The sequence below is a fragment of the Populus nigra genome, chromosome 4, assembly GCF_951802175.1.
Source record: "Populus nigra chromosome 4, ddPopNigr1.1, whole genome shotgun sequence".
NCBI classification, from domain to species: Eukaryota; Viridiplantae; Streptophyta; class Magnoliopsida; order Malpighiales; family Salicaceae; genus Populus; species Populus nigra.
Window position 1 is genome coordinate 8,002,085 of NC_084855.1, and position 238,784 is coordinate 8,240,868.

Genomic DNA, 238,784 nt, shown 5'->3' on the forward strand with positions numbered 1-238,784 from the left:
TGGCACGAAAAGTTATTTGAAAAGCATCCGCAACCACACTGCCAAACACGCTCTTAAACCACTAGGGAGAGTGCAATGTGCGGCTTCCAATGCCACAATAAAATCACTGTTTGTTCGATGAAGTATACCTTATACGCCACCCGAACACTTCGAGTGTCTTGCACCAACTTGTTTTCCCTACATGTTTATCGTAATTTCTAAATTTATTTTGATTTTAATTTTGGTTTCTTAACACTTAATTATTTAAAATCAGCTGATTTTTATTTTATTTTCTTAAACTAAGCATTGAAAAATTTTCTTGATTATGCAAGATACTCATATAAAAAAAACCAAAACAAACTATTAAGGTAAATATCAAATAAAGCTGTAAAGGGATCAAATAAAAAAAATTAAAAGACTAAAATAAATAATAAAAAACATAAATTTCTTCCCTGGAAATCAGTTCTTGATATTGGCAAACAAAGGCACCAAATATTTCTTAAAAATTCGATCTTGAAGCGCTAATTATTTTAAAATAATTAAAAAAAAAAGAAATCATTGGTTGAACGCCAAATGAATCTCTTCATAAGCTACAGTGTTTTTATCAGTTTTTTTTTCCTCTAATGCAAGAAAAGATAGAAATGGATCGTGAAAAAAAGAAAAGGAAAAGGAAAAGGAAGTTCATAGGACGGGCTACATGAAATTTCGGATTTGCCCTAACATCAATGGGTTGATTTCGGGAAGAAAGTTTGATAAAGACCATCAAATCGTGTGGACCCACGGAGAAAACTGAACGTCTCTCTCCTTTTAACGTGGGCCAGGATCCGGCCCATAGTCATTCCTGATAGTTGTTTTAAGTTTAGTGAATGAGGCCCTGTTACTGAGAGGATAGAATAAATAATTAGTCAAGGCCTGATAATGAATTGGTCTGACTCGGGCCCAATAATACTGGTCTTTAAAGTTTCTTTAGACGATCCACCATGCACAACTGGTTACACCAAATTGGGCACGTTCCAATACAGTCACGAGCTACAAACTGGCAAGGCCCAAGCATGAGCTAAACTTCAAGGTTACTCCAAAAGAGAGTTCAATCATGGTACGACGCGATTTGACACAGGGACAATAATTTGAAGCTATTATAAGAGACAATTTGTTTTTTATTTTAAAAATGTTTTTGAATTTATTTTTTAAATTAAATTAAATTTTTTTATATTTTCATATTTTTTGACAAAAAATAAATTTTAAAAAATTATTTTTATATATTTTTAAATAAAATAATATTTTAAAAAGTAATCGGTATTACAATATTAATCGGAATTTAAATAACACAAATTTCCAATTAAATAGTGCTAAGAACAATTGGCACGAGTCCAGCGATTTAAACATCTGTACTGCATGGAGGTTGAGATCCAACGAGCGTCGAACAATGTGTTAATAACTGTCATTTTAATGTTAAGTTAAATTTTGGTCATCTTTTGACGGGTTTAATTAGTATTTTAGCGGTGGTTGCTTTTTAAGTTTAAAAATATATTAAAGTAATATTTTTTTATTTTTTTAAATTTATTTTTAACATAAAAAAGATCTAAAAACAAAACAAAATAATTTTATATAAAATCTAAATTTTTTGAAAACGTGGTTCATGCGGCCAGAACAAACGCACTTACGTAGTTTGTACTTTGTAGTTAGTTGAAAGTAACCTTCCCCGAAGTGGGAAAAAAGACGTCCAGAATTAATTGATTAATTAAAAAATACATAAATAAATAGGACGGCCCATGGTGCTGGCAACAATTATCTTGGAATGCACCCTAATCAAATACTAAAAATGAAAAGAACATGAATTCAAGCTAAAAATTGCCCTAAAAAGGGTATGATCTGTTGTTGTTGGCTGGTGTTTTTTAATCTGTAAATAGCAATGTAGGTGGAATTCCTCTAAAATTGAAACCGAAGAAACATAATAATGGAGCTCAAGATTTTAAATTAATCATCACATGATCAAATCTCAGCTTTACTCCAAGACTATGCTGCACTGTATTGCTCCTCAAGTTCCGAAACAGCTAGCTTGAAATTGGTTTTTAATTGTCTGTTTGTTTTTATTTTATTTTAAATTATTTTGATGTGTTGATATTAAAAATAATTTTAAAAAATAAAAATATATATTGTTTTAATATATTTTTAAATATAAAAAAATTTAAAAAATAAACCCATACCAGCCCTCTAAATTGAGCAACATGCTATGTTATTTTTTGGTGAATAAAATTACTCGTTAGCTAGAGCCCCGTTCATATCCTGAAACGTGAGTGTAGCGACTCTCCACGATTTTCACATCAAAAGTTGTGGCAAACAGAGACCCAGAAATCTGAGAAAGCAATATCATTCACAGCTTGAAGGCCCACCTCTTCTCACCTTATCTGTTTGCTAGGTGTGCTGCCCTATACTATATCCCTCTCTTCTGAAGAACAAATGGCGGCCAGGAAGGCCTCGCTTGACCATTGGATCCGCAAGTGCATTTAGTAATCGAATGGACTGCAGACTGCTACGATGCAAGTCATGTGTCCGGCTAACTTGAGAGCAAAGGACAAGAACAAGCATGGCTTCGATTGTCTTCGTGGTATATACCGGTTCTTGTTAAAGAACAGCAAGAGATGCCAATTTCACGTCCATATAGATCATAATGAGTGTGTAAATATCTGAATAAATTCCTGATTTTCCAGAAAGAATGGTAGTTTGATGCTCTCTTTTGTTTTTGTGCGGTGGCACTTCACATATTATTGTCTGGTCCGGTTTTGAAATAGACGTGCCAGTAAGAAAATAATTAATGGTGTGCCGTTCATGTTTAATTTATCAAATCTCACATATCTAGAAATTTCGTTCTTGTTGACTGAGTTTTTTTAATATAAAAAATATTTAGATAATGTTAGTATTTTTTAAAAGGTAAAAATATAATAATATAATATACGGATTATTGATTTGATCATGTTTAATAAACTTAATTAATTTAATAACACGAATAAAAACATATATCATCAATAAATAGAGCAAACAAAAAAATAACAAGTATTATTTATCAAAATTAATTGTCAATATTATACTCGGAAGGAGTAGAAAGAAAAGCCTGATGAAAACTCATCATCGCTCCACTATGGACACCACCCAACTATTAGAAAGAGCTCACCAAGATAACTATGATGCCATTGAGAAAGGCTTCACGACGACATCAAATGAGGTTGTATGGGCTGTTAGAACAATAACTTGGAAAGCAAACTAAATTTAAAATGAAAAATTTAATAAAGACATCAAGTTTATATTTAATCAAACAATTCAATTTAATCTTAAAAAAAAGAACAAAAACTTTTTTATAAAACAACTAAATTTAACAAATAAAAACAAATAAAAAGACCAGAGATAACTCATGTCGATTTTAAAATTAGTGAGAAATCTTATATAAAGCAAGATAGAAAGAAAAAAAACCAAACTCATGCGAATCTCCAAATCTGAGTTAATTTTTTAAACTTATATTTTTTAAAATTCTAAACCAGGGCTTAATCAAGAAGTTTAATTTTCAATAAATTTAATATTAGACGATAAAAAAAATTAATTTCTTTTTAAAAATCCCAAAATAAATAATTCATTTTATAAAAATTTATTTTCTATAAAAAATTATTTTTAAAAAAATTATTTTATAGCGGACAATCTCTTAAGATTAAATGTTAAGGATTAGCCATGTAGAAGATTGGTGGCCAAAACTGAACCCGGGGAATAGCATTGGATCATGTCTTATGGGAAGGTGGGGGATACCTGGACTCTTTTCCAAACCCATATAGATACAAGCAGAGCTGGCAAGGCTTATTTTGCCCGAACCCATCATCATACACATGTCTGGTTGAATTGCCATGGAACTAAAAAAAAAAAAGAAGCAAATTACAAGGCGATAAAATGTCCCGTATCATTTATAAATGGGAGAATATGACTCTCTTTTTTGTTTTTTTCTTAAGTATTGAAATTAAAATGAATCCAAATATAATAAATTATGTTACTTAAGTTAATTTAATAATTTTTTTATTAATATAAATATTCGAGCCCAATTTATACCTCTTCAACTAATCTTACAAATTCTAATTCTAAAATTAACGGGAGAGAGAGAGCCGGAGTGTGGATAGAATAGAAGAAATACACAGCACAGCATCCGCCAATCAGAATTCAGAAAATCACACAGACCAAATCAACAAATCCTCCACTTCACATCTCCAAAAACCCCCCCTAGCCTCTCTCATCAAGGAGCAAAAGTCAATAATTTTGCTCCGAAGCCTGCCACACTCCACTAACCTTTTACATCCAAATAAAAAAAGAGGAAGCCAGGCCAGGCCAGACCAGCCAGACCAAACCAACAACCACACGCCCCCTCCTCCATCTCCACAAACTCGAAACAAGTAAAACCCCCGTCTGAAATCGTCTCCTAACGTTGAATGGCTGTTGCGAGTGGATTTGCGACAACTATTTCGGGTGCCAAAATGGAGACATTGCTATCGTTGAATTCTTCTTCTTATTCTACATCGTCTGTATCCTTTGTTTTGCCACAGGATATGCGGGTTTCTTGCAAACCCCCTAGAAATAATTATAGGAGAAGAGTCTTGCTGAATAATAAAGGAGGGGGGGTGAGATGCGAGGTTTCTACTGCTTCGAATGATGTTGCTCTTGCTGCTGAAATTGACCCGGCTAGAGTCTCTAGCATGTCTGCTCTTGAACAGCTCAAGACCTCTGCTGTTGACAGTGAGTTGTTTTTCTTATCCTCTTGAATTTTTTTTCTTCAGATTCCGTTGTTTTTACTGATTTTTGGGTTTCTATCCCGATTCTCAATTCTGGCCTTCTCAACCGTGAATGAGTTGCTTAATAGTAATTTAGATCGCTATCTAAATCAAAATTGCGTGGTCTTTGTGTGTGGTTTTACATTTATAACATGCGAGTGTGTAGCAGGGTTCTGAGATTATTTTTAATAAATTCTAGTGGCAAACTAAAATATATACCTTAATCATGTATTTGGATTCTGAGATTCACAGTCAGCGTTTAACCTTTTTGCATCTTAGTATGCAACAAAGGAAATATTGGTTTGGGTTTCAGCATTTTCCATAGAGGGTATAATCATCAAGTTTTTGTGGTGTTATTGCATTGCTAATGGTCTCTTTGTTGATTTCCAACAGGATATACAAAAGAGAGGGCTAGCATCGTGGTAATTGGGCTTAGTATTCACACCGCACCAGTTGAAATGCGCGAAAAGCTTGCCATTCCTGAAGCTGAATGGCCCCGAGCTACTGGGGAGCTTTGTGGTTTGAATCACATAGAAGAAGCCGCTGTGCTTAGCACTTGCAATAGAATGGAAATATATGTTGTTGCCCTATCTCAGCATCGCGGGGTCAAAGAAGTGACTGAATGGATGTCAAAGGTGCTTTCTTGTTCCTGTACTTGGTTTATCATGGAATTTAAGAGAACCTTCAATTTTACAGTCCTATTTACTCCATCAGTGCGTAGGAAGAGAGTTTTTCTTCCTATAAAGAAAATGCAGGATTAGACTTGCCATTATAAGTTAATAAGAGGTGGTCTAGCTAGACGACCTTGAGCGATTAAAACTTTCTATGCTATCACCAAGTTTACTGCCATTGAATGATTCGGATTTTTGTGTCCTGATTTTGCTTTAATATACGTGGCACGTGAGCTTCTCATGCTTTCTCAGGTCTTGTTTTTTCTAAAATGGCATTTAGTTGTTAAAATATTATTTCTCTTCTTTTCAGACAAGTGGTGTCCCTGTTTCTGAAATTTGTGAACACCGGTTTTTGCTGTACAATAATGATGCTACACAGCATCTGTTTGAAGTATCTGCTGGTCTTGACTCGCTTGTTCTTGGAGAAGGTCAGATTCTTGCTCAAGTTAAACAAGTTGTCAAAGTTGGCCAAGGGGTTGTTGGTTTCGGGAGGAACATTAGTGGGCTGTTTAAGCATGCAATCACTGTTGGAAAGCGGGTTAGAACCGAGACAAATATCGCTGCTGGGGCTGTTTCCGTGAGCTCAGCTGCTGTTGAACTAGCTTTGATGAAGCTCCCTGAATCTTCTCATGCCAGTGCCAGAATGTTGGTAATTGGGGCAGGGAAGATGGGGAAGCTTGTCATTAAACACTTAGTAGCAAAAGGTTGCACAAAGATGGTAGTTGTAAACAGAACAGGGGATAGAGTTGCAGCCATCCGCGAGGAGTTGAAGGATGTTGAGATCATATACAAGCCCTTTCCAGATATGCTAACTTGTGCTGCTGAAGCTGATGTTGTTTTCACAAGCACATCATCAGAAACTCCGTTGTTTGTGAGAGACGATGTTAAAGATCTTCCTCCTGTTGGTTCAGAAGTTGGGGGTTCGAGGCTATTTGTTGATATCTCTGTTCCCAGAAATGTGGGTTCATGTGTCAGCGACCTTGAAAATGTGCGAGTTTACAATGTTGATGACCTGAAGGAGGTTGTGGCTGCTAACAAAGAAGACCGCCTGAGAAAAGCAATGGAAGCTCAGGCAATCATTAATGAAGAATCAAAACAATTTGAAGCCTGGAGGGATTCACTGGAGACTGTTCCTACCATCAAGAAATTGAGGGCTTATGCTGAGAGAATCAGACTTGCAGAGCTGGAGAAATGCCTTTCAAAAATGGGTGATGATATCTCAAAGAAAACAAGGAGAGCAGTGGATGATCTTAGCCGTGGTATAGTGAACAAGCTCCTTCATGGTCCGATGCAGCACCTGAGATGTGATGGTAGTGACAGCCGGACTCTCAGCGAGACCCTTGAGAATATGCATGCTCTTAACAGAATGTTCAGCCTCGAGACAGAAGTGGCTGTTTTGGAACAAAAGATTCGAGCCAAACAAAGCCAGAAGTAAGTTCCAACATAAAATAGCTTCATGACACTTCATTAACCTCCGAATTGAATAAGAGGAAATCTTCCTCAACTTTCTGTGAATGCTGCCCCCAAGTGTAAACTTCACTTTTTTATGATTGAACTGTGATTCCCTTGAAGGAACACGTCCATTGATTTATTTGGTGCAATACACTGTTTTCAATTTGGAAATTGCTTCTTTTTTTTGTATGCATCCAGTGTTACCAGTAGTATCATCTTTCTAGGATACAGTAGGGTGATATAGAGGTGAGCTTGATCCGTGTATCGATTTGTTGTAAGAGTTCATGGCATGTATCCGGTATACTCTTATCGTTGTAATTAAGTATATACTTATTTTAATATAAAGCTGCCTTTTACTAGTATCTCTTTCGCGTGCACGCCTGCATGATGCACGCACCCTTTTTGTTTGTTTAGAAGGATGGAAAGGGTGAATGTGGAAGGAAGTGAAGGGAGAGGGTAATTATTATTCCATCAGCCAGTTTGGTTACCAAGGGAGAGGAAAAATGGGAGACGCCTGAATTGGGCAGACTGCAAATTACAGAATATGGAAGGATGGGAGGGATCCTTCCCTCGGGCCTCGCATGCACTTTGGAAAAGCTCCTGTGGGCTTTGGCAACCATGAAGTCCCAATAACTTGACTGCTCTTGGTTTCTGTCAAAGAGGGACGCTGCTTCCTGTTTTTATCATCTCAGTGATCAAATGCTGCAAGGGATGGTGGTCAATAAGCATAGCAGGAAAAAAAAATATGAAGAATACATGCCAATGCTATTTGTGTTGCGGCTCCAAGTTTCAGACAGAAAATTCTCCATCATGGGACAATAATTGGTCACCAACCCAAGTGGTTGGATAAAAAGTAGGAGCTGTGTTTTGTTGTCCAACCAATGAGCTTGAGCTTAAGGGTTTCATAAGTTTGGATTTACAATGAAAGGATAAGTTCATTGCAATCCCCAAAATGCAGAAGGAGCTGATGTGTCTGGAGCTTGTTTGGCCTCTGCTGTATTGAGCCGTGCTATTTTGTGAAATTCAACATATCAAATTGTTTGACAATGAACTGTTGTGGTGTTCTGTTAGTAAAACTACTTAAATTAAAATTATCATTAAAGATATAATTTAAATTAAATGTTTTCTTTGATAATTTAAACATTATTTTTCAAAAAGCTAAATGAGTTGTTTAAGAGAATTCTTTATTTGAAAAATACACAAATATCATAAAGAGAAAAAAACAGTAAAAAAGAAACAATAATCAAAACATCACATGGTTATTTTTCAATTAATAATATAACTAATATCAATACAAACTGAGAACTAATATACTTGTAATAATATTAGTTAATATTAAACATTTTTAACTATGTAATTAAATATTAATTAATTATTACACTTAAAACAAAAATGATTGAGGTTAGTTAATTTTCAAATATTTAGGTTGTCTTTGTCTTTTAAATAAAATAAGTACTCTTCCATTTGCAAAACCATAACTTCCCGTGATTTTTGAAATAGAAGCTAATATATACACTCAATCTGCTTTAAAAAGGAACTATCTTTCACTTTTAAAAAGTTATACACCTGATTTTTTAAATCTTAGCCAAGCACTTTTTTTTTGCTGTGCTTTGCTGTAAATCAAACAAGTAAATTTACAAAAAAAGAGGGCCAAACAAGCTACTAGTCTAGTTTGCAGCACCAGGTATGTAGGTCTAAACCATCAATTAGAAACATCAATTCTAGTTTTGAGCCCAAACCTGGCTTGATTTACATGTCTAGACTAGTGAATTAGTTTTCGAGCCCATTTCCACTTTAGATGCCTATGTAGAATTCACCTTCTGATCGATTTTATAATTCTCCCTCTCTTTTTTCTTTTCTGTTGAAGTATTTGGTTATTGTTTTAAAATTAAAGAGACAGAGACAGTAGAGACAATAGAGATAAAGAAAACAAGTTTGTTAGTTTTTTATATTTTAAAAATATAAAAATTCATTTCAAAACTATTTTAAAATCGATTTATTTTATGTCTCAGCCTTCTTCATTTCAATCAAACATGCTAAACAACACAAGTTTTTATCTTTTCTATACCTGTCCTAGGATACAAAAAATGCAACCTATTAGACTGTGTTTGTTACAAGAGTGACCTGTTTGTTTTTGCGTTTATTCTTGAAAAAAATTATTTATTATTTATTATTTTATTTTAAATTAATATATTTTTTTAGTGTTTTTAGATCATTTTCATGTACTGATATCAAAAATAATTTTTTAAAAAATAAAAAAAATATCATTTTAATATATTTTCAAATAAAAAAAAACTGTCATGAAAAACAATCACAACTAACTATATGTGTTTGATATAAACTAATTTTAGCCTTTGAAAGTTATGAAAGGCAAAAGTTCCCTCAAAATTGGGGTTAAGCCTTACTCCTTGCCTGTGGAGTTAAATCCCCCTTAACGTATTTCAACATTTCTTTTGCTTTCATAGTATAAGAATCCCAATATAAGATACGGGCCGAAACAAATACAAAAATGCTTGAAGAACATGGACTAAAAAAGAACACAAGTTTTTGATTGATCGATTGCTTGAAATGTATCAAGAAAGGAAACACAAAGCTGAAGTTGGTTTTAAATCATGATATCTAGTCTATTTAGAGCAAATAATGACTACAATGCTATATGAATTACTGCAAATAATGCAAAAGAAAGATAATCATGACAGTTTTTTTGTGTGTGGCTATGTGATGCAATTGTCTTCCATGATAGCTGATCCTTGAATATTTATATTCAAATCATATGAAATACTTATGCTGGCGAGTAGGGTTGCAAATCAACTTATAAGAGTAATCACAATAAATTATTGCATATTTATTCATTTACTACAATTTTATTTGTGTAAAATGAGAATTTTTTTTTTAAATATATTTGTAGTCTTTCTTATGTAGAGTCACTCTCATTCATCACATATAATAGAAACTAAACATACCAAAGATATTAAACCGGCAGGGGATTTCTTTTTAAGAAAGTGAAGAATTTATTCCATTCTAACGAAATTTTTACAGAATTTTCCCTACAGGACCTTGCCTAAAATTTCATTTTAACTCAATACCCACAACACAACAACAATCAAATCACATATGAGTTAACCTTAAAAAGTATAATTTAACTGTTCGGATTCTAGATTTACTTTTTAGCTAGAAGTTATCAGTTCAAGTTTCATAAACTTCATTACCACTGAAGACTTACATGGTTGTTAATTTGAGAACCCATAAAATTAATCGAGATGCCTGCAAGCTGATTCAGACACCCACATTCCAAAAAAAAAAAAAATACCCACATTTAGCTCATACAACCAACATTCACATAGAAATATCCTCTGGGTCACCATTTCATTCTTGTTTACAAAATCTGATAGTGTTCTATTTCCAATACCAGTAAATACATTACATTGGATTGTTTTACAGCTTTGAGAGGGTAAAAGTAAAAATTATGGTATGACACGTGTACGTTGCTTAAAGATCATTTTCTATTTGTACTGTCTATTACCCCCCTCCAGTTTCCTAATCTGGTTTCCCCCAATAATGCTATCGGTGCGCATCCACCTAGAGTTGACTTGACAAATTGCCTTCGTTGTCGTTGTCGTTGTCATTGTCAGTGATGGTTTTTTAAAGTAACTTCGCATGAGTTTATCCATCGCTACATTTTTCACTGCGAGTACAAGCTATGTTTGTTTTTATACTGTAAAAATATATTTGAAAAAATTTTAAAATTTATTTTTTTAAAATTAATATTATTTTAGTATTTTTAGATTAATGTATTGATATTAAAAATAATTTTTTAAAATTAAAAAATATTATCTTAATATATTTATAAATAAAAAATATTTTAAAAAATAATAACATTGTAAACTATGTCTTGCCTGAAGAATCCAAAGTGAGTGGTGTGCGGTAGAAACCAACGATAAGATTTGCAAAAATTGTATCATTACCAGTCGTTTTATTATATTGCTGGTTTATAATAATTGTGCATTGTTACAGGACACACTTTTCAAGATCTAGTTTTATTTAATTGTTTAGTAATTAAAATATATATTCATAAAAAAATATGAATGAGATTATGGAGGAAAAGTGTGTTTTTGTACTCAAAATTGTTTTTTGTTTTGACAACATCTCAGTAACATGGTTTATTACATAAAAAGTAATGAAAATTAAAAAAAAAAATTCATTTGAATTAAAGAGTAAATGATGTATCTTTTCTATACTAAAAAATTATTTCTTATTCATATATTTCTTTTTTGCATTGACAAAAGAAATTATCAGAAAAAATAATTTTTAAGTAAAAAATTATTATGTTATTGAAAGTAAGTTTTGATTTAAAAATAAAAAAAAATCATGATATATCATTTTATGCACTTATATGAAAAACAAATATAAGATTAATAAACATGAAAAGATTATATAAAGAAATTTAAATTATAAAAATAAAAAAATAGATATTTTATTCTAATTAATTATTGATGAGCAATTTTTTTTTAAATCTAAATATTAGATTAATATGTAATTATTTATAAAGTAATTGTTAATATTACCATAAAAAAACTCAAATCTTCTTAAAAACCATGTCATGATAGGGTAATTATTTAAATAAATTTATTTAAAGATAAATTTATAATAATTTTTTTAAAAAAAATATTAAGGGTTATTTAACAAAAAAATCAAGTGCGTCTTGTTTGATTATTTAATTAAAAAATCAAGTGCTCTTGGCTTTCTTTGTTTTTTTAAATTTGCAAACGACATGGTGTTTACTTAAAAAAAAAAAATGAAGGACGCAATGTCCACTTGGGTTGGCAACGTGTTATTTTCTGGTTCAGATTTTAGCTTAGCTGGAAAGTAAGAATTAAAGTTTTTTGATATAAAAATCCTAAAGTTCAACTCGTTTTAACATGGAAAAACACCTAAAAATACCCTGGAAACCTCTATAAAGTCATTACAACTTTAAAACACAATTTCATGAGATTAAAAATTGTAAACCAAACCAAATTAAAATAAAATTAATGGATCTTGATCTATTATTTTTAGTAAGTTGAAAGACAAAATCACTTTTATTTAAACTACTCTTTTTAAAACAAACTAATTCACAGCAAGATCAAATATTTTGATTGAGGAAATATGATCAACCGAGCACTTTCTTTCTCTCCTAACATCAAATAATCAAAACATGATAAAAATAAAGTTTAAGGTCGAAAAGAAAAAAAATAGAGACCGTACTGAAGTTTCTCGCATCCTTTGAATAAAGAAAACAAAAGAACATTCGTGTTTTTTTTTGTTAATTTTGATTATTATTGTTTTAATTTTTTCATTATAACCTAAAAGATTATAGTTGTAAATTGCATTATAGGAATCTACATTTTATATGTATCTTATATATGTATCTTGTGTTATCGTAAAAAATCAATGTCTTTTAGGTTTTTTTTTAAAAAAATATTATGTATATATTTTGAACAATCCTACTACATGGGGAAACAAAACAAGAGATTATTGTTTGTTAATGTGGTGAGGTGTGGTTGAAATTGTGTTTTCCCTTAACTACAATTTTAAAAATCAATATGTTTTAGTATTGTGATAACTTTTGTGGTTGTGATTTGAAAAAAAATTATTTGATGTGGGATGAGTCTTGGGACTAATTTGAGAGTCATTTATTAACAAGGGGCTAAAAAATTTTCATTAAAGAATTAGAATCCAAATAAAAAAATTGGTTGATCAAGTACCAGATGAAAAAAATCTGGCACGTGTGATCAGTTTGCCTTGCCAATTTTAAGCAACACGTGTTGCTTCATTGGGCTCTATTCATGGCCTTCTTGAACTACTACGATTGATTTGCTAAATGTACAGCTGATTATTTTATTTTTTGAGATTAAAAGGTTCTCTCAACTCCAATAGCTAATGTTCAAATCCCAGGGGTGGAATACTACGTTGGTTAGGGGGGTCAACTATTTAGGAGTCAACTAGCATGTTATCATGCATCTTATCGAAAACAAATTGAGAAACTATTTACCACACCACTGTTTCCAATGAAAAATCTCTCTGGAAATCTTTATTATAAAAAAGCTATAATTTATATTTTTTTAAGCCTATTTTTTGAACCACAAATGCAAATATAGAAGCTATTTCGTTTTCCTATAGCTAATCTTTACCCTCGCAATGGTCCAAGATCGTGTACCTAGGATTGCGGATTGCAATAAGAGAAGGAAAAGAAAAGAACATTGAAATCTTTCCCGGCGATCCTTCTCCTTCTTTTCCCAGAAAGTTTAAAAGTGCAATTGATCATGCGTACGTCAAAAGGTTAAAAGGGGCTCTAAAATCAGAAAGAATGTGGTGCATCTTTTGTAAACACTAGCACGTACGCCCATTTCATGAGGAATTCCTGCCCCTATCAGCATATAAAAATTCACACACACGTCCCTCTCTAGCTATGGAATCAAACAAACCCACGATCCCATTGTGCTTTTTAGTCACAAACTAGGAGAAACCATTGCTTTGCATTGATAGCTGTGTTATTTGCTATGGAGAAGTCACATTTTAAGTGAGGCTCGTCCAGCAAAGCAGGCTTTAGAATGGTCCAGTCCCTAACAAGTGACATGAACACGCCTCCAACTCAATAGATTACGAGAAATTGTATTTGAAATAGAGTAATCAATTTACAAGCACTGGAAAACAGATAATAAAACGTTTTAAGATCAGAGGATTGGTATTTACTTCGATTTACATTAGTCAACAAATTTATAAATTGAATTTCTTTTATAGATTTATTCATATATATATATATATATATATAGAGAGAGAGAGAGAGAGAGAGGGAGAACAGATTAATATGCTAGAGAAGAACACGACTTTGCCCCCTCCTGTTGATCTAGTTTTGCTAGCTTGCTCGCCTTCACCGTTTGAGAAGTTAAATTCTGATTGATGATGGTGGGCCGTTTCCTGAGACTTGGACCAGACCACGAGTCCTTATTTTGATGCAGCCATAGACTAGGAGAGAGTGATGCAACACTGCAAAGAAATGACTAAAAGTTGTCCTAAAGAACTGATCTAAAGACGACCAAATGTAGAATAAGGGATGCAACATTACAGAGACAGCTACAAATTGATTGATGGGCAAGAGCGAGGCTATGACAGAAACGCGGTAAGATGAGGATACTGATTGTCCGATTAAATGATCATAAATCTGAGGAAATTCGTGTGAACATCTCTAATGATTGTCTTAGCTGCTAATTAGATCATACACATATTTCAAAACGTAGTGGGATACAAGATCAACTGCATTTGAAATCAAGAAATTGTTCAAATTACACAGAAGAGGTCGGGCCAAAATGATGCATGGAACAGAAAAATATATAAAAGCAAAACATTACATGGGGGACCTAAGCCCATCAATATCACCCCACTCTCAAAGGGGTCCAAGGCACTTTCCTCGTCTTCTTTTTTTCCCTTAAAAAAAAAAAGAAAGAAAAACAGCAAGGAATCATAACAACAAAATGATTCAATCATCATTTCAAGCCCCAGCGACCTCAATGATTCTGTCCTATTACCATTGATTCCAAATACACATGACACGGTCCTAAAACTAGCCCACTTATTCGTTAAAGTCCTAAAACGATATGATTGTTAACTAGGAACAACAACCATAAACAAAAAACAAAAAATAAAAAGCTCCATTATCCTAACATTTACACCTTTTTGTTGAAGAGATGATGATGATGATCTCCTACAAATACAATACAAATTCTCTCTCAACAAGAGCTGTGGATTGAGTTTTTGAAAAGGAAAAAAAAGCACAAAACAAAAGACAAGCTTTGAGCACCCACCCAATCAATTCCTGTGGGGTATCGATCTCTCTAATGTTATCACTCCCCCCCTGCAGAAAAGACCGCGCCGTCTGCTACCAGCTTGTGTCCCCCTTTTAAATAGAACTATGCTTCCAAATCCAAAGTTTTCTAATATTTTTCTCCCATGAATTTTTAACAAAATCAATTATTTCACCCTATTTTTTCCACCCGTTAAAATCTAGCATTTTCAAAGCCGTGCAAGTCACTGACTCTATTCAACGACTTTTTCATTGTGGCTACTTTAGCCAGCTTCTCAGCCGCCCTCCAAGCTGAAGTGGGGGTAAGTGGCTCGCCATTCTCATCCATCGTAACCATTTCTCTCCGCCGTTGCATCATCATTTGCTGCTGCTGCTGCTGCTGCTGCTGCAATTGATGATGCTGCTTCCGCCATTGCACCTCTGCCAATTCAGCCTCCAACCTCCTAACATACTCGTCAGCTGATATTAAACTAGACTGCAATATCAAAGCTCGAGATGATACGAGCAGGTGATGTGCACTTGTAAACTCATTATGCTCCACGAGCCGCCTAGCCTCGGCCAAGGCTCGAGTTGTGATAAACAAATTACTCAGATGTTGGATCTTAGGGCCTGTTGACGGGAGAGCGTGGGGCCGTGGGACTAGTAGAGACTGATCACGGTCATACACGACCTCTTGCGTGGCGGGATCTTTGTAAAGGCATCGAGCAGACATCACATGGTGGGACCCAACAGCCGATTGTGGAACTCTCAGCTCCACTAACAGCTCCCTCTCTTCTTCGGCGTACAAATCGCCAAGCCGAACGGAACCCGAACCGAGCACATTTGGTCTAGAATTGCAAGGATAAACCGCTACAATTTCAGCAGGAGCGGAGCTGGAGGCGAATCCAAGCTGAATTCTTAAATCCTGCACCACAACACTCAATAAACCACCAACACATTTAGCGAAGGCATCCTCAGCCGGCTCCTGGCTGTTGCCACCGCTTTGACCAAACCCAAATGAATGAACCGGGATCTCGATATGTGCAAAGCGGGTAGACGACTTGTGGATAGACGTGTGCCTATGATTTGAGTTATTATCCGATACCCTCTCGTCCTGACCGTCTGATAATAACATGATGCTGGCCACAGGATTTCTCTCCCTCCTGTCTTCAAGAACCTTAGTCGCTTTCCTCAAAGCTTCACCAACACTACTGCCTTGACCACAAACAAGTCGGTCAATAATGCGCCGAGCTGACCGCTGTCCATTAGGCGTCATTCTCTTCAAAGGCAATAGCCTTTTAGGACTACTCGAAAAGGCCACAATAGAAAGTCGATCAGCCGAGCCAAGAGAAGAAATAACCAGACGCATGGCGCGTTTCAGCATTTGCAACTTAGCCCCGGTCATGCTGGCACTAACATCAAGAACCGTTATCAAATCAATGGGTGCTCGACGGGAAGGGTCTAAAAGAGATGCTGTTGAATTTGAACTGTTGCGTGTGGTTAGTGATGGCAATGGTGGTGGAGCTTTCACTCTCAGAGCCACTGCATAAGTTTCATACCCGCGGCCTACAGATATGACAGCTACTTCTGGCAATAATCTGACCTGAACATTCCTCGAAAAATCTCGGTCATTGATTGAAACTTCATCCGATTTGACGACTGAAGTAGAATGGGTGGGGAAGAATCCTTGAAATTCTTCAACACCGTCATCATCGTCATCCACACTTTCGTCAGCTTCAGGAATTGGGTTGAATCTGGCACCGGCAGTTGGAGATAATAATGGTTCATCGTCATCATAGGATCTTGAATCGGAATATTTTGGTGTTCTTGGTTGTGGTTGTTGTGGGGTGGGTGTGGGTGTGGTTGTTGTTTTTATGGCTCTTGGTGATGATTCTACAATGACAACCTTTTTCTCTTCAACTTTGGTGATGGTGTTGGTGCTGGGGTCTTCTTCTAAATTATTGTCATTTTGGTGGAGGTTTTTGTGGATGGCAAGTAAAGGAACATCTTTCCAGGTAGAGTTGCAGACAGGGCACACAAGACTGCCATGCTTACGAACATAGGAAGCTATGCAAGGGAAGTGGAAGGCATGTGCGCACTCTGCTGTGTAAATTGCTGTGCCTTGACCTCTTTTTACGCTATTCAAGCAGATTCCGCAGCTACTCTGCAACAACAATAAAACAAAACCCATCAATTGTCAATAAAGTCAAATCTCTTTATGATAAGTAGCAATGAGATCTCAATCACACCGAAAATCAGCCTCCTCCTTGAAATTAAAGATAAAACTAAGAGAGAGAAATAAGAATCTTTTTTCATAGTTGGAAATGGAGAAATCTTACTCTGAATTTGAAGCTATTCTTGAAGAGAGACAATTTAAGAGGAGATCTAGGAGAAGATGGATTTGAGCTCAGTAGTGATTTGGGGTTTTTAGTAGTGGTGGTTATTTTCGGTGCTGTTTTGCAATGGAAGGCGGGGCTCTCGTTTGTTGAAGGAGAGTCTACAGTATTTGTGCGGCAACGCAGGTTGGGATTTTGAGACGGCAAACGAGGCGTACTGGGGTTGCTTGCACTGGAGAAAAATCCTAGCTTTGCACACCTTCTGGGGCTAGGACTTGGACTTGGACTTGTGGTTTGTTGCTTATCAGAGATTGTGGTTTCTCGGTCTCTAGGAATTGTTGTGCAAAAAGCTCTTCTCCAACCGGTACCCATTTTTCAGTTAGGGGCCAGAGCAAGAATCAAAGAAATCCCCACCTTTCTTTTACCTTTATAGAGAGATGAGGAAGAAGATAACAGAAGGGAGTTTTGTTTTGAAGGATCAAAGGCTGACACTGAAGACAAAAAGAGTGCAGGATTGAATTCAGAAATACAACAGCAGCATGGGATCAAATGAAAAAACAAAATAAAGGCGATGAGACAAAGTAGTGAGATTTATAGATTGATAGTATAATATCAATAGAACCCCAAGTCTGTATTTCTCTCTCTCTCTCTTGCTCTTCCCCTCTTTTTTATTGCTCTATACCATCGATAGCCCCGAAAAGATATCTGGCAGAAGGCAAAAAAAGGCTTTGATGAGATCTACAGCTCTCTCTATCTCTCTCTATCTCTATATGTTCGATGCACAGAGAGAAGTTTAGCTGTCTATATATCCATCTTGGAAATGGTTAAATAATGAATTTACCACGGTGACTGACATCTGCTGGTTATATTTACTTCTCCGGTCAACGAAAGCTAGCCACATGGTTTAGCTAGGTGTATCTCTTTATTTTTTTTTAAATAATTTTTTTATATTTAAAATTGTTTTGACAACCTCTTAAAAAATAATTTTTTAAAAATAAAAATATATTATTTTAATATATAGCTTTAATAAAATTATATTTTGAAAAAAAAAATATTGATAAAAAACCGTATAGCTAATTGAAATTCACATGACTAATCCGAGGGGAACACAAACCCAAAGAAACAAGGTTTTTTGGCATTGAACTAGGAGATTGCATGCCCGACTTAGGAATTGGCAGAAGACAATCAATCATATATGATTTAACTCAATATCCTTTGTTTTTTTATTTAGTTCAACCAAACCAAAAACCAGAGAGACCAGCTTTACTGTCAAGGGTTTGTTCTTCTAACCATTGAAGTTCAAATCTTGAATTACTATTCAGATTAAAAAATATATATATCAATTAGAGCTCGATGACAAGTCAAAAGACAAATCTTAACAAATGGTTTTTCTTTAACAAGGCGCGCGATCCTATTGCAAGATCCTTGTAAGAATGTGTAGCCTTCAACATCGTAAGAATGCTAGCAGAACCATAACTGGAACTACTTAGAGCTCGCCTGTCTCCCCTGCATGATTCACAAATGGTAGTTGTTCTTGTTCTCTCCTGCGCGACTGTGGAAGAAGCAACATCAGCCGTTGATCTCTTTTTGTCATTTTAGCATGATTGCATTGATCAATTAAAAAAAGAATCTCTTAAACGTGGGACCGTATAGGAGGGGTAGTTGTACGAGATATAGGTACCTAGGATTGGGGGCAGGCTACCGAAGTAAAAATGTTTTTAGTAGGAGCTAGGAAGGCTTTTGATATACACATGTCAGGAACTAACATTGCATATTTTGAAATTTAATTGCTGTAGCGCAGTAGAAAGTAAGGACATTAAATGCGTCTATAGAAGTCAGATTTTCTCCAGTGGCTCCTACGCCCATTGGACTGGTCCTTTCTAGGGGTGTCGGTAGTTTGCAGGGCTCTTTCAAATCCTTTATGTCCTACTTAACATGTCACAATACTTGCCCCGAGAGGGTCCGTGTTTACCACTTATCGGGGTCCAATTTTTACCTCGCTAGGGTGGTAAATTTCTGTTAAAAAAAAAAATTGCAAGGACAATCCACTGTGCATTTAAATGCATGTTTACTAGTATAATTACTATTATGCTCCTTCAAGCAAAATCATTACAAGATTAACTGTGCAACCATTTATTCTTTTTACCTTTTAAAAACACAGTATAATAGTTATACCACCCTGAAAAACAAAATGTTTTAAAAAATTGCACATGAATTAATATTTGATTTAATAAAATTTTATCTTTGTACTTATCTTTTCAATATCTTTTAATGAAGTTATTTCAATTCTATGTGATTATATAATTAATGAATTAACTCAGGTTAATTAAGATATTTTTTTGTTGATTTTTCATAATTAATTCTTTTTTAAATTATGCCCTTCAATATTAGATTATTTAATAATTAAGTTTTATGACTATATTTTATTTGCTTTTGATAGTATTACGATTAAATCATATACATTATTTACTGGATGAATTTGAATCAGATTACTTTGACCTTTTTTATTTTATCGGTTTTAGTTTCATTTTATTTTTCGTTGTTGCATTTGTTTCTATTCATTTGAATTAGTTAATTTTATTAAACACAATCTACTCAGTAATTTTTTCAAAAAGATACTTAGCATTTATTTTCATATTGGAAAAATCTGGGTAGGCCCGCGTTATATCACGTCCCTGTCTAGTAATTAGCGATAGTGAGATTGTGGTGTGAATGCATATGGAAGATGTTGTCATGCGGAGAAAGAATCTGTGCTTGCTTGCATACATAATGAAGACAATACAGCAGAGAAGGTCGAAAAAACGAGCAGCCAACTAGAAGGGGTAAATATTATCCTTCATGACGACAGGAGATAATGTTAGCTTACAGGAGATAGGAGCAATTCACTTTCCTTATCTGAGATATGGCGATTGAATCTACACATTCTAACTGTCTCGGCCTCATCTCCTGTTCTTCTTCATGATCCAAGTATCAGTATTGGTTTTGATAGAGATCCTAAAATGGGATGTATGATGGTAGATGCTTAACCAAATACTAAAATCTTCGTCAAACATGCACTGCCCCTGGTTTCTATATTTGTTCTCGACAAGTGATCCGGTGGTCAGTAGTGATCATGGCTTCAAAAGATCAGGGAGAGAGAGAGAGAGAGAGAGAGAGAGAGAGAGAGAGATTGCCCTCCAACATTAAACAACATGGTAAATATTGTAGTTAGTCAATTTTCTTAAGAAGTTTTCAATTCGATCCCCTCGAATAAAAACTTCATTTCTCTTTCTTGGCCACTTAAACATTTATCTTATTAACTCTCATAAGCAAGGAAACCCCCCCCCCTCCTCTTCTTCCCCTTCAATAATATGCATGTTATTTTAATGTTCAAAGATATTTAATTGACATAAGAATAATTATTTACTTTCTTGTCTAGTAAATAAAAAAATAAAAAAATAAGATATTGAGAGCAGGTAAAGCAAAAAAAAATCAACAACAATTCAATACAAGCGATGAATAATTGTAATATTATAGAAATATATCACTACGATATTCCTTAAACGTCTCAATGATCATATTTGTTAACAAAAAAAAACGAGAAAGAAATCATTTTGAAATATTAAAAGAAAAATTTACCATGTTGAAATCATTTTAATATATATATATATATATATATATATATATATTAAAATACCTAATTACCTATGACATTACATGAGAATAATAAAAAAAACATAACAAAATTATGAAAACATCCTTGCATCCAAAGCAAAAAAAAATAATTTTGCAGGAAATTTAAGTCATTACACCATATACAAAAAATTGAAAAGCCCAAAATACACCGTGAATGAGGCAGATTGTTCTTTCTTTTAAAGGTAATTTAGTAATTACATTGTGGAGCAAAGTAAAAGTTATTGTTTATTAAAATGTTATGTTATTACAGTAATATTATTGTTTATGATGTGAATGATAATATCACATACAATAATAAGAGTAATTTGTTATTAAATGGTAATTTAAGCATGTCATTTGAGGAAATAAAATTAACTATTCGTCATGAACACTCCGGCTGAATTTTGTTCAAATTTAAAATGTTTTTACTATTTAAAATCAATTATTAAATTAAATTTAGATCAACAAAGTAAATAATAAATCTCATAAGAATTATTTTTTGTTATATATAGATATTGAAAAATTTGTTAATAAAATTTTCTTAAAATAACCGGGAAGGCTTTTAAATTTTAATTGATATCATAGTATCAAATTTCTCTGCTGCTGTGTTAATTCCCCGTTTCTTTTTAATTTGTATTCTAATTGCCTAATTCACACCTTAGTTTTTTAATTTTTTTTAATAGCTGATCTCTCCGAAAGTAAAACCTTGACCATATATATGAATTCTAGTTGTCTCTGTTACTCAAATGTTTTTTTGGGTAAAGGGTCCCCTCTAAATCTCGAAACTTGAAAAGCATAGAACTATTAAACAAACCAGGCAAGGCAGCTCCTCCCCTAACTCTAATTCATAGAGGCATCCAAAATTAACTACTCGCAGTTAATTGCTCGTTAAAGTTAGCGAAAACCAAAAAGGTCAAGAAAATGGAGTCACGGTTCTGGTACCTTCCCAAAAAGAGTGATTTGACAGTGGCAAGTTAGAGTGCATGTCATCAAATAGTCAATTATTCAGACACTCACGTGGGTCCCCTTTTCTTAAGATCCGTAAACTTAAGACTAAAGCCACGAGATAACCCATGCTGTATACCTTGGCTAATGTCTTTCCTCCTCATTGCTGACGTTTTTTTTATTATCTCGGGGAATACCAAAGCTGGATTGGTGAAATGTCAACTCCTTCCGGGAATAAAGTATTAAAATTAGTGTATAATTTTTGTCTTAACCAATCATGTTGGAGTTACAAGGTTTATTAGTTATTTTTTAGGAGGAGTTAGGCAAAGTAAAGATACCTTTTAACTTCCTTTGACACTTCCGTGTCCTTGATGATGCTCTGGAAGTAGCTAGGTTAGCCTGCCTTGTTTGTTTTGGATGAAGCTACAAGGTAGGTTTCAGTGGCGTTTGGCCAGTTTTTTGATGCTTATGTTTTTGGAGACAACACTCAAGCCCTGGTAAGATGTATCCTTTCACTGCAATGGAGGAATTAGGAAACAGTGCGTGCATGATCACTACGTCTGAACTTGCAATTGTCGGGTTTAGTACTACTGGTACTTTTAATCTACTGCTGTATGATTGGCTAATCAACTTCATTTTTATTTTTATTTCTTGATATTTGGAGGAAAATGGGCAACAACACGAGCCGGCCCGTATGTGGGAGAGCATTGAATTTATGATGGGACAAATCGATCGCTTTGAAATGTAAAAGTTTTTGAGACCAAAGTAGATATTGACACATCTCGTTGAAGATATGTCGTGCTACAAAAGAAGGTTGATTTTCAAGATATACGGTGTCTGTGTATATATATATATATATATATGTGTGTGTGTGTGTGTGTGTGTGTGTGTGTGTGTGTGTGTGTGCCATTTTCATTTTATTTCTCGCATTTACTAGCTCTATTCGGGCCTCCGCTTGTGATCTTAAATCCACCGCCCCCGCAGCTAGCTAGGTGGAATCCAATGTTAATTTCTAGGTCTAGTGTCACTTATTTTAAGCTTGATGTTAACATCCATTATAATATATAAAAATGGTTATATATATATATAACACACACAAATACATGTGAAGAAGCAAAGTAACAAGATATGGCCGGAATCAAAATCAGTGAAAGTCATAAATCTCAGCTCAATCTTTTGAAATACAGTACCACTTTTTTAAAACCATGAATTATATATATTTGGAGACTCATTATCGATACATATGTTGACGAAACATGAAACCGTCAAAAGTTCATGGACCCAACCCCACTTTAGAATGATAAGACATGTCTTTAATTGTATTTAATATTATCATAGCAATTACTTCAAAAAAAAAATTATTTAAAAATATATTAAAATAATAATTTTTTTATTTTTTAAAATTTATTGTTTATACAAGTGTATCAAAATAATTTGAAAAAACAAAAATAATAATTTAAAGAGAGGAAGAAAGCAAATTTTTTTAATTTTCTTTAAAAATATTTTTAAAATACAAAAACTAACAACCACTTGAACAAAAAAAAATCACTTATTTTATTTTTTTGTACAGAGAGAAGGATCATCGAGTTTCAAACACAAGAAAGGGGAGTCTCCATTGATTTTCTTATTTTGTGGTATATATCCAAAGAAATATGAGTTTCAATCTAAAATTTAATTTTTTATATTTTTTTGGGTAATGAAATTAAGTTGAGGATTTCAAGTTCATAGTTCACACAACGAGAAGGTATCTCATCAGAAACAAACGCGAACATAATTAAGCAAATGACGGGTTTGTTGTTGATTGTTAAGTCCAAAAGGGGGCGGCACTAAAACGTGTTTCTGGTCAACGTCCAAGTATTTTTAGAGGCAAAGTCAGTGTGTAATTGCAATTTGCGAGTCGTTAGTTAATTAAAATATTATTTTATTCGCGGGGAACCTAGTTTGTGATCCCTAGTGGCCTCCTAGCATACCATGTGGGATGTCCAGGTGATCATCACGCTCCTTGTCCTGCATCTACGTGGCATCCATTATTTTTAAATAAATGTCATGTATTTTTCAGCTAATCATTGTTGAAATTAATTTCACAAAACGATAATCGATGCTGCTGGCTACAAATTTACAAAAGAAATAAAATGCTGTTGGCTACAAAACCTCCTCCCCTCTTCGTCTTCTTCTTATTATTTCGTTTCTGAAGGAAAATCTTAGAGCTATAATATTCCGAGCACAAACTGCTTTATAAAATAGTTTTTGTTGTTATATTTACTTATTTTTTTAACACTCTTTATAATAAATATTTAGAAAATTATTCGTAATTGAAAGGATGCTCGTCATTCAAAATACGTAAAAACTAAAAATTAAAATTTTATAAAAAAAATATTTTTGGAAGATTAAAAAATAAATTAAAAGTAAAAATTTAATATATATATATATATATATATATATATATTAGCAAAAACTGGGAGGCAAACATTGTTCCTACCTAGTTTTTTTAAAATTTCAAGTTTTTTTTCTTTTCCAATTGCATTATTTTAGTAATTTATTTATTATTTTTTTAAGGCACTGACACGTTGGATCATCAAAGCTTGATATGACATTTTTTATTTATATAATTAAAAGAAATGTTACTAAACTTGTTAAGATTCACAACTTAGATTATGAATTTAAAAAGTTAACCAAAATTAAATTAAATTAATATAATATATCACTCTTTCAATGTTTTTTTTTTAAGATATAAAATTTAATTTTTTTAAAAAAAAATTCAAACTACTTATTGTCCAGATTACCTTTGAACTTATGTATCTAGTCTTTGATTATTTTTTTATCATGTTTTTTGTCCTTTTTTTATACCCGTCAAGTTAAATGGGTTTCATCTAAATAACTTATACCCGATTTAATTTAAAACTTGAATTTAATAAAAAATCAAGTTAAAAAATTTTAAATTTAACTCACTAGATCATATTTAATAATTATACCAAAGAATTTTTCACGACTTATATTTTTTTATGTTAGAAGAAAAGTCCAACTCGCAATGAAAAGGAGATATGTATGTGTGTAAAGACTTGCAGAGAAAGAAGTGTTTCGGCTCGCAACATGTGATCAGCATTGGCCCGAAACCCCCCTGAGAAAAAAATTGTTTCACCAATACTCTAGATGAGGTTCAAATATAACATATAAAATTGGGAGTGGTTGATTTTGTCCGCTAAATCCTAATTTCTCCATCATTTTCACTAAAAAAAATGAATCAAAATCATCTCAAGAGCTCATAGAATATATTTTGAATCTCAAAGAGAGAGTCGATGACAGCAGTCTTGATGGTTTTAATGGTCGGCTGAAGTTTTCTCTATTTTTCTGTATCTAGAAAGGGAATGTGAAAGAAATGAAGGTGGGGATTGAAATGAAAATATTGAAAATACCGGGATCTAATGACACACATGAATAGTAAATAAATGGCGATTTACGAACGCGTGAGCTGCGAGGATGAGTGAATAATAGTCATTGTAGTTATAGTGATTTCATATAATATTTCAATATTATTATAAACAAATAAGAAATTTCCATTCGCCCTCTAACTCTTAAAATTGAAATAGAATGAAGAAAACAATCGAAACCAACTCAAAAAAAAGATGCAAAACATTCCATGAAGATTGAAACAACGTGTGGGAATGCGGTGCAAACCGCGTTCCCCAATTTTTTTGACAAAAAGTTAATTTTTATTTTTATGTTTTGAATCGTTTTGATATGCTGATCTTAAAAATAATTTTTAAAAAATAAAAAAAATATCATTTTGATGCATTTTAATTTTCAATATAAAAAATACTTTGAAAAATAACCGCAATCACATTCTTATACGGGCTTTGAAAAGAGCATCGATGATCCATGTTAGAGATGGGAAACAAATTAAAAATAATAATAAAAAGATTGTGAGAATTCAGTGAATTTTTTTTATAATAAAAACCTAGGGAACAAAATTAATATTGTAAAACCAAGTTTTCTAAAAGGTATCCCAATACCAACACCGCATCAAAGGAAAAAAAAAAGATTTTAATCACAATTTAGAGATTTTTTTCTTAAATTCATGGAACTCCCTTCCATCCATACAAGAGCAAGAAGGGCATGCATTTGAGGGCCTAGCTGCTGTGGTCAATCGTGTGACTTGTTCCGTCCCCGTCCCGGGTTCGACCCTCTATGTGCACGCCTGTCACCCCCGCGATGCCTAACCTGCCCCTGGGCTTGCAGGATGTTCAGTGGGCCGTGGGGAATAGTCGTGGTGCGCGCAAGCTGGCCCGGACACCCCACGTAAATAAATAAATAAAAAAAAAAGAGCAAGAAGGGCATTAATTGAGACACGTCTAAATCTAAGAAACAGTCCTTGTTTAGAAACAGCATCAACTAAGGCCATCTACAACTATATTTCTAGGCTGAAAGACACAGTAGAAGACTGAAAAAGCAACAAAAAGAAAAAAGAAACAAAATGATGTAGTGAACCGGAGGCAAATAAACGACAAATAATGAAAGAGGCACAAAAAAAAGGGACATAATAGCTTAAAATTGAGAAAACATGCACATAAAAAAGGGAAAAACGAAGCTAATGATGCATATGAACAGAGAAAGCAACACACAACTGAGTATAAAAAAACACAAATGGAATAAATTATCAAAGAAATCCTTGGCATGACAGTAAAACAATACACAACCGAGGTTTTTAAGAGGAAGAGAGGCACAAAACATGTACAAATCAAGCACAACAACACAGATTAAGACAACAACAAGCAATCAAAGGATATTAGTAAGAAAACGACATAATCAAGATCATCGTCATAGACATAGAGCCAGGGACAGGGAAAAGCAGTGAAAAAAATTCTTTTATAAAAGGGAGCTCGTCAACCAATTAACATCGAAACCAAACCTAATTGAAATCAATAACAACAAAATAATAAGGCACGGATGGCAGAGTCGGCGAGCAAAAGAAAGAAATAAAAAAGGAAGGCATAGCATGAAAAAATAAAACAATTAAGAACCCAACAAAAAGGTGAAATAATATATTTTTTTTATTTTTTAAAATTTATTTTTAATTTTAATACATCAAAACCATTCCTGAACATAAAAAAATATTTTTTTAAAAAAAGAATTTTGACCAATATTTGTTTATACCACACTCGCAACCAAGAACAAAATCTAACGTTCATATATATTATATCAAGTCCTATTATGAAACACAAAATAGAAAGGTCCTCCTTGTGAAGTTTACTTCCGAAATTGATTTCAACCCTCGATCCAACGGCCAAATGCCAATCATAAAATGATTAGTCGAGCGAGCTTCTCAAGTCTTGAAAACTCCGTGGCAACACACTGCATTTCTCTCTTGTAATTTGGTGCTTGGGTTTCGGAAGAGACAGGTGCATCTACTTGTGGATGTTCCATACAATCAAAGGGCTGTACATCTCGATTATTAAGAATTTAATTATTAATTGATCAAAAAGAAATGAGACTAGGTGAGCTAACATGATGAACCCTAATCAAACACCCTTCCAACGGATACCAATACAAAATTTGGTTCCGCGTATCTTGAGAAGTTGGTAGTTATTACGGGCACCATTTTTAAAAGAAATAAAGCAATCACTGCTAAGTGTATATTTAAAGCCATGCTCTCGAACCCACTCACCGGCACGTGAATGGTAGGTCAAGTTTAGGCTTAGCCCATTTATCAGGTGGCTAATTAAGATTTAAGAAGATCAAGTTTTATGTTAAATTGTAATTAATAGGTGAATTATTTAATCAAGTTGCACCATCAATCCAGAATGTAGAAGACGCTGTTCTCGAGACGAAAGAACCCATGTAGAAAACCCCCACATTCCACGTGATCGAGTTGGACAACCATATGAAAGAAGATCCCATCATTTAGCCGACTCTAATTTCCACATGCCTTTTTTATTACTTGATCAAGACCACGCTACTAAAAAATTACTTCTTCTTTATAATAATCTGAAAAGTGTTATAAATTTAAGATATATTTCAGACCAAGCAATATACCCATTAAATAGAATAAATAAGAAGAATCGAGATTACGAAAACAAAATGGGAGCTTTTTATTTCATATTATCTTGTAAATATAGTTGTAAATTAACATCATCTCAACAATACTTCTATTTATAATCTAATATACATTAATACATGTAAACCTAGATGTCATAAGAAGATATAAAGTTCAAATAAACTTGAAGATGATAAATAAAGATGAAGATGAAAATGTGAAAGAAGGCAAATAGATATCCAGATATAATGTATGGTTTCATGACACTCTTGCTTGGATTTTTTTGTACAACCTTATGCATTGGAAACCATCTCATTAAAAACCTTACCAAGAGAAAATCGAATGAAAAAAAAACATGATCAAGGAAAAAAGAGTTTAGTGCATATTAACTCCTTCTCGTGAATATATCACCTTAAATTGTTAAGTTGTCGCATTTCAGTACCGCGTTGCAATCTTTAAAACATTGTAATTGGTAATGTTTTACTGAAAAAGTTTACTAGATTATCTTTCAAGCAAATATGCTTAACCTCAATATCACTATAATTATCAAGGTCATGTGTGGATTTTTTTTTTTTTGATGAAATGTGTTTTATTCTATCTCATTTGATGTATCCTCCTTTTAATTAAGTTATTCATGCAATATTGTCTTCATACAATATGGTTGGAGTTCCTCTGCTGAAGTATAAACCATATGTTTCGCGAATATGTTAAGTCATTGATCTCAGTCACACACACTCTCAACTTGCTTCATGGATTGCAGGTATTTCAGCATGATTAGATGGAGTGATAATTAATGTTTACCTTGTAAATCTTCATGATATAGTAGTATTACAACACGTAAAGAGATAAAATGTTTGAGACCAATTTTTCTATGGATCAAATAAATATCCAACACCATTATACCCAACCAATCCATGATTAATATTTTTTAAATAAAATAAGCTTATATCTATAGTTGAGGTAGGTAATGAAAAATATGTTAAACTTCATTCATATGTCTTCGGGCAGGAGAAAAACTATATCTTACTAGTAAATTTACATAGAATGCTATACTATTTCGTATATTATTAGCAAGATACATTAATGCATCAATTGCACTAATGTATGATACTTAGAGACCAAGTAATTCTTCATTATCCTCATCTGTGCAAGTTGATTAATTACTAAGAATTCAATTTACTAAATGCTCGATCTCTAAGCCAAGAAAAAAATTTGTTTTTCCTAAATCTTTCGTCTCAATCTCTTTCTTTAAATAATTTATTGTCTTTGATATATGTCCAAGAGTTCCAATAATATTTAAATGTCAATACACACAACAATAATAGTAAAGTCAAATTTTGACTTCTTTATAAGAATACGTGTGCATATAGGATCATGATTATACCCTTGTTTTAATAAAATATTCACTAAGATAATTATACAACATGCATCTTGATTGCTTTAATGCATGCAACGATCTTTACAACTTGATTGAATTGATTTTTTAATGATTTGAATTATATGCTTCACACATTTTAAATCCTTTAGGGATTTGCATATAAACATCATTATTAATTGACTTATATTAATAGGTCTAATTACATCCATCATACACATCTAGTCTTTCATGAGTTGCCATGCTAATAAGATACATAAATGCAATTGCATGTACAACAGAAGAATATGTTTTAATAGGTTTTAACTACATTCATCAAACACATATTTAATCTTTCATGAGTTGTCTGGCTAATAAGATACCGAAATGTAATTGCATCTATTACAGGAAAATATATTTTATCGTAATCAATGCCAGATCTTTGTGAAAAATCTTGTGCCACTAGCCTTATATGTTATGATTTCATTTTTTTCATTTTGTTTTCATATAAATACTCATTTGTATCCAGTTGGCTTTACACCTTCAGGTGTTTTGCAAATGAATTTGATTTTGTCTAGATTGTTTCTTTTCATTTTTGTCGATCATTTCCACGTCGATATTCTTTGAAAGATTTAGGCTCAAGTTCCTTGTTTTTGCTAATGGTATCAAGCGATATATTATATGAAAAATGATGTCGACAACTATCTCATTTCAATTTCATCTTTATTTCATAGAGATATAACTTATCGAGATCTCCTCATTTTCATTGTGTTCAGGTACTTAAGCCTCTTATGGGTTTTATGATTAGTTATATTTATATCATTATGAATGTTTGCCTCTTCGATAATGCCAACTTGATTATATGTTACTTTTTTGGAGGATTTTTATCTTTTGAATTGGTTAGCCTATAATTTTAGTGGATTATTCTATTGGGACTTCAATTTGGACTGGAGTATTTGCAGCTAGTATATGAGATTCAGTTACTTTTTTTTAGTCAATGGATGCATCTAGTAGATGATTTGCTATGTGTTGCAAGCGAAATATCTTTTGGACTTCTTGTTCACATTATTTTGTATAATGATCAAAATTCAATAATAATTATGCATTCCATGTAATATCTTTATCCAATTGTTTAATTTATCCTTTTAATATTGAAAATATAGTCTTATGAAAATGATAATCAACACATCATGATGTAAATGCATTAAATCAATATGAAAAGGCAATCCTATTTTCAAGGAAGAACATTGATCCTTTAAAAATTATAAATTTGTCAAAATAGGAAAGTTTTAAACACATGATGTGCAATCATTAGATTTTTCACTTCCATGGATAGAGCTAAAAATCAATATTGTTTTGAATCTCAATTCTTTGATTGTGTTTGATATGAGGTGAAAATTTAGAGAGAAATTATTAGGAAATGACCTCTTAAGATCTTCTGATGGCATCAAATTATGGTGTAATAAGAAATCTTAGGTAGTCTTCTTGTTGTTTGTTGTAGTAAATCAGTTTTTTTCTTTTTTTTTTCTTTTTTATATCGCTTGTATTTCTCTTTGGCTATTCGCTTTATGGCCTTCTCAATATACTCTCGATGATTATAAAAAAAAATATTTTTTTAAAAAAGTTTTAAGGATGTTTGGTAAGAGTTGAAGAAATTATTGATAATGATAGAATCTAGCTAATGTAAATAAGATTAATCTAAATTAAATAATATTATAAACGTTTAAAATCATATATATTTGTGGTTTAAAGTAGAAATGAAATAATAAATGAGAGTGGAATAAAATTGAATTAAAACAAAAAAGATGAGAAAAGGCACAAGAACTAATAGTTTTCACACTTGAAAATTACTTTATCCTTCCCTCCCCAAAGTAACACTTAACCATATTTTTGGGGTTAAATGTTAGCTTTTCTTAAATTCTTGTCTTCTTTGAAAATCATCCCAGTGAAAAATTACAAGGATAATTTCTCATCTCTTTAATCTCGTACCATACATAACCTTTCACTAAAGAAATCCTATACTTTTATATCGAATGGATATCCATAGATCTTTTTAACAGCAAAAATCTTCGACGATTTTTCAGATTTTTTTCGAGAGTAGATTCCTCGTTTTCAATCAAACAGACCCACGGTATCATTCCCCATGCGTCTTTATATTTTCCTTTTTTTTTCCATCAAAAGCCCATTTTCCAAGGGAAAAAAAGAGTACCCCCGCTTGTTCAAAATTGAGACTTTATTTAACGTAATTGCGAAAGAATTTTGGTGTGCGTATTTAAGCTTCGGATTTACAGATGCAAAATGGGCGATGCAGGGTCTCATCGGAATCAAATTCTTTCAATGTAGAAGCTAAACCTTCAAATAGCTAACGGCAGTCGTTCCAATTAGAGATTGAGAGTGCTATTATGGCCTTATAAGAGGGACTGCCAGCCCCAGTTGCTTAAATCTTAATCCAACTAGAAAAAAAGCTAGCTAATTGCGAAGAACTGCATGCGGGCACCATGTGTCACATACCACGGCTGCATATGGGAATGTGAATGCAAGCATGATGGAACCCTGATTTACAAGGCAGCTGACCTTTTTATTATCTTTCCATTGCATAAAGTGTTGTATTTTTTTATTTAGGGTTTCCTGGTCATGAGATCTCAAATCACTTGAAGCCATTAGATAATTAACATTACTCGGATTCGATCATGTCATTAGGATTTGAATAAGGTGACAATATCCCCCTAATCCCCCACTGACCATTCTGAAACTAGTAGACTACTTCGGTGCGCTGGCGGCGGCGTGGGCTAGCTAGCCATGAATGCTTTCGGCATCTATAATTATGTTGTAAATTGATAATACATTTTGGGCTCCTTAGTCTTAACTAACCTACAAAACTATCGACGATTAGATTAAGCATACAATAACTAGCATGACACCCAAGAAAACAGTCTCATTGGAGGCTTTTGTGAGAGAACCGAGAGTTATTTAACATTAAAGAAAAATGAAAAACGAACAAGAAAAGGGAATCAAAGAAAAAGGGGAGAAATGTAGTTGAAGTCACATGGATGATAAGTTTAATAAGGAAATATATGGCGTTGGTCACTCGAAGAGAAAACCCTTGAATTCATTTAAGACTTGGGGAGAAGACATAGATGAGATTGACAATGAAAGCTTTCCTCCCTGCTGGTTGTTGAGATTTTTCAACAAATGGGGCACATGTCATGAACTATATACAACCGTTTGAAACCCTAACAACCATATCACATTCCAATTATAAATCATGAGCATACCCATCGTGGCTATTATCTTTAACCGATTCCCAATCTATTTTTCTGCTATCTTCCCAACAAGATATGTTTATTATAAAGAGCCCTCCACATGACAACACCAATTAGCAGTCTTTTTATTTTATTTTCTGTCTCCGATATCCGGTATTCCTGTTTCGGTTGAAAATGGAAGACTTATATAAGCAATAACCTCTCTATTTTTCTTTTTATTACTCCATAACCAAAGAACTGTTAAGAAGCAAATTTGATTTCCCATGATACTTGTAGCTAGCAACGAAATGGCGGTAAACTTATAATAAGAGCCTCGGGGACATCGATCATCATGAGTCGACTCGAATCATAACATACACGATCTCCTCATTCAATATGGTAATGATATGTTACTTTAATAATAACACAGAAGAGCCGGTAATAACTACAAATTAAGCTAATGAAGGATGGATTGCATAAGAGATGACAAAACTCAATTTTATGACCGAATGCAAAGCCCCATTCCCTTTGAGATGCGCATTTTTATCCAGCTAATATGGAAGTGGATGTAAGCATGGCTTGTTTCTAGCATTATTAAAGGGTTCTGAAAGTGATTAAAAAAAAAAAAAAAACACAAGGAGCCGTGTCGTGGAAAGGGTCACTGAATTTTGATAAAGCATCAATCATTGACATGAATGTGGCCAATTTAATTCATGGTACAATGTCAAATTGGCATTGATCATCAAAGACAACATGTATCTGTCCAAGCTTAGCACCTAACCTAAGTGTTGAAGTGGTCATGATGTCAAACGAAGATATTGCCATCATCTTATATGTCATTTAGGATTAAATTCCTTTCTCCATAAATCTTAAAAATTCATGTATATAAGCTTAGTGCATCATAGAAATAGTTTTCTTAAGTCGTAGTCCTATAACCTTATAAGAAAAAAACAGAAAACAATTGAAGGATAAAATTAAGATAAATTAATTTTAAAAAAGGATAAAAAAAATCAACCCATATTTACCTTTGAAACCAATAATTTTGGTCATGAACTCGATCGGGGCTAACTTTATAAAAGGCAAACCATAAGAAATAATAGAAAAATATAAAATATAAAAAACATCGGCTTAAAAAAGAGAAACAAATCAAGCAAACCCGGACAAACCTAATGAACCTGGTCTAATATTTAAAACTCACAACCCATAAAATTCTGGATTCGGGTTCAACCAGGAATTTTAATTCCCAACTAATTTATTTTAAAGGATGAAATTGTAAAAAAGATATTAATCAAAAAAATTGCAAAAGCAAAAAAGATAGTAACAAAAAGAGCAGGGATAAAATTTGATCGAAAAAAAAAATCCAAGGAGGATGAAATTGTAAAAAAAATAAAAATTAAAACTAATCCCAAACAAAATAAATAGCAATCAAAAGAATAGTGATCAAATTTGAAAGATTAAAAAATAATAGGAGATGCATTTGTAATTTGATACATTATTTATAGATTAAAAAATAGCAACGGGTTAAATCAAAAAATATTTTTAATTTTATAGATTATTTAAAATTAAAAAATAATAATCAAAAGAACATAGATCGAATATGAAGGAGAAATAAATTGCAGAGGCCGGTCTAAATTCTTGAAGGGGCTAGCACTAAATTTGAGATGAAAAAAAAAAAAGAAATGACATTGACACCAAACCCGAGACGCTTTAGGAGCATGCGTCACCCAATTTCATCGGGGGCACCAAGACCTTCCAAATATCGTCTCAGAAGACGGCGTTTGATAATCGGATGGCATCGTACGCACTACTCGAATGGCACGAGAGTTGTCCTCATGTTGGTGCGCAGGTTGCTTTTTTAATAATATTTATTATATATCAATTACAGTAATACCGCTAAGTAATCTTCAGATTTACAAGCAAAACCAGTGTGACATGATAATATATATATATATATATATGTGTGTGTGTGTGTGTGTGTGTGTGTGTGTGTGTGTGTGTGTGTGTGTGTGTTATAGAGAGTTTTGTTGGTTGTCTTTAAGTGCATTAAAGTAATCATAATATTTTGAAAAAAAATAAAATGATTAAAATACCCTTGAATAATAGGCATTATATTATTTTATGAGAGGGTTATATTAGTAATTCTATTGTACAATAAAAAATGAAATGACTAATATAATTATATATAATTTATAAAAAATAATGGTATCATGAAAAATATCTTATCTATAATTTCTAATTCAAAGCTTTTATGGCTTATGTACTGTAATTTTATCATTACATATTACAATGATTAATATTGAGAGTTTTGTGTACAATAATGATTTTCTTAGGAAAGTTAGTTTTTTTTAATATAAAAAATAAAAATTTATTTGACCATCAATCAACCCCTTGTTTTTCGTTTTCCCTAAATTTTGTCAACAATTGGCATGCCATGTTCATTGGGAAATGTTCTTGAAATCATGGTAAGGTAGATTTTGGTTGTATGTTTTTGCGTTTTTAAATGGAAAAGATTTTTTAAACTCACAAGCATTTAAACCCTATAAAGACACATAAATTTGAGAATTTCTGGTTTTTAGATTCAAATTTCTGAATAATATCTCAAGAACCAAACATTGAGAAGCCCCTCCCGGTGTTAAAATTGAGAATTTTCAATATGAAAGTTTCAGATTCAAGATTTTTGGGTATAGTCACAGGAGAGAGCTCAAGCTATGTAGGAGGATAGAGGCATCATCCTATGGGAGGGAGGGCATTAACACCCTGAGGCCTTTTCCCCGTTTTATTACAACTGTCAAGATGGCAGCTGGGATCCTAATCATTTGGATCTGAGATGGCCCAGCCAGATTCTAGTAATTACGACCCTACCAGCATGTCCTGCTATGATTGGAGCTGGGATCTAGGATGGTGATTCATCCCTTGAGCTCTGATGCGTTCACTCTATGGCCCTGTATCATACTGGCTAAGAAAAATTGTGAGCCTTTAACTCTGGCTGATGGGGTTGGTTTTTTTTTTTTTTTTTGTGATTTTGTGAGGTTTAATTTAATTTATTAAAATGTGATATTGAAAGGTTTGCGAAAGAACACGTTCATTTCTCATTAAATAGGAATGGAGCAAGTTGCAGTAGTGATTGTGTGGTGGTTTCGATATTAATGTAATTATCCAAAGCCCCCACCACAGCTGAACACGAGTAAAATCACCCACCACAAATCCCTTTGACAAGACATAGCTATGTTACTTGTTTGGAAGCAAAGTTTAAACAGTATTTTTTAAAATTTAAAATTTTATTTTATTTAAAATTATATATATATATATATATGTTTACATCGTTTTATTATATTAATATAAAAAAATATATTATTTTAATATATTTTAAAATAAAAAAAATATTTTAAAAAACAATTGTTATAACCTAAAAAAACAACCGTTATCCATTTAATTCATATCCATCCATATTTTGTCGGGGTCATTGAATTTAAACAATGGATCAGAACTAATTAAATGGTACCACACTAGGACATCCTAGAATGGAGAAGCTACTTAGCCCTACATTTTGCCCCTTTTCAGACCAGGGAAATCAATAAAACTCCCTCCTCCCTGTAATGTGTTGTCATAATCTTCTCGGAGTTAAGGAAAAAAACCGGGGCCAAAGTCCATAGCCTATCATCATCAATTGGGTTCGGTTTCATGGGGTCATTGAGAAGCAATTCTCTCCTTCGCTAACTAGGTGGCTATAGGCAATTATGAATAGCACATAAAGCATGCAAATAGGTATAATACTATAAACTATCTTACCTCCATTGATACTTTGACAGTGATTTGATTCACTAATAGCTTCACTTTGTTGTTATCCAATGTTCTCTCTCTCTCTCTCTCTCTCTCTTTATTGACATATCTCCTAAGGGTACTTTTTTTGGGTTGCGTCTCCATTCTACAAATGGCTCAACAAAATCAGAAATTAGTGGTCAATTATTTTTGCTACATGGAGCACAGCGTTCTATTTTTTTTCTTCTGGGGGTGGAACTCTCTACCTTGTTGAAGATGCCCTAAATACAATGAACAAGCCATGTGGATATGTTTGGTTGACTAAAGTTTAATTTTAATACTAAACCTGCTCTCGTGTATCTCAGCTAAACGACTCGTTGATCCTTCAAGCCAAGGGGAGACGGGATGATTTGCATGTGTTGTGTCCATGTATACCTTTGCATTAAGAATTTATGCATCGAATCCATAGCTAAGATCGAGGGCTTGAAGCTCAGCCAAGTTCAATGTCATTTAAACAGAAGCAGAACATGCCCTTAACAGCAACTGCTTGCATGATTGATTGCGTATCGATTATCTTAGTCATTTGTTGAAAATGATCACTCATTAGGGTCAAGGCACCCATTATGGAAGTAGATGGTGGGAATTAAAAAATCATGATTAGACCAAGAATTTCTCTAACCAATCTCTTTATCTGAACTTTAATTGCAACCAACATTGCTAACCACTCCACTCCCTAGCTACCCGCTGAATACTTTATTATACATCTGCCTAACTACTAATACATGCCACTCATTGAAGAGAAGTTGTCTTCGTTTCTTGCTAACTTTGCCATCCTTCTGCTTCTAAATTTGCAAACATGATTGCAGAAGGATGGTGTGTTTTAACTCTTTCAGATAAGTAATTCAAGGAATGGGCTCTGCATTTGGAGCCAGGCGATGGGTTTTGAACAGATAAATGTCGTCATTGATACGGGCACATCTGCACCTCATGAATGATAGGATTTTTATTTCAGTGTCTCGGTGTCACTTCGCTAATGGAACTGTTCTTCAAAGTAAATGTTTTCTAAGAGAAAATTTTGATCCGATGAATACATATCCGTGTTTGAGATATTTGCAGGTCATGGGTTTCGATCAGAAAATGCCCATACTGATCAGATGTCATGAAGTCTAAAAGAATCCAGCTAGTTTAGAAATATTGCTAGGATAATTAGTTAATTAATTAATTTTAATAATCTCATCAATTCTTTCCAATAATTAATAATTTATATTTGATGTTTGGTAGGTGAAGACAATTTATGGTTAGCACTTACAAAAAATCTTATCTGGTAAAGATAGAAAATACTTAATACATCTTCATTGGAGTGTGTTTATATTCTAAAAAGTTTATACATGTAATTTTTTTGTATCCAATAATTTTTTTGGTAAAGATAATTCATTAATATAAAAGGATACACACCAGTTAAATATATAATATTTCCTTCCAAGTAAGAGTTTGGTGATATGCCATAAGATGCATGCACAATGTTAAATGAAGAGAAGTTAAGAGATCACTAGACACTGCTAAAATCACCAGCATGTTGCCCTAAGATTCGTCTGTCGATTTTAAGAAAATTCAAAACGTTTCTGATATTATCATCAATGTCACCAAGTGGTTCGCACGTGACATAACCAGTTGAAAAGAGAGCACTTGTCACCATATTATGACCCAAAGATCAAATTATAGATGATTAGAGATTTGATCCAACTAGTTTAATCAGTATCGAGTCTAATGGTGACTTATGACTTGTAGTAACTGCGGAGTGATTGAGAAGGCTACTACTTTTTCAGAAGACAAAAGCGAAGTCTGTGCAAGGTGAATAAATGTCAAAAGACTCGAATTATAATAGAATATCATCCACATTATCTTCTAAATGCAAACAATAAGGGTAGGGTCCCACATTAAAGGATGTTGAAATTAGCATTATTATTATGATAGACTAGTATTCAGTGACCAGATACACTTTCAGGTTTCATGTTATGATCTTGGATGACCAGGTACTTCTTGAGATTGAAAAGGAAAGGTGGTGCTGTTGCTCTTCTGGTGCTAATAATGCATCCCACTCTAGATAAAAATAAAATGTTGACAATGTTACTCAAGCAATGAAAAGAAGTGGAGCACAAGCTATAATTAGTCATGTTACTTGATTATAGTAGATTTTTAACCTGATTAGTTCCCCTGTAGAGAGGATAAAGTAGCAGATTCTTCGAAGAGTTGAGTTGCTTTCTAAGCTCTTGATGTTTTCGTCTCTGCACTTTAGGAAAATGGATTTTATGTCTCATCTCAACTTTCTTCCAAGGAAGAGGGCAGCACTGGGAACAAAAGTTGCAGCAGAGGTCTGACTGCCATTTAAATTTCCAGGCATTGCAGTCAGACTGTAGAAAGCTTCGTACACGAGTAGACCTAGCACTTGCCTAGAGGAGAATTGAACTATGAGCGATCTCAGTTTTGCATGTCAAGTAGAAATAGGCAGACTAGCACCTACTACCAGGGTTTGAAGCCCGAATTGGAATTCATGTTTCTACGACTGGTTAAGGCTTTTCCACAAGACAAGGTTGTCGGGCTAATTACCCAGTTTGTTCAAAGCTGTTAAGGAAGACTTTTTAGAGTCGAAGATGGTGAGATATATATATATGTAAAACAGCTCCCTGATAATTTGGCACTGATATTGGAATATCTTAGACTCCCTTACGATCATCCTTTACAATTTCTATGGAGTGAATTATTGTCTCAATTAGCAACTGACACGCGTTACTTGCCCAATTCCCCATCAAACAGCCTAAATGTAATTCTGTTTCAAGTAGCCATTTCACTTGATTTGAGAGGCGAGCGTGCCCCTGGGAAAAGGCCACCTTTTCCATGAATTTAGACGGAATCTGCTTCCCTCCTAGCTTTTCATCACTGACAAATTTCCCCTACTCATATTGGGCCCTTGTATGAAAAACATTGTGCATGCTATGGTGTCATTAATCGTATTACATGGACAACTATTATTGGATCTTGTCCAGTTTTGTTTCATCCCATCACTTCCAATCCTCGGGACAACTTCTCTGCATGAACATGAACATGAAGATTATGAAATTATTTTGGGAATCTTTTTGTACTGCCGTTGTAGCTGAATTCATTACACAGATATTAGATTTGGCTTTATCTGGATCTTCATTTTCAGCGTCACCTTCATAGGCTTGTTCATCTATCATGAGGGTAGACAAGGAAACCATGCAAGCAACTAGTTCTCTCAGTAGGTTAAGGTCAGTAACTTCCATGCACCAACACTCTCTTATTCTACGAGCTAGTTTTGTACATGCCCAGTAAAATGTGGCACCAGCCCCTTTCCTCAGGTCAATGACTTGCATCTCGTGCTCCCTACCATCCAATGCCTCTTCACTATTCTTGCTGTCACACATGCATTATTCTGATAAAATACATCAATAATGCAGCCCTGTCAACTGACAATCACATGCCTATAACGAGTACTCTCCGACAAACGTATCTACAGGACAGACAATATCTCATTTGTTTATACACACTACTAATGAAACCCACCACTTCAATTATATTTAACATCATCATAAGGGTGTGATTTCCTCCCCCATCATCTCCAACTATTAGAGAACCTTGTGAAAAGACAATCATTCCTCTAGGACACTAAATTCTTGCTTTCCAGTGCGTTGATAAGAATGACTGAGAATATCACTCAGGCAGCCATTAACGAATATAAAAGCAAAATCAGTGGACAGATTACTTGGATAAGGTCTTTTACCATACTCCAATCAACACAAACAGACAGTAGAGATTGACAAATCCAGTTCAAATAAAATTAAAAAAAAAAAAAAGATCAACAAACAATGCACTTTACAAACTAAAGTCCTGTACGAAACAGGAAACGATCCAGACTCTCGACGCATAGAATTGCAGTTGCACTCGCATAGAATTGCAGTTGCACTCCCAAATGCAGGTCTTTGGAGATTTATAATTTTAACAGACTAAACAGATATTATAATTTTCTTGAAACAGAAACATAAACGTACTAAGATAAAAACCACAGGTACTCGTGATCTTTCTACCCTCTCCAGCACCTTATCATCCCTTGCACCCCCACCTGAAACCTGACTCGTGCTCCCCTTACTAATTTCCCAAATTCAACACTCAAAGGCTGCTGGATGGATAGCAACAATCATGCGAACAGCTGGCTAATTCCTGTTTTTGCATTTCTCCATGGCCCTTGGGGCTGCAATAAAAATAAACACTCGTATGCAATTAGCTTGAGAAAAGAAATTTTATACGACATAATTGGTAGGGATTAACACTGAAGTCCTTCACAAGAATCACAGCAAATTACAAGCAAGCATAAAATTCAGCTCAGCCGGCACAAGCTAGGATCCACTTCAAAAACTTTGGTTCACAAAAACATTTTAGGGCATCAAGAATTCTTATTGTTAGATAAATAACTTATAAAAAATGAATCGGGTGGGTTTGTATAGCACAATTTCAGAATATTTAATAAGTAAAATTCGGACCTGTAAAGCACAAAATCTGTTTCTGACATTTTACATATAAACCAGCATAGTATAAAGCAAAAAATGATCTTCAAAGGTTGATAAAAGGTGCATAAGCAATCACAATTTTAAAAGTTCTTAATAATATTGATTTCAGAAATATGGATAACATTGTGAACCGAGACCAACAGCTAGTATTTGTGCTACCAATGTAATAAAATTCCTTGTGGTCAACAGTTCCACTTTTTAACGGGGCTCCAAGTCTTAATTTTCTAGCATTAATTTCAACGTACTTTCAACATAACATTTAATGCAGAAATTACGAGGTCAAAATCAATGTTAATAATGAGTCATGTCTGACCCCTCGCACTCACCCACCAAAACAACAAGTACATACAGATACATGTTCATCCAAAATAACGAAGGAAGATCAGACAACCTAAACCTTTTCATCTCATGTCCTAGATATACCAAGATTCTAGATACAAAACAGAGACCAGACTGTATTGTTGAATTACATCCACAACAAAACATAAGGATCTATAGGATCATAAGATGAGCCTGGTATTACAACTTTTACACCAATATCTGTGTTTTGTCCTCTTTTGTTTCATGTTGGGGCGACTTTCTACTAGGTGAGAATTGAAAAAACAAATTTCATCAGAGAAGTGTTTTTTGAAGTACACTTGATTTTTCTAGGACAAGTTCTACTGTCACAAGTCATGAATGGCTAATATAATTCTCAAGACAAACATTTCAATGGTTCTTGTACACTCTATTAGTCAGAACAGTAGTAAAATTGGCTTGAGATACATAACAAACGCACCTAGGCCAATAGCATCTGAGCTCTTCATGATCCTCAGCCGCTTGCATGTTTCAATAAACATCCTGATCATGCAACTTACATTAAGAACATTTCTTGCTATTACATGATCATGAATTGTGCTTGTTAATATTGCTTGGCAGATGAACATTCAAAGAAGTTATATTCTAATTTCATCTTTTAATATATGATCCAGTCAAATTTTTGCAAATATAAAGAGAAGTTCAAATGAAACCACAGTTTATGACCATGAATGTAGATCAAGGAAGATCGGTTCTTGTCAATTCGCAATCTTTACTCACTCAAGTTCCCAGTTGTTCCCTGATTTAATTTCAAAATTGAAGTACAACAGGGACATGGCTAAGGTATGAACAGTTTTGACCAAGGTCAATATCACAACTAGCCAAAAAAATTGCATTAACCCTCATGCAAGTGTCATCATGGTGGGGGGCAGGGGCGGGGTAGTTTGGGTGGCTATACAGAATAGAGTTTCTGTTTCCTTGGCACTAAATCCCAGCTACTTCCTAGAGCTATTAAATATGAAAGATCAGTTCATTCTTGGTCAAATAAAAATAATATGGTTAGCAATGGCTAAAGATTTCAGATATTATTGAAGTGAACAACAAGAACCAATTTGGATTGAGGCAAACAAGCAAAACCGGTCAGCACTTACTCCCAGGGAACATCGCCAACAAGCATCCAGTCTCCGTCTTTATCCTCATAAGTGAGAACATATTCTGAGCCATGCAGCAGATCCTTCAGCTTGCTCTCACTCAGCATCTCCCTTCCTGGAGCTCCATGAGATCCATATTGGCCTGACATCATAACAAAGTAGCAGTAACTCGATCCATAAACAAACATAACACGTGTCCACTGTAAAATACTAGTTCAACACTTAATATAATAACAATGTCCACCAACCACATTCTACATATCAAATCAAAAATTTTATTTTGCTCACCTATGGTAAAACAGCTGAACATCTTCTCGAGGGCAGAAGACAATTCCTGATATGCAGAGTAGTTTCTCAAATCCACTTTTCTAAGATAAGGAGCACCATCCATGCTGACTTTGATAAATAAAGCACCTGGCCCTGCTTTACCATCAACTTCTTCTGTGTTCTTTGAGGTGGTGGCAAGGGAATTCTTCCTAAATGATTTGATGGGTGGCCAACCCACAACTTGTGCCCTGCCAAAAGAAGGGATACCAGAGATCATTCTCAATGTCCTGCAGTTAATCTTAAGACCTGACACAAAAACACTTCATACTTTGGAGCAGGTGCACTGCTGTTGTTTGCGGAGCTGTTACGAAGTGGTCTGGTCTCGTTTCCCGCATGAGGTCTCTCTTGTCCTGCCTTTGGGGCTACTATCTCTTTCACTTTAGCTTGTTGAACTCCAAGGTTCTCCAACATGCCAGGTTTCAATCCCAAGTTCGGTGAGGGCCTGGGTGAGAGCATTGCATTTACCTCCGAATTTGACAGAAACTTGCTCTGCACCACAGATGAATACTTTTCAAGTTAGAATCATGAGTAAATATCATTCTATTCCCTTCAGTAAATAAAAAGGCAGTTTTTTTCACCTCTGAAAACTCATCCATGGCATCAGAGAACACTCTCTTGTTACCCGAAACAACATTTTTCTGTGTTGAGGAGTAGTGACCATCATTTGAGGGATGCAAAGGGAAGAAGGGCTTCTCATCAAGTAATGCCGAGCTCAGCAGGGAAAGCTCGTGATTCCTTTCTGGAGACTGAGACCCAGGAAGCCCAAGCCGCAATTCAGTAGCCTTCAGATTTAAACTAGTCTTTCTTTCATCAGAAGCTGCAGAGACTGCCGAGCTGTCCACGGAAGAACAATCGGACAAACCCATATAGTTACGCTCTTTCAATTCCAAACCATTCAGGCATGCACTTTCTGCAGAGGCCGGAGAAGCCAGTAGAGTGACATTACTTTGACCCTCCTCCTCCACAACACCAAGTAGTGGTGGAGACATCAGAATTAAGAATAAAAACACTCGGAATTCTTTTTGTTACCTGCTCAGTTTCACAGCACAGAAACTTCATTAACAAGCACCAATGTTTGGATATTCATCAAACAAAATCATATCGGCGAAAACAAAACCTCAAATCTCTTTAAATAGAGAACAAGTAAATAGCAAAAAATTCATCAACCGCTGGCTGCCTGCCCTCAGGAAGCAAACAATATAAGTGGTTGATTAATACTGAAATTTCCCTAATTCAATCAAGCATCCGTTGGATGATAATTTATTCTTGGTTAAAGGGCCATACTAAAAGCAATAAGCACAAATAAAATCACACAATTTGCAAAGATAAAATAAAACCAAGCGTGATGCTTATGGTCAAAGCAATTTTAGCTACTTTCTAAAACACATCAAGATCTAAACACAAATTTTTAAAAAAATAAAAATAAAAATAAAAATTGCGATAGCAAGTATCCAATAACACTAAAAATCTTAATAAATGTAAAAATATATATTAAAAACTAAACTTGAATTAATTAATTAGCAGCAGAAGTAAAAACACTTTCCTGAGTGAAAACGAGCTAAAATAAAATAAAAGTAAAAACACCTTCCTGAGTCAAAACGAGCTAAAATAAAATAAAAATAAACTTACAGCATGTTATAAACGGCCAAAAAAAAAGAGAGGCTGCATAACCATTTACAACTGCAGAGATCTAATCTGAACGTTAATGAATAATCCATTTTCCGACTGAATAATTTACTGAAGGAAAAAGATGAGGAATAAAACACATTTTGAACTTGAAATAACTGCAGTCAAGTAAAAGTAGATGCATGATTAATAAACCACGCCTCAAATAACTCGTTGTTTTTTTTTTTTGAAGAAAGAACAAAAAGGAAAGATAAATCTTGTTTGGATGCCGAGAAAGTATGAAAAAAAATAGAAACAAAAATTTTAAGCTGCCGAGCGAGACAGTCTCCATGCAACTATTGAGCTGAAAAACGTACTCTTGACATGGGTTTTCCCAGTACGGAAACTAAAAACAGCAAAAAGATTGCAGCATTTGTTTCAGTAACAAACAAACAGTGTCCAGCAAAAGCCAGAAGGCAGAAAGATGAAAGCGCAAAAATAAGAGATAAAAAGAAATAAGGTGTGCAAATTAAAAAAATAATCAGAAACAGATCAAGAAAGGGCACTGCGTAACTTGTTTACCTGTGACTTAGATTTGTGGATTTGTAGCTGGGGAAGAGAAGTGAAGATTTCAATTGTGAGGGTTTTGTTTCTGTTTTAGAAGCAGAGAGAGAGAGAGAGAGTTTAGAAAGAGAAGTAGAGGGGGGAGAGAGAGAGAGAGAGTTAAGGATCCTCCATTTTGGCACAAAGTAACAAAAGCTTATTTGCTGTCTGGTGTGAAACTCTATGCATTAAAATAAGAACCTTTTTGTTTCTTTATTTTTATTTTTATTAAAAGCAAAAACCTTTTTTTAGAAAACAAAAAAAACACCCTTCCTTTTGTTACTCTTTTTATATTTTTTTCGCCTTTCTTTCTTTCTTTTATTTTAATTGGATGATAACAATGTTTGTTTGTTTATCTGTTCATAAATGAGAGAGAATCGTGTATTTTAATTTTAGTGGCTGGTGATTGGAGATGGTTGAATGGCAGCCGTTGATCCGCTCGAGGGTGGATTTGGTATTTTACTGTGAGTGGATGGAAGCCCTTTTTTGCGCCAACTTTGAAGTCAGATTAAACTTGTTTTTTAGTAAAAACTTTTAAAAAAATTGTTTTAAAATAATTTTTTAAATATTTTTTATAGTTTTGATGTGTTTAAATTAAAAATAAATTTTAAAAATAAAAAATATATATTATTTTAATATATTAAAAAAAAACAATTTCAAAAACAAACTGTCATGCTTGCAGATAGCCCTGGAAGGATGGATTGAGCGAGTGTTTCTCCTTTGGCTGATGGGAGAAAGGTGAAAATTGCAATGCATCAATTCAATTCAGTTGTCATCTTTTTTCCTTCCGGTGCCAAATGACTCGCACTATTGTATTTTGACGCAGCAATTGAAATTTAAGAAGGATATATTTAACAAATAAGGTGAATGGGCGTGATGAAATAGTTTTTTTTTTTTTTTGACAATTGATACACAGCGGGCAGTTTTATTTTTACATTAAAAAAAATAAAAAAAAATGTTAGAAAGTAAAAAAGTTGATGCACGATGGCCAGATGTTTTTAAAATATTTAATTGATAACATCCTTAATAAAATATTTAGAAAAAATATTAACATATAGAGATATTGAATTAATAAAGGTCAATCACGGGTACCATATTAAACCTGTAATATAAAATATAAAATGGTGATAAAACCATAGAACTCGTAAAAAAAAATATAAAATCAAGTTACGATGAACTAAATATTGAAGTTCGAAATCAAATAAGAGCATAGAATTTTAAAAAAAAATTGATTAAAAATAAGTGACTCTTGTAAACTTACATTGATGGCAAGCATACATGCTGGAGCAAATAATAAAAACATGTTGAATCAAAAAAGTTATTTTTCAATTAATTTAATGTTAAAAAATAGAATTATAAAAGAAATAATATTACAATTTATGAAATATCATACACGGGTTTAACATGTTTGTCTATTTGAATTATCGTTTGATCGAACAAAAAATATTTGTAATGAACAAAATTTAGTGAACATAACTGGTTAAATGATCCATGTTATGAGATTAAAAACATTAATCTACATTTGTTTTCCGATTTTTCTAGTTTTATTTTTAGTTGTCATTAATAATTTTATTTATTTATCTATTAGTATACATAATTCTTGATTTATTTAATTATATGAATATATAAAATTTTCAATTTCATAAACTTACAAAAAAAAAACTAAAAAAACGTATAGAAATAATTTACATGTATTTGTTTTAATAAAAAATAAAAATATCTCAGTAGAGCACGTATAATGTAAACTACACCATAATCTTCTTTTTTTCAAAATAAAATTTGTTTTGTTTATAGGTTTTACGCGCCGCCCTCTCTGTTTGTTTTTTTTTTTTTTTGGATGAGGGAGAGAGTTTTTATGTCCTCTATATGCCCAGGTCTTACCATATGTTGACTTTTCTGATATGAAACTATTCACCGCATCACCTTAAATAATATTTTTTTCTTTCAATATTTATCATGTCATTTCTATCAAAATCAGGCTCCTTTGAGATTTACTATTTTTGCTGGAATTCTCGCTGTTTTTTTTTTTTTATATATATATATATATATAATTTTATTGCTTGTTGGTTGTTACAGTATCATATCGTATACAAATAATAAAGCACGCGCATACAATGCCACTAAAATCTTCCATATTTACAGGAAAACCTAGAATCACAGGATCGATTATATGCTGTTGGTGAGAAGGGACAAGTGGATTTGATTCTGATATGCTTTTTAAATTTGAAAATACTAATTAATTTGTTTTTCATTAATGGAATTTACTTGAATGGGCTACTTTCCCGTCTGCTGTTGTGGTAGTGTAATTAAATCTGGCTTGCCTCGGACTGTTACACCTGGAAACTCATGATTTAGGTTGAGTTTTAAATTAAATTACAAGGAACTTGATTCATCACGACCTGGGTGAGTCTCCCAGTAATCTCGTTAAATTTGGTTTATTTTTCTTTTTATTCAAAACAGCATTATTAACATTTATTTTAAATACTAAAATAATATTTATTTTTTTATTTAATTATTTGATAAAAAAACATTCACAACAAAAATAACAAATAAAAAGAAAAAAAAACAGTCTAATAATTTTTCTTAAAATGATAATTTTACTAATTTAATCCACAAGATTTTATCATCTTATTGTGTGTTTAATAGTGTGGTTGAGAGTGCTGTTTAAAAGTGATTTTACCTTACAAATATATTAAAATAATTTGTTTTTTAATTTGTTTTCTATATAAACATATCAAAATCATTAAAAAAACATTAAAAAATATTGATTCAATATATTTTCATGACAACTGCACTTTTAAAATAGACCTGAAACCTGTATGGTAATTTATTTTTAATTGCTCTTGAGTATATTTTAAAAATGCGTTTGCTTGAAAAATCATGAAATTAATGGTTTTTAGTGCTTTTAATAATTTTGATGTACTAATATAAAAAATAATAATAAAACACTTTAATTTACTTAAAAGTAAATTATAATTTTAAAAATTATTATACATCACAATATTAAATAGTAAATACATAATAAAACGCAGTTCCATTCATAAAAATAAACGTTATCTCAGAATTCCGTGAAAAACTGGCATCTTTTATGTTTCTGGCACTATCACCACCCTCTCATAATTGCTCACTCTTTTATTTATTTATTTATTTATGGGTACAATTGCAAACTCCCGGTAATTATTTGCAAGACATTGAAAGGTTGTTCACAAATTTGATTTACGGTGAAAAATCATAAAGACCATGGGGCATTGCCAATCATGTCACCTGCAGCAGGTACCGAATTTGATGTCTCTCAAGATCGTCCTTCCCGATGGCAAATTTGTCTTTTGACAGTAATCTTATCGATCACAACTAACCAGGACGTGTCCAAATCACAGCCCCTCGGTGTCGTTTTCCCAACTTTTTAGCTTAAAGATAATCCGATAAGACTCACAAATGTCTTAAACTTTTTGGGCAATTGATTCCTCTATTCTCATGTGAAATGTGGATACCCGCATAAAGACCACCTTACCCCCAATCATATCCTGGTTTGACTTTATCCAGGTGCAAATGGGCAAATACTCTACATAATCATATGATGCTTTCCGATTTCCAAACACTAACAGCCAGCTAGCCTTGTTCACTTTCTACGCTGCACAAAATACACAGTATCATGATTATTTTTATGTTCTATTTAAAAAAAATAAAAAAATTTATTTTTAATTAATATTTTTTTCATATTATTTTGATTTACTAATATCAAAAATATTTTTTTAAAATAATAAAAAATATTTTTTAAAATAAAAAATAATTACTGATGCACCTTTAAAAATTCTCCAAATAATTATAAAAGACAGGAAAAACACCTCTCTTTCGACTACATTTGTTAATATATATATACACACATATTTATTTATTACGTGGGCTGGTTTATATTTTGCCTCCACCTTGTATTTATAAATATTTGAGTAATTTACATATATTTTTAAAAAAATTTAGTAAAAAAAATAATTTTTTTCTTTTAAATTATTATAATATCAAATTCGCATGAACTCATCTTAACAACACCGAAATGTTAAATACAAATTGATAAATAAATTTACAAATAACCTCTAAGTTATAACAATTGGATCCTACCAGCATGATATATAACATTGTTATATATCATAAAAAAAGACAACTTGATTGTATTATATTGTTAATTATTATTTAATTAAAATAATTAATATATAATTAGTTAAAATATTTTATTTATAATTTTACTATTTAAATTTATATTGAATATTGCATGTTTTGTCAAACCGTTTTTGACACCCTTTGGAGGGGTAAAGATGGGAATAAAAAGGGAGGGAATAGAGTGTATGCTACGTAGAAAGAGGACGCATTTAGTGGAGGAGTGAGGCTGAGAGGGGACAGGGAAAAACAGGGTGAAGCGAAATGATGTGTTGGGGGACAAGAAAGCGGCTTTTAATTTTGGCTTGCCGGCTACTGAAGGCGACATATAACCTCCTCCACCATTTTCTCTTCACCAGTCGGACCTAGCTTCGCGTGGTTTTCACGTTCCAATTGCTGATTCAATTTCTGCCCCTCGTGTTCTGTGTTCACCATTGTTTATTAAGTACCGCTGTTCAATCCCTAAAATTAAAATATTTTAATGACAATTTCTTGGAAAGACAAAACAAAAAAAAAAAACACACCCCCGTTTATCTTCTTCCTTTTTTTCCAAGACGTCCCTGGACCTTTTTTTTAATATTGAGATTAAGTTTGCTTAATTGCTTCCATTTAAAATCATCATAATAATTATATAAAAATTAAAACAATTGTACGAACGGTTGCTTTAAAGTCATCACTGGTTTAAATTATTATTGTTTAGGAAAAATCATTTTATTAAGACAGATAAGATACGGTAGTGTTCAGTATTATAATAATATTTATTTTTTTAGAATGTTTTTTTAATATATTAAAATAATAATTTTTTATTTTATAAATTTATTTTTGATATTAATCATCAATATTACAAACACCATTTAAGTTGTTTTTTTAATTAATATGTTTAAAACAGTTAAAATTGATTGATTATGTCAGCACTGTCACGAAGTCTTTTCTAGGTGGACCTATTAATAAGATAAACGATAAGGAGAGGATTAAATCCACTGATAATCCTAATTGGTGAAACTTCATGGGTCATGCCATGTATACAGTAGCAGATAGTATCCTTGGCTGGTACGGGAACATATGAAAGATATATATTTAGTATTTTAAAAGTATTTTTTTTGAATAAATTTAAATTTTTAGTTTTTTTATTTTAAATTAATATATTTTTAGTATTTTTATATTATTTTGATGTATTGATATAAAAAAATTAAATAAAAAATATTATTTTCATATATTTTCAAATAAAAAAACATTACATCGAGTATTGTTGCATATATGCACTCCAGGGTGTTTGAGAGTGTAGTTATAGTTGTTTTTTAAAATGTTTTTTATTCAAAAATACATCAAAATAATATATTTTTTATTTTTTAAAAATTATTTTTTATTTTTACCCATTAAAATAATTTAAAAACATTAAAATTATATTAATTTTATATAAAAAAAATTAAGATAACACGGTGTGCACCGGTTCCCGGACGGTGCCGTCATGGTGATCCTGGATAAGAGCGGTGCAGAATAGACAAACCACTATACCAATAGCCATCCAGGTCAATCAACAGGTGACAAAACAAACATGATTCGTAATGTGCGATATTATCAGTTGACATTATACAGAACCTCTTCTTATCTACAACTACTACAATACCACGATTTTATATACTGGGCCCATCACTATCTTTTTATGGGTGTACTCGTTTTTATTGAAAACAAAGTGATTGATTTGAAACTAGAAAGGTTACTAGAACAGAGTTTCTTCAAGGTCTTAACGAGAATAAAAAAATAAAACAAAATACGACCCGCTGTTACTGTTGGTTCTGTCTGTAAACATTGTGCATGGCATTATTCATCCTCCAATGCTTTTTTTTTTTTTTAACTGGAACTTTATTTCTTTGCTGTTTCATACCCTCACTTGATGTTTGCATCAATTTTATGTGTAATAATTATCTTTAATTTGTGTTTTATCATATTTTTGAGGTCTTTCAGAGTGTTTCCTCTGTTAATTAACCATCCATTTCATGAGAAAGAGTTTTATCATATTTTTAGATAAGATTATAATTTTTATAGTTTTATTAACAATTAATTTTTGAATTATAAAAAATGCTAATTAAAAATAAATTATCTATTTTATTATTTTTTATTGTAATCTTTTACATATTTTTTCATATTAATTATTTTTTAATTTTTAATTTTTAATTTTTTTCTTTTATCATGTACAAATGATAGGATCGTGATTTTTTTTCCTATTGAATCTTGTTTTTTGTTTTAATCTTGATGAGTTTTTGTATTAAAAAACAATAATTATCATTAAATAATTTTTTTTCAAATAAAAGGAAATAGATAAACAAGAAAATTTTGATCAAAGAGATTCATTTTCCCCTCATTAATCCAAATGATTGAGATTTTTATGAATATTTATTTTAAATAGTATTTGATTTTTTATTTTTTAAAAAATGCTATCAGTAAAAATATATTTTAAAATAAAAAAAATATTAATAAAAAAATAAAAATTTATATAATAAAATATATTTTTTATTAGCCTACAACACTAAAGGAATTAGGGTTTTTTATGGTATTTTTACTATTTACATTAACAATAAAAAATCTTAATATACTTTTTTAAATCATTTTATGACAAAACCAAGTCGCAACTTAGTTTGTCAATACGTGAGAGAAACATGATGTCACAAGTTTGAGAGTTAGGGAGCACTCTTATTTTCTAGAACGTGACCTGTCATTTTTTTTAAGAAAATAAGTGGTGAGTGAAAAATAAAACAGGGCCAAGCGCGCGGGGCTTGCCCTTTGCCGACCTTTTCTTTTATGTTTTTCTTTTTTTAACACTCCAAAAGATTTTTCTGTATTCATTTACTATTTAGTTTTAATATATTTTTTTTTGAATACTATTATAAATTTTTATTTGAATTTTAATATATATTTTAATTATTATGTATTTATTATGAAAATAATAATACTAATAATAAATTTGAAATATGATTTCATCACATGTATTTATGATGTTTTTAGTTTTCAATCACAAAAAATATAAATATTTTATTTTATTTTTTAAAAACTTGCTTTAATGATTATATTTTTCTAATAAAATATAACAAAGATAAATAAAAGATATACCAGTATTTGATAAGAATATTATTTTTATAAAAAAAATTCATAAAAACTTAAAACTCAAGTTAAAAAACAATGCTAAAAAAAATTTCAAGAAGTCGAAATTTTTTCAGCGGAAGTGGTAACATAGACACAAACAATTAGTTTAGAACTAAAATTATTATATTTCTTATAAATATTTATTTTTATTATAACAGAACTAAATAAAAATCGATTTAAAAAACTGATCAAGATCTGGAAGAGGTAATAATTATGTCTGAATGCGAATGGAAAATAGTAGAACACGCGCGTTGATTTTCATTATGAAAGGAGAAGTTCACCCACAGTGCTATATATATATATATATATATATATATATATATATATATATATATATATATATATATATATATATATATATATATCTTTTGAAGGAGGGAGATTTTAAGGAAACCATCATTAAATGCAGCCACCTTTGCACGCTTTGCCCTTAAACCATGTATACATGCATTATTCAAAGAGCAGCACTCTGTTCATGTTTGATTTGGCATCATCATCATCATCATCATCATCTTCTTCCTCCTCCGTATTTCACTCTCCTCTGCCCACGTCACTCAAACGCCATTATCATATGCAAGCATGTATATGGGCCACCCATTGAAACCTTCTGGGCCTCCATTTCCATTTCCATTACAATGAACCATTCACTCATTCGTCCAGATTTGATCTGAGATCATAATTAGAAAGGGCTCAAGAATGTGCTATAAACTATAAAGAGCTTGAGCTGAACAAACAATGGCGTTAAAAAAAGAAGAGAAGAAGCAGTGTTTCATGAGTAGTGAATAGTGATGCCAGCCTTCGCCTTTATATTTTATTGCTCAACTTTACCTGATCAAAAGGCCTTCAATAATGTTGCTTTAGTGCTAAATATTCAAGCATACACATGATAAATATTAATATATATTATTTTAATACATTTTCAAACGAACATACTTCAAAACACAATACAGCACACGAATATAGATTGATCAATGACCCGAAAATTACTAGAAATTACCACCGTTGCCATTGTTAGCGTTACTCTATAAATCATGGTAAAATGTCCTCGATGAAAAGAGATAGTGCGGGATGCTGTCACCGCTTCGGGCTCCATTACGTAAGTCCTCTTGGCTTTTAAGGTAAAAACTCTATCTGTAGCATCAAGTACTGGTCAAGTGAACTTGCATTTCAGCAGGTTACAATTTTCAAGTCAAAAGTGGGCCATGGTGACCTTTAAAACTTGAGAGAGACCACCACGATGCTGGGCCTCTTTTCAAGTCCTGCGGGCCTCAATTTTCAAGACCATATACATAGTCAATGGTCAAATACTGGAACTTCACGTGCGGTCTCGCCATGATTGCCAAGGAGGGGAAGATTGCTATCACATTAAATGCTTCTTTCTTGATAAATTCTTCTTTAATTTAGCTTGGTTTTTTCAATGAAAACCTGACACTCTAACAACAAAGCATGTGATGGACAGACCTAAATAATGTAGAGTCGAATGTGACATGCCTGGCTAGAAACGATAAAGCGAGTGATGAGTTATGTAGAGGTCTCTATCATCCGAGCATGCACACGAGTGAATTATGAGATACTGAAAACTACGTTGTAAATTATTAGTATTGTTGTGTAGTTCTACCACAACTTTGACGGACTTTATAGCAGGAGACGTTTTCTTTTTGCGAGTTTCAACGCATGGTGGTTGCAATTTGAACGTTGAAGTTGAATATTTTGAAAGGCAGTTCATCATCTCTCTTTTGCTCGAACTTCCCGTATATATACAGCAGGAATTCGTGGTCGAACCAGCTTTGGATGCTTGTTTCTGTACGGCTGAGATAGATGCCAAAATTCCCAGTCAATCCCTTTGATGCCACTGTCAAACCCTAATATGACACTGTCGCATTTTGCACGACACGCTTGGTAAGAAAGGTCTGTCCACCGAACGATGAAGGGTTCGGTCTTGGTGAAACAAAGCCGCTCCAAGATAAAAATATGAAAAGAAAACATGATGTGAATATGTCTTGAACTGAAACATATTTTCAAGACTTATTTATAGTCCATTTCCTGCCCGAAACCCAAAGTTACACAATTACAAGGCAAGCCAAGTGCAAATGCTTTGTTTCACCAAGAGACAGACTAGAATAGTTTTGATGAATATGTCTTGGATCTGTTCACCACATGCCAAGTGAATATGTCTTGGACTGACACATATTTTCAAGACTTATTTATAGTCTTTTCAAGTCCATTTATAATAACTAATGGACCTTGTAAACAGACTGAAATACCTTCTATTAACAGTGTTAAGTTTTCCTAGTGAATCGATAAAACTATTAAATCACGGTTCCAGTGAATATTGATTTTACTCATAAGTTAAAGTAAAAATGCCTTCCTAATAAGCTTTTGTTAATTTGCAAAAATTTAACTAGAACTTTAAATTGGTTAAATATCGATGTAAATTATTAAAATTTTATTTCCTTTTGTTTTAGCCTTTTTGAGTCATGTTGTCATGATTTTATTGTGTTATGTTTTATTTTTGCATTGCATGATCTTGCATATGTATTGTGACAAAAATAACTCTCACATTACATTAAATATTCACATTACCATATGCAATTTTAGGGTGAAATAAAAAAAAATTGTAAGAGCATGGACTAATATTGACAAAAAGCCCTTTTCTTTCATTCATATTTCAATCATAAAATCTGATGTATTTTGCATTTCAATTCCTATATTTGTCGAGGAAAAAGAGAAAAAAGTCATTAAAAAAAATAATAGAAAAAACTTTCAAGTAATCAAATTTTAACAGCATTAACTATGATTTTAGTGCTTATAAATTCATTTGCAATACAATTACTCAATAAAGGCAATTTTTATCTTTACCGATGCAAAAAATAAAAATAAATCAGTGTTCTAGATATTTGTTTGATTTAATTTTAAGTGTTTATGAAAAATTAATTGTGTTTCGTTATTTGAAATGAGGTTTTGAAGGTTCATAGAATATTTTTTTCATGTTTTGATTGGAAAAAGGTTAAAATTATAATATTTGGGATACAAAAAACTGAGATTTTAATTTTTCATCCATCTCCAATGATCAAAAAGTGTTGCATTAGTAGACAGGTCATTGGCCTAAACAGACCATGCATCGTTGACTATCTTTAAAATAAGATTTTTTAGGCTTGGGCTCTAAAATTGACTTGCACCTGGGCCATCTTAACAGCACACATGGGCAATAATTACAACAATCTGTAAAAATTATTTTACCATGCCATGTTTTTAAAGAAAAGTTCAGTTCTTCACAGTAATATTTTCCTTTTATTATTATTATATATATGAAGCTAATAATTCACAAGTTTTTTTTTTAAAAAAATACATGAATATTCAATGAGAACACACACACTATTAATAACTTTTTGTGTTCGTTTTTTATTTTTTTATGCAATCATATAAAAATAATAAAAATATTTTTTTATCAGTTTAAAATCTTTTTACAACTCATGATAATTTTTATTTGTTTATAAAACCACACTTCTGATAAAAAAAAAACATATTTCCACTAAAACTTAATTAAAACAAAAGAGAGGTTTTGGTTAAAAAATATTTTTTTTTCAAAAATTTAAAAACATACCTGCGGCATCACTCACTTTAACTCTAAAAATATTATAATAAATAGAAAGATATTCCAATAAATGACATGCTGTCTACTCAAGTGGAGTGGACAACATGTCATCCTTTCTATTTATGAAAGAAGGACATATCTTTCACTCTTTCCTTTTGAAAAAAAATATATGAAAATCAGGCGTCCAATCCTAACTTTCTAGGCCCAATCACCTGGATTTCCTCTTATATCAGGCTGGGTGGCCGAGCCAACTCGACATGACAACACCGAGCCTTTTTTTTTAAGAATTTTATTTTTCATTAATATCCTCTCTATTTATCTTTTTTTTTTTTTTTTTTTTTTTTGTGGTGGAGACAGTTACTTTGTGCACTCGCTGAGCGAGCGTTCATGAATGCTGCAGAGCAGATCCCAAAAGACTGGCTAAAGAACTGCCTCCGGGTACTGGATTCAATGTGATTATTTAGCCCGCAGCCATGCACTCTGAGAAGGGAACTGCGGCTCATGTGTTCATAGTTCTGGAGATGCTTTGCCTATTTTCCCACGTAACCTGGAATGTACTCCGAGTTGAAATTCTCTTGTGGATGAAGTATTCCTCGTTTACCCAATTAAAGCTTGCAGAGTTTGAGGAAACAACTTAAGAGGAGCTAGACTTGTTAGAAAGGTAGCGATCTATAGATTTTTTTTTTCACGATTTTATCTCAACCATAAAACAAGCCTGCAGAGAATTTGAAGTTCTAGTAGGTGATTGTTTTGTTGATCATGCTAATTTTTTAATTTGATGTTTTTATTTTATTTTCTACTTTAATATTGAATTAAGTTTTTTTTATTAAATCCAAGACTATAATTTGATGAGTTGTGAATTTTAAAAATTACTTTAGGTTTGGAAGATTCACTTGATTTTAAAAATTTGATGAGTTGGCATGAAAATTTAAAAATTAAGTTTTATAATTTTTTATAAGATATTTCACTAATTATGAACATAACCCGAGTTATTTTGAATCATTTTTTATTATTATTCTTTGTTAAATTTAGTTTTCTTGAAAATAAATTTTTGTTTTGAATTAAATTAAATCAAATCAATTGCTTAAATATTAACATGCAACTCTACTTCATAATATTTTTGTTTGCTTAAATATAACTTTTTTGGGTCGTTATTTTAATTGAATATTTCTTTTTTTATTTTCAGTTTTAAATATTTGATTGATTATAATTGGGCTTCCTATTTTATTTTGATTTGGGTTCCATAAAGTTATCACGGTCTCATAATATAGATCATGAATTAACCATGACTGACTCGAGTCGAGCTAATATTTCATCATTTTAATTTTTTAAAATATCATTTAGTATATCATCATACCGATATTTTAAAAGTGTTTCAATCCAATATGCATCAATTTTTTTACTTCTTAACATATTTAGAATTTGTTTTAAGGTTAAAAATCATGATCTTACTTGTAGCATAACACATGCCAAAAATCTAGCAAAGATACTAAAAAAAAACATTATTTCCTTGTAGAAATGACAATTTCATAAATTTTTCATATTTTACTATAGCAGGTGTGACAAATATGTAATTTTTTTTATTTTCCCTCCTTTTTTCTTTACACTTGACATGCTTATCACTTTATACTTGACTTATTTATCATAGGTTTTTTTTTTCTCATCTTTATTATTTTATAATTGTGTTTTTTTTCTTTTCCTATTTTTTGCTTTACTTTTTTTTTTGGAATTTTTTTTTTATTTTTTATTCTTTACGGTGGACTTATTTGCACCATTATTTTTGTTCATTTCATAATATTTCCTTTTTTATTCTTTACGTTTTTTTTTGTGTAAAATTATCATCCAAAAACTAAAAAAAACAAAAATGGTGTTCACTATAGTAATTTTAACATTGTTTTATTTTTTTATTACATTAATAATTAACTTAAGATATATATTTTTATCAATGCATATAATTTTTATTTTATTATATTATATGTTAATGTCAACTTTTTAATTTATAGTTATATTTTTGTATTCGGTGTTACTATACCTATATATTTATTTTTTTGAATTAAAAAAATTATCCAACTCATAACATGACAAGTCGAATCAAGGTATTAACACCTTTTATTTTTATATTTATTGGTTGACAAATGGTTGTCGATTAATTAATTAAATACATGCTGTCCTTTAGACATTCCATTACCTAGAGCGCACGATGGAAGGGATTAGATATGCGTGGGCCTTCTATCTCCTCTGGATTCCCATTGCTCGTTAAAGCCAGGCCCGTACACAAGTTTAAGAGAAACCAGTGTGCATTCATTGCAAACTGGAGAATCTACAGCACAAAGAACGTGGAGGAAAGCATGGATTTTGCTCAAAATATGAATGGTGCTGCTTCTAGTTGGTAAAATAAAGGTGCCAAGATGCTATTCTCGCTCTTGCTTGGTGCGACTTTACTCTTCCTTAAAAAACTGAGAGCTTTATCATCTCCCAAAAGCATCACTGAAAAGAGAACTTGGGGCTTAAAAAAAGCCCAGAAATTCTGTTCATTCTCTATCGTTGATTCAACTAACAATTTGCTAATCATAATTGAAAATGATCTTAATATAATTACAAACCAACACCTAATTTATGCTAATTCATCACTGGGCAACCTGCACGTCTCATATTTTTTGAGTTCTTTTGTTCTAGTTCAAAATCTTTGTAACCTTTGTAGCATTGATTTGCCAATTTACTCTTTTCAATCCAGAAGTAAAAACCATCTCGAAAACATGTCAGCACTTGTTAGTGCATGATTTCAAGTAAGAGGAATAGCCAAAAAATAAGAAATTTGAACTAATTAATTGATACATCCTAGTCTGTCTATTATATATACACACACACACACAAAATGATCGCGCAGTACTGCGAAGTCACTAATCAGTATAAAGGTACTGGAAAAGAAGGTGGCTTCTGAATTTGCACTGTTATCTTCTCAGTTCGCGGAGGCTCACATGGACATGCCATTGCTATAAACTTTGGAACTTGATCCCCTGGCATCAAAACTGGAAGGCTCTGGCCTTGATTTCTCTTCAACATCTGTTTGAATGTTCAAATACATAGATGAGCACTTCAGTACTTCAAAATTAAGCAACGATATGATCATGTTATCATCAAAAGAAACCTGAGATTTCCTTTTCTCCTTGTCAAGAAATAATATTCTCATCAATTAATCAACACCCAAATAAAAAGATGATGTTATTAGATCCCCTGAGATGCTTTACATGTATGGGAAGATAAGATCTTGTACAAGAATTCCCCCTGTTTAGTTTTTAATCTTGTCTCTTCTTTTTCTTTTCTATCTCTTTCCTTCCACATAAATTAAATATCAAAAATTAATTCAAGAAAAAAACATCGAGATGCGAGAGAGAAAGAGAGATATACCACATGAGGGGGTGAAGATTTCTGGGGCAAATGTTCTACATCTTCTTCGATGTGGGAATGATTGTCCTCGCTTGAAACTCCAAGTAGGGAAAGTACCTTTTCCCAGTGGAGGCAGCAACTGAACAAGCCACTCATGATAAACAACATAAACAATAGAAGAACTAAACCTACCGGGAACCCTAGTGATGGTCGATTTGTATCTCCCTCCTCCATCGATGATTTTTGCTAAATCTCTCTTTTTTATCTTCTCATGCAAGAGAACTAGAAGGGCATAACAATAGGGGCACTGAGGTTGGTGGTGCCAATTTATTGAGATCTGAGTTGTTCATCTAGTGGGTTTGGGTACATTTTTGGTACACCCTTCAGTACGGAAGTGGAGGGTCCTACATTGCTTGGCTATTCCAAGTTGCTGTCTATATTTATTGCTTCTTTACACAGAAATTTCGAGAAAGAAAGAGAGGCGCGGGGCCGCTTGCTAAGTGCAGAGTGTTAATCTATATAATTAGCTGAAGCGGAGCAGCAGCAGCAGCGGAAGAGAGGGATGAGGATTGAAATGATGTCACTATCTATCTGTAGATATCTCGTTTACGAAGAAAAATAGCTTTATATGAGAGATCAAGAGAACTATGTATATATCTCATTTATAAAATATTTAGCTTAATATTTTTAAATTGTTTTGATAAGTTATAATTAAAAATAAAATTTAAAAAATAAAATATATTATTTAATTATATTTTTTAAAAAACGTTTTTAAAAACAACCTTTATTATATTTAAGCGCTGTTAAAACGAAAAAGACAACCTTGAAAAAAACCTTCAATCGACGATTTTCAGGCAATGGATCAATAATCTTGCAGAGCTGGGTTGTTTAATTGATTGAAAAGGGCCTGGCAAAGTTACGTATCATAAGGAATTCAGACCCTGATGCCATGTGCTTGGTGGTGTCCTTCGCTTTCAGATTTGAAATTTGCGTTAAGTTTTAGTAGGCTGCGTGAATGGAAAACATTAGAAAAATAAGAAACAGTGCCGCTCGTTTCACATCACCAGAAGGGGCGGTAGAAGTGTACGGGTTCATGACCACAAATGGATCTGGGTGGAACACACCCAATCAATCAATTTTCCTCTGCCATCCTTCTGCTTACGTGTAAAACAGTTTGTGACCTAACCGCACTGTACTTTGACATGCCCTACCACCATCTACCAGCTACAAGGTTAGGTGTTACAAAATTCTTCAAGTACTCCTGATATGCTGTGACTTCTGTGAACCTGGGGTTGGGTTACTGTCTCTTTTCTGCCCTTATCTTGTCCTGAAATTATAATATTAAAAATTAATATATATTATATCTTAAAATTTTATCCCATAATTTAAAATTTTAAGTAGAATATTTTTTTAATATATAAATATGACTATAAAGCTCTTCCACGGGACTGAATCTTACAGCCATCTCTTGAGTCATGTATTATTATTACAAGAGTGGTAAGATTACCTCGTACAGAAGCATGATCTTCCCCTAGGAATTGCAAGGCACAGGCAGCGATGTTGAGTTCTCGTGGTTAAATTTTGACCTTCTGGCTTGATATAGCTACGAGTCCACAGAATCATATACGTGGAATTAATCTCGCCAACATGATTTTTTAGTCTTGGATCATCTTTACGAGCATTAATTAATGGTCTGCCACTGGTTGATTTCGGATAGGAGATGGTGCAGTCTGCTTTGTGCTTTTTATCTCAAAAGATTCACGATGATCATAATTCCTAATCTTATTTAATAACTGATCCTTTGAATAGCAATAGTCTTTTGCAAATATTAGGTCTTAGTCAATTCCAGCATCGTATATCCATCAACTAGCGGCTGCTGATTCCACTTTCAACTCAAAGTGGGAAGTGCTATGATGAATAACCTAACATGGATTTAAAATATTGCCGGTAGAAAGATCCAACGGATGTCAGTTGGTTTGGGATCTTCTACAGGTACTATAACGCCATGTACTCCGAATACTTTTTGACCCAGATATTGCTCTGTGACAAAATAAAGACAAACCCACAGTTTAGAGCACGATTGTTCTCATTTGCATTTTTTAAATGTACATATATAAACTCTCCAATGGTTTCCCAATTTAACAATGAGTGCATTAAAAAAAACACAATTTATATTGATATATATATATATATAATATAAGATTAATAGTTGCGATGAAAAAAATTTCATTTCATTTTAAATTTCTTATTATTTATTTAATATTGTATGCCCATCAATATACCTAATGTTCCTGCTACAATATAATGAGAGACTATTCTTTCCGGAACAAAAAAATCAAAACTTTCCACACCCCATGCTGGATTTACAAATTATAAAAGTTTTAAAATTTTTTAAACCAAGAGCGAGAAACTTTAAGGGTAATAATTAATGATATCTTATTAATTACTTATTAGTTTAATTTTTTTTTAAAATACATACAAATAGGATAAAAAATTTATGGGCCATGGATTTTATTTTCTTTTTCTATGTATATCTTTTTAAAATTAATTTAAAAAATATCTAATATAATGTTACTAATTATTTTTTTGAATACTATAAACATTTTTATCACTCCCAAATGATTGGGTTTGACTAGAAACCCAACTGTTTGGCTATATGATTAAAAAAACAACTGTTACATCGTATAGACATCCGATTTTTCCCTTGCTTTTACTGTTTCGGCACACAAAACAGTACACAATTTTAAACCATTCATCAAATATTCCTATGCTATTACAGGCAATAAGAGCAGAACTAGGATCTGCAAGCATGAATGTTTTGTGCCCATCACAGGCATGTCGTGAGAGACTTTCCACTAGGTGATGGTCTAAATGCTGCAATTAATTTAGAGAGTGACGAGGAGGAAAAGGAGGATCCAGTCGAGCCATCCACTTAGAGTGACCTAACCGGTTTCTAGGGTGTGTTTCTTCTTCTGGTGCAAGCATTTCATACATCTATTTCATGCGCTTTATTGACATTTGAACTTATGGATTTAATGCTTGATTATTTAACATGGTGGATCCATAGCCTCCCTTTTTAATATGCTAAAGTAAGAGAAAAATATGATTGTGATGTGTCCTAACCTAATTTTTAAATCTAAAAATATAATAACAAAAAATAAATAAATAAAAAAATAATTAGAGAATTAAATTAAGAGAATACAAATTAAAAGTTTAAGGATTGAATTATAAACGTGAGAGTCAATTGATAAAAACTTAAAAGCATTGATAAGTTTGAGGACTTAATTAAACATTGGATTAGTTCAATTAATGAAATTAGAAGCTTAATTGAAACATTAATAAATTTGGAGACTTAATTGATCGTAATTAGTTTAATTAATGAAATCATGAGCTTAAGTAAAGAAATACCAAAGTTTGGAGCTAATGTGGGTCAAATTTGCAAGAAATTAAAGTCCAAGGACCAAAGTGAATAGCCGGTGATACTGTAGGTAGTTTAATTGACTTTTCCAGTGGTAATTTTGAAAAAATTAAAAGCTGAAGAGTCAACTAAAGACTGAATTGAATAAATCAGAAACTAATGACTTTTTTTGTAAATGACGCTAAAATACAGGGGTCTAATTGCAATTGATCCAAGGGCAAACTTAGGCTGTGTTTGTTTCCTGGAAAGTAGTTACTGGAAAACCACTTTCCAGACTTTCATGTGTTTGTTTGCCATTAGAAAAGTTGGTCAATGAAAAACACTTTTTGGTCAACAGAAAACACTTTCCAATTAAAGAAAAAATTGGTTTGGTTTCTAGGAAAGTGTTTTCCTTTTATTTTGGACAGAAAACACTTTTTAAAAGTTGTGAAAAATTCAGAAATGTCATATTATTTGCTGCTTATATCAAATTTGGTCCTCGAACTTTTGATTATTATATATATTTTGTTTTGAATATTTTTTTTTAATTTCATCCCTTAAAATTTAATTTTTATATTAATTTTGGTCCTCATTTTTATAATTGTTATTTGCTTTTTCCTTATCATTTTTTTATTGAAATTTTTTATCTATCAAATTTGGTCATCTCTTTTGATTGTTACTTATTTTATTTGAAATAATTTATGAAATGTTAATTATTATTATTTTAATTTCTTCATCTTTTGATTTTTTGATTTTTTAGATTTGACTTTTATTATTTTGATTATTATTTATTTTATTTGAGATAATTTATGAAATTATATATATTTTTTTCAATTTCATTCTCATTTAACTTTTTAATTTGTAAGATTTGTTTTTAATTATTTTAATAAACTTGAAAAAAATAAAATATTAATAAGTTATTTTCCATGATATAACCAAACACTAGAAAGTGTTTTTCAATTTATTTTCTATTACACTGTCAAATATCAGAAAATAATTTACTTTTTTAGAATTCACTTTCCCGAAATTCGCTTTTCAAAAAAAAATTACTTTCCAGCAAACAAACAGGCCTTAAAAAAAATAGGTTTTCCATGAATAAGGGTCTAATTGCAAAACATCAGAAATTTAGGGGCCAATTGAAATTGAAATTCGCCATATCAGTTAAGGAACGAAACGGCGCCGTTTCAAAGAACACTATTCATCTCCTTCGTCTCATCAGGCCAGGAAGAAAAGCGGACGCCTCGCCTGCCAGCTCACCCCCACGATGCGTCGCCGGCCGTTACTCCTGCAATTAAAGTCCTACAAGGTCGCCTCATTATCTGGAGGCGACCGCATGGCATCCTCTGGCTTTATAAAAGCCAGGAATGGCCAGGAACATCGAGGAAAAAAAAAGAACCAGAAGAGAGAGACGAAAGAGAAGGAACAAACTCGAGAACAGGAGACCAGAAACCAGAGGACAGAGAGAACGGAAAAGCAAAAAAAACTGAGGGACGAACGAGAGGAGAAAACACAGAGAAGATACAGAGAGGGGAGAGAACACGAAAAAAACCAGTAGAGAGAGAAGGGGACGAAGAGGAAAACACAAAAAATAAAAAGAACAGAAAAGAAAGACGACAGGGCAGAAGAAGAGAGGTGGGAATTTCAGAATCCCAGCAAAAGCCCGCAGCGTCTTCGTCCAGAACGTCCCACAGGTAAGTCTTCTTTCTTCCCCCGCTCTCAATTCAATTCACGTGGCACTGTTACCTTGAATTTTAATTAATCATCTCTTGAAGCAAGCGTGCGTGAACATTTCACGCACGCCTGCTGCCCAAGGCCAGCAGGGTCATTGGCTTGGGCCAGTGACTGGGCTGAGCTGATGGGTCTAAATTAGCCCGCAAGGGCTGAGCTGACCCAGCCCAAAAAAAGAGAACAGGAAATATTGAGGCCGGGCAATTCCCACGACTTCCATCAACAGTTTCTCAGTTCGTTGCAAGCTATTGAGGCGTGGAGGAAACCACCAACAACAGTCCAGCAATGGCAGGACCGTTGGTGTCCCAATCTAACCAAAACACGGAGTCTCAAGTTCTATGTCCACATGAAGATCAGTGTCCAGGGGAAGATAAGGATCAGTTTTGCGCAAGAAAAGCCTATAAAAGGCAGAGGACGCAACGAATCCAGAAGAGGAAGAGAGAACCAAAAAAAAACAGAGGAAGAAGAAAGCGAAATAGAAAAGAGACTGAGAGAGAAGTGACTAGAGGAGCAGGAACAGACAGAGGCTTCACCCGCGACAAGCGTCTGCCGATTCTTCGTCCAAGACGTCCGCAAAAAAAACCAGGTAAGCACTCTTTCCCTCGCAAATTTAATTCCCTCTTTGGTGGAGCAAGCGTGCGTGAACAGTTCACGCACTCTTGTAGAGACAGAATCGACAGGTTACTGGTCTGAACCAGTAACCGGTACGGACTGACTGAATCTGGCCCAGCCTGTATGGCTGGGCCAGACCAAGCTAAGCAAAAACAGGTGGGCCGGATGTGGATCTCAGGCCCAGTAAGCCCAAATTGCAGTTTGTTAAGAGCATGTTCGGCAAAACACACATTTATATCTTTTCTATATAGTTTATTTATATTCTATTTCGATAGGTAGCTAAATGAGTCTTTTTTTTATAGAAGAAAATTCTAGAAATACTTAAAGATCTTTGTTGATTTATTTGTGGATCTCTCGCTCTTCGTTTTATTTTTTTCTTTGCATTTTATACTTTTCTACTAAGTGCTCAACTTATGGATCATTACTGTTCAACGCAAATCCGTTGTGCAATTTTTTTTTCATCTAAAAAGAACAAATAATAGAAAAAAGGATAGACAAAAAAAATTAGCATAGAAAAATTATTTCTTCTTCATTAAAAATTCTAATTTTTACGAATTTATTCACTGGTGTCAGAGTTAGGAATATCACATATTTTTTGAGTTTGTGCAATATTTATCAACATCAAAGTTAGAAATATTCGCAGGAAATATTCACTGACGCTAAAGTTAGGAACATGATAAGAAGAATTAAAAAAAAAGAGAACAAATTCTTAATTATTTTAGATAAAACGAACAATACAGTCTGCCTCAGGTAGAACGCTTGAGGGGTGATAGCATCTTCGCTTTCACGTAACTAACCTCGTACTGTAGAATTTTTGTTGACCAGTTAAGGTTCCTAGTGACCTAATACTATATTACGACTCATTGAACTAGACACCCCCCCTCCCGAAAAAATAAGATTTTTGATACTGTTCTTTTTCCAATCAATGAATTTTAATTGATCACCGCGATATTTGAATATGACAATTCTTATTAACAAAACCTGATTGTGCATTGAAAAATCTTGTAGGCATAGACTCATTTGTATTGTTCACTAGAATAGTACAATAATGTCTTTTCCCTTCATTAACATATCAAATGCCCTAATGTTTGAGGTATTTATGTTTTTTCACAAGACCATGAGTCAATAAAAAATTATTGAGTGTGTGTGTGTGTATTATTTAGGTATAGTAAAACAACCACATTGTCATTGGAAGTATATATATTTTTTTTACCTTTGGTGGACTTTATTGATTTGTATTGAGATCAACATCTGCTTAAATCGTGCTTCATTTCACTTGACCTGGTTTTCTTATTTTATTTCCTCATGGTGGTGGTTTCAGAAAAATAAAGGTAAGACATGGTCATCAGCAAAAGCTAAATTAGCATTTGGAGAATTGACATGCAAGATAACATCCTTTCATACAAATCCTTAGATTTCATCAAATCTCAATTTCTCTTTCAAGAAAAAATGGAACACTTAATTTCACTCACGGGATAGGCAATAATATTTTGCAATTTTATTCTTAAAAAAATAATTAGCTTCGTTTCATTTTGCTTATTGCCAAGATTGATGATTTTTGAAATCACGCCTTTATTTTTTTAGTCACACTATCTTCATTATTTTTAGCACAATTACTTTTATTATTTTATTTTCTTAACTGTTAAGATTTTTTAGAGGTTGATTATTTTCAAAAGAGTTCAACATACACCCCAATGAAAACAGACATAATATTTTATCTAACAGTTGTATTAAACTAAAGTTTGGCCAGATTGAGGAAGATTAGAGTTGTGAAGGGCTTTAGAGACAACGAAAATAACTTAATAATAGAAGCTAGATCATTAAGAGTAAGAAATGATAGCAATGTCAAATAGCTTAAAACATCTAATTTGGCTAGTGGGAGGTGAAAAAAAAAGGATCACGAAGAGTAGAAGAACATGCTTAAAGAGTTACCTTAGAGCACGCCTAACCCCAAACCTATTTATGAAGATCCACCTAGACAACCACTTTCTATGTGGAGGGTGTTGGTAAAGACGAGGTTGATAGGGATCATGGGGTTTGGCAGATCATGACAAACCACTACATCATAAGAGATAACAAATGAATAAATTCCAGATAAAAGTAAAAACCCATATCATCAATTGATATATGAACATAAAAAAGTTCCTTGATTGGATCATTGAATGTGATAGGGTTAGAAATTATGTGAGTATTATAGAAAAGAAGATGACAAAACTTGTCATGTTTAAGCTAAAGAGAGGGAAGACAACCTCTTATGTCATATATATATATATATATATATGAGGTGAATGATTCACAAAAAAGTTCATTTCTTCTGATTACAAACAATATTTATTTAAACAGTATCAAGGTTGATCGTAAAGAAATAAATCCATCAACAAATATAACACCAAGTTTCAAAGGCTAGCATATCATAATCGACTTCAGGAGATAAAGAATTAGTAGGTGGTGAGATTTTTTAAGGGGATAAAGCTAGCAATCCGAGGAAGGATGTGAGTATATATGCTATTTACACTCACCGAGGCAAGCAATATAACATTAAAGGTTGAGATACTAATGAAAAAAAAGGTTGTCAATAGTGAAAGATTCAATTCTTTTAGGATGTTGTAGAGCAAAGTGAGTAAATTTAGTGTTATTGATAAGGAAAAAGACAATTTAAACTTCGTAGCAACCTCTTACTAGATAAGATGTTGGTAAAGGTAACAAAACTCTAAAGGAACAACTTGAAGTCACTAAACATGTTGAAAAACCAAAACACATAAAGGGTGAGATTTGAGGAACAAATTAAAGTTAGTGAATATATTGAGATTTTAAACTAGATAAAAAGTCTTAACAATTTGTTGAAGTTGCTTAAGAGATTGAAATTAATGTCAAAGAGGATTTAAGTGCGGATGTGTCATCCAAATCGAACATATTCTTAAGAGGTTGGATCAATCTCCTAAAATTACCAATACAAATACTAGTTAAAACATTGTTGTTAGGGATGCCCTTACACATCAATTAAAGTTGCCATCATCTTAAAAGATGTTTAAATATGACCTTGACATTTTGGTTTTTAAGAAGTTTTGCATAGATTAAAAAAAATTATATAAAAATATATTTGCTAAAATAGTATTTAAGATATTGGGAGTGAGCTATCTTGTGCATAAATTGATAACAACACTATATTAGAAGTATTTATTTTTTGGGATGAAAGAGTTAATTTTTTTACAGTTAAATCGAGGGTGAATTTTTCACAAGGGGATGGGACATTGTCTTCATTATTCTTGGCAAAACTATTTTTATTGTTACTTTTTTAATTGTCAAGATTTTCTAGGTTTTGAGGAGCATCGAACAAGTTCAATGCATAATCTAATACAAATAAGTATAATTTTTTATTTGATTATTGAATCGAATTTAAATTTAGATAGATTATTCTAAAGACCTAACTATATAGGGGCAATTAGTTTACAACTATTTTTGTTTTCAGGTCTAAATTAGTCTCGTAAGCTATTGTTTCATAATTTTATTTATTTTTCTTCTTGTGCTTTTAATTCTTTTTTTATGTAGCTTTTTAATTTAAATTTAATCAAGATTTTTTTTTTGTATTTAAATAAACTAGAAGATAATTGATGGTACGAAGGCCTTTAAGAATACATCGAAGTTTTGTTTGTAATTTTCTGTACAATAAAGGGAATTAATCTTAATGCTTGAAAACTCTAGTTTTTTTCTCTAATGTAAAAAACTTTAGGAATCGATAAACTCTATCACCGCTGAACGTGGTGTCTGAGAGTCATGTAAAAACTGTACGTCACACTAGAAAACAATGTTTTTATTTTTATTTTTTTGCCCCCTAAAGATTCTTAAAGGTCCGAAATCACGTCGTTATCTCTTGCAACATGTAAAGTTTCAGCCTGGCTTTGGAAAAGGCACCACTGCAGCATCCAATAGGGGAGCAAAGTATGGTTGGAGATCTTGACCATTGGTTTCTTAGGACTAAAGAGACCCCTTTCTTATGTGTCCTCTAGCAAGGAAAGATCTCCATTGACAAAAGATAGGCTTTACATTGTTACTTCAATATAGCGACTAGTCACCAATGAAACTCACCTGGTTCTTTATGGAATGCACATGGTTCGACATGGTGTCCAGGACAAGCCTACAGTGTTTAGTTCATGAGATTTATGATATGCATGTCAGGTTGAATCATCTTTTTCAATCCTGAACATGATCTAATAAACCAAGAATACAGATATGTAAGAGGTACATGTATTTATTGCTCTTTGCATGGAAATATCCCAGCATCTTCCTTCTTCTGTTGGGAATTGTCTCAGTTTCTTCTTGCTGCGAGGGACTTTATGCAGCACAGAGATTCATCATTGGGGCTTCACTGAAAAAGTCGGGCCATTTCCCGGGTCATTTCAAAGAATCTTCAACAGTTAAAGTCGGCACAGCGAGTCCATGGCCATGTTTGGGGTCAATCAGATATATATCCCTCATGAGAGCATAAACCAGCTAAAAGTATGGGAGGACAAGACAAACTGATTTTACGAAATAGGAGAAAAGGCAAGTTTATTATATTGTCAGAATCTATTTTATATGGCAATGGCACATCAATAAGCTTTATGATGGCCTACTAATTGCATAATTTAGTTCCATTTGTAGATGGTCCTCTTTTTTGGTGCTCTTTGGAGATAAAGTTTAAGCTTCCACAACACACATTTGAATTTAATCAAATTGTCTTTATAAATGAGTTTGATTGCAATGTGTCTTATCAGCTATTGGTGGTGAAAATGTAGAATCTTAAGAGTCGGTTGTCTTGGCCTATACTTCCTCCCCGAATTGATTACAGGTACCCGAGAAATCTGCTCAGCAATACTAATCAAGATCCCTTTGGATTTTATTCTATTCTTGTTCTATCTCTGTAATCTACAAACTACCAAGTATAACATGCTGATAAAGTAGGGTTACTTCAGTGCACATGCTGTTCCCTAATTGTAACATCTGAATTCTGTTTTGAATGATAAATTCTGAAAATCCTGGAAATTATCCTAGCTTGCATACGAGTCTTCTGTTTTATCTAAGATGGAAAGTTGTTAGTTAATATTCTAGCACTAGATAAGTAATCAAGTAGGGTTACTGGCATGTTTGGAAAAAACAAGGCAAAAAGATTGCAATCATCGTATACTTTGTGTTGGAAAATCCCATTTCCAAGTGATTGCTTCATCCTAAATTCGTTCACAGAAGATTCGGGGGGCGGCAACTGCATATTCCATACATTATTAGCAAACACTCACAGTGATATGTTATTCCACTATAACTGCCGGGAAATTCCACATCCACAAAATAGAAATCGGCAAGAAGAAATCCTTGCGTAAGCTTCCATTTACTGATAAGCTCTGAATCCCACACACACACACACACAAAAGAGAGAGAAAAGAAATAACAATCTCATGATATTAAAGCAATTGGATTAATAAAGATCTCACATTGAAGTAGATAATGCATAGCTCTGATGAGCAGACGCAACTTATTTTAAAAAGTGAAGTTAACAACTCCCTCACTTGAAAACCTCTTTGAAATAAAAGAGATTTGAAAATGTCTCTTAAAAGACTTCACTGCAATTTCCTCCTTTTTCTACTCCTTTACTGTCTACAGGCATCTCCCTCCATATCCTGCATTTCTAAACAATGCCTGTTTTATGTCTTCAGAACTTATTAGTGTTCTCTGCTCCAATTCCTGTTATCATCACAAGAAAGAATACAAATTAGCTACTTCTTAATCTTACAAAAGAAGAATTAACCCATATAGCAACGAATTGAATTTGTACCTCTGAGCAAGAAGCTTGCATTGTAAAGTCATTGAAACAACTAATCACACACTGCTGAATCTCAAGGCCTAATGTTTCTAATGTTGTTACTGATGATAGCAATAACCCTGGCTTTGTTGCACAGCAAATATCAATCCTTGTATCCTCATTTCTTCTTTCCACTTCAAACTGCAAGGCAAATATTGAAAGAAATGTCTGTTCAGCGATGCTCAGCCTTTTATTGGGAGTCTTATACATGGATTAGTGCAGGCCGCAGAGTGCATACCTTTGGTGAATTTCTCACAACAATTTCATTGGGTTTTGTGTCCTTGAAAATGCTAATCATCTTCAACTCCTCTGAACCCACTTCAATCTCTTGCTGCAAGTTGTTGATTCTCTCCAATAGTTCCTTCATATAATCTATTGTGTCTCCAAGTATTGATGTTCTGTCCATCTATTGGCAAATTGCATTGAAACAACCTAATTAGCCTTTAAATGAACATGAATTTTTCACACAGTCACTAATGGAATCAATCTTTACCTTGCTGATTTTAGGAACAATTGATCTTAGCATTGAAAGCCGGTCATTTAACCTCTTTCTTCGCCTTCTCTCGGCCATTAGGTTCTTTGACGGTTGCCCCTCCATCTTCTTGCCTCTAATCTTTCTTTCTGGACAGATACCAGCATTGAAAGCCGACACCTCCGGCGACTGAATGGGCTCAACTTTGCAAGTACCCTGCATCTGCAAATTCTGTTGATCATTAGCAAGCAGACCCAGCTCCTCATCTTCCATCATGGACATTGGAGTATCGTCTTGAACAGGAAACGGTGGTGTGTCAAGCGTGTTATAGGAAGAATCGGTGAATTGTGGGGCTGAAGAGAACTCATCTGTGAACTGTGGTGCTGAGAACTCATCACCAAATGGGCAGAAGACTTCATTAAAGTAGTAGTTGTTGAAGTCTTGTTTAAGAGGAGATGAAATTAATCCTTCAGGACAGAAAGAAGTTTGTGGGAGTGTAGCTGGGATTTCTTCAAAGCAACCATGGTTAAAGCTACCAGAGAAAAGCTCATTCATTTCTGATGGATAATTTGGAGTGGGTTGCCAAGATTCCCTACTTAGAGCTATTAACTCCTCTAAGAAATCATGTCCATTAATTTCCATTGCTCTAACAACAATAATTCTCTCTCTCTCTCTCTCTCTCTCTCTCCCTCTCTATCTTGGGAAATGATAAATACCTTGATAATGTGAAGCTGGATCAAGTTGGAGTGTGTGTGTATATATACAAGTAAATGTTTTATACAAGATTAAAATATGGATTATGGCATGTACTATGTTGTATTTATTAGCACTAAGAGTCTAAGATTAAAATGGAATCTACTTTTTCCTTCTCTCTCACTCTATAGGGGTGATTTTATGTCTTTTTCACCGAAATCTCAAATCAAACAAACTAAATATTAAATTTTTGTTGTCCTGAAAGCTTTGACCCGCCATGTCCGTCTGAACCGAAAAGGATGGAGTTAACGTCACAAACCAGCTGACAGGTTCTTTGTATGTTTGAGCTTATGTAATACTATTATTTGGCCATGAATACAACAGAAACCCCTCTCCCTCTCCCTCTCCCTCTCCCTCCCACTGAAAAAATTGCTAAGCTGGGTCCCATCCCCTGTGCCTCAGGCTCTAGAATTTGGGTTAGCTCACAATTTCAATGGGGGTAGGCTGGCAGGCCCCCTTTTCTTTAATTTTGCTTCTTCCCTTTTCCACTGTTCCTAGACTTGGAAGTTTTGCGTCTAATAAATTATTCAATTTATGAAATCTGAAGTAGTTTTATATTAGAAAGACGATGGCTTGTATACCGAAATCATTCTTATAACACCTATGAGCTAAATTTACTATGAGGCAGGCCATGAGGAGTATGGAAAACATATTCGTGTTACTTGATCAGAATTCATACCCTGAATAAAATAATGCAACTTAACATTACTTAAAAGGCCCCTTTTTGGCTGATGTATATGACCTTAGCGAATACAAGAATATGCAGACATTATTATTAGTAATAACATTTTCAAAGGTTGTTTTGGCATTATCGATCTGATCAACGAGCACTGGCATTCCCCGTTAGGGGCATTTGTGCATGCAGCTGGGTTCTTCACTCTTGTCCATAATCAATAGAGGTCTCGTGCCCCTATCCTAGCTACTTGATTTTCCAAGATGACAAAAATACTTCTCATCATTGTTATTTACTATTATTCCTGTTGTTTGTATTCTCGTTTTTTCCGATGGTTAGTAATATAGAAAATGATCAATTAACTCGCTCTATGATTCGCTTCTGAAGGCAAATGGCCACTCATGTATGAGGCTAGAGCTAGAATTATCCAAAGTGAAGGTACAGGTTGACTTCTCGGTAATTATAATGATAAGGGATACTTCCATTTTCTGTGTTCGAAATGAAACAGATTATAGGTTTATTTGGAAGAAAATGAGTCTTTTTATGACTCTTTCTCATACAAGCACGAATTGATCATTACCTACAATGGACAGTGATGAAGCCTCTGTTTCGGGCTTCAAAAGATTAATAGGTCCTTTTCTGGCAGGTTGATAGGTTTGAAATCTACGTAACAAAGTCTGACACTAGCCCGCTCGGGTCTTGAGCGAGTACGCCTTAAAAAATACAAGTCTTTTACTGGTGCTGATGGATAAGCATAGCCAGCAATGATAAATAGCTAGCAATGATAATTGGAAATATTTGGGAATCAAATACTTGCAAAATAAGTTTTTTTTAAGTCTCATAATTCATATGTTTAAGAATAAATTAATGTGTTTGATAATTGATTAATCTTTTAGTATAAGTAATTTGATTTATTCTTTCTAGTAAAGGTATTTGATGACTTGATATGAAAAACTTATATGGTTGGAAGTTGATAGCAAATTATGCAGGGTAGATCAATATGATTGATACCTACAAAAAACTTATTTTGATGGATATAAGAACTCTTCGATGCATAAACTAATAACTTTGTAAAGAGAGAATGTAATGATATTTTAGAGAGATAGACTTTTAAAAATATATATGCTGAAAGTGTTAAGAATAAAGAGATTATGAACCTTAAGTTTGAAGGATTCATGGTATATCTATAACCATGAGTTTTTTTTTTTATTTTGTGGAGAGGAGAGGCTGAAATATAATTTTATCTTTGTTATATTTTGAGCTGTATTCTACTCAAAATAATATGCATTGAATCAATATAAAATATTAAAGGACCCGCCTGGGGTTGTGAAAAAAATTCTCAAGGTAGTATTAGGCTCAAGCAAGGTGCTTAAGGTGAAAAACAAGTTTAAATATGCTATTTGAATCAAATCATATTGTGTTCAGAGTGGTAACCCAAGTTCACAGGGGAGTTGGGGTACACGCCCAACACCAGCTAGGTAACATGCCTAACAAGGCTAGGCGTGTCAGGTTCAGCATGTTAGGTGTATGCTCGGCATGGGCTCAAACTATTATGCCTGAGCTTGGGCTTTTTTGGGGTTTTTGGGTTCGTTAAATTTAGATGCATCATTTGTGGAGTAGAACTCTCCAATACTTAAACTAATAATCATTTATAAGAGAAATACACGAGGGAACAATATGTAATCAATGTACCCAATAGAAAAATCACATTTCTTTAATACTCTTCTTCTGAGGTTTATGTACACGTCTTCCCCTACCTTCCTACATGGGGACAAGGGTAAATAATGAAAAGATTTTATGCTTTATGAATAATCATGTAAGATAATTTTCTTAATCTTGAAAGTTTATGATATTACGTATAAAAATGAGTGATTGGTGGATGAGGCTTGGGCAAAATGTGCTTTAAAGTCGTCAAATAAGCCCCACTTTGGTGAGGTCCGTAAGCATCTAACAAAAAATGGTAGCCATGCAAAGATTTTGAATTATGCAAGGGCTTAGAGTTCTTAGGTAGGATGATCTATAATTCTTGGGCATAAAGATACTAAACTTAACTTTAAGAGACCTGTCTAAAATGGATCATTTAGAAGATTATATCGATAGGCTAAACAAACTTCTTAGAAAGGGATCTTGTGCAGGATCTAACTTGAGGTCGAGCGAGGAGTGTTCTTGGACTCATTCAGTAAAATCCTCAGCCCTAAATTTGTGTGTAAGGATATGGGGCTTATTTAAGCCTAACATTACATTCATGGGTTTAAAGTTGTTAAGCTTAGGCATGCTAGTTGCCTCTCCAAATATTTATGATTCAAAGGACTTGAAGACTTAAGTACTGATGTTTGGTTCCTAGTTCCTAGGTCTTGTTTCTTCATATTCCTATATGTGGATATGACATAATGCATGAAAAAAATCAAAGAGACATAACAAGAGCATGTGAATAAAAGGCTAAAGCCTAAGTCATTTTAAAATTTAAAATTAACTAAGAAGAAAATGCCATGTGTTTGGTTCATGATATGTGGGTGAAAAGACACATAGCCCTTTGTTAATGAGGGTTAAGCCAATATAAGTCCTAAAACAATTTTCTTTCATCACTTTTATAAGTATAATTTATTTTTTCTTCTTGTCTAAATTTCAAGATATTGATTATGCAATTACACCACTAAAAAAACATCATAAAAAATTATCTAGTTCTAATTGAAATTGAAACTTGGAACGTGTTTGATTAGCAAAGACTATATGTAAGGCATTATTATTCATTTATCATGCTAGTAATATGTCCGAGCATTTGTGATAGGGTCAAAAAATTCTTGTCATTTCTTTGAGATCTTATGGTGTATAAGAAATTATTGATCTTAGTAAACCAACATATGAGTTCGAGGCTTTCATAAGCAGAGGAACCTAGGAACTTCTAGATCTAAGTTGAGGAGTTTAGGAACGTCTAGATCTGGGCCTAAACCGGTTGAAACAAAGGTTAATAGGCTCTTTAAATGAGAGCTTAAAGAGATTGTGAAATAAACAAAGAAACCTTAAAGGCTAGGAACTAAAACTTTGTTATGGGTAGGTAGTCAGAGAATCAACTAGAGGAGACTACAAGCCAATACTCGGTTAGAGAAGGGATATGTAGCTTAAATCCTCTTATTACAGTGAGGATTTGTAGACAAACTAAGAGTGCCTTCAAATGAGGGTAAGAGATAACAAGTTTTTTTGCGCGTGTTTAAGTTTTGGTATAAGTTTTTCCTTTATAGCCTTACAAGTAGATTATTCCTTAAGTATTACATCTGCATAAGCTAACTACACCCAAATATATGAGTCACACTAGCTGTATTTGAGAAACTTATAAGGCATAAAAGAGATAAGCTATCTTGAAATGTGTTAAGGCATTACTATTTTTTGTTGAGGTGTGTTGATGAGGCTCGAGGTCTTACTGCATTGTAGACAACACACACACACACACACATATAAAATAAAATAGATGAGTGTTTTATCATACTTCCACCTCTTATTCATCATCTCATATTTACCTGTTAATGTCACTATTTATAGCTATTTTTTTTCTTTTTAAGTCCATGGAATTTTTATTATTTTGCCCTTCGGTCATTCAAATTAATTTCTTTTTCATTTCATCCTTTTAAGTTATGTTGGCATGGTTTAATGTATTGGGGATCTATTTTGATTTGTTTTCTCGTGCTTATTCGATATATCATATAATATTTCAAAGTCAGCTAAAGATATATTTTACAAAATAAAATTCAATTTTGTAGGTAAAAAAATTGAAAGAACGAAAGACCAAAAATAACACAATAAAAAAAACTTAACTATTTTTTTGGTTTAACAATTCATATGTCTAAATATCATAGTAGTTTTAAATTATGCATATTAGATTAAGTTTTTTCATTTTGATCTAAAATTTTATTTTTATCACTTTTCAATTCCTATATGTGTAGGGATGAAAATGAGAGATGAAATATTTGAACGACCACTCATATTCCAATCACAAAAAAAGCTCATGTTGGTGTCAATGAGTTTGTCTTGGAGAGTGAGTTCAACTGAGGTGGTTCTCCAAAAAAAATAGACCGAGACTCATAAATTTATTTTGATTTGGTTTAATTTTGAGTTTTTAAACTGATTAGAAAGTGTTTAATGTTGAAAATGTCATTATTAGAGTTTCTAGGAAGTTTTAGATGTATTTTTTTGTGAAAGCATAAAAAAATAGGCTTTTAAGGTCCAAAAACACACATTCTAGTTATTTGGTCATTGAAAGTGATCAGAAACTATACTAGAAGATAACATGTTGTTTTTCCAGATGGATGATGTGTCGTACATTATATTAAAACATTGAGTGAATGATATTCTCCTTTTTTTCTTGAAAATAAATGCAAATGAAATGTCATTTGTCGTATAAAAAATAATATTGTTGTCAACGTAGCTTGAACCTGTGACCTTTGGCTAATTAAAGACAAGTGTTTGACAATTAAGTTACAGGACAAAAATGTTATAAAATAATTAACAAAATATATTAACCTAGTTTATTATTTATATGAATAGTTAAATTAACTCCACGACATATATATAGTATGATATTTCATAATAGATAATAGAACCAAAACATCAATTAAATTTTTTGGTTGTAAACATGTTTGAAAAGTGTATTTGAGCTTGCTTTTCTATTGCTAGACAAGGCTTCATATTCGTCAACTCGATGTCAGGTAAATCAAACATGTGAGGTTCACTTTATTTATTAAAGATATTTGAGATTGTGATGTAAGATATTTTTTAATATAATTTTTTGTTTAAAAATTCATTAAAATAAAATTTTTTTTCAGATTTGTTTTATTTTTAATGTTAGTATATCAAAACCATCTAAATATACTAAAAAATTATTTAAATATCTTTTCATATGAAAAATATTTTTTAAAATTACCTTAAAAAAAGTAAAGAAAATAGAAGTTGTGCTAGGGGTGGGGGGAGCTGGGGTAGAGGTAAAGACTAAAGCACCTTCGCATGATGAAAACAAGAAATTATGGGATAATTAGGAGTGAATTGGGAGAATCTGAATATATTTCTTTATTAGCAGCCTAGTGGTCATTCGATGTACCAAATGATTAAACGTGGAAGAAGACTATTGATAACTTCATTTGTAAAGAAAAGCTACATTGAAAACTTAGCCACTCATGAAAAGGCAATTTCCTCTCTTCCGAATAGATTCTGCTTTAGGAGCAGTTTTCAGACTGAGTCACTTGTTCGTGTGGAACTTCGACATGGTCAATGGCTCAAATCAGGAAGAAGAGAATCGATCAGCAAAGTTCAAACTTCGAGGACAACATTGCATTATTGGGCCTCGAGAATGTGAACGAGAGTTGTGCCTTTCACAAGTGGCTTATGCAAACACTCCACGCGTCCTCTGTACGGAAATACCAGCATTAGATGTCGGGTCGGTTTGTCAATCAAACCAAAACAAACGGCGTGCAAGCGCAAAACCGGAAAATGAGAGTTAATAACCTCAGGCTCGGGATTGGATGGCTGATTGAGAGTTTCGACAGAGATTTTTCTCGGAGTATTTTTATTTTTTTTTAATATTATTACTTTTAAATATCAAAAAACACTAAAAAAATAATTTAAAACTAAAAAATATAACTTACGGGAGTGTTACACACCATCTAAATCTCAGATTCCTTTGAATCGTCCCAAGGAAAAAAAAATATTTCACAGGTCATCGGTCTGTATATTATAGCAAAATGAAAATTGCACAGCAATTGACACAGAATTCGTGTCCAATATATACTGCCTTCAATTAATTCGTCGGGCCTCGGAACTCTCAACATTCTGCAAATTTCGACAGTTTTATCGAGGAGCAAATGTTCCCTTGTCTTTGTTTCAATGCAAGGAAAGAAAACGAGAAATAACAGGGGTTGTTCTGTCTTTTACTCTTGCATGGCTTGCAGGAATCAATACGGCACCGCAGATCTCACGTACCTCATTGGAACTGTACACGGGAACATGGCGAAACAAACATGACCGTTGCCTTATTTTTTTTATTTTTATTTTTTTTAATATATACTTTTACGTAAATGACGATTAAAGCTCTTCAGATTGCTTTTCAGAAATACCATTTAATGCTTGTCAAGTTTTGAAGCTTTTTTTTTTTCCCTTTTTTTCCTCAACAAGAAACTCAATGGGTCAGAGGCTGCATAATAGAGGGTGGTGGTGGGTGCCCTCCCAATCCCAAATCCTCACCCATTACCCCTTTCGGAATTTGAACCTAAGTTCCATTTGAATAAAATACCAAATTTTAGCATGATATTAATTAAAATAGTGAATTTCAGCGGTAATCAAGTGTAAGTTTCCTAACTCGCGGTATGCATTCGTTAGGTTTAAAAAACGAAAATGAAAATTAACAAAATCATGAAAGGATCTGACTAAATTATTATAATCATAATAATCACAAACACTATTTATTGAAATAGAGTTTTATATTTTTTTCTTTCAATTTCATACTTTAACAATAAAAAAAATTAATTTTTTTAACAATTTTATCATTCAATATTTAATTGTTTTGAAAATTATACTTTATAATTTCTTTAAATTTTTTTTCTATTGGGTTATATATTATCTTATAAAAAAAAATATTAATTCCAACCTTCAACATTAGATTTTCTTAGAAGTAGGGTTTTATAATTTTTTTAAATTTGCTTTTGATCTTATAATCCAAGTTTTAGGTTTAATAGACTAACTCAAGTAAATTTTTTACCACTTTTTCTAATTGATTTTTTTATCTTTTAATATTGGGTTGGTTAAAAATTAGATATCAAGACTTTTTTTTATTTGCTTTCTATAAATTTGTTCTGATCTGATGGTCTAAGTAGCGAGTTTAATAGGTTGATTTTGTTTATATATTTTTTGTTTTTTTATTGAATGTTTGTTTAATTCGGCTTCACATTTTTTTCGATTTGCTTTTTATAGGTTATCCTAATCCTATGACTTGGATGCAGGTTTGACGAGTGTACCCAAGTTAACTCATTTTATTTTTTTGGATCTTTTTAAAATTGAATATTTCTTTTTTAATCTTACCCTCCAACAACTTAATCTTCTTTTTTAAAATTTTTTTTTTATCATTCAATATTAGGTTGTTTAGAAATTGAGCTTCATATTTTTTCTTAATTTATTTTCTTTTAAATTATTCTAATTTCATGACCTAAAAGGTAAGTTTAACAAGTTAGCCTGAGTTGACTTAGATTTTTTTTGTTTTTTTAATTAATTATTGTTTACTTAATCTTTCAACATTATCTTAGTTAAAAACTAGACTTTGTAATTTTTTTCATTTTCTTTTTATGAGGTTATTTTAATTTCATGACCCATGTCGCGGGTTTGACTGGTTAACTCAGGTTGCCTAGGATAGTTTTTTTTTATTTTTTTATTTAATATTTTTTTTCAATTTTATCCTTTAATATTGGTTTGATTTTGAATTAAACTTTATATTTTATTTTGATTTACTTTCTATAGGATTATCAATGTCTTATGATTTTGGTCGCAGATTTGACAGGTTAACCCGGATCGATCCAATATGTCACCGTCTTAATATTTTAAAAAGATATTATCCAATATGTCATTATCAATATTTAAAAAAGATATCGTCCAATATGCATTATACTATGGGTTCATGATTAATTTTTTTATTAAAAAACAAGTTAATAACACTTAAATATTTTTTTACATTAAAAAAATTGATCTGACCCACAACATATTATGGGCTAATAATCTAATAAATTCTAAATTTCACAGATAAGGGAATCCAAGGTTATAATAAATTCATGCCCAAACTGTATTTGAAGGACTGTTTGTTTTTGTGGCAGTTTCTGCGTTACGAATAGACCACACAAATCTAGTATTTGGTTACCATTTCAACCATAATTTTAGAGTGTGGAACCTTGTAAAATTAGAGGTCCAACCACGAGTTCACGTGAAGCAGAAGATTTTTGCTTTTATTGATTTCCAACCACAATTATTCATTTCTCTCCACCGATAACTTTTGTAAAAAAAAAGAACAATTGCTACAATGAATGACCAAAATACCCTTATCATCCTCCCAAACAACCTCATCTTTTATAACCTTGAGGGATATATGGTGATATTTGCTTTATTGCTTTGCTTCTCCAGTGTTATAAGATTGAAATCCTGAGGTCACACCATTATTTGTTCTTTCCAAAAGGAAATCAATACCAAAAAATAAGTGAGCAAACTTTTGAAGGGTAAAAATTACCTTCATCTTCTTTCAATAACCATAATATCCTTCCATCATATATGCTTGGTTTTTCCCTTTTCTTAATATGTTTTCACAAACCACTGTCATTTACATTAATAGATCTTGGTAAGCTAACATTGATAATTTATTACGCTCATTTGCACTTTCTACATTTCAGATGTTATATCATTGTTTCTCGTGCTGAAATCATCACCTTCATCTTTGTTATGTTTAAACTTTTGATTCTGTGTCATTGCATGAATGAAATTTATTCCTTGTTAATTATTGTGGTACAATAAAAAGAAGAACAACCTAGATAGTAAATATAAACAATAGACGATAGATTGTTAGTTGGGTAATCCATTTTTTTTCTTATAAAACCCTCAATTAAAAACTGTATTTTGAATGGAATCAATTATATGATGTTGCTAATTGCATAGATCACATATGTTTTCAGCCCTTTTTTTTTTTTTTATCTTGGACTTCATTCTCTTACAATTATATTTTTAGGTTTTTAAGTAATCTATATTGTCTTTAAACAATCTTGAATTCAAAATTATATGTTTGATGAAATGTGTTGGAACTTGCTAATTATTTTATGATTTAAGTGTTAATTGATACAATTAGTTATTTTTATTGAGATTTTAGTTGATAAGTTTATTTACTTTGAAGCGATATCGAGTAGTGATATGAGATTTATTTTTTTAAAAAAAAAACGTCGAAGATATATGAGATATGCTACTGACTCTATTTCATCTATGTGTCCCTGCTATGAAAAGGTTCTAGTCCTTTGAAACTCCTTCGTAAGGAAAAAAAATGTAGTAATTTAATTATCAAGGATTTCAACTAGACAGGACCAGAAATTTAAAGAAACCTTCATTATGTAACTCAAAATTAATATAATAATAATAATAATTACGCAACAAATCAAATCAACAAAACATTTAAAGAATCAAGATAATTTTTTTTTCTATTTTCTTTCTGCCAAGAATCAAATACCGACGGTGATGGGGGTATCCCCTCACCGATATTATTAACGTTGGACCAGTTTTACACGTATTAGACGACAAATCTACATATCATAATAGACGATCAATGTGCACCAGAAGCTAAATAGAAGAACGGCAATTTTTTTTTTTTGGGATTTGGCAAATAATTTTTAGATGACATGACTCACAACCACGAGAACCTCAAGCACAGTTTTGCAAATGGTGGTAAGAGAAAACTGCGGGCTGTTTCTCCCCACCTCCCCGACACAAAGCGGTTTAGAAACGGTGGTTTTCCTTCTCTTTCTCTCTCCCTCTCTTAATACAACTTGACAGCCCACAATATCATCATTAGGGTTATAGTTTTCTACCTAGAACCCACTCCTCCGCTCACCATAAATTTGTCTGCTTGTGTTTTGTTTGCTAGTACAATCAATGGTAGCTAGCTAGCGGGGTCCATTGTAGTATTGTATCAGAGGGTACGTTGCTACAGCACTGCTGTATGCTGCGGCTGGAAGAGTAGAGGTCGTCTTTTTTGGAATTTTAAGGGCAGGGGGACTTTTAGAGGTGGCCGTCTGTAAGAGAAATAATAAAATTGAGGCCACTGCTTCAAGAAGTACTTCTCCTTCCATGGTAAAGATGATCTTTGGTATTTCGCTTCTTGCATGCTATGCATACCTCTTTAATTTGGTGGACGAAATCTAAAATCAGAAAATAAAGAGACAGAAAAAGACATGCCTCACGGGTCTTCTTTGTGAGAGATCGAGGGAAGGGAACCCAAAAATAACATACACTCGTTATGAGGAGTTCTAGCTTCCATCTCGGCAAATGCCATTACATAAAATACCCTCGTTTAAAGGAGTGTTCTGATTTACATGTATTTAATTTCTTTTTTTTTTCTTAAAAAAAAGAGCATGAAAAAAACAAAATGCGGTCTGTTCCATCTCTGACAACAGAATGTTAAAGTAGATACATACAAGGTAATTGTAGATTCATCACCGAATTGTATATATTTTAGAGCATTTCTTATAGGAGAAAACAACCTTGATAATTATAATTGTGTACTGATTTATTTTGCTTTTATTTATGACAATGGATCTTTCACGTTTTCTTCACAAATTCGTAGGAATAATGAGAACGGTGGTAATATTTGATCCATTACTACTTATTGGCCATGGTTCTTTCTTTCTTACTTTTCTGGTATTAATTATTATTTGAGAATGAGTTTAATCGGGCGTGATTTTGATGCTTCACAGCTAGTTCTTACTCGCTACGTTATGTTCATATTGTAAGTAGTTGACAATGCGGGATTGTTAGAGTTTGTTCATTGCACCACTGGTTTCGAACTGTACACTTGCTTGACTGGTGGGATACTTACCTGGCTTTGCTATAAGGTCAGAATTTTTTTTTTGCCGGAATTCGCTTTCGCAGGGAGCAGGCAATTGTTGACTGATCGATAGATAAACTGATTTTAAGTCATGAATAGGAGGAGCGCACGGAGACATGGGCGGTAGGGCAAAATAAAAAATTACATGGTCTTTCAAAGATCAGCTTTCCTGGTGCGGCGGTTTATGATATGACAAGGGATTCTTGGCATTGCAAGAACCATAAATATAATTAATCCCACTTGTTAAAGAAAGTAAATTAAGGCTATTTAAATCTAGAATACACAGCTTGAAATTCTAGCCAAGCATGCACTGGGTGATGGATTATGAAAATCACTGCCAAGTGATCTAGTGGTTGGATTGCAAAGTGCAGAAGGTTTTGTTGTGGATCAAGCCCCATTTATTACGAAAAGATTGCCTCTTGAAACACCATGGCTATTATTAAGACGTGCATCTTTTCTTTTTATTTTTCTCACCAATAAGATACTCTTAATATTGGTTGTTCCTGTGGTTCATATTTATTTTTTAAAAATAATATCTTGAATTCAAATATTGTATATAGAATATATTATTGCTGAGAAATTTATTTTTTTTAATGAACCGACCCGACTCGACCGGACTAGTCGGAATCTAGTATACTTTTGAATATCAGGATTTAGACAAAAAATAAAATAAAATTTATTTACAGCGGGTAAAAAATATAAATCATTTCTATTTGAGCTAAAATATATTCATAGATTTGATCATAAATTAATTAATTATAATGTAGGAGGCTAATGAACACCAACCAAATTAGCTAGACCTGCAAAAATAACACAAGTGATCATTTGCGAAATATAAGATCCATATTTGGTCTCTAGGAATGTCTTCGCTAATTAATGTTGAATTAGTAAATTGGCTCGAAGAACTAACTAGCTAGTTGTCATTTGAAAGACTGATTAGTTGGAATCCTCCTGGATTTAATTTAATTAACCCCACTAGTGGACATGCAAGCCATTGTTTAGTGCATTAAAATTCTTAAAAAGGACATGCATTATCGCGAACGGTGATATTATTGTGCACTCCCTCGCAAACAAATATATGTAGGATCGATGAAGGGTTAATTTAAGTAGGCTGGTTGGTTGGTTGATATCGTTCCATTATCACACTGACTATTGACCTCAAAATCTGCTTAAACTCAACGAAATAATGATGGGTCCCCAAGCACTTCCATGCCTATCGCGTGAGTAGAGAATAGGCAGCAACGTCGCCACGGTATATGCTTTCGAGGCCACGACTAGCTAGGAATTGCGTACGCCACCCACAAATCCAACTTAGAGATATTAATTATAGTTCTCAAAACTAAAAACTTACACAACTCAACTTATTTATAATTTTATATATCTTGGACCCCTCCATTATGATCATGCATCTGCCTTTCTACGCTACAAAAATGTATCAAAGCTCTGTGATTTCATCCCCGAACAAAAATGGTAATTAAATGGATACGTAACGTACGAGAATCAAGGTATATATGTTGTCCTTGAAGTTGACAATATTATTTTCTTTGATTAGATCTGGCACCGAATCTAATATTTTCACTTCATTCTTTAGTTTCTCGTAAAGCTCGGCCACGGTCTCCTCGAATTAAGATATATCAGTGTAGCTATAACCACAACCATTTTGATCGATAATATAAAAACAGTATATTCATAATCTTTTGAAAATTCGTGTCTGCACTATGAAATTTATATGAAATACAGCGGTTGCTTGCTTGGTAGTCAAACTACAACATCATCTAGCATTTGTCTCTTACAGAGATTTGAGAACTGAGAAAACATGACGTTCAAACAGCTTTCAAACTAACTTAAGCTTAAACAGCTCGAAGATTCTCTAGCTTCTTCTCGTTAATTTTTATTTTATATACAGAAGAAGATACTAGCAATCCAAATAAAATTAAGATGGTTTAATTTGACCGAGAGATTATCCCAAGAAAAAAAAAAAAACAGAGAGAGATGGTCTTCGAGAGAATGCCGTATCCAAAAGAAACCAACTCATAGCAAAGAAGCCTTAGCATTGTCATGTCTCAAAGATGCTTCCAAGCATAGGTATAATTAATATGCTTATATATATAAAGGCATGGGAATAATATATGAAGAAATAACGGGTTGAAAACATTATTAATGCGAGTTAGTTTAGATTTTAGATTAAGCGATGATTCGATATAATTTCCTCCCTCTCAAGTCTTATGTAAGATTTTCAATATGCATCATTGCCTAAGGGTTAACCTAGCTATAGTGGTTGAAAAGTATATATGGCTACAGATTTGGTTGCCGTCCATTATATTCAAGAAACTAGCTACTGACAAATTATGAAGAGATTAGTGGAGAGCAGGTTTTTGAGTTAGTGGCTAGTTGGCATTCTTTAATCTTAAGTAATCGCTAGGTGAAGTCCAATGTTATTGGACGTGGAATGCTCTTATAATTCCTACCATGAAAAATATTTGGTGGCCATTTGCAGTGGAGGGCAAGGTGGTGAACTGCACTTAATTCCTACCAATCCTCTTGTATCAGACAAAGTCTTTTTTGTATGTGTTTGCTAATTGACCAGAGTTGTCTAAAACTTTTGCAAACACTAATCATTGTCTCTTACCAGTGTATGCTGTGTCCTGGTCGTAAAAGAAACAAAGGTTATCGGGGCCTTGGATCACAACTCTCTCGCACGTACTAACCTTGTAAGCCACCACTGCTCACTGCCCTCCTTTGCAAGGAACTTGGAGACGTTTTACCTACCACATGCCCTCTCATGTGAAAACCGAAATAGGACGCCCCTGGGTGGCAGCGCCTGGGCTGGGCTACAAGTCTTTATCGTCAGAAAGATAAAGGGGTAGATTTATTTGGATTTGGGCCTCTTTAACAAGTTATTCGGTTGAGTCCAAACTGAAACTTGATTCCAGCCCTGTAGTTCAAGGCCGCCGGAAAATTATATCAAGGACAATGCTAAAAAGCCCGACAAAAATCACTGAAACATGATTTCAATAGATTTTGGTGTTCAAGTGTAGGTGTTTTATGGACTTAAAGAAACTTTGTTTTTTGGGTATTTTTTATGGTATCAAATCATCCAAAATCTCCTAATAACAATTAGTATAATGTTCTTTCAGAGCATCATGTTGGTGATCCATTGCGCAAGATGTTCGGCTCTCTCATGGGGTCTTGGCAACATTATCCAAAAATTAACGCCATATTAAGCCATAGCTAGTACATGTGAAAAAAGCCCAAGTAGTTCACTCAAATGGGAGCGTGTGTCATATGACGATGGTCCAATACTGGGTGCCAAGCTCTGAACAATCGACCCTCGTTCATCTTGCATAAGTCCAATTGTTAGGATAAAGTGTATGGGCCTTTAATTAAACGCAAGGTGGGCTTCGACCCATCATCCATGTGATTTGAGTTCCAAGATTTTTGCCACCCAGTGCCAACCGACTGAATGGCCATAACGAGCAATTGGCGCAGGGCAAAACACAAATATCCCCTTCACCACCATATCGAACCTTTTGGGGGTTTATGGATCTTCAATTCTAAGGCATCGTTTGGAAACGCGGCTGCGGCCGTGTTTCTAAAAAATTTAAAAATTTTTTGTTTTTTTTTTTGCTAAAATTTAATATGTTTTGTATGTTTTGGATCGTTTTGATGTGCTGATGTCAAAAATAATTTTTAAAAAATGAAAAAACATCATTGGCATGCATTTTGGCACGAAAAGTTATTTGAAAAGCACCCGTAACCACACTGCCAAACACGCTCCCCTTTTTTCCTTTTTAAAAAAATTATCTCTTTCTTGTAAACGCAAAAATCCCAGAAAAGGTCCGTTTATAGCTGATATTTTAATAGTGGTTGGTTTTTAAAATATTTTGTTTTTATAAATATATTAAAATAATATTTTTAAAATTTTTAAAAATTATTTTTAACGTGAAAATATTAAAAATAATTTTATAACATAAAAAATAAAAATTAATTTTTTTAAAAAAAATTTAATACACGAAGAAAGCTTAGTAGAAGATCACGGACCTCCCACGATAAAAATGATAAAAAAGAAGAAGAAAGCATATGCCTTTCCATAGACGTTCAATTCGTTGGGTGATTATTGGTTTTTCTTTCACATTCTTGAATTACTTTTAAGGAGGAGATTGTTGGTTCGGTTATGAGAAAGTTGTGTGGAGAGAAGTGAGAAAGCTCATTTACCTTTTTCTAGATTTCTTTGTTTTTTTCTTGCTCGGTGCCAGCGAAGATGTTAATATGCTAAATCAATTCGTCCAAACGAATTTTCATCCGCGCCGCAGCAGAAGAAAATGCAGGCGCATTTTTTTTAATTATTTAATTATTATTTTTTTGGAGGGAGGGTAGTTGGCAAGAGGGGAAAATGTCTGGTTCAAGACGATGATGACCTTCCAAGAATCCAATATGCGTTCAAGGCATATAAAACACGGCATGTGCTCAGGATATTACTAAAAGAAGCCCCAGAAACGTACTAATTTCACGCTCTTCCACACACCGAATCAATTGAAGCCCTATGTCCATTCTATATAATACCCCTCTAATGCCTTTGCCATCACCGACGCTGCCTCTTTCTTTGAACAACAATCTCTCATTTACTGCTATTTCCTTCTCCATTTCAAAGCCTACACGTAACCTAAGACCACCACTACAACGCCACCCCTCTTCTCATCCTTCTTCTTTACCACGTTGTTTCTCTTCTCTGTCAGGTACCAATCAATCCCCATGAACCTAGCTCCTATTAAGCCCAGTTTTGCTCTTGGATTCCCCGATATTTCTTTTTTATATACAAAATTAATTGAACAACTGTTTTTTGGCATGGATGTTCTGTTTATATATAGATTTTCTATGGACACGATTCGATCCGATTCGCATGTTTTGCTTATTTATTTTACCTGTATGCTTGCAGAAATGGATGGCACAGTTGGTCAATGTCTTTACCCACTACACCGCACTAAAACAATTCACCTGGTTTGTTTTTCGTGGATTTTGATGGCTCGCTTATACATACCTTTTTGTGTTTAAGAATCTGCACCATTCTGGTTATTATTGGGTTACATGAATGCATACAGGTTAGGCACGCACAAGGGATTCACAACGTAGAAGGAGAAAAGGACTATAATGCTTATATGTCTGAAGAACTCTTTGATGCGCACCTTACCCCTCTAGGCTGGCGGCAGGTAATCTCTAATTCAATGAGCCTTGACTTGTCCCTTTACGTTGCTTTTCATATATGCTCTTGTTTTAAGCATCGTTTTTAAACAGAGCAAGGCTTGATTTTGTGCATCTAAATAGGTTGATAATCTGCGCAAGCACGTTTTTGAATTTGGGATCAATAAGAAGATTGAATTGGTCATTGTTTCCCCTTTGTTAAGGTATTAAATTCCTGCCAAATCCTTTATTGCGGTTAATTGAGCTTTTTTCTTTGTGTCTCGTAGCATGTGGCACTTTGTTATTAGAATTAAATGCTGCAACACAAGCTGGAAGATGAATAAATGAAAACATTTTATAGCGCGTGGCAGTATTCAATATGATTGATTATGTAAAGGTATTTGAGTTAGCTTTGAGCGTAGCGTTTTTTATATCAAGGAATAAGTAATAGATGGATTGGATTTAGCATTCCCTTACACTGACTGGAATGAATGAAAACATAATTTAAGATAATGTAGAGTTTTCTGTATTGCTGAATTTGGAATATCATGTTTTCTGAAGAAATTATGTCACATTCGATGATGAAAATTAGGAGGTTTTGCATGTTTCAGTTCTCCAAAATCTTTGTTATAGATTATGACACTGGATACTTTTACTAGGACCATGCAAACAGCAGTCGGAGTATTTGGTGGGGAAGGGTACACGGATGGTATAAATGCCCCTCCATTGATGGTGGAAAATGCAGGGAAAAGTAACCATCCTGCAATTTCAAGTTTACACTCTCCTCCATTTATTGCAGTTGAGCTTTGTCGAGAACATTTGGTAAGCCTTACAACACCTGGCATATCATAACTGTGTGGAATGTGGATATAAGACTTGCTTTTCAAAGCTTGTACTGTTAAATAGATGAATTAAAGAATGAGAATCAAAAGATAAAACATGGTATTGATGGGATTTTCATCGCAAAGAGTAATGCCATTCGTTTAGTTTTATAGTTTTTTTTATGTTTCTTTTAACTTGAATGGTAAGCTGTTTACCTTGAAAATTCTACTGTGTTTCAACAACAGGGAGTTCATCCATGTGATAGGAGAAGAAGCATCAGTGAGTACCGGTCCATATTTCCAGCAATTGATTTTTCATTGGCAAGTATTTACTCTTATTATCTTCTATGCAGACATGCAGTTATGAGTTATGCTTATATTTTGACTATTTTCCTTGGTTTCCAGTCTCATACTTAGGCTAATAGGAAGCACTTTATTTTGTATAGATTGAAAGTGATGAAGACATTTTGTGGAGGGCTGATATCAGAGAGAAGGATGAAGAAGTTGCAGCCAGGGGACAGAAGTTCTTGAAATGGTAACCTCGTTTATGCTGTTTTAGTGCATTGTGTTCTTTTACCAACCTAAGAACTGAAAGTTTATAAGGTCAAAATGGATTGCATTTCAGAATTTGGATTCACTACTTCACCCATCTTTTGCTAAAACTCCTTTTTTCCCTATCAATGGGATTTGAAATGATCATTCAAGTAAAATCTTTGGCAGTTGCTTTTTCTTTTCTTTTTTTAACACAGGAATAATTGTTTAATTTTGTTCTCTAACAAGTGCTTATAATTACAACTGCTGATAAGAAGAACTGGTAAGAGTTTAATTCCCCAAATTCATTAACATAATAACATAAGTTTTTCATGTGGTTATTCCTTTTTTCCACATTTTTGCTCACTGAAAATTCCTAAATCAGATATTAGGCACAGCATAGGGAATAGCTGTTGGCCAATGTAGGTCGACATTGCTGACAACATTCTTTCTCTATCCAGGTTGTGGACTCGAAAAGAGAAGGAGATTGCAGTTGTTTCCCACAGTGGATTCTTATATCATACATTAAGTGCTTTTGGAAATGATTGTTATCCATCTGTGAAGAGTGAAATATGCACGCAGTAAGTGTTGGTTCATTTTGGGAAAACAATCTTACGTGCATGCTAGAGGAATCTGACCACTCACTAGTAATGTTTGTTTGATCCCTTTTTCCATAAATGAGTCAAATTGGTTTCAATTGTAAAGGTGGAAAAATCAGGTTTCTGCACTGTTTAGCTTCTCATGTCACCTTTCCATCCCTAGTTGTATGTCTCAGAATAATCTTCAGCGGGGTAAGGGACGGGGGTTGAGGTTTAATTAGCAACAGCTATGAAATTTGGGCTGCCAATGTTAAAGTTTTGGTAGATTCATTGAATAGTGATCTCCACATTGAGCGTTTCGTGCTTTGGCTCTTCGGATTAAACTGATATTTGTATTTGCAGCTTTGCGAATTGTGAGCTTCGTTCAGTGGTCCTTGTTGATAGAGGGTGAGTATCTTGTGTAAAGCTAGACTACTTTTCAGCTGATGCAATGATGCAAAAAACACTGATTATTTTCTTTCCCGTTGCAGTATGATAGGATCAGATACAGCAATAACTAATTATCCTGGAAAAAAACCTCAAGGGCTTGACCTTCCAAGTGATTTGGCGGAAGAGATTAATCCGTCTTAAGTAATAGTCTGTTCTGGTGAGATGAATCAGTATTGAGTTGCTGAGTCCATCAAAAGAAATTGGAGGTACTTCATCCCTACAAAACGAACTAGAGAGTTCAATTTTTGTGAGCTTGCTAGTTCTGATTGAAAAATTCCAGATACTTTTTTTGTGTTGAAGTAGGTGTCATCCCCGTGCATTTTCGCTTAGTGTACGCATATGAACGGGACTATTTTTAATGAATGATTGTTAGTCTTCATGTAATAACTATCATTGTATTTTCTGAACATGCTAAATGATTAATAAAGGATACTAAACTCGTCAAATTATTAATTGTCTTTTTTAGATCCTTCCTTCCAGCTCTCTCTCTTTTTTTTCAATTTTTCTTTCGGGTTTTGATGTCAATTGCTCTAGAGTTGATTTTAGCGTGCTAAGACTATATTAAACTAAAAAGAAAAAAATGACTCCTAAGGAAATTACTTAGCCCTATTAAGTAACATTAACATTGTGGATTACAACAATAATCCACAATTATTTCTATCTTGTATATTAGTTTTTTTATCATTTAATTTTGTGTTGATTTGTGATTACTTAGTGCTTTGTATTTTTATACTTGCACATAAAGATCTTGTAATATTGATAAAATATTTTTTTACTTGGTTAATGCTAGGATTGAGAAAATAAAATTTAATTTTGTAGATTATAAACAATTAGAGGTTTGGGATTGAATCCGAATCTTAACTTATTCAATCCTTTTATTTTTTCCAATCACACAACTTTTTTTTATTGATCCTTTAACATTGTTTTTATTTGGGATTGAATTTAATGGTTTATTTTGGTTGTCTAGATATAATGATCTTAGGATATTGTAGAAAATTTAGTTGATCTAAAAATTACGAGTTAAATGACCAAATTTGAAACTAAAATACATGTGAGGACTAAAGTGAATAGGCAGGCGCACACACCAGCATGTGAGTGAAGCTATCGCGCTACGTGCAACTTCTTTTGACCACCAAATCTAGCCTTCCATGATGGATTTGAAATTACATGGTTCAATATTTAGTCAAATTACAACGAAAGAAGGAAAAAGTTAGCAAACGTCCACTTGTCAACAACAAAACTTGTCATTTGTAGTGTAATTTTCTAGGAGGTTCCATTTATGTTTATTTTTTATTTATATTGTCCAAAATAATAGATCAAGTTTTAAAATTTTATTGGGGTGTTGATTTTTTAACCAATAAAATGATAATTCATTACCAAAAATAGTTTTATTTTAGGTTTTTATGGTGATATTAAGAGTTTTTGCTTGAAAAAAATAAGTCAAAATAGATTTTTTATCGTTAGGTGCGGCTACATGACTTTCCAACCATTTCTAGTGGTTTAAATTCAAGTCATTAGACAAATTCAAGTCATTAGACAATACATCGCATGCTATTTTTTTAAAAAAATAAGGTGGGGTATATGACATTTTTTTTTATAAGATCTAAGCATGTGAACTACCCTAAGCTTGCCCAAGTTTTTTTTAGGTGACACACTAGGTTGATTGGGCTCACACGTATAAGTTTTTATTTTATTTTATTTTATTTATTTATTATATATTTTTTTTGTTGATTTTATTTAATTTTATCCTTTAATATTTTATTTGTTTTGAATTGGAATAAATAATGTTTTTTGATTTGATATTTATGCGTATATTACGATTTCAAATAAACACTTTGATATTTAATATATGTTCAATTTAGTGAACAATTTTTTTTTTTGTGATTAAACCAAGTTAAGTCTATCACCCAAATCCTGTATTATATAATTAAATAAAAAATAGTCTAAAAAATTAAACATGTTAAGAGTTTATGATTCAAGTTACAAGTTTGGTGAGTTAGGTCACAAAACCCGAATCAATCTAAAATGCTAGTCTTAATATTTTTTTAAAAAATTATATCATGATAGGATTTTGGTTTACTTTTTTTAGTTCAAATTTTTTTTAATATGGATAGATATATTTTTTTGTTTAATTTTTTTTTTACAGGTTCAGCCATGAAAATTAGCATAATTTTTTTTGAAGTTAAAAAAATGTTGTGGTTCGTAGCGTAGTTCAGAATCTATGACCCATCATTTATCAAAAATGGGATTTCCTTGATTTTTTAAGTTCATCTTTATTTTTGGATTTTTTTTATTCTGTTGCCGCTATTTGTTTTTAAAGAAAAATAAATAAAATTAGGCCTTGGGCTTGATTCTATTTTTAAATGTATGGCGTGGAGATGGATGTGGGCTCGTGGTCTATGTATTTATTATTTAGGATTTGATTTCGATGGACTTTTAAAACTTACATTTTATTTTTGTGGCTTGTTATATGGATACGAGGCCTAACAATAAATAAAAACTAATTATCACGAAGAAATTACTATGCAACACAGATTAAGAATGCTATTCATTGTAATAATATAATTATAATTTTTTTTACAAAAATTATTGAACTAGTAATTGAGAATAAGATTGTTTTTTCACCATGACAAAATTATCTTTAGTATATTATATGGGGTTAGATTTATTATTTTTTTATTTTGAACAATAAAATTACTACTTTAACCTTAAAATAAAAAAATCTAATATCTCTCATTCAGGAGTACTTTGATACCTCCAGAGATAAAAAAAATACAACTCTTTTACAAGGATTTCTTTATCATTTTACATTAGTTTTATTGTAAACTTGAAGGTTGGTCGGGAGTCTTATTATGATTTGACATATATTAAATATTATTTATAAAAAAATTTGTTGACGCATATAACGCAGACGTCAACATGTGGATGCCCCCCACGTTGTTTAGGCAGCACATGTGGGGCTGTTCAGCCACAAAATACCATATTCTAGGATGATGTTTGGAAGATCTTGTGTCCTCTAAATAATGGTGTAACACTCCCTTTATTTCCCTTGAATTATGTGCTAGCCCCTCCAAAACTTTAGATCAACCTTTTCAAAAAAATTCCTTTATATTCAGCCCCTATCATTTTGATTACTATTTTTTTTTAGAACAAGCTATCACATTATAAATGTTTTTCAGCTTTACCATTATCATTTTTTAATATGTAAACAGTCTATCAAATTATAAATATTTTTTTTAATTTCACCCCCTTACTATTTTTTAACATTTAAATAATCTATTAAATTATAAATGGTTTTTTTTTAATTTCACCCCTTACTATTTTTTAACATGTAAATAATCTATAGAATTATAAATGTTTTTCAATTTCACCCTATAATTTTTTTTAATCTTTTAGATATGGTCTTCATTCTTTTAATTGCTATTTATTTTATTTATGATTATTTTTTAATTTTTTTTCTTTAAATGCCATCCTTGATTTTTTTTTTCTATCAAATTTTATCCTTATTTTTTTGTTGTTGTTTGTATTTTGCTTTTGCTAGTTTTTTTTATTAAGATTTTTCTTTGATTTTATTTTTCAAAATTAAATTGGTTGATAATTAAACTTGTTGATTGAACTCGGGTCCAAAATTTTACAGGTCGTGAGTTTTAGAGATTAGATCAAATTTAAAATGTTCATCCGAGTTTGCTTGGTTTTCTTTCCTTTAAGTTGATGTTTTTTTATTTTTTATTTCTTTTTTTTTGGAGTTTTTCTTTGTTAATTTTTGTGATTCGTCTTCTATTTGATAACTCTAGGTTCATGACTTAAATCATCAATTTCAAAAAGGTCAATGCATGTTCATTTTTTTAATTGATTTATTTCAATCTCAATGTTCAAGTTTTTTTCATGCTTTTCTTTTTATAAGATCATCTCAATCTTATACCCATAACTTGCAGAGTTTTCAAGTTCACACGATTTAACAGATTTCTTTTTTTAAATAGGTTTTTTTATTTTTTTGCAATTTGACCCTATAATATTTAGTTATTTAATAATATAGATAGACTTATGTCTGATTCTTTTTACTTTTTTGTTGTCAGTTTATTTATTATTATTGTATTTTTCTTTTATATTATTTAAATTACTAATTACATCAAAGACTTGAATTGTTTTTATCCTAATATTTTTTTACATTAAAAAGAAATTTATCTTCCCACTAAGTGCGGATAATTTTACCCTATTCACTTTTTGGGTATGGACCATTAATTTAAAAATAGGATTCAAGCCCAAAGTTATTTTTTTAAAATTGGACTCCAATAGGCAATACGCATGTAAGTGAGAGATTGGATTATATTTTAATTTTTCAAATCATCTCATCTAGGATTGTATTAAAAATACCTAATAATCAACTCGCAGATTAGAATAGAAAAACAAATTGTAAATTAGATTGTATAATAATTGTTTTAGGTTACGTATAAATGGTAATCTCATAAAGGACACAATTAGGATGATCAAGAGCTGTTGGGTTTGACAATGTGATGTGATTTAGCAGTGTTAGGTGGCGTGAATCGGGTCTTTGAATGAGGTTGGTTTGGCTGCTGGTGTTAGACTGATTTTGTGGTAGTGTGGGGGCTGTTATGGTGGCTGATTTGGTATGATCTTGTTGTTAGCTGTGCGGGGAAGATGAATAGCGGCTACAATTTTGGGGCAAAATTGATTTAAAGGTGTTTTGTTTTGTTTTGTTTTTTTTAGATTTTGATAGCAAACGGGAAAAAGTGTAAGCTCTTGATAGATTTTGATAGATTTTGGGTTTTTTAAGTTGTGTGTAAGCTCGTAGAGCTAGTGATATTTTTTTAAAAAAAAAAACATTTTCAAAATTATATATATTCGTAATAATAATTATTTTTTAAAGTATTTTTTTATTCACAAATATATTTTTAAAATTTTAAAATTTTATTTTTAATATTAACTTATCAAAATAATTTTAAAATAAAAAATAATTAACACGCTTCAACTGGTGACGACAAGCCTAAAATCTACAATTATCTTTATAGTCTTGTCTTCATCCGGCTCGAGCAACAGAGGAATACTGAAAAAAAAAGCTCATAAGAATTTTGAGCTTCTGTGGAAGGAACAGGCTTAAATTAACACGCTTCGGCCCCACAATTATGCTAGTAGTCATCATGCAAATACCAAGTTCAATGCATATGTTAAGCGAGTAATCATGGAAAAAAGCTCATTAAGAGTTTTGAGCTTTCGTGGAAGGAACATGCTTGAATTAACACGTTTCAGTTCCATCCCCTTAGTTGTTACCGTTTTTAGATGCATGCTTTATTTTTAGATCCCATGATGTTCCAGGGACTGTGCCCTTGTGAAGAAGATTGGTGCTGCAAGCCTGCAACCGCGCTTGAAGTCTAAGCAACTGGAATTCCATATGCTTTTGCTCCATGCGCGCATTGCGGCAAACTAAGCAATTAATTTCAATTCCAGAATTGTTATGAGTCCGACTTTCCCTTGATCTTATCTGTCATTTTTTGATCAAGCAAAAACAAATTCTTAAGCTCGATCTCCTAATGAAGTCTATATTTTGCCCTTTTTTGACTCCATAGAGAGACAAGGTTGCAGCTTGTGAGAAGGTTATAGCATGTGCCATGCACACTCTCCGATTATACTATAGACAAAAAACAAATTACTCTGACCATGTAATAGATCTACCACGATGAACATCGACAGTTTATGAAAAACGTTCCATAGCAAACTCTTCATGGTTCTTGCATAAGCTTCCAAGGCATAAACACTTGGAAAGATAGAACTTCCAAATTGTGCTTCACACTGGTCCCGACAAAATAAAATAAAAAATTACGTCAAGCCTTTGCACATCGAAGGTTCCGTGATTTGGTTGGCAGTGTTGAAGTTTGGTACCAAAGCTGGAATAAGATTACTTTATAATAATTTACTGCATTGCTATTTATCTATTAGTTGATAGTTATTTATCTGTTAGCTGATAGTATTATCTAGATTAGGATGTTTCTTTCAATTCATTTGTTTAAGCTTATCTAGGATTAGACTAGCTTGTTATACAACTCCTTTGATAAAGGAAAACATAGCTGATACATTTCTTTAGTGTTTTATTTTTCTGTAATGTTTGTTTCCTTCTATAAATAAAACACTAGGGATGACAGTAACCAACTGAGACATTTTCTGCTCCTTGTTCTTTCAACTATAAAGACTTTGTTCTTTGTTCTTTATTCTTTATTTTTTTTCTCAGTTCATAAAATATTAGTCTGTTTTTTATATATCAGTTTTTTACAACAGGCAGAGAGAGGAAGGAGGGTTTTATTTTTATTTTCCTCTCTCAAGAAACCCATTCAGATTAGGGGTGAACAAAAAAACCGAATAACCGAGAAAACCGGAAAAACTGAAAAAAAAACCAAAAAACCGAATCGAAAAAAAACCGAATTAACCGATTAGAAAATCACAAAAAAATTCTGGTTCGGTTTCAGTTTCTAAAGTTTGAAACTGATTAAACCGAACCGAACCGAACCGGTTCAACCAAGCCAACACTTAAAAAAAAAAACAACTATAAATAGCTTCTAACCCTAAACCTAAACACATTCTCACCCCTCAGCCGCCGCTCCCTCTCTGTCTCTTATCTCTCAAATGACAAATTCCAAGCTTTCAAATCTTCACTTCTTTCTACCTAGCCATTTTAAAATGAAAATCAAGGCTTTCCATGAAGGAAGTCAGTCACTCATCTCATGAACATGCCCTGAACTTTAGCTTGAGCCCTTCCACTTCCAGTAGTCTTTGCTTCGTGAATGGAATGACTTTGTGGTTTCGAAAGGTGGAGCAGATCTTGGTCTTATGGACTGGTTTTCTAATCATCCTGAATATTAACCCCCTCAATTCTGTCTTCTTCTCTTTTAATTTTCCAATCTTCCACTGGCCGGTTCATTAAAGCTGGCTTCATTAGAACTACTGGAGTTTCTTTGTAAGTGAAGTTTCTTTGGTTAGTTTGATTTGTTGGCTTCTTGAAATGCAAAAGGCATTTGAGTTGGAGAGCTTCGAGGATATGTTTAACAGTTTCAAGATCTTTTGATGGGGATTCAATCCCTTGCGTTGTGTTTGTTCAGTTTCAATCGGTTTGAACCGGTTTGGAAGGGAGAAAAACCAAACCGAACCGAAATTAATTAGTTTGAACCAGTTTTTGGTTCGGTTAGGTTCAAAAACTAAAAAAAAAAAACAGTTTGGTTATTTATTTTGGTCCAAAACTGGACCGAACCGAAAATACTCAGCTCTAATTCAGATAATAGGGGGGTGGGTGCATCTGATGTGAACGATTAGCCTGGCCTTGCTCGAAAGTCAAGCTAATCACGTGTTAAAATAGTCTTGGACTGGGTCTATGAAAAGGATTTCTGGCTTAAGAACCGCCACTCAAAAACCAAAAGGAAAAAAAAGGTGCATTATCGAGGATAATATCTGTGCCAGACCTCCTGCTGTCCTACGACATCCAGGATTGTGTTTAATATCAATCCTTTTTTTTTGAATTTTCTGTTCAAGGCCAAACACTAAGTTCCAGGATTGTGTTTCGAGTTTTAACCTGCCATGGATGCCAATCCAGCTCTATTTCTGTACCCACTAGAGCATTCTAAAATCCTCCATCTGGTAATTTGCACAAGAGCTTTCCTTTTTCTATGCTCTCTATTTATGTCTCAAGATCGCTTTCCTCGATTATATGTGTCCATCCAGGTGAGGCATGCACAGGGAATCCACAACGTAGCAGGGGAGAAAGATCATGACGCGCTGTTATCTCCTGAATATTTTGATGCACATCTGTCTCCTTTGGGCGAGCAACAGGTATGTAATTGGTGGCCATTTCATTTCATTTCGTGCTCGAAAACAAATCCGTAATGCTCTTCACAGGGCGGAACTGAAATTATATAAGAGGGAGGGCCGATATAATTTATTATTAAAAAACTTATCTATTTAAAATAAAAATATATTATATTATCCTATATTTAAACACTAAAAATACAAAAAAAATAAAATATTTTGCAGGGGCCCTGCCCGCCTCCCTCTGGTTCCGCCCCTGGCTCTTCATATCTTCTCGAGTTTCTATTCAAAGAAATCAATATCTGAATCTCGCCTTCATTTCTCCTGCTTTATCAGACGGCACATCTGACTTTCTGGTATTGTAACAGGCGGGCAATCTAAGGAAGCAAATTCATGCATCTGGACAACTTGAGAGGATTGATTTAGTCATCACTTCTCCATTGTGCAGGTGCTTAATAAATTATACAGCTTGAATTTCGTCAGTTGCTTTGCTGCATGTTCAATTTATTGCTTAGATATTATCAATGAGTTTCTTTTTAGGGCCCTGCAAACCGCCATACAAGTCTTTGGTAGCGAAGGCCAGATAAATGGATCAAAGGAGGCAAATATAGACAATAGTGGGATATCAAGTCTCAAATGCCCACCAATTGTAGCATCTGAACTTTGTCGAGAACGTTTGGTATATGTGCCTCAATGTCTAGATTAAAGTTGCTGGATTTTGGAATATTTGTAGCTCATAAAAGTTGTTAGCATTTCTTTTTCACTGCAGGGAGTTCATCCATGTGACAAGAGGAGAACCATTAGCGAGAATCGGTCTCGTTTTCCTACAATTGATTTTTCATTGGTATGAACTTAATAACCCGTCTAGCATTAACACAAGGATTGTAAGCACCTTTTTATTAGTGCCAGTTTCTTAAACTGTTCAATTTTTAGATAGAAAGTGATGAAGACATCTTGTGGAAGACTGATGCTAGGGAGACCGATGAGGAAATTGCAGCCAGGGGCTTGAAGTTTATGAACTGGTAAGTGTTTGCATCTTTTGATCCGCAAAGCAACGACATGTTAGCTTAAATAAAAATAAAGACAAATTGAGAGCAGTCATGCGATTGTGAAAATAGTATTTCAGATTTTGCCGTTGGCTTATAGTAGTATTATAAAAAGACTGACAGGCAATCTGTCACTTGTTCAGGTTGTGGACACGACCAGAGAAAGAAATTGCAATAGTTACTCACCATAGATTCTTGCAGCACACATTGAATGCTTTGGGAAATGATTGTCATCCATCAGTGAAAAACAAGGTGTGCAAAAAGTGAGTAGCAACTATTTTTCAGTACTTTTCTTACACTACAAACTCTTTTTTTTCTTTTTTTCAAAACTAACAATGTATAAATAGTCTTATGACTGATTACTCGTAACATTTTTGTTTAGATTCGAGAACTGTGAACTTCGTTCAATGATCATTGTTGATAAAGAATAGGTAAGCATGGTGTGTTTTGAAGATATTAAAATGCCTGTTCCTGTTCCTATTCCATGTGCTCCTCTTTTTCCCTGCGGCATTATTTCAAGGCATGACCTCCCAAGTGAACCTGAAAAGGATAAGCTTTCAGGAGGGGATTGTTCAATCAGTCAGCCTGTGTTAGAGTATCAGAGATGCCCCTCAATGATCACCGTGTATGAAATGCTTGATCGACGGGACTAGAAGAATATGCTCCTGCGCATATGTTATTTGCATAAAGTTTATCCTGTATAACATATTAAGTATCGACATATGCTTGGTGGTTGTGTGGATATTTCTCTTTATGAATTTGGGGTGGATCATATCTTGACCCCTCACTAGCTTGCTTGAATTTTGGATTTGTTAACTCTAATCTACTGTGCTGGGTTGCAACAGAGTACCCTCGTGGTTGAGCTGACCAAAAAACAAAACAGAATGAATGTTTAATAACTCTTTCAAAACCATGATTTAAAAAACTTAGGGTTTGATAAAGCTGAGATTTGATGTTTTTTCAAAACCAAACAAAGCCAGAGTATGTTTGTGAAAATTATGTGGGATTCAGTCGAATTATCTACATCACATTAGATTTTTTTCATTCTGTTGCATAACATTAGTTATTGAAAATTTGAAATTGAATTCATAAGCAATTTTCACCAACATACATAATTATGTAAGGAGATTCAACAGAATATCTCACAATAGATGGAGGAAATTGTTAACAAACCCTTATCAATACAAGCATTGCTTCCAAACCCACGCTTCACTTTCCGCTTTCTCTTCTAATAACAAAATTGCTGCAGTTCCTAGTAAGGCTTGTGAGGGGCCAGATGGAACTTCACTTTTAAAATGTAAAACCAGAACAAATAATGAACAAGAAATCAAAAAATTGAGTTTCTGTTATCCTATTTCTATACCATGTAATTTATACCAAAAAATTCACCCGGACACTATTTTTGCCTTGCAAGCACAAACCCAACCAAGATTGCAAAGAGGAGGAGGCAAACAACAGCCAAGACATTGAAATTAAATGGCTGATTAGATTGCCGGCTACTTTCCACACTCACGACTTGTCTACTCTTCTCTAAAGAAGAAACAGGTGCGAAATGGTTAGGAACTGCAACATCCCAGAAAGATTCAGTGATTAGTGATGGAGCTTCAACTTCTGGTTGGAGATATGTCGAGGGATCAGTTGGAGCTTCCATGGACATCAACTCAACACAATGTTCTTTTAAAACCTAATAGAGCAAGATTAAACTCAAAACGACTTAGTTGATGAAAGCTTTCAGTATAAAAATGTTCAACTGTAGTGTTTGATGTATTTTGCCCAACAAACCACATGAACATACCTCAACTGTCTCGGATGGTTGCAGGTAGTCACAGATGAATGTACCAGCCAACCAGGGAACAAAGACTCTTCGAGGAAATGAAAGTAAGCATGTTCTCCTGCATTGATTGTACAATAGCAAATGTTATGAGCATGGCAATTCATGTTCAGAAACAAACTGCATCAAATTTCAAAGAGATGCTTCAGATGGATTCTCTATGCTCAGCCAGATATCAAGGGGCAAAAAGAATATCAAAAGAGGAACCACACCCTCAGCAATTGAAAACCAAACACCCCCTACAGTGCATATGATCTAGATAGCCATTAATGTGAGTAACAAAGGAGACCCATGAGGGACTCGTGCTGGCCCTGCCCTCATGGACAATTGAGATTGTACCATTACATGGTTGTACCATGTGGCAGAAAGCTTGCATTTCACGTAACAAAAATTTCAGACAGACAAGTCAACATGTGTAAATGACAGTTAGATGATAAAACATCACCAATCTACTTTAAAACAATAACAAATCAAATACAAATTTTCAGACTCATGGCCATGCTCTCATCATCTGCTCAAAAAGACTACTAACATTACAGCTCACACACCTCAAAGAGTTCAAGACAAGTCTTGAAACAGGTTTCTCAGGCAGTTTTTCTACCCTCGAATCCTTGCCATCGATGTCAATAGGATCTGGATCTTCATCTGCTTCATCACAGATGATATCAAGTCTACTTTGAAGACTCCTGATGATATCATCCTGAGAATAATAAAAAATTTCCCATAATTACACAGGTCAAAAACAATAACGATGAAAAGGGAATAGAAAATCTGAAAGAGAGAATCAACCATAAAGCATCTTGAGAGAGAGAGAGAGAGAAGCAAAGGTTTCATTCTTTTATTCCAAAATGATAAAGCAGCAGAGAAAAACGAGATTCATGCATTGCCATTCTGCAGGCACCATGACAAACAGATTTTCTAGAACAGAATGCCTGTCTGATCTTTATCTTGTATTTCAGCATTTATCCTCTGCTCTTCTTAAATTGCCTCTTTTCTTTCTGTACTTGAAATTCAATTCTAAAATTGTCATTTATGAATGCTGGCTGCTATTTAATGCACGGATATGTGTGCATTATGTGCCAATTGGTCCTAGGTGAAGCTTACAGCTTGCAACGGCATTAAAAGTCCATCAAATCAATGACATGTTTAGTAAGAAAAAATGGTCCACCAATAATCATTTTATATCAGTAAAAAGGCAGAGTTTTGGATAAAAAGTGGAGAGACATACAGAATGCCTTATATAGTGTCAAGGAACAAATCCTGGTCAAAAAATCAAAATCAGAGGATACTTGAAATTTCATCGATATATAGATCGACATTCCAGGAGTAGACATTCTAGTTTGGAAGATGGGCATGTAGCAACCTCTGTGAGGTAAGAAGCAAGAAGAGAACAGAGGCGGTCACTTAGAATACACCAGTTGAAGTGGCAAGAAAAAATGGCCCGCCAATAATCATTTCATATCAGTAAATAGGCAGAGTTTTGCATGAAAAGTGGACACACACACAGAACATTTTATATACAGTGTCAAGGAACAAACCCCCCACACCATTTTGACTGTATTAAAGAAGCACCAATGGCGTAAATGTAAATTTATGTTGAACTATAGCAATTTCTACACTCTGTTAGTAAAATTCCAAAATGCAGTAGACATGGTCAGAACACATGAATCAAACATAAAAAAATTATCATGAATCATCATCATCATCATCATCATCATCATCAATCTGGTATAGACATTCCCTCAAGATACTCAAAACAAAAGTAAATTTTTATAGAATAGAAGTACCTTTATATCAGCAACAGCCTGCATCACTGGTTCCTTTGAGTTTGAGTATGCATAAGAGCACACAGATCCACCAAAGACAAGAACACCAGCAACGTCCTTCTGGCTGCTTGCTTTAGCAAATTAAAAAAAAAATCATCAAATGATTGAAATGATATGTTCAAGCTACCATATCAGCACTTAGTACAATTGTGCCTGATATTTAAAGCTTTCCAACACACCTTCAACCAAAGAATTCTTCGTGAATGGTAGGAGCAATTCAACTTCATGCGTACCATCAGTTGTGCATAGCTCTTCGCCAACAACCTGAAACCATATAAACATAGGCAGCTATGACAAGAAAAATGGACCATTGGAACAAATGTTTAGGAATAATAATGCTCCTAAAGTGAAGCCACAGTCCATACAAATTGTCTATTCCAAGCCAACAAAGCAACAGTATGCTTTAACTCAAAATGATGTGCCCAATTGGGATCCATTAATCACTAAATTGTTATGAAGCATGAGTTTCATGAAATCAGGCATGTCTCAAGGTATCACCATGGAGATGCAGGTGTAGGTATTTATCAACTAACTTCCAGATCTTAATAACCAAACCATCCTGTTAATAGAATCATTTTCCATCCAATATCCTCAAGCATCATCATGTCACTTTTTAAAATTTGTACTCTGGGTTTCACATTAAATGAATAAATCTATGATAAGAAACTGCAAGTCCTTGATTTGCTTCATAAATTAATGACTTTAAGGTCTGCAGTTTCATTCCAAGAGAGATAAAGTCACAGCGCAGCTTACCAAATTCCCATCAATCATAGCCTTTGCATCCATTAGCTCTTTAGCATGCACAGAAATTACATGACGAAGAATTGAACTCACTGCTTGGGCATTTGATGCACTCTCATGAGTTACAGGCAATCTGGGAAATATAGCTTCATTCATGAGTCACAAGGATCACAAGATATCTATATTCCAGCACCAAATAGAACTGTTGTTTGGATCTACAAACAGAGCACGCATATTAAAACCATTGAAGATACCTGAGTTTGAAGTTGTATGTACACCTAAATGCCTGAAGGGAACTTAAGACCCTTCCCATTTTAAAATCACATGGCCGTATACTACTTGAAGTGATATTCGAAGACAGCACACAATTCCGGCACGTCCACCTACAAAAACCAACTCATTAGTCCATATGAGCAACAAAAACAACGCCTGCATCAAAATGACAGATACTTGGTAATAGAAATAAGAGTTTCAATTAAACGGTGACAGTAGCGATGAAATACCTCCTTGGACTATAACATATATGAATCAGCAATCTCTCATCCCAATCAGTTTCAGTAACTGGTGCAGCTTCTGCAACTCCCTTCACTGTCTGTAAAAGCTATACCATCAAAAAAAATCCTATCAGCTCAATTTTCACAGAACTAAGTAAAATTAAAACAAACTAAGACAGGAAATATAGTCAAATTACAAGGGGCAAGAATTACCTGGAAAAGTGTTATAGTTGAATTCTTGAAAGCACTATCACTAACCCAAACATAAACACCAATAACCTTCATGCCACCCACTAACATTCTTGAAACCTTTGACATTAACGACAACATTTTTTTCACCAAATCGAACCCACAATAACAAACCACATAAGATAAATAAAATTTATAGAAGTAGAATGGACCTGACGGGCATGTTCAGCGACCCAATCCGAATCGATGTTCAAGGCAGAAGAATCAACGGCGGTTTGTGATTTAGATTTGGAAGCCTTTCTCTTGTTGTCATCTTTGGTGGCTTCGAGGAGTGAACAGGCTGATTCTCCTGCATCGTTTGGTGGGGTGGGGACCAAATCGAAAATGAAGCCACGATCTAATTTGGAGCTAAGTTTTCCTATCACCAAACCCACCTGACAAGAGAAAAAAAAAAGTTCGATATCAAGAAAAGGAGCACGTAGTTGTTGTTTTGCATGTGTGGATATGAAGATTTAGAGAGAGACCTGAGAAGTGAGACCGGATTGGCTGAGGCGATCCTCTGCTGAAGTTAGTTGGGTTTCGTCTCCGATTACTGCTTTCACCATAGCTATGCTTCCACTCAAATCCACAAACCAAGATTTCTTTCTTCCACAATTGAATTGAATTGAAACTGCCCTTTGTTTGCCTTTTCTTGCTTTCCCTTAATGGGATTCATGAGTTGTGGACTCCACGACTTTTGAGAACGTGGTGACTGAAATAATTTCTCTCTTTTTTGGGCCTCTTGCAAATGATTGCTACAACATAGCCCGGCCCGATACATGAGTCTGCCCCCATTGGTTAGTTCCATTTGCCAGAGGAAATTTCCGGTTTTAAAATTTTATAGGTATTTTTATTACTTTTTTATTTTTTATTTTTTTTTTAAAAAAACACGGGGGGCATGGTCTGATGAACGTAGGACATGTGCGTTCATTTATTAGGGGAAATAAAGGAAATAGCATATTTATTAAGGAAATTGCATGGAATTCTTATAAATAAAAATAAAATGAAAAATGAAAATGAAACGCTTGCCTGGCTCCTTGGAGATCAATGGACATTTAATTATGTTGCGGGATATCATTTCTAGCCCAATTAAACCATTATTCCTTTTTAGAGGTTTTTTCGTGCTTATCTATTTTAGCTGACCAACTCATTCTTATAAAAAATAAATATTTTATTTTTAAGAAAATGAAACGTTTGCCCAGCTCCGAGATCAATGACCATTATTATCATCCTGTTTTTCTTCAACTTTTCATTTTATAATTAATTTATATTTGTTTTAGATTATTATGCTTGTGAAAAAGACTTGTTTTCTTTCTGAAAAAGCATGCATTCTTGTTTCCTTAAGAACAATTTCACTGTTTCACAAACGTTACTTTTTACGCTGATCAAAAATTTATTTAGGAGTGTGGTTATAATTATTTTTCAAAGTGTTTTTTATATTAAAATATATTAAAATGATATTTTTTTTATTTTTTAAAAATTATTTTTGAGATCAGCACATCAAACAATTCAAAACACATAAAAAAATTAATTTTTAACAAAAAAAATTAAATTTTTAAAGAACGGGGTGCAATGTTCTCCAAGTAATGATGTAACAAGAAATTATTATAATTTTTTTTAATGTTAAAGTAACATTTTTTATACGGAAAGTATTTGAGGTATAAATCTTATTAAATTTAACAACATAACTCTAATCATAGAACGAACCATTAATAATAAAAATCAATCATCAAATGTTACATTGTTAAGTAAAACTTTTTAGTAGAAATTTAAGTATCCACAACATGATTCTTCAATTTTATTATGAATAATGCTAAAAATTATTAACAAAAAAGAAAAGAATCTATGAAGAAATTATAAAATATAAATTTAAAATATTTTTTAAGAGGGTGATTTATTTTGTAATTTTTTTAACTTATATTTGAATATCAGCATTCAATGAAAAATATTTTTTTGACCGCATAAAATCAATAAAAAAAAATTGTTTTTAATCCTAGTTTAAGATAAAGCTGTCATGAGATCATTAAAAAAAATAAAAATAAATTAGTGGGCCCATCATATGGTACATTAAAAAAAGGGTTTCTTTTCCTATGACATGATTTTTTTTGTGTTAATTGTATGAGATTATATTAGTAATTTTAATTTTTTTAGTCAAATTATTAATTCAATACTTGAATAAAATAATTTAATATTGACTACTTAGTGAAATTTTATATTTTTAATTTTTTTAGAATTGTATAATTACTTTAATACTTTTAGAGACAAAACCAACCAAAACTCTAATATAAGAGTTTCTTTGTTATTTTACATTGTTTTTATTGTAAATTTCAAAGGTATTTAGGGGCATTGTTATAAATTATATCATTACATATAATTAAAATAACTTGCTTACAACATGCGTCAACGTGTGGATAACCCTTGCATCATTCGAGCGATTTATAAGGGGCCGTTTTCTTATTTTTTTTATTGTTGTTTTTTTTTTCTTTAACAGGTTCTTAGAATTAATGTTTTTAAATTGGTTCATAATAAACTTCTTGATTGGACTCGAATCTAGAGTCTCATGGGTTGTGAATTTTTAAGATTTAACCGAGTTTGGGATGCTTGCCTGAGTTTTTTTTTTGTCCAAACTAATTATTTTTTTTAAATTCATCATTTAACATTTATATATTGAAAATTGATCTTCATGTTTTTTTTTTACTTTTCTTTTGGGTGGTTTTTTTTATTTTTTTTTAATTTCTATGAGGTTATCTCAGTCATATATCCACTGTTATATAGTTTGTAAGTTAACCCAATTTAATTGGATTTTTTTTTAATTTCATTCTTAAATATTAAAGTTTTTCAAACTATAGATAAGACTATGTTGTTTTTTTCTTGTTATATTTTTTATTTTACTTGTTATTATTATGTTTTTTTTATTTATATTATTTAAATTATCAATTATGTGTGACTGGAATCTCAAAAAAAAAATTTATATTTTTTTCACAAAAAAAAATATTTGATCGGGGGAAGTACTGGCCACATATCTACCATGATGAACTATTAAGGTTGGCGTGCTTATCATTGCATCTCATGTCAAGATCATAATATATAATTAGCTCATGATATTTTTACATATTAATATTTAACATTTTTCAATTATGATACATTAAAATGACACATACTTTTGAAAAACAAAAAAACAAGCAATACCTATGTTAACACCAGATCGTAAAAGAATCAATAAGATAATCAATGAAAAATTGAAACAAAGAATAACGATATTATTCCATTAAAAAAAAAACACACACAATGTGCACCACCCGCATTTTAATCCATAAAACACTTTCCCTTCCTTAGGCATGGTTTGTTTTCACAGTGTTAAAGTGTTTATGAAGAAAAAATATTCTCTTAAAATAATTATTTTTTATATTTTTAAATTACATATTAATATTAAAAATAAAATTTAAAAAATAAAAAATAAAAAAAATATTATTTTAATATATTTTTAAAATAAATATTTTAAAAAATAACCACTTACCTCCCGCCGTTTTATTACCTGTAATCCTGTTTTTACATGTTTTCTCCCCTCCCGAACGAACACAATTTTCATCCATCTTCCTCCCCTTCAAATCCTTCAAAACCCTAACCCTAAGACACAACAATGGAGACTTAATTTCTCTCACTCTTCTTACCCAGACTCCCGCGAAACCGAAGACATTCATTCATCAGACGACCCGCTGTCAACCTACAAAGTCAAATTAATGTGTAGTGATGGTGGGAAAATCCAACCAAGACTCCACGATAACCAACTCGCTTACATCGGAGGCGACACAAAAATCCTATCCTTCGATCACGGTATCAAGTTTTCTGGGATGGTGCATAAACTCGCGTCTCTTTATAGTGGGGCCACTGATATCTTTTTAGAGTATCAACTTCCTGGTGAAGATGTTGATGCTTTGATTTCCGTTACAAATGACGAGGATCTTGAGCACATGATGATTGAATTCGACCGGTTGCACCAGGCTTCCGCTAAGGCCTCGAAGTTACGATTATTTCTGTTTAGTTTGAAAAGTTTCGTTCCGAGTGAAGTGAAATTGGAGAGGCAGTTGTTTGTGGATGCTTTAGATTCTGTAAGTGTGCAGAGTCTAGAATCTTCTTTACCACCCGCCAAGGCGGCTGTTTCAGCGGATAATCCGGATTTTTTGTTCGAACTGGATAATAATATATGAGTTCAAATGTTATCCCAAGACTTATGTTGGAATTGAGCAGCCAGTTTATTTACTTCAAGCACCAGCATTGAGACCGGTTACTGGACAAGTTGGTAAAGGTTATTATTGCTGCTCCCCCTGCGGAACGGTAGTGTTCATGATCATTGCTCAAAAGAGGTTAAGCACACTGACACAATATTTAACGTGGTTCGGCAAATCGCCTACATCTACGGGAGAGATCGATATTATTAGAGATAGAGAAAGAATACAACACACGGAGGAGGATCACATTTACTCAACTCCCATCTCTCATTGCTACATAGGGCAGCAGCTGCATACAGCAGTAGGGCTGCTGGTGGCAACCCTTCCTTTTCTTTCTCTCTTCTTCTCTCTTTTGTTCTTGCTCTTTCTCACACTCTCTCATTTTATGCTGCACTTTTGGTGTCTATTTATAAGCTTCAATGACAGCTCCTTTTGCTTCTTTGTCAATAATAGTGGCTGCCAAACTTATCAAACTTTGATATTTGACAATGGTTGTTGGCTGCCATCAACAACCCACCATTGTAGCCTCCTTCTTTGACAATGTCAAGGGGCTGCAAATGCTGCACCAGCAGCCCTCTTTGACTCTCGCATGACAGCCATCTTCTTTGACAATGGCAGCTATATAATTGGCAATATTCCAACAATTATGGAGTGCAAAGAGTTGTGCAGGAGGTTTACAGTCATGTCCGGCAACCGGCGGCTGGCTCAATTCAACTACAAAAGACGACGAAAGCTGGTGGATTGGTGCAGCCAAAAGTCAGAAGCGAGGGTATCTGCAGGTTGGTTAAGATAGTGCAGGGAGACAGGTGTATTATACAACTCCGTATAAGGCAGCTCCAGTGACAACCATTGGAGCTGTAGATTGTAGGCAAGGTGTGTTAGTATCATGAGGACAAACAATGTCCCACCTCCACTAATGCCTAGTGGGAACACATCACCTTCCACTTAGCATAAAGTGGAGGCATAAATGGTGGCAACTATTTTGCCGTAATTGGTGGCCTTGACTTCTTCCCCCAAGCTTTGGCTATAATTAGACAAAGTGAAGAGTGTTGGTGTGTGAAGAACGCAGAGAAGAGTGAAAACACAGAGAGAAAAACGTGAGAGAGAGAGCTTGAGTTGAGTAGAGAAGATTTTATCCTCCTCCTTATTTTGTTGTTTGTATTGTTTTTAAGCTTGATTAATACAAACCAGTAGCTCCGTGGAGTAGGCAAGTTGCCGAACCATGTAAATTTGTGTGTTTGAGTTCTGGAATTACCCCAACAAGGTGGTGGTGAGGTGAATCAGGATGGTGAGGTTGCTAATGCTAATGTTATGACTCCACAGAATTCCCGTGTGTGATTTTGGGTTAGAAATGATTGATTGGTTGGATTCATTAGTTTATTTATTTATTTATTTAATATGGTTTAGATCGAATGTGAAAATACCAAATCTTTGGAACTGTTTTTGAGAGGGTTGTCTGGCACCGTTTATTTATAATTAAATTTGCATTCAGTGGTAGAAATTAACATTTTCCTCCTGCACAAAATCTTTGGCACTTGGCAGATAGAAGATTCGGCATTTCTTCTCATAGCTGCAGAAGCAACTTCTTGTTTTGGCAGGACCTGGCCCCAAGTCCTATCGCCCCCTCTGGTATTGAAAGGAAGAACATCCAATAATAATAGAGAGATCCTTAATTGAGAAGCAAAAGATAATTAAATAAGCGCAGTGCGTTATTATTATATATATATAGATCACCAGAATTAAGTACATTACTTGTCTATATGGTTTATGTTAATTTCGGTGCTTGAAGTGAAATGATATCATGTATCAAGTGCCTATTTTGGATCCAGCTAATGTGTCCTTAGGTAGAGGCGGCAGCTGCATTTTGACCAGCAATCACTAAGATAATTTACTGCTGATCTTGGCCGCAACTGCTACCGTGGCATGAGCCACATCCTCCACAACCACCATGACATGAGCCACACCCACCACAATGAGGGCTGTTTGTTGCATCCCCATGGAATATAGAACTTGCAGTCTGGGAACCACACCCTCCACAACCACCATGACATGAGCCACATCCACCACAATGAGCGCTCTTCGCTTCATCCTCTAGGATTATATGACTGGCAGAGTCTGAACCAACAAGGCCAAGTAAGTTGGAGCAATATGTTCCACTGTTTATTATTGCTTTGGATCCATTACTGTAGTTTTCTTCACCTGTGACATTCTTAACAACTCCAGTGCCTTTTCCACCCATCATCTCAACTTGAGCCACAACACCACAATCACATTCATCACCAGATTTGTAGGGTTGTTGGGTTGTTGCTTTCGCAGTATCTTCTATGTCCTGAATTTGGTTGGTTGTTTTGTCTTCCTTAGAGCTTGTATTTGCATATTGCTTTGAATCAGTGTCCATTTCTTTTGCACTCTCTCCATCGGTATTGAATTGTCCATTGCTCTCATTCCTCGGAGTATCGGAGAGTAGAAAAGCTAATAAAATCCCAGGAAATCCAAGCCATTCTTCATTCACCTGGTCACAAAACTATTAAAAATAATACAATTCTATTGACGAATGATGCTCGATGATTGACACCTTCTGTACCTTGAGAGAGGCAGACTTCAAATCAAACAGCGCCACTGCTTTTCCATGAGGATATTCTGCAGAAAATTTGACAGCTGTCATGAAACTTTGTTCGCTTTTATGCTTCTCACATTTGATTTCATACTCCAGTTTCCTACCAGGAAAAAGGATCACCTGAAGCCACAAAACACTAGAGGTTAGCTAGCTGCATCGAAAATTACATGTAAGATGATCATAGGATAAAAAAAAAAATGTTGAGGAAAAAATTGCTTAAATTTCCATATGATTATACAGGAGGATTGCATCCGCAATTGTCCAAGCACGTAATGTTAAGGCATGGGAGAATAGGTCCTTACCTTATGGCTACCAGTGAGCTCAAAGATCCGACTAGCATCAGTAATTATTTCATGAGGTTGAAACCACCAGCTGGAATTCATCAAAGACCATCCTGTTCCAGCAAACTCTGCGAGAACAAGTCTTTCGCCGGAGCTGGTCATGCCGATCACTTCCTTTTTGTCTTTGGCCTCCGCTTTCTTTGAATATCTGATGAAAAAACAAATGTCATTGAATGCAGAGCTTCGGTATGGTCAAATATGCACCAAGTTATAAGCACCTCATCTGGAGGTTGATGATCCTGTTGCCATCCTCATCCACAACGCATGTCCAAGTTTCATCTTGTTGAAAACTTCCAGAGAGGGGAAAGAAACAAGATGTTGTGCATGGACGAGTCTGGACCATGTGCAGCAATGATGGTGCCTGTACTGGAGGAGTGAAAGAGAGAGCAATCCAGAGATTGACTGGCTTGGAACCTACAATTCCAGAATTTGGCACCAATGCAAACCATTTTTCAATTGACAAAGGAGAACCTGTTTTCATGAGGTCATGTAGAGAGATTAATGCTGTCCCCAATATTTTCTCAGGCCTTGCAATATGTGAAACAGAGGATGGATAGGACACAAGTTTGAAGATGAGCTCTCCTGTGGGTTCACATCGGAAAACAGCGACATCTTTCTTCCCTGCCTTGGACAAGATACTCATTCTCCTGCCATTGAAATACAAATCTGGCTGTTTCTTACTAAGTATTACGGAAAGGCCTCCGTTATGCTCAGCTGGTAAGTCTCTAACCTCCACAATTTCCACCATAACCTGAATGAATTATGTCATATCAGCACTTGTGCTTGGTATATGGGTGTTTAGCGGGGCAATAATCTGAAAGCAAAGTGAGAAAGGATATTTGTGACTACCTCAATCAGCTTTTTCTTTGGAAGCTGAATGATACTTTGATATTGATTGGAAGCAGTATCATTCTTGTTTGAAGTGTCTAGTTCACCCAAACTGATTTTGAGAGGAGATGGAGCATCGCTTCTATGCATAGCTCCTGCCTTCCAGTATCTTGAACCGAATGTCTCCTCCCACTGCTTAGTGGTCCCAGAAAACCCAGTATCCAGCCTTTTACCTTTACTTCTATCAGAATCAGTGTCATCATGCTCTAGCACCCTGCCTATTATTGCCACCAGATCTTTACAGTAAGAAACAGGATGTAGTTGATGAGAATGCCAGATGAGGTCAACGTCATAAGTTGGAACACTGAAATGCTTGATGGACCTCTCCTGGTTTCTCTTGATTAAATACAGAAATCCCTTGTATCTAGCTACAGCTTCTTCAAGAAAGGTATCATTTTTCATATGGGGACTTGATACCTGTCAATGAAGTCAAAGTTGGTTCGTTGAGCTTGTGTCAAATCCAGACATTTCAGTACAGAATGACTAAGTTAGTTCTCCAATTTTTATATTTTTTTTACACATCTCTTTCTTGTTAAATGAAAATCACAGAATTTGAACTATCAAGCAGAACATTCATCTGCTGGAAGCTGATCCAAAACCTAGTGAAGCACAGTTTTTGTGTAATAACTTCCATTATGTTAACAGACTGTCATCCAACTCTTACAAAATATTAAAAAATTAGATTACCTGTAACAATCCAGTCGTATGTAGATGTTACAAACATGAATATTTGGCACCTTTGGATTTCTTTTTTTTAATTACCTGATAATAGAAAGAACTCTGCCTTTTGACAGCTGAAACTAGATCATATTCTGTGCTTTTTTGGGCTCCTAGAATAGCTTCCCCAACACTCTCCACTAACTGGGTGCTTGGATTCAGTTCATATGGTTCCGTAGGATAGGTTCTATTCCAGAATTCTTCAGTCTGCTTCTTACAAACTGCCTGAGTGGAAGATACAACATTCCAGGTACCGAGAATCCTCCCATAAAGTTCCTTACAGTCATTCCTGTAGCACACCTGAAAAACTAAACCTGATAAAAACCCACTATGTTCTCAAGAAGTGCACGATTCTTTTTTTAAAAAAAAATTGCTGCTTTTTTAAAACAAATTTGAGTCAAGAGGACTACCGGATTGAGCCTGTGACAATGCCAGATCCATTCACAATCAAGCGGGGCAACCAAAGGGCTTTTTGTAACAGGAGATTTAGCATGCTTGGCTAACAATGGAAGCCAACAGTACTTGTACCTGGCATTGGTGCAGTAAGAAATTTGCTAAAAAATTGAATTAAAATTACGGATTTTAGGTTGTGGGTTTGTATTGCTGAGAACTTGAAGGGCGAGATTTCCTGCAGGAGTTCATCACATAACATCAGTTACACGGCAATACCTGTGAATGGCCCGGTCCAAGGAAGGGCCATCATAGAGGTACCGATGCCTATCAACCTCTGCAAGGAATCGCAACTGCTTTTTAGCTGCAGCTACAAGGTCTACATTTGTTGCAATCTTCTGTGCTTTAGCCCACTCCAATTCTTGCTGCTTCTCCATTCTTCACTTAACTAAACACTGCAAGAGAAAACAACTCTGCTTCAAACCACCTTCAAAATCTTTTTTCGAAAGAGAAAATAATTATGGACCGAAAGGCATTGATTTTTCAAAGCCTTTGCTTTGTTGAACTGTAGAGTCTAAAGACAAAACTTTGGTTGGGGAAGAAAGAGCAGACTTTTGTGAGGAAATTTCATGTTTTACATTGAAACTTCACCTGAGAAATCGTATGTCAGATACTTCAAACACTTCCTTACTTTAAATTTCCCTCTTCGTCCTATGTGTTTGTCTTCAGGATTTAGTTCATATTTATACAGTCTAAATGCGGGTATTGAAATTACCTATCCATCTTGGATACGTTATATCCTCCAAGTCTAGTTTGTATTTTTGATAAATGGAAATTATACGAGTCACGTCCAAGACATGTTCCTAGGAATGGGACTTGATTTCCGGGAACTCAAATCGAGTGAGCCATGAAGGTTCCTTCAAAGGTTAAAATTTCCTCAGTTTCGACTTTCATGGATTGCATGCCAAGGCCCTCATTCTTGATGCTGAATTATGCCTTCACAGTTAACAGCTTCAGCGACGATAGAGTTAGGCTTGTGGGCTATGTTGTGGGATAATATTATTTGGGCTTTCTTCGACTGGGCGGTCCATGTTTTCCCTTTGCAAAGCGTATGTGGGGCTCCTGTGAGGCCCTGACCCATATGTCAACTACATTTCTTGATTTGTTTTGTGCCTGAAAAGGGCAAGAAAAAACATCAGCCTTTTAAGATCGGAGTAGAAAATAAAAATTAAACATGAGCTTTTATTTTAGAATATTTCTCCAGGGTCCTTGCACAAACCATAGAGGCAAGCGGGGCATCATCCCTCTCGGAAGCAACTAGAGCTGAAATGGAGCAGTTGAGTGGAAAACAGGGTGGCTCCATTTCTCCCATGGAGACTGAGGAGACAGACAACCTTTTCTTTTTGGCAAGAAACACACGCCCAGAATTCCCTCACTCGATAATTATGCAGCCTAATCACCATTCCGTGAAAATATATTCAAAGCAACCTATCCCATCGTCACTGTCTTTTTTATTCCTGGTTTGTAGCGGATAAAGACTTTTGTAAGAGAAATCCAGGATAGACAAGTATACCCTCTTCCAGATCCACCCTTCCCAGTTCGAGCTCTTCTTTTACATGGGACACTGTTGTGATGTTTGTCAAGTGTTGTTACAGATAATTAATTCCTTTTGGACGGAGCATAACTAATTCATGAACTGATTCCTTGTTTTCTTAGTGATGTTCAGACAAGAACCAGATGGAGTATCACACTCTTGATGATCGTGACAAAAATCAAATAATCAACTGAACTGGTCTGATTTTTCAAAGTCAATTGTCTGGTTTTGAAAGATACAGCTCCACAAACACATCCCACCTGGCCATGCTACATGGTGGCGTGTGTTTTGAGGAACTTTGTGCACCGTTTAAAACAATGGATCCTGCTTGAAAACTGTTGGAAGATTTTTTTATTACAGAACCTTATGAAGGAAGAGTGGTGATAAGACACACCAGATCTTTTTTTTTTTTTTGTGCAAATGCACCCATTTCTTACCGAGAATAAATAAAATAAAATTTATTCGTATAAAACCTAAAAAATAAATTGTAGAAGAATTAAAACACTCTTTTCAAAACTTTAAATACATATAAAATAATTAAAAAACAATCTTTATTTAAAAAATGCTATACAAACAATCTAAAAAAAATAAAAAAAAATGAATATTAACTTAAATTTAAATATAAATTAAAAAAATACATATTAAAAATATATCAAATAAAAAATTTAAATTATATATAAAAAAAGATCAGATGCTTACAGCCTTGGTAAGCCAGGTTTCTGCACTTGACTCAATTTAAAAAACAGAATGGATAACATGATTTTTCATTAACAAAGGAAAAAAAAGCAAGGGCTCACGTAGGCCAAGCAAGTATGGAGTGTAGTTAATCATCTAGGTGGTGGTCTAGTGGTAAGAACTTGAGATCAAGAGGTTTGCTTCCTCTGTGATCTCAGGTTCAAGTTCTGTGGTTACTCATATGATGATTACTGGAGACTTACATGGTCGTTAACTTCAGGGCCCGTGGGATTAGTCGAGGTGCGCGCAAAGTGATCTAGACACTTATATTAAACTAAAAAAAAAAATTACAGAGTGTAGTTCATCCAGGAAAAGAAAACCCATGTATGTGGCCTGCAAGTATATAAAGCTGTAAATATTTCAAGTGTAAAGAATAATAAATAATAATCTAAAAGAAATTCAAAAAAAGAAAAAAAATTGTAAAATAAAAAAATTATAAAAAAATAAAATATAAAAAAAATGATTATAAATAAATTAAGCATAAAATGATAAATATTTTAATTTTATTGGGGGCAAAATTGCCATTTGCACATTGATTTATAACATTGTACAATTAGCAGAGCCCAAAAATTAATTATGACTCATTTGTGTTAAGCACGTGGGATGATGGAGACAACTTCTATTATATTTAAAGTACTTGACTATATGTGCCACAGAAATGAAAAATAAAAATAAAAACCACCCAAGTTGATGCGTGATCCGTAACAAATTAAGAAATTAGATGACGACCGCATGAGGAATAATGGTCAATTTGCGCACAATCATCTTGCAGATTTCAAATTCTGTACCCTTCGGTGCAGTTTTATCATCATTAACAAGGAGGATCATGGCACTTTTTGAATGCTGATGACTTGGTCAGTAAAATAATAGTTTTTTTATGTTGTTTTTTTCAAGTCTTTTATATTTAGAAATTTATTTAAATAATATATAATTTTTATTTTTTAAAATTATTTTCAATATTAATATATCAAAACGATTGAAAATATGAAAAAAATAACTTAAAGTAAAAAATAATTTTTTTAAATACTTTTAAAATACAAAATCAAACTGTGTTTTCGTTGACAAATGCCACGGTATCCGCTTGTCCAAATCCCCAATTCATCTCTCTCCCCAAAAGTCACCAGAAATCTTGAAGAAAAACCGTATCGATTCAGTCACAAATAGACAAAACTGTAATTCAACAAGTAATCATAACTAAGGATTAGCCATTAGTATTTGATTAAGATAATAGGGCAGCCAAAATCATGATAACAGAAAGGAAAAATCCAAGAAATAATGGGAATGTGTCACGAATCAAGGAAGAAGATATTACTAGCAGGTAGCAGCCACTAAAAGAGAGGTCCTTTGTCGACCAGAAACCCCGGCCCCATGGATGTCTCGTCGGCTTACCGGAGGTCTCCCCACTCTTTCCAAATCAAAAGCTTGATATAAAACAACCCCACCTCCTAAATTCTCATGATCGCCCAGCATTAATTATCACAGTAAATTTCAGTTCGAAACCTTAAAAGACAAGATTTGAGGTCTAGTTTTCACTCTTTCTTCTGCCTTAAAATTCTCAAGACAGCCAGTTTTTTTAACTATCTTTACTGAATTCAAAGTTCGGCCAAATTATTTTACTTGTAGGGGGACCTGGATTTTTTTAAAAGTAAAATAGATCTCCAGGTTTCAAAAAACTTATTAATATTATCATTAAATTTCAAAATATAATTAGTTTTTTAAAAAATTCACTAAAATATATATTTTTTGTTTTAAAAATATTTTATTATACCATCTTATGTAAAAAAAAATTAATTTAAAATTCAAAAAATTAAAAATTTTAATATACGATTCGTCCCAAATATACTCTTAACAATAATACTTTTTTAAAATATTTTTTATTTAAGAATATATTAAAACGATCTTCTTTTAGATTTATTTTTATTTTTAATATTAATACTTTAAAATTATTAAAAACAATACAAAAATATAAATTTAATATTTTTTAATGATAAATATATTCTTAAGAGACATCCAGCAGAATTGAAAACGCAAATACCAAACAAGCAATTTAATAGTAGCTTAGGGTTACCTTCTACATGCCATTTACTTGTTTTTTAAAATCTATAAAGCGAAAAAGCTTCTTCTCCCCGTAACACTTGATAGCTTTTCCTTGTTGAAAATTAGGACCTAGAGGGAGGGGACTGCTTTCAAATGCAAGAAGAAGAGATTTTGAACTAAGAGATTCACTGGTAGCAGAGAGAGAGAGAGAGAGAGAGAGAAAGAGATTAACACGATGGTGGCAATTAGGAAAGTAGGGAAGTACGAGGTAGGAAGGACAATAGGAGAAGGAACCTTTGCCAAGGTAAAGTTCGCGCAAAACACGGAGACTGGTGAAAGTGTAGCCATGAAAATTCTCGATCGAAGTACCATCATCAAACATAAGATGGTCGATCAGGTTAGCAAGTTAACCTCTTTTTGTTTGTCTGGGTTTGAATTAGATTACAAGAAAGCTCAGTAATCTGGCAAAAGAAGTGAAATCTCAGTTTGAATTTATGGGTGCTCGATAGATTGGACAGGAAAACAATCAAGGGTTTTTAATTGCCAAATAGGTTGTCAAAAAAGAAGAAGAAGAAAAGAAATGAAGGAAGGAAGGATCCTATCTTTGAAATGGCTAAATTGACAAGTCATCAGCTTTATGTTCTTAATTTTATGATCTCATGCCAGAGGAATCATCACTTCACGGCTTGTAAACAAAGAAACTAGCTATTTAGTTTAGTGGCAAGTGTATGGATTGGATTCTGGAAAAACAATGTCGCCTTTAACAATATTATGGATTTCAAACATGTGAAAGTGGAATTGCTTTCCCCGCCGCTTATTGGATTTGAACCCTCTCTTTCACTCACCCAGGTTGATCCAGTGACCTGCAACATACTAGCTAGAAATGACTTTGCTTTGATACATAGTAGTATATCTTGTGATCCAATCATAAACCCCTTCAACAGGGAGCATTTGAGCTGAAGTTTTCTGGTTTGAGGCAAATGCTTGGATTTTGTTGTCTTCCATATTATGATGTTTTGAATATTGGTAGCTTTCTTTTGGCTAAAATTCATCATATCTTATATTCCTATAATTTAAAACACTTTAGGTTGTTACACAACCGCTTCTATCTTCCTTACAATATCTTTCTTTTTTCCCCGCAGATAAAACGGGAGATATCTATAATGAAGCTTGTTCGACATCCTTATGTCGTGCGCCTGCATGAGGCATGGAGTATTAAATTTTTATTTTTTAAGGATATTATGTCTTGTAGGACTGTGTGGTTTGTATTTTTTCCGTTACCAATTGTGCTTCCTCCTAACTCCTACCATTTTATGTTAGGTTTTAGCAAGCCGAACAAAGATTTATATAATATTGGAATTCATTACAGGTGGTGAATTGTTTGATAAAATTGTAAGTAGTCAAAATTCAAATCCAACACTCAAGATGGATAGGCATTTTGTAGTCTTGACATAATATTCCCAGCTCAACACTAATACATGATTCTTGTTAACCATGATTATGTAGGTGCATCATGGACGACTTAGTGAGGCTGAAGCTAGGAGATACTTTCAACAGCTTATTGATGGTGTGGATTATTGCCACAGTAAGGGAGTCTACCACAGAGATTTAAAGGTGTTGTTTTGCTGACATCCAGAAAGCTGCTGTTCAGTTTCTTTTTTGCTGGGATCTCATAGTTCATGTTATGTACAGCCTGAAAATCTTTTACTCGATTCACAAGGAAACTTGAAGATTTCTGATTTTGGTCTGAGTGCACTGCCTGAACAAGTAAGATCCTCATTGAGAGTTCTTGTTGTTACTATTTTAGATCATCAGATTTGAAGGAATTAACAACAGAATGGTTGCTATTTTGGCAATTCTTGTGTGCGCAGGGAGCTAGCTTGTTGCGGACAACATGTGGAACTCCTAACTATGTAGCACCAGAGGTAACTATGATAGTGTTTAGCTTCTAGCTTGAATGAAAAATTAAATCCAAGCATGCTTCTGTAAGTTTTCATTTTCTGGTCTAGGTACTCAGTCACAAGGGTTATGATGGTGCTATCGCAGATGTGTGGTCCTGTGGGGTCATCCTTTTTGTTCTGATGGCAGGATATCTTCCATTTGATGAGCTTGATCTCACCACATTATATAGCAAGGCATGAACTTATATCACATGCACTTACTTGGGATTATTGGTAAATTTTAATGTGTTTTCTTAATTATAAGGATTGTTTTGTCTTTGTTGCCATTTTTTCTTGGATTGGGACTTCATTTTACCTCCAAGTAATTATGTAAGTAATTAAGGAAAGAACTCTAGAATAAAGTATCTTTGGATGTTTTGCAATCCTTTAATGGCAGGGCACTATTGATTCTTTCTCTTATGTTAGACTCTTAGTAGGTCTTAGTGAGGCTTAAGTTTTGAACTAGCAAACTAAACAAATCAAGTAGGTACTCTCAGTTTGCACCATCTAATCTTGAAATCCTGTAAAGAGCTCTACTCTTAACAAAAAATATTATATAGTACAACATATAAATCTGAAAATCAAAACTTTTAGCTAAAGCTCTTCCATGTTTATCGTCATCCTTCAATCTTGTCAAACTGCACTTCTTAGCATATTTTAGTATTGTTCATCATGTTATTCTTTTCTTATGATCTTATTGATTTTTTCAAATGCTTTCATTAGATTGACAGAGCAGAATTTTCTTGCCCATCTTGGTTTCCAGTGGGAGCTAAATCTTTGATTCATAGAATTTTGGACCCGAAGCCTGAAACAGTAAGTATTGGCTATGTTACAAGACATTTCTCTAGGTTGCAGATTGTGGTCAATTACAGAAAACTTAAAATTAGTATAATATGTTGCAAGCCAACTTGAAAATTTATTAGAAGTAATGAAATAGATCCCCACTTAAGGAAAAAATGTTTCAACATCAAACTGAACTGAACTTGTCCTTATTTTTCTTTATTTTATTTTCATCTGAAAACTGAACTCAATTTCTAATTATGCAGTTGATAGAGATGAGTTTTGCATGATTCACTAGTTCAGAAGTTTTTTTTAAAAAAATCTAGTGTCATGCACATATGCTGTGCCATTTGTATGATAATCTAGTGCTCCTAATCTCTTGTAAAGGTTATGTTCAGTGCCTTTATTGGGCATATCATCTCCATCATATTTTGCTGATAATAGTGTCCAAGTGTTTAATTTAATTTAGTGTCTTAAGTTAGTTAATTTGCTTTGGTGTTTCTGACTCCATGCAGCGTATTACAGTTGAACAGATTAGGAATGACGAGTGGTTCAAGAAAGGTTATGTTCCTATCAAACTTGTTGAGTATGAAGATGTGAACCTTGATGATGTAAATGCAGTTTTTGATGATCCCGAGGTTGGTCCAGATGCTAAATGCTGTTTCATAATTTAAGAATCTTGAAACTTGAAAGCTTTTCAGTTTGATGCTTTTGGCTTTATTTACTGCTCTGAGTGTTCGATCATTGATTTATATTTTAACAAGAAGACAACTGTTTGCCAGCATAACAAATTTTAACAAGACATTTCACCTTCAACTTGGAGGTAGTTTCATGCTTACTGATGTCACCCTCTAGCCCTCAGTTTTGGTTTCACTGCACATGCATGCTCTAATTTCTGGTGGTCAAATTCTCTAGAAGTCACTTGAAGTGGGCATTCCCTTTCTTTACCAATAAACATGCTGCTCCAACCCCTTGTAACCATGGTTGCCATCCAGAATAAATCAATTTGGTCATATATTTAAGATGTGTTTCCTTTAATTGGAAGTGGCTTTGTCTTCTCTCTCCTATTCACATTCTTGATGAGATGGTTTGCTGTAGGAGCAAAGGGCTGATGAACAACACGGGAATGAGGAGATGAGTCCCTTGATTCTTAATGCATTCGACTTAATAATTTTATCTCAAGGCTTGAATCTTGCAGCCCTATTTGACCGTGGGCAGGTATGGATCATCAAATGTGCTACTTACATTTTCTTCATTGTCTCTTGGAGAGTGCTATATTTGAACAGCATGATTTATCACTTCCAGGCACATTATGAGATCCAATTATTTTCTCAAAACTATTATTGTAAAGATCTTCGCCTCCCATCCAGCATATCAGTATCATAGATTATATGTTTTGTATCTTCTCACCATTTTCCGCTCTTGTATACAGTTTAAAGTATGTAGGCTCTAAAGATTTAGGAGGGTCTAATTTCTGTTTCCATTAGGACTCTCTGAAGCATCAGACACGCTTTGTTTCGAAGAAGCCAGCAACTGTTGTGTTATCAAGCATGGAAGTTGTTGCACAATCAATGGGTTTTAAGACTCATATTCGCAATTTTAAGGTAAACAGCATTGGTTCTTATAACTGTACTCTTTTCTTTTGCTCCCCCTAATGGTCGTAATAAATGCATTAATATGTTGGTACAGTTATGTAGCAGTATTAGACTTTGCCAAATTCTAGAATTTCTATATTCAATCTAAGCAGAGATGCTGTGTTACTTTTCAGATGAGAGTGGAAGGTCTTTCAGCTGATAAGGCTGGTCATTTCTCAGTTATTCTGGAAGTAGGCTCTCAGCTCCAATTCTGCTGTACATTTTTCAGCTGCTTCCATATCTCAGTCTACTAACTAATAATCACAATTTATTGTTAATTTTCTGGTTGAAGGTATTTGAAATCGCTCCAACATTTTTAATGGTAGATATCCAGAGAGCTGCTGGAGATGCCGCCGAATACCTCAAGGTTGTTTAGAGATTAATCTATCCAGTTTGCATCTATTTGCATTTAGTGCTGCGATGGTAGTCGCATGTCAGATTGCCTTGAGAAAACTTTCTTGAAAACGGTCTCTCACTTCCTTTAAACTGCTAGTATAAAAGGATGTGCTTCTTTCATGCAGTTCTACAAGAACTTCTGCAGCAATCTTGAGGATATCATCTGGAAACCATCCACCGAGTCGAGCAAATCTAAAATGACGAAGTCGAAGAGCAAAAGGCGCTGATTTTGTTTCCTGGATCATCATCATGTTGCAGTACCAGTGTTTTGATGCATGCTGCTGATTATGCATAACTGTACTGACATCTCTCGGTGATGTGGTCTTAGCTTACATAACCCTTCCTTTTATGTCGTCTAACACCTCCACCTCTCCCATGTTCCGGAAGGGTAGAAAATACGTGTTTCTGTTTTTTCTTTATGATTTACTGTGTGTATCTTTGTTCACTTGAGTTCCACCATTGTAATGCTGTTTTGTAGCCATAACATGTAACATTTATATATACGTGTATGTTAAAAGGATGAATTGATAATGAAGTTTTCAATGAGAATGTTCAACTTTTGAATATTAAAGATAATTTAATCCCACGGCATTATCTAAGATTTGTATCCGTCTCAAGTGAAAAAAAAAAAACGGCCTCTGTCTCGAATCAAATGTCCTTGCACTTCTGTTTACAGCAAGAGCTCAAGAAGCCTTCCATGTCAAAGTAGCATAACTCGTCCTAGCCAGCATACATGAAACGAATTTTCATGAAATCCCAAACAGTTGGAGAAAAAAAATTAGCAGGTAATCCTACTCAACCATATGGAAATGTCAAAGAAGAGCATGGGAATCTGCACATAAACATTGTCCATTAACCAACTTATGAAGCCGCTTTCTGTTTTTAAAGATGATTTCTTTACAAGTCAGTGATGAGACAACCTCCATAAAATCATGGCAATCCTTGCACGTAGTGGTACTTTTGATGATCCGTACAGGTGCACCAACGGGCGTGTTCAATAACCCATATGCTACTACTAACTTCTCACTGGTAAACAGCAGAAGAGAATGTCTTCTCTCCGGCTTCCTCTTCCTCGTCGTCAATTACCTCCATATTTTCTACCAGCTTGTAAGCGAGACTCTTTGCTTTGTCAGCCAAATCATTCAAGAGTTTGCAGCTCTGAGTTGTGGGGCCAGTTTTTTTTTATTTATTTTTTATTTTTTTTAAGAATGAACCTCTCCCTTAATGCTGATCCTACTCCAGTTCTTTAACTTTCCGATTTTCTCCTCATTCATCAATTTTCTCAAATATAGAAACATCGTCCCACCTCTCTGCAGAGATGTACATATCTAGCAACATGACATAAGTTTTAGTATTTTTGGGCTTGAGCTTGAGTAACAATTCAGCGGCATAAAAACCCAGTTCTGCATTCCCATGCTTCGTACACCCTGCAATCAAGAGCAACCTTATGAACTCGTTTGGCTCTACATCCATTCTCTTGATGATATCAAAAGCTTCATCCAGCCAACCCAGCCTCACAAACATGCCAACCAAGTATCCATAATGGACCATTACAGGCTTAATTTTGTATTCCTTTTGCATCATCTCGAAATATTCATTTGCTTCGTCGACCACTCCAGCATGGGTACAAGCAGCCAGAACGCCCACACAAAGAATCTGGTTTGGTCTGAATCTAGCTAGCCTCATGTCTTCAAAAAGCTGCACCCAGCTGTGCGAAACTTGTGATCATATACTAGTCCAGGATATCAAAGTTCTTTTAGAGATCTCCAGAAAAGCTTTTCTTGTCCTCTCAATGCTCCCATACTTATCGTACATATCCACAAGTGCAGTTCCAGCAACTACATCTGATAAAAACTACCCATTTCATAGTCTGGGCATGTATTTGTTCCCCTGGCTCTAAGGCTGCCAACCTACTGCATGCTGTTAAGATACTCGACAAGGTGAATAGATCAGGTTTCCTGCCGGAGAGATTCAACATCAAATACATGCTGAGTGCTGTGCTGAAAAATTATCCTTTGCAGGATCCATTGCTTGTGCATGACCTGCAATCATTGTATTCCACGTAATCAAGTTCTTGTATTCCATTCCATCAAACAAATTCTTCGCCTCATCACTGTATCCACATTTAAGGTAAAAATGCATGAGAGAATTTGAGATGCGTGCAGGTTTGATTCATGGCCAAGTATAGTGCTCGATGAATGAACCTGCACCCTCAGATCCAAAGATTATATTGTGCTGCACAAGCTTAACACACTAGTTAGCGTCGGTTCGACATTCTCAAGAAGCATTTCAATGAAAAGTCTTAATTCCTGCTCTGCCATTGTCACCACAAGCAGATAGAATCATAGTCCAGGAAATTACATCCTTTTCTCCTGTCTCGCGAAATGATTTGACCGAAGAGTCCAAGCTGCCAAATTCTGAGTACAAACAACAAAGAGCATTTCCAATACTGGAGTCATAACTGATCCGGTATTTAATGAATGAAGGCATGGAACTGTCTCCCCAATGCAATAGACTTCAAAGAAGAACAGGCATTCAAAGCAATTGATAGAGTGAAATTTGAAGGAAAAGAACACGTCTCCCAAAACCGCAACAGCCACCTTAGGTTGTGAATTTTGAACATAACCAGTGATTAAAGCTATCCACACGACAACATTACTTCTAGGCAAAGTATCAATAACTTTTCTAGCATTCACCATCACCCCACATTTAGCATAAACATTAACAAGAAACGACATCACAAAAAACTATTGATGGGTTCCAGTCTCTATCATGTGGGCTTGAACAATTTCAGTCTCTGGGACTGAAACCTTGTCCATGCAATGTTGTAAACGAGGAACAAAATAAGGAATAAATTTGTTTGCACTCTTTTCATCAATGAGAGCGCTTCGCGAAACTCCAAAGGCTTAAATGGTTCAAAGTTTGCTGCATCCAATCGGGAGTTTATATAACTTCTGTGAAACGAAATGTTGGGGCTCTAAGATTTACAGATGCAACTCAGTGTCAGCAAAGAGTGAAATTAGGAAAGCCAAAGCCAAGTATTTGGTCAGTAACTAAAACACATCCAAACCACATTTTCAAGAATATTATTAATTTAGCTCTTAATGAAAAGCAAGTAAAAATTATTTCCATTCACCAACAGTACAGCAAAGAATTGAAGACACGGAAAGATGTTGTTTGACATACATACATACATACATACATACATACATACGGGCTCTGTTTCTTTTGATTAAGTACAACTAAGGAGAAGAGAGTTTGAATACTTCCACCCTGCACACGGAGAATACCGAAAACCAGGAAGAAGTTCAGAGAAAAAATCAGCAATGAAAACACTTTGAAGCAACATAACACAACCATTAGAGAAAAAAGAGCCATGCTAACTATATACTTAATGAATTAGATTTTTATAAAATGAAATAAATGGTAGATTTCTTCATAGATTCTCTCCTTCGACAATGATGGCACGACTTCTGTTCGACCAAACCATCTATTGCCCTTCCAGACACTTAATGAGTGAAATTTCCTAATATTAGGCTCCCTAGGATATTCTCGATTTTTTTTTTCCTTTTGATGCCGACGATTTCAATTGTTTGTTGGGTTTTATTACTAATAAGAATTAGCTTATTGGAGCTAGGCCATCGCTCATATGAATGGTAGCGGGTACTCACAGATCATGTTTCTAGTAAATCAATAACTAATATCCAAATAAATATACATACCCTATTTATTATTCTTCTAGAATACCAATTAATTGGATTTTAAGAACTCATTGTCCGAATACTCCGAATAATATTTATTATTTAACATAAAATAAATATATTTATGTATTTTGAGGTACGTATACATACATTAAATAATGAAATTATAGATATTATATGTATACATGTCTATAATGTTAATATTATAGAATGTATATATTATAATAAAAGAGAAAGGTATAAATGCTTGCGTATATATGTATGATTATTCGCACTTGTAACACAAAACGTTCATTCCCCTCATGTTTTGTTTCTGCATCTTCTCGCTGTTGCGCGACCAAATAAACAACAATAATTTCATCTTGAATTAGTAGAGGGAAGTCCAACAAGATCCTTTGATTTAAAACGCATTCACCTCTTCTTCGCTCACTCTGAAATTAAAAACACGGCGGGTTCAGGCAATCGATATATCTGCAGAGAGAAATTGAAGGCAACGATGAAGATGTAGAATCTCGATGTAATTGATAATGTTGATGTCAAATATACTATTAGAATGTGACATTGTTTGAAGACATTGGGAGATAAAACGACACATGGACATGCCTATCAACTTTCATGCCTTCGTTGAAATTTAGATCTGCGTGGTATACATGACTTCTGTTGGAGCATCGTGACCATGTACGAGGAAAGCGGTTTACAATGCCTGCCTTTATTCAAGTAGTCATGACCATTCTTGACATATGGTTTCAAGAATCCACACACCTTGCACCATTAGAGCCTTCTCAGTCCTTGTATTTCATTGTTTCCTTCTCAAATCCAACTGTAGGGAATTGCTTTGCATACTCTTCAACATCATGACGGAGCCTTGCAATCTCAGATTGATGTCCATCTGACTTCATGGCTGCTACAAAATCCTTCAACTTCGTTCCTGAATTTGCAGCATCATAAGTCGCTATCAGCGTATAACCATGGAGTATATGACTCTGGACCATGCATTATGTCATTAAAAAAAAACAATTTGAATTTGAGAGAGGATAGTAAAGGACCTTGTGCATCTGCCTTGATCTTCAAGGCCAACTTCACAGCAGCATCAAAGAACTCAGCTACTTTCACAAAATCTCTCTCAATAAAACCCCTTGAAGTGAGAGCCGGGGTTCCTGGTGCACCAAAAAGCAAGGGGTTCTAAGAAAATTGAAGCACATAATCAACAATCAGTAACTACAAGATGGACGAACACATGAGGAACACCTTACCCATACGAATTCCACCAGGAACCATGGCAGATACATCTCCAGGAACAGTGTTTTTATTAGCTGCAATGTGGACTAATTCCAGAACCTTTTCAACTCTTGATCCATCAATACCCTGTCAAACAAAATTTCAAAATAAAGTATTGATTCGCTTTTTTATGCTAAAAATGGTTTCTAGCAGAGCCCATGCAAAAGGAATCCAGACCGATTTCAACTACATTTCTTAAGTTCGGAAAATTATAATTCTTCCAAGGCATTTGAAGTTTTTGATTTCATGGCATCAATATTCTTGTCAGAATCAGGATTCAAAAATTTCTTCATCCATTCCTTTTTTGATAAGAAAAAAAAAAAACCCTCCCTGCAGAAAGGTTTATCTGAGTGTTTCTATATCAAATCATTAAGCTTCACAGGCAACATTTTTCCTAAATTTACTGATGGTTTCAGACAAAATTCTCTCGAGTTAAACATGGAAACTTGTCGTAGTGATGTGTCCAACATGCATAAGCATCACCATAGTTGTAATATGAATTCCCTGTTTAAAATACACAATTACGAGGTACATTATTTAATCAGATAAAGAAATCCATTCCTCATACCTTGTTTCTTAAATTCACCAGGACTAGATGGTTCTCAGTGCCACCAGATACCAGTTCATAGCCCTTCTCTATCAAGCTCTGCAAATACAGTAGATTACTATTGCTAAATCACTCTGATAAGATAATGAGATACAGCACGCACTTGTTATCTGCACCAATGAAACGTTAAGAACTCTTCATGGTACCTGAGCAAATTTTGAACAGTTGCTGAGAACTTGCTCTTGGTAGGCCTTGTACTCTGGAGTTCTCGCCTAGAATCAATGATTTTCAAGGGTCCAGATCATTAGGAAGCCTGGCCAAAATGATTCTAGGAATTTCTAGATGCAATCATGCATCATTTTAACTAGTAAAGTAGTCATAGGGAGTGATGTGTGGGGAGCTGACCTGCTTTAGTGCAACCGCTAAACCAGATATGGTATGATTGTGTGGACCACCTTGAAGTCCAGGAAAGACTGCCTGATTGATTTTGTCTTCATAGTCATACATCACCTGTGGGATGAAACTCAATTATTAGTTTATATACTGTAGGTGTTCTATTTTAGCACTTCTATGTTCAGTAATGAAAGACTTGAAAAGATGATTGCATGCAAACAGGAAGAGCCAAGTTGAATGATTAATTAATCTATTTTAAGTTGATCATAACAGTCATCCTCCCCTCTTATTTGAAATCTGGACTCACTTCTTTCCCTTGTTTGTTAATTTCTTTCACCCCCTTCCTGAAGAAGATCATAGCCCCCCGTGGACCTCGAAGTGACTTGTGCGTGGTGGTTGTAACGACATCTGCATATTCAAAAGGAGATGGAATAACACCTGCTGCAACAAGCCCACTGATGTGTGCCATATCAGCCAACAAAACTGCCTTTTGCTTGTCACAGACCTGCCAATCCATCAGAACTGAAAATCTCAACGTTTAGGGGCAATAAATCCTAATCCTAATCTCTAAACAGTGAGTATGATAGAAGTTTAAATGATATGTAACAACAAAAATTGCAGTTGTGGCATCCACTTTAGGAGAGTTTACCTTACGGATACGTGCATAGTCATAAAGGCGAGCATAAGCACTTGCACCAGCAACTATAAGTTTTGGTCTAAAGAGTGTGGCACTTTTCTCCAGCTGCAAGCATTTTAATATTCATAAGTCAATCCCTTAAAGAACGAATTGAAATTTCACTTTTCTTAATGCAAAAAATAGAGAACTTAAAAGAATGCAGCAAACTCCTAACCAAAATAAGAAGCCCAACTAATCAACTACAGACAAATAACTTTCAAGTCTTGTTTTGATGTTACAATTCTTACAACTAGAAAAACTAAAACAGTAGCCATTTTGAATTTTACAACATTGTCAATTCCTGAAGTCAACATTTTGAGTCTCCTGCAAAACACTAAATCTAGTGCTTGAAATTATAGTCCTGAAAGAAATTTTCGACCCTCTAACCATCTTAGTAATATGTGAGCACTGAAAGCATGTTTTAAGTGATGGGTTGGGGTAAACCTAAAACTCAAACACTACGCTCAACAAACTGCAGAACAGTTGTTGAAAGAACAGGAAGTAATTTTTTAAATAATCTACAATAACTGTATTGTTTCATTTATATATGACAATTAAGCAGTTTTGCTAATTATTTATAGCAAGTAAAAGATATAAAAAATGACAGTAGCCATGCATTCTTTTCCCGAGAACAAGCTCGTCACATTAATAAATCATGAATAAATATGCAATCAACCCCAACTAACACAAGTAGCACTCCAGTGTTAGAATTCATATCTATTGAAGTGAGAACTTCCTCAAAGATAAGGAAAAAAAGGGCACCTGATCATAGTCCACATAGCCTGTACTCTCATTCAATCTGTATGGCATTGTCTCAAAAAATATGGATACAGCAGATATCTTCTTTGTGTCAGTCTGCAAGATGGCGAAGAGAATAATAGGGTAATTCACATAATGGTTTATGAGTCAACAATTCTAATTATAATTCCACATAAAAATAGCAGAAAAGTTTCAAATAACCAGAACAAACCAAAATTCTAAATGCAAGATGGTGCCATAGTTTGTACAAAACAATGATAGCAATTGAACAGTTTAGAACTGCCAATGCCATGTTTTTTGGGTGAATTTTAAAGGACACCATTTAAACATTGAAAGACAACAGAAAAATCTTCAAAGTAAGAGCAGGAAAAGTTACAAGAACTTCAGTAAATAGTCTAAGTTATGCTATAAGCACCTGATAACCATGTGAAAGATGCCCACCATGTGGCAGATCAAGTGCCATGATTCTCTCATGAGGTTTCAGCAGTGCCGTGTAAACTTGAAAGTTAGCAGGGGATCCAGATAGTGACTGCACGTTGACTGCAATAAATAAGGCATGTGCTGTCTTTAACAAAGCGCTTACAATGAAGATTGCATCACATAATTAAATATGATAACAGGGAAGAATGTAAAAATCCAAATATACACAAATTTAAAACATTCTTTCTGTTCGTTTCAGTTTAGCATAAATATCCCTTTTACAACCAGTAAAGTGGGTGTTAGCTATACATCATAATACGCCTAGCAGCAAGAAAATGATAAAAAAGGCATGCATGGTGAATTAACTTCAATCAGAAGGAAACCATCAAGGTTTGCTGGGCATTTTGCCACCCATACCTGCCTGGATGTTGTGAGTGCAATGAATTTCACTTTATGCTAGCAACTAAACAACGACAGTATTTCCTACTTACTTCACCCCTTTTTATGGGGCTTTCTTCTCTCCTGATTTTCTTGATCGTTTTTTTTGGTGAAATTAACCAATTTCCATATTATTTTGCCAGACACCAGAAAAGTTTCCAAGAAATCCACTCGTTGCACCCATTAAAACTTCAAAATATAATGCTTGAGGATTATCATACAGTCTAAAGCACCAAACCAGAATGTATAAAGATGTTCGAGTGTTCAAAATAATATATAAAGGACAACAAGAAGGATAAAATATATGAACAAATAGTCAGTGAAACTTCATCTTGCAATGTCGAAATATAGAAATATGAACCATTTCACTTACCTCCCCATTTTTGAGGATCCAGCCCAAAAGCTTCTAATGCACGCTTCTGACATAACGTCTCAGCCATGTCAATGTACCTAATCAGAAAAAACCTCAAACATTAAATAACGTAGGTCCATTTCTCTAACAAAGCAAGGTAGCCACACGAAACGAACAACGATTCCAGATATGGAAATGGAACAACAACAACATGAAGTTGATTGATCCGATTATTCACATACTCATTTCCTCCATAATATCTAGCCCCCGGGTACCCTTCACTGTATTTATTGGTCATAACCGAACCAACCGCTTGCATCACCGACACCGACGTGAAATTCTCTGAAGGAATGAGTTCCAATCCCTGCAAAATGACATGAATATCCCCAATCATTACCTAGCAGTGTAAAATCAAGTAAGAAGCTAACAAGATTATTTTACCTTCCATTGCCTTGCTTTCTCGAGTTCGATGATGTCAGCAATTTCCGGATCGATTTCCTCTAACGGAGCATTCAATTGCTTTATCCACTGAAATAATTATTACTATTACTACTACTACTACTACTATCAATTAACAAGAACAATAGGAGATCCGGTTAAACCGAGATCTCAAGAGAAAATGATGGCTTACATTGGCGCGAGCTGTGTCTTCGTCGGACAGAGCTTTATGAGGCAAAGAAGACTGTCGAAAATCAAATCGAAATGAATCAGATTGAAAGAAAAAGAGATGAGTCTTGCTCAATTAAGCCATGGCGCGAAACAAAACAATAGATACCATGTTGTAATAGAGAGAACCGCCATTGAGGTAAGGTTTGATTGGGTTCCTGAGGGAGGAAGAGAGCCTGCGAAGAGCAATGGCCATTGCTATAATTGTTATGTTTTTCTATTAGAGGACGCTCTGTCACCGCTGCTAGTGTTGCGATTTCTATTTCAATTCTATTTGAGGCGATTTTCTTTTTCTTTTTTTTTGGGTTGGTGAGAGTGCGGTTGGTGATGACTGATGACTTAGAATCTGTTTTATTTTTTAATGTAGGAAAAATACAAAAATGCCGGGAGGGGTCGTCCTCCCAGATCTAGGAATCTCTGTGGCTTAAGCATTTCGCTGGGAGTTCAAATAACCTGTCATTTAAAATACTGGCCGACGTGTTGTTCCCATGTGATTTTGCATGTCGTTTTAGAAGGCAGACCCTGACTCATCCCTGGCTTCATTTCCAAAATTATCTGCTACTTAGCTGTTAAAAATTAAAATTAAAATGAGTCAAACTTTTCACAAATTCAGTATGATTTCTTACAAATTAACTTAATTTATTAATAAGGTTTTGACTCAAGAGAAAGTCATGAATATGTTTATTTATAAATAGTTTTTACTTTAAATCAAGATTTTATTACAAGACTTAGAGTTAAAACTTTGCTATAATAAAAAAAAAATTTAAAAATAATTTTTAACTTATAAACACAATATTTCTTCATCTTAAAAAAATAAAATTTAAGTCGTTTTCACCAAATATATCTTTATTTAAAATTAGTTTAACTCCTTAATTTTGTCTTAAAATTAACATTTATATAAAAAAGTAACTTTAAAATTATGACTTAAAGTTAAAAGCTATAATTCAAAGTTACTAGCTTCATATTTATTTATTTTTCTTGATGAATAGTTGAAAATCTATTAAACAGAAAGAAATAATAAAAAATATAATACGAGAAAAACAAGTCAAATGAGGTTGTATACGTTCCGTTCCGTTTTTTAGTGGATAAATTGTTGAGAATCTAATTAATAGACAAGCAAAATATTGTGGGGGAAGAGAGTACGTAGTTATTATCTACGTAAAAGTGCCATATTATTATTAGGACCGTTACGCAGGCAATTAGCTTCCTAAACATTTTATCAAAGACTAATTCCTTGCTTATCAAACTAACTTCTTATCTAATTACCGTCCAGGTGGCAACTCTCCCTACCGGACGGTTTTTAGCTAATGTTCTGCCTAAAACCAAGTCTAACATTCCTGGTTTAGAGAACAGAGAGCTCTCTTTGAATGACAATTACCTTACAAAAAAACAGCCCTCAAGGATATGAATGAAGTAATGAACTAAGGTGAGTGGGGTCGTCTCAACTAGAAATAGTTCTAATGGCTTTTCAATGGATTATAATAATTGACAATATACTTCCCACGATTATAATAGTTGATCGAGAATAGTCAACTAATGACTTGATTACAAGTTTAATGTGACCTAGCAATTTCATCTAAAAGTAAAGTTATATTTATGAAATTAAATGTCGAGTAAAATTTTTTTTTAATGACTTGTTTTATAACGTGTTTTATTATTAATGAATTATTAATATTTTTTAAAAATATTTAAAATTGTTGTTTCATTATTATATATATATATATATATATATTTTAAGATGAATTATTATTATTATTATTAATGTGAATGCTCGAGTCAGATTGTTTGCACCTCAACTAATCTCATGGGCTCTAAAATTAATAATCATATATAGAGAATTAAAGTAGAGGTGTTAATGAGTTTTAAATTATGGAATTTAGAGTGACAATTTAAATTGGTAGTCAAGTTAGAAAATTTATGTTTAAAGATAACTTGTTATTAAACTTTAATTATAAATAATTTTGAAGATATATAATAAGATATTTTTAGTATTTTTTTTTAGTATAATTTTTATAATGTTTAAGATTCGATGTTGCTAGGTAATCATCTATGAAATGTGGATATTTAAGATCTTTTAATTTAGTATTTGTAGTTTTTGATGAATTTTAGCCATATTAGAGCAATTATGTTCATGCTCCTAACACCAACGTGATTAATAATGGTTACGTACTGACAGAAGAGAATAATTTAAAAGTAGAAGAGGTGAAAAGGAAATAAATTCTCTTAATGGACAAAGAAAGCTCCGTTTATACAACCCAACAGCTCAAGCAATTAAAAGTTACAAAAAAACTAAAAAAAGAAACAGAAAAAAGATGTTGAAATAGCCAAAACCACTAGCTAGCTAGAGTTGAGTTGAGTGAACGACTCCTCCAGGGGCAAGGGCAGGGGCTTTAAAAGTAAATGCATAGCACGCCAATTCTGTTAGAAACAGAACCTGACGTGCCAAAACAAACTCCCCCCTTCCCTGGATCCGCTCCAGATAGAAAACTGCCTCTCCCTCTCACTCTCGGATACCTTCGCCTACCAATGGGTTCTCTTGAAATAGAAGGAAAACCCCAAAACCCGAACATGAACGAAAATATTGAAGAAGACGACGGCGTGTCTCCCATTGAGGAGGTCCGTCTAACTGTCCCAACACGCGACGATCATACCCTTCCAGTATGGACCTTTCGGATGTGGTTCCTTGGAATAGCCTCGTGCATTATTCTATCTTTTCTGAACACTTTCTTTTCCTACCGGACCGAACCTCTCACAATATCTATGATATCGGTACAGGTTGTGACTCTCCCTATTGGTCGCTTCATGGCCAAAACCTTGCCTACTACCAAGTTCAGGGTTCCTGGATTTGGTGGTCGCGAGTTTTCGCTTAATCCTGGGCCTTTTAATGTTAAAGAGCATGTGCTTATTTCCATTTTTGCTAATGTGGGGAGCTCAACTGCCTATGCCGTTGGTATTATCGATATAATTATGGCTTTCTATAAAAGGAAGATATCGTTTTTGGCTAGTTGGATTCTTGTTTTAACTACTCAGGTAATTTATTTATTTATTTATTATTTTATTTTTATGTACGGTTGTGGCTGAGATGTGCTGTTTTTGCAATGTGAATTATATGAAGATGCTGGGGTATGGATGGGCTGGGATCATGAGGAAGTATGTAGTGGATCCAGCAGAGATGTGGTGGCCGCTTAGTCTTATGCAAGTTTCTCTCTTCAGGTAATATTATGTCCTGGTGATCATTTTTTTCTCTAGGAATTAACAAGGGTGAGATTAGGAACATGACTGCCCATGTTTGCCTTCTCTACTTTAGAGAATTCCATTATTTAATGTGGGGGTGGCTAAATGAGCCTTGTCTATATTTATCATCAATCAGGATCACAACAATGGCAATGAAAAAGAAAAGGAAACTAACGCGTGCCCTGCTTTCAAATCCAAGCTGACTGGAGGAAAATTGAATCCCTCTTTTCTTTTCTTTTCTTTTTTTGGCTGTATAAAAAAATGTATAAGCTCGTGACAATGTAGAGAGAAAAAATATTTAAGCTCATCACAATGGAATTGTTCTCTGAACTTACAAAATTTAGCATTGTTCTGGTATCAATGTATAGCGCTTCTGTTAACATTAAAGCTGAAAAAGGAGCAATTAACCATCGATACTAGTTGTTCATGCTCTGCCTCTTTAAGCTCCTCAATTTCAATTCTTGAAACAGGATTAAATCTTTGTCATTGCCTATTGCTATTACCTTACATTTTGCAGGGCTCTGCATGAGAAAGATAACAGCCGCATGTCACGAGGGAAATTCTTCTTGATCGCTCTAATCTGTAGCTTCTCATGGTATGTGTTTCCTGGATACCTTTTCCCTGCTATTGGAACCATTTCGTGGGTCTGCTGGGCATTCCCTAAGTCAGTAACAGCCCAGCAGCTTGGCTCAGGAATGAGAGGACTTGGTATTGGAGCTTTCGGACTTGACTGGTCTGTCATAGCCTCGTTCATTGGCAGCCCACTTATCACCCCGTTTTTTGCCGTTGTCAATGTCCTTGTGGGATATGCTGCATTTATGTACGTAATACTGCCAATAGCATACTGGCGTTTTAATATCTACAATGCAAAGACGTTTCCAATTTTCTCCTCACATTTATTTGACAATAAAGGACACGTGTATAACGTATCTGCCATAGTTGACAACAACTTTGAGCTAGATGTGGCCGCATTTCAGAGGCAAGGAAACATAAATTTGAGTGTGTTCTTTTCGCTGACGTATGGGATTGGTTTTGCTGCCATTATGTCCACCCTCACGCATGTGCTCGTGTTTAATGGAAAGTAAGTAAAGGATTTAGTGCTTTGATTAGGGTTGCCAGAATTGCAGTCATTAGATATTTACTGGGATATGATTTGATTGACTATTCCAACAGGGAAATATGGCAACAGTTTCGAGCTTCATACAAGGGAAAGATGGATGTTCACACAAGATTAATGAAGAGGTATGAGGACATTCCTGGCTGGTGGTTCCACCTGACGCTAGTGCTGTCTTTTTTACTTTCTCTCGTACTGTGCATTGTAATGAAAGACCAAGTCCAAATGCCGTGGTGGGCGCTCATCTTTGCGTCAGGCCTTGCTTTGATTTTTACGCTTCCAGTTAGTGTCATAACTGCCACAACAAATCAGGTACTCATCTTTACTCTTTTAATAAATACCCATTTTTTCCTAGGATAATTGCATTATTAATATACCAATTTTACATTTTTCCTGCATGCTTCTAAATTCAAATATGAAGGCAATTTAATTTCTTGCTGTTTACTTATTTGACAGCTAACATCATTGCTGTTATTCCCCTTCTATTGCCAGACACCAGGGTTAAACATCATCACAGAGTACATTATGGGTCTAATTTACCCTGGTAGACCAATAGCCAACGTCTGCTTCAAAACCTATGGGTATATAAGCATGACTCAAGCTGTTTCCTTTCTCAGCGATTTCAAGCTAGGTCACTACATGAAGATTCCACCAAGATCTATGTTTGTAGTGCAGGTATCTCTCATGCTTGACTGTTTATAGGTTGACTTATTGTATTTTTCCAAATAGTAACTTGTCTTGACTCTTTCATGTGTGCCTGTTCGCTGCTTCTATAAAGTGCATAGGTACTCTAATAAATGGAACACTGAACACTGCAGTGGCATGGTGGCTGCTGACTGGCATTGAGAACATATGCCAGGACGAGCTACTCCCTCCAAACAGTCCATGGACATGTCCTGGCGATCGAGTTTTCTATGATGCATCTGTCATTTGGGGTTTGATTGGACCTGCTCGAATCTTTGGTCGACTTGGAAACTACACAGCACTCAATTGGTTCTTCTTTGGAGGAGTGCTAGGACCTGTTCTGGTATGGGGGCTACACAGACTTTTCCCCAAGCAGAAATGGATTAAATTAATTAATCTTCCTGTACTTCTGGGATCAACAGCTGCAATGCCACCAGCTACAACAGTAAACTTCAATTGCTGGATTGTGGTTGCAATAACTTTCAACTACTTCATCTTTAAGTTCCACAAGGTTTGGTGGCAGAGGTACAACTATGTTCTTTCTGCTGCCTTGGACGCTGGTTTGGCTTTCATGGGAGTTCTTCTGTACTTCAGTCTGACGATGAAGGAGATCAGCCTAAACTGGTGGGGTGCTGCTGGCGAGCACTGTCCCCTTGCTACCTGCCCAACTGCCAAAGGTGTTATTGTTGATGGGTGTCCTGTTTATTAGTTCAGTTAAGTTGTTACTCCAAGCTGCTTCGTTTGAAAGGTCAAGAAAAAAAAAAGGACGAATAAAGTTTTTCAGGTTTGGAAGTGTTGGCCATGTTTAAGAAAATCTTGGTCATGGCTCGACAAACTTAGGGGTTCACCAATTGTACTTATGCTAAGGTGAACGCTTATTGCGCATGTTGACTTCCTAGATTTATTAGAGATTAGCAAATCATTTTATTTTATTTTTTTGGTTCTTTGCTTCTATCCTCCTTGCCAGGCATTGCATAAGCTAGCTAGATAGTTGAAGATTTTGTATTAAAACTGCAGCCAGGCAACAGACGGATACATGACTCCACCTTTTCCAAGTTCCTTCTAAAATCTCAAATTAGGCCAAGCAGCGCAACGACTAATTAACGGGTCCGAGGTAGACTTTGCATAGGAGAACAGTCGGGATTCCTCTCTTTCTTGGTCTTTACAGGATCAATTTGGTGAGGACGGGCCCATCCCAGAGTTCGAATTCAACTTCAGCCATTAACCTAAGCTTAGTCTGGGAAGAACATTTCCATTACCGATTTGAATATGAAAGCCAAAACTGACGTCTATTTATCCCACAGCTTACAAAAATAAATGGACATCTCTGAACGAAATTTCCACACAAAATAAATCAATATCATCACTTTTTTTTAGCATGAAAAAGCAGTAACTTTGAATGCAGAGATGTTAAGAGTCCAAAAACTTGAAGGCATATTCGTTAATTGGCATCATCTCCGTTTCCTTCAAATATCAAAAATCTGTATCCAATCCATGTACTATGTTATATCAATGCAGACGGATACTCTAATGAAATATGAAATATGAAGGTTAGTTGTATAATGCTATTTTCTTTACTGAATAAAAAAGAGTTTAAAGCATCGTTCAAGAAGAATTAGGCTTATTCAGCATAATACCAGTACACCAACTTTCTCGGAAGAAATTCTGTCAACCAGCGCTCTGTCTTTTATCTTCTTCAAGTGATCTTGATGGAGGTGGAGCAAACCTTGAAGAGAACCCGGGATATTCATCATCCTCGATATCATCATTGTCCCAGCTACCATCGTCAAAATTTTGAGCATAGCTTAAGGGGGAGTACCTAAAACGTCCTCCAGCTGGGACTTTTGGTTTTCTATTGTTTCTCGTGAGAGTTGCTGTTAAATTGCAACCTATAGCACTTCTCTTCTGTCCTGGAGACGTTGTGGTGTTGCTGGTTATTCTTCTTTTAGTCCATGGAAACTTCAGGTACTTGAGACGACCCCAACATGACAGCGGCCCTTCTTCTTCTATATTTCTAGGAGACAAAGTTCTCTCCATCAGTGCAGCTTTTCTTCCTTCGAAACGACGATGAAATTAATATTATTCGTTTTGAACGATTGTGGGCTCTCTTCTTTTGTGTGTACGTCCCTTTCCCTCTCTCCACTTTTTTTTTATAGGGATTTTGTGTGTGTGGTGGAGAAGATTTCACAAGATCATGTGAACAAGTTTCCTTTTGTTTTTAAGGGAAAAAGAGGAAGCAATAGCATAAAGAAGGGAAGGGTTGATGCTGGAGGATCAAGAAACGATCTGTCAATATGACTTGATTTCTAGTTATAAATTTCTGAGAACCTGTGCAGGAAGAAGCTATATATAGCATGGGCAAAAATTCGCAGGACGAATTAAATGAAATCTACCAGCTTATATATTGTAAGTTATAATTGGCAGTTATTCCTGACAATTTCCCTATCCACTGCCTCTATGCTTAAACTTGTGAACCGTAATTCTCTGAAGATTTATATTTTCAACAGGGAATCGTATCATGACATGCCTAGCAGTGCTACCTGAAGAGTATCTAGTACTGATCTGATCATATCACAGTTAATAACTTGATTAATTAAACGAATCATTCATCGCTATGGTATTTGATATTGCGGTTTAATTATATTTAAAAAATAATAATTTTTAATGTTTTTAAATTATTTTAATTTTTTTAAAAATAAAAATATATATATTATTTTAATATATTTTTAAATAAAAGTTACTTTTAAAAAAATATCTATAATACTTCCAAATAAACATTAGCTTCTCATTAACTTTCTTTCAAACTTGGGCTCCTGGAGTTCTAGTCCACTCTCAATTTTTTTTTTCTTCTTAATATTGCTAATCTTACTTTTTATATTTTTACCAAATTGACCTCATAGTAAATTTAGCATAGTTATAAGAAATAACTTTTTACTTTTAAGTATATTTTTTTTCATAAATGAATTATATAATGAATTAAATCATTTTTTTTTAAAGAGAGTATAACTTAGGATTTTAAGAATTTAGAGTTTGTTTGGTATGATTTATAAGAAACTAATTTTAACTTTGAATTATAATTTAACAGTTGTTTTCATAAATAACTTATTTCAAAAATAGGTTAAAATAACTTCAATTATAGAAATATATTTTGTAAAAATGGATCAAATCAACTCTCCGAGAACAAAAATAGATAATATAAGTTGGAATCCAAAAATTAAGTTTTAATCTTAACTCGATTTTCTTATAAACTTTTGATTCAAGTCTGGTCAGAAATATCTTATGACTTTTTTTGTGGTAAAAAAAATGTAGAAGTTATACCAAACATTAAATTTTAATTTATTTTATAACAAACTTTTTGGCTTCGAGTCAGAAGTTTTTTCTAATGATTTTTTTAATCGAAAGTTAAAAATGGTTGATGTTTTTCTACCTATTCCGCAAGAATGTTATGTAAGATTATTTTTTGTTTTTGGAACTCTGTTTGTGCAGGCCACGAGATTGTTCGATGGAGCAGGAATATCGGAAGCTTATGTAAAGAAATATTCAGGATGCATTACTGAAATCACTTGCCCTAACAATTCTGCTCCTTTCAATTCTTGTTATTATCTTGCTTCTTTTCTTTTCTTTTCTTTTTAATTTTTCTGGTGATTATCTTTTTTATGTGGGATTCAGACGGCACATACAACTACAGTACACATCAGGCTCGTCCTCTTACCAGGCACCTGTCCTCCCACCCACCATTGGTTCCTCTCCACTTTGTTTTTGTTTTTTAAAATCTCCTTTTCCCCTTTCCATCCTGCTGAAGGACCACTTTATTCCATATTTTATCATGATGGCTCTGGTTGTTCTTGAGCGTACCAGGAGTGTCCAGAATCATAAGATGTGCGAGTAACCTTGTGGAAAGATCCATTTTCGTAACAAAGAGTGCCAGAAGCTGTTTGAAGTCAAATGCACTGTTTCTGAATACTTGCAAACAGCAAGGCGATAAGAATGGGCAAAAATTCCCAACCATCTTCAGTGGCCACGGAGAGCACCAACGAAAGACAAATATCTAATTCCCCGTTGCATAATGACTTTACCTTTGCAAACAATGTCAATGTTTCGGGAAGCGTATGGTCCAAAGATTTTTCATGCTCGAATGTTTCAAAAGGAAGTAACATTACGGTTTTACAGGAGAGGCAAAAACCACAAAATCATGTCAAAAAACAAAATGATCATGCCCGCGTATAAATAAACAGATTGTAAGAATTAAGCAGCAGGAGATTTGTCGGTATAACTCTATATGAAAGCTGATGGCAGCATGATCAGTTTGAACAATCATGCAAGCCCATTGTTCAACTTCAATCGTGTACGAAGTTCAATCGTGATGCATTCATAATCACCACAATCTGAATTTTTCTGGAACTTTTTTTTCCAGAGCTCATCACTCCTCTATCTCCAAACAAAAGGAGAGAGATGCATCTCACAAGTTAGTACCATGAAAAACACCATCATATTAATAAAAGATTTCAAGTGCAAGCTGAAGAAGAGAGCAAGCTCGAATAAGTATTACTTGCAGCTCAAACAAGGATAGACTGAACATTCATCAGAATCATGGAGCACACCCAAGACCAAATGAACTGGGGGACAAGGGCTACACAGACTAACAAAACTGAACTTGAATTTGCTTATTGTGAATTGCAAATTCAAGCAAGAGATGAGCTCCTGAAGATAATTAATTGAGAAAGAGCGAGGCTCGAGAAATCAAGGTAACATTAGAGACCAGTAATCCAGTGCAACAGATGACACAAATTGCAAGCTACAGCCTGACTACCACCTGTTCTGCTGAGCTTTTCTTGACAACTCCTCTTGAGCACAGCTCGTTTAACAACTCCAAAGCCTCCTTAGCTAAACCTTCATTAGCTATGCCTTCAATGAGAATGGTGTATGAAACTTCAGTGGGTTTACATCCCTTAGATATCATATAAGCCAGGAAGTCAATTGCACGATCAGTCTGTTGAGCCTTGCACAGTCCAAACATGATAGAGTTGTAGGTGAAAGCATTGGGTTTGACCCCAAATCCTTCCACATCATGAAAAAACTTGATTGCTTCTTCAACCTTTCCTTCTCTACTAAGCCCAGCAATAAGTGAGGAATAGGTGATGACATCAGGCTTCAAACCCTTTCCACGCATCTCATGCAGTAGTTCTACAGCTTGATCTGTTTTCCCCACCTTTGAGAGCCCATCAATCACAGTATTGTAGGTGATTAAAACAGGTGAGCACCCTTTACTACTTAGCTGATTAAGTAGCTCAACTGCAGCATCAACCTTCCCATCTTTACATAAAGCTGTGAGCATAGTATTATAGGTCACAATATCAGGATAACAGCCTCTAGACACCATTATCTCCAAATACTGAATTGCCCTGTCCATCTTCTTTTCTTTGCAAAAGCCATGGAGCAATGGATTGTAGCTCAAGGAATTTGGAGTGCATCCATGCGTTGGCATCTTCTCCAATATGTCAATTGCTCGACCTAGTAAACCCTTACGGCACAAGAAATTAATTAAGATATTGAAAGTAACAACACTGGGAGAACAACCTTTACGAACCATTTCAGTCAGTAGTTTCTCTGCATCCATCCACCTGCCTGTGCTACACATGCTACGCAAAATAATATTATGAGTAATGACATTAGGCTGGGATCCATATGATGGCATGCTGTTTAAGAACTTGATAGCTTCGTCCAATCTCCCTTCCTTGCACATCCCATTGACAAGAACATTATATGTAACCACATCCGGTTTGCATCCTCTGCTTCCCATCTCATCTAAGAGCTTCATGGCCTGTCCAACCCCACTTTCTGCACAAGTCGCCTCAATCAGTATAGTGTATGTAATCACATCTGGATAACACTCCTTTTCCAGCTGTCGATCAAGAACTTCCATTGCTTGCTTCAACTTCCCACTATCACACAAGGTACGCAAGATCGTATTATACGTAACAACATCTGGGGCAACACTCATCCGGTCCAAAACCCTTAAAGCATTATCAATCTCTCCCGCCTTGCAATACCCACTAATCAATACATTATAAGTTATAACATCTGGAACCGCTCCAGAATCCTCTATTATCTCCATGATCCGAGTCGCCTTCCTAGTCTTTCCAATCTTACAAAATCCTCGAATTAGGCTCGTGGAAGCAATTATATCCGGAATCTCCCCACGATAGACCATGTTTTCAAGAAACCTAAAACCCTCTTCTAATTCCCCATTTCTGACCAATTTACGAAGATGATTATTGCTCTCAAATTCCTCAATAGAACTCGAAGAAACGTGTCCATTTCCCATATGCCCGTTTAGAGGCTTGTCGAGATTTTGCAATTTACCATTGGAACGAAAAGTTTCGACTCCCGAAACGGCAAAAACCCTACTCTTCCTTAACTTTCTAAACCCCACATGGACTTTCCTGCTTGAACCATCATTACCCCTAATTCTAGCTCCAGCAAAGCTACTTCTTCTAGTGGTGTATCTATTGAAGTACTGAAATGAGCGAAGCCCTTCATGGGTATGACTTGTAGGTACTATCAAATCCATAACCTGAACTACTAGTATAGAACAACCAATAAAACTCAAAAACTCATACTACGAACAAAACAAGTTCGAGAACCCAGATGAAAATGAACTTTATACAGTGCTTTCAAAGGTTGAGGCGAATTTGGAATGAGACGATAAGGAGCTTACCGCGAGAGTTACAATGTTTTAGGTGAGAAGGTTTTGTGTCCGCCGCTTCTTGCTGCTTATCCAGTCTGTGTCTGCTTCTGGGTTCCGCATGCGAATATGAGTGTGAAAGATGGAAAGTGTTTTTCGTCGGCTAATGAGGCCTGGAATTTATTTAGGTGGATTGGGATAAAAGAAAAAGGGTTCCGGATTTTCAAGGGTCCAATGAAAAAGGATGGCAGGCCTGCGGGTTACAGCCCGTCAATTTAACGTGTTTTTCTTCTTCGGCTTAACGGCATTTCTCCTAGTCCATGAGGAATTGCATCCTTGGCGCATGTAACCCAATGATTCTGATTAAGGCAGTCGCGTCCTCAAGGTTTTGGCTCGGAGAATCGGCCCTTCCATCCAAATCCGTTAACTTGAAACATCAAATTTGAATTAAAGTAGTTTGTAGGACACTTGTCAATATTTTATTGGTTAATTTTGAGGTGACAATCGATAATTGAGCGAAGAGTGCTTGCATACAATAAATTCAAAGCGAGCACATGACAAATAAATATCGGTCCACGTTAATAAATTACATTACAAAGTAATAAAAAATAACGTAATTACAAAAAAAAAGGAATATGAAAAGACGGCAGCAGCAGCAATATATATATAAATAAAATTAACACTAGAAAAAGGAAAAAACAATGCTAGAAAAGGGAAAAAATAATGTTAAAAGTTATAGTTATAAATAGGGGTGATTATTTTCGGTTTGGTTTGATTTTTATTAAAAAAAATAATTAAACTAAAATTTAAAAAAAAAACCTAAACCGGTTCAAACCGACCGGTTTCGGTTCGGTTTTTTAGGACAAAAACTCGTTCAAACTGGTTTGGCTCGGTTTTTTTCCAGTTTGGCTCGAATTTTTTTCAATTCGATTTTTTCGGTTTTAGGCTTATAAAACCGAAACCGAATCGAATCGGCTAATTTTTCAAAATTTTAATCTGTTTTTTTTACAGTTTGATTTTTTTGATTATTTTTTTTCTGATTTTCTTGATTTTTTGATTTTTTTCTTACCTCTAATTATAAAAAATATGATGTAATTTATCACATAAAAAAAAGAAAAAGAGAGAAAGATGGCGAGGGTCGAGAGAATAAGCACTTGAATTACTATTTTTGAAAGACACGCTATATATTCAAGGAAAATCAACACTAGAAAAATAATAAAATAATGATAGAAAAAGAAGAAAAAAAATTAATGTTTAAAGTTATAGTTATAAAGAGTAGAACGTAATCCTCACATGAAGTATTAAAAAAAGAGACAGGGATGGGAGATAGAGAGAATAAGCACTTGATTAAACATAAAAGGGTGGATTTTTTTATTTTTTTTTTCTTTTCTTTTCTTTTCTAATAACTCAAATTAATAATATTCTTTTAACATTCAATCCAATCAACACAATTCCACAAAATACACTTGATAAACATCTCAATTATCCATAACACTATTTCTATATGCATTGGTTTAAAGTCCTGACCATGGTATGATTAACCTCTTCTATTAATTTATAAAATTAAACTTTTACCCATTAATTATTCATGTTTATTGTCGTTAATCATCCACAATTCGAACCCTAATATAAAAATCATTATCAATATTTCACCCTACACAAAACCTCACAAAGTAAGTAATTTAGGCGAGTTTATTACCTTCCTATATAAAGAAAATGAAGGATTAAAAGCTTAGAAAACCCACCTATTTCACTTTTCTTTCTTCCTTATTTTTCTCCTCCAATGTCGTGACCTCCTAGGAAGAATTCCTTTTTGTTCTTCAATTTTACTTGCCCAATCTTCTTTTAACACCCATTGATCAATTAATTTATCTCTCTTTTATGTCTATGGGAAGATTTTTTTCAAGGTTTTTCTTATAATTTTTCCTTTCTTTCTCTTCCCTCGTTTGGCCAACCACCATGGCCTTAGAAATGTTAATTATTCTATTTATTTTATCAAATTTTCACTTATTACATTATTGGTCAAAGTTCTCGTTAATTGAACATTACCCTCACAAGTTTCCTTTCATTTAATTCAAAATTAACTTAGCAAGTCAAATTAATTTTCACTTCTCTATTATTAGTTATTTTAGTACTTTTATTCTACGTTTGCAATCTCTCTAATATTTATAACACTTAAAGACTTATATTAGATTTCACAATTATCAACATCACTTTAGTATGAGATCTAAATCAACCTAATGTTTACGTTTCAAAACAAGTGGGTTTCTATATTTTTTTGGCATTTTCAACTTTGATATCCCTTGTAAATTAGACATTTGATGATATCTTTCATGTAAATATCATCTACATATTGGTTCTAAAATGCATTACAGATATACATAAGTTTTAATTCAACGATGAACCTTGTAATACAGTGAATTCTTAAAATGCCATCGTTTAACTACAACAATACATTCATATTTGTCTATGAATATTTGTCCAGTCTCTAATTCATCACTCGATAAGTATGAATGCCTATGACTCATAACCTAGTTATTTGTATTTGTATTGGGTATGTCTACTCACAACCTTAAATTCAAGAGTATGAGGGGTCACAAATTAATTTAGTGGCTTAACTATCTCAAAATCCTCATCTTACCCTCTTCCTCAACTCTATCAATGTGATGGTCATCTTCGTTCATACTTGATTCAAATTCTTCGTAATAATATGAAGCAATGTTTATACTCAGTCGAGGTTCTATATCAACAATTTATTATGTCAATGTTTGGTTCTTTTCATTACCACCTAACATAGATGGACCAACTATATGTGATATTTATGTGGTTCTTTAAATGTTATTGGAACCCGAGTCAACTCCACACTAGATGACTTTCCTCATATGTGTGTGTCGCGGGGGGCGCGACGTTGTCTGGCGACGGCGAGGGCTTTCTGTCGTGCCTCATGTTATGGGGTGTTGTGTATTGGGAAGGGTTTTTGGATTTAATCATAAAATTATGATTAATGTTTAGGAGTCGCCACCTAGTATTATGGTCACTAGGAACCTATGGTCTGCGAGAGTCTGAGTAAGGGACTGTTTGTGTAGGGGGAAGACGCATCACCCCCAGTGCACCCTACCTAAGGTAAGCTGCATTGTTGTTTGATTGTTTTTTCTAAGTCAAGTTTCTATTCGTTGGTCTTTTCTAAGGCTCAAGGCAGATCTCTCTTCATGAGAGTCTCTACCTTATCAGGTTAAATCCTAACCATTCTAAAGTCTGAATTTTAGTATCGCATTTTTACACTTTGTATCTTTAATACTTGAGGGTGTACTTTATTGTGTAATTTTACACCTCACTAATATTAAAGTCTACATTTGGGTCCTAAAAAAAAGATTGGAGAAATATTCTTGACATGTTGGCCAAATCCTAATGGATAATCATAAACTAGTTACGATATCCATTTTTTAAAAGATGAAAAAGATGCAATTTTTGTTTTTTTATGAAAAATATGCTTGGAAAAATTTTAGGATTTGGCCATATGCATGAAAAAAATATTTTTTTTTGTTTTTGAAAAGGGAAATTGATTTAAAATTTTTTGAGATTTTTTTTGAAAATGTTTTGATTTTTTTTTGAAATATTTTGGAAAAAACCGGGTATTTTAATACCGGATTTGTATTTTACAGTGTAAATATACAACCCGATGTTATGCAAAATTGGTAGAAAAATATTTGAGAAAATCACATTTAAAAAAAAATTATTTTTGAAAATTTTTGAATTTTTTTTAAATAAATATAGTCCATTGCATGAACAGTGGACGTGAATTATAATTCACGTCCATTGTTCACTCAGTGAACAGAGGCAGCGAAGAAGAAGAAGAAGGGGAAGGGGAGAGAGGGCGGACAACCTTGCGTGGCGGTGGTATGGCCGAGGATGACGGTGTGCTGTCGGTGATTGCAACGGCGGTGGAGTTGGCTGTCTGAGTTGGCTGGAGCGGTTGTAGCTGAAAGAGGAAGAAAAGGAAGAAATCTGCAGAGGGGGGAAGGAAAAGAGGAAGGAGAGGAGAGAGACGTAGTGACTTCTCTACCACTAGAGAACCATCTGTTGGTGCAGGAGAAAGGTTTTCGTGGGGTGTTCAACAACGGAGGAAGAAAGAAGAAGAAGCAGAAGAAGAAAATCTGCAGCGGGGAGAGGGAAGACCTCGCGGTGGCTACGCCTATCGCCAGTGAGGATTTGAGTTTATGGGAAGGCTGAGACGTCGTCTGTTGGTGGAGGAGGAATGTTTCTGCGGGGTCTCCAAGGGCTGAAGAAGCAGCGGGGAGAGAGAGAGAAGAGAGAACGTTGGCTGGAAGAAAAACAGGGGAGAAGCTGATTTTTAGCTTATTTTGGACCCGATTTTCTCCTCCCTCATGCCATCAAATCCACCTCTATTTATAGGCGGTGGAAGAGGATAATCTTGTCTACATTGGAGAAAAAATTCAGCCCTTGATTCAGATAGGAAGGATCCCAACCGTTGTCTCAAAGTAGACATGGTGCACTGTCAAATTGTCAAATCTGCAGCTGTAGGCTGCCTGAGTTGGCCTTTTTGGGGTGGTGCCATGTCCGTTCATTTGCCAGTGAGCCGGTGAAGACCATACCCCGACATAAAGGGATGTCTGGGGATCAGTTTCATGCATGTTTTGGCAAATTTGGTGGACGTTAGATACATTAAATGCAGCTGCAAAGTAGGTAACCGGACCAGCTATTTCAGAGATTTAAAGAAGAAGATGAACAATACCAAAATTCTGATTTAGACCAAAGTTCATTTCAGTCCTTCCTCTTTAAATTTGATTTAATTGCACCTATAATTGACCATAAAACTTCAATTTTCTTACGATTTTGCCCCTGATTTTGTCAAATGAACCCCCATAGTTGGCCACCTGTTGCAGAATGGTTCTTGGCTGTGAAGTTTGTCAATTTAACCCTTAATTGACCTCAAAACTTCAATTTTCTTGCAATTTGGCCCCTAATTTCAATCAATTAACTTGGTAAAAATTAAATTTGGTCTCTTAAAATTACAATCTTCTTAATTAAGCCCAAATTAGGCTCCCAAACTTAATTTTTCACCAATTAAGCCCCAAATAAAATTAATTTGACCCATTTAAAAGTATAATTAAGTCCTTGCACTTAATTAAATCCTTCAATTTGACCCAAATTAATTTTTAAACATAATTAAAATTTAATTTGGCTCATGATTAAATCAAATTGGCCTATTAAATATTTAATTATGTCCTTAGACTTAATTTTTATGCAAATTCATCCAATAATCATTTAATTTAACTTTGAATTTGCATTTTTTTCCATTTTTGGGCATAATGGGGTACAATTAGGTCTTGAATTTTCTTCAAAAATTGCAGCTTAATTTCTCCCTATTTTTGTAGTCCTCTTTAATCTGCTTTCTCCACATTGCCAGCCTTTATTTTATTTTTTTGATTTTTATTTTAAAAAAAGGTGATTTTTTAGGAATAACTCAAAATTAGGTTATGACAGTGTGTATTATTGAAGTAGAGCTCTTGCATATTCATTCCACTAATACTTGCAAACCCAAATATTGAATTCACACTTCAACCGTTATGAATGGGTATACCGACGTAACAAGATAGACTAACCCTGATTTGCCTCATCCTCCAAGTAATCTCAACTTCAATTTTCAACATATTCCAGCCAAGTCAATCATATAATATCATAGATAACTTGATAAGAGACATATCTAATATAACAATTAAGAACTCAATACTTTCTCCATTATAAGTGTTATCATTGTTGTTGTTAATAATAGTACCACCATAGAAGCATAGTATTCAGATATTGCCAGACATTTTGTCAAACACCACAACAAAACTCAAACCTAAATTATCAATATTATATTGTTAATCAAGACACATAATTTATCAACAAAACCTTAGTTATAATATAATCAATGAAAACCTACAAATAAAAATATTATAACAAATTTATCAACCCAGTTAATGTATTTCATAGTTAAATAACATATTTTATATCTAACTCAACCAAACCCCTAATTTAACCTAAAAACCCTAACTATAACCTTAATTAACATTCAAAAACAACGTAAAATGATTGATTTTCTTTAAAAACAACAGAATTAACAACTCAAATCAATATATTTTATAGTTAGTTAAAAATCCTTAATTCTAAACCCTAGTATTTTTTTAAATCAATAATTAACAAGATTTATATCAAATTAATAAAGGGTAAATGTGTAATACACATCTGAGTATTGAATATGAATAGTGATAGTGATTGGTGGTGGCGATAACAATCGAATCTTGGTGAGAGACCTTCAGGTGGAGAGAAAGACACCTAACTTACGATGGAAAGTGAGGTAAGTGGTCTCACGGTGGATGTAAAGGTGTTTTAAGGTTGAGGGAGAGAGAAATGGCTATCAATAATGGTGGGTGTGGGTGATGACTATAGGGAGAGAGAAAGAAAATTAGGAGTAAAATAGGAGGAAACTGAGGCTAGGGGTTTAAAATTATTTGAAGTATTTTGTTTGGGTTGTGGTATTTTACTATGTTTTTTTACTATAAAAAAAGACATTATTCACACTCTTGCATTTCACTTTGGACCTACTCGACCATTTTTTTCTTTTCATTTTAGTCCTTGAGCTTTATTTTTAACTAATTGCATCTTTTGGGGGGCTAAATTGAAGCCTAATTGCTTTAAATTTGTTGGGCACGAACAAGATTAAAAGAAATTGGACAAAAGTGAAAAACACAAGGGAGAAGGAGGGCGGTTTAAAAAATGGCATAAAAATTCACTCTAGTTCTCATACTTTTCACATTGTAAAGTTCTAGTCCTTTGATTTTTTAAAAACTTAATTTTAGTTCAAAACTTTATTTTTCTTATTTTTTTAGTTTAAAATTTGAGTGAGGAGAGATAAAGTCTATTTTGATGTTAATAAGTTCCGTGTAATAAGGAGAGTTTATCCTAAGTGTTCTTAACCCTTCAATCTACCTTATATGGTAGATTTGATCTCAACAAATTTTTATAGTTTTGAGTTGATTTTAGTTATTTCTTTCGTTTTTTTCCAAGTTTTTAGGCCATATATGGGTTTGAAGCCATATATAGACTTTTTGTTTGAAATTTAGAAAAATACAAGTGACACGTCTCCTGTGTTTATTTCTTTTAAAAAAATTTAAGGTAACTTAAATGTCATTTGTACCATTACCAAATAAAAATATAAGAGCACACATGCGCAGGGCTACCATTTTAAAATGAGCCAAATTTAACAACACCTAATATCTCTTTTTTTTTATTGATACCTTTTTTAATATTTATTTTTTTTAAATAACTTTTAAATTTATATTTAAATTAATATCTATTTTCTCTGATTTTTAATTGTTTATTTAATATTTTTTTAAGTTCATGTACATGACCCACCCATGCCTTTCCAAAAACATATATGATAATACGTCCCATTAAACTAGCAAAATTTAAATTTTATGGGGCAAAATAAGTTAAACTCAAAATTTTAGCCCCCTAAAAAACTTTTTCTAGTTTTTTTTGTTTCATTGGTTATTTATTTTTTTTCCTTTCTGATTTCATCTTTAAGTGTTGGATTCTTATTGAATTTTTTTTTTAGTTTTTATAAATTGTTATGATGTTTTTTAATAAAATAAAATATATTATTATTTTTATTTAGTTTACCAATACACTTATTTCTTTTTTTTTTTTATTATAAGGTATTCTTTATGTGTAACCTAAATTTTTTTTCTCTCTCTTTAATTTTATTAAATCACTTTTTTTATGCATGGTTTTTTTATTGTTGCTTTATTAAATAAAACATTTGTTCTAATAAATAATGTTATTAGATGCAATCAAATTTATAAACATATGTTTTGAGAATAAATATTCACATCCATATCTATCTCTTAACTTTTTATTTTATTATTTGGTTAAATATCATTTGATTTTTATATAAAATGATATTATTGTTTTTTTTAATTTGCACAACTTTATATAATATTTTTTTTCTTTAATTTTATTCAATCGATTTAATGTGTTTCTATTTCTATCATCACTTGATTAAATAAAAAAATTAATTATATCTAGCAAATAACATATGTTATTAATTCAAATATCTTGATCTACATCTATCTCTAGATTTTTTTAATTTTATCTTTAGTTATATTAATGATTTTTTATTAGCACAAATAACTCTCAATTTATTTAATTAAATATACCTAAATTTTTTTTAATTTGTGCTTAGGATTTTAAAAATATATATATTGAAAAAACCTGTATTTTATTTTAAAAAAACAATATATTCAAAGTAGACTGAGATCAGATGAAATAGGTAGTTGCTATATAGTTTGATATTCACGTGACAAAAATAAATATGATATACACGTACCTGTTCTTATCTCTTTTAATGGATGACAGGTTTCTCTAGAAAGAAAAAAAGTACTCTTCTTTTCACTTCATCCTTGCAAAACATCTGGACTACGGGGTACAGAGAGTAACCTCACTTTGCTCAAATCATAAAATATCTCATGCCCTTTAGGATATTTTAATGCAAAAAATAAGGTCGAATAATAGAACAAAAGTATACTGGTGGACACGTGTCTGTGACAGGCGGTAGAGTGCCCGATACCTACAAAAGAAAGAATAGAAACATGAGCCTATAAGATTCGAGTTTTTTAAAAAACTAAATTGGAGGTTAGGACAGCTACGTGTTCTTTTTTTATTAGTTCAGAGAGACACTGTACGACCTCATCCTTCAAGAGACGTACCTGATCATCGTGGCTGATTACAAGCGTGACACGTAATTTCGGTTGTTTGCCCAATTATCTTTCGCTTTGGCACTTGAATTGCCTACCTGCGTCAGCTACACGCTTCTCTAAACGGCTTGAAAACAGCGGCTTCCTAGTTAAGGCTCTTGACTGTTGGGCGTTGGCTTGCATTTTTTATCTTTCTTTTCTTTTAATGTTTTTGATCCTACAAATCAAAAATTCATTTTGTTAATCGTATATTCAGAAAGGAAAGCACAATTAGAAAATTTTCAGAGAATCTAGAAATAAAATATTTTTTTAATTTTCTATTTAAAAATATAAATTTCAAGTCTATAATGATTTTTTAACTCTAAAAAAGTACTTATAATTATCTTATAATTCAAAATTAGAAAAGAAATTGATGACAAAATATAATTTTTAATCCATTCTTTAACTATTCAAAATATTTTGTGAATTCATCATCTTTCAATCTCACTTCCACGTGTATTTAATTATTATATGTTTGATGTGTGATTTTTTAAAAAAGATTTAAAATTTCCCACGCTAAAATAATAAAAATAAAAGCAAGTTTTTCATATAAAAAATTGAAAAGGTTACATATCAAATATATACAATAATGTTAACATTTAATATACATAAGATTTTCATACGCCTTGAATTTCTTTTGTGTAATCGATAAAGAAATATTTAATTTATTAATAGTTTTGAATCAAAACTAATTATAATGTCCTGTAAAAGCTTAATAAAAACAGCATTTATTTAGTTATTTATATCATTAGTTAATCTTTTATTTAATCATCATATATTATAAAATTATCTCAAACTATTGATTTAAACACCTTTATTTTATGTAATTTTGCATTCAAGTTTCTATTAAAACATAAATATTATTTTCTTAAAATTTATTTATCAATTAAATTTCTTATAATCTCATTTTCATAACACAAGTTTTCAAATCATCATAATAAATAAAATAAAATAAAATCTAGAAACATTGAATTATACCTAGCCTTGTGCACATCATAAAATGCGCTGAGAAGAAAAGCGGACTGAACTAATGTGCTGGTCACAGTTTTAAAAAAAAAAAAGCATTTGTCCCCGAAGCGGAGAAAAGCCAATCTAGGAGCATCCGAACCTTAATATATTTGAATTTGTTTTTATTTTATTTTTATTTTTAGAAAAAAAAAGAATGTAAATACTAAATAGTACCGGATTATTTGATTTCATGATAGATCGGGTGGGGGCATCCCTGATCTACCCTCCTATTACCTCACACTATAAAAAGTTTTATTATTCCACAGATATTTTCGTCCCCCACACCCCCCCCCCCAATCTCTCTCTCTCTCTCTCTCTCTCTCTCTCTCTACTAACGTCTCTCTCTACTCACTCTTCTTCCATACAAATTTTCATGTCTCCTTAAATGAAGCAGATTTCTTAGAATCTCCTTCAAATTTCTCTTTATTGTTTCCCTCCGATTCTCCCACAGATTTTCCTCTATTTTTTTTTTCTTCTGATTTTAACATCTTTCCTCTTCCAATCTAGACTGTTCAGTTGGCTTTTCTAAACTATTTGTAGCCTTTGTAAGCTTTACATTTACGATTAAATGCTGCTTTCTTCAAAGTAAGTTGCCGTTTAAATTATTATTAATTTTGTTCTTATCTGTGATTTTTCAATGTTGCCTTCGGTATATGTTGTATCGGATCAACAAAATGTGTCGATCCGTTTGGTTGATGAGAAACTCCAAGAAATATAAGCAAAAGACCTAAACTATTGACACCATTAATTACATACGCATTGCAAACCCTAAGTTTGTGTTTTCGTTTCTGATGATATTATATCGGCAGTTAAACAAAAAATTATGATTTTGTTTCATCTTTTTTTCACCATAATCGAGTAGCATTTTGTGTTTTGACTGGTGCATACCCTTTATTTTTATTTTATTTTATTTTTTGATATTTTGGAACATTTGCAGAAGATATTTTAGAGTAGCAACGGAGCTGGATGGAAGCGCCTGATGCTTTTCGCTTTTAGGTAAGTACTCGAATTATGTTCTTTTTGCCGGTGTTCGTACAGTGTTCAGCAAAGTTCACTTTTGAAGTTTGAACTGTTGTGTTGCTGCTTTAATTTGATTATAGTTTTTATAAATGATTGATTCTGTACCATTGAGATGTATCCATTTCATAGTGTACAAAGTTAATTAATTGGACATGGTTGTTAGCTTCATCGGATGTCTTATCGTTTTACTTTATTTTATGACTTCTAATTTGCTGGATAATCGTTGTGTTTATGAATGGACATTCCATAAGGTAATATTTGATTCTTTACTATCAAGTTTGGAAGGAAATCACATAAAATACAGTCTTAGACAGTTGATCCCTTTTGTTTTTTCGTTCTACTAAAATGTTTGAGGTATTAAGTTAAGGGGTCTAAATTATTATATTTAGAGTCCGTTTGTTATTATAATAATATTTGTTTTTTTTTTTGAAAATTAATTGAAATAATATTATTTTATTTTTTTAAATTTATTTTTGTTATTAACATATCAAAACGGTTAATTTTTTAAATTAAAAAACAATCTCTTAAGCAATCAATTTTATAAGTGTAGTAAATAGAATAAATCTATTATTATTTTGGATAAGTAGCCAATCTTTTTATTGTGAATTTTATTGCTTTTTTTATGCTTCCCGTGCCACAACATATGTTTTTTATTTTCTTTTACTGTTTACTGTATAACTATTTTACCATTTTAAACGTCCCATCTTTCTCAAAAAAAAAAAAACAAAACTATGACTATCACACCCTAATAACAAACCTTAAACCAAAATATAATAATAATATGAAAGTGCAAATCAATCTTGTTTTTTATGACGTACTAATTGTGTTCAAGATTACAAGGTGTATAAAATTTTTGATTTTTCATTATGTATGGTACACGAGACCAAACGTGAAGACCAAAAACATCTAAAGCTTACCTGGGATGCTCAAAACGAGGAGTTCCGATGCGTGCAAGAGTATAAAGTATAGTATAATTGATGCACAATTCACCTTTAAAAGTAGTTTATTTTCATCTCTTTTGACATTAATGTCGAGTATTTAATTTATTAAAAGTCATGTGAAGTGGATCTTTTTTTATGAAGTTTGAAGCAAACTTCAAAGGATTAAGAGCTAGTTGATAGGCTTTAGAGGTTGAAGGTGAAGAATTGGACTAATCACTAATCATTCATGAAATCTTGTGAAACAAGTCTTTTATGTATTCTAGAGGATCTTCAATATTTAAATTAGCACAAATATCAGAGGGATGTAGCTTTAAAAACTATGTGTGGTATGTATTAAATGTAGAAGATGAAAGGAAAGAGAAATGTTGTTTTATGTGTGTTTTTAGAGTAAGGTTCTGTTTGTTTCTTGGAAAATAGTTTTCTTTTGGAAAATAAATTCAGGGAAAGTGAATTATTTTTCGATGTTTAGTAGTGTAATGGAAAATAAGTTGGAAAACACTTTCCAGTGTTTGATTATGTCATGGAAAATGAACTGGAAAATAACTTATTAATGTTTTTTTTTCAAGTTTATTAAAATAATGAGGAACAAATCTTACAAATTAAAAAGTTGAATGGGAATAAAATTGAAAAAAATATAATTTTATAAATTATCTCAAATAAAATAAATAATAATCAAAATAATAGAGATCAAATCTAAAAAATAAAAAAAAATTAAAAAATGAAGAAATTAAAATAATAATAATTAACATTTCATAAATTATTTTAAATAAAATAAGTAACAATCAAAAGAATGAGGACCAAATTTGATAGATAAAAAATTTCAATTAAAAAATGATAAGGGAAAAGTAAATAACAATTATAAAAATAAGGATCAAAATTAATATAAAAATTAAATTCTAAGGGATGAAATTGAAAAACAAATATTCAAAACAAAATATATATAGCAATCAAAAGTTTGAGAACTAAATTTGATATAATCAACAAATAATATGACATTTTAAAATTTTTCACAACTTCTGGAAAGTGTTTTCCGTCCAAAATAAAAGGAAAACACTTTCCTGGAAATTAAGCTAAAATTTTCTTGACCGGAAAGTGTTTTTTGTTGACCAACTTTTCTAATAGCAAACAAACATAGAAAACTTTGGAAAGTGGTTTCTCGAAAACAAACGCAGAACGAGTTCAAAGACATGACTAGTGATTCATGGGTCTTTTCATATACCTTTGAACCATGTGAATTTAAATGGCGGAAGGGATAGTGATGGGTGGATTGTGTAATCTACTTTTTAGAGGTAATCATGCATAATGATTACTATCATTATGGACAATGTGACATTTAGGTTAGTGGTTTTGGCATAAGCAAGGCATAACGTCATTTTATGGATCCCATGACAATAAAAGGATCATGTTAGCATTAAATGCTTAGCACTATCTTTACAAAAAGTTGAGAACACGGGTTGACTTGATATTGAATTAGAGAAAATCAAATGAGGAAATTGGGTTCCTCAAGGCCTAACTCGAACCCATGACATTAACGTGGTGGGCTCGAGCAGGCCTGACCTGAATTCACTAAGATAGAGTGTGTTCAGGTTGGTGAGTTCCAAGCCTAATCTTGAGTCCTCAAGTGCTCAGATTAGTGGGCATGGCCAAACCAAATCAAATCAATAAAGATAAAGTTTGTTTAGGGACCAGGCTTACCCTTGAGTCATTATGGGCTTGAGTTGGTGGGTTCCCAGGGGGTTAACCTGAGCCCAAACACCTTGAGAGGCGGGCTCGAATAAGTTGAGCTTGAATAAAAATGGTTTTTGGGTTCGGGCTTTTCAAGCCAATACCCATCCTTTTTTTTACAAGGATTTAAGGTTCTAAGTAAGATAATAGCATGTTTTTTTCACACAGTGGGTAGTAATTGTGTATATTCCTTGCAACTATAACATTGAACTTTTTACATGTCTTTACCTTTTCCTTTCACTTGAGTAGTAGCATAGGCACAACAACATTAATAGGTAATTTGTCTTGTTGAAAGGTAGCCCATGTAGCAAGACATTGTTGTTCACGAAGTAACTCCCCATAGCACATATCTAAAGAAGAAGAGGGATCACGATTCATCAAATTAGGCAGCGCACCCTCGAAATCAAATAGCAATTTTATCAAAAACTGATCTCTCTTGCTCTACTCATGAACCTCCTAAACTACAGCAAGAGAACCATCAGGTACCTTTGCATGAATAATATCAACAAATTATGCCTCTTAAGATCTGAAATCTAGTAAAATACTCTTGAATGGAGAAATATCTATAATTTGCAATTTCATACTCCAATTGAAATTGAAATTGTTGGGCCATGTTGTTCTGACTATAGACTTTCTTAAGATATTCTCACATACTCTTAGTAGTCTTATACAACCTCAAATTTAGAATAATCAAGAGGTCAACAAAGGCTAACATCCTAGTCATGATTCAAGCATCTTTGATCTTTCACGAAGCTGACTTTAAATCTTCGGTAGGAGTCAGATCACTTCCATCTATGTGCTCTCATAATTCTTTCCCTATATCAAATTAAAAATGAAATTGGAATTCAGAGGCAAAATAATTCTTACCTGTAAATTTCACCCCAAAAGACTCTGAATTACTAATGGTCATGATACAAAAAATAACAAGTCCAAAGTCTAGTAATTAAATAGCAAGCTCAAATCACCAAAACAATAACAAATCACTAGAATAAAATTAAGTTCAGACTTAGTAGATAACCTGAAAATGCCTAAACCACTTTGACACTAGATACCAATAACAAAACATTTTAAGATTGCACTGACAACTAAAAAAGGCTACAAAATTTGCTGAAAGCCAAAATAGAGTAATGGAATGATCCCAGACCACTCCCCTAGCAAAAACTCAACAATTCTAATCCTTTTGACGGTAACTACAGAATGAGACAACCCTAATTTGAATGTTTAGGCTTTGATATCAAGACATAAACAATGAGTTTTGTCTGAATACCTCTTAATAGAGAATCCCTTCCTTTATATAAAACCAAACAGCACAATACATCCCTGATTACAAGGCTGATTTCCAACTCCACATAGCTAAATATGGAAACCATATATACTACTATATAATTAGTATATAATGGGAATCTTATAATTAATATGGCTTTAAATAATGCTAGCCCATATTTGACTGACATGAAATACTCCAGCCCTCGTTTCCTTGTATAGCCAGGATAAATAAGAAATTTTTGTAAGAAAAAGATTTTGTAACATTAAAAAATTCTTATCACACTTGAAAACTATGTTATTGTCCATTAAAAGAACATTGTAGAACTAGAAAACTCCAAAAAATAAGTTTTTGAACATCCTTGTATTATGAAGAAAAAAATCATCTCCAAATAGAAAATCCACAAGTCAAAAGGTAACAAATAATAAAATTTGTATTGTATCTGCTGACCTGTATCACAAGACCTTCTCGAACCGTGATTGATTTGAAAATTTAACTCAATATAAAAAAATATAATTACTTTATAAAATTAATTTAATCTTACCAATTTACCTTTTTATTCCTATTCATTTTTTTAATGAATTGTGCATAAAATCTTAAATAAGTAAATAGCTTTGACCTTGTTTTTAAGACATTTTATTTACTTTTGGTTATTGATATTTTATAGTATTTGGGTCTAATTTTGTTTGGGGCTTAGTTTTGATTATGAAACTCAATGTCTTCCTTTGAATTGGATTTTATGTTATCAAATTTATTTTCAAACTCTTTTAGAATTTATTATGTTGTCAAGTCAACTTATATAAGGTTCATCCATTTAGGGTTATTTAAGACCTTCTTTCTGATTACAACAATTCCTGTTTTAGCTTTGATTCTATTATTGGTTTATGCAACATTATGGTTATAAAAGAAGGCTCTCAAAGGGAGAGTGGCAAAATCTTTGAAGGTTTTTAGGATTTTTTTAAATAAAAATCTTGAATGCTTTTTTATAAGGGAATGAAAGGCAATTATTTGATGGTGAAAAGAAGATGGTTTTTTTCCATCATTTTACAATCTCCTTGACCCTCTTGATCAAAGGTGCAAACTATAATTTTATAACCAAATAAGGAGAAGATGTATTGTCCATTATCCTCGCCCATGAATCCAAACAAAGGGATGAAGCACGAACATGTTTCTACCTTCACATGTTTTCTCTTCTCTTGCTCTTAAAACATTCCTCATCTTTTCTTTCCTTTATCCCAATTAAAGCCATTATAATATATCCATGAATTGTACTACACTCTCGTTGCCTCGTCTTGAAGACAAAGCTTGTTTGGCTTCTATTTGTAGCTTTTACCCTAGTTAAAAGTTTCAAACAAATAAATAACTTTCATTGTTTAACTTTAGGGAGTAGAAGGTGATTCCACTTATAATGTATATTTGATTCCATCTCAAAAGAATCTTTAAAAAGTATGGGAAAATGCTTTTTGAGATGGAAGGTCCTTTGTTTTTTGAAAAAGATAAAAATAACCTTAAATTATTTTTTAAATTACAAAATCATCAATAGTCCATATTTTGTTTAATATCTACTATAACATTTTAAGTATTATTATTTCACATTCTCAACCTTATATCCATAACTATAGGTGCTATGATTTTCAATTAAAGCAACTTAGATTTTTTTTTTTAATCTTAAACATATATAAATAAATTCATTTTATAGGACTTTTAAATTGAAATGGATATATGTGCAAAAATTATATTAAATGATATTTCAACTTTAAAATGATAGTGTCGATTTTCTTTTATTCATTTAGCTACTAAAAAAACCTTATAACATGTTTATGTTTTTTATATTCATTTTAATTCAAATAGTACAACAATAAATTTATTCATAACACAACATCACAATTTTTACTAAACACTTTTCATTGCTTTGTTACACAACACAACATCACAGTTAACTACCTTCCTATGTAAATGTTTTTCTTTTTAATTTTATTGAAGTAAATTGGATTCTCGAATTGTTTGTTTAGCTGTTTGTTCCAAAAGTCCAGAAACCACCATGTGATTGTATACATTTAAGCAAACACCTCAAAATGTTGTTTTTATCCTTTTTAGGGTTAAAGCCAAGTATGATCCCCCTCAACTTGAAAAGTTTTGACAAATGTTCACAGATTGTTGCATTCTCAAACAATTGATATCTTATGTTACTTTGTCTTCTTATTTTCTATCGAGTAAAGAATCAAATGTTTGACACTAACACTAGCGTCATGCTTGGAAACTTCAAGTCTTGGATAAAGTGAATGAATTTTATGAAATATATTGGAGTCCAAGATGCTATGAATGTCAAGCACGGATATAGTCTCCCAATTTTGAAAAACATGTGCTAATAGATGGATTGTGTTATCCACTAATTATTTATTGTTTCCATATTGAGAAATTTTAAATTTATTTTATAGAGAAAAATACTTGTACATACATAACCATGCGCATATTAAGTGATAGATTCTTGACTTTATTGCATTTTACAATCATCACCGTATATGACACCAGCCACAAAACCATAATCATATATATTGACACAGTTTTGTTTTCCTATCCTCCACCTTTTCTCTTATGCTCCTAGTATCTAACTCTTACATTCTTCTTCTTGTTCTCACAAGCCTTTTATAGTTCCCATTACAAATATTCTCTTTTTACACCAAAATTCATCATCTATTATATATTGGGACTTGTCGATTTTTGTTTTCTTAATCTGTTGATTTTTTCTGAGAATTCACCAAGTTTTTAACATAAAAGTATAATTATTGTACAGTGAATAGTGAAAAATTTCTTGCCGTGCCAGATAATTTTCTGATTTCTTATCAGAAGGTGATTTAACTTGCATTCAATTTCATCAACTCTTTCTAAAAAATTTCCCCTCCAGGTATTAGCACGTTTTCTGGCCAAATGCAACTCTAACGATCTTTATGTCTCTATTTTATTTCTCATTTTCATTGTTTAGAGATGAATAGGATGTAAACCTTCCAAAGAACTATTTTTAGACCATTATTTGTTAGTTGCATGGAAAATTTTGGTGATCCATCGATATAGATTTTTTGAGAATGAACTGCTGACTGAAATATTTTGAAGTGAAGAATAGTTATAAAAATAATAAAGATCCTTTAGAAATTAAGTTCTAGAAATCAAGAGCTCACACTCTTATTCTTAAATTCATTTTTGACCTGGATGAGAACAGACCTGAATCTTTAATACCTGTTCGCAAGGGAGTTAACTACCATCAAGTTGTTTTTGAAATCTTATTTTCCTATTTATTCCAAGAACTGGATGTTCATGCACAGTTGTAGGTCATTTGGAAGGGAAACCTGTTTTCTCTGCTGCAAACTTTCTTAAAAAACTGAACTGCACGCATCAGATTCCAACTAGCCAGGCTCCAGCTGCTCTTTCATATTTGGCATGCATCAGATTCCAACTCGAAAGACTTCTTCTAGCTGACCAATTAATGCTCCTTCCACAGTGGTCATATGGGTTTTGTATGTCCAAAACCAGGCATATAATTGGGGTGCATATCCTGTCACATTTGAGGGTTTTGGTATCTTGGAATCGCTTTGAATTTTTCTGTTATTGACATTGGCACCATAAGTGTAGTTAGTATTGTACAGAATGCTTTTTTTTAGGAATAACAAACAGCATATATTTTTTTCCACATTTCACAGTATGATTTAGTTTTGCTATTAATGGCTCGCAAAAACTTCCTAGGTTTTATCTAGTCTAGTTGCAGTAACACTGCTTTTAATATTAGAAATGTGCATTAATGCATCGCCTGCGCCCCCTCCTTCCTGTTATCATGGGCTTGTTGACACGTTCCTTTTATTTTCTCCTCTGTATCTTTCTTTGACCAACAAAGGGTATTTTGTCTTTGAATGCGTTGTGGTAGTCTGTCTGGAACCTTTTTATTCTATAGAAAGTGAGTTGTGTTGTGATCAGTTCTTTAAATTGTATATGCTTGTTAAATACTTGTTAAACATAATAACACAAGCAATATGCTTTTATCAGTTCTTTAAATTCTGTATACAACAAGCATAGGAAATGAAGAAGGTGGACTATTATACATACAATTCCAGTCTCTGATTTTTTAAATTAAAACTTAGTTGAAATTAAAATTAGCATGCAGTATATGTCCGTATATTTCTGAAGTATTTTTTAAAATATGCTTCTATAGTTTTGCTTTTCTGTCAGCATATTGTTATTTTTCCTGAAGTACATGCATGGTAATATTGTTATTTGGAGTCCCACCAAATGATATCCTACATGCAATTGCTTATGGTATTATGTTTGACTTCTAATTCTACTCACCCATTTTTTTAAGATTTAAGATCTTTTTAAAAAATGTGTTAAAAATGCAGCACAATGTCACTTCTCTTTATTACAATTATCTCATTTTTTACATAATAGCTGTCTTGATCATCAAGCAGTGTGAAAGTTTTTACCATTGGTAATGTCAAACCAAAGTATGTTTCTTGAATGGTTAGGCTTACATACCACAATGCAATAATAGAAGCATGATCTTGTAATTTATGAGCCATCAAAATGACACAACATCCATTCCCAGTGAGGATGCATCCCTCATCTTCGCTAATGCAGTTGTAGTCTGCTGCAGTTATGGGGGACAAAAGTTTGGCATCAAAGACTCTGGTAAAGTAATTGATAATCATATTTAAATACTTGTGCTGTGGAGGAAATTGTACCCCAACTTTGTAGCTGGTGTATCATGGTTTTGTTGTTGTGGCTGGCTAAGCTGGAGATGGACAGGTGCATGTGATTCCTCTCCGATGGCCAGACCGTTTGTGAGAAGGGAATTTCTGTTTGCTCTGTTTACGTCCCTTGTTCCATAGACCTGGGATGTGAAAATATGCTGATGAGGGTGGAATGAAACGCCTTGCAATTTGATTCAGGACTAAGGTAGTGATGGTTTGAATCAATAAGTTGCAAGGATCTTACAAGTTTCTGCTTACTCAAACTTCTAATTTATACAATTCTTGATTTTCATGACGAAATAGTTTACCTTCTGATAGAGTTCAACATTTTCTTGGTGAATGAGGTTGCCCTGCAACAGATATATCAAAGTTTAGCTATTTGAATTAAAAAACTTTACAAAGCAAGTCGGTAGCCTTTGTTTACAGGTTTACCTTTCTATTTAGTTCTTGTATTTGATCCATTAAAATTTGGTCCTGATGAAGTCAATATCAGTTCAGTGAGATGGATGAGTTCCACTTTATGGAAATCTAAAGACTGCACAGTGTGGTTGTGGGAATTTCAAACCTTTTTCATGCGAACACCCTGAAGACTCATTTCCAATTGGTTCTCCAAATTCTGCAAATCTGTTATGCTTAAGCCAGAAAGTTGTTCACCCATCATTTGCCTGTTATCATCATATGGAAATGCAGTTAGGTTTTAAACTTTTGTCTAGGACATTTTAAACTTTGCTAATGACGCATATACTGAGAAGCAATGATCCATTTAATCTTTTTACTGTATTCTGTTCCTGAAGGATTTTTCCAACAGCATTAGCTATCTTGGATGCTTCCTTTTATGTTCTGGTAAGATTTACTGTTAGTCTTTGTTTTGAGTTGTATATATATATATATATATATATCTTGGAGTGACCCTTAGTTTGGCGTATCGATGGCTAGAGGTAGTTTATTCACATTGGAGAAATGACTCTAGAATGCTTTTCATTCTTTTCTTGATGAAAAAAGAAGATATTAATAGGAAGAAATAGATGGGCAAAAGATAGTTGGAGAAATGACTTGTTCAGCTGTAGACGTGATACTAGAGGTATTTATAGGTATGTGTTCATGCAGATGCTTTAATCTTGTTCGATAACAAGAATTTCAAAAATACTTGTAAATGTGACTTGGCTTGAAAGTCTTTGGGTTAACTCTGCGATAAATTTCTTGGGGTCATAAACCTGACTAGTACTACTTGAATACTTTTAGGAGAGGGTGTATGGTTGCTGCCTTCTTGTGGCCCCTTTTGCTCCTGATGCACAATGCTGGCATTTCTTAGAGGTGACCGAGATGAACTTTTTCAGTGTGACACAAGTGATTTTTTTGTGTTTGTGTCTAAATTGTTAGTGATCACATGGACACCAGTACCACCTGCAAGTGTCTGACTTAAATAATAGCATCCTCCTTTGAAAGTTTCAGTTTTTTATATTTGATCTGTCGCAATTATTCTATTTTCAGTCTTTATGTTCATTTATCTCATATAAAACACTATTGTTTGAAGGGAATGGATCATACCGATGATTTTCTTGCAAGGTTTGCAGTTGCTGTCTCAACACTGCTGCTTCCCTTTGCCAGAACTAGCAAAATATAATGCACAATTTAGTGGAATTACCAACTTTTGTGGTTAACATGCATTCAATAAAATGAAGAGTAATTGCCTTGTGCTGTTATGAGAACACATCTGAAGAAAAAGGGATAAAAAAAAATCATCCTTCATTCTGATAAGCCACTGTCTAATCTCTATACAGTGATTATGATTCAATACACAATATTTTTTCTTTTTCATGTCTGAATACCACCCCCTCTCTAATCTTCCATGTAGCTCTACCTTTATCTCGACAAAACTAGAAAGCATTTTTAATAGACTATGACGTGCTTCAAGATGACATGTATTTTCTTGCTACTGATAAAATGTCTTGTGAGTTCTATCTGCACTCAGATGGTCCCAATCCCATTGCAGATAAAGGAGGACAGTTGCGGTTAGCAGAGGTCCAGTGTAAGATATGACGCTACACCTTAAAGCTTGAATGAATCAATAAGGCTTGGTTGTGTTGAGTTCGTATGCTTTATCATATGCGTATTTATTTATTCAATTGGGCCGTGCTTTGCTGGAGCCTGAAGACATGACATGTTAGTTGACATATATTTGTGTTTTTAATTTCAGTTTATCCTGCTAAGTTAGAACAATAACACAATGATTTCCTGTCTACACTTTGAAGCTTAATGAAGTACATTTCTGTGGTAGAAACAACTTCATTATGCATACTCTCTTATTAACCTATGATATGTGTTATTGTGTTGTTTCAAATGCAAGTCATTTGTTGATTGTGTTGCACAATCTTGCCAGTCATTATCTGCTGCTTTTAAATTTGAGGATATCTATAGTAGATAGGATTTTCATGCAGCTAATAACCGGCAGAACCATTGCCGTTGTCTAACTTTTTATATTTATCATGTGCTTTAAATATCAGAATCCAGTCAAGGAATATTAATTGGTTTCTATTTCTCATTCCTAAATCATTTTGGACTAGACACTAGATATGTTATTTCCTTCAGCAGTATTAGAATTAGGACTTATACTGGTTTTGTCATTTGCAACATTTTGCCATACCAATTTTATACTTGCATGTTCAAGGGGCTCTTATGCCTTTCTGAAATCATATTAAAGGCCAAGTCCTAGATGCGGCACAGCTTATCTGTAGTCTGTACAAATTGTATCTTCTTTTCCCTTCTTTATATCCACATTATGCCGGATAATTTATTTAGTTAGATTTCCATTCATAAGTCCATGTTTATTAGCACATCCTGCTGATAAATGATCAGAAACATTAAGATTTTCTTATGTTATTAACACGTTTTATAAAACAAAATATATCAACCCTTCAGTGTCATAATGTTATGTTTGCAAGTATAGCTCGTCCAATGGGTGCAAACTTTTAGCTGAAATGCAGAATTGTTAGATGCAGTATCTTTTAGTTGTAACAATCGCCAAAAAAATCCATGCTGCTCGTGGTAACGGCATTGTTTAAAGCAGAAAAGGCAAAGTTCCACATGGTGATTCCTAGTAATGCATCTGGAGCTATCTTTGACAAAAATGCAATGCTTTAAAAACTAGAGATGTGTAAGCTGTTCCACTGCAAGTAGTAAATTTAATTTAACATGTTCGTTTTGATGTATAACTAAATTCTATATGCAAATGTGGAAAATAATACGACGAATCAAATTTTGCACAAACTCGCAAAATGAAATGAAAATCGGTTTCTGAAATACCTTGACTTCAGAGGTTGGGTTGCCCATTTGATGATGCTCGTCTTTTGATTTGTTGTATCTTTCAATGACTGATTTCATGCTGCAAGAGCAGATTCATATTGCATCAGGCATGTGTGTCATGTTCTATGTGAATGCTTTCTGATAACATTTAAGAACAAAATGCATGGAATCACTAAAAGGATAGTTTCTCAATGAAACAGAATGCACACATTTAAACTATATCATTTATATCTTTTCCAGAATTCATTTGAGTTGTGCTGACTATAGGAGTTTAAGCTGCAAGTGTAATATTATCATTTAAGAAACTCAAGTCCGCAAGACTTTAGATCTCTCAACTTGAAATATCATAAAGATTGAAAAATTATCTTCAGATTGAGTTTCTTAAATGATATTACATTCTTGAGAATCATATTACATTCTCCGGCAGAATGAGAATGTTTTTCAGCGGAGCACCATCTCAAATATAATTTTCCAATCTTTATTTGATTTGATGCGGGGTCTCGAATATAAGTTTTCAATTCATTTTTAACCATGCATTCTTTACTGGGATGTGAAAAGGAAGCTCACTTCCTATGGCTTTGTCTTCCCTCATTATTTTTCCTTCATCCGACACTATTGAGAATCGTGTTCAACTGACACTATTGCGAATCATGCCTGAATGAGTTATAACAAACTACCTGCAATTATTCATCATATGGTTGTGCAGAAAGCATAAAAGTGCAATTCTTGGTAAGTTTGGAACTTAAATTCTAATCTTTTGCGAGTTAATTAGGTGGATGTCAGAAGTTTATGGTTCTCTACCTTACTTGGAAAAGCTGCGACATATTGAGGAGTTCGAATCAGGTGGGTTTTGGTGCAATAAAATTTATAGGGCTTTTGTGAGACGTAGGGCTGGTGCGAGACAATTTTAAGGAGAGATGAAAGAAGGAAATATCTGTTGGCAGACGGTATGTAACTGACATCTGAAAATGTGCATCTACCATTTTTTTGACACAAAAACAATAGTAGAATTCCAAGTTTTCAACTTTTTGAACTGTTCACTTCACCCATTCACAAGAAGAAAGGTCATCTTCCAAACTGCTTAATAATGGGCAGCTTTCACTCCTTTGCGGGGATGCACAAGGTTGTGAATTTTTGCTGCTTTCACAGTAAAACAGCAGGGTTTTTTGGGTAACACTCATTTTGCTTCCTGCTAAAAGCTATTCCTGAGCTTTTTCCAAAGTAGTAGGAGGCTTTGTTCCCAGACGCTGCCACAACTGCATCTGAAAAGTTTCTGGAGCTTCATTTAGAGTACCGATCCCTTCCTGACAATTTTGTTGCTTCATGATAACGAAATTATCTTAGCATCAGTTCTATCTATTGCTTCCCCTTGAAATGTCTTCATCAGGGTGATTGATGTCTTAAAACAACTTTCTGGTCACCCTTTAATACCCTTACCGGCAATCTTCATCAGGGTGATTGATGCCTTCATCAAGGTGATCGATTAACCACTATATATGAGGCTGAAATGATTTTCTATCAGGTCTTGATAATTTTGGGTTGAGCAAAAGTGTCAGATGTGACTGAGAAATGGTAACAGAAATGATCCGTGAATCTAATGAATTACACCACCCACCCACAAAACCAAGATAAAAGTAGTAATCTGTAATCTCATCTTGTTTGTTAGATCATATTGATGCATAGGTGCAACTATAGCATGTCATCTTATATCTATAATATTCCCTGAATTAAGTCCAAGGCCAAACCAGTAGTGGATGAAGACACAGGTGGGAAACTTGGGGCTGGATAAATGAAAAGAATTAAATTAGACTGTATTAGTAGTAGACAGGATTACAAAGTAAGAAGTTAAATAACCTCCAAAGTAAAGGTGCGAAGTCACCAAAGCTGTAGTGAATAGTCTAGTGGTTGATGCTGGGTAGCAATTATGTATTTCTGGAGAGTTAGCAGCTGTCCACAGGGACCTTTTGGTTTGTTAGAATAGGTATGCTTGTAAGACATTCGAGTTTTTTATTGATAATTTGGTGAAAGGAACTTAATCCCAGCTCGATGTTTTTTTTTCCTTGTTAGAACCGTATCTGTATTACATTTTAATAGGAAAATTGATTTCGCACACGGCATGTACTACGTAGAAAACTGCCAGTTATTATTTCAAGTAGATGGCCGGTCATAACACGTTTGTTTCTCTAATGCATCATGCATGAATATTTCAGTTGTAACAGTTTTGTCGTGCATTATGTATGGACTTGCAGTTGAGTATTTGCAAACAAAGGACCTTTGACTGAATTTTAGCATCAGGACCAGGGTTACAAAGGAACATTCACAAAACCTTGAATTTCAATTTGTTTGCCATGCATGTCGTATAACATGCTATCATCTTCCAGTTTTCTTAGTGACAGGAAAATGGATAGAAGACAATTAAGCCAATCTCTTCAAATGTCTATATAAATCATGAGAAATTGTCTGATCTCATGCAAAAAGGTGCGTGTATTCTTTGTTTCTATTTTTGCTTTCTTTTCTGTCAAATGTTCTTGGCAGGCAGTGACTGCATCTGATCATATTTTTTGGATGAATGTTAGTTGCGTTAAAATTAGGGCCCAAAATCTAAGTTCATATGAAAGCTGTATATGCTATGCGTTGATAAACGTGTTAATTGTTTTATAATTGCCTCTTTTTTTTGGGTCCTATCCTACCAGATGAGTTACAGTAGTAACTATATTTTTTTCCCAGGCTCTAGATTTGCAGTTTAGTCCTCGCTCTTACCCAAAATTAATCACGTCTACTTTGATCGAGTGGTTTTGGGAAAACCAATTAACTCTCTCATTCTGTTCCAAACAAATAACTATAAGTCTAAAAATCTTTGCATTCTGGTAGTTTGGATTTGATTAACAGTGTTATAGAGTTGTTAAGTTTTACTTGGGTTCTACAGCTTGAATACTACAATAGCACTTGTTCATAGCTCCTCACTCAAAGTTTAAAACATGCAAGCACTTCAATGGTCACACGAAATTCCATACCATAGCCGCTAGCAAACTCTGAATCTACACCGAATTTAATCACCGACTAAAGCCTGTTCAATTACTTGCAAAGTTATCTGACACGTTTCAGAAACTGTGTTTCCTGCTTTAAGAACACATATGCACGCCTTTCACCAACAACTTGTCCCTCTCTCCATCGCTCAACTAAAGGCATCCATCACATCATGAATATCGACGGAGATGAAGAATTCCCTTAACAGACTGCTCCTAGTCCTTGTAACCATCCCTCCAGCTTCTCATTCACAATCACTCTGACACTACTAAGGGCGAACGTTCATTCATCTCCTTGCTTCAAACAATGCTAAAAACTTTCTCAATTTAGATAAAAAAGACTGATTAATTCAATCATTAGCCTTCTCAAAATCTCCCAGTTCCTTGGGAATAGGCTAATGAAGACATGGGATCCTTTCCTACTAGTTCCTTGGGAATAGGCTGAGAGAAGGCGATTGCACAAAAATCTCCCAGTTCTGCCTTCTCATGAGAATAGCCTCTTTTTTGTCAAACACAAGCCGAATAAAAAATATTTGATTGTTAAACAACAAAAATCCCGACCTCAATATCCCGCAAGCTTGGTTTGTATGGTCAGAAAAGTACCTCTAATATGCTTATTAAAGTGGGTGCTAGATATTCTTATAGGTAAACTGATGCAAACAAAAACATTATAAGATAAACAAAAACAACAAATAACATGTTACTAAACTAAAAACTTTAATTTAAAATTATATTTTTTAATAATTCACCATACTAAATAGTCTATTGAAATACAAACTAAGTAGCCATATTTATACTACTAGTATTAAGCCTAAATTGAATAAGAAAATCAAATTCCTAAACCAAATATTTTTAAAATTAAATGGAAAAAAAATACCAAAAACACCATAAAAGAAAATATATGAATAAAAATAACTAAGGAAACAAATATTTTTTTCCAAAAAATATTCTTGCATCAATTTTCTTGAGTTGAAAAGAATTCATTCTCGAGTTAAAATTGTTCTTATTTCAATCTTATGAATATCCAATAAAGATTCCTCAACCTCATTTCTCTCTTCGTTTCGAATGTATAACCATTTTAGGTATCAACTTCAATCCTTGTTAAAATTTATATAAAAAACAACAATGAACAAATTATTTCTCTTCCATTAGCTCCTAGATTAATGAATTGCATATCTCAAATCTGCTTCATTAACATGTATTGTATTTGTAAAACCGTTAAACAAATTCATTTTTGTGATAATAAAAAACTTGCAATAAAAAAATTCAACACAACTTCAATCAACAATTGCTTTTTTGAGCACTTTCTATGTTTTTTTTGCATCCAACCTCTAATTTATTAATAAAGACACCACGTCTATCTCATTATAAACTTGATCACCAAGTTCTCCACAATATCCATCTCGATCAAGAGGTTGCCTCCTCGTATTTGAAAGAGGTTCTCAAAATTGGCCAAGAATTCATGATCACTTTCCTCGCGATCCCCTAGTTTTTTCTTCTTCATCTTCTCTAATTAACGGTATAATTTTTTAATTTGCCTATGCAACTTTATCATTGCTAGTCGACTAGTTAATTTTGTAATTTGTTCTATGTCTTCTACTACTAGTTCCTGAAAAGTTTTTTTTTTCAACGTAGAACTTCATCCCCTTCTACACAAACATGCCATATTATGTGATATTTTTTAACCATGGTTATTTAACAACACACAATTAACTTTTAAAAATCATTAGGATTTGAAACCAACACAAACGAAAACAATGCAAGAAATACAACAATAACAAACAACATAAAATTCTACCAAGTAGAGTCAATGGACCAAAAATTCTAATTTGAAATTTATATTTCTCAATAATTCACTACACCAAGTAGGCTATTGAAATACAAACTAAGAAACTTTATTTATACTAGTTTTAGTTTAAACTGAAAAAAAAATTCTAAACTAAGTAGGCAAAATAATAAAAATACTAATATGAATAAAAATAACTAAGGAAATAAATAATTTTGCTTAAGACTCTTTTTCATCCTAAAGTTACCGAGCATAGTAACAAATGAACTGCATTCTAATCTTGCTCGCACTGAGGTAGCTATGGCGACCCATGTTGAGTAACTCCAGTTTTAATGAGGACCAAAGAATCGGAAAAAAAGTTGTCCTTATTGGCAGACCTAATAAGGACACCAATAAACCTTATTGTTGACAAAATAATTTGTGTTCCTTATTTTCTGACTTTACCTCTATGATTATAGTGGACGACATAATTTGTGTTCTGTTTTTTCTGACTTTACCTCTATGATAATGATATCGTGCATATTTTGAGAGCACTAACAATAAACCTTATTCTGTTAGTTGGTTACAAGCAAGGTTTCAAGGTGTCAAGGCTTGTGAAACCTTTGTGTAAATCTCTTCATGTAATAATTACTGATTTATAGTGCAGGTTTAAAGTTTAAAGTTTAATATATGTGTTCTAAGCTTACGAATAAGTGGGAACATCATGCTTTTAAATAGTTCATAATTTATATTTTCAAGTAAACACAATTTTAAAGGGCCAAAGGGACTTCAAGCAAAGAGATGCCAAGGAGGTTTCAACCTTCAATTTAGACCAATTACAAATTGACTGCTTGACAATTCAAACATCCGGTTTGAAGAACCATAATTAGCTAATGAATTTTGTTGAGAAGAAGGTGATGGTGGCGATATTAGTATTGGTTCGATTAGAAGGTAGTGATAATGATAGTAATAATTGCGGCAGTAATTGCAACAAGCACGATGACAAGGAGGCAATGGTAGCATGCTTGTAGGATACCTAGTGATTTGAAGAGAGAATGACATTGGAGGCCATAACAGTGGCGATGATAGTAAGGGAATGGATGGGTGGTGTTAACGAGAGATTTGAATCTCCATATAAAATACTCTCCATTCCCATAAGGTGAAACTAGTTTTCTCAAGACTAACTAAATTCGCAAATCTATAGGAAAAATGTTTCTGACTGGCCGATTTTTCTGTGTCATCAAATTGTAAAATAATGCGAAACAGTCTTGACGAGTATTTCTATTGTGATATTAATAAGGGATTTTCATATAATTCTTATCTCTTAGTAGAAAATGTTTATTGGATCCCTCTGCTAATATAATACCGCATTGTAAATTTTTATTTTATACCAACTCTCTGTTGTTTCAAATTAAGAATTGATCAATGAAATATGTTGGAAAAAATTATTCACTAGAGCTCTGTATTTCTCAATTGAGTGAAAGCGAAAAGATATTTAGTTTTATGGGTTGCTAGTCGAAAAGTTTGATTTCAAATCCTAAGATTAAAGTGGAAATTAAGTATATTTTTTCTTTTAATTCGAAGATTTCTCTCCAATTGCTAGATATATTGATTTATATTAATGATAATATTATGATTTTAACTATGACTCCCACGTTGGTCTCTAGAAAAATATCTTTAGAATAAACGTCAATTAGTGGACACTTTATACTTAATCAAGTAGTCGTGAAGTTACCTGAAATATTCTAAGGGTAAAAACTCAAGATTTTAGAGAATTAACTAACTATGGAGATATTAGCTGGTAGGATGATGCTTAGAGGTTTTGTTAGTTTGTTTCTAAAGGATGTCTCCCTCTAAAATGTATTGTTCAACGTCAAGTCCTTGATTTTGGCCTATAGGTTTGGTGAGTTTTGGCCATAATATGCCTTTTGTTTTAAAGAGATCAAGTCCTTGTTTGGTATTCTGTTTCAAATGAGGATTGAGCAAAATTTAAAATTTTGTTTTATTTAATTTTTTTTATGTTTTTAAATCATTTTGATGTACTGATATCAAAAATAATTTTTAAAAAATAAAAACAAATATTATTTTGATGTATTTCCGAGTGAAAAACACTTTGAAAAATAACAAGTATTACACTCTCAAACACCCTCTAAACCCCGAGACTAAGCTAGGTAAGTATTCTAACCAATATAGAGACGTTGGTATGTAACCGAGCAACTCAGGAGCCTTTAGCACACAAATCACGTTTTTATACGTATGCCAGCAATAATGTTAGGTTTATAGCAATAAGAACATCTTTTTATGCTTCTTGTTTTGTAAAGAAAAAAATTTACTCAAAAATATTTCATGAATAAATTATTTTCATATCATCTAGGAAATACAATTTTAGATTCTCACACATACTATTTGCACATAAAATAAATATCTTATATATAAAATATATTTAGTTGAAGAGACACATATATAAACATAAAATAAATATAATTTTTGAATAATTTTAAAGTAAATTTCTATATTTTCAAAATAATTATTTTCTTTGGTTTTTTTTCTTGTAACAATAATCACACATTACTTGTATGATTTTTGTATAATTTGTCCCTCTAGAGGAATTGTTACATGCGGAACTTAATTTTTGTTTGTCCTTGTACTCTCGGTGAGTTTTTTCATAGAAGACTTTTTTGAGAAAGATTGTGATTAAAGCTTATAAAATGTTCGACTCTAACTAATTAATGTATGGTAATTAAGTATCAAAGGAGTAAAAAAATAAAGGGAGAAACGAAAAGAAAAATGGTAATAATGGTGAGGAAATAGTATCAAATCCTAATTATTGAAATTCAAACCAATGATTCGGATTTTTCCACCATATGTCATGTCACTCCTAACTCGAGAGGAGTCTAATCCAATCTAAAAAAAACACGGACTGCTATATATATATATATATATATTACATTCTTTGTACGTAGTCCTAAGTAAATGATTCATTTTTCGTCTATTCTAATTTTTCACTCTCTTTGCAAATTACTAACTTGCTGTCATCTTACATTTGACAAAATCCGTGTCTAGCTGTTCATCACATTTGATTAGATTGATAGTGTATAATATAATAATTATTTTTTAAAATATTTTTTATTTAAAAATGTATTAAAATAATTTTTTTTATTTTTTAAAAATTTATTTTTAATATATCAAAATAATCTAAAAACATAAAAATATAGTTTAAAACAAAAACAATTTCAAAATTCTTGAAATTTTTTTTACCAACAGCAGCTGTTAGATGATATATGATTTTTAAGTTTGAAGCATCTAGATTTATACTCTTTTCAGTTCACTTACTAATCATTTTCATACATATAAAGAAACTCTTGTTAATTACAATGTTTTCTTGTTTTCTTGTGAGGATTCATATTGGTTGCTTGTAACTTGAAGCTGAAAGAACTAAACTCTTTTTTTCATCATCTGATTATCTGTTATGAAGAAAGTAAAATAAGTACGTTGAGTTTCTATATATATATATATATATGTGTGTGTGTGTGTGTGTGTGTGTGTGTTAAGAAAACATTAGCAAGGCGACCAAGTCAGCTGGCGTGGACTAAAATTGTGCACTAAAAAATTGGAATTCGCAACACGCTATCGTTCTCCCGGGCAACCGAAAAATGGTTCCAAGACAAAAAAAGAAAAGAATATATATAATTGTTAGCTCACAGTGCAACATTCAACAATATTTGCATTAACAATTTGAAAATCTTAAAGTCACTGAACAAGGATCGAAGGATCCATTATATTATAATCTATATATCCATCTCTTTGTAGCAGACCAGCATAACGTTTAATTATTCTTCACATGAAGAACATTTATTGAGATTTTGCTGCATTCAAGGAAAATCACCGGATAATAAGATGGCATGCAGCAATGCATTCTCGAGAGAGAAGAAAATTCAATTAAATGATCGCAAATGTTAAAATTGCAGGAAAGTAAAAGGAAATGAAAGAAAAGGGGAGGGAGAGTTCAATGTAAGAAATGGCTGTCAATTAAGAGGCTTCGAGATTCCAGATTGAAACTCAAGAGCTCCCTTCGAGGAAATGGTTTAGTTGCCATTAGAACATGTTTTAATTCATTACATTTATTTAGGAAATTTTTATTAAATATGAGCAACAATATGCTCTAATATCATATCAAAAAATCATCTTAATCTAATAGTTTAAACTGTTAAGTAAGGTTTCAATATATGATTTATATTATTTTCTAACATCCTTTTCCTAACAGCAAAGTAGTACTCTTCTTGAGTCGCGAAATTAATAGAATCAAGTCTACTTTTATTCAATCATAGACAATTATGCTTTAATTGCGATTAGATAATTTGTGAGTAAGTTGATACTTTTAATTGTTTTTTAAAAATATACTTATCTTGAAAAAATATCAACTCGAGAAAAAATAAAGTTTTCGAAAGAAAAATGCTTCTTAAATGTACTTTGGAATTTAAGATGAAGAGTTGATTAATACATTAGAATTAGCACCTGATACCAAGGCATTTGATAGAGTGATAAGGAAAAAAAAAATTGCATTATGTGTGTGACGTATATTATTTAAAATGTGGGTGATGAAGAAGACTGGTTTTCAAAAAGAAATTGGTATCAAAATACATAAATTACAGTATCCTATTAAAATGAGGAAAAATAGACTTAAATAGATTCTACTAGTAAATTTTTTTAAATGTTTGATAACGTCGTATTCTCTAAAAGTTTAATTTTTTTTAATTGTTTGGATCGATTTGATGTACTGATTTCAAAAATAATTATTTAAAAATAAAAAAAATTATTTTAATACATTTCAGCATGAAAAGCAACCGCAACTACACTCTCGAATAGACAAGTTTGGTTAGCTATTTTGATCTCTAATATCTAAAATCAAAATCGAGTTAAACCAGGTTTTTTTAAAAAAAAAAACCTGAACAGAATTATCCAATAAAGTTATAAAATTATTCCATTCGGTTAATTTTAGAATTTAGATTAGCTTTTATGGATATTTCAGACAATTCAATTAATTTACTATCTCTAGCGTTATTGTTTTTTAAATAATTTTTTGTGTTGAAATACATGTCAATGATGTTTTTTTATTTTTTAAAAATTATTTTTGATATCAACACATCAAAACGATCCAAAACATACAAATCATATTAAATTTTAATAAAAAAAAATTTAATATTTTAAAAACACGATTAGTTCCATCATTATTTGAGATTTACATCAACGGGTGAAAATGTCTGAAAAACATAACTGGATTTATCCTATTAAAAAGACGTCATGTAAAACACATGGCTATTGAACATGTCCAAACGTCATCATTTGGAAATTCGCATGACTGTATTTTAATGGACTGCTCTTAATTTTCAGAAAGATCCTTGACAATTAAAGAAAGAGAATGGAGGAAATTTACTAACTCTTCAATGGTTATTTTAAAAAATATTTTTATTTAAAAATATATTAAAATAATATTTTTTAAATCAGTAAATTAAAACAATATAAAATTATAAGAAAAACTAATTTAAAAAATAAAAAAAATTCAAAAACACTATTTAAATACAAAAATAAACACGACTGTGATTATTGAGATCATTGCACACTGCAAATTTACCGAGAAAATGACTTTGTGCCATATACCTATTAACAAATGTATCAACTTGGCTTGTAAATTGAGGTTCGAGGCCTCACATTCTTTCTTAACTAATAATGGTTAGTTTATTTCAAGTGGATAAATTTTTATAAGCCATCCATCCACAAGCAATATGATCAGGCTTTTCACGATTTTGCACGTGTTTAAAGAGCCAAATCCAGTCCCCCTCCAGCCTCTTCGTTCTATAGATCAGAAGAGAGAGATATGGCATCATAACGTGACTTGAGGATGGGGATGGCTGACGATCTACAGCAGTTCCTAATAATTGATGAGTTCAATTTTTTAAAAAAAAAAACAAGAAGAAAAAACGTAGAAATGGCGTTAAGTACGTTATAAATTATCATTTTTTAAACAAAATTAACGTGATCAATTAATTATACACCTGATTTTCTTTTCTCTTCTTATTTAGACCTCATCTATATTTTTTTGAGTTTTAAATTCTAAATCAGATATCTCATTCACTTTTTTTTAATGTTAAGTGTATAATTTCTTATGTTCCTTCTTTGTCTCATATAAGATTCTTTAAATGGATGCAATTCAAAATAGTGCCATGATTATGATATATGATATGTAGATTGTTTATTTATCAATATATTTAAGTTTTAATCAATAAAATCTTTACATTTATTGAAAAATTGAAACACAAACTAGGTACCACATAAAAATAAAATAAAAAATCAAAATATTGATACCAAGTTTTAAAAAAAAAAAATAAGGAAATTAAGTTTTTCAACTGCATGCTTTAACACAACACAAAAAATAAACTTTAATAGTAAAAACAAATAATACATGTACTTGCATTAAATAGTTCAAGCACTTGAAAACGTTTGTTGATAATATTTTTACAATACTTGAACTGTACTTTTTATAAATTCTTATTAATATCAGTATCACGTTGCCATCTCTCATCATGACTGTTGCTAGCTAGGAGAATTTTTTTTCTAAATACCATGTGTTTGGCACTCCAAGAAAAACTCACAAAAACTCGGAGAAAATCTTTTGAAATCTAGTGATCAATCAGGTTATGAAAGAGAATGCATCATCAATAAACATTTTTGCCAACCAAGAAAACAAGTTTACAAAATGATGCCAAACAATGTTATCAATTTAATTTTATGACATAAACCATTTCATGATCACATGATATATGCATAATCGATGAATATTATATTGATAAAAGGTAATGACTTGCCAAAATTTAAACTTAAAAGACGTCAGGAAAAGATCTAGGATCCAATAATTTGGGACTTGTTAAGGATGAATAGCTCCTTCTTATTTGACCTGGAACCATTTCATTGCATCCTCGTTTGTAACTCTCTGATGATTTCCAACACGCGACTTGCACCACACAGGAGTAGTCAAGACCGTAAATACCCGTGGAAGGGTCATGCTTGATGCTAAGATCAATTAATGTGCTCTTGGATGTCGAAACCGAAGCAACTAGTGTCACTAAAGCTCCCCCTCAAAAGCTCGTACTCCTTCACCTTCAACCCACTCTTAAGCAGCTGCACATAGCCTTGTTTCCCCTCACAGTCACATATCAAGCAATCTTCTCATTACGCCTAATCCCAAAAGATCTCGCATGCAGTATACCTAACTTTGGAGAAAAAAGGGGTTTGGCCACTGATCAGTTGTTCGAGCATCTTGTGGCACAAGTGAGACTATCTCCACTTTGACCGACGGAGATGTTGAGGACCAGCTTTTGGACCTTGATTCCTCTTACTGGGTTTGTAACTTCTTCTCTGAGGTCATTGTGATGGTGTGTGAACTTGGTTGGTTCGATGAAGGCAGGGCAAAGATAGAGGCAGCGGAGAAGGAAAGGTTGTGGAATTTGTTTCTAGATATATAATGATATTTCCAATGAAAACATGAAATCGGTATTAAAATCATGAGTTTGTTGATTTTATCGAGTTAGAATAATTTCAATATGATTTTATTAGTTTTTAAATTTTTAAAATGATTTTACACGGTAAGTATATATTGAATCGATTTTACGGGTTAACTTGTAATTTTAACAACTTTACTATGAATCACAATTTCATAATATAGGTTTATTATACTTTTTTTTCTCAAATATATATAAAACCCGTATCTTTCCTTTAAGATGCATGTTGAATATTTTTTTGGTAAAATATAAAGGTGAAAAAAAAATGAAAAAACCCATCTATCTCTTATGCAAAGATCAATCTATACCAAGGCCCTTCAAGTTGTTAAAGAATTTGTGATGATATAGGAGTTTACTTATATATTATTTAATTCCTTAATATTTTTTATCTAAGCTCTTTTTTCAATAAGATTATGAAATTAAATGATATAATAGTGTTTTTTTAAAAAAGTAAGAACGACTAAGAATTTAAATTTGATATGGAGAAAATAAAATATAGTATATAGTTATTAGAAGATTATTACCCTTTGATTTTTGTTTCAGGATAAATTTTTTTTATAAATTCAATATTTCAATCAATAAAATGAGATTTAGAAATTGATACAAAGTATGGGGAAAAAACCTTATAAAAATTATACATGTTTTAGGTTAAATATTTTTATAACTACGAGATCTAATAATATTTATATTGAAATATACATATATAATCATATAAAGACTATGATAATACACAAAGAAAGTTATGATAATATAGTAAAATTACGAAACAATTTATTAACAGTGGATTTGTACACTTCTTTTACGAAAAAACATGTTCTCATTATATATGAATAATTTAATAAATAAAATCGCGTTATCTCCATAACGTGGGCAGACGACATGATATAAATCCGAAAGTAAAGAAACGGAAAATCAAAAGGCATTTTACGTTTCTTCACCTCTCGTTACTCTTAATCCTCATCCCAATAGCTCTGAACTAAAAGAGTTACTTTTTCTTGTTTATTACGTGTTTTAGAATTAATTGGAAACCAACAATACATTAATTATAGTAAGGAACGTAACGTTTTTTTCACCTCTCGTTGCTCTTAATTCTCAAATTATCATGTAAAGGATAGCTATAAAGGATAGCTATAGGAGCTAACCATGCAAAGCCACCATTTATTCCGGCCAGATTGTCAAGTACTCTGCTACCACTCATCGTGAATATTTGCACCACGGAGGTTCGAAAGCAAGGGTTTACATATATATATATATATATATATATATATATATATATATATATATATATATATATATATATATATGTTCCATCTTGTACTAACAATCTTAATTATTGGGACCATTATGTATATGAATACTATACTATATTTATTCTTTGTAGATTCGATCAATTCTACTCATCTGTGTGCCTCAAGTATTCATTTATATAATGCGTGACTGCATGTTATCCTTTTCTCATCGTTCAGGGGCGTTAAAAGTATGATGCTGGTTGTTTTTTAAAAAAATTTACATGAAAATGCATTAAAAAATATTTTTTATTTTTAACATAAATACATCGAAATGATATGAAAATATAAAAAAACAATTTGAAATAAAAAACAAATTAATATTTTTAAAAATATTTTTAAAACGTAAAAACAAACATATTCTTGATACTGCTTTTTTTCAGTGTTCAAAATAAGACTAGTCTAATAAAAATCTCATAAGAATATAACATAAAGCCAACAAACTTCATATAATCGCCATTTTTGGTCAAGTTCCTTCAAGTGAAAAACCATTTTCAAAGTCAATTCTTCAACTCTTTATATTGCCAACCATCATCTCGTGAACCACCATCAAACCACGGATGAAAATTTGTTTAACAAATACTCCACATCAAACGAAAATTTGCCAAGAGCTAACCTCAATATAGCAACACTTCATTCGAGACCACATCACTTGTATATCCAAACTACTACACTTACATCACAAATGAACCACGAGCATTTGGCTCAACAATCATTTAACGGGCACGCCTCATAACACTCCATTCGTAGTTTTGTTAGGGGATTGTGCTTTTATTCTGTAAAATAGGATCCTTTGTACGAGGTCTTACGAAATTTCCATACGAGGAGAGGTCCATTTGACTAGAAAATAAGTACTCCAACCACAGTCCAAAGCAGCGTATCCTTTTCTCACTTAATTCGAACTTTCAAATTTGTTTCTCATGACGTCATTCAATGATATATTGCTTTTCTTCGTTGATAGTCGCATTAGATTAGTTAATCCAAATCTCTCCGAGATTTACACTTAATGCCGCTAACAAGGTTATATAATCTCGCCATTTGGAGCTAAATTGACTGACAATCTTTATCTCCTTTATCTTATATATGTTATTCTCACTAGGAAAAGCTTAGACAGCTAATTTTCTTGATCAAGAAAGGGGGGATGTAGAGTTAGCTGGGGAGGCACGATCGAGTAGTTTAAGTAATTGTTAACATCCCAAACCTTATGTTATTGCTAAGAAACTAATTGAGCCTATAAACTCTTAGTTCACTAGTGGGCAAAGAAAGTTTTCTGGTTGCACGTTCATGAATAACGCTTATTAACATTTAGCAAATCCTCGGAAGAAAAACCTTCAAGTCGCACAATCCTCTCAAGAACTCGGATTTGAACTTCGAACTTGAGAGCCTAAATGGATGAGCACGGCAACTTTTGACACGGGAAGAGCTTGATCGATATGTCTAATTTAAGGCAAATACAGCAGTTAATGCCAATTATAAAACCCTCGATACGAAGGTGATGATCATTAACTATATATATTTTCTTAATGAAACTTCGAAGTTCGAACTAAAAATATTTCCAAATTTCTAGTGCTATCCCTGCAGTGTGCTATTTGAGTAACATTAACATCTCTCATGGTCGCACATGTATATTCCTATAAAAAAAAAAAACAGAAGGAAACTCGGAAGCAGATAAAGCACTGTTGCACACATCACAAATCGCATGATGACACAGGTTAACAAAACTACTTTTGGATCAATCGACAAACAACTTCATAAAATCACAATCCTAAGTAGGTAGCTAACTTGATCAGAAACACAAATCAAAGATACAGATGATGATAATACCATTGCATTATCGCGAAAAAACAATACTAAAAAAGTGGTAGAGTAGACAGCAAATACATATATATAAATATATATATATATATATATATATATCAAAGAGATCTTGAAATCTGACCTGGTGCTGGAGAAATCATAGAGCTTGCCGGTGCTAGAGAAGATCATGACTCCAACTTCTGCGTCGCAAAGGATCGCCAGTTCTTTCGCTTTCTTCAACAATCCATTCCTCCTCTTTGAGAAGGTCACTTGCCTGCTTGTCGAGTTATCAATCCTTCTTATCACTATCTTCCCCCTCCCCATTTTCTTCACTTCCAAAAGACCCTAATATTAAAATCATTGTACAATAATCAACAACGACAAAAAGAAAGATAGCGATCCATTTAATTTTTTTTCTCTTCATATATGCGTGTTTTTTCTAAGCAAAAAATAGAAAAAAAAAGCTTTGAAGGGAGGAGAGGATAAAAAGGAAAGAAAAGAAGAAGAAAAGCTTACTTGGAGAAGAGAGGGTGTTAATGGAGACAAAGTAAGGTTTCAGAGACGTCGTTTTGGGAAGGGGAGCACATCAGCAAAGAGGCTATATAAGGAAAGTTATTTCAGGAAGCTGATTTAAAGACCTAAAATACCACTGGTTTTGTGTACAAGACAGCTAGTGGTTTTTTCATTTTCTTTTTGTTGGGTCACGTGTTCCAGTTAGAAGCTGAGAGACTTCAGAAAACAAATAAAAAATAGAGCCGTCTAACGTATGGATCATTGACGTGTGTTGCATACGGATACATAGATCCTATTTTGGGAGTTTTTTTTAAAATAAAACTAGGGGTGAGCATCGGTTTAAATTATTTAATTTAAATTTAAAAAATTAATTAAATTAATTTTTTAAAATTTTAAATCAAATTAAATTAAATTGAATTACAAAACTAAATGGATTAATTCAGTTCAGTTCAATTTTAGATTTTCTAAAACTAAATAAATCAAATATAAATTAATAAGCTTCTAGCTGGTTTAGAATTTTTTAATTTATAATAGGTTTTTAATTTATAGTAAGGTTTTTTTATTTAGTTCAGTCTTATTTTTTAATTGATATTTTTAGTTTTTAAAATCTAAGAAGAACAAATTGAATTTTTTAAAATAAAAAATAAACAAGATTTAATAAATTTTAAAAGTTGTTCAAATTAATTAATTTCGTGTCATAATTAAGTTAATTTGCTCGTCATCTCAAACCTCCTGGTAGGAGTGGAAATTAACCTGTCCTTTGTATTTATGGAATGGCCACTGTGTCCCCCAATGTCCCAAAGTGGCTTTTTTAAGGTTTTGGAGAGGGGGATGCTAAAGTAACAGGAGGCTGTCATTGTCCACAGGTAGGACCAGCTCACTCGCTGCCAAATTGTGACTAATCATGTTTTGCGTGGGGATTAAAAAGATAAAGGGCTATTATTATTTCTTAATTAAATTGTGAATAATGTAGCCATTTGCAATAAACAAATGGATTATCTTTATCTTTTGCATGAAAATGTTAATGTTTCCACATACAATAGAATCTATTAAGTTGGGAATTTGAACAAGGACTTCAAATTAATTCACACATTACATTTGTTATCTTAAGAATATATACCGCATTGAATATCAGCTTTTAATTATTGTATTGTATGCCTGTGTGTGTGTATGTATGGATGTATATATAAAAAATAAGTATAAATATATATGTGTGTGAGTGTGTCAAAAAATCATCTCAACTTAATAACTTAAACTATTATGTGAGGTCTCAGGATATGATTTATATTATTCTCTAACACATCCGCTCAAGTGAAAGTCATTTGAGCTTAAAACTTGCACAGTCTCACATTATCTTATGCTTAATTTTTATCAAATAAATGGGGATGGCGAGATTCGAACCCGTGATCTTACGATATGATTTATATTATGTTAAATATGTTAAAAAACAATCTCGACTCAGTAACTTAAACTATTAGGTGAGATCCCAGGATATGATTTATATTATTCTCTAATAAAATTATTCCAATCTATTTACCAAAAGAATATATATATATATATTCTTTTGGTAAATAGATTGGAATTTTAAAACAATTATAGTTTTTATAAGTTATGTTCTAACTTTATATGATTTTGATTGGACACGCTTTGGACGCTATAAATTTTGTAGCTAGGACTCAATAAATTCAGCTGAATGGTGCTCTCTCATTGACTATTACAGTTTAAATCCTGTATTATAAGATACACGACGACTAAAGTGTTTTAGAATCACTTATTATGCTACTAGCAGTGACTTTTGCTGTCACCCTGCTATTCCTTTTAATGACAAGGATAATGTTAAAATAAAGATTTCAACCTCCCACTAAAATTAACAGCTACAGGGAGTGTTTATTTTCATGGTTGAATATATATTAAAGTATTTTTTTAGATTTTTTTATTGTGTTTCGTGCGTTTATGTTACAAAAAAATAAAAAACTAAAAATTATTATTTTTTATATTTGCAGTTAAAAAATATCATTGCCCAGTATTACCAAATAAATAAATATTTAATAAGGTTTGCAGGATTACAGAACAATACACGTGTGTGATTTATTTTGATCTTATACTTAGGTAATATCAATCTTAGAATTAATGCATACAGGGATATAGGATATAGCTACGAATACATGTGACAATCCTATTTCTTATATATCATTCGATTGAACGTAAAATATTTAAACAACACAAATATATATTAAAATGATTTGAAAATATCAAAAATTATTAATTTAAAATTAAAAATACTTTTAAAATGTAAAGTTTTCCGACTATGATGTTACGTTGGTGGTTGAATTCGGAGTTGAGTATTGCAGTCGACGCTTTCTTTGTCTCGGGTATAGCAAGCGAGTCGCTGCATGTTATTTTCTATTTATTTTTTTAACACATTCAAAAGAATTCGAAATCAAACCTGCAGTACAGTGCAAGTAGGAGTAAACAGTCATCAATTCAAGTCCAGACAAGCCGCGTATAAAGGACACTAACATGATTACATGATGTTTTCCTTTGGTCACGCAATTGGGCCTCCTCGATATCCTTTAGTAGGGCCAGAACATCCTCGTCATTATAAAAAAAAAAAAGGCTGAAGGCCCTGCTTATCCGTGTCACCACGTGTCGACAGGAAATCTGGACAGTGAAAAGCGAAGACGAGCAGAGGAAAAAAGTGATTTCCTTTTCTCTTGTTCTTAAGGTTTCCAAATTAAGAAATCGGAGACCGTGTGGCCTGCAGGCTGCAAGCAAAAATTGATGTAGCCAAGGTACCTGATCCTCTCTTTTTGGTAAGAACTAGGAATTATCAGAGTCTCAGAGATATAAATAGCTGATTCTCTGTGTTCTTGTTTTTTTTTTTTTCTTCCTGTCTCTCTATCGGAGTTCTGACAACCCAATTTTCAAGTTATCTGAAGCCCATCAAATATATTTTAGCCTTCAACACCTGAACTTTTTCTCGCTGGGAGCGTAGGTATTTTTGGAATAATTTAGAGGTCAATTGAAATTATTTCTTCGAACAATTTTAAAATCACACCTCGTATTAACATATTCAGAAGAATTTGTTAATTTTTCCACTCAAGATTTAAACATAAAGATTTTAAAAAATATTAACTCGTAAGTTATTCTTTTTCTTAAATGTACATCTCAGCTATCATAATGACTTCCCTTTCCGGCAGAGAAAGAAACTTTCTCAAGTTAAACATTATATATTAGAAGTTATTTCTTTTTTTTCTATTTATATTCTAATCACATAACGTCTTTCCTTTGTAGTTTTTTTTCCCCCGGAAGTTCCTTTATAGTTAAATGATTGATAAGTCCTTAATTGTGTTATAATTAATGCATTATCTAGATTAATAGAAATCATGTGAATATTTTTTTTTTAAATAGAATAACATTCGATTTCACATTCTGATAATCATTTTTTTCTCTGTTATTTACTGATAATAAATCAAGACTTGTCAACTCTTTTACACATGAACTTAAGAGAACCTAGTTATATCTTTTACGAGAGTCTGGTAAAAATTGTTTTTTAAAGTGTTTTTTATCTAAAAATATATTAAAATAATATTTTTTTTTATTTTTAAAAAATTATTTTTAATATCAATATATCAAAACAATATAAAAACATAATAAATAAATAAATTTAAGCAATTTTTTAAAAATTTTTTAAAAAAAACATGATTTGCACCGCGTACTTAAAAAGTGTCGGCAACCCATTATTCCTACACACAACTTGATCTTTTCTTAAACAACTCTTGAAAGTTGAGTCTTGTGAGCAAATGAATTCTTCCGAAATAATATTCTATTTAAAACTCACTCACTCACCCCACCCCAATAGATAAGTAGTGATATATAATAAGCTAGTTGTATTTTTTTAGTCTTATAATTAGATAACTTCCACAATCCCCAGCTAGGTTATTGGCAAAAGAAGAAGAAGAAGAGGAACATTATCTTAAATCCCTCTTCGTTCTCGTCAAAGTATTGACATCGAGTGCTTGTAGGCGATTCAAATTTGATTGGCAAGATTTCAAATCTTCGTATGCATTTCCCAGAGCCTGCATATCACTTATGATGGATTGGTAGGCTCATTGCAAGTTTTTGTCTGGAGTTGAATATTTCTTGGTTATGTTTTGCAAAATACAAGAAGGATAGGGGCCCTGTCTCTCAAAATCCGAGAAATGCAGTCTATCCAATATAAAATTTTAATTTATTACTAAAAAATGTGGTCCACCTGATTTCTAATTTTGATATAGCTGGTCAACAGTCCAATGCCCGATAACAAAGTGTTATTAATTTTTTTTTTTTTGAAAATTAATGTTTTAAAAATAATAACTACTATCCAGTGTAAGTTTTTTGTCTTAATTTTTCAAAAACAAATAAATATTTGTTTGGGATTGTAATAGTAATGATGATTTAAAGTACTTTTCATTTAAAAATATATTAAAATAATTTTTTTATATTTTTTTAAAATTATTTTTGATTTCAATATATAAAAACAATTTAAAAATATTATTTTAAATAAAAAATTAAAATTTATAAAAATATAGCTTATACTGCGTTCTCAAACACCTCCTAAACGGATATGGTCAATGCTGCTGCAAGTAGGTTAAGATCTGTTGTGTTCATAACACGTGGATACATCGATGGTTCAGATTTAAAGAGTCACACGAAGCCAAGAAAACATGGCTATTTCGATTTTTTTTTTTTAATCTAAAATCTGGTAGTGGTAATTAGATAAGCAGAATTGCAGAGCACAGTTCTAACAGTCGGGATAAATAATACGTGTAATTGATCGACGTTGATGTCGAATCTGCAAATCTTGCAATCCTCCAGGCGCACGAGAGTCCAGCAAGCAGCTGTCACGATTTGATTTGCTTAGATGGAACACGCACGTGAAGGCGACAGAATTCATTAGCCAATCGAGGGTTCTCTTCGCACGCCTTTGTCCAATGGCAAACAGCTTTAGACCAACGCCCAAAATCGTGTGTGGCTATGATCTCCATGGCAACATCAGAATCTCTCTTTAATTTCTCCTTAACTCGAAAGAGAATCATTAACGAACGCTTTAATGATTAAGAATCTAATGCATATTATTTGTGGGGTTATTAATGGGTGAACTGTCTAATTAAACACAGATCACGTTGCCTGGGATTTGGGATTGCATGTTCTTGAGCCAAGCTTCCCATTGGACGAGCCCACGTGAATAAAGATGAAACAGCCAATGAGGTTGAATCGTACTAGGAAATTAAAAAATAATGGGTCCCTGTGATTAACGAGCCCATAATCGAGGTTACTGAATAAAAAAAACATGAGCTTCCATTCCTCCAGCTAAAAGTGAGGACAAGTGTCAATCATCAGCCAAATGATATCAGTGCATAGACCAAGAAAAAGAATGTTGATCTGCCCATCACTGACTTCCATTACTTTATCGTCCCGGCGGTGGAATTATTCTTATTTCGGGCTTCGATTATTTCTGTATTTTTTAAAAAAATATTTTTTTAAAAAATTAATATTTTTATATATTTTAATATGTTAATATTAAAAATAATTTTAAAAAATATATATTTTAAAATAAAAAAACTTTAAAAAACAATCACCGCCACAATATTACATACCACCCCATCGTGAACCCCCCGAACCTCGGAACTTTCCTGTGAAAAATCACTTCTTCGGGGCCTTTATGAGATGGAAGAGTGGTGAGATCAGGAAACGAACCTTTCAACAAAAAGACATTCTTACCTTTTCTTTTAAATCTATGGAATGAGATAATTAAAGTAATTAATCCACTGCAAACATGGCTCCACCCACTGTCTCGTTTTGGTGGGTTGGCAGGACCACCTGGATAATATTGGGTGTGTTGTCCTGTATTTTGATTATTATGCTGCGTTGTGAATTAAAAGTATTTTTAGTACAAGTAACGTTCGATGATTGGCTGTTATGTTTTAAAAATCTTATTTTTATTTAAAGAAATAAAAGATATACATCTTAATGTTTATTACACATTAGCCTACAAGGTTCAAAGAATGAGTTTATCACGGTGCTTTACTATTCCTATAAAGCATATTAATATATTGTTTTAATAAGAGTATCGTCTTATTACTATTTTAATATAAACAAATAAAAATAGTAGAAATATATAGTAATTAAAAGACAAAAATAAAATTATATTTGATAATAATATACAAAATAAAAGGAATATAAATACATATGGATTGATTGATAATGAAAAATATAAAAGAATCTATTTTACCCTTAATATATATTAATATTAAGTTTAAATATTTTTATAATAATAATAATAATAATACTTTAGTTTATGTTGAATGTTAAAATTAAAATTAATAATAATACAATAATTCTAATATAAAACTTAGACCGGCCAACAGGCAACCCGAGACTTGGCCTACTCAAGATATGGATTGATTCAGGTAGAAAAAATAGAAGAAAAATTAACCCGATCTGAAGCAGATCAGTCAAAAATTTAATTTAACCTAACGATCCAATCAAAACTGGGTAATAATATATTGTTTTAAAGGCACTGTAGCTTCTTCTTTATGTTTCCACGTCTACTCTCCCTTGCTAGCTCTCTTAACTCTTCTCCTCCATCTGAGCCTCCAAATCCCATTCCTGGCCAGTCCACTTCAAAACCTTGTAGTGGTATTGTGATTGTCATGCATTCACAAATCCCTTCGTTTTACGTGGATTCATTAAAGAGGAGGAATTGGTGTAAATTCATATATTAAATGGTATGAAACATTATTTTTTTGACGTTGCATACTCTGTTTGGTTACTAAAAAAGTGAAGAAAATAAAAAAAAAAATGTTGTAAAGAAGAAGTATGTTGTTGGCAGATGTGCTCTTGGCCTTATTTGTGTTGCGATCATACCTAATTCAGATAACGTTTTTTTTTTTTAATTTAAAAAGTATTCTTAAAAATTCTTAAATTTTTTTATTTTAAATTATTTCTTTTATGATTTTAGATATTTTTTAATATATTAATATTAAAAATAAATTTTAAAAATATTTAAAAATATTATTTCAATATATTTTTAAATATAAAATATTATAAAAAAAACATTTATTATCACGATCTCAATCCATACCTCGTGATAACATATCCCGTAAAATCCCATAATTTAAAACAACTATGTTGTGAAGTGTGTGATCGCTTGGCTGCAGGTCGCTACAAGATAAGTCAGATTCTAGCCTTGACTTGGAAGACTAATGCTTACATCCATAGAAAAATACAGTATCAATGTAAATGATGTTGACTCATGTGGAACTTAAAGGTAACATTTTAGCATCCAAGTACTTGAGCAGGATATATACTAATTATATCTCTGCACCATATTAATTGTGAACCATTTAATTAAAATATGTTTAAATAACAGATAATTTCTTATAAATTTATAAAGGCTACAGACATTTAGCCTTGATGAATGGGATTTACAGGACTCTTTCGTGATATTAGTTATAATTAATATGCTTGGTTTGAAAGTATTTTACTTGTAGTAAATTCTCAGCTTCTATTGCGTGTTAAAATGATCTCTGAGTTAGGTAATTAAAGGGATTTCCTTTTCAAAGTTACGACTTTTGCAACCTTTTATGGTCGGTTGTAAGAGCATATATATATATATATATATATATATATATATATATATATATATATATATAAAACTTTATAAGCCTGAATTATTATTTAGCCTGTTTATTTTTGTATGGTTTTGAAAAAATTTAAATTTTTTTTTGTTTTAAATTAATATTTTTTTGTGTTTTTAGATTATTTTATTATGCTGATGTCAAAAATAATTTTTAAAAAATAAAAAAATTATTTTAATACATTTCCAAATGAAAAGCAATCGTAACCACACTTTCAAAAACGCTCTTAGCTACTTGCAATGACAGTTGTTAAAACTTTAGGTTTTTTTTAATCCATTATTTAGAGTAGTCTTTCTGTAGCCTATATTTTTTTTTTATGTAAAAATGCTCATCTCATTGTGATCAATGATAAGCCACATGATCACGGTGAAGCCCCCGCAGCAGGGCGCCGGGATACTAATTAGTGATTTCCAGAGGATAATAGTAAAAATTATTATTGCTATCTAGACTCACTAATACTTTCCCTTTTCCCTTTCCTTTTCCAAAGAGGTCAATTATCTTTGTTTTTTAGCTATCTGGACTGAAATTGAACAATAGATAAATATTCAAATTTTTTTCCTTGAAAGAACCAGGGACTTAGTTGCACAAGGCAGAGAAAAGATCAGCCTCATTTTTTTGTCACTTATTTTTTTTTTTCAATTTGATCCATTAAAATTTTACTTATTTACTATTGAACTTAACATTGCTTTTTATATTCCTAGATACGAGGCTCTCGCGATATCGAGGGAAAATTTCAACTCGCGGCTGGTGCTTGGTTTTGCAAAATTAAGTTAAATGTTATTGTTCTTAAACAATTAAGACTTGAAAAGCCAAATTTAATACCGTAAATAGTTGTAAGGGCTATGGTAAATGAACAGTGTCTAAAAGGTCTGCGTGTGCATCGTAGGCATCATCATATGAAAGGCGCAGCCATGCTCTTCTCTTGTGCTCTAATCTTTACATGAGAAAAACAACTTGGAATAAAATAGTTGATATTTTGATTAGTTTATGCAATCAATGAAAATATTTTTATTTGACTCGATATAAGATGATTTTTATAGTTGACGAGCTTACTTCGTAATGTTGTCCAAATGATATGGTACTCTTTTTATATTTTTGTTTTATGTTTGCATTTAAAGATATTTGAAGCTTTGTTTGTTTGATTAAAAATATTTTTTTTATGTTTAGTAATATCAAGAAAAATAAGTTGCGCAAAATAATGAAATTTGGTATCAAAAAATATTTTAACAAATGTGACAGAGAGCTCGAAAATTTGGTATATATATAAGGAGTGAAATTGAAAAATAAATAAATCAAATTTGATATAAAATTCATTGAAATTAAAAAATAAAAGATGAAATTGCAAAAAAAAAATTAATCAAGAAGAGAACTCAAAATAAAAAGAATTGCATTCATAAGAATAAAGAGCAAATTTAATAAGAAATAATTAAAATCAAATAGTTAGAGATTAAATCAAAAAATAAAATCCAATAAAAGAAATTAAAAGAAAAATAAACAAGAATTAAAAGAATTAAAATCAAATTTGATAAAAAAAACATAAAAAATCAAATGTCAAAGAGTGAAATTAAAAAAAAATAAATCAAATTTGATATAATTAAATGATCGAGGATCACCTTGTAATTTTGTAAAACTAGCATACCTTTTGAGGTGAAGGAGAGAGAAAAGAGGGGGGAAAGAAAAATTGTCATTGAAACTTCTCTATGTGGTGAAAGCCAACACACACCAGCCCACCATGTAAAGGGCAGTACGATACTTTAGATACTGTTATGAAACGCTATTAGAGGCTATTGAGAGGCATCAAATTTTTTTAAAAATTATAAAAAAATCATAATACCCTTAACTTCACTTCACGAGATAATTCTAATAAAATTAAAGTTTTAAAAATCTAAAATACCAGACAAAAAAATCTTGAACCTAAAAGTTACATGGTAATTATACTATAAAAAAAACATGAAAATTAAAAAACGCCCCTCAGATATTGGCTATGTTGTCTTTTTTCAAGAATATGAGAGCAATTTATCCATTCTAAAAAATACATTACAAGTAACAAGTCTCATTAATGTCTATATTACCCCCTCCGATCTAAAAAAACTGTCTTTTATCCATTTCTCTTAATTTCGTACTTGACTTTGCCTGTTTAGAAAATACATTTTAGAACTCCATCATTTCCTTTATATATATATATATATATACATATATTTCCTATAGATATGCATACAATACAGGTGTGGAAAATGAGAACGAAAAAAAGAAGAGAGACTATAACCATGAAAATCACATGTCTGTTATATTTTCTTCCATGATAATGATTGACAGTCCTCAAATTTTTATTTATAGTAAAAGATGGAAATTGAAGATAATGCAGTAGTGGTGTGAATTTTATGATTGTACTTTGATAGTTATTGTTGTTGTTGGAACACTTCAAGTCACATTGAAACTATGAATGTGGGGATTTATAGTTGAGTTTTAATTATGATATATGTTAATATTTTTCTATGTTATATGACAAGAATTAACTTAATAAATGTTAATGGTTTTTTTTATATATGTTAATGGTTTTCAAATATAAAGCTAAATCAATAGATTTTGTAATTAATTATTAATAATCTGATTTAAAATGTAAAATTACATTTATATTTTCTTTTCTTGAAAAATAAACCCTTTTTTTAAATAGTGATTATCATTTATCTAAGAAAAATAGAATTCATGTTAATTCCATCTATATAGAACTATACTAAGTCCAATATCAAATACCACTGCAAAGTTTTAAATTGCAAATTAAATTTGTGCATTGAAATTTTAGTAAGATAAAAATCAAGGTTCTGGCTTTGATGGAGGGGCAGGACCACTAGTTTTACAAATATATAACTAATAGATGTTGTTTATAATTTAATTCAAGACTGATAAATAAATAAAATATTGTTGTTATTATTATTATTATTATTATTAAAAGGAGAGAGAAAATCAATTGATTCTTACTATTTTTGAATATTACTATTATTATCCTCTCTTAGTCCACTGAATTCACTTAATAATTTATTATGATTAAGAGTTCATTTTATATTGTATAGTGTTTTTTTATTCGAAAATATATTAAAATAATTTTATTAAATTTATTTTTATATCAACATATCAAAAAGATCTAAAATAAAAAAATTAATTTAAAGCAAAAAAATAAAAAAATTATTTTTAAAACATAAAAATAAACATGTTATTATACCGGCTACCTTAAAAAAAAAACAAAAACAAACCCACTGTCTCAAGCATATACACTATCCTCACACAGATAAAAACAAAACAAAAGGAAGGTTAAAAAGGGGCTGCTCCCACACCTTAAACTACACATTATTTTTAGATATTAAGGATAATCCTATCTTTAAAATCCATTAAAAACAAACTATGCACGTTACATTGAAATAAAAGATTCATAGAGACTTTATTTTTGAAGTTCGAACAAGTTTTGAGTTCGATTTTCTCAAACAGTACAAGCAAAGCATCAAACCCATGCAAGTCCAGCAATCCTTAATAATTGAAACCGTAGCCCAAACTACCAGAGTTCTGTCTGGGCCGAAAAGGTTAATTTGCCAGGACCTAGCCAGGTAGAGAGACTCAACTAAAGAGATATGAGCTTGTAACACACGCAAGTGGACAGCGCGTGGACACTAGAAAAAAGCATATTTGTTTGGTATAGCAAAATGTGGACTCAAAAGGGTACCAAAAAAAAAAAAAAAGTCTTTCCATCGAAAAATAAAGGAGTTTGTTCACCCAAACCAAAGGAATCGTCAATTTGCTCTCTTCTTAAAAAATCCCAAATTATTACAGCACAATAAAACAGAGAACAGAGAAGACTTAGGAGTTGGTTAAGGTAATTAAGAACAAAAACAGGAGTAAAATCACAGGTTGTAATAAATTCTTCCTTTTGTCTGTTTGTCGATCGTTATTTTCATGCAACCTAATCCGATTTCGATTTGTGTACTTAATTATTTTGGTTTTCCTTAAGAATCTTATCGAAGAAAAAGCGTCGTCGTTTGGTATCTCGAATATGGCAGTTGCATCTGAGGAATCAACTAGCATATGCAGTCACTGGTAATTATGACTATCAAGTTTCTGATTGCCTCTCTCCCTCTCTTTTTAAATTGTTACTTAATTATTGGCCTTGTTTCTTTGTAGAGTTCTCATGTTTAAGTTTATCAAAACCTCAATTGATTTTCGTAAAATATTTGGGATTTAAATTCTGTGTAATCCTTGTTCGATCTGCTTGTCTTCTTGATTGGTGTTTCTCGTGACCGTGGTCAACTCTTACCTTGAAATGCTTGTATCTTGAGGCATTGGAGTCTTGAATTGTGTTCAATCTATTCTTCATTATAACCCTTTATTTGTAGCTTCGCTGTTTTTGTTAGATTCTTTCGATTTACTAGTCTTTTGTAATTTTACTGATATTAATATGTGGATCAAGCTTTTCTTGATAATTTCCTTGTGATCCTTGATTTGATGTGCTTTTCTTGGTAATATGTTGGGTTTTTTCCCCTAGAATGTTGTATGCAAGTGCACTGTTCTTCCTTGTCTCGGATTACTTTTTTCAGGTGACAGTGAGAGGTCTAATGCTTAAACAGAACTGATGTGCTAATTAGTGATTTCTTTTTCAATTAATTTTTCTTTTTACAGTGACAGAGCTATTCCTTCCTCAAACATTGATTTGCACTATGCACATTGTTTCCGAAATCTCAAAAAATGTAAAATCTGTGGTGATATGGTCCCCAAGAAACATGCTGAGGAACATTTCTTGAACACTCATGCTCCGGTATGTTGGTCTCCTGGAAGTGGTTGCTTTTAGTGGAAAGATAATGTAGAATCTTTTTAGTTCAGTGATCATTTTTTCTCATTTCAGATAAGATTGTCTTCTTAACTTCATTTATTTCTTCTATGACAACTTATTCCAGTTAATTCTGCGCGGCACTTTTCTGGGAAAAAAATCATGTCGTCATGTTTACATTTTCATTAATTGTGATCCTTGGTCATTAGTTCAAGTAATATGGGAACGGGGTTTGATGGGGTGTAATTGAAGAAAAAAAGTATCCTGTTTATGGTTGGTAATGCATTCCTTCTAGCATTATCAATTATGTGTATTTTCATAAATTTGCTATTTCTTGGACCTACAATTTGAAGCAAAATAGTTACATATGTACATAGTAGGAATATTTCTTTTATTGGCTGTGGGTGCTGAAGACCAAGATATCCAGTTTTGGTGTTCCTATTGTTTGCTTTTTGAGAGGATTGATTGTCTGTCTGTACTTGTTTTATGTCAACCTTAGTAATTAAAATATTTGTTGATGCTTTCTATATTATTGACTTGTATATCGAGCAGGTAGCCTGTTCACTCTGCAGTGAGACAATGGAACGTGAAATTCTAGCTGTCCATAAAGGTGAAAATTGTCCCCAAAGGATTGTCACATGTGAGTTCTGTGAGTTTCCATTGCCAGCAGTTGATCTAGCTGAGCATCAGGTAGGGACCTCACAATGATTTAGAAATTTCAACATCTGTTTCTGCTGCCTGCTTTAGCATAATCTAATATATACACCTGCTTTTCTCTTAATTTTAGGAGGTATGTGGGAATCGGACAGAACTCTGTCACATGTGTAATAGATACATTAGACTGCGAGAAAGATATAATCATGAGTCTAGATGCACTGGCTTACCAGATACTACTGTAGAGTCTTCCAGGTAGATATACTATATACCCCTTGCCTGCAATTTTTGAATGAAAATGGTATTATATTGCCTTTCCTGATTTTCTAGTTCCAAGTGTTACAAATTGATGTTCTCATTTATGAGATATTCATCACATAGTGCGTTGTGCACAAATGATTTTGATGTGATTGATATATCATATGAAGCATAGTGGTGGTATTACAGAACACAATCTGAGACAGTGGATGTGGAAAATGTAAAAATTTGCAAAGCATTGAGTGATGGTTAAACCTATTGCAGTAGAGATGCATGCATCTGAGATGACGGATATCAAACAGCCTCTCTCCTATTTCCTTATTAATATCCTCATCCAATTGCAGCATTATATTTGCATGCATTAATCTGTGAAAAGATGGTTCTCTTGACTTCAATGTTTCACTGGTAGCAGTCCCCTAAAGTATCTAGCTTGTTTCTGGATAGTTGGCCCTAGTATTGGCATGTATGGATTTGAACAGGGATGGCAATTTCATCCGAACTTGATAGATAACATTCGAACATACTCGAATGGGTGGGTTTATTTGGATATTTACCTTACCTAATAGGTAATGAATATGGTATGAGTTTTGTTAAACCCGACCCAAACTTAACCCAAGATATATATAATTGTATCATATAGATACATATATCTATAACATTTATATTTTTTTAATACAATACAATATATACATATCCCAATATTGACACAATACACATATATATGTATAACATTTATAATTTGTTATTTAATATAAATATACATACCTCAAATATATAAATTACTGATTTATTTTATTTTGAATAATAAATAGTTCTCGGATAACTGATATCTATATAGATACCTGAAACCTGATGGATAAGGTATAAATATCTAAATTTCTTACCTATTGGATAATAGGTAGTAGGGTATGGATATAGTAGAAACCTGACCGTGGGTACCCATTGCGATCCCTAGATTTGTATTAGAGGCCATGGTGAGCATCCATATCCTCCTTTTATAGAGACACTGGCATGGCTACCTTTTTCATGGTTTTCCTGTATTAATATGTAGGCGGCTTCAGCATCTGTGACCCTCTTTTGTAGACACTTTGAGTTGTGCAATCCCAATGAGCATTTTTTGATATTTGCTTTATGTTTTCTGAACTTTCTTTTGGATTTCCTGGAAAGATATTAGTATCTGGATTTAAATATTTTTTCCATGGTTCCTAACTTATGGAATTTGTCTAAAAGGGATGTGAGGGCTGCTGAAAGAAGACAGCCACAAGGTCCCCAGAGAAGGCAGCCACAGGACTTTTCACGGAAACGACTTCTATTCACTATTGCTATAACTGGCATTGCTGTTCTGTTAGGATCATTTCTCTTCCAGAAGAAAACTGAGGATAGTCAAGTGCATTAGCACCGAGAAGTATTGCATTCGAGCTTGTGTAAATCAGCTTAATAGTACCATTTCCTTTTATCTGTATCTGTAATCGTCTGAGAACACTGTTGTTGCAATGCTATACGCCCTGAGATTGCCTTGGTATATCGACAGATTATGTTAAGACGTATCCTCATTGGAAACGAGCTCCACCATTTGGACTTTTGTAAATGATGGGTTTTAGTAACGTTGCATTCTCGTTATTGGCAGGCATTTTATGTTGTCAGTTTACTGTCATTTTTGAATTTCTCTTCGCTTGTCATGATATTTGACTGGAGAAATATGCATGAAGAATTAGAGTCCAGCATGATGGTTGGGCAGGGAAAATGCAGTTTATTATGAAGTAAATGGATTTACAACCACTGTTTCCCCCTAATTTCTCCTTTGCCTCTTACCATAATGGGCTTTCAAAGCCCATGTATTCTCAAGGTGCTGCTGTTAATGGCCAGATGTTAATGACAAAGCCTGGGCCAGATGGTTCGGAAGGCCCAATAAGATAGGACAAAGGGTGCTGGCTGGCACCCGCATTTCTTGTTGCTTTTGCACATGGTGGCCCTCGTACCTGGGACCAAGGTTGTTACTTTTGATAATGGGTATGTTTCGTACTAGTTTAAAATATAAAATAAACTAGAATATATTTTTTCTTGCTTGTAATCTCAGCCCGTTTCATAAATTCAGTCGTAATTCTGGTTGGAATGTTTTGGTTCTATTTTGGTAATTTTATTTCGTCGAATAATATTGGTTTTTTAAAATACTACCAGGTTATGTCTCTTCCTAATTTTAACTTAATCTTTGATTGAGCTAACATTTTAAAATTTTTATCCATGTTATAAAATATCTTTTAATCTGATTGTTTGATGAATCTAAAATTTTACGAGAAATTTCTTTACATTTTGTTATATCTTAAGTTAAAGGGCAATTAAAATTTAGAAAGGTTTTACTAGGTTGATGATGATATTTTCATAATTTTATTCAAAACAATTATTTTTTTTATGTTTTTTATTTCAATTGATTTTTTTTAATATTATCATTTAATAATAATTTTATTGGTAATTAAACTTCATAATTGTTTTTGATTTATTTTATATGGGATTTCATGATCTCATGACTCGGGAATACAGATTTGAAAAGTTAATCCAGGTTAATCTGGATCGACTCAATCTATTGTCTCTTAATATTTTTCAAGTTAAACAATATTTTTACCAGTCGTCCAGTTTATCTATAGACTCGTCAAGTCAATCGGGTCATATCAGTTCAATTTTTATTTTTTTACTTGTATCTAAAATTTAATTTGTATAATTTTATGTTCGTTTATTTTGAATTTGAATTGAAATTATGTGTGTTGAATATATATATATATATATATATATATATATATATATATATATTATTGTCCCTGTTATTTTAATGCATGATGAATATAAAGTGCTATTTTTCATGTTTCATTGAATGGACGATAAGAACACTCCCATGAATAAAGCTAACACCAAATTGTGTCGAGTAGAGTACCTTTCAAGTAAAAATCAAGAAGCCAAACTTACTTATTGAAATCATATCAATTGGCTAACTAATATTTGTTCTATCTCGTTTACTGTCCACTTTCTAAAAAGACAAACCAGTGGTTCTTCAGTCCCATCACACCGTCCAATTACATGTAGATGTAAAGGCTCAACAATTTAGATCAAGGATGAAATATATGGACATTCAAGCCTGCCATCTAGCTCGGTGAACTAATCCGCCTGTCATAGTCAATCACTCTAACCATCCATTCTTTTTCGCCATGGATACCCTGGTTACTTCTAGAGTTAAAGATGAGAAAATAAAAGGTGATTTTTTTTTTCAAAGTAAAATTTGAATTATTTTTTTTAGTAACTTTTCTGAATATTTAGATCAGACCCATTCAAAAAAAAATTTCAAAGTAAAATTTGAATTTGAATTGTTATTTTTTTAGTAATTCTTCTAAATATTTAAATCAGACCCATACAGTCTACGCGTAACTCAATAACAAACATTTATCAATATAAAAAAAAACCCTTTTTTTGATGTGTACAGAAACTGAGTGAAAAATCCTACTCTACGTTAAGATTTATGTCCCACCTCTCGATGTAGGACAAACTTGGGCCGATTGATTCTATATCGATCCATCCTATCTGCTCACCAAATGCATCTAACAGAATTAAACATTTAAGCTAAGCTTAGTCGAACAGGCACTCCAGACCAATCAAGGTATAATCTCTCGTGCCGAACGAGATAAGAATCAATGCGTGCTATATTTCACTTCTATGTTTCAGTTTCTTGATGTGGAGGTCAAGTTTTCTGCATAAAAAGAAATAATAAATAAAAGTTAAAACACCGACCTCAAACATAATAAATAAATAAAGAAAAACTCGGCGATAAGTTAATGACCCACTGTTATCATCCTTTAAATAATGCAAATAAGGAGATTTAAAACGCCGTCCCACCAACAAAGTTCTACATGTTTTAACAGAGATTATGTAGTACCAAATATTCTGAGGGTTAGAGGTCTTAATTGTGTAAAACTAGAATTGTTTCTACGTTAATCGTTTGTGTGTTTTGAGTAATAAAATGTCTTTTTAAGAATATACATGCATATAGAGTATAGACTATTAGATTAGTGAGACTTTTAATTTATTAAATTTTAATTCTGTAACTCATAACTTAGTTGCTCTGCTCCAGATATATATATAGCGATTCTTGCACGCCTTTATCTAATGCACCAAACTGTGGCGAGTGGCGACTAAGTTAAGAGATTTAAAAAGACAAAAGTGATACACAGAATGCATTTTAAGGAAGCCTAAGGTCAATAGATTCTTGCAATGTCGTTCATATATATTTGGACTTCCTCCATTCAAATTTCTTCTCAGTATTACTATTGATAAGCATCAGTTTGCAGCCTAATTTGAATCATACGAACTTCAATTGTTTCCGGGGTCTATATCAAGATCCTTAGCATGCCGCATTTAGGGGTGCAACTCCTTGTTCAAGATCGTCATGTAAATTAAATTTGGTTTCCCCATTAATGTCTTTTCTGGTTTCTTTCTTGTTTTTCTCTTAAATGCTAGAATGCTAGGCAAAGGATTTTCAGGTTTTTGTCGTTCTCTTGTTGAAGTTTAGCTTTCATGATGCATGTACGTAGGTGGTGATGGATAATGGCATACTGCAAGTCACTTTGTCAAACCCAGATGGAATTGTCACTGGTATACGATATAGTGGCATCGACAATTTACTTGAAGTTCAAAATGATGAATCTAATAGAGGGTACAATACTTTTTGTTTATTTCTGTTCTTTTTTTTTTTTGTTTGTTTCTTACGAGGGACAGATTGAAGAGCTAAAATTATTGGTGATTGCAAAATGCTAAATCAACGAGGCACACGCATAGAAAATAGGTTACCTAAATTGACCATGCATTTCTAATTCTGCGTTTTGGATTGATATGCAGGTACTGGGACCTCGTATGGAATACAGCAGGAACTACAGGAATTTTCGATGTGTATGCTCTCTTTTTTTGCCCTCTCTAACAGGCTTATAATTAATTAACTCTTAATGAATTGTTAATAGCTAGCCTCATGCCATTAAATTCGGATTTTTTATTATTAACCAAAGATTGATCGAATACTTGCTAGTTATTATGTATGGTGATTGGCACAATCTGTGCAATTTATTATGAACACCTGAATATTAATTTAATGATCCATAACTAATATAACAGTTAGCCGGTCCTTAATTTTAAACTAAAATTTTGTCAATAGAAGAGATTGCTCATTGCTTTCTTTCTTAAGCCGGAGTTCAGTGAAGGTCTAATTACTGTACAGGATTAAAGGAAGAAGTTTTAAGGTTATTGTAGAAACCGAAGAACAAGTGGAGGTCTCATTCACAAGAACATGGGATTCCTCACAGGAGGGCAAACTCGTTCCCCTGAACATAGATAAAAGGTAATTCCTTATTTATTCCAATGCTTTCCTTTGAAAAAGGAGAAACATGATGACAAACCTAATATAATTCTATTATAGGTTTGTAATGCTTCGTGGTTCCTCAGGATTCTACTCTTACGCCATCTATGAGCACTTGAAAGAATGGCCTGGTTTTAACCTTGGCGAAACTAGGATTGCGTTCAAGCTCAGGAAAGACAAGTAACCGATTTTACTCCTTTTTTTTTTTTTTGCCTTGCGGTGCCTATTTTTTTCACATGAAACTTGAGAGAATAATAAGAAATGGAACGTTAAAAACACGGAGTAATGACAGTTTCTAATGGGGATGGTTTGAGTGGATAGGTTTCACTACATGATCGCGGCAGACAATAGACAAAGATACATGCCATTACCTGATGACAGATTGCCACCAAGAGGCCAACCCTTGGCCTATCCTGAGGCAGTTCAGCTTGTCAATCCTGTCGAGCCAGACTTCAAAGGAGAGGTATGCGCTTCTCTCTCTCTCTCTAATTTTTACAGGATTTTGATTTCTTCCATTATAAAATGTATAGGTGGATGATAAGTACCAATACTCAATTGAAAATAAAGACAACAAGGTACACGGGTGGATATGTATGGACCCCGCAGTAGGGTTCTGGCAAATTACACCAAGCGATGAGTTTCGATCTGGTGGACCAGTTAAACAGAACTTAACCTCTCATGTTGGACCAACCACCCTTGTGGTAAGCTATGTAGATTATTAGCCTCTTCATTTTTAACACATTTTATTGCAATGATAGTCAATGACAAATTGCTTTTATTGGATCCAAATGTCATGACCAGATGTTTCTCAGTGCTCATTATTCGGGAGAAGATTTGGTGCCGAAAATTGGAGCTGGTGAGGCATGGAAGAAAGTTTTTGGACCCGTGTTTATGTATTTTAATTCTGTGATGGATGGAGATGACCCTCTTTCGCTTTGGGAGGACGCTAAATTGCAGGTTATTTTGAGATTAACTCTTAAACTATACCAATAGTTCAAGCAAATTCATCTTTAATAAGTTAGAACTGATAAAGATCGATATATGTGGTTATTAGATGTTGATTGAAGTCCAAAGCTGGCCTTATAGATTTCCAGCTTCGGAGGATTACCAAAAATCGGATCAACGGGGGAATGTTAGTGGCAGACTATTAGTGCGAGACAGGTAGGGGTGCAGAGACGATCAAACTGGTTTATCTGCAATACTTTCTTTTAATGGCTGTCTTGTTCAATGTCTAGGTTTGTAAGCGATGATTATACACCAGCAAATGGAGCTTATGTTGGACTAGCACTACCAGGAGATGTCGGATCGTGGCAAAGAGAATGCAAGGTGTGACTCTGATTTTTTGTTATCTTGTCTATTCTTAACCATTTCCGCGACATAACAAAGAAGCACTGTAAGAATTCACCAAAGGAATAAAGAGAACCAATGCTCTGTCGATCTTAACAGAAGCCATTTTATGGGAATTTTTTTTCCTTGCAGACTCTGGAAGATAATAATGTTACCTGCTATTTTCTATCAGGATTACCAATTCTGGAATAGAGCAGATGAGGGCGGCTATTTTTCCATCAATAATGTACGCACTGGTGACTATAACCTTTACGCATGGGTTCCTGGCGTTATTGGCGATTATCGATACGATGTTTCCATTACTATTACATCAGGTATAACTCCATTGATTTGATTCTGTATTAATTTCTTTGGGATTTATTCTAACATTATAAAACATTTTTATCTTAAAAATCCTGGAACACAGGTTGTGACATTGAGATGGGTGATCTCGTGTACGAGCCTCCAAGAGATGGGCCAACATTGTGGGAAATAGGCATCCCTGATCGTTCGGCAGAGGAGTTTTATGTTCCTGATCCTAATCCTAAGTACATCAATAAACTCTATGTTAATCATCCTGACAGGTTAGTCATGCTAGTTTGTGAAAAGCAATCTGTCCAGATGAGGCTTATTTTTGCAACAACCTTTTTCCATCTTCCTTGTGCACGCGCCTAGAGCAGAAATTTCAGCTCCATCATGTCATCATATGAACATCGATTGAATACTTGTATAATTTTCAGGTTTAGGCAGTACGGACTGTGGGAAAGATATGCCGAATTATATCCTGATGGAGACCTGGTGTACACCGTTGGAGTTAGTGATTACAGAAAAGACTGGTTCTATGCTCAGGTTACCAGGTGCAATTCTGCAACCTCAATGCTGTTTTGCTTTCATTAACATGTAGTTAGTCCTCTTACATGCCTGAAGAAACCACCTAATCAGAATGTTATATGTTCCTTTTATTATCAGAATGTGCTTAAGAGGACCTGTTCATTTCTATTTTTGGCTTCTTGACTGCAGGAAGAAGGATGATAACACATACCAGAGAACCACATGGCAAATCAAGTTTAATCTTGACAAAGTGGATCATAATGGCATCTATAAACTACGTGTAGCACTTGCATCGGCTACCGTTTCTGAGTTGCAGGTATGGAAATCTTCAATTGATCATTAACTAATCGAAAGTAATTCCAAAAAGAAAAAAACAAACAAACAAAGAAAAAGCTACAGAACATCCAGTTTCCATTGATGTTAGTTTTACAATGCACTAATCCAAGTTTATTTTTTAAAAGGTTCGAATAAACGATCCAAAGGCCAAACCCTTATTTTCGAGCGGATTGATAGGGAAGGATAACTCAATTGCAAGACATGGAATTCATGGACTCTACTGGCTTTATGATATAGATGTACCTGGTGCTCGACTTGTTGAAGGTGATAACGCTGTGTTTTTGACACAGCCAAGAAGCATTAGCCCTTTCCAGGGGATTATGTATGATTATATTCGTCTGGAAGGCCCTCCTTCTTCTAGTTCCAACTTACCTGAGACATCATTTTAGCCCAGTTGTATTTTATCACACTACTTTCTGACATTTTAATTTATTTCTGTAGTTTTCTTGAAATTTAATGATTATATGCTTATGAGACGACCATTAGATGGTTGTGAAGAAATAAAAATCAAGGAAAACATTTGGTCTGCGAGTTTCAAATCTTTCTGTTACATTAACAACGAAAGAAACGAACTAAGCCTCTTGGTTAAGGTTTTGAGTGCTCTGTTCCGGACATAGTATATAATAGTTCCACGAGAAATTGTAGCACAAACCTTGTTTATATAAACAAAAATTGATTGATATCTTGGCACCACGCGACATTGGCCATAACTTTGATTAATAATAATAATTATTATTATTAATTAAAAAAAACTAAAAGGGGTAGTGTTTTAATTATGCATCACTTTATAAAAAAATATTTATTGCAATTTTTTTTTGTCTTTGGTTTTTTTTTATTCCATGTTTTTTTATTCGCATTTGGTTTATTAGAGATTGAATTACATGATTTGTCGTGGTTTGCATTCTATGTTGTGGTTTGCATTCTGTGTTGTTATTTCAATCTCATAGTCCTTGTTGAGGGTTAGGTTAGTTAGGCTGATTGTCTTGAATATTTTTTTTTAATTTGTATTTTTTAAATTTATTATTCAACAGTAGACTGATTAAAAAATGAATTTTATAATTTGTTCTCGTTTACTTTCTATTAGATTGTCCTGATTTCATAACTTAGATCACTAATTTTGCAAGTTAACTCGGAGCGTTTTATTGTATTTGTTGCAATGCACTATTAGATTGTCCTCATCTCATGACTTAGCCTGTATTGAGCGTTTCATTTTTCAAAATGTGTTTTTTTTATCATGTTTATTTGGTCATGTTTGGATCTGTTATGTCATCTATGTCATATTAGATCAACTCAGATTTTGATTAGTTTAATTTGAAACTTCGGTCAGACAAAGAGATCAAGTCAGGTTTAGTAATGCTGTAAAAAAATTCTCTGTTGCAATGCACAAGCAATTTATTTTTCTTTAAACTTTTTAATGCATTACGTGTTAAATTTATTATAATATTATTTTTTCTATAATAAAAAATTGCTTTTATAATTATGATAAGATGTTGGCTAGAAAATAAATATTATGGTAAACAAATGTTGAAAAATGGAGCATGTTGATAAGATAAAGGGTTTTTATTAAGATAAATACCTTTTAACCCTTATTTCAAATCTTTCAAAAAAAAAATAGATTTGCTCTTATTGCTTTTGATTTTTATTAATTAAATAACATAGGACAAAAAAGTTATTTTTTTGTAGAAAAGAAATATTAATAAGAAAACAAGGAATCATGCTATCAAATTATTTAATTTCAATAAAATTAAAATCATTACTCTTCTTGCAAAAAATAATCATTGCCATATAATTAAACAAAATTGAAAGGCTTAATGTGGCATAATTTCATATATCTTAATTTATATTTTTCTTTTACCTTCTTGTCTCCGATTTTATTTAGACATGACAACTCTTTTTAAAAAAAATTATTAACACATATAATTTTTAATTTATTTTTTTAAATACATGATCAGTTAATAATTAAAAAAATTAATGTTGAAAAAATCGTTAGTGATATCTACGTATTCTTTTTTCCATGTTGAAATTTTATTTTTTGATCCAGTCAAATGAGGTTTCTGATAGGGTGAGGGCAGGAGAGACTAAACTGGTATACATGGGAAAGAGAAATCAGAACGCAGGCATAGGAGTTCTGCCGTGTGAAATCAATGACTAATTTCTGGTATTCGAAGCTACGAGACTTGCGTGTTTTGGAAAGCAGCTGTCCTGGAGATTGATTAGTTATGAGTTAGGCCACGCAGGTTCGGTTTTGGTCCCCTTTCTATCTAGTGAGCTGAGACTTGATCTCATATGATTTTTTTATCTTTTTTTATTATTCATCATTGGAATGGTTGTTTCGGGTTAGGTGCTTCTTTTGGTTTTTTAAAATGATTTCTGTAAAGAATATTTGAAAAATAAAAACCAGTTTGTTTTTGTGTTTGAAAAGCCTTTATTTTTTAATTAGAAGTCTTTATTTTTCTTTTATTGTTTTTAGATGATGCATTGATGTCAAAAATAAATTTTAAAAAACAAAAAATATATCAATTTAATATATTTTTAAATAAAAAACATTTTAAAAATTAACGTAATACTATAAAAGCTATAGAATATTCAATCTAGTTATCATGCTTTCACTGGAAAGTAAACTAACTAAGCACACCAACTAAAAACGAATGTCAATTTGTTGCCCATCAAGTCAAGCGGTGCATCGAATCTAATCAATGAATAAAGAAATGACTGACCCATCTTGGTCAATATAATGTAATTATCCTTGAAAATCAACCACTCTCCTGGATTACGAATTGGAAATCAATTATTATTTTTATTTATTTTCCAATAGCAGGTGGTTTTCTATCTGGCGTATCTCTTGATAACAATAATTATTATTATTATTATATGCTTAAATTAACTTATGTTGATGTTGCTCTGATACCTAATGCACCGAACGACGGTGGCGGCAAAGGAAAGGCAGCGTGTCAACATAAAAGTGAGAAAAGGAATATGCTTCGTCTCTGGCTCGAAGGAAAATTATCAAGGGTTAAACATGCATCCATTGTCGAAGCCTTCACGTCCCTTCGTTCTTTGTCTACGTTTCAGGGCATTGACAAAAGATTTCTTTGATCAAGGATTTGAACAAGCTTAATTAGAGCTTCTCTTACTTTGCTCCGCTCTCATTATTGCAAGAAGCATGCATATCTGTATCATGGCTCGAGTTATTAGCAGATTATAGCTCATGAGGTACGTGCGCTCGCTTCTTCTTCTTCTTCTTTCTCCACGATAAAGCCTTTTTGCTTCGGTCATTGATATTTTGGATATATGGTCATAATTAATATTGTTTATTGGGATTAATATTGTTTATTATATAGAAAATTGATAGCTGTTTTTAATCACTGCTTGTTCGGCATGGGAAGCTTAGATTACATTTTCCTCTAATTTTTTCTTTCATGATAAACCCAGAATTTTTCATTACAAATTAAGCATGAAAAACAATGGGTTAGGAATTAAGACTTGTTTAATATGTACCTGGCTAGGTTATTTAAGCACGGATAAAGTTTTTAGATCTTTAAACAGCTAATTTAGATACGTAATTCTATATATAATATTTTTTATTATTATTTTGATTTTAACATAGTAAAGCATTTAAAAATCATTTATTCTTGTACAATGCGCTGTGACGGTGTTAGAATGAAAATTTATTTAATTAAATTTCAGCTGTTCTATTTTAAGGCAAAAATTGAAGTCAAAACCTTTAATTTATTCTAACAAGCCATGAGATTGTATTTTCCTGATAGAGAAATTGGATAGCGTCCTTGTTACTAATATACTAAAACTATAATATTATTTCTGCTTGCGTCAAAATCATATATATGTCATTAATTTTTTTTAAATATTAAATGTATAATTTTTTTATCTTTCTTCTTTGTCTCATATAAGATTCTTAAAATGGAAGCAATTCAATATGATATTATGACTATGGTATATAAATTATTTACGTGTGATCAATATATTTAAGTTTTAACCAATTAATTATCTTCTAAATCTGTCATTATTTTTAATTTAATATTTTAGATCAGATGAGAGAGGAAATAGCAAGTAGTTAAGGTATTGTCATTTTTTACCTGCACTAAAATCATTTTTATTTGTCTTAATTTTAATAATTTAAATTAACTCAAGGAGAAATACGAAGAATAATAGAAAATTTGGGAGAGGATCGCAATCTATATATATGCTACATATATAGTATGAAGAGCTTATTTAGTTTTGTGTTTTAAAAATGTTTTTTTAAAAAATAAATTTTTTATTTTTTTTTATTTCAAATTAATTTTTTTATCTTTTCAGATTATTTTAATATGATGATGTTAAAATTAATTTTTAAAAAATAAAAATTATATTATTTTAATATATTTTTAAATAAAACAATACTTTAAAAAATAACTGTGCCGCAAACATCTCCCAAAAAAAAGGACTATTCCTCGGGAAATTTATCAAATCAACGAGTGCTTCGCTATACATAGACGAACATTACTAGTTTGAAAAGTTTAATTCAACCATGGATTTATGATTTAATCGGTGATTGATAAATTGGAAGATTGAGAATGCTAAATTAATTGGATAGGTTAGAAACCCGTTAATTGGCATTTATGTATCTGTCTCCCAAAAGCTTCTGTAGAAAAAATCCTTCTGATATTTTAGATTTAAAAATTAAAAAAAAAAGAGGATCACGATCTGTATTTAGAAAGTAAAATTTAACCATGTCTGTGTGGCCTAATTGGTATTTACGTGTCTTTTTCCAAGAGCTTCTCTCGATCAAATCTCTTCATTATACGTGCCGACCGTCAACAAAATCCTTTGCCTAGATGATCTATATTTATGTGTATTATGATTTTCTCATGATTCTTATACCTTTTCAATCTCCGGAACACGACTGATATCCCTATCGGAGAATAGCCCGGCAACTGTTATCCAACTTTTGAAATTAAGGTTCTAGTTTTTTATTCAGTTATCTAGATGAGAATGGACTCTTGGCAGCGCAAGGGCTCCCTTAGTAGTAATTTAATCTGTGTTTCTCCTGGTAATCAATACAAAAACCACACACAAGCATGGCCTTTCTTCAATTACCTGGATTCTGGCCTAACTATCTCATGCACCAAACAGTCGTGGCTAGAAAGTAAAGAAATCACACGTAATACACGCAAAAATTGAAAAAAAAAATAACTTATTTATGTATATATGTATCATAAGCTTTCAGGTCTACATTCTCGACAGAGTGCAGGAGGCAAAATTTGTTTCCTTTTTGGTAAATGCAGAGAGTAATGAGCATTGCAGCAAATTTGGCATAATTATTGGAGGACATTAAGTCCTACAATAAGGTGTCTGGTGCAGAGAGAGAGAGAGAGAGGCAAGAATTGATTATTTGACATCATGGGTTCTGGCAAAATTTTGTGCACGATATTGTCTTTGTTTTCACAATTCATGGCTGCATTCTCTAATTTGCAGCAGTATGAGAATCCAAGCATGGGTTTTCATGGAGGTGAGAAAGGAACTGGCGGCAGCTTGTTGTCCGAAGGGGTGCAATTGCATATTCAAAAAGACTATGTAACTCTCTGTTTGGACTCATTTTCGCCAATTGATTCTTGTTTTCGAGCAGAAGTGAAAAATAATGGAGTCTGATCCGCTGTTATGTAATAATGAGAGGGTTATCTACATATGCAGGTGGTTTTGGACAATGGCATACTGCAGGTCACGTTATCAAATCCAGGAGGGCATGTCACGGGAATACAGTACAATGGCCTCGAGAATTTGCTCGAAACTGACAATGGCGAATCTAATAGAGGGCAAGCACTTTGTACAAATGCTTTAGTCTTTTCTCCTTTTTTTTTTTGAATCACCAATGACCGTTCTTGCTTTAAATTAATTTGCAGCAAAATCCCCACCACAAAATAATTTTTTTCTAAACAAAAAAAGAGTTATGTAACCTGTTATTAGCCTCATAAATCATAATAAGTTCGTGACTTTTTTTTTTGTGGTTAATTGAGCTCATGACTTCATGTTTACAATAGGTACTGGGACGTTGTTTGGAGCGGGGAAGGAGTTACACGAAAAAAGGGTGATTTGGACAGGTATAAATGCTTCAAAATCTCTCGGGTAATAACTAAAACTACACAGCAGAATGATACCTGAAATGTTTGGAAAAAGATCTTTGAATTCTCCAATTCTGTAGCATGTTTGTTTCAATCAGCACTCATATTAACTTCAATGGTTGTATTGTACTACGCAGACTGGACGGAACCAATTTAACTGTAGTAGTTGAATGTGAAGAAAAAGTTGAGATCTCCTTCACGAAGATGTGGAGTTCCTCACTTCAGGCCAAGGTTGTCCCCTTGAACTTCGATAAAAGGTATTTCTGCTCGGAATAGTCTTAAAGCTATCAACCTTTTATCACTTATTCAAGATTGATTGTGACATTAATCAGGTTTAATGAGGCGAAATCGTTTTTTTTTCCCTTCTTCTTTTGAATTAATGCAGATACGTAATGCTTCGTGGGTCATCAGGATTCTACACATATGCCATTTATGAACATTTGAGGGGCTGGCCTGCTTTTGATCTTGATAATACCAGGATCGTGTTCAAGCTTACTAAGCAAAAGTACGGCACTTAACTTTGCTAGCTTAATTAGTGCGAAATTCTGTTTTCTTGACAAAAGTTTTTGGACGCAGGTTTCGCTATATGGCCATAGCAGACAACAGACAACGTTATATGCCCCTGCCTGAAGACCGGTCACCAGAGAGAGGACAGACTCTAGCCTATCCAGAGGCAGTCTTACTTGTCCACCCCGTAGAGCCTGAATTTGAAGGAGAGGTATCATTTTCTACTTATTTTATTAAATTCTGTTGGTGGGTATTTTGTTTAAGTTCTAGGGAGGGTGAGGACCGAGGAGGGATTGAGGAACAGGGAGGGACGAATTTGGAGTAGACAGGGGTAGCCCCCAAATTTTGTTTAATGTATTTTTAAATAAAGAAGATTTTAAAAAACAATTACTATAATAATATCAACTAACTATTAAAATTAAAATGATACCGAAACGCACGTGAGGTTCTAGCTCACGGAAGGATCACTATTCTTTGTATCTACTCTATTTTTTTTCATGGTAAGCAACTCACGTGAGTGTGGCAGCAGATAACATTTCGTGTGGCGAATGAATTTTGGTTAGGTGGATGACAAATACGCATATTCCTGCGAGAGCAAAGACATTGGTGTTCACGGGTGGATATCGGCCGATCCGCTTATTGGTTTCTGGCAAATTACACCGAGCAATGAGTTCAGAACGGGTGGACCCCTCAAACAATTCCTAACTTCCCATGTGGGCCCCACTAGTCTTGGCGTAAGTGAAGATTTTCCCTCATTTGGTCCATGACCACGAACACCAGCAAAATGCTAGCTTTCTGATGCGCTTGATCACCACCAGGTAATGCATAGCACTCATTATGCGGGAGCGGACGTCACAATAAAAATCGGGCCTAACGAGCCATGGAAGAAAGTGTACGGCCCAGTTTTTGCTTACGTCAATTCTCTGTCGGATGGAAAGGACCCACTCTCACTCTGGAAAGACGCTAAAAAACAGGTATTTTTTCACAGATTCTTCCTCAAGTTACTTCAGGAAAAATCCCGAATCACGAGATTTACTGCTACGTCTCACTAATTTAATGATTCCGATCCTTTGAGAGGTGATTTCAAGAAGGATGTTTGGTAGAATTATTAGCAGTACTCATTTTGGATTACCTTAAGCACATTTACCTAGCAATTGGACTATCTACTGGAAATAGAGAAAATAACAAATATACAATTTGATTAGATGATGAATGAAGTTCATATGTGGCCCTATGACTTCATAGCTTCAGAAGATTTTCCACCGTCAAAACAACGCGGTAGTGTCGGTGGCAGATTACTGGTCCTAGAGAGGTAACTTCATGTCAATTTTCCAGCAGAGAACAAATCGATCAAAGTTTATTAGTTACAATTTACACGGTTTATACTCGCCTAGGTACGTTTCCAATGCAACGATATCTGCAGAAGGTGCTTATGTGGGGCTGGCAGCCCCGGGAGAAGCTGGCTCCTGGCAGCTAGAATCCAAGGTGACCAAATTTTGTATAGTATTTCTAACATTTTGGGTATAGCATCGATGTTGAGCGAGCTCATACATGCTTCACACGCCGTTTTTAACATCTGGCTACCAGGGCTACCAATTTTGGACCAAAACAGATGGTTGTGGAAATTTCACAATCAATGGCATACGGTCCGGTGACTACAATCTTTATGCATGGGTCCCTGGTTTTATTGGAGATTACAAATTTACTTCTGTCATTAACATAAACTCAGGTCTTAGTTTTTCTGCCGCCCTTAGTTAATCTTTTAATTTCTTGTTTTGTATATCTGATGGTTATGAATGTTGAACGTGTAAAGCAGGTTGTAACATTGATATCGGTGATCTTGTATATGAGGCTCCAAGGAATGGCTCCACGTTGTGGGAAATAGGTTTCCCTGATCGTTCTGCCGCAGAGTTTTACATTCCTGATGCAAACCCAAAATATATCAACAAACTTTATCTCAAACAGGAAAGGTTAGCTCCTCTGGTTTGTCTCAAGCGATCAGTAATGGGTTCCAGCAATATTGGTTTTATTAGCTAAGGTTATCAAGCACAAGATGTGTTAATAAGCTCTTCTTGCTAGCAGGTATAGACAGTATGGATTATGGGAAAGATATGCAGAGTTATATCCCACTGCAGATTTGGTTTTCACAGTTGGCAAGAGTAACCATACAACAGATTGGTTTTTCGCTCAAGTTACAAGGTTTCTATTTTAAAATATTAATTAGAAGCTTCACGACGTAATTTCTATGCTGAACTGGTCATTGCAGGCTAAGATATTGGGCTTTTTTTTATTATTGTTGTTGTTGAATAAAGCTGTCAATTTCCTCTGCATCTGCATTGCAGGAAGAAGGGTAATACCACGTATGAAGGCACTACATGGCAAATAAAGTTCTTGCTGGATGAAGTGGATGAGCGCGCAGCATATAAGCTACGCTTGGCGCTGGCAACAGCTAATGTTGCCGAATTGGAGGTATAATACAGCTTCAAAGTCTTCATTTTCCTGATGAATGTGAAGAAATGGTGTTCCTCGGTAATGATCCTCCTGACCGAGAACTTTTTTCTTTCTTTCTTTTCAAGGTTCGGGTGAATGAGCCAAATGCAAATCCTCTATTTTCAACCGGAGAGATTGGCAAGGATAACACGATCGCAAGACATGGGATTCATGGGCTTTACAGGCTATTCAATGTTGATATTCCCGGAGCTCAGCTTCTGATAGGAAATAATGCCATTTTTCTGACACAAACAGCCAGTATCAGCCCTTTCCAAGGAGTTATGTACGATTATATTCGCTTAGAAGGTCCACCACCACCACATTAATTAGAGCATGATAAACCCTTCTAGGAGATATGATTTTTTTCAGGGAAAACATTAGCTAGCTCTATGTCTTCAAACGAATATCGGCGGAAATCATAATACAGGCGCACACCTTTTTTTGTTTTCTAACTAGTCATTTGAAACACACTAGTTCATGGGTGAACGTCTTTTTTTTTTTTCATTATAAAAAAAAAAAGAGTTAAGGCGATGTAAACATTTTCAAAGAAGCAAAACAAATTGAGAAATGGGTAATTAACTTGACCTGATTCAATAGCTGGCCTGTATAATTTTGATAATATAAATAAAACATATAAAAATATAGAAAAGAAAAAAAATAAAAATACAACATGAACCATTCAGGTTAGCACGAGAAATTTATGATCTAGTGGTGACACCAAGGTAACCCATTTGAAAGAAAATTAAAGGTTTAATTATCAAACAATTCACTGTTGAATGGAGAAATTGAAAAAAAAATTAAAAAAAAACAATGAAAAAAATATACTAGTCAAACTAGATTAACTTGACCATAGATTTAAAATTGAGATAATTTCATAAAAAAAAAACACGAAGATCAATTCTTAAAAATTCAAACGTTGAAAGATGAAATTTAAGAAAAAAAAAATCAATAAAGAATCTAAAAAAAAAACCAAGGTCAATCCATGTTAATATTTGAAACTCGTGACTCTAGTCACGAGCTCAGAACTAAATTCATAAAAGACAACCCAAAAACAATAATAAAGTAAAACTCTCAATCACAAAACATTGAGCGATGAAATTTGAAAAAAAAATGCAATAAAAAAAAGGGATAAAATTTGACACAAATAAATTAAAATCAAATGTTGAGTAGGGATGGTAATGGGTACCCGTGAGAGTTAGATTTCTTGATATTCATACCTTACCTGTTACCCATTAGATAAAAAATTTAGATATCCATAAACTATCTATCAGATTTCTAGTATCCATATGAGTACTAATCATCTGACTATTATTTATTATTCAATTAAAATTAATAATATATTTGAAGTGCGCGTGTATTAAATTATTAAACTATAAATATTACACACACACACACAACGTGTTTATGTGTGTTTTATGTTAATATTAAGATATGTATATATCATATTGTATTAAAAAATTAAATATCCAACAAATATATCTATATAATATAAGTATACATTTTCATGTTAGGTTCATGGAATTTCAGGTCAATTTTGATAATATTCATACTCTATCAATTATTCATCTAATAAGGTAACCATAAAAAAAAATATTCACCTTTTCGAGTCGACTCAGGTTATTATCCATCAAGTTTGAATTAAATTTTTATGTCTAATACTGAGGGGATGAAATTATTTATTCCTATGAATATTTATTATCTTACTATTATTTATTAAAATTATATCATTTTGTTTTTTTATTATGAAAATAATATTATTTTGTTTTTTTTTTATAAAAAATAATACCTATCTAGATTTGTGATATATTGACTGAGTCAATTAAATTAAATCAAATGATTAAATCAAATTTTATTTTTATTCAAATTAAAACTCGACTCAAATAAAACTTCGAGCCGTGATTTTTTTTTGAAATCAACTTACATGATTAGATAAAGTTCAATAACTATGCTTCAAAATGAATTCAACAACGAGGAAGAAGCAATCAATTATTTTCTCACGGCCTTATTAATCTATACTGTGGCTTCCTACTTAGCGACTCTTGCACGACTGAATCAAATTGGAGGTGACAAAAGTAAGTGATCCTTCAAGTAAAAGAATACTTTCTCTATCTTTCAAAGACAAGCAGAATCTTGGAAGCCTTTACACTTGTATACATTTGTCCGAATTTCTAAGCAGTAACAGTACACGAACAAGACTTCCCCTCTTAAAATTGATATCTTTGTAGTGCTTGGATTGCTCGCTACAAATTTGTTTCCTTCTCACTTCTTTGTTTGTGGAAGACAGCCAAGTCTCTTTGTCTGTAGTGTTTTCTAATGTCTAGAGTATTTCTGCTATGGCTGGCTAATGTCTTCCTCTCCACGGTTGTCTTATCCCTATTTATATTGTTTAGAATATAAAAACAAATAATAATGAAAGATTTTTATATTATTTTCTTCTTGAATAATGATTTCTAATTTGAGAATTTTAAGTTATTTCCTTGTTTAATTGCGCAAGATCTCTTTCTATGATTTACTGATTTTACCTGAATCTCTATTTTGTTATTCTTTTTTCTCATCTTCTATTATATCTTTTGATCCTTCATCTTCTTGATCTCTTTTCCTTCCTTTTCAATTGTTTCTTTTTCTTTTTTCTTCTTCTTTTTAATTGTTATTATAATTTTTTTATTTTTATTATAAGAACTTACACCAAATAAAATAAACAAAACTACCAAAAATTATTTTCTTAGTTGAAACTCCTTGTTTGTTATTCATTCATTTCTTTTCTATACGGATAAAAAAATGTCTTTTTTTTTTTATCAAAAGTATGATTTTTCAAATGTAAAGAAATTTTCAATTAAAAAAAATAATGCTTCGATTATTTTTATTTTTATGTGGTTGTGTAAAAAAATAAAATAATAAAATAAATCCATGTAAATAATATTAAAAAAAATATATAGAGAGAGTATTCACGCACAGTTTTTAAAAAAACTTATTTGTATAGTTTCATATATATATATATATATATATATATATATATATATATATTCAAAGAAAGTTGTAAATATTACCGCAAAAACCTCAAATCTTACTTATAAAACATAACATAATTGAATGATTTTTCATTATATTTATTTATCTAAAAAAAATAATATAAAAAGGCCTGGAGTATCTAGCCCAGGCCTTAAAAAACAATGCCTAGTATGCATATCTTCTTTTTAAGATAGTGAAAAGACATATCATCTACTGCAATGAATTATGACCCACTTTATATAATTCGAAAATTGGGATTGAAGTTTTTTTACTTTAAAAATCTAATTCTCAACTTTTTTCACCTAAAAGTCTTATACAAAAACCTTCGAACTTTAATAATCTTATTTTTGAAGCCAAAACACATTTTCATTGTCCTAAAAACTAAAATTCAAATCAAATCAAACTCCTCTTTGCTTGTTCAGTTTTGGTATTATTAAAGATACAAACAACCTTTGTTAAACTTTTCTTGCCAAGACTAACCTATTAACATTAGAGCATGTTTGACAGTGTGGCAGTGATTGTTTTTTAAATAATTTTTCGTATTGAAATACATGCTAATGATGTTTTTTTATTTTTAAAAAATTATTTTTGATATCAACACATCAAAACGATCCAAAAAATAACTCAATTTTAATAAAAAAAATAAATTAAAATTTGATCAAACACAGGTTCAACCGCATAGCCAAACAGCCTCTTAAGATTGAGTTTTTGGTCGTCCAAACGTGGTTGTATGAAAGCTTTTTCTCTCCTGTCCCTCCACAGCAGTACTATTCTCTCATCTATCAATTAGTAGGGATTGAAATGTAAAATAAACAAAGTTTGATGATTGAAATTGAAGCCTTTGCTTAACCATGGCTACCGACGAGGGCTTTCGGCGACCAGGCGAGCAGCTCCTCTATAAAAGGCTATGCTATAAAGCTTCCAGGGGCTCAACTATACTCAGCTATAGATCTTTAGTTATAAGGGCTCACCATGCTATCTCAGTCTAAGAAATTTTGGGAAAAACGTATTAAATGGTGAGGTAAACAATGGTTGGTTATCTTATGCTACAAGATAGCGCTACCTTGATCTAATGCTATTCCTTACTAAAGGCGAACGCTCATGCTACCATGGTAGTAGAAAAAAAGAGACCAAAGTGTAAAATGACGTGCCTCCTAAACAGTGAAAATGTAAAGCAACTCTTTTTTCATTCTATCAATTTTAGTCTATTTTCTTTCTTTTTTTAACAGAACCCTGTAACTGCATTTCATTACAGCTTTTTTTTTTTTTGTAAGGTAGAAATAAGCTTTGTCATGGCACAAACGCCAGAGCATGCGAAGCGGAACAAACCCAAATATATAAAAACATTCCAATATAACATGTGAGCACTGAAAAAACAGAAAGCTAAAGCTGTTTTAGTTTATTTCGTAATCGTAATGTGACTTCTCTTCAGCTTTCTGGGAATAAGCTTGTGAAGGACCACGTTACAAGGTAGAGCTTCAAAATGCTAGCTGCTCGCTGCCAAGTTAATGAACAATTGAAATGAACTAAAATTAAAAAATTATAGATTGAGGGATGGCATTACATTAGGATAGAATGATTGCAGATACAGAAACAAAGGAGTGAGGGATGGCATTAGGATAAAAACTAGCTAGAAGGACCAAATACAGATAAAATTAAAAGTAGGGAGACTAGATACGCCATGAATTCAACAACGAAGAACAATACCTCCCATCAATTCTTTTCTTATGGCCTTAATTATTAATATTCTATACTGTGGTTTCCTACTTAGCGACTCTTGCACGACTGAATCAAACTCACCAACATGTTGGAGGTGACAAAAGTAAGTGATCCTTCAAGGAAAAGAATACTTTCTGTATAATTCAAAGATCTTTGCTCTCCTTTACACTTACACATATGTCCAAATTTCTAAGCAGTACGTAACAGTATATTAACAAGACTTGCCCTCTTAAAATTGATATCTTCGTAGCGCTTGGACTGCTCGCTATAAATTTGTTTCCTTTTCACTTCTTTGTTTGTGGAAGACAGCAAATAAGTCCATCTTATCATGTCAACTCCAAGGGTGCAGTTGCTCATTGAAGATCAGCATGTAAGTAGTTTACTTCATAAGAACTTCGTTCATACACTCGTTTCATAGTATAATTTAAAATGTTATAGGTGGGGCATTCTGGTTATGCAGGTGGTTATGGATAACGGCATTCTTCAAGTCACACTATCAAACCCAGGAGGAATCGTTACCGGCATTCAGTATAATGGTATAGACAATTTGCTTGAAGTTCTTGACTTGGAAACTAACAGAGGGTATGTATGTGACACCATTTATATTAAAATAAAATAATACTTATTGAACTTTTTAAAATGTTGAACCATAAATGAGCACACAAAATTATTTCCTATGCATCCAACTGGGAAGCCAAAGTTTCTGACAAAAGCAAGATCGTCTACAAGTTAGTTGATTAAAAATTGTTGCTGTGTTGGATTGGATTAGATATTGGGACCTTGTTTGGAGTCAAGCAGGAAGCACAGGAACAACAGGAACTTTTGACGTGTACGTCCACTTTCTATCTTCATGAACAAGCCATAAATACGCTCTTCTTCTTCTAGGTTATAGCCTCATTTCGACTATCTAAACACGCAGGTTTGAAGGAACAACTTTTAGGGTTATAGTGGAAAATGAAGAGCAAGTAGAAATCTCATTCACAAGAACATGGGATCCCTCCCTTGAAGGCAAATTCGTTTCCTTAAACTTGGACAAAAGGTGCATCCCTGAACTATCTATTTAAGTTCTCCTCGTAAATAAATATTAAAAAAGGTCACCCCGACGTAAATCACATATTCAATATTGGTCAAAAAAGTTAATGGTTCGTAAGAAATGGTGCTGTGACGTGTTTTTTCAGGTTCATAATGCTTAGGAATTCTTCAGGATTTTATTCCTATGCCATTTTTGAGCATTTAGCAGACTGGCCTCCCTTCAACCTCCCGCAAACCAGAATTGTCTTCCAGCTCAGAAAAGACAAGTAGAGATATTATATACAGCTTATCAACATTTACTTTTTTTTAATGAGCCTGAAATATTTGTGGGGATTTGGAGGTTGTGTTAATTTAAGTGAATTAGTAATTAACTAACAATGGAAATTTATGGGGGCTTATAGGTTTCACTACATGGTCGTAGCAGACAACAGGCAAAGATTCATGCCACTTCCTGATGACAGGCAACCTGAAAGAGGTGAGCCCCTAGACTTTCCCGAAGCAGTCTTGCTTGTTGACCCAGTGGAGCCAGAGTTCAAAGGAGAGGTACCTATTCCACCATCATCCTATTTTGAATTTGCTTCTCCATCAGTTAATTAGCCGGCACTGATGATCAATTATCAATACTCATGTGAGAACAAAGATGTGTACAGATGTCCATAGTTTTGTGTTATGATCTTACAAATGGGTGACATCTAAATTTCTTATTTGCAGGTAGATGACAAGTATCAATACTCATGTGAGAACAAAGATCTCCATGTTCATGGGTGGATTTGCTTTGATCCACCCACGGGGTTCTGGCAAATCACACCTAGCAGTGAGTTCCGATCTGGTGGACCACTCAAGCAGAACCTTACCTCCCATGTTGGACCCTATACTCTCGCAGTAAGTCACTCATTGCACTCTTAATTTGATTTGCCTGCTAAGCAGAATAATCGCATCAGTCATATACTTTAAAGCTTCAGTTAGACTTTTAATTTGGTCACAGACAACATAGATGTGCGTTTCACGTGATAACTTCGTAAATGCCTCAGAAATTAGTATGAAAATTGATGTAACCTCTAATTATTGCCACGCACAACCAGATGTTTCTCAGTGCTCATTATGCTGGAGAGGACCTTGTGCTAAAACTCAACCCAGGTGAACCGTGGAAGAAGGTTTTTGGACCAGTTTTTATGTATCTTAACTCTGTTATGGATAAAGATAATGCACTTTCCCTGTGGGATGATGCTAAAGAACAGGTTCAAAGCATAGAACTTTTATTTATGTATTGATTCATTCAGAATGAACCGGGAGGTTTTTGGCTTCTTATCCTACAGGCAATAACACAAATTTCTATCTTAGTATTTGAAGGAAGTCCACTGTTGGCCGTACAGCTTCCCAGCTTCTGAAGATTTTCCATGCTCCGATCTACGTGGTAAAATCAGTGGCAGATTACAAGTCCTAGATAGGTATTTACTTCTTAGTTCCTTGTGACTTCAATTTCTGGAAAAACGACAGCATTTTTGGTTCTCTAGATGAGCCTTTTCCTTTTCCTTGAATTGTCTAATACCCCTAGGATTTCTTAAAGTAGTTCGTTGCCCTCTTTTGCTATTATTTTCCCATGCCAGGGAAATGAAATGAACCTTCTATGTATGGGCTTGGTAGGTATATAAGCCATGAATGCATAGCTGCTAATGATGCTTATGTGGGGCTAGCACCGCCAGGAGATGTTGGATCGTGGCAAAGAGAATGCAAGGTGATCTAATTTTCCTAGCATCTTAAACAGATCAATTCAAGACAACATAGACTATTTCATCAATAAATATCAATTTTCAGCGTAGCTTATTCATCATGCTATCAAGTGGATCTTAAATCTTATGCTTATTAGGGATACCAATTCTGGACCAAAACAGATGGGGACGGCTCTTTCTGTCTTGGCGATATACGCACTGGCGACTACAATCTTTATGCATGGATTCCTGGTTTCATCGGCGATTACCGTAATGATACTGTTATTACAGTAACTGCAGGTCTTAATATTTCACAATCTGCTTCACTCCGTTAACAACCTCAATTCTGTAGTATGCATCATCCAGCACATTGTCTGATAACATGCAAGGCAGGTTGTGAAATCGATGTTGGTGATCTTGTATATGAACCTCCAAGAGATGGTCCAACAGTGTGGGAAATAGGCATACCTGATCGATCTGCTGCAGAGTTTTACATTCCTGATCCTAACCCAAAGTATATTAACAAACTTTTCATCAACCATCCTGACAGGTTAGCCCTTGTTATTATTTTAACTGTCAGGAACAAACTACAAGGGCAATTCATTGATCGTTGCTGTGATGTTCGGTAAAGTTCTGACTGCTCTTTTATATTTTCAGGTTTAGACAGTATGGGCTGTGGGAAAGGTATGCTGATTTATATCCTGATGGGGATCTGGTATACAAAGTTGGTCACAGTGACTACAAGAAAGATTGGTTTTTCGCTCAAGTAAACAGGTTCAATTCTACCATACTGGGTTTCAATTTCACTAATCAAGTCACATATTTGCGTTGTTTATCTAACATGACAAACCTATGGACAACAAATAAATCGTCCAAAGATGTAACAAATTCTCTGATGAGCCCGTCCTGCCCTGTACCCACATGGTCTGTCGCCATGAAAATGATAGTCTAATGCTTAGCTAGCGGATAATTCGTGTCCACTATGGGCTAATGGTTGTTCCAAAATAGATGCTAGGCATTTGGGCTTGATGTTTAGTGCACTGCAGGAAGAAAGATGACGGTACATTAGAAGGAACGACATGGCAAATCAAGTTCAAGCTGGACGATGTAGATCAAAGCGGCGCGTTCAAGTTACGATTGGCACTGGCAACAGCCAACGTTGCAGAACTGCAAGTACGGACTTGACAATCGATAGAACTCTCTTGTATGATTACTTTCAATGTTTTTTCCTCCAACTTTCTTTGCCTGTGGTTTTACAGTACTGTTTTTATTTTTAAAAGGTTCGGATAAACGATCCAAAAATAGATCCTCCCCATTTTTCAACCGGAGAAATTGGGCATGACAACACAATAGCAAGGCATGGAGTCCATGGCCTCTACCGCCTTTACAATGTAGATGTGCCAGGCACTACGCTTGTGGAAGGAGAAAATACCGTGTTTCTGACACAAACACCTAGAACCAGCCCTTTGCAGGGCATCATGTATGATTATATTCGCTTAGAAGGCCCTCCACCGCCTGATTCCAAGGAGACACTTTGATTTTATCTTTCTTCAACATTCGACAGGAAGGATAAAACATCAACTTGGAATGTTTGCACAAGGAATTTATTGTTCTTTTCCTTTATTCTTTTTTTTTAATCTTTTGTAATGAACGTCTTTCCTTCTTCCTTGGTAATACCACCTTCTTCAATTTGTGATAGTTCCCCGTTATGTCATAATACTGTATAAGAGCGTGCCAATGACAGGCTACCTTACTGCATATCCAAATTAGTTAATTATTGGGTGATTCCTGTGCTAGGTTCCCAGGACTCCTTTATGTTGGTGACAAAACAATAATAATAAATAATAATAATAATAATTGAAATGCTACCCTCTATTTCTTGGGAAAGTGTGATTTGAATTGAAGTGGAGGATGCTGTAACTTGGCATAAAAATGCTACTCAAATTTTTCTCGGTTAAAATCAATCGTTAAAATAGTGTTTAGAAATGTGATTAAAATCATATTTCTTAAAAACTTTAAATTTTATTTTTACCTAAAATTATTTTTTATATATTTTTATATTGGATGTGTTGAAATTAATAATAATTTTTTAAAAAATATTATTTTCATATATTTTTTAATAAAAAATACACTTTAAATCATAATTATTATGAAAATCTCAAATACCCTCCAGATATTCATTGATCATCCAGAAATAAAGTGATTGTGTAAATTAAACGGAATACTCGCCCAAATGAGCAGAAACGTGCTTAAGAATACTCAGAGAGAAAGAAATCCAATCATGAACTAGGGCCTTCTCAAACAGAGCAACGAGACTCGCTAAGGGGTGGGCTTGGGTGTTTAGTAGACTTTTTTAGCCTTGTGATTATGAATCCTAGTTCCTTCACTGGACTTTGGAGAGGCCAGTTTTTATAATAAAAAAATAATATAAAATTATTTTTTATCTTGCTCTTAAATCTTAATAACTTGGATTTTTTAATTGAAATTAAGAAAACTTAATGACCAAATAGTAATATCAAATTTTACTATTTCTATCTTGTTCATTGAAAATTAAATTCATATAAAATAATATGAATCTATACAAATTTCAATTTAAAAAAAAATATGAGAAAATAATATAAAATTATTTTTAAGATTTTATTTATCTATCTTTATACTGGTTAGCTCCACTTACCAAAGATAACATGAGCTTCAGTCCCAATATCATCACGGTAGAATTCCTCATCTCTCGATTGTGCTTCCCAGCCATTTTGAGAATCAAGCAAATTAAAGGTTACAAGCAAATTAAAGGTTTAATTTGCCAAGACAGATTCCCTTTGACAAATTCTACACGCATGCTTGTGATATAAACACATTAAACAATTTGAACAGATCATATCTTCTTCATGTGTATTTCATGGTGGTACAAGCCTTAGTTAGCATCATGATATCATCCATATCCTGTAGGCCCCTAAGCGCTGGTTGTGGCGTTAGGCTCACACATTGTATAATGTCGATGACTTCTGATGTGTGCCAATGACTTTTGCACATGGCGGGTCTTGAAAGGTTCTATAATGCGCCAAGCAGTGGTGACGACTGAGTAAAGAATTTGCAAATACACCAAGCTCGTAAAGAATACTTGGCCCCTAGTCTAAGTGAACTGAAGGCAATTATATATGGATCTCTTACAAGTCATATAACCTCAATCCTTTGCATTAAGATGGAAGAGGTAAGACTTGAGATCAGACCTTTTATATTGGCCCGTGCTTGTGTTTGCTTAGAAAATTTACTGCTGCCTCAGTTACAAGATCAAAATCGTTATACCTCAGAGAGGCTCCACAGCTTCATAAGAGCTCCATCATGTCAAACCAAGGGGTGCAGTTGCATATCCAAGAACGTCATGTAATTCGATTTGCATGCTGCCTAGTTTTTTCTTTTTTCTTTTGCGTTTTTTTTTCTATGTTTCTCACGTTTACGTGCAACCATAAGTTGTGAAAGATGCAAATATGAAGTAAATGGGATTGGTCTGAATTTTGTACGTGACACTTGAGGAAATTTGTTGTTTAATGCAAGCAGGTGGTGATGGATAATGGCATACTCCAAGTCACATTATCCAAACCAGAGGGAATTGTCACTGGAATACAATATAATGGCATCAGCAATTTACTTGAAGTTCTCAATGATGAATCCAATAGAGGGTACATGGCATTTAAACATAAATCACGATATTTATCTGTGGGTTCAGTTGCCAGATATTTATACTACTGGTCGGAATATGCAGATATTGGGATCTTGTATGGAGTAAAGAAGGAAGCACAGGAACCACGGGAACATCCGATGCGTATGAAATTGCTTTTCTTTTTAACTGGTTCCATAATGATGTTTCTGGGTTTTTCATTCCGAGTTATTTGCCTTGTTACTCGCTACATTCACTTCATTTTTCCAATTCCTTCTTGTCACATTTCCTCTTTCAGTTTGGTACCAAAATGTTATAGTTACCTCAGTTCTTCCTCGTATGTGCCACCATTCAGGATTAAAGGAGAAAGTTTTAGAGTGGTGGTAGAAAATGAGGAACAAGTAGAAATCTCATTCACTAGAATGTGGGATCCTTCACTAGAGGGCAAGCTTGCTCCCCTGAACATAGACAAGAGGTAATTGGCACTGGTTTATATTTTCATCTCAGTAGGCGTGACAAAGGTTAAAAAAGCTGGCGACCTAGGCTTGTGTTGATGTTAACAATAACGATGGCTTTTCAGGTTTATTATGCTTCGTAATTCCTCTGGCTTCTACTCCTATGCCATTTATGAGCACTTCAAGGAATGGCCCGCTTTCAACCTTCCCCAGACCAGGATTGTATTCAAGCTTAGGAAGGACAAGTACGGAAGTTTACTCTAGTTTATTCTGTAATAAAATTGTGTCCGCAATTCTAGTCACTTCAGTAGTTATCAAGCCTACTAACTGCGTTTAGGATGGATTCAAGCTCTATAAACCATATCTAAAGCAAAAGAAAGTGAACTTTAAAGTGATTTCTTTTGTTTTGAGCAAATAGGTTTCACTACATGGCAGTGGCCGATAACAGGCAAAGATGCATGCCATTACCAGAGGACCGGTTACCAAAAAGAGGCGAACCCCTTGCTTACCCTGAAGCCGTCCTACTTGTCAATCCTGTGGAGGCTGAATTCAAGGGAGAGGTAATTCTTCACAATCCGCTGCTATCTGCTGTGTACTAATTGTTATGGCCAAGAAGCAGGGCTACTGTCACACAAACAAATAGGCTGCTGTAAATTCACTATAAGGAATTCCTTAATTTCTTCTCAATTGAAGTTACTCTGACCTCAAATGATCACGTCATCATGTATATTCATTTCAGTTTTGACTGTAATGAAGTGCAGGTGGATGATAAATACCAATACTCATGCGAAAATAAAGATCTTCAGGTTCATGGATGGATATGCTTCAACCCCCCCGTTGGATTCTGGCAAATCACACCCAGCAATGAGTTCCGATCTGGAGGACCTCTAAAGCAAAACCTTAGCTCTCATGTTGGTCCCATCAGTCTTGCTGTAAGTAGTTTGGACTCTAAGAAAAAATGGAGATCTTCCGCTCTAGGACTAAGATGTTTAGCAGTAATTTATGTTCTCACTTGGAACTTTTCTTCAAGGATTGATATCCAGCTCATGTACCTGATTAAAATGTTTTAAAATCAGATGTTTCTTAGTGCCCATTATTCAGGGGAGGATATGGTGCTGAAACTAAAACCGGGTGAGCCATGGAAGAAAGTTTTTGGCCCTGTTTTTATCTATCTCAATACTTTGTTGGATGATGAAAATGAACCACATTGGCTATGGGAGGATGCCAAGGAACAGGTCTAAGACTCAAAGAAACTCCATATTCCTTTTCCTAGACAAACTATGCTACTAAAATCTTGTAATGAACAAGGACTAATGCACGTTAAATATTCAGATGTTAATTGAAGTTCAGAATTGGCCCTATAGTTTCCCCGCTTCAGAGGATTTTCCATCATCAGAACAACGTGGTTGCGTCAATGGTCGATTACAAGTTCAAGACAGGTAGAGATATTCATTTTCCAGGCTTTAATTTGAAGGCTTGATATATATTTAATCTGAGCTTGATGTAATAACTAAATTTGTCCAGGTTTATTAGTGATTACTGTATACCAGGCAATGGTGCCTATGTGGGGTTGGCACCTCCAGGAGATATTGGATCATGGCAAAGAGAATGCAAGGTAAATTTATTCTGTCACTACTGAAGAAATAATTTATGCCCTGTTTAGCTCTATGTTAATCTTTATTAATTACCCTGAGACTGTTTAATAAGCTAGTTCAAAGATCTAGACAAAACTGTCCAGAATAAAACAGCTCATTTTCCGATTAATTGTCAAAGTAGAGCAAGACAAGTTAGCCTCATTACTTCGGAATATCATTATGTTCTTAAACATGTGGTTCATTTTCCAGGGCTATCAGTTCTGGACTAAGGCAGATCCAGAAGGATATTTTTCCATTAACGATATAAGAACTGGTGACTATAATCTTTATGCATGGATTCCTGGTTTTATTGGAGATTACCGAAATGATGAAGTTATTACCATAACACCAGGTGCGGTTTTCTGTCATAATTAATGAACGTCTTTCCTGCCAATATGAGTTACCTTTTAAATTCCGATGCTTTAGGATTTGTCTATTTCACTGTGTGGCAGGTTGTGATCTGGACTTGGGTGATGTTATATACAAGCCCCCGAGAGATGGCCCTACATTGTGGGAAATAGGCATACCGAACCGTTCTGCCGCAGAATTCTACGTTCCTGACCCCGATCCTAAGTATATCAATGAACTTTATGTCAACCACCCTGACAGGTTCTCTCTCCTTAATGCAGATAATTTACACATTTAAATTATGGGAGTTGATTGTTAACATATGGTTTAATGTGAAATCTTTAGAGATAATTTACAATTGAAATCTTCATTTTCTTTTCTCTTCTCAGGTTCAGGCAGTACGGATTATGGGAAAGGTATGCAGATTTATACCCTGATGAAGATTTGGTTTACACGGTTGGTACAAGTGACTACGCAAAAGATTGGTTCTTCGCTCAAGTTACAAGGTTTGAGTCATCCTACATGTTTTTCTTCATCAGATTGACAGACAAATTTTTGAGAGGGAAATGAATCCAAGACACTTGCATCATAAAAATGATCGTCATCTGTAGCTCTGTTGTTCATGGGCTTTGATGTTTTTTTCTCAATTAACAAGCTTGCTATGCATTTCAGGAAGAAAGATGACAATTCATATCAAGGAACTACATGGCAGATCAAGTTCAAACTTGACAATGTACAAAACAGTGGATCATACAAACTACGATTAGCACTTGCAACTGCAAATGTTGCTGAATTGCAGGTATCATTCTCCTCCTCCTCCTCCTTCTTCTTCTTCTTCTTCTTTTGTAACTCCTTTCATTTCCTTTTGGTTTATCCGGATATAATTTACTATTTAATCACCTATATTAATTTATTCTTAAGGTTCGCATCAATAGTCTAGAAACAAATCCATGGTCAACTGGAGTAATTGGGCATGACAACACAATTACGAGACATGGAATTCATGGACTCTATTGGCTTTACAACATAGAAGTGCCAGGTTCTGAGCTCGTGGAAGAGGATAATACTATTTTCTTGACTCAAACTATGGCCACAAGCCCTTTCCAAGGAATCATGTATGACTACATACGTTTAGAAGGCCCCCCATCTTCTAATTCTGACAACTAACTTGGAATTTCATTTCCTGAATAACAAATTGTCAAATTACTAGACTTCATCAGTTAAATGATATCAAACTGTACCGGAAGAAACGTTGACTTGTACACAAAGCCAATAATATTGAGAAACTACAAAATGATGTCTAAATATATTTATTTGAAGTGTTTGTGTACATATCTTATTTTAATATGATGACACATAATCAAGCTGGGTCAGCTGTGCTCATCTGATTTTTCCAACAGTGGGTGTAAGTTGCTGTCAACAATTACAACACAGTTGATAAGCCTTTAAAGCAAGGATGTTCTAATATTGCCTTGTGCAGGTTGGTGCAAAATCTTGCAGTGTCAAATTCTTAAATCTCCGTTTGGGAGTGCAGTAGCTTATGCTTTGAGGTGCTTTTCAAAGTGTGTTTGCCTTGAAAAAACATTAAATCGATATTTTTTTATTGTTTTTAGAAGATTTTGATATATTAATAAAAAAACAGGAAAACAAATATTTTAATAGATTTTCAAGTAAAAAGCACTTGACACCACAATACCAAACAGACACTAAGAGAAAGGGTTTCATCATGGATTAAGATTCCGATTCCGATTCCGTTGCCCTCCCATTTGGAACCTTCGAGACTGTTTTATCAGAAGATGTTAACTAGGTAATATCACTTTTAAGAGGGAAAGTCCTTTCTGGTCTTTCAATCTTTATGCGCTACTAATAATTGCTTATCATAGATGCTGTGTGACTTATACATCGTGATATTTTCATCATTATGAAATGGGTTTTATTTCATTTAGTTCCAGTGAAACGTTTACCAGCACTTAAATAGCTCAAGTATGAGAAAGCATAAGAATTTCCTAGGCTCAAGTTTAAATTCTGATAAATAGTCTTGCCTATATGATGGATGCCCATATGTACAGATTTTAATTTTTTTGGCTCTTGTTATGATGTGTCTTTCCTTGCTTGCAAACTTAAAAGTTAGGAGCTTGACAGCCAAATACAGCTGCCTTTATCACAATGCTTGAATCTTAGGCAGGTTCAGTAATGAGGCTTTACATGTTGACCCTTGTTTTGGTAATATACCTCGTGCAACCACAAGCCTGTTATAATGTGTCGAGAGTTAAAGCCTCCTGAGCATGGTGCACTTATTGTTGCACCCTATCTTGATATCTGAAACATGATTAGAGTGCTCAGCGATTTTAGTTATTGAGTGCGCTGCAGGTATGCTGTGGATTGATTGTCAATTTGCCAGATCTGCAGATAGTTGCTGTTGCCTCATAAACACGGTTACCTTCTATGGCTCCAATAATCAATTGTGCTGCCTTTTAACACCACACACACACACATTATAAAATGAACTTCTTCCCCCCAGGCAGCAGTTAGTGAATACTATTGGAGTACCGGGAGACGAGGAGGTAAATGGAGTTGAGTTCCTTTCAAAGTTCACAAAACTATAATATACGTAAATTCTTAACTTCCTTTCTCTGTAATTCCAACTTTCGTCCTTCCTCTTTCTGGATAATATCAATGGAGATGCACTCTTGATTTTCAATTAGTTCCAATAAGTTGTCAACAAGCAATCATAGAATACTGGCAGAAGCTAGACCGTCAACAGTTGCGATTTCTCCCAGGAAAATGAATAGATGCTTGCTAGCTTATGCTCAAGAATGGCATTGGTTTAGGCCAACCGGAAACTACAAGACAAACATCCCTAGTGGGAATTGCTGGATCAGATATTTTTCTAGAGGAAGAGATTCTGTTAGAAAGAAAGAAAAATGTACAAGGTGGAGATCAGGAATCCTCCAGATTAAAGACAGAGAAGATTAACAGAAGCATACTATGACTAATTTAAGAGTGCTTCTTTGATATCTTTAATAAATAAACTCTCAGCCACCATCACATTTTAGCTTTATTGTTTTGTATCCACTAACTGGGCCAGTGCCCTTTTCAATATTCAAGCTAAGCCCTTCACTTTAAACGTTCTCCCCAACTACAAAATGTTCAGTGAAGTAGGTGGCATCAGTATCCTTTGCTGAAGTGAGACATACTATGTCATTGCTCCCTGTTAAAGCAACAAGTATTTGGTTTGGCTCTCTTAATATCATACTAATAATCAGTTATCTAGCTAACTGCAGGTTACAATCTATTGCCTTGATATCACTTACTTTATTTATCCATCTTCAAACAAGTGTCACTCTTAATATCAAGTACTCCTTGTGGAAGTTCAGTTGATTTAATGATTACAGAAATTTTGTCTTCCTTTGAAAGAAAAAACTCTTTAAAGTGTCTTAACGTGTGTGTGTTATCAAAATTTCTATTTTCATTGTGAATTTGTTATATTTGAAATTCGTGGTAGATTTATGAACTTAAATGCAACATAAGAAATTAAGAATATCCTGGCCTGGTGATGAAAGTGAGGAAAGGTGGACTTGTGCTTGGCAAGCTATAAAGATGGCATTTTTTTCCTAGAACTCCTGCTGTATCATATGGTTCGTTTTGGGGGGGCACAATTCATAATTTTTTTGGGTGGACAACATGGCTAATTTCCCATTTTCTGATCTCTTTTGGAGCGACAGTGTCACTCCTTAGGCCCTGCAAATATTATTTTTTTCTCTTGTATTTGGTATAAATTCTTGTGTGTGTGCATGCCAGTGTGTGTGACATATATGAGAGGTTATGGGCTAATGTAAAGAGGAGCTCAAATCTTCCTCTGTGAATTCTCAAAACAACAGAACTCAACATGAATTTCATAAGGTTAGAGCATTACTGAAGTTTTTTGGATTGGCATAATTTGCTACGGTGATTTCAGGTGAAAAAAGAAAAGCGATTCCATTTACAGGGGATATAATTGTTTTTATTTCTCTACAGGTTTGGGCTTCAAAATGGAATGGAACGAAATAGCATATGTTAGTTGTAGGAAAGCCAACTTGAATCGTGAAAATCTATGCATGGCTGAATTGATCCAAGAAGTCATTTGCGGTGATTATGCTTTTGTAATTCAAACAAAGAATCCCTTATCGGGTATACCTGTGAGATACATGCAGAGGTAAGCCTTTTTCTTTCTGTTTTAAGTAGAGTATCGTGTATCTCATCTGATTCTGTCAATCCAAACAAAGATTGTGAAGGGCTTGGGAGAGACTTTGGTGGGGGCATCTCCTGGATGGGCCATGAGCTTCTTTGCCAAAAAATGCAATTTGAAGTTTCCTCTTGTGATTCCATATCCTTTGTATATGCCTTCACTATATGCTCCTTTTTCCTCGATATGAAGGCTAGGTTATCTTTATCGGTTTTTAGTTAACATGTCAGCTTACTAAATTTAGGTGATTAAAGAAAATCGTATACACATGTTACCTTCTAAACTCAAATATGAATCTGGTTTCCAGGTTACTGGTTATCCGAGTAAGAATATAGGCCTCTATAGCAAGCCTTCCATAATATTCAGTTCGGACTCAAATGGTGAAGATCCGGAAGGATATGCTGGTGCTGGGCTTTATGACAGGTCTGTTTCTGAAATTCTGTTTTTAGATTGGCGCAATAGATAAAACTGCTCTATCTTTTTTTATCTCCTCCGGTCTGGGGTCTCCAAAGTTGAAACTACTGAATTTGGCTAACCAGGAATATCCACAACTAGATCATGGAGAAATTCATCAATCTGTCATGTTATCCACATCACTAGTGATAAATATTCTCAATTAGGTGATGGAATAATTCGTTTATAAGTCATGCTGTCCACCATTTTATTTGGTGGTTAGGAACTCAATGCAGAATTTCTTGGGACTCGAATGACCTCACTGCTAGTATAATCGTCGGTTCTGTGCAGCAGCCTTTTGTTGGCTGTGATCAACATTCGAGGAAATCTCTGTTTTTAGTGGTGTGCATGGCAACTCATCTGTCCTCTTGTTGGGCATCATTCATCATTTATAGCACAACTGAATCTACTGTTTCATTTCCACAGTAAACAGCCTGAGCTGTTTTGGTTTTTTAATTTGTTATGTTAAGTGATGATTCAGGAACGTGCAAAAACTTGTTTTGCATATTCTTTTTCTCCGGTGATGCTAATCAATATAATACTTACCGTACTCATCGCAGCGCTCTCATTGATGAAGAGGAAAAGATTGTCCTAGACAACTCCAGTGATCGGAAAAACCACAGAAAATCTTTACGGTCGCCCCCGTGATATTGAATGAGTGGTAAAAGATGGAGCAGTATACGTGGTGTAGGCAGGACCACGAATCCAATATTAGGAGGCATCTCCAGATATTTGGTTTATAGCACGTTGAGATTGTGATATTTTAAAATGTTTTTTATTTAAAAATATATTATGATGATATTTTTTTAATTTTTAAAAATTATTTTTAAAATTAATATATTAAAAAAATATAAAAATATATAAAAAATAATTTTTAATAAAAAAATTTAAAATTTAAAGCAATGTTGTTTATGCCGTGTTCTCAAAGGGGAGTAATTAACTCATAACTTCAGAACTACGAGCTGCCCGCAGATGAGAAATTTCTCTCGACGGTGCTATTTCTTGGCTGTTGATAATGCACACATTTCCTTGAAATACACTGGAAGGAATTGTTCAGTGAATCAAAAACATGCCATTCATCCTAAGGAAAGAAGAAAACACAGGCACCGTTTTCATATATTAGGTCGCTGTGCTCTAAGGCCTCTTTTGGAGTCGCTCTTGTTGAAAAAGCGAGCAACTCCTATAGTAATTTGAACGGGAGCCCACAAACGCACGTGATAGAAGTCACGACCAGCATCCCCTCTGCAGGAGAGTTCTAGCTACCTATCGCCTACTCGTCAACCTCTGCACGCAATCCTTAAATATACGGAGTAGAAATATTGCCTGCTAAAGAAAGGGGTGTTTGGAAAGGTATTTTTATAAATGTGTTAATTATTGTTTTTTAAATTGTTTTTTATTTGAAAATTTATTAAAATAATATTTTTTTATTTTAAAAAAATTATTTTTGACATAAATATGTCAAAATAATTTTAAAATATAAAAAAAATTAAAGTAGATAAAAAAATAAAAATAAAATTATATTTTTTTAAAAACGCTTTTAAAATGTAAAAACAAACAAATTTGAAGATAAAAAAAACTATTTGTTTATTTTTAAATTTGTACCTTTCTTTAAAATTATATAAAATAGGGAGTGTTTTGTTGGATTCAAAGAAAACCTTACAAAAAAAACATACTGAATTCCATGGAAAATATCACTAAAAACACGTTGAATTTACAAGAAGTTACTGATAAAAACTTGTTTCAAGTTCTAATGAACTAAAGATAAAAGGTTTTGAGGAAAAGGGATTGCTTCTAGGAAAAGGGACTTTTATGATATGTAATTAAAGTAATGAACAGTGATGATTTAGAAAGTTAAATGCTCTTCCGTCTCATTGTTAGGAACCAATTTTGAATGTGTATTGGATGGATGATAAAGGTATTATCAGGTTTTGTTTGCTCGTTATTGTTTGTTATCTTCTCTTCACACAATCTTAAAAGCACATTAATCACCTCAATCTGTCCAAGTGACAGACCCTTTTAAATTGATATTATAACAAAAACTATGGTACAGAGTTTTTATTTTTATTATTTATTATTTTACTATTTATCAAAACATAGAGTATTATAGATCGGAGCAGTGTAATAATATTATTATCCTTGTCAAAAAAACTTGATAAGCATGCATTTGGACATGAGATTGTTTTTTTCATGGGATACATTTAGCATTGAAATAATAGTTGGAAACATAATGATCTGTTAAGGTTTTTTAAGATCTGGCGTTGGGGAATGACATGACTGCCAGTTTACAGACCCGCGCACCTGAATATGCGAACCCACTTACTATACTTGTTGAGATTTCAATTAAGCAGGCTGGTTTTCATGATTTCGAGGGTGTTTGGGAATATTGTAACGGTTGTTTTTTAAAATATTTTTTGGTTAGAAATATATTAAAATAATATTTTTTTATTTTTTAAAAAATATATTTTTGACATTAGCATATTAAAATATCTGAAAATATTAAAAATAATTAATTTAAAATAAAAAAAATATTTTTAAAACTAAAAAACAATTATTCTTAGTGTACCTGTTGCGGGCTTTTCCTCTTCCAGTGAGAGGAGGAGACTTTTTCTTGCCCACACATGACACGTTTTGTGGACCTGCTGTTGGATAAAAAATGGAAAGCCGAATGAGAGAAAGAAGAGGTTAAGGATGAAAAGGGGTTTATTCGTGGGATCCTTGGGCTAGCGTGCTGGAAATATTCGCTTGTAGCTTCCTTATTCCACTCACAACCATGGTTACACGACATTATCATATAGGAGTCAGACATGGTTAAAAATCCAGGTAGTAGGTTGGAAATTGAACGTATCAACTCAAGCTTTGAATTTTTTTCTTAATTTTTTTTAAATGATATTATTTTAATTAAAAAATTCAATTTTTTCACTATCTTAACCCAAATTATCATGTTAGGTCTTGTAACTAGGCTATCAGCCACAATTCACAAATAGACCTTTTTTTACCCCAACTATGTTTCTTTATTTGTACTTGATATTGGAAAACACAAGTGAATTCATGATTGTTAAATCTGGCTCGACTTAATAGCTTGATTTAGAAACTTTTGAACCTTCAGCTTGGCTAGGGTCTGATTTTTATTAGATTTTTAGTTAAATCATATGAGATATTGACCACCTAACAAAACCTAATAGATTTTATTGAATTTTTAGTAACTCTGTTGACTTGACTGAAAGTCAAAACCTGGTGAATTCACAACAAGAAAAAAAATATATTATTTAAAAACAATAATTAACCCGAGTTGACATGATAACTTTTTTTACTTCCTTCAAAACAATTCCCAATTATATACTATAACTATAAAAAGAATCCATGGCATGCCAAGATGGCATATTTGTGGCATGTAATTTCTCACGTGCCACCGGTTAAAAATCCTTAGTTGATTGCTTTTAACATGAAGTCAAGAGGGTATTTGAAAATATGATAACAATTATTTTTCAAAATGTTTATAAAAAGAATCCATGGCATGCCATGATGGCATATTTGTGGCATGCAATTTCTCGCGTGCCACCGATCAGTAGTAAGGTTGATTGCTTTTAACGTGAAGTCAAGAGGGTGTTTGAGAGTGTGGTAGCGATTATTTTTTAAAGTGTTTTTTGCTGGTAAATATATCAAAATAATATTTTTTAAACAAAATTATTTTTGACATCAGCACATCAAAACGATCTGAAAACAAAAAAAATAATTTGAAGTAGAAAAAAATAAAAATAAAATAATTTTTTAAAAAAACACTTTTAAAACGCAAAAATAAACGGGATCTTAACCCCTTTCGTAATTCTTTGAGGGTTAGCAACTTCTCGCTGAAAGTTGATTTATGGATAGGAAGAAAATAGATAGAGGTTATGCTACGCAGCAAGCTAATTCAAATTTTTTAAAATATAAAAAAAAATTTGTTAAGGCCAAGCAAATATTTTTTTAAAAAAAAATTTAAATTCAAATCATTGACTCGAAAGGGTTTAATAAGCTTAGCTAATATAATACAAATAAAAAAACTGCAATGACAATTAACAAACGGAAAAAAAATTGACAAAGTAAAAAGATTAAAAAACTCGACTCGAGTCCATTCAAGTTAGCATATCAAATCTACAACTTGGTCATGATATTGGGGCAACACTATTGAAAGAAAACTGTATAAAATTGTGAAGCTTAAAATTTTTTCAATATAAAAAATTGTTGAGGCGATGCAAATATTTAAAAAAAGGCAAAAAAGAGCCGAAACTTAGATAATTAACTTGACTGGGTTTAATAAACTTAACTAATATTACACGAATAAAAAATGCAATGACAGCAAATAAACTGGAAAAAAAATTGACGACATAAAAAAGATTAAAAAAATCCAACCCGAACCCATCCGAGTTAGCATGTTAAATCTGTAAATGGGTCATGATATTGAGGCAACACTGTCAAAAGAAAACTGAATAAAATTGTGAAGTTTGATTATCAAACAACCCAATATTTAAGAGTAAAGTTGAAAAATAAAAAAATCAATAAAAGGCAACAAAAGAAAATCCAAGTCAACTCACTAACCCTATGACCATGAGCATATGATTGAGACAACTCCATGGAAAAAAAAATGAAAATAAAAGCATGGGGACAAATTTTTAATAAATAAAGTGTTAAATGATATAATTGAAAAAAAATCAATTTTAAAATTTTTTTTGAAAAAACCAAAGTTAATTCGTGTTAAATTTCAAAATCAGTTCTCTCAGTTGTTAGCCATGAGCTAACCCTATAAAATAACAAAGTAAAATTTTAAATTAACAAAATGTTAAAGGATAAAATTAAAAAAAAATACAATAAAAAAGAATCCATAACAATAAAAAAATAAAGAACTATATTTGATGTAAAGATATTTTGAAATCAAATGCCAAGGGAAAAAGTTTTCAAAAAACCAGATATAAAAAATATAAAAAAATAGTAATAAAAAATAATGACCTAATTTCATAGCAAAATTAAATGAAACCATACAATTATGGATGAAATTGAACAAAAAATCAATAATATACATACATAACAAATAACAATCAAAATAATAAGAACCAAAATGGATATAAAAAGCTTTGAAATGACACATTTATATTTTAACAGAGAAAAAAGAAGGAGAGAAAAAATAATTATTAGAGCCCAACTAGTGCATCACACCACTGGGAAGATGATGATGAGACGCTTTGAACATTATAATGGAAGACAGAGTTTTGATGTGGAATGACGTCTCATGTGTTACCTATGCCAACCACTTTTTTAAAAAAATAATATCTATATCTATAAAAAAAATAGTTTGAGCATATAAAATACTCTGGTTGCAAGTTTGCTTTTAAAATATGATAGTTTTTACATTATGCCTCCAAAATAAACAAAAAAAAGGGAAAAACCAAATTGCTTTTCTGTGTTTGTTTGCAATTAGGAAAGTTGATCAACGGAAAATACTTTCCAGTCAAAGGAAAATTTGGCTTGGTTTTCATGAAAATATTTTTCTAAAACATTTGGGCGGAAAACACTTTCCAGAAGTTGTGAAAAATTTAAAAATGTCATATTATTTGTTGATTATAATAAATTTAGTCCTCAAACTTTTGATTGATATATATATTTTGTTTTGAATATTTATTTTTCAATTTCATCTCTTAAAATTTAATTTTTATATTAACTTTGGTCATCATTTTTATAATTGTTATTTGCTTTTCCCTTATCATTTTTTTATTGAAATTTTTTATCTATCAAATTTGGTCCTTATTTTTTCATTGTTACTTATTTTATTTGAAATAATTTATGAAATGTTAATTATTATTATTTTAATTTCTTCATCTTTTATTTTTTTATTTTTTAGATTTGATTTCTATTATTTTGATTATTATTTATTTTATTTGAGATAATTTATGAAATTATATATTTTTTTAATTTCATTCTCATTCAACTTTTTAATTTGTAAGATTTTTTCCTCATTATTTTAATAAAATTGAGAAAAATAAAATATTAATAAGTTATTTTCCAGCTCATTTTCCATGACATAATCAAATACTGGAAAGTGTTTTCTAACTTATTTTTCATTACATTACCAAACATCAGAAAATATTTCACTTTTTTATAATTTACTTTTAAAAAAAAAATTACTTTTCAAGAAACAAACAAACGAGAATTTCTCAACAAACTTTGCTTTCAAGATCAATACAATCTCTACACCATGCTTTTTTAAAAAATAAAGAATCAAATTGTTATTAATCAATCTTATAATAATTAATAAGTCATGTAAAAAATTAATTATACTATTTCAGACCAAAAAATAATGAATTCACTTTGGTTTTCAATTTTTTCTTAAATTTTATTATTACGGGACTGAATCGATGGACTTGACCCTGCTGGTGATTTACTCACCTTCTATCATGCCATGTATACGAAATTGAGCTTGTGGTTTGTCGGATGTCATGTTGTGTGAAATCGAACAAAAATTAGCGCACTCCATGCTATGCAAAACTGAGAAAATTTTGGGTTTATTTTTCAATTATTATGAGTTTGAATTTTTTTAAGGTTTTTGGAGATTTATATAATTGTTAATTTTAGAATTTGTAGAATTAATCGAGTTGCACACAAACTAACCTGAATACTTACATTAATATAAGAAAAAAATAAAAATCTGAGCATGGTTGTGCTATCTCGGTGACATTTCCAACAATATTCATAAAGATTGAAGAAACATACTGTTGACTATTCTCCCTCGGTAACTCGTTTCAATATTGTCGCAATCATTAATAGGAGTGAGTAAAAAAACTAAAAAACCAATTAAACTGAGAAAACAAAAAAAAATAACCGAAAAAACCGAACCGTGAAAAAAAACTGATTAAATCGATTATAATTTTAAAAAAACCGACCAGTTCGGTTTCAATTTTATAAGATTGAAACCGAAAAAACCCAACCGAACTCAAATAAAAAACCGGAAAAAACTGAGCAAAATCAGAAAAAATCGAGTCAAACTGAATTTTGTTTTAAAAAACAAAATCGAATCAAAACCGGTCGGTTTGAACCGATTTTAATTTTTTTAATTTTAATTTGATTATTTTTTAATAAAAACTATACCGAATTAAAAATAATCACTCATGATCATTAGAACATATATGTGGTGAAAGGAGGCGTCGGTCAATCTGACATCTCGAGTCAAGCATGAATTGCATGATCATGCTCTTATAATCACTCACCTGTACCGTTAGGATCCAGATTTTATTCGGATCCTAATATCATTCCCGGTGCAATTTATATGAATGGCCCAACAAGGCACTCTTGTTGGGCTCAATTGCAAGACTTGGGGTAGACGACTAGACTTGCATGTATGATTGAAAGATTTGGATCCCACAAAAACAGAGGTGTTGAAAGCTTCCAGGACAAGAAAGGGTAAATATAAAAGAGGGGAAGTCTCTCTCTCTCTCTCTCAACGAGAAAGGATAGAGCCAGAAACCCTAGTGCACCGTCTCATCAATTCATTGACTAACTACATATTCTTGTAAAAAAAAAAAAAGGTGCCAAAATCCATTTAATGGAAAACCCTAAAACTACCATGGTGCTTAATTCGATTAGGAAAATAAACCATTCTTGAATCCATTGACTATGTGCTAGAAGAAGAATCTTGATTGT

At 33.2% G+C, this 238,784-nt stretch overlaps 21 protein-coding genes, 3 long non-coding RNA genes and 1 pseudogene across 45 annotated transcripts; 13 read left to right on the forward strand and 12 right to left on the reverse strand.

Moving 5' to 3' along the window:
• Positions 1-4,194: 4,194 nt before the first annotated feature.
• LOC133691643 (glutamyl-tRNA reductase 1, chloroplastic-like) lies at positions 4,195-7,266 on the forward strand. Its single transcript, XM_062112238.1, has 3 exons — positions 4,195-4,746; positions 5,175-5,416; positions 5,763-7,266. Exons 1-3 carry the CDS (start codon positions 4,443-4,445, stop codon positions 6,885-6,887), a joined length of 1,671 nt encoding a protein of 556 aa, XP_061968222.1. The 5' UTR covers positions 4,195-4,442; the 3' UTR covers positions 6,888-7,266.
• A 7,139-nt stretch (positions 7,267-14,405) lies between these two features.
• On the reverse strand, positions 14,406-17,851 carry LOC133691666 (E3 ubiquitin-protein ligase WAV3). The gene is made up of 2 exons (XM_062112267.1): positions 17,063-17,851; positions 14,406-16,887 (listed from the first exon to the last, which is right to left on the reverse strand). The coding sequence occupies exons 1-2, from the start codon at positions 17,429-17,431 to the stop codon at positions 14,938-14,940; spliced, it is 2,319 nt and encodes a 772-aa protein (XP_061968251.1). The 5' UTR covers positions 17,432-17,851; the 3' UTR covers positions 14,406-14,937.
• Positions 17,852-39,825: 21,974 nt separating this feature from the next.
• Positions 39,826-44,779, reverse strand: LOC133691997 (auxin-responsive protein IAA9-like). Of its 2 annotated transcripts, XM_062112639.1 has the most exons (7): positions 44,590-44,778; positions 42,981-43,431; positions 42,671-42,891; positions 42,364-42,590; positions 42,076-42,217; positions 41,406-41,467; positions 39,826-40,311 (listed from the first exon to the last, which is right to left on the reverse strand). In XM_062112639.1, the coding sequence occupies exons 2-7, from the start codon at positions 43,389-43,391 to the stop codon at positions 40,274-40,276; spliced, it is 1,101 nt and encodes a 366-aa protein (XP_061968623.1). In that variant the 5' UTR covers positions 43,392-43,431; positions 44,590-44,778; the 3' UTR covers positions 39,826-40,273. The 2 variants fall into 2 exon arrangements, with proteins under 2 accessions (XP_061968623.1, XP_061968622.1); XM_062112638.1 differs by having other exon boundaries at positions 40,213-41,467; positions 44,590-44,779.
• A 13,515-nt stretch (positions 44,780-58,294) lies between these two features.
• LOC133691817 (uncharacterized protein At5g65660-like) lies at positions 58,295-59,424 on the reverse strand. Its single transcript, XM_062112413.1, has 2 exons — positions 58,907-59,424; positions 58,295-58,561 (listed from the first exon to the last, which is right to left on the reverse strand). Exons 1-2 carry the CDS (start codon positions 59,117-59,119, stop codon positions 58,403-58,405), a joined length of 372 nt encoding a protein of 123 aa, XP_061968397.1. The 5' UTR covers positions 59,120-59,424; the 3' UTR covers positions 58,295-58,402.
• Positions 59,425-70,036: 10,612 nt separating this feature from the next.
• LOC133691123 (transcription factor bHLH93-like) lies at positions 70,037-71,675 on the reverse strand. The gene is made up of 4 exons (XM_062111463.1): positions 70,949-71,675; positions 70,694-70,861; positions 70,429-70,596; positions 70,037-70,337 (listed from the first exon to the last, which is right to left on the reverse strand). Exons 1-4 carry the CDS (start codon positions 71,567-71,569, stop codon positions 70,251-70,253), a joined length of 1,044 nt encoding a protein of 347 aa, XP_061967447.1. The 5' UTR covers positions 71,570-71,675; the 3' UTR covers positions 70,037-70,250.
• Positions 71,676-87,072: 15,397 nt separating this feature from the next.
• Positions 87,073-90,970, forward strand: LOC133690573 (phosphoglycerate mutase-like protein 1). Its single transcript, XM_062110797.1, has 10 exons — positions 87,073-87,695; positions 87,896-87,957; positions 88,059-88,166; positions 88,282-88,361; positions 88,797-88,959; positions 89,205-89,279; positions 89,405-89,493; positions 89,951-90,070; positions 90,431-90,475; positions 90,559-90,970. Exons 1-10 carry the CDS (start codon positions 87,503-87,505, stop codon positions 90,656-90,658), a joined length of 1,035 nt encoding a protein of 344 aa, XP_061966781.1. The 5' UTR covers positions 87,073-87,502; the 3' UTR covers positions 90,659-90,970.
• Positions 90,971-97,117: 6,147 nt separating this feature from the next.
• Positions 97,118-100,173, forward strand: LOC133692844 (phosphoglycerate mutase-like protein 1). Of its 3 annotated transcripts, none has more exons than XM_062113998.1 (9): positions 97,118-98,158; positions 98,243-98,350; positions 98,695-98,774; positions 98,867-99,005; positions 99,096-99,170; positions 99,260-99,348; positions 99,516-99,635; positions 99,755-99,803; positions 99,934-100,173. In XM_062113998.1, the coding sequence occupies exons 1-8, from the start codon at positions 98,099-98,101 to the stop codon at positions 99,801-99,803; spliced, it is 720 nt and encodes a 239-aa protein (XP_061969982.1). In that variant the 5' UTR covers positions 97,118-98,098; the 3' UTR covers positions 99,934-100,173. The 3 variants fall into 3 exon arrangements, with proteins under 3 accessions (XP_061969982.1, XP_061969984.1, XP_061969983.1); XM_062114000.1 differs by having other exon boundaries at positions 99,516-99,624; XM_062113999.1 differs by having other exon boundaries at positions 99,516-99,624; positions 99,755-100,173.
• A 262-nt stretch (positions 100,174-100,435) lies between these two features.
• Positions 100,436-105,191, reverse strand: LOC133690878 (uncharacterized). Its single transcript, XM_062111145.1, has 11 exons — positions 104,978-105,191; positions 104,666-104,887; positions 104,478-104,573; positions 104,274-104,371; positions 104,025-104,153; positions 103,783-103,903; positions 103,209-103,293; positions 102,991-103,100; positions 101,752-101,903; positions 101,168-101,264; positions 100,436-101,056 (listed from the first exon to the last, which is right to left on the reverse strand). The coding sequence occupies exons 1-11, from the start codon at positions 105,056-105,058 to the stop codon at positions 100,769-100,771; spliced, it is 1,479 nt and encodes a 492-aa protein (XP_061967129.1). The 5' UTR covers positions 105,059-105,191; the 3' UTR covers positions 100,436-100,768.
• Positions 105,192-108,076: 2,885 nt separating this feature from the next.
• Positions 108,077-108,792, forward strand: LOC133691171 (protein PAL OF QUIRKY-like). The gene has a single exon (XM_062111550.1). The coding sequence runs from the start codon at positions 108,233-108,235 to the stop codon at positions 108,698-108,700; it is 468 nt and encodes a 155-aa protein (XP_061967534.1). The 5' UTR covers positions 108,077-108,232; the 3' UTR covers positions 108,701-108,792.
• Positions 108,793-110,409: 1,617 nt separating this feature from the next.
• On the reverse strand, positions 110,410-112,986 carry LOC133691998 (glycine-rich domain-containing protein 1-like). The gene is made up of 5 exons (XM_062112640.1): positions 112,529-112,986; positions 111,898-112,430; positions 111,641-111,827; positions 111,306-111,458; positions 110,410-111,233 (listed from the first exon to the last, which is right to left on the reverse strand). Exons 1-5 carry the CDS (start codon positions 112,967-112,969, stop codon positions 110,610-110,612), a joined length of 1,938 nt encoding a protein of 645 aa, XP_061968624.1. The 5' UTR covers positions 112,970-112,986; the 3' UTR covers positions 110,410-110,609.
• Positions 112,987-118,035: 5,049 nt separating this feature from the next.
• On the forward strand, positions 118,036-123,339 carry LOC133692960 (CBL-interacting serine/threonine-protein kinase 8-like). Its single transcript, XM_062114144.1, has 14 exons — positions 118,036-118,437; positions 119,183-119,245; positions 119,361-119,432; positions 119,547-119,654; positions 119,733-119,807; positions 119,912-119,965; positions 120,050-120,175; positions 120,704-120,793; positions 121,276-121,398; positions 121,859-121,978; positions 122,248-122,364; positions 122,529-122,585; positions 122,687-122,761; positions 122,916-123,339. The coding sequence occupies exons 1-14, from the start codon at positions 118,276-118,278 to the stop codon at positions 123,015-123,017; spliced, it is 1,344 nt and encodes a 447-aa protein (XP_061970128.1). The 5' UTR covers positions 118,036-118,275; the 3' UTR covers positions 123,018-123,339.
• A 646-nt stretch (positions 123,340-123,985) lies between these two features.
• LOC133690953 (pentatricopeptide repeat-containing protein At5g15300-like) lies at positions 123,986-125,444 on the reverse strand. Its single transcript, XM_062111234.1, has one exon. The coding sequence runs from the start codon at positions 124,474-124,476 to the stop codon at positions 124,057-124,059; it is 420 nt and encodes a 139-aa protein (XP_061967218.1). The 5' UTR covers positions 124,477-125,444; the 3' UTR covers positions 123,986-124,056.
• Positions 125,445-126,994: 1,550 nt separating this feature from the next.
• LOC133692451 (serine hydroxymethyltransferase, mitochondrial-like) lies at positions 126,995-132,338 on the reverse strand. Its single transcript, XM_062113409.1, has 15 exons — positions 132,130-132,338; positions 131,986-132,036; positions 131,796-131,882; positions 131,597-131,718; positions 131,376-131,452; positions 130,560-130,684; positions 130,148-130,240; positions 129,359-129,451; positions 129,017-129,214; positions 128,722-128,826; positions 128,523-128,588; positions 128,338-128,415; positions 127,745-127,856; positions 127,538-127,648; positions 126,995-127,419 (listed from the first exon to the last, which is right to left on the reverse strand). Exons 1-15 carry the CDS (start codon positions 132,214-132,216, stop codon positions 127,274-127,276), a joined length of 1,551 nt encoding a protein of 516 aa, XP_061969393.1. The 5' UTR covers positions 132,217-132,338; the 3' UTR covers positions 126,995-127,273.
• Positions 132,339-134,489: 2,151 nt separating this feature from the next.
• Positions 134,490-137,984, forward strand: LOC133691579 (oligopeptide transporter 2). Its single transcript, XM_062112147.1, has 6 exons — positions 134,490-135,050; positions 135,136-135,233; positions 135,772-136,335; positions 136,428-136,680; positions 136,861-137,043; positions 137,147-137,984. The coding sequence occupies exons 1-6, from the start codon at positions 134,547-134,549 to the stop codon at positions 137,759-137,761; spliced, it is 2,217 nt and encodes a 738-aa protein (XP_061968131.1). The 5' UTR covers positions 134,490-134,546; the 3' UTR covers positions 137,762-137,984.
• Positions 137,985-138,040: 56 nt separating this feature from the next.
• Positions 138,041-139,446, reverse strand: LOC133691581 (uncharacterized). Its single transcript, XR_009841712.1, has 2 exons — positions 138,690-139,446; positions 138,041-138,289 (listed from the first exon to the last, which is right to left on the reverse strand). It is a non-coding gene; the product is annotated as an uncharacterized LOC133691581 (long non-coding RNA).
• A 2,076-nt stretch (positions 139,447-141,522) lies between these two features.
• Positions 141,523-143,903, reverse strand: LOC133692304 (pentatricopeptide repeat-containing protein At1g09900). Its single transcript, XM_062113144.1, has one exon. It carries the CDS (start codon positions 143,621-143,623, stop codon positions 141,848-141,850), a length of 1,776 nt encoding a protein of 591 aa, XP_061969128.1. The 5' UTR covers positions 143,624-143,903; the 3' UTR covers positions 141,523-141,847.
• Positions 143,904-153,838: 9,935 nt separating this feature from the next.
• Positions 153,839-172,780, forward strand: LOC133692907 (uncharacterized). 8 transcript variants are annotated; one of them, XR_009842020.1, is made up of 6 exons: positions 153,839-154,128; positions 154,481-154,539; positions 163,133-164,072; positions 164,232-164,320; positions 164,472-164,543; positions 165,223-172,780. It is a non-coding gene; the product is annotated as an uncharacterized LOC133692907 (long non-coding RNA). The 8 variants fall into 8 exon arrangements; XR_009842022.1 differs by having other exon boundaries at positions 164,235-164,320; XR_009842018.1 differs by having other exon boundaries at positions 163,133-163,434; positions 164,024-164,072; positions 164,232-164,543.
• On the reverse strand, positions 162,874-182,588 carry LOC133692906 (agamous-like MADS-box protein AGL21). 4 transcript variants are annotated; one of them, XM_062114077.1, is made up of 9 exons: positions 182,479-182,588; positions 182,105-182,307; positions 166,533-166,611; positions 164,778-164,839; positions 163,795-163,894; positions 163,662-163,703; positions 163,538-163,579; positions 163,221-163,369; positions 162,874-163,123 (listed from the first exon to the last, which is right to left on the reverse strand). In XM_062114077.1, the coding sequence occupies exons 2-9, from the start codon at positions 182,284-182,286 to the stop codon at positions 163,108-163,110; spliced, it is 672 nt and encodes a 223-aa protein (XP_061970061.1). In that variant the 5' UTR covers positions 182,287-182,307; positions 182,479-182,588; the 3' UTR covers positions 162,874-163,107. The 4 variants fall into 4 exon arrangements, with proteins under 4 accessions (XP_061970061.1, XP_061970060.1, XP_061970059.1 ...); XM_062114076.1 differs by having other exon boundaries at positions 162,874-163,126; XM_062114075.1 differs by having other exon boundaries at positions 162,874-163,369.
• LOC133692090 (large ribosomal subunit protein uL5-like) lies at positions 176,541-181,992 on the reverse strand (annotated as a pseudogene).
• An 11,288-nt stretch (positions 182,589-193,876) lies between the features above and the next one.
• Positions 193,877-197,512, forward strand: LOC133692791 (uncharacterized). Of its 2 annotated transcripts, none has more exons than XM_062113939.1 (6): positions 193,877-194,056; positions 194,158-194,243; positions 194,823-194,958; positions 195,523-195,660; positions 195,758-195,879; positions 197,113-197,512. In XM_062113939.1, the coding sequence occupies exons 2-6, from the start codon at positions 194,200-194,202 to the stop codon at positions 197,276-197,278; spliced, it is 606 nt and encodes a 201-aa protein (XP_061969923.1). In that variant the 5' UTR covers positions 193,877-194,056; positions 194,158-194,199; the 3' UTR covers positions 197,279-197,512. The 2 variants fall into 2 exon arrangements, with proteins under 2 accessions (XP_061969923.1, XP_061969924.1); XM_062113940.1 differs by having other exon boundaries at positions 193,878-194,022.
• A 2,274-nt stretch (positions 197,513-199,786) lies between these two features.
• Positions 199,787-204,295, forward strand: LOC133691540 (probable rhamnogalacturonate lyase B). Its single transcript, XM_062112081.1, has 15 exons — positions 199,787-200,313; positions 200,457-200,578; positions 200,761-200,811; positions 201,134-201,253; positions 201,332-201,451; positions 201,593-201,734; positions 201,802-201,972; positions 202,073-202,228; positions 202,326-202,432; positions 202,507-202,597; positions 202,791-202,932; positions 203,025-203,181; positions 203,338-203,454; positions 203,618-203,744; positions 203,890-204,295. Exons 1-15 carry the CDS (start codon positions 200,272-200,274, stop codon positions 204,151-204,153), a joined length of 1,929 nt encoding a protein of 642 aa, XP_061968065.1. The 5' UTR covers positions 199,787-200,271; the 3' UTR covers positions 204,154-204,295.
• Positions 204,296-206,680: 2,385 nt separating this feature from the next.
• LOC133691065 (uncharacterized) lies at positions 206,681-213,325 on the forward strand. Of its 5 annotated transcripts, none has more exons than XM_062111391.1 (16): positions 206,681-206,977; positions 208,989-209,335; positions 209,453-209,574; positions 209,800-209,859; positions 210,018-210,137; positions 210,266-210,385; positions 210,457-210,598; positions 210,951-211,121; positions 211,206-211,361; positions 211,593-211,699; positions 211,782-211,872; positions 211,975-212,116; positions 212,204-212,357; positions 212,470-212,586; positions 212,730-212,856; positions 212,964-213,325. In XM_062111391.1, exons 2-16 carry the CDS (start codon positions 209,162-209,164, stop codon positions 213,201-213,203), a joined length of 2,043 nt encoding a protein of 680 aa, XP_061967375.1. In that variant the 5' UTR covers positions 206,681-206,977; positions 208,989-209,161; the 3' UTR covers positions 213,204-213,325. The 5 variants fall into 5 exon arrangements, with proteins under 5 accessions (XP_061967375.1, XP_061967376.1, XP_061967377.1 ...); XM_062111392.1 differs by having other exon boundaries at positions 206,682-206,977; positions 209,237-209,335; positions 209,800-209,884; XM_062111393.1 differs by having other exon boundaries at positions 206,682-206,977; positions 209,240-209,335; positions 209,800-209,884.
• A 4,521-nt stretch (positions 213,326-217,846) lies between these two features.
• LOC133691636 (probable rhamnogalacturonate lyase B) lies at positions 217,847-222,104 on the forward strand. 3 transcript variants are annotated; one of them, XM_062112226.1, is made up of 15 exons: positions 217,847-217,975; positions 218,066-218,187; positions 218,375-218,434; positions 218,525-218,644; positions 218,784-218,903; positions 219,039-219,180; positions 219,349-219,519; positions 219,720-219,875; positions 219,979-220,085; positions 220,282-220,372; positions 220,505-220,646; positions 220,740-220,896; positions 221,004-221,120; positions 221,393-221,519; positions 221,627-222,104. In XM_062112226.1, the coding sequence occupies exons 1-15, from the start codon at positions 217,934-217,936 to the stop codon at positions 221,882-221,884; spliced, it is 1,932 nt and encodes a 643-aa protein (XP_061968210.1). In that variant the 5' UTR covers positions 217,847-217,933; the 3' UTR covers positions 221,885-222,104. The 3 variants fall into 3 exon arrangements, with proteins under 3 accessions (XP_061968210.1, XP_061968211.1, XP_061968212.1); XM_062112227.1 differs by lacking the exon at positions 219,720-219,875; XM_062112228.1 differs by lacking the exon at positions 217,847-217,975 and having other exon boundaries at positions 218,066-218,141.
• A 1,415-nt stretch (positions 222,105-223,519) lies between these two features.
• LOC133691798 (probable rhamnogalacturonate lyase B) lies at positions 223,520-227,757 on the forward strand. 2 transcript variants are annotated; one of them, XM_062112392.1, is made up of 15 exons: positions 223,520-223,727; positions 223,902-224,023; positions 224,107-224,166; positions 224,300-224,476; positions 224,582-224,701; positions 224,875-225,016; positions 225,218-225,388; positions 225,533-225,691; positions 225,789-225,895; positions 225,981-226,071; positions 226,301-226,442; positions 226,543-226,699; positions 226,828-226,944; positions 227,111-227,237; positions 227,360-227,757. In XM_062112392.1, the coding sequence occupies exons 1-15, from the start codon at positions 223,686-223,688 to the stop codon at positions 227,603-227,605; spliced, it is 1,980 nt and encodes a 659-aa protein (XP_061968376.1). In that variant the 5' UTR covers positions 223,520-223,685; the 3' UTR covers positions 227,606-227,757. The 2 variants fall into 2 exon arrangements, with proteins under 2 accessions (XP_061968376.1, XP_061968377.1); XM_062112393.1 differs by having other exon boundaries at positions 224,357-224,476.
• Positions 227,758-230,485: 2,728 nt separating this feature from the next.
• On the forward strand, positions 230,486-231,936 carry LOC133690948 (uncharacterized). Its single transcript, XR_009841545.1, has 2 exons — positions 230,486-231,541; positions 231,677-231,936. It is a non-coding gene; the product is annotated as an uncharacterized LOC133690948 (long non-coding RNA).
• Positions 231,937-238,784: the final 6,848 nt, after the last annotated feature.

Coding starts and splice junctions, on each gene's coding strand:
- LOC133691065 (XM_062111391.1), top strand. CDS start 209,162: ATGGGTTCTGGCAAAATTTTGTGCACGATATTGTCTTTGTTTTCACAA. Junction 209,860..210,017: donor AAAAAGGGTGATTTGGACAG/GTATAAATGCTT, acceptor TGTACTACGCAG/ACTGGACGGAACCAATTTAA. Junction 210,386..210,456: donor TTCAAGCTTACTAAGCAAAA/GTACGGCACTTA, acceptor TTTTGGACGCAG/GTTTCGCTATATGGCCATAG.
- LOC133690573 (XM_062110797.1), top strand. CDS start 87,503: ATGTCCATTCTATATAATACCCCTCTAATGCCTTTGCCATCACCGACG. Junction 88,167..88,281: donor CCCCTCTAGGCTGGCGGCAG/GTAATCTCTAAT, acceptor GCATCTAAATAG/GTTGATAATCTGCGCAAGCA. Junction 89,280..89,404: donor CAGCAATTGATTTTTCATTG/GCAAGTATTTAC, acceptor TATTTTGTATAG/ATTGAAAGTGATGAAGACAT.
- LOC133691998 (XM_062112640.1), bottom strand. CDS start 112,969: ATGAAAAATGATACCTTTCTTGAAGAAGCTGTAGCTAGATACAAGGGA. Junction 112,431..112,528: donor CAAAGAAAAAGCTGATTGAG/GTAGTCACAAAT, acceptor TAATTCATTCAG/GTTATGGTGGAAATTGTGGA. Junction 111,828..111,897: donor ATCATCAACCTCCAGATGAG/GTGCTTATAACT, acceptor TTTTTTCATCAG/ATATTCAAAGAAAGCGGAGG.
- LOC133690878 (XM_062111145.1), bottom strand. CDS start 105,058: ATGGTGAAAGCAGTAATCGGAGACGAAACCCAACTAACTTCAGCAGAG. Junction 104,574..104,665: donor TCGCTGAACATGCCCGTCAG/GTCCATTCTACT, acceptor TTAATGTCAAAG/GTTTCAAGAATGTTAGTGGG. Junction 101,057..101,167: donor AACCATCCGAGACAGTTGAG/GTATGTTCATGT, acceptor TTGCTCTATTAG/GTTTTAAAAGAACATTGTGT.
- LOC133692304 (XM_062113144.1), bottom strand. CDS start 143,623: ATGGATTTGATAGTACCTACAAGTCATACCCATGAAGGGCTTCGCTCA.
- LOC133691817 (XM_062112413.1), bottom strand. CDS start 59,119: ATGGAGGAGGGAGATACAAATCGACCATCACTAGGGTTCCCGGTAGGT. Junction 58,562..58,906: donor AATCTTCACCCCCTCATGTG/GTATATCTCTCT, acceptor ACATTCAAACAG/ATGTTGAAGAGAAATCAAGG.
- LOC133691123 (XM_062111463.1), bottom strand. CDS start 71,569: ATGGAAATTAATGGACATGATTTCTTAGAGGAGTTAATAGCTCTAAGT. Junction 70,597..70,693: donor TTGTGAGAAATTCACCAAAG/GTATGCACTCTG, acceptor TTTGCCTTGCAG/TTTGAAGTGGAAAGAAGAAA. Junction 70,338..70,428: donor TGCAAGCTTCTTGCTCAGAG/GTACAAATTCAA, acceptor TGATGATAACAG/GAATTGGAGCAGAGAACACT.
- LOC133691579 (XM_062112147.1), top strand. CDS start 134,547: ATGGGTTCTCTTGAAATAGAAGGAAAACCCCAAAACCCGAACATGAAC. Junction 136,336..136,427: donor GTGCTCGTGTTTAATGGAAA/GTAAGTAAAGGA, acceptor CTATTCCAACAG/GGAAATATGGCAACAGTTTC. Junction 136,681..136,860: donor TAACTGCCACAACAAATCAG/GTACTCATCTTT, acceptor TTCTATTGCCAG/ACACCAGGGTTAAACATCAT.
- LOC133692906 (XM_062114075.1), bottom strand. CDS start 182,286: ATGGGGAGGGGGAAGATAGTGATAAGAAGGATTGATAACTCGACAAGC. Junction 163,704..163,794: donor AGGGTGTTCGCATGAAAAAG/GTTTGAAATTCC, acceptor TGACTTCATCAG/GACCAAATTTTAATGGATCA. Junction 163,580..163,661: donor TACAAGAACTAAATAGAAAG/GTAAACCTGTAA, acceptor TATCTGTTGCAG/GGCAACCTCATTCACCAAGA.
- LOC133690953 (XM_062111234.1), bottom strand. CDS start 124,476: ATGAGGCTAGCTAGATTCAGACCAAACCAGATTCTTTGTGTGGGCGTT.
- LOC133691643 (XM_062112238.1), top strand. CDS start 4,443: ATGGCTGTTGCGAGTGGATTTGCGACAACTATTTCGGGTGCCAAAATG. Junction 4,747..5,174: donor CAAGACCTCTGCTGTTGACA/GTGAGTTGTTTT, acceptor GATTTCCAACAG/GATATACAAAAGAGAGGGCT. Junction 5,417..5,762: donor TGACTGAATGGATGTCAAAG/GTGCTTTCTTGT, acceptor TCTTCTTTTCAG/ACAAGTGGTGTCCCTGTTTC.
- LOC133691540 (XM_062112081.1), top strand. CDS start 200,272: ATGCCGCATTTAGGGGTGCAACTCCTTGTTCAAGATCGTCAT. Junction 200,812..201,133: donor ACTACAGGAATTTTCGATGT/GTATGCTCTCTT, acceptor ATTACTGTACAG/GATTAAAGGAAGAAGTTTTA. Junction 202,598..202,790: donor CGTGGCAAAGAGAATGCAAG/GTGTGACTCTGA, acceptor ATTTTCTATCAG/GATTACCAATTCTGGAATAG.
- LOC133692451 (XM_062113409.1), bottom strand. CDS start 132,216: ATGGCCATTGCTCTTCGCAGGCTCTCTTCCTCCCTCAGGAACCCAATC. Junction 128,416..128,522: donor ACTGTTCAAAATTTGCTCAG/GTACCATGAAGA, acceptor CTGTATTTGCAG/AGCTTGATAGAGAAGGGCTA. Junction 127,420..127,537: donor GATCAAGGCAGATGCACAAG/GTCCTTTACTAT, acceptor CTGCAAATTCAG/GAACGAAGTTGAAGGATTTT.
- LOC133692960 (XM_062114144.1), top strand. CDS start 118,276: ATGGTGGCAATTAGGAAAGTAGGGAAGTACGAGGTAGGAAGGACAATA. Junction 120,794..121,275: donor TGGACCCGAAGCCTGAAACA/GTAAGTATTGGC, acceptor GACTCCATGCAG/CGTATTACAGTTGAACAGAT. Junction 122,762..122,915: donor ATGCCGCCGAATACCTCAAG/GTTGTTTAGAGA, acceptor TCTTTCATGCAG/TTCTACAAGAACTTCTGCAG.
- LOC133691636 (XM_062112226.1), top strand. CDS start 217,934: ATGTCAACTCCAAGGGTGCAGTTGCTCATTGAAGATCAGCAT. Junction 218,645..218,783: donor TCCTTAAACTTGGACAAAAG/GTGCATCCCTGA, acceptor GTGTTTTTTCAG/GTTCATAATGCTTAGGAATT. Junction 220,897..221,003: donor TTCATCAACCATCCTGACAG/GTTAGCCCTTGT, acceptor TTATATTTTCAG/GTTTAGACAGTATGGGCTGT.
- LOC133692791 (XM_062113939.1), top strand. CDS start 194,200: ATGGCAGTTGCATCTGAGGAATCAACTAGCATATGCAGTCACTG. Junction 194,959..195,522: donor TCTTGAACACTCATGCTCCG/GTATGTTGGTCT, acceptor TATATCGAGCAG/GTAGCCTGTTCACTCTGCAG. Junction 195,880..197,112: donor ACTACTGTAGAGTCTTCCAG/GTAGATATACTA, acceptor TTTGTCTAAAAG/GGATGTGAGGGCTGCTGAAA.
- LOC133691666 (XM_062112267.1), bottom strand. CDS start 17,431: ATGGGTACCGGTTGGAGAAGAGCTTTTTGCACAACAATTCCTAGAGAC. Junction 16,888..17,062: donor AGAATAGCTTCAAATTCAGA/GTAAGATTTCTC, acceptor TTGTTGTTGCAG/AGTAGCTGCGGAATCTGCTT.
- LOC133691171 (XM_062111550.1), top strand. CDS start 108,233: ATGTGTAGTGATGGTGGGAAAATCCAACCAAGACTCCACGATAACCAA.
- LOC133692844 (XM_062113998.1), top strand. CDS start 98,099: ATGGATGCCAATCCAGCTCTATTTCTGTACCCACTAGAGCATTCTAAA. Junction 99,349..99,515: donor GGCTTGAAGTTTATGAACTG/GTAAGTGTTTGC, acceptor TCACTTGTTCAG/GTTGTGGACACGACCAGAGA. Junction 99,636..99,754: donor AAAAACAAGGTGTGCAAAAA/GTGAGTAGCAAC, acceptor ATTTTTGTTTAG/ATTCGAGAACTGTGAACTTC.
- LOC133691798 (XM_062112392.1), top strand. CDS start 223,686: ATGTCAAACCAAGGGGTGCAGTTGCATATCCAAGAACGTCAT. Junction 225,896..225,980: donor CGATTACAAGTTCAAGACAG/GTAGAGATATTC, acceptor AAATTTGTCCAG/GTTTATTAGTGATTACTGTA. Junction 226,072..226,300: donor CATGGCAAAGAGAATGCAAG/GTAAATTTATTC, acceptor TTCATTTTCCAG/GGCTATCAGTTCTGGACTAA.
- LOC133691997 (XM_062112638.1), bottom strand. CDS start 43,391: ATGTCTCCACCACTACTTGGTGTTGTGGAGGAGGAGGGTCAAAGTAAT. Junction 42,892..42,980: donor CCATGGATGAGTTTTCAGAG/GTGAAAAAAACT, acceptor TCTGTGGTGCAG/AGCAAGTTTCTGTCAAATTC. Junction 42,591..42,670: donor AGCAGTGCACCTGCTCCAAA/GTATGAAGTGTT, acceptor TTCTTTTGGCAG/GGCACAAGTTGTGGGTTGGC.